Here is a 212,326-nt window from a genome sequence, read left to right on the forward strand (position 1 = left end):
CTTTCTCTCCATACCGCTTGATCCCCTTAGCTGTAAGGGTCATATCTAACTCTCTCTTGAATATATCCAATGAACTGGCATCAACAACTTTCTGCGGCAGGGAATTCCACAGGTTAATAAGTCTGTGAGTGAAGAAGTTTCTCCTCATCTCAGTCCTAAATGGCCTACCCCTTATCCTAAGACTACGTCTCCTGGTTCTGGACTTCCCCAACATCGGAAACATTCTTCCCGCATCTAACCTGTCCAGTCCCGTCAGAATCTTATACGTTTCTATGAGATCCCCTCTCAGCCTTCTAAACTCCAGTGAATAAAGGCCCAGTGATCTCGTCTTTCCTCATATGACAGTCCAGCCATCCCTGAAATTAGTCTGGTGAACCTTCGCTGCACTCCCTCAATAGCAAGAATGTCCTTCCTCAGATTAGGAGACCAAAACTGAACACAATATTCTAGGTGCGGCCTCACCAAGGCCCTGTGCAACTGCAGTAAGACCTCCCTGCTCCTATACTCAAATCCCCTAGCTATGAAGGCCAACATACCATTTGCCTTCTTCACCGCCTGTTGTACCTGCATGCCAACCTTCAATGACTGATGAACCATGACACCCAGGTCTCGTTGCACCTCCCCTTTTCCTAATCTGCCGCCATTCAGATAATATTCTGCCTTCGTGTTTTTGCCCCCAAAATGGATAACCTCACATTTATCCACATTATACTGCATCTGCCATGCATTTGCCCACTCACCTAACCTGTCCAAGTCACTCTGCAGCCTCTTAGCATCTTCCTCACAGCTCACACCGCCACCCAGTTTAGTGTCATCTGCAAACTTGGAGATATTACACTCAATTCCTTCATCTAAATCGTTAATGTATATTGTAAAGAGCTGGGGTCCCAGCAGTGAGCCCTGCCATTCTGAAAAGGACCCATTTATCCCGACTCTCTGCTTCCTGTCTGCCAATGAGTTCTCTATCCACGTCAGTACATTACCCCCAATACCATGCGCTTTGACTTTGCACACCAATCTCTTGTGCGGGACCTTGTCAAAAGCCTTTTGAAAGTCCAAATACACCATATCCACTGGTTCTCCCTTGTCCACTCTGCTCGTTACAGCCTCAAAAAATTCCAGAAGATTCGTCAAGTATGATTTCCCTTTCATAAATCCATGCTGACTTGGATCGATCCTGTCACTGCTTTCCAAATGCATTGCTATTTCATCCTTAATAATTGATTCCAACATTTTCCCCACTACTGATGTCAGACTAACCGGTCTATAATTACCCGTTTTCTCTCTCCCTCCTTTTTTGAAAAGTGGTGTTACATTAGCTTCTCTCCAGTCCATAGGAACTGATCCAGAGTCGATTGAGTGTTGGAAAATAATCACCAATGCATCCACTATTTCTAGGGCCACTTCCTTAAGTACTCTGGGATGCAAACTATTAGGCCCAGGGGATTTATCAGCCTTCAATCCCATCAATTTCCCTAACACAATTTCCTCCCTAATAAGGATATCCTTCAGTTCCTCCTGCTCACTAGACCCACTGTTGCCTAGTACATTCGGAAGGTTATTTGTGTCTTCATTCGTGAAGACAGAACCAAAGCATTTGTTCAATTGGTCTGCCATTTCTTTGTTCCCCATTATAAATTCACCTGAATCCAACTGCAAGAGACCTACATTTGTCTTCACTAATCTTTTTCTCTTCACATATTTATAGAAGCTTTTGCAGTCAGTTTTTATGTTCCCCGTACTCTATTTTCCCCCTCTTAATTAAACCCTTAGTCCTCCTCTGTTGAATTCTAAATTTCTCCCAGTCCTCAGGTTTGTTACTTTTTCTAGCCAATTTATATGCCTCTTCCTTGGTTTTAACACTCTCCTTAATTTCCCTCGTTAGTCACGGTTGAGCCACCTTCCCCGTTTTATTTTTACTCCAGACAGGGATGTACAATTGCTGAGAATTGGAAACTGACCATAAGCCACTTATATCCCTGTTTTCCGAGGCTAAGGGGATAAATACTAATGCATCAGCCCGCATCCAGAGATGGGCGCTCACGTTGTCCGCATACAACTAAGCCATCCGCCACAAGCCAGGACCCCTTATTGTCCCTAGTCAAATGCTATGTGCTTCACGGGAGCTGGTCCAGTGTCCCAGTGGAAATGCAGGAAGAGATAAAGGTGTTCTAGCAGCGCAAAGATGAAATGTCTGTACAGGCAGACTGCCTTCTGTAGGGAAATCATGTAGTGGTTCCCAAGAAGGGCAGAGATACCTTCATCAATGACCTCCACAGTACCCACCCAGGCATTGTAATGATGAAAGCGATAGCCTGACCCCACGTATGGTGGCTCCGGTATTGATGCAGACTTAGAGTCCTGCATGCAGAGATGTAATACATACTCGTAATTAAGCAATGTACCCAGGGAGGTGCTGCTAAGTTGGTCTTGGCCCTCCAAACCGTGGTCTAGGGTACATGTCGACTATGCAGGCCCGTTCTTGGGTAAAATGTTCCTTGTGGTTGGAGATGCGTACTCCAAATGGATTGAATGTGATATAATGTCGGCTAGCACATCTGCTGCTACTACTGAAAGCCTGCGGGCCATGTTTGCCACACACGGCCTACCCGATGTCCTGGTGAGTGACAACAGGCCACGTTTTACCAGTGCTGAGTTCAAAGAATTCATGACCCGCGACGAGATCAAACATGTCACATCTTCTCCATTTAAACAGCGTCCAATGGTCAGGCAGAGAGAGTAGTGCAAACATCAAGCAAGGCTTGAAGAGGGTAATGGAAGGCTGTAGGGTTTTTTGCTCTGCCCAATTACGGGGGTCTTTGGTGGCTGTTAGTGTATTGGGCCTCTCTGTCCCTTCTAGGGGACGGTCCAGCAGCTTCTGGCTCACTGACCACTAAACTGGGCGTTTTGAAGCGCCCTAGCACCCCTATCTGGTTCTAACCTCAGAATTTTGGTGGATTATGAGCTTCCACAAGGAAAAACAAAACACTCAGAGACAAGTGGTCCTTGGGATGAAAAAAATGGGTAAGTCCAATTTATTAACCACGGTAAGTTTCCAACAAGGTCAAACTTCATCAAAACACATATCTGACACACACTTATAAACTATGAAAATCTATGGGAAGAAACGGACACAACGAAAACCTTACACAATTTTATCTTTACAAGACAGTTCCAACACCACCCCACCCCCCTTTTTACCTGACTGACTGAGGCTGACAGTTGGGAAAAGAAACCCCAGGATAATACTTACGATCCCTTTTGACAGTTATTTTTTTAGCCTTAGGATGGTTGGTTTACGGGGTAGCTGGAGTGAATGTTGCCTCTCCCAGTTACTTCGGTCTCCGGTTCTTCAGCTGATTGGCCTCGGAGCGTTGTTCGGTGTGCGGCTCGGCTTCTTGAGATGATGTTGGGCCTCTCGGTAGTTGGGTTGTATATTCTGCACACAAGTCGAGTCCAGGGCCCGTTCGATGGTAGGTTTCCCAGCCGGTAACAGTCCGTCTCTGTTCTCTCTCGGTTTCTGTCTGTCGGTGACTGCTACTGCTCCTCGACTCCTTCTTCTACTGCTCCAGCTGCTTCTCCCCTCTCGGTGGTTCCGTAGGTCCTATATTTGTATCCAATTTAGTTCTGGCCTTTTCGCACCCAAACTCAGTTGGTGGTCCATTGTGTAAGTTCGGGCGGGGAGATAGCTTTGAATATTTAATCAGAAGATGTCACAGGTACAGGTAGGTGTGAGGACAGGGGTATTGTTTCAGTGCACATTGGTGCCTCAAAGTCTGCTGGTCCATTGTAACAGTCCTGGGAGTCAATCGGTTTGGGCCTCCCCTTTGATGGGCCATCACCGCAGTGATCTCAGGACTATTGTCCAATGTCCATATTAATTAGGTAGATGATGGTCCACATTCATAATTTGATTAGGGGTGAGTCATATTTTCGAACTGGGCCGGGTAGTCCCCATTGGTTGAGGATTTCACCGCTTCAGGCCGACTCAACCCCTGATTGGCCTGCCAGAATGCACTTTTCCCCCATTGGCCAGTGCCTCTGTCTCGCTTGTGAGCCAGACTCCACAATGTCTGTATCTGCCCACACGTTTCCCAGCCTGCCTGGTCTGAGGATTTTACTTGGCCAAAAATGTTCATCTTGGCTTTCTTGTCCTTGGGGTGTTCCAATAAAATGCGGCTGTGCATTTTCGAACCTTACAAGGCTCACTGCAGACTCGCCCATCCAGAGTCCTGCTTAGCTACCACACGAGATCCCACCCGCTGAACTGCTTATGAAAAGAGCACTTAAGACAAGGCTCTCGTTAGTTCACCCTGATCTGCATGAACAGGCAGCTTCAACAAAGTACATACCATGATAGCGCAAATGTGTCACGCGAGATTGAAATCAATGATCCTGTATTTGTATTGAATTATGGACAAGTTCCCAAGTGGCTTCCCGGCACTGTCGTGGCCCGAAGAGGGGATCGGGGTGTTTCGGGTCAAACTTTCAAATGGACTCATTCACAAGAAATATTTGGACCAAATCAAACTCAGATTCACGGACTATCCTTTGCAACCCACTTTGGACCCTACCTTCTCTGACCCCCCAACATTCACACCAGTGGCAACCAGCACCACGGTTGGCCACGAAGCAGAACCCATCATCCACAGCAGCCCTGCAGGACCCACCACACCAGGCAGCCCAGCAAGGCCAGCTGCACAGCAGCCCAACGAGGGCCCAACAATTGACTCACCTATACCAGCTTTCACATCAAGACGATCAACCAGGGCAAGAAGGGCCTCAGATCGACTCACATTGTAAATAGTTACACTATTGATTTTGGGGGGGGGGTGCGGAGGGAGTGTTATACATGTAAACTTGCATATACTCTGTACAGCCACCAGACGGCTCCTCCCCTGGCGTCCCAAGGGATCCCATAATCCCTTGGGAGCACAGGTATTTAAGGAGGCCTCACAGGTTAGAGAGGCACTCTGGAGACCTGTAATGAAAGACTAAGGTCAGACTTTACTTTGAGCTCACAGTGTTCAGTCTGACTCTTTCTCCATACATTACACGTACAATGTAATGTATATGGACTTTAGCAAAGCTTTTGATAAGGTCCCACATGGCAGACTGGTCACGAAGGTTAAAGTCCATGGGATGCAGGGCAAAGTGGCAAGTTGGATCCAAAATTCTTAGAAGTAGGAAGCAAAGGGTAATGGTTGATGGATGTTTTTGTGACTGGTAGGATGTTTCCAGTGGGGTTCCGCAGGGCTCAGTACTGGGTTCCTTGCTTTTTGTGGTATATATCAATTTAGATTTGAATATAGGAAGTACGATTAAGAAGTTTGCAGATGACACTAAAATTGGCTGTGTGGTTAATAATGAAGAGGAACGTCATGGGCTGCAGGAGGATATCAATCTACTAGTTTGGTGGCCAGAGCAGTGGCAAATGGAATTTAATTCAGAGAAGTGTGAGGTGATGCATTTTGGGAGGGCTGATAACGAAAGGGTATTGTGATATATTCACAGAACACAGCACACACAGCTTCCTAAGATGGTAGGCAGCTCTCTCGGAAGTCTCCAGAAATCTGCCGGTTCTGTTTATTATTAACCCTGCACTTGCAGTACACAATACGTCCACATCCACAGTGTGGAGCTACAAACATTACAAGCTTACAGACATTACACTTCTCCCTCCTTAATGAAGAAGCCATCATAACAAACATCATACATAACTTTCATGTTTATACATAACACAGGATATAAACTTTTTTTTTCCATATTTACAAATTTAACTTAACCACTTGTTTTCTGTTTCGGAGAGGATACCTTCGCTCTCGAACAGAACCTTCCAAACATGGTGTCGATTTCACACTCATTCGAGTGTCATCCTGAGGAACGTTTTCCTCCATGGAATTTCCTTGATTTTCATTTGAACTCACTCTAACTTCAGGCTCTTTGTTTTCCTGACTTGGACTCAGACTTTCATTCTGATTCTCTCCTGGATTTGTTTCCAGTACATTGGATTTAGGATTTGCTACTGGCATATCAAAACTATCTGATGAGTCAGAAATAATTGAATCATTCCCACCTTCAACTCCTTCCATGTCTGTAGGTAAAATATGATCAATATGAACAAACCTAACCTGTCTATTATCAAACATCGTTATCAAATATGTGCGAGGACCACATATCTTCACCACTCTTCCTGGTAACCACTTTAACCATTTATGGTGATGGTTCTTCACACTCACCTTCTGGTTTAATTTCACACTTCTCTCTTTTACTTTACCTCTATCTCGATTCTCTTTCTGTCTTAATTGTGTCTCTTCTACGAACTGTGCCAAATTTGGCTTTAACAACGAGAATCTGGTTCGAGGCTGTCATTTGAGAAACAACTCTGCTGGTGTTCTATCAGTAGTTGTATGAGGAGTATTTCGATATGTAATCAAATAATTAGCCAATTTGTGATCCAATGACAACTGTCGTTTCCTTGGATTTGGATCTAACATTTGTTTTATGAGGGCACGTTTTACAATTTGTACAGTGCGCTCTGCTGCACCATTCGAAGCAGGATGGTATGGTGGAACCTTGGTATGTTTCACACCATTTTTGCTCGTGAATTGTGCAAACTCTTCTGAACGAAATTGTGGTCCATTATCCGAAACAATTTCTTCAGGGAGGCCAAATAAAGAAAATAATTTTTGCAAAATGTCCAATGTTTTACTTGTTATTTTCCACATTGGAAACACCTCAACCCATTTTGAATGGCTATCAATCACAATGAACAATTGTTGTCATTCTAACTCAGCAAAATCAATATGTCGCCTTTGCCATATCCTGGGAGGCCATTTCCATGGCTGTAATGGTACTGGTGGTGGTTGCTTGCTTACCGATTGACATGTTGTACACTGACTCACGAAGCACTCTATATCTTTATCAAGACCTGGCCACCATAAATAACTGCGTGCAAAACTCTTGGTCAAGCACATTCCCAGGTGCTGGTCATGGAGGTCTCCTAATAATTTGGACCTGAATTTATTTGGTATAACCACTCTTGCACCCCACATGATACAATCTTTATCGACTGATAATTCATTCCTATGAATGAAGAATGGATGTGTATCTTTATCTGTTACCTGGTTTGGCCATCCATTTGAATATACTCATACACCTTTGACATCACTGGGTCACGTTTGGTTGCTCTACCAATCTCTTCAGCTGTGACTGGCAGTTCATCAATGTATGAAAAATAAAACACTTCTTCCCTATCAGATGTAACTTGTGATGGGGAAGGCAATCTAGACATTGCATCAGCATTACCGTGATCAGCTGATCATCTGTATTCAATATCATATGTATATGCTGACAAAATCAAAGCCCATCTCTGCATTCGGGCTGCAGCTAATGTTGGAACTGGGGACTTTGGATGGAGGATTACTGTTAGGGGCGTATGGTCCGTAACAAAGGTAAACTTACGACCATACAAGTATTTGTGAAACTTCTTGACCCCAAAAATTAATGCCAAAGCTTCCCTTTCAATTTGCGCATGATTACTCTCACTGGCACTGAGAGTGCATGAAGCAAAAGCAATTGGTCTCTCCTTCCCACTACTTAATACATGAGAGATTACTGCCCCAACTCCAAATGGAGAGGCATCACATGCTAGCTTAGATATGTCATAATGAACTAACATGGTGCTCTCTACCAATTTGCTTTTACACTCCTTGAATGCTGTATCGCATTCTTTTGACCACTTCCAATGGACCTGTTTTTTCAAAAGTTCATTCAGTGGATGTAATGCTGTAGCCAAATTTGGCAGGAACTTCCCATAATAGTTCAAAAGACCCAAGAATGAACGAAGTTCAGTGACATTCCTGGGAGTGGGTGCATTTCTAATTGCATCCAATTTTTCCATGGTTGGATGTAAACCATCTTTGTCTACTCTGTACCCTAAATACTCTACTGAGTTTTTAACTAATTCACACTTACGAGCAGACACTCGTACTCTGTGCTTCTCTAGCCGTTTGAGGACTTCATTCAATATGTTATGAATTTGCCTATTTGGTGCTGAAATTAGTATGCATCCAAATAACATATTACCCCTTCAATACCTTGCAAAATCTGGTTCATCACCCCTTGGAATATGGCAGGGGTGGAAGACACTCCAAACGGTAGCCTATTAAATTGATATAGGCCTAGATGAGTATTTATAGTCAAACATGACTTGGACTCCTCATCTAGTTCAAGCTGTAAGTAGGCATTCGTAAGATCCAATTTTGAGAAGATCTGACCATCTGTCAGTGTTGTGAACAAATCTTCTATATTCGGCAATGTATTGGGGACATTACCCTCTAGAACCTGGTTTACAGTTACTTTATAATAACCACACAATCTTACCTTACCATCAGACTTGGGTACAACAACAATGGGTGTAGCCCAATTACATCGATCTATCTTACAAATAATGTTCTCAGTCTCTAGTCTTTTGAGTTCTTGCTCAACTTTCTCCTTGAGTGCATATGGTACGGAACGTGGCTTGTAGTAAACTGATCTAGCGTCCTTCTGTACCCTGACACTCGCCTTGAAGCCTTGGATCGGACTGCCCGTTTCGCAGAACACCTTCGGATACTTCTTGATAATCTCATCCGTTGATGAAAATCTTGCTTCCACACAGAAAATCTTACTCCAATCCAGCTTCAGTGAGCTTAACCAAAGGCAGGCTTGTCTCCTGTCACTACTATTAGAGGCAAGTTCTGAAATTGATCTTTATATTTCACCAGTACGGTGAAATGACCTACCACAGGAATTTTCTCTCCCGAGTAGCCTCGCAGCTCTATCTTGGATTTCTCCAGTTGAAAATCACGCAATTTGTCGTGGTATAGTGACTCTGGTACTACACTCACGGATGCACCCGTGTCAATTTCTATTGGTATCTTGAATCCCGCAACATCCATGTGGATTTTGATGCTTTCCGAATCGCTGTCCATTAACCTCGTGCTCCTGATGACGTGTAACTCTAACATCTCCTCATCCTGTTGTTGTTCTTCCATGCCATGTAGTCTCTTTAGATTTCTACTCATAGCTTTGAACGCTGGACTCATAGCTTTAAAAGCTGGTTTACTCTTCAGTCGGCATGTCTTCGCAAGATGCCCAAGTCTTCCTGCAGAAGAAACACTCTGCCTTCCCATATGGACAACTTTGAGCAATGTGTTGTCCCAGGCACCTATAGCACGACTTCGACGCTCTGGTAGAATTTCCAGTTTCTGAGACTTTCGGCCATGCCCGTCTTTTCCTTTGAACCTGCAGGTGATTTACCTCAGTTGACTGACGACCGTAATTATTATTTAATTCTTGGGAATATTGTTCGGCCATGCCCATCGACCTCGCTGTCTGACAAGCAATCTCAAAAGTCAAGTCATCTGTCGTCAATAACTTCCTTCTGATCGCATCATTTTTCACCCCACAAACAAAACGATCCCATAATGCTCGGTTTTGAAAATTTCCAAAATTACAGTGCATCAACAGCTTTTTTAATGCTACGATGTAATCACTGATACTTTAATCAGCCTTTTAATTCCGTATCCTGAAACGATAGCTTTCAGCAATTTCTAACGGTTTGGGGTTATAGTGCTGTTCCAGCTTCGTTAAAATCTCTTTAAGCATTGTGTCCTTTGGCTCGTCAGGCACAAGCAGATTTACAAGGGTTTCGTATAATGCCGGACCTGCCTCCGATAAGAAGATCGCTTTCTTATGTTCCAACACAGCCCGGTTCTGGACTGCATTGTCTAGAACTTCGATTATGTTATTTGCAGTGAATTACATTTCTAGCCGATCCACATACGCTTTAAAACGTTCCCAGTCGTGTCTATATTCACCCAAATGTCCCAATACACCTGCCATTTTAATCTCTAGCTGTTCACACCGTGTGCTGTATTTTGCCTTGGATTTTGTAGCTTTTTTCCAAAGACAGAAATTTCCAAACTCTGTCAGCTGGCTGAATCCTTCACCAACAAAAATGAAGCTTTAAATCATCCGAAAAATCCCATCTTCCATCACCAAATGTGATATATTCACAGAGCACAGCACACACAGCTTCCTAACATGGCAGGCAGCTCTCTCAGAAGTCTTCAGAAATCTGCCGGTTCTGTTTATTATTAACCCTGCACTTGCAGTACACAATACGTCCACATCCACAGTGTGGAGCTTCAAACATTACAAGCTTACAGATATACACATTAAGTGGTCGGCCATTTAAGTGCAGATTAATAAAGGGACTTTGGAGTGCTTGTCCACAGATCCCTGAAAGTAGGCCAGCTGGATAAGGTGGTTAAGGCGGCATACAGAATGCTTGCCTTTATTGGCCAACGCATAGAATACCAGAGCAGGGAGGTTATGCTTAAATTGTATAATACTCTGGTTAGGCCACAGCTGGAGTACTGCATGCAGTTCTGGTCACCATATTATAGGAAGGACATGATTGCACTAGAGAGGGAGCAGAGGAGTTTTACTAGAATGCTGCCTGGAATTGAGAATCTTAGTTATGAGGACAGATTGGATAGGCTGGGTTTGTTCTCATTGGAACAGAGGAGGTTGAGAGGAGACCTCATTAAGGTGTACAAAATATTGAGGGGCCTGGACATAGTGAATAGTAAGGGCCAATTTCCATTGGTGGAGGGGACTATTATGAGGGGACATAGTTTTAAGGTGGTTGATGGAAGGTTGAGGGGATTTGAGGGGGGGCTTCTTTACTCAGAGGGTTGTGGGGATCTGGAACTCACTGCCTGGAAGAGTGGTGGATGCAGAAACCCTCACCACATTTAAGAGATGGTTGGATGGGCACTTAAAGTGCCGTAACCTACAGGGTTACGGACCTAGAGCTGGTAATTGGGATTGTACTGGATAACCTCTTGTTGGCCGGTGCAGATATGATGGTAAGTACTGCAGGGAATCGAATATGGCCAGGGTGATCTCCTGGACTAGTTTCGATTGCCTGGATGGGTCGGAGAGAAATTTTCCCAGATTTTTTTCCCCCTAAATTGGCCTGGGTTTTTAATTTTTTTTTGCCTCTCCTTGGAGATCACATGGCTCCGATTGGGGTGGAGTGTAGAATGTTTCAGTGTAAGGGGTGTCATAGTTGTGTAGGGTGGACTGGGTGCTCTTTGCCTTTTGGTCATTGTTCATTGTTCATTGGTTTATATGTAACCTTCAGGGCTGCTGACCGAGGGCCGTGCGTCTCTTTGTCGGCCGGCGTGGACATGACGGGCCGAAATGGCCTCCTCCTGTGCTGTTCATTTCTATGTTGCTATGTAACAGAAATTTACACTTTTGTACATTTATTACACGTAGAAACATTTCTATACAGGGCGATGGGGAGCGAGCAAGACTAAAAAATTGTCTATGCCAGTTCCGGGATTCTCTTATTTTGCTCATTAGGTTGGTTGGTTGTAGCAAAGGGCTGACAGAGACACAATGGGCCGAATGGCCTCCCTCTGTTCACAGCTTCTTTGCTGTCTACCTTGTGCTTACGGATAAATATTTCTTATGGGCAGAAAGCCGTGGGCCCGCACTGCTGGAGCTTGGAGGGGTGGGTAGTTGATAGCAATAACATTCACAGAATTAGCTCAAGAGATTAAAAACCCAAAACACTTTAGATCTCTCACTAAAAAATAAATAAAATGAAATAGAAGTCAATTAATGAGCAGAAAATCTTATAAACCTAATCAGTTTAGAATCTGAAAAAGTTAACAAAAGAACTAAAATATATCAAAATTCAACAGCAAAAGTAACAAACGTGCATTATTTTTACGTATGGCTGAGATATCAGTTACTACGTACAGCAGAACGCAATCAAGTGACATTTTGCTTCCAGTGGGTTGTTCAAGGATCATGTGACTTAACATTCTTGCTAACACTGGTTGCTGCACAGAGACAGAATCTGTTGTGAAGCATCGTAACTGAGTTGTAAAAGAACGTGTTTACAATTCTCACTACAAATGCCAAACACAGGAATTCTTCCCAGAGTTACGATGTTGCTACACACACCGCAAAAATTGAATTTTTACCCCACTGCAGTAGAAACTACCATTGTTTGTCCACTAAGAATCGATGCCGTGACCCTTAGATGGAAAACAGCAACCCCATTATAGAGTGTCCAACCTGTCATTCACCGACAGATTCCCAATTATCTTTTGTAAAGCACGCAATACAATTCACCTTATGGAAAACAATAAATCAGAAATGCAAATTGCACCTCAGTCTTGAAACAGTCTTTGAATCACAAATATTTCATGAAATGGGGGACTGAGAAATTGGGTTATTCTCCTTAGAGCAGAGAAGGTCAATGGGAGATTGAATAGAAATGTTGAAAGCCATAAAGGATTTTGAGAGTAAATAAGGAGAAACTGCTTCCAGTGGCGGAAGGATCAGTAACCAAAGGACACAGACCTAAAGGTAATCGGCAAATGTCATTCCCGCATCGAGTTGTGATCAGGAACGCACTGCCTGAAAGGGCGGTGAAGCAGATTCAATCGTAACTTTCAAAAGGGAATTGGATCAATACTTGAAAAGGAGAAATCATGTAGGGTTATGGGGAAAGGGCGGAGGGGGGGGGGGATTATTTGGATAGCTCTACCAGAGCCAGCATAGGCATGATGGGCCTCCTCTGTGCTCGATGATTCTGTGACCACTTCTACACCTGAACTTACTGGTTCCTCAGGTTCAATTATCAGTCAGTTCCAATCAGTCAGCTGAGTCCTCGTTTAGTGATGCGTTCTCAAATCAAGTTTCCATTACTAAAAGTCTCATTATATACTGGAAAGATATTTAGTATATGGTACAAGGGTTTGTTTTCATAACATTCAGATAACCGTGACTAGTAAACCAGTATAATTACATTCAATGACAATCAGATGTTGTATTCAGCATTTTATTTATAGAAAAATACTGTACAAAATTGCAATCATAGTCTTCAAATATACAGAGTCCAGTATCTGGATAAAGAGAGTGTTCACTAATACCACAAACAAGAAATTCCTGCTCTGTATCACCAGTTTGGGTCCATTAGCCCAAAGTAATCTTGGTCAAACCTAACATTTGCCAAACCTTCAATATTTTGTAAACCTAAAACATTGTCCATGCCAGTTCGAGGATTCTCTTACCCTGCTTATCGATTCAGTTATGGAAACACATCCTGCCATTTGTCAATTAGCACAGCACTGGTTAAACATTTATATATTTTAACAATTCGTTATGTTAATTTGGAACATTGCACTGTTAATCACAGACCTGTAGTTATTGTACAAAAATAACCCCATGTAGGTGAACCTTCCATCAAAGGCAGCAGCATAATGTGCAGTTGCAGCTAATCATGGCTCCACATGGACAGGGACGTTCACTTGCTGGTGTGATTTTATAACAATGTCCTTTATAACAATCAAAACCACTCCAGTGTAATGCTCTGGTGTTCCTGTGATATTTTGAGATTTGTCTGTAATGATAAATATTTCTTATTGACAGTTTTCGGAGACTCACAACAACACCCGGCAAAGGTGGACTTGTTTCCTGTGGAAACCCCCCCACTGGTGGAAAACAATGTTGGCTAGTTGCATCTCCATCACTCTACTGTTGGGCAGGCCGAACACTCCGCCTCTCCAGAACACGGTACTGACAATCCTAGCCTCTTCAGACCTTCCGCCACACGAGGGAGCATTTGCAGCCAGAAGCAGAAGATTGTAATTGCAACATTTGAGTAAAAGCCCATGTGCAAATCTCACACATCAGCAGTTGTCCCTTTGTGGTTCTCAATCTGCCCCTGCAGTGTACAAGTGAGGCACTCCAGGAACTCTGGCAGCTGCTTGGTGAGGCAGAAGTTTCACAATGTACATAGTTATAGTTTTAAGTATGACATGAATAAATTATCGAGAAAATGTCTTGACCATACAGCATTATGCAGATTCTGGGGTGACCTCCTAGTAAGTTACTGCAATGTACTTTCTCAGGTGGAATGGAACAGGACTGTCCAGTGAAGACACATGTTGAAGTTGTCATTAAAAAACACTTGCAGGATACAAGAAGTGTTTCCAGGATTGGGCACGGCCAGTGCTGCCGATCCCAACCTGTGCTGCCCCTCACTGGGAGCACTCACCTGAAACTATCACCCCGATAGAGCAACACAGCCAGAATCGCTGGGAAGGCCCAAGAATAACCATCACACCTTTGAGGACTCCACTAACATTTCAGCAGCACAACACAATACACACGATTACAATCTGTATGTTAAGTCAAAGAATATTATGACTAAGGATATGTTCCATGGTGCCTTGCAGTTCTCGATTACTATAAAATACTCAGCCTCCAAAATTGACAAAGAATAATTTTTACCGAAGTTGTAGCAAAGCGAGTGCTGCAGAAACTGATGAGATTAGGTGTTCTTTCCTGTGTCTGAGTCACTTTAACACAACTATTCATCAAAACTCATCAATTAAAATGTAATATATCAGTATCCTTCCTACAGCAAAGCCGATTTAGAACCAGAATCACCAGTAAACAGATTGAATAGATTCAATCACTTCCACAGGATATGTGGCAAGGTTATCTAATCTTCAGAAGGTTGGGTTGATCAATCTGAGGCAAGCCTTGCTGCAGGCGTTGCTGTCAGATTTGAAATGAGGTTGTCTTGACAGGTGTTATACTTTAAAGGGTTCCTTCCCTGTATTTGGGCTTGGGATCAAGAGCGGATTTAGAAATACCACACTAACAGGTCCCATTGAATTACAGGTACCTCTAATCCCAAATGTGAAACTCTCAGGTATCAAGTTCATTGCAGTGGCATCAATTCATTGTTTCCATCCAAGTTGCAGGCCAACTGTCAATATGTTAAGCTGACAATACAGCGTTTCGCCCTATCTATCGCCCTACTCGTGTTACACAAGACGACAGCAGCCTCTCGGGGATCAGAGGCGGCCGGTATCAATAATCAGATTCAGTCGCAGGCTGGGCTACAGCCCCAATGCTGCTATCGCCCACAGCAACGTGAAGCAGATTTTCAAGATGAGCTAATGGTTTCTAAGGGTTTTATTTATAGGGATGTTTGTTTAACACTTGTCCCCAAGGAAGTTAATAAACTGCTAATATGCAGCATTAAAAATACTGGTTTTACACGAAGGAACATTCTGAACTCAAGGTGGAGGCTGATTTTCTGGTTGCAGCATTTAGTTTTTGAGCAGAGGATGTTCCCTGGTGGGAATATAGTCACTGGCTTTATCTGCAAATTCCTGCCACTCAACTTGGCAGAATTGCCTTGGGTTGGAAGTATAATAAGGAGTGGGTCAGCATGGTGAAACCTAGAAAATAAGTGCAGGAGTAGGCCATTCGGCCCTTCGAGCCTGCACCACCATTCAATATGATCATGGCTGATATCATCAACCTCAGTACCCCATTCCTGCTTTCTCTCCATACCCCTCGATTCCTTTAGCTGTAAGGGCCATATTTAACTCTCTTTTGAATATATCGAACGAACTGGCCTCAACAACTTTCTGTGGTAGAGAATTCCACAGGTTCACAATTCTGAGTGAAAAAGTTTCTCCTCATTTCAGTCCTATATGGCTTACCCCTTATCCTTAGACTGTGACCCCTGGTTCTGGACTTCCCCAACATCGGGAACATTCTTCCTGTATCTAACCTGTACAATCCCGTCAGAATTTTATGTTTCTATGAGATCCCCGCTCATTCTTCTAAATTCCAGTGATTGACTTGTGAAAAATAGAGATTTCCACATTCACGATTTTGCTTTAGTGTACGATTGTGTGTGTGTGTGTGTGTGTCTGTGCGTGTGTGTATGTGTGTCTGTGCGTGTGTGTATGTGTGTCTGTGCGTGTGTGTGTGTGTGTGTGTGCGTGTGTGTATGTGTGAGAGTGTAAGTGAGAAAGTAGTTTGCAGTATATTCACATGCACCAAGTGCCGATTTCCATGTTATGCAGTGACTGGGGGGATAGCCTACACTGTCCATATTACAAGAGTCAATACTCACAGCCAATTGCAAGGAGGGACATTAATAATCAGCTTTAGACTGGAGAGTCAGTCAGTCAGGTCACCTGAAAGCACAACAATTAGTCTGCTCCTGCAAACCATTGCCTTTTCATGTTAATGTTGTAAAAATGTTTGTTGTGCGTAATTATTTTTATTTCAAGTCCAGGAAAATAAATCTCTGATGGGATGAAAGTGTGATCTGGGCTGAAAATCCTGCATTAAAATAGCAGAGAGAATGGTCATAAAATGCATTCAATGTTGCTCCCCTAATCCCATGAATTTCTGGCCTGGGTTTTGACGGTTTCAACAGAAAATGTTTGAGCAGCACTGCAGGCTGCTTAGAAGTAAAAGAGGAAAAAGGTTAATGGTCGGATCCCTCCTGAAGATACTTGATGTTTATGAAACAGGTAACCTGTTCCTGCCTGTGGGGAGCCATGGGGATTGGGCCTGGGGGAAATGCCAGAGTGAACCAGTTGGGTCTTGTGCAGACTGTGCTGCCACTTGGGATTATTGTAAATGCATGCTGCAAAAGTTTCAGTTCGCAGATTAGCATGATGGGCTCAATCACCAGCAGCACCCCCAGATCCTGGGAACTTCCGATTTGCCTGGGAAAGGGCTAAATCTCCGCTCACAAAACACAGGATGGCCTCAGGAGATGCCGTTTCAGTCAGTACCTGTGGAGGACAGTAAGCCCAGTGAAGGGAGGCGACCTCCTTCAGTATGGCCTACAATCTGGGTAATAACACCAAACCAATCGCATCCTAACAGCCAGTGTCAGTCATTCACAGCCCTGACACTGGCTGTGCTGTTGCCTCTCCCTCCCCCATCGTGGCCAATCCGTGGAATGTGTAATCAGGGAAATCAATGAAACTGATGGAAACTTGGCCTTTTCCGCAGTAACATCGCTGCATTTAACCCATTAAATGTTCGACATTGTTGGTTTAGGTGTAACTGGGGTTTTAACTGTGCATTGACTGCTGTACAAATGTTATGACCCCAAAAAACAAATTTTAATTTTGTGGAGTGTCAAATTTCTCCATTTTAATAAAAGTTACAATTTAAGAAACGTAAATTTTTTTTTAATTATATATTATATATATTTGTTCGTTCATTATTTCAGGTTTACCTTTTCCCCTTGTGAGAGCCCCAATCTTTGTTTTACTCTAACATTTTTTTTTAAAAAGTCAGAATAAAATGAGCTTCTTCACTTCCTGGTTCTCGTTGGTTGAGCATTCTGCGTTGTGATTGGCTGCTTACACAGCCGGTTGATGTCAGAGCCGCTGGTGTTAGGGATTTTATTGAAACTTATAAAGGTAATGAGGGGGCTCGACAAGGTGGATGCAAAGAGGATATTTCCACTCATAGGGGAAACTAAAACTAGAGAACATAGTCTTAGAATAAGGGACCGCCCATTTAAAACTGAGATGAGGAGGAATTTCTTCTGAGGGTTGTAAATCTGTGGAATTCTCTGCCCCAGAGAGCTGTGGAGACTGGGTCATTGAATATATTTAAGCTGGAGATAGACAGATTTTGGAGCGATAAGGGAATAAAGGGTTATGGGGAGCGGGCAGGGAAGTGGAGCTGAGTCCATGATCAGATCAGCCATGATCGTATTGAATGGCAGAGTAGGCTCGAGGGGCCGTATGGCCAACTCCTGCTCCTATTTCTTATGTATTCCCCATTAACTCGCGCTGATCTCAGCTGCATGTCGGAAAAGCCAAACTTCTCGCCACAGAGATGGCGAACACCTTTGCTTCACCACTGATCGCAAATTACAGGCCATTAATTTATTACAAAAAGATCAGCCCACTCCCCTCTGGGGGTCGAGTAGAGTGTGGCTCGGGGTTAGGGGAGGAACATTACTGGGAGCAACATGGAAGAAAAGAGGCATTCAGAAATTATGGCTTTTAAAATATATTCTTTGAAACAAATCTTTGTTTATTAGTTATTAAAGCGTTGGAGATGGGGAATGGGTGTCTGGGTTGAGTGGTTGGAGGCAGGAAACTCTGACCACGCAAACCCCAGCGGGTCCAGCAGGGGGCGGCGAGCGGCAGGTACAATCCCAGTCTGATCACCCGGGTCACATCCCGAGCAAACCTGGAACTGCACTCTGCAGTGGTGGATTGAAGTCGCTACAATGATTGTCACGTTAATAACCTGTATCTCTGAGGTAAATTATTTTTGATTTGAAAAGGCAGAAAACAGCAAAAATTCCAAAATGCCAGAATTTTTTTTTTTTTTGGAAATTCGTAGCCAATCGTTCCAATTCTTTGTCAAATCACAAACGCCAGAGGTCACCTTGCACACATCAAGGATCACTCTGCGCCAATGCTCTTAGCCAAAAGGCCTAGAGCCACTGCATCGTTCCTGGAAGTACTGCAATACCAGGTTCGTGCCATGGAGGTGGATGGGTCAGGCCCCCCACACACCTCAGTGGAGGTGGATGGGTCAAGCCACCCCACCCACCTCCTATTTCCAAAAAGCAAGCATATACCTTCCTGATCCAGGGAGAACCACCTTGGGGTTATGGTGGTTACTCCCCTGTCAGGTCAGTTACGCATGATCTTAGCCAAAAGGCCGAGAAGCCTCCAAAATGCCAGAATTTTTTTTTTTTTTTTTTTGAAATTCGTAGCCAATCGTTCCAATTCTTTGTCAAATCACAAACGCCAGAGGTCACCTTGGGCCCATTCAAGGATCACTCTGCGCCAATGCTCTTAGCCAAAAGGCCAGAAATGCCCCAGGCTTCGGTTAATAAATCTCATGCCTTGCACCCTCTCGCTGCCTCCAGTAATTTCTAGATCCCCACTGCTGCAGACTACGCCTTTATGTACCTCGGGTTTTTCCCCACTGCAATGAAAGTGCAATGTTGGGCACAGCTTCAGCTTTGGTTAAAGAGAGCCCACAATCCACTGCCTTTCAGTCTTAACTCATTCCCACATCTCACTAGGCTTATAAGCTGGGTTGTTTTTGAGCAGTCAGTTTTAATATATTCAGATTAACTCGATGATGTCACAGGAGAGAGACACATACACAAAACATAGACATAGACATAGAGAGACATTGAGAGAGAGAGACACACACACACACAGACACAGAGAGAGAGAGAGAGAGAGAACCAGAGAGAGAGAGAGAGAGAGAGAGAGAGAGAGAGAGCGAGAGCAAGAGCCAGACAAGACTGCCCCGAATATCAGTTTGAAAACACAACAGCTGGCCATTTGACATGACCCTACTTTATTCTGCTGCCAATGTACCTGCCCAGCCATTGGGGAAGTTCCACAGCTGGGACAATGCTGCCACTCTGGACTTCGATCAGATGTTACCTTTGTATGTGTCCCCAACCCCACCCGTTCCCTCTCCAGCATTTTTCAAATCAATTCATTCAGAAACAGATTCGAGAAGTGTGGAAATGGATTGTAGGCACCTGTGAGCAGTCCATTCAGTAGGAGTATCCGGCACCCACCCCTGAACCTGAACAAGTGGGGCACCTTGCTTGCTGCTCGGGAGAGTGAGCAACATAAAGAGGAACAGTTTCACCCACCTTCTCTGCCTCCATGTCTAATTCACAGCACAACAGTTCAGAACCTGGACTGGCTGATTTCTGGGCTCCTCAGGTTAAGGAGACTAAGGATGTGCCTCCAATGCCCCAACCAAAGGGTTAAACTAGATTTTTCTTACTTGAACTTCTGTCAGCATCGGCAAGCTTCCACACTGAAGCCCGACCCCCATCCTGTGCCATCAGAAGCAAAATCTCAGCGACCTCCTCTTCCCTCACATCCACTCCATCACCAACAGCACTTTCTCTCACCTTTACATCCCCTACCCTTGCCTCATCTCTCACTTTCTGCTGGGGAGACCAGAGTCCACAGCCTTGTTCACTACAAGGCTCGACATCCCCAACCTTCTCGTTGGCTTTTCGCACATCAGCTCTCCACAATCTTCAGCTCATCCAAAACAAGTGTCACCCTCATCCACCGAGTCCCACCCACCCCTCCCCACCTCCCCATCCACAACCCCCACCGAGTCCCACCCCCCCAGACTTCCAATCCCCTACCCCCATCCACCCCCCCCCATCCCCACCGAGTCCCACCCCCCCCATCCCTACAGAGTCCCACCCCCCTCCACTCACCCCCCCCATCCCTACAGAGTCCCACCCCCCCATCCACAACCCCCAGAGTCCCACCCCCCCATCCCCCACCCCCACTGTCCCACCACCCCCAAGTCCCATCCCCCCACTCACCCCCCCATCCCCACCGAGACCCACCCCCCCACCCCCAGAGTCCCACCCCCCCATCCCCATCCCCACCGTCCCACCACCCCCAAGTCCCATCCCTCCACTCACCCCCCCCCTCCACTCACCCCCCCATCCCCAGAGTCCCACCCCCCATCCACAACTGCCCCAGAGTCCCACCCCCACAGAGTCCCAACCCCCCACCCACACCCCACCCACACCATCCCACCCCCCCCCACTCACCCCCCCATCCCCACAGAGTCCCACCCCCCATCCACAACCCCACAGAGTCCCAACCCCCCCACCCCACATCCACACCGTCCCACCCAAACCGAGTCCTACCCACACCGAGCTCCAATGGTGACCTGTGTCTATTTCAAAACATTCAACCTAATTTTCATCCTACTCCATGTATAGACTCCACCCTACGTTAGTGATCCCCCTCCCCCCTTACATCCTGCACCCACTCCTTAAACACTGGACATTTCACCCCTTTCTCCATCTCCGGTATTCAACCATTAAACTCCTGCCCTCTGAATTTCTCTACCCTGTTCCTTCCATTTTACATCTCATTCCCTACTTTTAAAGGCCTTCTAAAATCCTCCTCTTCACCACCCTAGTCTCCCCATCCCCCTCGATTTCTCGGCTCAGTGTCCATTATATACCTTTGCTTCCTGTACAGTACCTGGGGGTTACCTTCCTGCGAATAAGAACTTCTCTGCAAACTCAAGTTACTGTTTACGATGGGCAGCCTAGTCTCGGAGTCACTGGCTGGAATAGGGAACCCACACACAGTCACTACTTGGGAATGAAGGCAAGTGCCATCTTATCCACCTTGCACTCCTCACACACCCCCTTTCCGGAGCTGCACACTGAGTTTTCAGAGCCCCAAGCACCTTGTAACATCACCATCACTAGCAGCCAGGGGCAAGACCTTCATTGCACTGACGTGCCAATGGGGTTCATCTTCCCACGATGATGCAGCTGTGATCTACCAAAGGTGCTCATTATGAGCAGTTTCATGACGTCATTAGAAGGAAATCACCAAATGGGCACGGTGCTCCACACAGGCCAGAACATGTCCTTGCAACACTTTGATCGGGAGTTAATTCCCAACCTCCGGATCCAACACTACTTCTCTCAAACACAGCCTAACTCAAATAATTCAATACAGAGCGGAATCAAATCTGTAACCTCATTCGCAGCTACTCTCAGTTTAACCAGTCAGATCTAGCCCTGTATCTCCATGTATAACATTTAGAATTGGGCATAATTCAAATTACTGTTGAAATGGTCTGTTCAAATAGAACCTCAAGGTTTTTATGCAGCTTATTTCCTCCCCTGGTTGTGTCGAGATCTGACCACGACTTTTTCATCTGACCAGTATAAATCGGGAGGCAAGAGGGTTTTCGTACTCTCTCTCGTACCATCTCACACGCTCATTGAACCACAAAATGGATCTGAATATGTTCGAACACTTGCTTCCTAATGATGTAGAATTTGTGTCTTCCTCCCAGAGTTTTCAGATGAAAGAAACCAAAAGTCCGGTGCAATGACCAGGAATTCGATAAAGCCAGAGTGTTGCGGGACAGCGGGGAATTCTGACAGTTCAACATGTATGGATTCTGCTTAACGTATGACACTTATCCACAGACACAGACCCATGAGAATCACAGCACAATTGTCATTGTATAAGAGAGTCCCTATGGTGCATTGTTATTGAATGAACAATACCTCTTCACTACATTGGCAACAATTCAAGTCTGAAAACACTAATTAAGCACTTAACTTTTGCTGACAGACAAAGTCTATTTACTTAATTGTAAAAGTTTTGTTCTTTATTATATAAATCGGTGAAACTAAAATTCACTTTGCAAAGATAAGTCACGAAGATTTGGGTGGTTGGGGCGAAGATATTATTGACCCGGCAGGTCTGCTTATGTAAACTAAACAGGCAGAATGGATAGTTCAAGCTGCGTAAGGCAATGAATTCCAGGCATCAGGCATCATCTGCGTGGTATTACAGACATTGAAAACCTGCACTAGCAATAGCTTTCTGCTGCTATACGTATAGTTATCAGTAAGGGTGACTATTAAAGGTGCAATGCTTTCTCTAGCGTTCCTGTGAATTGTAACAGTGTCCAAACATGCTAGGATTTAGAACATGCTTTTCAACATTTTGAACGTGCCACTCTTTAAAATTCCTGTTGAGATTAAATACACCAGTAATAGTTTCTCTATTTACTTTCCTTAAATGTATATATAAAACAATCATTTCAGATCTCATGCAGTAAGCATTATGTTGTATCATATAAAATTGCTAATTTAATCAATATTGTAGATTTTTTTTAAAAAAGTCTAAAATCTAAAACTATCGAAAGCAATAATGACATAAAACCGAAGGTTAGTGACAGTGGATGGGCCCAGGTCTCGAAGTGGGGCCTCCCCTTCACCAATGCTCCACATATTCCGTCACCCTCTACTCACAGCCTGCCGGTTGACCATTCTGACAGAGTAAACACTATTCCTATCCTAGGCCAGGATTCTCCCAGCACCCACACACAAGTGAAATGTCCCTACTCGCACTGTAGGACATACGGTTTAAACAGAACTACCCGAAACCTACAGCTCCCTCCAGCCCTTTCTCTTCCCTCCCCAGCCCCATTGCCCTGTGGCCAAGTGTCTGGTCTCCACAAGCTGCCCACAGCGACATGTCTGAATGGAGAGCCCATCACGTGGGCAGGGAACTGCATCTCACTGTTCCTGTGGTGCAAAGTGTTGGAACAATCACAAGAGTGGTATATGAGCAAGACTGGACTGTGATTCTTAAAACCTTAAACAACAAATGCAAGTCTAAACAGAAAAAAAAAGTACGAGTTGTAAAAAATATATTGCACGCTTTTCCTTCCAAAGTGCCTCATCAATGAAAACATTACTGTTGGTAGCACAGGCCTACCCATCATTCATCCAATGTGTGCACGTGTTCACAGTGGCACTTGTCCACTTTGAGAAAGAGCTGTGGCTCAGGTTTGCTTCATTCTAATACAGTACAGCACGAAAGCTGCCCTGGGGCCTGCTCCTCGTCAGTATAACACGGTCAGACGCTGCTCTACGATGTGCTGCTGCGTCTCCTTGGCCTCAATGCTCTTCTTTTGATACTCTCATCTTCATTGTCGCTTTCGTACTGTCTCTAAAAACAGCAAAAGAAAAACTTGTATCTTTTCACAACCTCAGGATGTTCCAAAGCGCTTTACAACCAATTATGGACTTTTGAAGAGAAGCCACTGTGGGAAATGCAGCAGGGATTTTTAATCGCACAGCAAGCTCCCACAAACAGCAATGTGATAATGACCAGATAATCTGTTTGTTGATTGAGGGATAAATATTGGCCGGGGCACCGGGGATAACTGCCCCTGCTCTTCTTCAAAATCATGCCATGGGATCTTTTACATCAATTCAGGTGAGGCCTCGGTTTAACGTCTCATCTGAAAGACGGCACCTCCGACAGTGCAGCACTGCACTGCCATGTCAGAATAGATTTTGTGCTCAAGTCTCTGGAGTGGGACTTGAACCTACAATCTGCTGACTCCGAGGCAAGAGTGCTGCCCACTGAGCCACGGCCCATTGAAAGGGGGAAAAAAAGTTATTTTTTGGTCCGTATGATTAGAAATAGAAATGTCTTTTTATAAAGGGACAGGGAGAAAAGCAGATGATGGTGGGTTAGATACTGGCTCTCACCCTGGAACCAGTGTTCGAATCTAGCCCAGAGTATTGGAGTGAAAGGCTCCTTTATCTGATAGCGGACAGGGTCTGACATGAACGAGTTGAGACAATCTCAATCTAGTTCCTAATGTGCAAGGGCCCACAGTTTGTCACTAAACTAGCATCAGAGTGGCTGGTGAGAGAAATGGAAAAACAATTTATCGGAGGAGAAAAAGTACATGTGGGTAATAATCAGAGCTAGGGTGATATAAGGATTGGAAAACAAGGACAAGGAGAGTCACTGCCACATGGGGGGTACACAGAGGCTTGGCCAGGATGGGGCAGGTGGGCGAGAACTCCAGTTGTGATGCTCTGAATAAATGGTGGTTTGTAAATTGTGGAGTAGGACTAGCAGGACCAGAGAGAGACCGAGTTTCAACAGCAGCAGCTGTGAGAAAGGGCAAGTTCTTAAACAGGAGCGCACAAAATCGGCTGCAGCAAAACCACTCACCCACCCACCATCTTACGACAGTAGCTGTCAGGGTTATTAAACTCGAAGGGAAATAAGAGGAAAACGCAACCCATTATCTTGGAGGTGGGTACTTAAAAGTTGAGAAGAGACACTTGAGGATAAGATCCATTACTACTGCTCTACCTACCGAAGCTTCTGCCTTCTTTAGATAATCTTTCTTCAGGAATGAACGAGTCAAATGATTGCAAAATGTTACAATCCTATAAGTTAGCTGAAAAGAAAAAGTAGAGTTATTAGTTACAAAGGAAGCTCCGTGAGGCGATTAACAATAAGTGATAGAAACGATTATTTTGGTATCATATTGGAGGTGAATTTCACCTACTTTCCATTTCCTTCGGATATATAACTTTCTGAAATTTTCCAAATTAACAACAGATTCCCTTCGGACGAGAGCTTGACATTTATTCAATGGCTGAAAGAAAATAAATCACGAATCACTTAAAAGTGATGACATAACAATCCAAATGTTGAAACCCATGTTAATGAGATGTTCATTCTGTATCATCCAATGAGCTCCTGATTCTAGAATCACATTTTCTGCACTGGGTGTAAAACAGCAGCCAAAGTTCAAATTCACTCAAAGTTTGAAATTCTTTATCAATGATTTCAATGGTATGTAGTTCAAAATGCAGATAACCCATCCGGTGATGCAAACAGAACTTGATGATGAAACAAACTCCACTCTAGATACACTAACTTAACGCACACGTCACACTGCATGGTTTTAGTCAAATGGACAAAGTTCAGGGTTCCCTAGTAGCCAGATGGGTAGACATACCTTACGTGATCCTGACCAATCAGATCAGGATGATTGCAGATTTGATCCTTTTTTTGTGTTGTGTCAGCTGATCTCAGAGTGGCAATGAGAACGACAATAGGTCTTCGTGCCATTGGGCCATGGAGAGGAAAATTGGCCAGGCTTCCTGCTCCTCTTCACTTTCCAATCTCCTCTACTGGAAAACCCTTTGGATATGGACATTGGACAAGGGGCAGGACTGGGCTCAGTTGTAATGCCCATGGTGATATAGCCCACAAATACCCGTGGTGATACAGCCCACAGGCACCCGTGGTGATACAGCCCACAGGCACCCGTGGTCTGGGCTCCCCTATGGCCAGTGGGCGAGCTGTTAGAGGGTGCTCGCTCGCGTGCAACCACAAACCAACGCCCATGAGAGAGGATGTGAAACGACGGGCATTTGAGCAGCGAGAGAGCCAGGATCTTCCAAGACCAGCCTATAACTGAGAGCTCCCGCTGTACCACACACGTTCAACCCTGTCCATTAAACAGAACAACCTTGAGCACCCCGCTCCAATCACTAGGCCTGTATTCACTGGAGTTTAGAAGAATGAGGGGGGATCTCATAGAAACATACAAAATTCTGACGGGACTGGACAGGTTAGATGCAGGAAGAATGGTCCTGATGTTGGGGAAGTCCAGAACCAGGGGACACAGTCTAAGGATAAGGGGTAAGCCATTTAGGACCGAGATGAGGAGAAACTTCTTCACTCAGAGTTGTTAACCTATGGAATTCTCTACCGCAGAGAGTTGTTGATGCTAGTTCGTTGGATATATTCAAGAGGGAGTTAGATATGGCCCTTATGGCTAAAGGGATCAAGGGGTACAGAGAAAAAGCAAGAAAGGGGTACTGAGGGAATGATCAGTCATAATCTTATTGAATGGTGGTGCAGGCTCGAAGGGCCGAATGGCCTACTCCTGCACCTATTGTCTATGTTTCTAATGTCACCTCCGGAACATCGTCCGTCTCCACCCCTTGCCTTAGCTCATCTGCATTTGAAACCCTCATTTCACGCCTTTGTTACCTCTAGATTCAGTTATTTCAATGCTCTGCTGGCCGGCCTCCCACCTTGCACCCTCCGTGAAATGTAGCCTCAAATCCCTCCATCATCTTGCCTCTGTAACCTTCTCCTGCCCTACAACCATCCAAGATCTCTACACTCCTCCAATTCTGGCTTCTTGAGCATCCCTGGTTTGCATCACTCCAGATTTGGTGGCAGTGCCTTCAGCTACCTGGGCCCCAAGCTCTGAAATTTCCTCCTCAAATCTCAACCTTTAAAATGCTCCTCTTTAACCAAATTTATGCTCACCTGCCCTAATATCTGTGTGGGGCTTGGGACGTTTTATTACATTAAAGGCGCTATATAAATGCAAATTGTTTTTTTATGTTCTTGTGTTAATGCTAACGTCTGGGGGTGGGGGAAGAAACCTTTCACAATTGGAGTGTTGAAATGTTTTTAAAACATACTATTGTAGAGGTTGTTGTTTGAGCCAAGTGCATACAGACACTGCTGAAGCCTTTGTGATAAGGTACTGTTTACATTTTAGACACATATTTTCTATCTCTGAACTTTCCCGTTGAATTATTTCAGTTTTCACAGATTCATAAAACAATCCACGAGTAACGAAAACATTGAAAAGCAGTAAATATTCAGAGTGCAGCTTGGGGTCAGGGTCTCGGCACATTCACACAACGCAAACAGAAATAAACAAATTAAGTTCAGAAATTAATTGCCATTCCTTTCGAACCAGATGGGTGAAAATAAGAGACTTCAGTTTATGACCTCAGGATGTCCCAAAGCACTTTACAGCCAATGAAATGCTTTTAAAGTTGTGTAGGGAACATGGCAGCCAATTTGTGCACAGCAAGCTCCCACAAACAGCAATAAAATAATTTAAAAAAAAAGTGATGTTGGTTGAGGGATAGATATTGGCCAGGACACCGGGGAGAACTCCCCCCTGCTCTTCATTGAGTAGTGTCACCTGAGAGAGCAGACAGGGACTCTGTTTAACGTCTCATCCAAAAGACGGAATCTCCGACAGTGTTGCAATCCTTCAGCACTGCACTGGAGTGTCAGCCTCGATTTTTACTCAATGCTCGAGAGTTTTTTTCGGGACGTGGGTGTTGCCTGTAAGAGGTGCATTTAATGCCAATCACTAATTTCCCTCGGTGGTGACCCGCCTTCTTGAACCGCTGCAGTCCGTGTGGTGAAGGTGCTCCCACAGTGCTGTTAGGGAGGGAGTTCCAGGATTTTGACCCAGCGACGATGATTTCTAAGTCAGGATGGTATGTGACTTGGAGGTAGTGATGTTCCCATGCGCCTGCTGCCCTTGTCCTTCGAGGTGGTAGAAGTTGCAGGTTTGGGAGGTGCTGCCGAAGAAGCCTTGGTGAGTTGCTGCAGTGCATCTTGTAGATGGTGCACACTGCAGCCACGGTGTGCCGGTGGTGGAGGGAGTGAATGTTGAAGGTGGTGGATGGGCAGCTGATCAAGCGGCTGCTTTGTCCTGGATGGTGTCGAGCTTCTCGAGTGTTGTTGGAGCTGCACTCATCCTGGCAAGTGGAGAGTGTTCCATCACACTCCTGACTTGTGCCTTGTAGATGGTGGAAAGGCTTTGGGGAGTCAGGAGGTGAGACACTTGCCGCAGAATACCCAGCCTCTGACCCGCTCTTGTTGTCACGGTATTTATGTGGCTGGTCCAGTTAAGTTTCTGGTCAATGGTGACCCCCAGGATGTTGATGGTGGGGGATTCGGCGATGGTAATCCTGTTGATTATCAAGGGTCAGTGTTAGACTCTCGCTTGTTGGAGATGGTCATTGCCTGGCACTTGTGGCGCGAATGTTACTTGCCACTTATCAGCCCAAGCCTGAATGTTGTCCAGGTCTTGTTACATACGGGCATGGACTGCTTCATTACCTGAGGAGTTGTGAATGGAACTGAACACTGTGCAATCATCAGCGAACAGCCCCACTTCTGACCTTATGAAGCAGCTGAAGATCGTTGGGCCTGGACACTGCCCTGAGGAACTGCTACAGCAATGTCCTGGGGCTGGGATTATTGACCTCCAACAACCACAACCATCTTTCTTTGCTGGGTATGGCTCTAACCAGTGGAGTGTTTTCCCCGATTCCCATTGGCTTCAGTTTTACTAGGGCCCTTTGATGCCACACGCGGTCAAAGGCTGTCCATTTTTGGACCAAAGTTGTAAAGAGTGGGAGTTGAACCCACGACCTTCCGACTCAGATGAGAACGTGCCACAGCGGATACCTTATGCCTATGCCTACACTTTGAAATAAAAATAGAAACTCTTCGAGCTGCACAGCAGTCCATCAGTATGTGAAAGAGAAGTCAGGATATCGTTCGGCTTGTCAAACATGGGACCATCTGGCTTTTCAATGGGCTGTCTGACAATGTCTGCTACGTAAAGGCAGAAATTACAATCAGCAAAGTTCACACACGAACGATCAAACCTGCCTAGACTACATTCCTTTATCCAAAGATCAATCTTCCAGCAAAACATCACAAATATGGGGAAGAAATGAAGTTTTACTTGAATTGTTTTTACAGTTCGGATCGAAACTTTGATGTACAATACTGAACAGCTTTCAGACTGGCACATTTACAGGGGTTAAACAGGATTCTTTTTGGCATGAATCACTTAGTCCACCATTCAATCAATCATTCTTGATTGGCTGAAAGATCTTTTGATGTTGCCCTTGTTGCGTGCTGGCCCTGCAGATGAGTTGACAGCTTTTGCTGCCGACAGTTTCAGTGAGTGGGAGGAATTGTTGTGGGAAAGTTAATGAGCCGAGCAGTTAATACTCAGCACCCTTATTCCCATGTGTTAGATTTTATACCGGCATTAACCCACTGAAAAGTAGATCACGTGACAGAAGAAGGTTTTAGTGTGTGTGGGAGTTTTGACGATTAGAACGTATACCCTCAAGTTAGATTTTTAAAATGAAAGACCATTCTCCACTTGCTTCTGTCTGTGATCATGTGGGACCAGTAATGTGATCAAGGTTTTCCATAAATCTTCATGAACAGAATGCTGAACCACATTGCTAAGTTAGTAGCGTACAAGTGAGGATGTCATATCCAAACCATGAACAGAAGAACATAAGAAATAGAAGGAGTCGGCCATTTGGCCCCTTGAGTCTGCGCTGCCATGCAATAAGATCATGGCTGATCTGATCATGGACTCAACTCCACTTCCCTGCCCACTCCCCATAACCCATAACTCCCTTATCGTTCAAAAATCTGTCTATCTCCACCTTAAATATACTCAATGACCCAGCCTCCACAGCTCTCTGGGGCAGAGAATTCCAAAAATTCATGACCCTCAGAAGAAATTCCTCCTCATCTCCGTTTTAAATGGGTGACCCCTTATTCTGAAACTATGCCCCCTCATTCTAGATTCCCCCACGAGGGGAAACATCCTCTCTGCATCTGCCCTGTCAAGCTCCCTCAGAATCTTATATGTTTCAATAAGATCACCTCTCATTCTTCTAAACTCCACTGAGTGTGGGCCCAACCTTTCTTTGTAAGAGAACCCCTTCATCCCCGGAATCAACCTCGTGAACCTTCTCTGAACTGCCTCCAATGCAAGTATATCCTTCCTTAAATACGGAGACCAAAACTGTACGCAGTACTCCAGGTGTGGCCTCACTAATACCCTGTGCAGTTGTAGCAGGACTTCTCTGCTTTTATACTCTATCCTCCTTGCAATAAAGGCCAATGTTCCATTTGCCTTCCTGATTACTTGTACCTGCACACTAACTTTTTGTTTTCATGTACAAGGACCCCCAGGTCCCTCTGTACCTCAGCATTTTGTAATCTCTCTTCATTTAGGTGGAGAGACCTTCTCGATTTGGGGGGTGGGGGGGGGGGGGGGAAAGAGGGGAGGGTAGGCCGAGAGCCCTCGAGTTGGGTGGGGGTGGAGGGGGGGTGGAAGGGGAGGCAGAGAGACCTTCTCGAGTTGGGTGGTGGTGGGGGGGGGGGGAGGGGGGGAAGAGGGGGGAGAGGGGGGAGAGGGGGGGAGGGGGGGAGGAGGGGGGGAGGCGGGACTTCTCTGGTTCTGCGAAGGACAGTTGCTGTTGAGGTTGAACATAATAAAGCCCCCCCCCTCCCCGATCACTGAACAATGTCAGCGAGACCCACCATTATTGCCCTGAATAAAGTCACTTCACCGTGAGAGTCAATAAGCTCCCAATTAATTTTAGGCAGAACAAGCAGATATCTTTTCCTGAATTATTCTCACACAAAAAAATTAATTTTAATAAGTTATTTCTGTTGAGCATTATAATAATTTGTTTTCAATATTTCCATGTGTTCAGTTTCACGATTGTATTACTATTCCGATACTGTGCTCACCTTTGAGAGAGCAAATACTCAGAGTGGCATTGTAACTGTCCAATTCCTGCAAATGGAACCGACATCTATTTTTGATGGGATTTTATGCTCAGTTTGAGGAAAACAGGAATGTTTCCACTTTATCCATCCTGTGCCAACAACAGTATCAGGCAATCCCAGAGGCAGAACTAAAGTTCCTCGATTTTTCCATACCTCGCAGTGATGCTCCCAGCTAGTGCTCATTTGAGGGCATTATGGACCCCATCTATCATAAAATCACAACCAGCAAATAAGTAATCCCTACAGTGTTGTGTTGGCTGGTTATAAATGGTAGTCCCAGAGGTGAAAGGACAATTTGGTGTGTGATACGTGACCCAGCCTTTCCCCTCCCAGGAATTGGATGTGAATCAATGTGTTTTGCTCTTTGACGTTTCTCAATAGGAGTGTCACGATTGGTGCTTTCTCCCAACACTTTTACTGACAAGGCAGCTTCCATAAGCAGAGCGAGATTCCCCTGCACCAAAACTGTGCCCTTGTGTATGCCACATGTGCAACAATTACCCCTTAACTGTAGTATCTTGCACCATAGCCCATATTGGATTCTCTATCCAGAAGGTGATATCACAATCATACCTTTACATTTAGGTTAAAAATAACAATCAGATTTATTTACAAGAAAGATAAGACACAGCAGAGGAAAAACACAGCAAGATACCACATGATAAATATATAATCAACACACAAGTAGTTAAAATAAGCTTTCCGAGAACCTTTTTTTAAAATCCATTATTCATTAACAGCAAGACGTTTGGATAAAATAACCTCTGGTGGACCTTGAACAACGTGATATTTGTACATGGCCAAGACAATTTCCCTGTTGGCCCACAGGATCAATTCGAGAAGCTGAGCTGAACTGAGGATATTGAGGAAAACCAGAGTATATTCCAGAGTCAAAGGCTTCAGAATGAGGTGCATTCAATCACTAAATTCAAGGTCAGACTGTTGGGAGATGTTTGTTGTTCATGAACAGGTTGACTGTCACCCAGGAATATGTTGATGATTTAAACAATGTATATTTAGATTCAGGGTACAAAGTATTCATATTTATGCTGAAATTCTTTGATAATTGCCAGAAATTGAAACCATGTCTGGTTGGCATAGTTTGAAAAGTATCAGTGAAATAAGTAAAACTCGAATTCAGACCAGAAACAGCTTCAGCATCCTGGCTAATTTACAGGTCCAGGAAACCATCAGGTGAGACTGAACAGGCCGGGACTCTTCCTTCAGGAGAGAGAAGCTTGAGGGGTGACCTGATAGAGGTCTGAAAAATAATGAAGGGGTTTGAAAGGGTCGACGTAGAGAAAATGTTTCCAATTGCAGGGAGCCAAAACCGAGGGTTCAACGAGGGTTCATTAATATAGGATCGTCACTAATAAATCCAATAGGCAATTCAGGAAAAACCTTTTTACTCAGTGATGTGGAATTTATGACCACTCAGAGTGCTTGAGGCAAATAGGAGAGATACATTTAAGGGGAAGCTAGATAAGAGCGTGAGGGAGAAGGGAATCGGTGATGCTGATGGGGTGAGATGGGAGGAGGCTGGTGGCATAAACTGGTTGGGCTGAATGGCCTGTTTGTGCTGTAAATGTGATGAAAAAAACCAGCATGCAACTTGTAGACAACTGGACTCTGGTCTCCATTCTGAGGTTTAATAGAGAAAGAGAGCCTCCATCATGCTAACTATTTCTAACACACACTTACCCAGTATATTTAAGGAGTTCTCTGTATTTTTCTCAGCCCTGGTGTGTTGTATGGTATTGTACCTTTAGGCTCAAGCCCTGGTTATAACCCAGCCCACCTGGCAGGATCGGTGTGGGTGTGGGCTTAAAATGGCAGCGGGGCAGAAGCCAATGGGTCTCCCCCGCCCCCTGCAGCTTGAGGAGTGCGTAGGTCCGTCTGTCTCAACAGGCGGGCAGGGGCAGGGGCAGTATTGGAATATTGGGGTCCAATGATGTCACTCAGACTGCAGCGTCATTTTAATGTGGAGAATCGCACAGTCCCCAAGCCTCCAGCGAAAGTTGCTTCGGGCCCGAAGCGGCCCAGGTAAGGGTTCTATTTCTAAACGGTTCCCTGTGGCCCCGAGGGGCAGAAATGCTCCTCCTGGCTCAACAAAGAAACCTCCGTCTTCTCTGTCCAACCCCACCCCCCATCTGCCTGACTTAACTTCCCCGGGCACCGTTTCCATGGTTCCCGCTGATGGTTGGCAACGATTTCCTACACTCTCTCACCAGCCTCGACACCCTCCCATCAGGCTCCGGGCGAGGACGAGCCAGGGGTTAGTTGCATCCAGAGTGTCTCACTGAGGGGCCGGATAGATTGCCGCCCATTTTGGCCCTCACACCGGCACCACCTCCAAAGCCCAACCCGGGAGCTCGGTCCCTCAATTTAAAATTCTACTCTGACACGGCAATACTTAGAGTCCAGAAGCAACATGCACAGAATGGACATCACATTGGCTCCACAAAGCTGTAGTATTTCCCAATACAGTTTCAATTTATCAACACGCTGGGAGAGGGCGGTCTGGCAATCTGCAGATACTGCAAGCAGTCACCTCTTAGTTTTTCCACCCCCCCCATTCCCACACCACAACCTCACCCGTTGCCTTTTCCGATACTAGAGAGGTGCAACCTGGCTTGGCAGGGGAGGAACAGCGAGAGAGCGATGAAGGCAGCACAGCAGCATGACACCAGCTGGGAAACGGACTCTGCACACAGCTCAGAGGATCACTGGGAGGTTGGATCGACAGGCGGTGAGACACTGGGCACGAGAGGCCTACAGCCAGGACGGGGAGGCAGGGTCGCCCAGGTGCCAGCACATCGGAGGTGAGGGCGAGCTCCCGCCCCAGAGGACTCCGATAAAAATTTTGATGGAGCGGGCTACAGAGGAAGGCTGAGGGTATGCACAATTAAATGGTGCGTTGGGAAATATGACAGCAAGCCTGCGTGCAATGTCAAAGAGCATGGAGGAGTCTGGCACCAACTTGGCACAGGGCTTTGTGCAGAGCTCAGAGACCATCCTTTCCAGCGTGGAACTGGTGGCCAACTCCATTAGCACACTTGTGGACCCAACCACAATGCAGCGTCTGACGGCCGATGTCTCAGCTTCCATTGCAACACAAGCAGCTTCCACCCAATGTCTGAGGGCTGCCATCATGGCTGCGGATTACAATGTTCAAAGGGGCTTGTAGGGCCTCAGCAGTCCAGCAATCTGTTCTCCAACAGATTAGTAAAACTGCCCCGGGGGAGTGGCAGAGGCTCCGAGGATCACGAACCTGCTGTCCTCGCTCAGGAAGACACCATTTGTCCTCCCATCCCTGCCACTCCATCAGTGCCCTTGCTGCCACCCGCCAGTCAGCTCACACTGCTGCCGCCCAGGCCGAGACGGTACAATCTGTAGCCAGGCTTTCTAGGCCCAGAGCTGCTCGATGTCATTGTGCAACATCTGCAGTCCCCCCAATTGAAAGTCAGCAGCTTCCCAGCAGCCTTGCTGCAGCCCCTGGGGGAGCACTGGGACAGGCAAAGGCTCACGGAAGACAGGCACTACAGGAATGCACAAGTGTAATTGGTTGACTTCACAATATGGCATGATTTCATTTATAACTTGGTTTTGGAATGTTTATTTTGCATTGTGGCCAAGTGGCCACTGTGATGGTCAGCTGCAGAGGGAGAGAGAGATGTCCATCATTGGGTCAGTGACAGAGGGAAGGGAAGGTATGGGACTGTAGGTGGATACGGAATTGGGGATACTGGTATCGCTCTCATGTGTTCTTCACAGACAGTCTGGGCAGAAAGGGATTGTCTAGGGTGTCTCTCCTCCCTTCCTCTTCCTGCTGCTGTTGCTCCCGAGCTGCTCGTTAGTACCAAGGGCTGTGCTCTCATGGTGACGAGGTTGTGCAGCATGCAGCAGACCATCACCAATCTGGACACCTGCTCTGTCAAGCACTGCAGGGCTCTTCTACACCGGTCCGTCCAAGCCGCAGAATCGTTGCTTCAGCACACCGATGGTCTGCTCCATCACATTTTGTGTGGCAGCATGGCTTTCATTGTATGAGTGCTACCCATGCGTGCGTGGGTTACGCATGAGTCATGAGCCATGTTGTCAGTGGATAGATGGCCCTGATCATCCAGTAACCACCCATTGCCGTGGTGGCATAGGGGAAGACACCATAAGAACATAAGAATTAGGAACAGGAGTAGGCCATCTAGCCCCTCGAGCCTGCTCCGCCATTCAATAAGATCATGGCTGATCTGGCCGTGGACTCAGCTCCACTTACCCGCCCGCTCCCCGTAACCCTTAATTCCCTTATTGGTTAAAAATCTATCTATCTGTGATTTGAATACATTCAATGAGCTTCCTGCTTCCTTGGGCAGAGAATTCCACAGATTCACAACCCTCTGGGAGAAGAAATTCTTTCTCAACTCGGTTTTAAATTGGCTCCCCCGTATTTTGAGGCTGTGCCCCCTAGTTCCAGTCTCCCCGACCAGTGGAAACAACCTCTCTGCCTCTCTTGTCGATCCCTTTCATTATTTTAAATGTTTCTATAAGATCACCCCTCATCCTTCTGAACTCCAATGAGTAAAGACCCAGTCTACTCAACCTATCATCATAAGGCAACCCCCTCATCTCTGGAATCAGCCTAGTGAATCGTCTCTGTACCCCCTCCAAAGCTAGTATATCCTTCCTTAAGTAAGGTGACCAAAACTGCACGCAGTACTCCAGGTGCAGCCTCACCAATACCCTATACAGTTGCAGCAGGACCTCCCTGCTTTTGTACTCCATCCCTCTCACAATGAAGGCCAACATTCCATTCGCCTTCCTGATTACCTGCTGCACCTGCAAACTAACTTTTTGGGATTCATTTACAAGGACCCCCAGGTCCCTCTGCACTGCATGTTGTAATTTCTCCCCATTCAAATAATATTCCCTTTTACTGTTATTTTTCCCAAGGTGGATGACCTCACACTTTCCAACATTGTATTCCATCTGCCAAACCTTAGCCCATTCGCTTAACCTATTCAAATCTCTTTGCAGCCTCTGTGTCCTCTACACAACCCGCTTTCCCACTAATCTTTGTGTCATCTGCAAATTTTGTTACACTACACTCTGTCCCCTCTTCCAGGTCATTATGTATATTGTAAACAGTTGTGGTCCCAGCACCGATCCCTGTGGCACACCACTAACCACCGATTTCCAACTCGAAAAGGACTCATTTACCCCGACTCTCTGCTTTCTGTTAACCAGCCAATTCTCTATCCATTTCCTCTGACTCCGCGTACCTTTATCTTCTGCAGTAACCTTTTGTGTGGCACCTTATCGAATGCCTTTTGGAAATCTAAATACACCACATCCATCGGTACACCTCTATCCACCATGCTCGACATATACTCAAAGAATTCCAGTAAATTAGTTAAACATGATTTCCCCTTCATGAATCCATGTTGCGTCTGCTTGATTGCACTATTCCTATCTAGATGTCCCGCTATTTCTTCCTTAATGATAGCTTCAAGCATTTTCCCCACTACAGATGTTAAACTAACCGGCCTATAGTTACCTGCCTTTTGTCTGCCCCCTTTTTTAAACAGAGGCGTTACATTAGCTGCTTTCCAATCCAATGGTACCTCCCCAGAGTCCAGAGAATTTTGGTAGATTATAACAAATGCATCTGCTTTAACTTCCGCCATCTCTTTTAATACCCTGGGATGCATTTCATCAGGACGAGGGGACTTGTCTACCTTGAGTCCCATTAGCCTGTCCAGCACTACCTCCCTAATGATAGTGATTGTCTCAAGGTCCTCCCATGACTGCTGCTCGGATACCGGGCATTGACCTGCATGATTCACTGTCTGCAGTCGCTCACCAGATGAGGGAGTGGAATCTCTTTCGGTTCTGGCATAACGCAGATTTGACACTCGGCACCGCAAGGCGATGTGCTTGCAGTCTATGGCACCCTGCAAACCCCGCTCTGCCTGCTACTCTCTGCCGACGGAATGAAATGTAGTCAGCTCTCTTTGACTAGAGAGCCTCAGTGATCTCTCTTACCCAACAGCAAACTGCGAGACGTTGCAAATATCTCCAGCTCCACCCTGGAAGGCATTAAAAGTTCATGGCCACGGTGACCTTCACAGCCGTTGACAATGTGGTCCTTGCCCTGCTCCGAGGGTCAGCTACAGCAGGGGCAGATTTTAGTGAGGACACCCTTACTGAAGCACAGACATGTCACATTCCTCGCTGGGGTTCAGGTAGAATTGCTCCTTGAACACCGTGGCTGGTTAAATCTCCTGCTGAGAGCCTTTCTCCCCCACTCCCTCTTCCAGCAGCTTGTCTTGCTCTGCGTGGCCTCTGCTCGCTCTCCAATGCACGCTGTATTCCAAGGGGAATGCCTACTCGTGCACCCACATCTAGCAGCAACTGCTTTGTGCAGAAGCCTTGAAGTCAGCAAAACATCCTTCAGCCTCAGCCACATGGCTCCCTGTAGACTTCTGCAACTTGAAACAACTCTAGCAAGCACCAAACACTTGTATAAATGCAGCAACAGCCAGCAGAAATCAACCAGCAACGACCAAGTGGTTGATGGTCCCTATAAACAGCGCTAGTGGGGACAGTCCTTCCTGCTGCTGAACGCATGTTCAGCTCTGTGAGCTCAGGAGAGGGCGGCGGCTGGAGGGTGGAGCTCCGAAATGGCAGTGCTGGTGTTAAATCACCATTGCAAGCTGACTTGACGCATGATCTGCCGACTCTGTGCGTGAACGCACTCATCTCACCACCAATATGGCGTCTGGCGGGTTTCGCAAAGTGTACGTGCGCACGTCGGATGCCATTTTGGCAACCAAACAGCACCCGTAGCACCCAAACAGCTGCTACCGATCCCAATATCGTGCCGACTGCTCCTACCGTGGAATGTCGTTCCGCCACTAATCAAAGTAAATCCCGACTACCACAAAGAACAAATGTTTTCACAAACGGTCTCCCATAAACTACAAAACACTATAAGCTTGCATTTCTACCTTCAAGCCTAGCTGACAGCTTCCAGTGATTCAGTCATTTGCTCCCTGGGTCAATGCCAATCCTTGTAAAAGTTGAGTAAATGCCAGGATTAATTTCTGAAATGATACTGTTTAGAAAGGCAAAGCCCTTTCTGGAACCCAGAACACCAAGAAGTCATTCTTAGACACCCCAGGAGAATGTTGAACAGTTAATACAATGTACTTGCATTACATTACAACAGTGACTACACTTCAAAAGTACTTCATTGGTTGTAAAGTGTTTGGGAGGCCCTGAGCTCACTATAGCAATGCAAGTCTCTCTTTCTCCACCTCTGGTCTTTACTACTCACTTAGGCCTCTTCTTTTTAAAAGCCGCTCACTTGGTATAGCCACAGTGAAGGGTTGTGAAAGCCAAGGGTGAATCTATATTGAAACTGGTGTACACGGCAGTGAAGGCATAGAACACATGCTCACAGGGTGAAGCGGTCCCAGCCCCAGGGCACAAAAGGCAAATCACAAATATTTGATGTTTGAAAAACTAAGCATGCAACTTCAGAGTTACTCTGAAGATACCACCATTGCGGAATTTAACTCTGGGAGAGGCGTAAATCGCAGCGTCCTTCAACCATTCAGTGATTTCCATTGGAAGCGGTGCCATAGTTACGATCGAGATTAACGAAGCCTGCCATTTACTGTGAGCCAGTGTTACCATTCCAGCACTTGGATGTGAAAAGTCTTCCCTCCGCTATTTTAACTCATTTATTCTGTATGAGTTAACATCTCCATTACAATAGCATGGAGGAGAATTTGATGAACATGTTTAGCATTTATACTATAAGCATAATTCACAGTAATTTACCAACTTTGTGCCCAAGATTGTATCAAGGATGAAGTAGTCAGTAATGTCCTTCAATTCTGGCACCATCCGAATCTCAATCCCTATTAAACATCAGCTCCCTGTCCAATTGCCCAAAGCCCATTTATGCTCCGGGGCATGGAGAGATTGCAATCAGTTGGAAGTCACCGTGACCTCTATTGGATGCAATTCCCCCCCAGGGTTTTATAATGAATTATTTCATGTTTCAAAAAGGCATCAAACTACCTGTCTGAGGCTTGCCATGAAGTTTGATTTCCAGCAGAAGTTTCACATCAGTGATTTTTGCCAGGCTGGTGATGGGAATTCTCTGCTTTCCATTCCCAGCCAACTCAAGAGGTCAACCCCCTCTCCAGTTAAACCTTGACATCTGGTCAGGTTAAAGAACGTGGCAACCATTACAATCAACTAGTCGCTGCAATTAGGTCTGTAATCGCAATCGCAAACACAGCACAGACCTTGAATTAGATTGGTTGATTGAATTGGTTTTGTGCCACAGATGGTTGCTCTCTTGTGAACTAATTCGGGGCATCTTCCTTTCACCTCATATATATGACCAATATCCTAACCACCCAATTCTTGCCATCCGGAGACACAGATCTCAGTATTGAATTGACAGCTCTCATTTTTCACAGTGTGCAATTCACATCTAAATCTTCCATATGACAACAAAAACAGATACATATATATATATATAATTACAAGATGGTGAAACATTAAAGTTGTACAGCACTTTTAATTATTGGGCAAATTCAGCATTCCCAGTGGGAGCCACGGTTAAAGGGTGAATGGATTGTATTAGGCTCCCAACAGTGGAACACCGATTCTCCAACCCTTGATCTCGGAGTATAATCTCCGTTAGGAATGTGAGACGGCTGAACTCACCCATACACATTTCTGTTAATAATAATTTTTTTTTTTTTTTTTAAAGTGTGCTTCTTTCAATTTGATAAAAATCAACACTGAAAAAAGTACGTCACAAAAGTTGAAGGTGTTCTGGTTTTTATTTGTAAACCAGTTTTATAGATAACTATTTGTGTTTATTTTATCAACTTTGGCCATCAAATACTTGCTTTTTGAATTTAAATAAAGTAGGTTTTTTTGTGAAATACAAATACATTTGCCCCAAACAGTTATCTTTCTGTGGGACAGACGGAGGAAAATGCTCAAGGCAACATCAAATGCACCGTCAGAGCTCCGGTCTAACTATAGCGACTGGACTCCGATACATTTAGGCTGGTGAGAAGTTCTCCATTGCATGTTCCGTTTAACAGATCCTTCAACGTTTCATTCAGATCTTTGTTGAAGACAGAAGCAAAGTTTCCATTCATACATCCTCCGTCGATGTGCTCCTCCTGAAAGGAGCCAATGACTTCCTGGACCCACTTCAGTTCAGCAGCGATCTCCTGATTCAGAGACTCGAACTGGGATTTTAGTTCAGCATACTTTGCATCCACCGTGTTCAGTGTGCTATTCACCCCTTTTATATCATCTTGGAGTTGCTTCTTCCTGGATTCAGCTTTACGATATTCATATCTGATCTGGGAAAGATCGTGCCGGATACTTTCATTTTCTTCCTTGTACCAGGATTCCTTTTCGTTATAAATTGAAATCAACACATCGATATCTTCCTGAAGAGAATCGTGTGCTGAAGTCAGCCCACTGAAGGTCGCCTCCATCACGGAGAGATCCTCCACCACCTTGGCAAATCTTTCAAAGTTAACATAGGTGTTATTGGGCGGCATGCTGGAGTGAGATTTGATGGTATATTCTTTCAGCCGCTTGGTCTTCAGCTGCCTGCGTTCCTGTTTCTTGCTCTCCTTGGCTTTCCGTTCTTTCTTTTGATGGGACTTCAGTGGATCAGACAGAACAGTCACAGATTATTGGGAGCAAGTTGGGTAGGCAGCACACAGTGCACAAGTCCAGTTCCAGCACTCCAAGGTAACATTTCAAACAGCACTCTCTACTTACTGTACGTGCAAACTGGTACTGTTAGTTTGTGTTCAATGCAGGCTTGGATTGGAATTCTAGTTAGCTTCCAGATTATGGACAGCTTAAATTAACGACGGCATATTAAGACTGCAAAGCAGGACTGAACTAAACTCAAACCACTCACGCTAATGCCCCATGTGTTATAACGCTATTTGTTTGCTGCAGATATTAACTTGATTTTCACCCCTAAACTTGAATACTGTTTGAAACAGATCCCCAACTCAAAGCAATGCTTGAAACATATTAGACAAAACGAAGGCCAGTTAATAAAAGTGAAAGAAAACGACATTTATATAACAGTCAAGTGTAAAAAGCTTCAGGGGAAAGCAATATTTTATGCAACTCGTGGAATGTAATGACGAAGATCACAGCGATTGCTTCAGTGCATGCAGGGTAGTGCGCAGGCAGTCAATAATAGCACACACACACTGCAACAAGAAATGCAGCTCATCTCTACATGGACGTTAAGACTTACCATTATCCACGGGTGTGAAAGGGCATCTCTTATGTTTAGCCTTTTCCTAAATAAAATAAAAGAGCGTTAGAAATCGACAAACTCAACATTTATTTGCTCATTAAATCAGGTTCTATAAAGGCTAGTGAAATACAATTAAGACACTTTTCCATCTAATGATACTACCGTTCAAAATGCAGCTGCAACTGGACTCCACTTGAATGCCCCAAAAGAAAGAGTTTTCAATTCACACAACGTGAAGAACTGTGTGAACTAAAAAACTCAATAAACGATGAGAAGACCTTGGAGGGGGGGGCGGGGGGGGAGAGAAAGAGAAAAGCTCCCCAAAAAACTTAGTGAAAGGGTCAGATGAGGAATTGATTATCTATTAATTATTTGATTTTAAACAGTTGACCAGTTTTATATTGAAGGGTTTTATGGTTCCAATCTCTAGGAGATGCTTCATCGCTCTAACAAAGAGCAGGCCGGCACGGGCACGATGAGCCGAATGGCCGCCTTCTGTACTGTATCATTCTGCGATTCTAACAGTACTGTGGGATTTAGGTATGGTCTTGTCATTGGGAGGTTTGGTACACATGCAGACAGGCTATTTCTATCATCCCACAGGAGGTGGGAGACAAGAGATATTTTTCAACTCTCTGGCATTAAGAATATTTACTATGTGGTAGTAACATTTTGGGGTCTTTCTTAACCTTCCTACTCTAGTATTTTCTTTAAATCAGTATCTGTATTTTAGATCACTTATAGATTAGTCCCAGTTCCCACCTTTGAGAGCCTGGACATCTAACTAAGCTTTTGCTAACATGTCCCAGGAGGACATGGACAGAACAGAACTTTTCCACTAATAATTTTTCATTACTGAAATTATCTGAAAAACACACACAATTTCTGCTGTGTCTTCGAAGAGCAATAAAGCATCAAACCGCCATTTTAAGTTTAAAATATTTTAGAAAAGGTGAAAGATATGAATGCGTGACACTGACCCAAGCACACATGTGGAAATCTTTCTGTGTGGCTACTCAAAATGAGAACAAGAACTTGTATTTATATAGCGCCTTTAACGTAGTAAAACGTCTCAAGGTGCTTCACAACAGTGTTACAGACAAAACCGATAAATTTGACACCGAGCCACAGAAGAAGAAATTAAGGCCGAGTCCATCTCACTTTCCAACCGATATTCTCTTCTGAGTACCGGTGGGGGGCGATGGTGTCTCTGGGGAGTGCAGCCAGAGCCAAGTCCAAGGCACCATGGGTGGCTCAGCTGCACAGGGGGCAGGGACAAAGAATAAAAGAGCTATAGTGGTAGGGGATTCAATAGTTAGGGGAATAGACAGGTGTTTCTGTAGCCATGGACATAACTCCAGGATGGTATGGTGCCTCCCTAGTGTCAGGGTCAAGGATGTCACAGAGCGGATGCAGGACATTCTGGGGGGAGAGGGTAAACAGCTAGAGGTTGTGGTCCATATTGGGACCAATGATGTAAGTAGAAAAAGGGATGAGTTCCTGCAGGCAGAGTTTAGGGAGCTAGGGGAAACATTAAAGGGTTGGACCGCAAAGTTAGTAATCTCCGAGTTACTACCAGTGCCATGTGCTAATGAGTACAGGAATAGAAGGATAGAGAGGATGAACACGTGGCTGGAGAGTTGGCACAGGAGGGAGGGCGGGCTTTAAATTCCTGAGGCATTGGGACCGCTTCTGGGGGAGATAGGACCTGTACAAATCATCCGGGTTGCACTTCAACAGCGCCGGGACCAATATCCTTGCGGGGAGTTTTGCTAGTGCTGTTGGGGAGAGTTTAAACTAGCTTGGCAGGGGGATGGGAACCTGAGAACAAATTCAATAGGGAAGGAAGTAAAGCTGAAATTGCAAAGCAAGAATGTGGAAAGTGAATCTGTAAGACAGAGGAAACAAGGGTTAGTAAGTAGCTGTGCTAAATGATTTATACTTCAATGAAAGGAGTATAGCAAATAAGGCAGATGAGCTGAGAGCACAGGTAGACACTTGGGAAGACAACATTATAGCCATTACAGAGGCATGGCTGAAAGAGGAGCAGGTTTGGCAACTCAATATTCCTGATTACAGAATTTTGAGATAGAACGGGGTGGGGGGTGGGGGGGGGGGAGAGGTGTACAAAAGGGGGAATGGGAGGTCACGATATTTATTAAAGAAACTATTACAGCTGTGAGGAGGGATGATATGTTAGAGGGATCAAATGAGGCCATATGGGTCGAAGTGAAAAATAAAAAAGGGGCGATCACACTGTTGGGTGTGTATTATAGACCCCCAAACAATGGGAGGGAGATAAAAGAGCAAGTATGTAGGCAAACTTCTGTGAAGTCCAAAATCCATAGGGCAATAAGAGTAGGGGATTTCAACTATTCGAATATTGATTGGGACAAACATAGTGTGAATAGTATAGAGGGTGTGGAATTCCCAAAATGCATTCAAGAGAACTTTTTTTAATCAGTATGTAACAGGCTCAACACAGGAGGGGGCTGTTCCGGATTTAGTTTTGGGGAATGAAGCTGGACAGGTGGAAGGGGTATCAGTGGGAGAGCACTTGGGTGCCAGTGACCATAATTCAGTCACATTCAAGGTAGTTATGGATAAGGACAAGGATAGACAAGGAATAAAAGTCCCAAATTGGGGAAAAGCTAACTTTGATAAGTTAGGGATTGATTTAGCCACAATGGACTGGAAACAGCTACTTGTGGGTAAATCAGTGTCGGAACAGTGGGAGGCATTCAAGGAGGAGATCTGGAGGGCTCAGGCCAAACATGTGCCCTTAAAGAAAAAGGGTGAGAATAATAATTCTAGAGGCCCCTGAATGTCTATTACAGGGGAGGATAAAGTAAAAAGGGAAGCTTATGTCATATAACAACGGCTAAATCTTTGGAGGAATACAGGAAGTTCAGAGGTGAAATTAAAAAGGATATTAGGAATGCTAAGAGAGCATGAAAAATTGTAGGATACTAAAATCAAGGAAAACCCAAAGATGTTTTATAAATATATTAAGAGCAAGAGGATAACTGAAGAAAGGGTAGGGCCTATTAGAGACCATGAGGGTAATTGTGTGTGGAGGCAGAAGATGTGCGTATGCTTCTTAACGAATACTTTGCATCTGTTTTCACAAAGGAAAGGGGCAATGAAGATACTGCTATCGAGGAGGAGTGTGATATTCTGGACGAAACAGACATAGTGAGAGAGGAAGTATTAAGGGGTTTAGCAGCTTTGAAAGTGGATAAGTCCCCAGGCCCGATTGAAAAGCATCAGGCTGTTGAGCGAAGCAAGAGAGGAATAGCAGAGGCCTTGACCATTATTTTCCAGTTTTCTTTGGATCTGGGCATGGTGCCGGAGGACTGGAGGACTGCTAATGTGGTACCCTTGTTTAAGAAGGGAGAAAGAGATAGGCTGAGTAATTACAGCCCTGTCAGCCTAACCTCAGTGGTGGGAAAATTATTGGAAAAAATTCTGAAGGATAAGATAAATCTACATTTAGAAAGGCAAGGGTTAATCAGGGACAGTCAGCACGATCATGCTTGACTAACTTGATTGAATTTTTCGAGGAGGTAACTAGGAAGGTTGATGAGGGTAGTGCATATGATGCAGTATATATGGACTTTAGCAAAGCTTTTGATAAGGTCCCACATGGTAGACTGGTCACGAGGGTAAAAGCCCATGGGATCCAGGGCAAAGTGGCAAGTTGGATCCAAAATTGGCTCAGAGATAGGAAGCAAAGGGTAATGGTTGATGGACGTTTTCTGACTGGAAGGATGTTTCCAGTGGGGTTCTGCAGGGCTCAGTACTGGGTCCCTTGCTTTTTGTGGTATACATCAATAATCTAGATTTGAATATAGGGAGTATGATTAAGAAGTTTGCAGATGACACTAAAATTGGCTGTGTGGTTAATAATGAAAAGGAAAGTCATGGACTGCAGGAGGATATCAATCTACTGGTCAGGTGGGCAGAGCAGTGGCAAATGGAATTAAATTCAGAGAAGTGTGAGGTAATGCATTTTGGTAGGGCTAATAAGGAAAGGGTATACACATTAAGCGGTAGGCCACTTAGACGTGTAGATGAACAAAGGGACCTTGCAGTGCTTGTCCACAGAACTCTTTTTTGCCTTGCAGTGCTTGTCCACAAATCCCTGAAAGTAGCAGGCCAGGTGGATAAGGTGGTTAAGGCGGCATACAGAATGCTTGCCTTTATTGGCTGAGGCATAGAATACAAGAGCAGGGAGGTTATGCTTAAATTGTATAATACACTGGTTAGGCCACAGCTAGAATACTAAGTGCAGTTCTGGTTGCCGTATTATAGGAAGGACATGATTGCACTAGAGAGGGTGCAGAGGAGATTTACGAGGATCCTGGAATGGAGAATCTTAGCTATGAGGACAGATTGGATAGAAACATAGAAAATAGGTGCAGGAGTACGCCATTCGGCCCTTCGAGCCTGCACCGCCATTCAATGAGTTCATGGCTGAACATGCAACCTCAGTACCCCATTCCTGCTTTCTCACCATACCCCTTGATCCCCCTAGTAGTAAGGACTACATCTAACTCCTTTTTGAATATATTTAGTGAATTGGCCTCAACAACTTTCTGTGGTAGAGAATTCCACAGGTTCACCACTCTCTGGGTGAAGAAGTTTCTCCTCATCTCGGTCCTAAATGGCTTACCCCTTATCCTTAGACTGTGACCCCTGGTTCTGGACTTCCCCAACATTGGGAACTTGGGTTTGTTCTCATTGGAACAGATGAGGCTGAGGGGAGACCTCATTGAGGTGTATAAAATTTTGAGGGGTCGGGATATAGTGGATAGTAAGGGCCTATTTCCCTAGGTGGAGGGGCCAATTATGAGGGGGCATAGGTTTAAGGTGGTTGGTGGAAGGTTCAGAGGGGATTTGAGGGGAAGCTTCTTCATGCAGAGGGTTGTGGGGGTCTGGAACTCACTGCCTGGAAGGGTGGTGGATGCAGAAACCCTCACCACATTTAAAAGGTGCTTGGCTGGGCACTTGAAGTGCCATAACCTGCAGGGTTATGGACCTAGAGCTGGTAAGTGGGATTAGACTGGATAACCTCTTGTTGGCTGGCGCAGATACGATGGTACGTACTGCAGGGAATCGAATACGGCCAGGGTGATCTCCTGGACTAGTTTCGATCGCCTGGATGGGTTGGAGAGGAATTTTCCCAGATTTTTTCTCCCAATTGGCCTGGGTTTTTATCTGTTTTTTTGCCTCTGCCAGGAGATCACATGGCTCCGAGTGGGGTGGAGTGTAGATGTTGCGATACATGGGGTATCACAGTTGTGTGAGACGGACTGGTTGGGCTGGGTGCTCTTTGCCTTTCCGTCATTATTCATAGGTTTATATGTAACCTTCAGGGCTGCTGACAAGAGCTGTGAGGTTCTTTATCGGCCGGCGCGGACACGATGGGCCAAAATGGCCTCCTTCTGCGCTGTAAATTTCTATGTTTCTTTCTATGTTTCTAAGGCAGGTGAACAAAAAGCTTGGTTAAAGGGGTAGGTTTTAAGGAACGTCTTAAAAGGAAGAAAGAGAGGTAGAGAGGCGGAGATGTTTAGGGAGGGAGTTCCAGAGTTGGGGCCCAGGCAGCTGAAGACACGTCCACCGATGGTTGAGCAGTTATAATGAGGGATGTTCAAGAGGCCAGAATTTGAGGAGCGCAGACATCTTGTGAGGTTGTGGGGCTGAAAGAGATTACAGAGATAGGGAGGGGCAAGGTCATGGAGTGATTTGTAAATAAGGCTAAGAATTTTGAAATCGAGTCGTTGATTAACCGGGAGCCAATGTAGGTCAGAAAGCACAGGGGTGATGGGTGAGCAGGACTCGGTGTGAGTTAGGACACGGGGTAAGCGAGCACAGAGGTGATGGGTGAGTGGGACTGGGTGAGAGTTAGGACACGGGGTAAGCGAGCACAGAGGTGATGGGTGAGTGGGACTGGGTGAGAGTTAGGACACGGGGCACTGAGCACAGGGGGTGATGGGTGAGCGGGACTGGGTGTGAGTTAGGACACGGGGTAAGCGAGCACAGAGGTGATGGGTGAGTGGGACTGGGTGAGAGTTAGGACACGGGGTAAGCGAGCACAGGGGTGATGGGTGAGCGGGACTGGGTGAGAGTTAGGACACGGGGTAAGCGAGCACAGGGGTGATGGGTGAGCGGGACTGGGTGAGAGTTAGGACACGGGGTAAGCGAGCACAGAGGGTGATGGGTGAGTGGGACTGGGTGTGAGTTAGGACACGGGGTAAGCGAGCACAGAGGATGATGGGTGAGTGGGACTGGGTGTGAGTTAGGACACGGGGTAAGCGAGCACAGAGGGTGATGGGTGAGTGGGACTGGGTGTGAGTTAGGACACGGGGTAAGCGAGCACAGGGGTGATGGGTGAGTGGGACTGGGTGAGAGTTAGGACACGGGGCACTGAGCACAGGGGGTGATGGGCGAGTGGGACTGGATGCGAGTTAGGAACGGGGTCAGCGCGCACAGGGGGTGATGGGTGAGTGGGACTCAGTGTGAGTTAGGACACGGGGCACTGAGCACAGGGGGTGATGGGTGAGTGGGACTCGGTGTGAGTTAGGACACGGGGCACTGAGCACAGGGGGTGATGGATGAGAGGGACACGGTGCGAGTTAGGACACGGGGCACTGAGCACAGGGGGTGATGGGTGAGTGGGACTCGGTGTGAGTTAGGACACGGGGCACTGAGCACAGGGGGTGATGGGTGAGTGGGACTCGGTGTGAGTTAGGACACGGGGCAGCGAGCACAGGGGTAATGGGTGAGTGGGACTGGATGCGAGTTAGGACACGGGGCAGCGAGCACAGGGGTAATGGGTGAGCAGGACTCGGTGCAAGTTGGGACACGGGGCAGTGAGCACAGGGGGTGATGGGTGAGTGGGACTCGGTGTGAGTTAGGACACGAGGCAGCGAGCACAGGGGGTGATGGGTGAGCAGGACTCAGTGTGAGTTAGAATACTAATAATGCAAGAATAAAAGGTCACAATCCAATACTAAGATAGACCTGTACAATATTTTTACAAACACAATGTTTCTTTGTTCTTGTATTTCTCCCACTGTATAAGTGGATGAAGAACTTGTATTTATAGCAAGCCAGGGAGTTACTTTTGAAGTGTAGTCACTGTAGGTAAATGCCACAGCCAGTTTGCGCACAGCAAGCTCCCCAAACAGCAAGAAGTTATTATTTAAATGGAGAAAGATTGCAAAGTGCTGCAGTACAGCGGGACCTGGGGGTACTTGCGCATGAAACACAAGAGGGTAGTATGCAGGTACAGCAAGTGATCAGGAAGGCCAATGGAATGTTGACCTTCATTGCAAAGGGGATGGAGTATAAAAGCAGGGAAGTCTTGCTACAGCTATACACACCTGGAATACTGCGTGCAGTTTTGGTTTCCATATTTACGAAAGGATATACTTACTTTGGAGGCAGTTCAGAGAAGGTTCACTAGGTTGATTCCGGGGATGAGGGGGTTGACGTATGAGGAAAGGTTGAGTAAGTTGGGCCTCTACTCTTGGAATTCAGAAGAATGAGAGGTGATCTTATCGAAACGTGTAAGATTATGAGGGGGCTTGACAAGGTAGATGCAGAGAGGATGTTTCCACTGATGGGGGAGACTAGAACTAGAGGGCATGGTCTTCGAATAAGGGGTCACCCATTTAAAACTGAGATGAGGAGAAATTTCTTCTCTCAGAGGGTTGTAGATCTGTGGAATTCGTTGCCTCAGAGAGCTGTGGAAGCTGGGACATTGAATAAATTTAAGACAGAAATAGACAGTTTCTTAAATGATAAGGGGATAAGGGGTTATAGGGAGCGGGCGAGGAAGTGGAGCAAAGTCCATGATCGGATCAGCCATGATCGTATTAAATGGTGGAGCAGGCTCGAGGGGCGTTTGGCCTACTCCTGCTCCTATTTCTTATGTTATGTTAAGAAGAATGACCAGCTCGTTTATTTTTGGTGGTGGTAATTGAGGGATAAACATTGGGAAGGACACCAGGAGAACGTCCATGCTAGTTTTCGAATAGCACCGTGAGATTTTTGTGTTATGCCCGATGGGGCAGATGGGGCCTCGTGATTAACATCTCATCTTGATGAGATGTGTCAGCCAATATTGTGTGCTTGAACTCACAACCTTCTAAGAGACAAGAGTGCTACTGCTAAGCCAAAGCTGACACTTCGATACTGGCTTAAAGTATCTCGAGAATTCCAAAGGCGAAGATCGATAGATTTTTCGACTCCAGTGGAATCGAGGGATGGGGGATTGGGTGGGAAAGTGGAGTTGAGGTCGGAGATCAGCCGTGATCTTATTAAATGGCGGAGCAGGCTCAAGTGGGTGTATGGCCTATTCCTGTTACTAATTCTTATGTTCAAACCAACTTAAAGATATTAACAGTTACAGAACCTTAAATATCCTCAAGAACAGATACTGGGACTTGAGACTTGAATAACTGTTGACCCCATTCATAATACCTAGTTGTCCTACATAAAATCAAACAAATCACAGAAGCAGTATTTTGTTCAAAAGCAGCTCAACCCCTCCCAAACTAAACGATTGAATTAAGTTTGGTGAAAAATGCTGACTATAGTTGGCTTTTATGCTCCTTACGTATTGTGGCTGGATTTCACGGGTCAGTCATCAAGCCAGACTGGACAAATAAAACTTCATTTGTGTCACATTGAGTGGGATGTCGTTTATGGGAAAAGGCTGGAAAATATCGGACGGATGAAAGTGCAGATTACTAGGTCTTTCTGAAGCTGAAGTGCTTATACAATTTATCAAATGTAAAGATTAATTATTAGAGTTCATAAAAGATGCTTTTGTTCAACAGAAAAACCACATGACCAAATCACAGAAAATTGCAAGAAAATTTGGATCATGTTCAGAGATAAAATTGACAAAATTGCAACATGAAATAAACTATGGAGTTCAGAGAATTGTCACAAGTAACTTCAAAAAAAGTGTCAAAGATGCAAACTGACCATAACAGTTCATATCACGCGGAGGAAGTCACGCAAGGCAGATTAGAGAGACACTTTTGGTTCGCAGACATGACTGGAAAACATTTCAATCCACTTAGTGAGGGAGGCAGCAGCTTGTACAGAGCAAGATTCAAATCCCCAAAATAAGTCAAAAGAATGAATTGAAGGTGAGCTGGAGCACAGAATGGTACAGCACAGTGGGTGGCCATTCGGCCCATCGTGCCTATGCCTGCTCAGGTCAGCTATCCAATTGTTCCGCTGCCCCACTCTTTCCCCAGAGCCCTGCAGATAATCCCCCTGCCTTTCACAGGACACAAGGTCTCCAACGGCCAATCCCACCAAGGGGCAGAGGCATTACCAACATGAATCCTGAATGAACTTGCAGAAACTGCATGGACTATTGGCACACATTGCAGAGCTATTGCACCTGCTTTGGTTCCAAGTACAGCCTTGCAGCTAATGTCTTTCATTTAGCATTTGAAGCTTTAAGTCTCTTCACAGTGTGCAGGGAACAGTAACACAGTGGTTAGATTACTGGGCCAGTAATCCAGAGGTCTAATGATCCAGTGACAAGTTCAAATCCCACCACATCAGTTGGGGAATTTAAATTCAGTTAATTAAATAAATCTGAAAACAAAAATAATGGTGACCATGAAACCACTGGATTGTTGTAAAAACCCATCTGGTTCACTAATGCCCTTTAGGGAAGGAAATCTGCCACCCTTACCCGGTCTGGCCTACACGTGACTCCAGACCCACAGTAATGTGGTTGACTCTTAACTGCCCTCTGAAATGGCCCAGCGAGACACTCAAGGGCAATTAGGGATGGGTAATAAATGCTGGCCCATGAACACATTTTTTTTAAAGTCCCATTGCTACTGATGATCAAAGGGAAACCTTTCATTGATTGCTGTGCTGTATCTGGCCCTTTGTCAGAGACAACTGGAGGAGGTGCAAACACTAGAATGGTACCAGAACAGAGAGGTTATACTCATCACAAGAGAGTGAACAGGAGGGGGCTTTTTTCTCTGGAAAAGAGAAGGCCGAGGGGTGACTCGATAATGGCCTTTCAGAGAATGTGGTGAGAATGTGAAAGTCGCAACCACAGGGAGTAGTTGAGTTGATGCATTGAAGGGGAAGCTGGATAAACACGAGGGAGAAAGGAAGAGGAGGTTATGCTGATGGGGTGAGAAGATGAGGGTGGGCTCATGTGGAGCATAAACACCGGCTTGGGCCGAATGGCCTGTCTCGGTGTTGTAAATACTTTGTAGTAGATCCAATGTGTATAAGATTGTCAAGGTTTAGCCAAACGTTGAGGTAGGAGGTCCATGAACCAAATCTTCTTTGGCCTATGCAAGAATAATATCCCCTTCACCCAGATATTATGAAGGATCTTTGTCGAGGGAAGGGAAGGGAAGGAAGGCAGGAAGGAAGTACAGAAAACGTTCCCAGCTAGGAGACAGACGGGCTATTTTTTCTCCTGTAGCAAAGTCTCAGTAGCCACATGTACCGGAAAGGTCTAAGTTCAACATTGTTACGTTTATGTTATAGGTGCAAGATCTGTGCGCGCCAGGGTCAGTGTACGGACTGCGTGTGTGCCAGGGTCGGTGTATGGTCTGCGTGTGTGCCAGGGTCGGTATACGGACTGCGCGTGCGCCAGGGTTGGTGTACGGTTTTGTGTGCGTGCCAGGGTTGGCGTACGGTCTGACTGCGCGTGTGCCAGAGTCGCTGTACGGTTTGTTTAAGGGCTGTGCGTGTGCCAGGGTCGGTGTACGGACTGTGCACGCCAGGGTCGGTGTACGGTCCGTGTAAGAGCTGTGCGTGTGCCAGGGTCGGTGTAAGGACTGTGCGTGTGCCAGGGTCGGTGTAAGGACTGTGCGCATGCCAGGGTCTATGTAAGGACTGTTTACGGACTGTGCGTGTGCCAGGGTCGGTGTACGGACTGTGCGTGTGCAGGGTCGATGTAAGGACTGTGCGCGCGCCAGAGTCTGTGTATGGACTGTGCGTGTGCAGGGTCAGTGTAAGGACTGTGCGCGTGCCAGAGTCTGTGTAAGGACTATGTTTGGACTGTGCGTGTGCTAGGGTTGGTGTAAGGATTCTGCATGTGCCAGGGTCGGTGTACGGACTGTGCGCGTGCCAGGGTCGGTGTACGGACTGTGCGCGTGCCAGGGTCGATGTACGGACTGTGCGCGTGCCAGGGTCGGTGTACGGACTGTGCGCGTGCCAGGGACCCTGCTGAATGCAGCAATGCCTTTGTTTTTAAGGTGGCAATGGCAGCTGCTTGAACAGAGGGAGGACGGCATTTCAACAGTGCAATGAGACTCGCGCCCATTTCCAGACTTGTTCATGACGTCCGTTTAAACTAGTTGAAACTTGCACCAGCTCTAACCACTAAGTTGCACAGCGGCCTAACAAGTAGTTCTTAAAACTTTCACCACTACCAGTGCCACATGAAAAGCATCAGGATAGTGCAAACAGGATGTGTGTCTGGCCTTGCCCAATCATGTGCCTCACTGTCATGCTGTATGATCACACCACCTCTGGACGTAGTCCTTGTGGAACTGTGCTGACAGGCAGAGCCCGTTTACGTGCCACAGTTGTGTGGATGGAACAGCACTTCCTGACCTCAATCCCACGAGATGGTGGAACCAAATCGAGAGAGAGTCAGCGGTCACAAAGGGAGACACGGGGGGGGGGGGGGGGGGAAGTCCTGTACACATGTCCCTCAGAACCCAGCTACTCTGCTTCCTTTGTCCAATAATAAGAATTGCGTTGTGTGTCTTTCCGCACAGAGCCCTTCTGGTGAACTTGGACCAGTCTGCACAATTCTTAGTCCATTCCATAGGCGGTCCCTCGAAAGAGGATGATTTGCTTCCACACCAACAAAAGGATGAGTTCACAGGTGTTTCAATGAAGGACCTAATATTCCAGATCCCGAACTACATCCTGAAGGGTGGAAGATGCCTGTGTGTGGATTTTTTTTAACGTGTGGTGATCGTTGCACACCAGCCACCACACGGGCTTGACAGAGCTAGGTCTAGGTCCAGTGGCAAGGGTTAACCAGGACGACTGGAGACCTGCTCTGCTGCACGGACCCAGTGCACACACATATTGCAGTGTGGGCTGGGCCCGTGCTGCCCCTGGGCCCAAACTCATGCTTCTCCCGGACCCCGATCACATCCCTCCACAGTCTCTCGCCGCTGTGGAGGCCCCGACCTGCGGGAGAACACCGGCGACAAGTCGGGGCCATAAAAGGAGCAGCGAGCTGCGGCCTGGGAGCAGCGTGGAGGCGTGCCACTACAAGGTACAGCGCGAGTTGCGACGGCAACGAAGAGTGACGTCATCAAGGTCCAGGTCGGTGATTGGAGCGTGGGCAGATACAGCAGGAGCGGCGAGGTCGGGGCAAAGGAGTGGCAGAGATTGTGGAGGGACATGAATTCTTAGTCACTGAGCATTAAATAACAATATATGCAGATTCCACGGGCATTGGTCAGTTGGAAGCTGAAACTGAGAAACAGTTAGCCCTGACCACGGAAAAACTGGATTGATGACTGAACAAAAGTAGACCTTCAGAAAACGCTCCAAAAACTTACAACAATTATGCCGTTAACTTGATGCATTGCGCTAAAATGATGAACATTAAGAGCTTTTCCGTGTGTCAGGTTTGGCTCAGTTGTAACACTGTCACCTCAGAGTCAAAGAATTGTGGGTTCAGGGTCCACTTCAGAGACTGGAGTGTGTAATACAGGTTTGGTACTTCGATACTTTGGTACTGACTTTCAGATGAGATGTAAAACCGAAGCCCCATCTGCGCTCTCATGGATGATTCCATGGTACTTTGGTAGAAGAGCAGGGGACTTTCCCGCTGTCCTGGCCAACATTTATCCCCCAACCAGCATCACTAAAACAAACAATTTCAATGTTTAATAATTTCTTCTCTCTGAGGGTTGTAAATCTGTGGAATTCGCTGCCTCAGAGAGCTGTGGAAGCTGGGTCATTGAATAAATTTAAAACAGAAATAGACAGTTTCTTAACCGATAATGGAATAAGGATTATGGGGAGTAGGAGGGGAAGTGGAGCTGAGTCCAGGATCAGCCGTGATCTTATTGAATGGTGGAGCAGGCTCGAGGGGCCGTATGGCCTACTCCTGCTCCTATTTCTTATGTTCTTATGAGGGAGCTTGCTTTTGCTTCTGCTGCGATTCTGACATTACAACAGTGACCACCAGTATTTAGTTGGCTGTAAAGAGGTTATGGAACAACCCGAGGATGTGGAAAGGGCTATATAAATGCACACCTTTCTTTCCTGGAGTGTACGTTGATAGAGGAGCTGATGATTCAGGGCATATAGCAGAGTGAGGAAAAATCGTCCAATATTATGCTTTACCAAGAATTTCTTACAGGTCCAGTACCTGTGGATGTCGCTATCCTATTCGTATATGTAGACTAAATAAATAAGGTTGTAGCTGCTCATAGTAGATAAAAAATTAAACTGATCACAAGTACCTTTTAATTTTTGCACCAAATACAACGTTGGCATTCTTAGAATACTGAACACAGAGATTCTGCACATGTTTAACCCCCTCAGTGCTCCTAACCTCACAGAATGACCAAGGAAGGCCTCAGCTAGATGGTTTAATGCGTCAACAGTGATTACAACAATATCCAGCAGGCAGAACTGCAGCGCGTTCTCTACCTGTCCATCGCAATACAGCTTCTCACCTGGTATCTTTCACTAGCAGCTGTTTAATGAAGCCCTTGGCCAGTTCACTGGTGTGGCTGAAGAATTCTTCATCAAAGTCATAGTTCATTGCGGAGATGTTGGCGAGCGTTTCTTGTTTCGTTTCTCCGAGAAATGGCGAAGCGCCGCTTAACCTGTTCCACCGGTGATAATAAAACCGGTTAGACCCTGAACTGAGCTCACCTACAACCCCCAAACTCCAATATTCATCAATTCCTAAATAACATACTCACAATATGTAGGTAATAACACCTATGCTCCTGCAAAATAAAGAGTTAAAATTTAAAACGTACAATTTTTAATAAACAGAAATAAAATTATATTCATTGCTTTATTATGTAGGTAATACAGTTGAACTGTTGCTTGTAAAATTGCATATATAATGGTTTGCCAATTTCTTCAGCCGGAGGCTATACGATCACTGCATTCTAATTCTGCCCTCCTGAGCATCCCTGATTATAATCGCTCCATCGGTGGCCGTGCCTTCTGTTGCCTGGGCCCCAAGCTCTGGAACTCCCTCCCTAAACCTCTCCACCTCTCTACCTCTCTTTCCTCCTTCAAAACGCTCCTTAAAACTGACCTCTTTGACCTTGGTCACCTGCCCTAATATGTCCTTTTGTGGCTCAAGGTTAGATTGTGCTTGATCACGCTCCTGTGACACACCTTGGGATGTTTTACTTATATTAAAGGCGCTGTATTAATACAAGTTGTTGTTGTATCACAGAAGGTGGTTAGAAACATTTTAGTATTTTGAAAATTACATTTTAATTCCACCTTGGGTTAAACACGTTAAGTTAACGATTTGAGCCCATCGATTTGTTTTTGGACTGCTGACAGGGTAAGGGATATTTTAGTCTCCCTGGGCAAACTGATTCTTCTCGTTTTTAGCTTTGATCCTGAAATTAACAATCTTACTCCTGATATTTCAGCTACTCAAATGTCGATTACTGTATTTTTAGATAACTGTCAAATTTGCAGATTTTTCTGTTTTTAATTGTATGCGTATTAAATAAAACCGTTGCTAATGAATGTGAAAAGCTAGACTGTTACTGTCCATGGCACTCGCTCTCTGGGCTGTTTAACCACAGGAGAAAGGCTGGGGAGAGTTCTCATGAACTGCATGTTGTGAATCATAGATCAGGCTGGTTGGGAGTGGGTCTGGGAGGGTGGGGGGAGAGGGAGGGGAGCTAGAAAGCAGGCGGGGAACCAGGACAAGCACGTTGCCCGCTGGCCCTGATGAATTTAACGGCAAGGCCTGCTAACATTTCAAAGCTGTTTGTCGCTCTCAGATGGAGAGGCTGTCTGGCTGTCTGTGGGTAAGCCGCAGAGAGGAGGGAGGGGGTGAATCGGGTCCAGAGGAGGATTAATGGGGGCTGGTCAGGCTCTCGAGAGCGAGAGAGAGAGAGAGGGGAGGACAGGGGGTGATTGGTGGCCTCATGGAGGGGTTGTAGGGGTGGAGCATCAGGGTCGGAGATTGGGGGGGGGGGGGATCAGAGGCCTCAGGGTGGGGGTGGGGAACAGGTGAGGCAGGGACACTGAATCCAGCAGCTAAGTGTAATGGCACTCGCCTCCCAGATCCAGCAATCCGCGCCTTCCTATAGTCGTCCAGTTCCCCGAGGCCTAGTCAGTGTTAAACCTGTAATGGTGCATCACCCTCATTATAATATTTAAAGGGACGACCCGTCTCCTTGGATCTCATTAAACTGCAAGTGGGCGAGTTGGAGTCGGGATACATTATTTACTCTTTAACCTCCCACCTGACCCCAACCCACTTGTTTCTGGGGTTTAAAATCCCCCCCCCCCCCCCATAGTGGTTTTGTATCCTTGAGAGGTTAACGTTGCACGTTTTGTAACTTTCACAATTAGTGCGGGCTGTGAAAGACTTGCAGGCTCACTCGCACCTCAAAGAATTGTTGACGTACTGTGTAGTACTTACCACATATCTGCAGGCAGCCCAAGGGGTTCATAATTCACAATTTCTGGAGCTGGAATATATACAAACCACTTAAAATTAGAAATATGAAACCAGCTGCACAAATTCTACTAAACTTAAAATGACCAGAGTGTTTGTATGTTGCTGCAAGGCTGGAGCAGCACCAATGTGAGTGGATGGTGGTTAGTGGCAGCAGCTTGTTGCTGTCGTGAGAAGGGGAAGAGCAGAGAGCCAGACAATTGGGTGAACACAGTCCAGGGTTTCTGACCACCGCAGAGAGGAACCATTGGCTGGGGGGGGGGGGGGCGGGGGAAGGTGATTTCAGAAACTCTGATGTGTAAAGTGGAGACATCGGAGCAAATGTGCTGGAGAAACTGGGAGGAAGGGATGGTGTCCTGACAGAAGGCAGTGTAAGAAGTAGAATTAAGATGGCTGTGGGAGTCGGTGGACCTGCAATAGATGTCATTGGAAAGCCCGCATTGGGAGAGGGCGGAGTGGGGGCGGGTCAGAGTGGCTGATGCTCCAAGTCATTAGCGCGTGATGACGTCATCGTGCTGGTGCGTCACAACATCCCTCTCCTTCAGTTCAAGGGGAGGGCCGCTGCAAACTCTGCAGCCACTTTAATGGCAAACACTGGGCCACCGAGGAGGGTTTGGGCCAAGCCAGTGACCTGGCACCCAAGAGGGGATGCCAAGCTGCCTATTGGCAGCCCAGCCGAACCCGGCGCCGTAATTGTCAGCCTGACCTGGCAGTTGGCTGACAAAAAAAAACATGGAGTCGCCGGCCGTGTCACCTCCCCTTTAAGGGCCACATTGCCGAGCCACACGAGTACCGGCAGCAAAACACGACGGGGACACCGACCGGCGGCACTGGCACTGCCCCGGGGCTTCTCCGGGAAGGGGCGTCCGCCGGTCGGTAAGGGGTCGGCGGGAAAACGGGTGGGGTGGTTCCCTACACCGCTCCAAAAGTAAAGGAGGGCAATATTCAAAATGGCCTTATAGAAGGAGCCAATTCTGGCCCCTTAAGGTTAAAAATATAAATGTTGGAAATATACATTATTATATTTTCTTGTGAAATGCCACACCACAAAATGATTATTGTTGTACATTTCACACTGGGAGCATGAACACAAAGCAGGAGTGGCAGTGGGTCAATGGACAGGTATTGCCTCTCCTGCAGGTACACACGAAGGTACCAGACAAGCACAGCTGGAGGTCGGGGGCTGGGTCAACTTTGCAAAGCTGAAGAACCAGCAAAAGAAACTGTAAGCTGAAAGTTTTGCATATAGTACACGGACTGCTATTCTTCTTAACCACAGCTCGTGTTCAATTGAATTAAATTCTCCAGGCCCTTTCTCATTCTCCTTCTCCCACTTGATCTCTCATTCCCCCTCTCCCATTTTCTCTTTCCTTTCGCCCTCATATTCCTTCTTGCTTTTGCTAATTCCCTGCTCTAGCTCTTATTCATTCTTTCCTCTCTATCTCCTTCCCTCTTTCAGTGTCTGTATCTCATTCCTTTTCACCTTGCCTCCAATTCCTTCTTCCCTTCCCCGAGCCACCCTCGTGCACAGACACTGCCAACAGCTCTTTCTCTCCGTCCGAGTGGTGCCTCCATTCTGGGTGACACCACATGGCCTGCTTTCCCCACAGGGGCCTGTAGTAGCATAGCTCACACTTTGTACAGGAGCCAAATAGAAGAGATTTACTAGGATGCTGCCTGGAATGGAGAATCTTAGTTATAAGGACAGATTGGATAGGCTGGGTTTGTTCTCATTGGAACAGAGGAGGTTGAGAGGGACCTTATTGAGGTGTACAAAATATTGAGGGGCCGGGACATAATGGATAGTAAGGATCTATTTCCATTGGGGGAGGGGTCTAATACAAGGAAGCATAGTTTTAAGGTGGTTGGTGGACGGTTTAGAGGGGATTTGAGGGGGGGGCTTCTTTACGCAGAGGGTTGTGGGGATCTGGAACTCGCTGCCTGGAAGAGTGGTGGATGCAGAAACCCTCACCACTTTTCAGAGATGGTTGGATGGGCACTTAAAGTGCCATAACCTGCAGGGTTCCGGACCTAGAGCTCGTAATTGGGATTAGACAAGATGACCTTTTGTTGGCTGGCACAGATATAATGGTAAGTACTGCAGGGAATAGAATACAGCCAGGGTGATCTCCTGGACTAGTGTCGATCGCCTGGATGGGTCGGAGAAGAATTTTCCCAGATTTTTTTCTCCCTAAATTGGCCTGGGTTTTTAATCTGGTTTTTGCCTCTCACAGGAGATCACATGGCTCCGGTTGGGGTGGAGTGTAGAATGTTTCAGTATAAGGGGTGTCGCAGTTGTGTGAGGCAGACTGGTTGGGCTGGGTGCTCTTTACCTTTCCACCATTGTTCATAGGTTTATATGTAACCTCAGGGCTGCTGACCGAGGGCCGTGTGGCTCTTTGTCAGCCGGCGCGGACACGATGGGCTGGAATGGCCTCCTTCTGCGCTGTAAATTTCTGTTTCTGTGTTTTTAAGTATGAACAGCAACCGCTGAAAGTGGTGGCACTTTCATGCTATCAGTATTTAGTTTGTATTGTGGTGCATATTGGTCAGCTGGGTCGGAACAGAAGCCAGCTGTCTGCTTCACTGCAACTGATTCCACCTTCACCTTGCTCTCGGTGTCTCGCATTGTATCGGGCGCTCGGGCAGATACTAAACAGAACATTCAGAGATAAACACAGATCATTCAAGCTTCTGAGCAGCTGCACGCCACTCACCAGATGCCGACACTGTGCAAACCAAATAGGATATCAAAATATTACTTCACGCAACGCCAATATTATGGAGTCCTTGATAAAATGCAACATCCCCACTGACACCTGGAAGTCCCTGGCCCAAGACCGTCCTAAGTGGAGGAAGTACATCCAGGAGGGCGCTGAGCACCTCGAGTCTCGTTGCCGAGAGCATGCAGAAAGCAAGCGCAGGCAGCGGAAGGAGCATGCAGCAAACCAGTCCCACCCACCCCTTCCCTCAACCACTGTCTGTCCCACCTGAGAACTCACTTTGAGTGGAAGCAAGTCTTCCTCGATTTCGAGGGACTGCCTATGATGATGATATAGACTTTGGGGGTGAATCTGGACAAGGGTGGCAACGCAAACAGACAATATGGCACTTGCCGCCCACTGTATGATGCACCCAATATTCAGCTCGAGGGCTGACAGTGGACCTGACCATCGGGCGGAAGTGTAACAGCTGACTGGTGCGATTCCTCCCGCTCTGCACCCCACCAATGTTCAGTTTCACTCCCATCGAACGTTACCAGGAGCAAAGCCTGCAGCAAGTTCTTTTCTGATATTCTGTACTATTTAACTATATATTCAACATCTAGATACAAAGCAATGTTTTCTACAACACACCTAATCTAGCACTGAAGTAATGAAAACCATCTGTGTAGCTTCAAACACCTACCAACAAATTCAGGAGTTCCAAATATGTTTTTAAATTCAACTCCATCTTCAATCTTGTGCGCGAGGCCGAAGTCTATCAGCTTGATGTGCGGCACGGGTATCTTATCCAGAAGCATGATGTTTTCTGGCTAAAAAGACATTTCAGAAAGAAGGTTCTTTATAAAACAGCGAGTGTGATTTAATAACGAGCTCTCAGCATTAACGTATCTATTCAACCAGGAGATTAGCCAAGATTTTGGAGCCGCAACCCCAGTGATAATAAACTCCCCGTCCAGAAGCTGACGGTCCCTAGAGTGTCATAGCACAGAATGTCCCGGTACAGAATTCCTGGTGCATTTACCAATGTATTGGTGCCTTACAGCTGTCTCAGGTTAGTGTTGTGGCACAGAATGTCCCGGTACAGAATTCCTGGTGCATTTACTGGTGTATTGGTGCCTTACAGCTGTCTCAGATCAGGTTAACGTACTTTGGATCAGAAGCTGCTCCATGGTAATTTTTGCGAAGAAACTTTCTGGGGTATATACTTGGGGATAAATATTTGCCAGGACAAGGAGAGCTCCCCTGCTCTTCTTTGAATAGTGCCATGGAATTGTCTACAGTCAGATGAGGCCTCAGTTTAAAATTTCATTCAAAAAGAACAGCACCTGCAACAGTGCAGCACTCTCTCAGAACTGCACTAAAGCCTAGATTACGTGCTCCAGCATTGCAGTAGGGCTTCAGGCTCGTGGGTGAGATGCTACTGTAAAACCTCAAAGTGCCTTCAAAAGCAAACTCTTGGTTTCATTTCCATTAGCACATTTCAGCGTGGCCAACATGGTGAGCTGTGATACAAACAACATGGCCTATTGAAGGCTATGCATTGCGAGCAATATAAAATGATGGCATGTCAGCTGAAAACATTAAAAGGTGTTAAATTGTATTCCTGGGCAGATAGGTGATCTTATCAAAAGATATAAGGGGGCTTGACAAGGTGGATGCAGAGAGGATGTTTCCACTGATGGGGGAGACTAGAACTAGAGGGCATGATCTTAGAATAAGGGGCCGCCCATTTAAAACTGAGATGAGGAGAAATTTCTTCTGAGGGTTGTAAATCTGTGGAATTTGCTGCCTCAGAGAGCTGTGGAAGCCGGGACATTGAATAAATTTATGACAGAAATAGACAGCTTCTTAAACGATGAGGGAATAAAGGGTTATGGGGAGCGGGCGGGTAAGTGGAGCTGAGTCTATGATCAGATCAGCCATGATCTTATTGAATGGCGGAGCAGGCTCCAGGGGCCGTATGGCCGACTCCTATTTCTTATGCTCTTATAGATTAAAAAGAAAGCCTACCTTGAGGTCAAAATGTGCAATGTTCTTGGAATGGAGGTAGTTTACACCATCGAGGATTTGTTTAATAAATGCCGTTGCTTCTTCTTCACTCAAAGACTCTTTCTGAGCCAGAAAGTCAAAGAGTTCCCCTCCAGACACCCTGGAACAAGGAGACATTTATTTGAATAACATGCAGCAAACCAGAAACAAGGATGCTGTTTGATTATGGAGGTAAAGTTTAGCTGCCTTCCCGTGCGGCAAACCAGACCCCCCACCAACCCTTTCCTCCAACCACTGTCTGTCCCACCTGTGAGACTGTAATTCTCGAATTGGACTGTACAGTCACCTGAGAACTCACTCTTAGAGTGGAAGCAAGTCTTCCTCGATTCCGAGGGACTGCCTATGATGATGAAAGTTCAGCACTGAATGGTGTGACTGAAGTAAGTGTTAAGACTGTTATCAGTCGGCAATAACTAAAACTGGTCATTTGTGTATACAGCCCAGTAAATCCTCGGTTAGGTGTAGACTTTCTCTGAACATCTCTGCCCAAGGGAGAGGAACAGTTCCATATGTAGATATACTTCTCCTGGACTGAAAGCTGCACCTTTGTGCATTAAGTAGGTGGATATTCCCCTCGCCTCGGAAATATTCCCTACCACAGAGTACGTAGGGTGCCCACCATATTCGCTAAGTACTCTGAGCCGGATAAATACCACACAGTCAGATCATGGTGCTCGGGCTAAAACTAATAGATTGATTTGCAAGTAGGAATACTCGTAGCACAAGAAAGACAATAAAGATAGAATCAATCCACAAGAGGGTCTTTCAAATATAGTCCTTGTGCAGCAATAATCTGCAAGACCTTTGAGAAATATAATTATAAACTTTCCATTAGGGGGTCATATTGTGAGACATTAAATTCCCCAGTTATCCTCCTGGAGTCCAGATAATCTATTCAGAACACAAGACATCCCAATTTATCCCAGTCCGAGGGCCCCGCTATTTATCCCAGTCCGAGGGTTGCAGAGTAAAACAGCAGTGAATTAATCAAGTTCAAAGACACAAACGGACGCAGCCCGTTTCTAGAATCGTTTGAGAGCAAACATTCACACCGCATCCAAGCCGTGTCTATCTATGGACGGCTTGGCCTTTGTACAATTTGTTTCACACCGAGAGCTAAGCTTCAAACATCCTGGATCATTTACAGAACAAAAGCAAAATACTGCGGATGCTGAAAATCTGAAATAAAAACAGAAAATGCAGGAAATGCTCAGTGGGTCGGGCAGCGTTTGTGGAGGGAGAAATCGTTAACGTTTCAGGTCGGTCAGCTTTTGTCAGAATTTTATAAATTTACAATCTACACTTTTTTGTGTTCTTATATTGATGAAGTCAAGACTTGACATAAATCAAATATTTTGGAATGGGATCTGAAAACTTGCAACTAAAACAATTCACAAATGTTAAAGGGAAGATGCCATTGATAGGTAGTGCTGTGTGGTGAGAGTTGGGGCCAGAGGAGGCGAGGGCCCAGGGGCAGCATGGCCCAGTCCACACTACGATGTGTGTGTGCACTGGGTCCGTGCAGCAGAGCAGGTCTCCAGTCGTCCTGGTTAACCCTTGCCACTGGACCAAGACCTAGCTCTGTCAAGCCCGTGTGGTGGCTGGTGAGCAACGGCCACCCCACGTTAAAAAAATCCACACATAGCAGACGGGGCCTCGGTTTAGCGCCTCATCTGAAAGACAGCACCTCCAACAGTGCAGCACTCCCTCAGCACTGCACTGGAGTGTCGGCCTAGATTTTTGTGCTCACGTCACTGGAGTAGGACTTGAACCCACGACCTTCTGACTCAGAGGTGAGAGTGCTACCCACTGAGCCACATAATTCTATTATTTTGGTTTTTTTTTCCTTTTTTTTTCATTTTCCATCATAGTTTATTAAAATCTACATAATTATGCATTGTCAGTCTTGTTGAAGCAGTATGTCAGACAGCACTTCCCACAGTATTGCCTGTTGAAGTGACTGGCCACGAACACACCAGCACCACATTCCTCAGAGGGACACTCGCGTGGTAGACAATAGATTTTCCCAGATTCTTGTTACCCAGGAGCAGAGGTGGTGACAACCATTCGGCTAGTCACTTCTTGTAAGGCAGAGAGATGACAAATGATTGCTCTTTTAATGCCAGGACTGACAGGGTTTACAATTCATTGTTAACAACATTTAGTCCAACTCACCCTTTCGCATGAATTAGGTTTTGGATCAGAGACCTTTCTCAGAAGATGAGCAATTTTAAACGAGTTGCTTTTCAAACACAACACAGCATTGTGCATGGTCACTTCTCCCAGTGCCGACGTGTGTTCTGACCCTTTGGCAGCTGTGTTTAATGTCACCAGCAACTATTGTTGACCCACTCTGGGGGCACATGGCTTGTCCACACACTCCTGGAAAAGAATTAACTTGTAGCTTGCGTCTCGCAATTCCCTCGTCCCTTTCAATTTTCTCTGACATTCTTTTCTTCAGATTATGAATGTAGCCAAAGACCAAGCCGTTGTTTTTAAATTGTTTCACTGATTTTTTTTAGGAAAGGCCAAATCTAGACAATCACTAATCTTTGACTTGTGGGAGTAAATTTAACATGAATTGAACTTTTCAATAATAAAATTATTTTTTTTTACAAAATATTGATATTTACATCACCAACATCCTGCTCCAATCACAAAAATTGATTACGCTCTCTGGTCACAAAGTTATTGCACAGATTTATTTTATTGACATTAGGAACAAAGAGCAGAAATGGGGCAGAAATTCCGAGGAGGGCTTCTCACGGGCAAATCAAGAAAAAATAAAAATAAAATGCGCACTAACCTGAAGCTGCTGTGCCCGCTGGAACTCCCGATCCACGGGCCTCCTCTCCCTGCGCATCGCAGCACGTGCACGGCGGGATGTTCGCAGGAGTCACATGGGCCTGGACACCCAATCACAAGTAAGTACTTTCTCATTCATAGTAATAGGAGTTTCGTAAGTTACGTTTTGTAAGAATGAGAAAAACCCCAAAACGCACAAACACTACATAAAACACCTCACACAATACACTGAGAAATTAAAAATGTTACACATGTTTTTTTTTTTAAAAAGAAAAAAAATACCCAATTTAAAAAAAAGTTAGGGTTAGGGTTTAAAAGAACATTATCTGAGTGGGCAGGATTTCAACATAAATGTGTTTTTAAAATTTTTATTTTAATCATGTTTTTTCTATGTTTTTAAACTCTGACGCCTGTAACAGTAGGCTATGCACCTGCTTTTTCAGGCGCGAGAGTTTTGAGGACATTTGCTGGGCAAGATATGAGTAAATAGCCCAAACTTCCACGTACAAAGGTCTTCGCTCCCGATCTGCGGATCATCGGTCGAGCTCCAGCTTGACAGATCAGAAATGTTGATTTTCAGCGCATGCGCAACACTGAAAAACGGCTTTTCCAATGCCTTCCCGGGTCTGTAACACTCTCCGTACAGACCCGGGACGTCGGAAATTCTGGGCCATTGATATTTCCGAGCACCCCCAGCTCCAGGAATTGACAAAGCACGGTGGAGCTGGTCACATGTCTAAAGAACACCTCCTGTAAGTCTTCACCGCCAACCGTCCAGGCAAGCCGACAAATGCTACAGCTGATCTGGCAGTTCCCAGCCCCCGAATTCTCCAGCTCCGATATGGGAAGTCCCGGTGTCAGCAGTTCCTGGTGCCCCTGCTCTGATTGCAGTTCACCAGTTACAGAGATGTGTCCTCATGTCAAAGTGTCTTCACCTTTCAGTATTCGGCAAAGGTCACAGCAAAGGGCTGCTGACTGGCTCAACAGAAAGCCACCACAAACCTCGATAGGCAAGTGGCTAAACACGCTTCCTCTCATTCAAAGACCCAACCCTTCCATCATTAGTAACTCCACCCCTTCAACATTACGTCAGAATTAGGAGCAGGAGTCGGCCATTCAGCCCCTCGAGTCTGTTCCGCCATTCAATCAGATCATGGCTGATCATCGACCTCAACTCCACTTCCCCGCCCGATCTCCATATCCCTCGATGCCTCAACACCCCGAGAGTATGGGAGTGCAATGTAATGGGAAGCAAAGGGACAATCCAATACTTGGGACTCTAAGCCTACAGCTGCCCAGGCCCTAAGCTCTGGAATTTCCTTTTGAAGCGTCTTTGCCTCTCGACCAATGTTCCCTTGAATTTCTTTCCCCCCCCCACACCCCGTGCGACCCCCCCCACCCAGTGCAGGAACATTGCTCTCCATCGCGCTCTCCTCCTTTCAGACACTCCTTAAAACCTACCTCTGACCAAGCTGCCCTAATATCTCCTTATGTGGCTCGGTGTGAAATTGTGTTCGATAACGCTCCTGTGAAGCGCCTCGGAACGTTTTAGTACATTAACGGCGCTGTATAAATGCAAGTTGTTGTTGTAGTAGTGGGACTGAGCTTCCTGTCCGTTACTTGGAGGATGTATATAGCCCTCGCCACACCACAATCGGGTACCGCTTGGCCCGGAGGTGGTGAACAGCAATCTATTTTCATGGTGAAAGATGTTCCAGCACAAAGCAAGTGGAATTGCAGAGATAACAAACAGTATACAGTCCAACAGATACAAACAATAACCGGCTAATAATAAGATTCAGATAACAGTTGTAAAACAATCAAGTTTCACATTGGCATTTACAATATGAAAATTCCTCTCTGGAATTGTGGTTTGGTATTTGCTGTTTGAGTATCTGTATGTCATCACTGTAATATCTGTTTTATACGCACACAACACAATGGAAAATCCAGGTAACCCACAGCAACCAGAAATGTAAATACTCACAAAATGTCCCCGTGATTAGGTGATTTGAACAACACTCATTGCCCCATAAAAAGTGACCAAGATATGCAATGTTATTTACACAGCCAGAAATATAAATGTGGGCCATTGCGTTCTCCTCGAGCACAGTGTATTTGAAAAAGACCCATAAACAGAAACACTAAAGATTCTTTAGAAAAGAATAGTTGTTCAAAAGGATCCCAATGCTGGATAATAAACAGGCACCTTTGAAGCTCAGTTACAATCTTGCGATGGTACTTTCAGTTACTGAGGTAACTATTCACGGGCAGATAGATAAATGGACACCCAATAATAGTTAACTCACGTCATGGAGCAGAGGGGGACAAGGAGAGGAGATTTTGTATTTAAACAGCTATTTATCTCCTTCCTAGTCATACAATGCGGCCTCCTCGAATTGTCAGACCACAGTTTCTGCCTTTTCTACATCACATAGCTCATCTCTGTACACACGCGATACCATCACACGTGACTCGACAAGAGCACAGTGCAGTAAACCTCAAATGGCAAAACTGATGAACAGATTTCTGAGAATGTGCGCCACTGGCTGCAACACAATCTCTCTCTTCTTATAACTCTGAAAGCCACAGGGCTTGGTTCCGTGTGGGTTTGGATGTTGCTGAAACCCCTCGGCCTTACCGACTGTGGATCTGCAGCAGATCACTTTGTCCTGTCCCATTCAGAAATAATTGGAGCAGAACCATTGGGACCATGTCATCGATTATTTCCCGTAGGAGGGGGCAGTAATGCTCCAATCTGCTTCCACTCACCGACACAACATTAACGTACATCAAAAAAAAACTGCCACGAAACATACCCTGCCTGGTGTTATGGACCAATCACTGCTGTTCATGGTTGGAGGGCATTGGGCAGACTGTGAATGGCTCTCGGTGTACTTGTTCCAAACTCCACAATGCTCTCTGCCCCAAACCCTGACAGTGCAGCAATCTATCACGATCACTTCTTGCTAAGCGAGGTTGATACAGCACAAGCTTTTTCTGCAACATATAAACACAAGCAACAAAATACCACCGGATTTTACCCATTAGCGTGAAAAATTCCACACTTCATAAGAACATAAGAATTAGGAGCAGGAGTCGGCCATTCGGCCCCTCGAGCCTACTCCGCCATTCAATCAGATCACGGCTGATCTCCCTCAACTCCACTTTCCTGCACTGTCCCCATATCCCTTGATTCCCTTAATACCCAAAAATCTATCGATCTCTGTCTTAAATATACTCAACGACTGAGCATCCACAGCCCTCTAGGGCAGAGAATTCCAGAGATTCACCAGCCAGAGGAAACATCCTCCCTGCATCTACCCAGTCAAGCCCTGTAAGAATTGTGTATATCTCAACGAAATCATCTCTCCTTCTAAACTCGAGAATATAGGCCTAGTCTACTCAATCTCTCCTGATAGAACAATCCCCCCATCCCAGGAATCAGTCTGGTGAACCTTCGTTGCACTCCCTCAATGGCAAGTATATCCTTCCTTAGGAGACAAACTGTACATAGTACTCCAGGTGCAGTCTCACCAGGGCCCTATATCATCTGGGTTAAGACCAAGCATCTTGTGTTTTATGGAGTGCTGCACGGCACTACATCCCACCCAGTGCACTAAGGGCTATCAATACCTCACAGTCCTGGCCTAGTCAGAGTTACATGACAGCACCAGCCATGGTGACGAACAGGAATGGTCAGACTGCTTTTGGTTACCGCTCTCCACACAGCAAGTCCCAAGACCACACTCGCCACCAGAATACAAGGGACACAAGCCCATGACCAGCTGTGACCTCCACAAGTCACAGGGCTGCATGGCTCTGTACCACACTGCCCGTTACTGAGCCACTGAGGAAACCCATTACCTTATACTCTTTTTGTAGACATTAACAAATATTTCGCCCACATTCCACCCACAAGGTAGGCAGATAACTTTTCTGCAAGATCTGCTATTTCTCAGTAACCTGCTCACAGTGCAGTGAGGTGCACTTGACACGAGCAGCGCCTCTGGGCGGGGAAGCTGCCCCCAAGGGTAGAGACCGAGACACATCATTGTAGCCCTGATACGTTGACCCTCCTTTCCCACAGGCAGCACTCGCTGCTGGGGGCACCGGGTCATGGCATCTTCTCCACATTTCCTCTTTCTACAAGAACTCAAAGCAACATCTCAGCTGTTCATCAAGCACCACTGAAGGAGATATATTTTTCATAGATTGCAGGACAAGTTGGACAAAGTGTTTTGATTATGCTGCTGTGGCACAGACTGGCCACACTGCCAAAAGCCAGCCATGGTTTCGAACAGAAAGCCTCTCTTTCCTTTCCTTCTCCTCATGCTCACGTGATTTCAATCTGTCCTGGCAAACTGTTGCCCCGTCTCCAACCAACCCTTCCTCCCCAAGCTCCTTGAAAACTTAGTCATCTCCCAAATTAGACCCCTTTCTTTCCACAACTCCGTGTTTGAATTTATCTTCGCCCCTTCCATGCATTGAAATGGCCCCAATCACAAGTGGCATTGACTGTGGCGCACTATCCCACCTCGCTCTTCCCAACCTCTCTGCAGCCTTTGACATTGTCGACCAAATTATCCTCCTTGAAAGCCTGTCCTCCATTGTCCAGTTCAATGGGACTGCCCTCACTTGGTTCCAATCTTACCTATCCAATTGTATCTCCAGCAACGGCTTCTCTTCCTGCCCTTCACCTACCTCAAGACCACCCAAGGATCTATCCTTGGCTCCCTCCTATTTCTCATCAATGTGCTGCTCCTGGACGACATAATCGGCAGACATGGGGTCAGCTTCCACAAGTACGTTGGCAGCACCCAGCTCTACCTCTCCCCTCTTGTCTCAGCTTGTGTTGTCAGACCGCTTGTTCAACATCCAGTTCTGGATGAGCCATAATTTCCTCCAGTTAAACACAGGGAGAACGAAGACATGGTCTTCAATCCCCACGACAATCTGTGTGCCCTGGTCACTGATTCCATCTCCTCTCCCTGGCTACTAGCTCAGGTTAAACCTTGCCATCTTATTACACTCTGTGGTGGAGAGGATATGAGGTTGGAATTTCAGCTCAAAGACCATCTACTTCCACTCTACAATATTGCCCAACTCCCCTGTGTCATCTCTACACTTGACTATTCCAATGTTCCCCTGGCCGGCCTCCCATACTCCAACCTCCATAAACTTCAGCTCATCTACAACTCTGCTTCCCATATGCTATACCATACTAAGGCCTGCTCACCTGTAACCCGCGTCTTCACTGGCATACTGACCACCAAAAGATCAATTTAAAATTCTCGTTTAAATCCCTCCAAGGCCTCGCATCTCCCTATTCCTGCGTCTTCCTCCAGTCCTACAAACACCCTCCCCCCCATCACCCAAGAATTCTCTATTGTTCTGATTCTAGCTTGTTCATCCCCTCCTTTAGAACTCTCCATAAAACCCAGCCCTTTGACAAAGCAGTTCTTCACCTCTCCCAATATCACCTTTGGCTCCTCATCCATTTTTGTCTGATTAAGCTCTACGAAATTTGGGATTTTTTTTCCACATTGAGAACATAAGAATTAGGAGCAGGAGTTGGCCATTCGGCCCCTCGAGCCTGCTCCGCCATTCAATAAGGTCATGGCTGATCTTCTAGCCTTGAATATACTCAACGACTGAGCCTCCACAGCCCTCTGGGGCAGAGAATTCCAAAGATTCACCACCCTCTGAGTGAAGAAATTCCTCCTCATCTCAGTCCTAAATGGCCGACCCCTTATCCTGAGACTGTGACACCTGGTTCTAGACTCTCCAGCCCGGGGGAAACACGCTCCCAGCATCTACCCTGTCAATCCCCCTCAGAATCTTGTATGTTTCAATGAGATCACGTTTCATTCTTCTAAACTCGAGAGTATCGGCCCATTCTACACAATTAAAGGCACTATATAAATGCATGTTGCTGTATAAATATACTTTTAAAAATGTATGGGCAATATGATTTCAGCACTACCAAAATATCCTTGTCTGGGAGTTCAAATCATAATAAAACTGCTCGAGTTTCTCACTTACTTTTGTCTGAATCCTTCAGGCGATTTTCTTATAGCCACTCCCTCCCGTTATCTTTGAAGTAATATTCATACTATTAGACGCACATTATCTTTCTGAGTCAGTCGTATCACAAACCAACAGTCATTTCACCACTGGGGTCTAATGTTGTTCACGACGGCAACAAAGCAGAGGTAAATAACAATGTGCTTACATTACTTACAGTCAAAGTACAAATTGCTGCGGTACAAGTTCCTTAATGATACTGGGACTGTAGGCTGTGTCATTACTTGGGACTGTTGTACACACCTGCAACTTGCCACCCTTCCCTTTCCTGGATTATTTTATTGCTGTCGTAGCTGGGGCACAGTTCAGAAAATGTGACACTGCTCACAGATAGGCATTCCTGGCCCAGGCCCATTGCACATGTGACACATCATTCCAGTCAATGCTATGATGCCATTATTTGCCAAGGGGTGTCACAGGTTGGCTCAGCCCATAGATTTGAGCTTACTTGGAGATAATCAGCTCCTACCTTTTCCTACAGAACAAGAGTGACTACAAGTCACGGGTAATTCATTGGTTATGAAGCACTGGGAGACATTCCAAGGATGCGAAAGACATTACGGAATGTAAGCTGTAGACGCACCAGGACTCAAACTTGCACCGTCTCATGCTTCAGGTAAGGAACATAGAACCACACTGCACAGACAGAGGCCACTGTATATCGAGCCTGTGCTGGCGCTTTGAAAGAACGATCCAATTAGTCCCACTCCCCCCGTTCTTTCCCCATAGCCCTGAAAATTTCCCTATTCAAGTAAATATTTAATTCATCTGTGAAAGTTACTGCAGATTGAACCTCCCTTATCCGGAACCCTCGGGCTCTGGCCTGTTCTAGATAAGGGATTTTTATGGACGAGGGGTGGTCACGTTAAATTGGATGGTACATGTACTGAGCAAGGGGATATCGCTGCAGGCTGGCTTAGGGCTGGGAGTGCGGCAGACAGATCATGGGGGGGTGAATCATGGGGTCAGGCCAGCGATTGCGGGAGTCGGCAGCGAGGAAGGACCCCAATTTGTTCATGTCAGAGTTCTGCGCATACGCCACCCGGTGGCCGGGAATGGTTCTGGATAAGGGAGTTCTGGATAAGGGAGTTCTGGACAAGGGAGGTTCAACCTGTATTGAATCTGTTTCCACCGCCCTTCCAGACTGAATGTTGCTTCACTCAACAGTATATCAGTGATGTTTTGCCCTGGACTGCTTTACTGTGCAATGATTACATTAAAATCTACTCAACAAAGAATGTAAATTAAAGCTAAGACTTATTCAATACGTCTATTATTCAGCTTCTCTTTATAATCCGGAATGTACAGGACAGGAAAAGGTAGATTAATCCATCAACCTTACGAGCCCCAGGCTCATGTTACCCTTTAACATTCCTCTGGTTTTGCTCATTTAGTTTTATCGCCACATCAGTTTTTACTTCCTCCTTCTACTTCAGTTAGTCAAAACAGTAACCATTTAATTTCCTTCTTTAACATACACCATAGAATCTTACAGCTCAGAAGGAAACTATTGCAATAGTAACCAATAAATCCTAATCTCCTGCTCCTTCCCTGCAGCTCTACAATTTTTTTGGTTAAATCATTAACTTACTGGGATGAATTTTTGAAAATATTTATTCATTCACAGGATGTGGGCATCGCTGGCAAGGCCGGCATTTATTGCCCATCCCTAATTGCCCCTCGGTGGTGGTGAGCTGCTTTTGTGAACCACTGCAGTTCACCCGAGCAGTTTTCGTTGATATGACAGTGACTCCCTGGGCCATTTCAGAGGGCCGTTAAGAGTCAACCACATTGCTGTGGGTCTGGAGTCACATGTAGGCCCAGACCGGGTAAGGGCGGCAGATTTCCTTCCCTAAAGGACATTAGTGAACCAGGTGGGTTCTTAGGACAATCATGGTCGCCATTACTATACTATTCCTGATTTATTTATTTAACTGAATTTAAATTCCCCAATTGTCATGGTGGGACCTGAACTCACATCTGTGGATTACTAGTCCAGGCCTGTTACAGTTTGCGCGTTTATCCCCAATGCTTCTGCCCAATGTTCATGGCAGTTCCCGTAAGGAGTTCAAATCTTCCATCGAACAAATGCTGCGTTCCTATTCCTGCGTGAGTGGAACAGCACACCCAGGTGAGCAGGTCTCCAGTCGTCCTGGTTAACCCTTGCCACTGGATAAAGACCTAGCTCTGTCGATCCCGTGTGGTGGCTGGTGTGCAACGGTCACCACACGTTAAAAAAATCCACGCACGGCATCTTCCATCCCCTCAGTTTGAGTTCAGGATCTAGAACATCGGGTCCTTCATTGAAACATCTGTGAACTCATCCCTTTTGGTGTGGCACCGAGTGAAAGGGATCGCCTACGATGACGACGACCCAGGTGATTATATTGCTCACGAGAGTGTCCGTGGGATACACACGGAATTCCCTCACCCCTTCCAAAGGAAGCCAACAATATGCTGCAAGACTAACGTGCACAGGCTAAATCCTTTTGGTCAGTTTTTTTTTTACAAGGTTAAGAAAACAAAAGACAAAGCGAGACACTTGCAGTATGATATTTAACAAAATGCAACGGCCCGGAATCTCTGGTCAGTGGCAAAGCAAAGGCGTTCACTGCTGGCCCCGAAGAAAGCTTCGTACAAACATCTCGCGACATCTGTGTCGAGAAGTTTGGGTTTTCCGACACGTAATTCAAATCAAGAGTTTAGTGGGAATCCCCGAGCGCGAGCTGCTGGGACATCAACAAGCTGTCTCAGCAGCCAATCACATCGCAGAATTCTCTCAGACCGAGAACCAGGAGATGGGTAAGCTCCTAAAATTCTGCCTTTTTAAAAATGTTGGAGAGGGCAACACAAAGATTGGGGCCCTCACATGGAGAAGAGGCAAACCTGAAATAAGGATGAAAAAAATTAAAACTTAAAACAGTTTCAATTTTATTCAAATGGATAAATGTGACACTGCACAAAATTAAAATGAGTTTTTCAGGCCCAATACCTGATAAAACCCCAGTTACACCTAATCCCCTCGTGGGGGATTTAACAGCATCATTACTGTGGAAGAGCTGAGGTTTCCTCGATTGGAGTAATTTTACTGATTGCCGGCTTGGGTGGGGGGCAGGGGGAGATCACAGCACAGCCAGATCACCGAGTGCAGCGTCAGGGTTTACGCGTGTGCCTGCACATGTGTGCAATCCCGAAGCTGCGGTCAGTTTCAACGGTGGCGAAGGCATCCAGTTCGCCATCATCTGGAACGCAAGTTCCGAGCCAGTGAAGCTAGAATCAGTCTATAAGGGGACGTCGGCCCTTTCTTGGAACCAGTGTTTATTTGAGAGTGGGATATGAAGTAGAACTCTTGGATAAAACAGTTGGGTTTGTCTGGTTATATCTGCAAAATGAGAGACTGTAAATGGACAATGCAAATTCCAGATCCCCCACAGAGTTCAGACAGTCTAGCCAGACCTGAAGCCGAGCCCCAAGCTGTGAGTTATGCCACGGGCCTCGTGTCAGGTTACAGAACAGACAGATGTTAATGTCGGAATTACTTAGACATTTCCCTGATGTAAATTGCAGCCCCACAACAAACTCTCCCAATGGCTTCAAGGACTCAATATTCAGAGAGATTAGAATAATCTGTCAATCCACACACATTAACATTTTAAATAAGTTTTTCCAACCAACAAAGCAACATTTGATCTAATTGGATCGAGGCAAAGACTTTCCTGCCATACAGCCTCTCTGTGGCCTTTCGTTTTGACTATTGGTGCAGACAGTTCCGATTTTAACTAATGATCTTTAAAATGGTGTATTTTTCCGTTTGTCACATGGGCATTTGCAGAATATACTGAGCATCCCATAACAGAAAGCGTCACACCGGCTTACACCTGGTCGGTTCTTTAATCAAGTCCCAAGGTCTAATTGTGCAGCATTTATAGAATGACATGCCACTTCCTCAGTGGTACCATTGGCAGGAATTGAGTGTGCAATTGAACCAAATAAACAGATGCTCCCAAGGTTTAATGCCCGATCATTGCTAATTTGGCTGATCTTAGTTGAGGAGCAATAGAGTGCCCCAATGTGGGATGGGGTGAGGGCGGGGGGAGATCAGACCGGATTCCTGCTGATGACTGCACATTTCTAGATGTTATGTGGGAACAAATTCCGATTGCCGCGTGATGGCTCCCGTGGTCAACGAGCCGACTCAGGGTTTATACGTGAAGAATTGCCGTTTGGGTGAAGTGCCATAGCAAGTTGGTGCCTCAGGAATCCCAGCAAGAGGAGAGACGGAAAGAAAATTGGTATGCGAGGGGAGAAATATTGGACTGCAATTCATCAATAAGAACATAAGAAATAGGAGGAGTTGGCCATTCGGCCCCTCGAGCCTGCTCCGCCATTCAATAAGATCATGGCTGATCTGATCATGGACTCAGCTCCACTTCACTGCCCCGCTCCCCATAACCCTTTATTCCCTTATTGTTCAAAAATCTGTCTATCTTCTGCCTTAAATATATTCAATGACCCAGTCTCCACAGCTCTCTGGGGCAGAGAATTCCACAGATTTACAACCCTCTGAGAGAAGAAATTCCTCCTCATTTCAGTTTTAAATGGGCGGCCCCTTATTCTGAGACTATGTCCCCTAGTTTTAGTTTCCCTTATGAGTGGAAACATCCTCTCTGTATCCACCTTGTCGAGCCCCCTCATTATCTTATATGTTTCGACAAGATCACCTCTCACTCGTTCGAATTCCTATGTGTATAGGCCCAACCTACTCAAACAAGGGTTAGTAAGTAGTCATCAAGGAGGTCTTCCTGTGCTAAATGGTATATACTTCAATGCAAGGAGTATAGTGAATAAGGTGGATGAGTTGAGAGCACAGGTAGACATAAGAGCATAAGAAATAAGAACAGGAGTAGGCCATACGGCCCCTCGAGCCTGCTCCGCCATTTAATACGACCATGGCTGATCTGATCATGGACTCAGCTCCACTTCCCTGCCTGCTCCCCATAATCCCTTATTCCTTTATCGTTTAAGAAATTGTCTATTTCTGTCTTAAATTTATTCAATGTCCCGGCTTCCACAGCTCTCTGAATTCCACAGATTTACAACCCTCTGAGAAGAAATTTCTTGTCATTTCAGTTCTAAGATCATGCCCTCTAGTTCTAGTCTCCCCCATTAGTGGAAACATTTTCTCTGCATCCACCTTGTCAAGCCCCCTCAAAATCTTATACGTTTCGATAAGATCACCTCTCATTCTTCTGAATTCCAATGAGTAGCGGCCCAACCTACTCAACCTTTCCTCATAAGTCAACCCCTTCATCCCCGGAATCAATCTTGTGAACCTTCTCTGAACTGCCTCCAAAGCAAGTATATCCTTTCGTAAGTATGGAAACCAAAACTGCACGCAGTATTCCAGGGGTGGCCTCACCAATATCTTGTATAACTTCCTTGCTTTTATACGCCATCCCCTTTGCAATAAAGGTCAGGATTCCATTGGCCTTCCTGATCACTTGCTGTACCTGCATACTAACCTTTTGTGTTTCATGCACAAGTACCCCCAGGTCCCGCTGTACTGCAGCACTTTGCAATCTTTCTCCATTTAAATAATAATTTGCTATTTGATTTTTTCACTTGGGAGTTTGACATTATAGCCATTACAGAGACATGGCTGAAAGAGGGGCAGGTTTGGCAGCTCAACATTCCTGGTTACAGGATTTTTAGACAGGACAGAGAGGGGGGTAAAAAAAGGGGGGGGGGGAGGGAGGTCACGGTATTGATTAAAGAAACTATTACAGCTGTGAGGGGGGATGATATGTTAAGAGGGATCATCAAATGAGGCCACATGGGTCGGACGGAAAAATAAAAAAGGGGCGATCACACTGCTGGGTGCGTATTATAGACCCACAAACAGTGGGAGAGAGATAGAAGAGCAAATATGTAGGCAAATTTCTGTGAAGTCCAAAAACCATATTCAACTATCCTAATATTGATTGGGACAAATATAGTGTGAAGGGTATAGAGGGTGCGGAATTCCCAAAACGCATTCAAGAGAACTTTTTTAGTCAGTATGTAGCAAGCCCAACACGAGAGGGGGCAGTTCTGGATTTAGTTTTGGGGAATGAAGCTGGGCAGGTGGAGGGGTATTAGTGGGAGAGCACTTGGGTGCCAGTGACCATAATCAGTCAGATTCAAGGTAGTTATGGATAAGGACAAGGATAGACCAGGAATGAAAGTCCCAGATTGGGGAAAAGCTAACTTTGATAAGTTGAGAAGTGATTTGGCCACAGTGGGCTGGAAACAGCTACTTGTGGGTAAATCAGTGTCGGAACAGTGGGAGGCATTCAAGGAGGAGATCTGGAGGGCTCAGGACAAACATGTGCGGAATGCCATATCTGCTAGATTACAGAGAGAGAGAGACAGAAAGAGAGAAGGAGAGAGGGAGAAAGGGAAAGAAAGAGAGAAAGGGAAAGGGAAAGGGAAAGGGAAAGAAAGAGAAAAAGGGAGAGAGTGAGCATAACATAATGATCAATGTTTTGATTATTGTGAAAATCTTTAAATTAGAGACAAATGCCTTGATGTTTGGTTGGTGCTGGGTTAATCCCAGCTGCTGGGCTCATCAACACTGAGAAATAATTTTTGACATTAGGGGAGTTCCGTTTCAGCAACTCCTTGCTCAGGATAATTAATACTGCCCTTCCTGTTCTGATTTTCTTTCTCCCACCAGCAGAAAAGGAAATCCTTTTACTCACAGTTCCAGAATGAGGACAACATCGGTTTTATTCTCATAGACATCGTGTAGGGTGATGATGTTGGGATGCTGGATCTGTTGGAGGATGTTCACCTCCCGTTCAATTTCCTCACGCCTCACTCCCCTCCGACTGGCTCGAACTTGTCGTTTCTTAATAAACTTTGCTGCGTATTCAATACTGGCACTTCTCTCACAACATTTCTTCACGATAGCAAACTGGCCACTGCGGGGTGAGAAATACACAGACAATATTACAATCAGAATCTGATCTGCTGATAGCTTTCGGTGTCAGAACAGAAACGATGAACATATTATATCTGCACGTATACATGTGTCAGCTTGGCTCAGTGGCAGCCGTCTGGAGCCAGAAGGTTATGAGTTCAAGTCCTACTCTGGGACTCGAGCACAAAAATCTAGTTGAACTCTTTATTGTAGTTCGGAGCGAGTGCTGCGTTGTTGGAAGTCATTTTTCAGACGAGATAGTGAACCAAATATAAAGAGGAGGAAGTGTTTTGGCCAACATTCTTTTCTAAGCCGACACCATAAAATAGATTGAACAGAAAAAGACCAAGGTCCACCTCGTTCTCCTTCTACCGTCCCGGTAGTCGGGTGATATAATAATGGAGTTATTGACCAATCACAGCGATCAATCTCGATCAATGAATCTACAACAGAGCCAGACAGGAGGTGCGGAAAGCCCCAGTGGGGGAGAGCTTTAGGAACCACAGGCCCACAGTCCCCTGTTCACCTCGAGCTCGCAACACTCACCACAGGGCACAGCTCACATTACTTGTACTGGATCCCAAAATGTTATTTGACTTGGGTTTGTGGCTGCTGTGTCAGCTTGACTATATAAATACAAGCTCTTTATAGTGGTGGCTGGATTCAATGCGGTGCATCCGCGAGGCTGAGAGCTACATGGATAGCATGTTTCAGGAGGTGGTCACCCCACAGCGTAAAAGTGTGCAGGTGGAGGGGAAGTGGGCGACCACCAGATGAAGTAAGAATGCTAGGCAGGTAGCGCATGAGTCCTCCCGTGAGGTCATCTCGCTTTCAAACCAATATTCACTTCTGAGTATCGGTAAGGATGATGGTGCCTCTGGGGAGTGCAGCCAAGCCAAGTCCAAAGCACCACGGGTGGCTCAGCTGCACAGGGGCAGGGACGAAGAATAAGAGAGCCCTAGTGATAGGGGAGTCTATAGTTAGGGGAATGGACACGACTCCAGGATGGCATGGTGCCTCCCTGGTACCAGGGTTAAGGATGTCACAGAGCCAGCACAGGGCATTCTTGGGGGGGGGGGGGGGGGGGGGGAGGAGGAGAGGGTAAACAGCTAGAGGTCATGGTCCATATCGGGACCAATGACATAGGTACAAAGAGGGATGAGGTCCTGCAGGCAGAATTCAGGGAGCTAGGAAGAAAATTAAAGGGTAGGACCTCAAAGGTAGTAATCTCCGGGTTACTACCAGTGCCACGTGCTAATGAGTACAAGAATAGAAGGATAGAGAGGATGAACACTTATGTATGTAAACTTTATAATAGTGTAAGACTTGCCTCCAGGGGGCGCACCTGTTGGAGACCCAAGGGTCATTTGCACACCTTGTGTAGGCAAGTATAAAAGGCTGTCTGCCATGCTGCTTCTTCACTCTGGAGTTTGATTAAAGAGACTAAGGTCACATCAGTTTGAGCTTACAGCACACAATCTTGTGGAGTTATTCTGATCATAAACACGTGGCTGGAGAGTTGGTGTAGGAGGGACTGGGGCCACTAGTCGGGGAGATGGGACCTGTACAAACCGGACGGGTTGTACCTCAACAGCGCCAGGACCAATATCCTCGTGGGGAGTTTTGCTAGTGCTGTTGGGGAGAGTTTAAACTAGCTTGGCAGGGGGATAGGAACCCGAGAACAAATTCAATAGGGAAGGAAGTAAAGCTGAAATTGGAAAGCAAGAATTTAGAAAGTGAATCTGTAAGACAGAGGAAACAAGGGTTAGTAAGTAGTAATCAAGGAGGTCTTCCTGTACTGAATGATATTTACTTTAATGCAAGGAGTATAGCGAGTAAGGCGGATGAGCTGTGAGCACAGGTAGACACTTGGGAGGACGACATTATAGCCATTACAGAAGCAGGTTTGGCAGATCAATATTCCTGGTTACAGGATTTTTAGACAAGATAGAGAGGGGGGTAAAAAGGGAGGGGGATAGCGGTACTGATTAAAGAAACTATTACAGCGGTGAGGAGGGATGATATGTTCGAAGGATTAAATGAGGCCATATGAGTCGAATTGAAAAATAAAAAAGGGGCGATCGCATTGCTGGGTGTGTATTATAGACCCCCAAACAGTGGGAGGGAGATAGAAGAACAAATATGTAGGCAAATTTCTGTAGTCCAAAAACCATAGGGTATTAATAGTAGGGGATTTAACTATCCAAATATTGTTTGGGACAAATATAATGCGAAGGGTATAGAGGGTACGGAATTCTTTAAAAAAGTGCTCTTGGATGCATTTCATCAGTATGTAGCAAACCCAACACGAGAGGGTGCGGTCTTGGATTTAGTTTTGGGAAATGAAGCTGGGCAGGTGGAAGGGGTATCAGTGAGAGCACTTGGGTGCCAGTGACCATAATTTAGTCAGATTCAAGTTAGTTATGGATAAGGACAAGGATCGGCCTGGAATAAAAGTCCCAATTTGGGGAAAAGCTAACTTTGATAAGTTAAGGAGTGATTTGGTCACAATGGACCGGAACAGCTACTTGTGGGTAAATCAGTGTCGGAACAGTGGGAGGCATTCAAGGAGGAGATCCGGAGGGCTCAGGCCAAACATGTGCCCTTAAAGAAAAAGGCTGGCAATAATAATTCTAGAGCCCCCTAGATGTCTAGGGACTTACAGGGGAGGATAAAGAAAAAAAGGGAAGCTTATGTCATATACCAACGGCTAAATACTTTAGAATCTTTAGAGGAAGATAGAAAGTTAAGAGGCAAAATTAAAAAGAATATTAGGAATGCCAAGAGAGAGCACGAAAAATTCTTGGCCAGTAAAATTAAGGAAAACCCAAAGATGTTCTATTAAGAGTAAGAGGGTAACTAAAGAAAGAGTAGGGCCTATTAGAGACCATGAGGGTAATCTTTGTGTGGAGGCAGAAGATGTTGGTAAAGTTCTTAATGAATTCTTTACATCTGTTTTCACAAAGGAAAGGGGTAATGCAGATACTGCTATCGAGGGGGAGTGTGATATTCTGGGTGAAATAAAGAGAGAGAGAGGAAATATTAAGGGTTTAGCAGCTTTGAAAGTAGATCAAGTCCCCAAGCCCGGATGAAATGCATCCAGGGTGTTGAGCGAAGTAAAGGAGGAAATAGCAGAGGCCTTGACCATTATTTTCCAGTCCTCTTTGGACCTGGGCATGGTGCCGGGAGGACTGGAGGACTGATAATGTAGTACCTTTGTTTAAGAAGGGAGAAAGGGATAGGCCGAGTAATTACAGCCCTGTCAGCCTAACCTCAGTGGTGGGAAAATTATTGGAAAAAATCCTGAAAGACAGGATAAATCTACATTTGGAAAGGCAAGGGTTAATCAGGGACAGTCAGCACCGATTTGTTAAGGAAAGATCGTGTTTGACTAACCTGATTGAATTTTTTGAGGCGGTAACCAGGAGGGTCGATGAGGGTAGTGCGTATGATGCAGTGTATATGGATTTTAGCAAGGCTTTTCATAAGGTCCCACATGGCAGACTGATCATGAGGGTTAAAGCCCATGGGATCCAGGGCAAAGTGGCAAGTTGGATCCAAAATTGGCTTAGAGATAGGAAGCAAAGGGTAATGGTTGATGGATGTTTTTGTGACTGGAAGGATGTTTCCAGTGGGGTTCCGCAGGGCTCAGTGATGGGTCCCTTGCTTTTTGTGGTATATATCAATGATTTAGATTTGAATATAGGGAGTATGAATAAGAAGTTTGCAGATGACACTTGTTGTGTATCTGTAAAGCATGCACTCCCATGTTCTGCCACCAGGGAGCGCATCCCCTGAAGTCCCAAGGGATCCCAGCATCCCTTGGGAGCACTGTATATAAGCCGGCCCCCTAAGGCCTGTTCCTCACTCTGGAGTGTCTTAATAAAGACTTAGGTCACTGTTACTTTAACCTCCCTGTGTGCAGTCTCATCTGTGTAGGAACACAACACTAAAATTGGCTGTGTGGTTGATAATGAAGAGGAAAGGCATGGGCTGCAGGAGGATATCAATCTACTGGTCAGGTGGGCAGAGCAATGGCAAATGGAATTTAATTCAGAGAAGTGTGAGGTAATGCAATTTGGGAAGGCTAATAAGGAAAAGGTATACACATTAAGCGGTAGGCAACTTATTAGTGTAGATTAACAGTGGGACCTTGGAGTGCTTGTCCACAGATCCCTGAAGGAAGGCCAGGTGGATAAGGTGGTTAAGAAGGCATACGGAATGCTTGCCTTTATTGGCTGAGGCATAGAATACAAGAGCAGGGAGGTTATGCTTAAATTGTATAATACTTTGCATAGGCCACAGCTGGAGTACTGCATGCAGTTTAGGTCGCCATATTATAGGAAGGACATGATTGCACTAGAGAGGGTGCGGAGGAGATTTACTGCCTGGAATGGAGAATCTTAGTTATGAGGACAGATTGGATAGGCTGGGTTTGTTCTCATTGGAACAGAGGAGGCTGAGAGAAGACCTCATTGAGGGGCCTGGACATAGTGGATATTAAGGGCCTATTTCCATTGGTGGAGGGGTCTATTACGAGGGGGCTTCTTTACCCAGAGGGTTGTGGGGATCTGGAACTCGCTGCCTGGAAGAGTGGTGGATGCAGAAACCCTCATCACTTTTAAGAGATGGTTGGATGGGCACTTAAAGTGCAGTAACCTGCAGGGTTACGGACCTAGAGCTGGTAATTGGGATTAGACTGGATGACCTTTTGTTGGACGGTGCAGATATAATGGTAAGTACTGCAGGGAATCGAATACAGCCAGGGTGATCTCCTGGACTAGTTTCGATCGCCTGGATGGGTCAGAGGGGAATTTTCCCAGATTTTTTTCCCCTAAATTGGCCTGGGTTTTTAATCTGGTTTTTGCCTCTCCCAGGAGATCACCTGGCTCCGGTTGGGGTGGAGTGTAGAATGTTTCAGTACAAGGGGTGTTGCAGTTGTGTGAGGCGGACTGGTTGCTCTTTGCCTTTCCGCCATTGTTCATAGGTTTATATGTAACCTCAGGGCTGCTGACCGAGGGCCGTGTGGCTCTTTGTCGGCCGGCACGGACACGCTGGGCCGAAATGGCCTCGTTCCATGCTGTAAATTTCTATGTTTCTAATACACACAGTTTACCTTTGGATCAATGCACCAAAGTCCCATTTAAAAAAAAAATATTAGAGTACATTTTCTGTGTGGGTTATGATCCATTACTAAAAAAAATCATTATGCAGGAAGATAGTAAAATAGACAGGCAGACTCCATTGCTAAAACAAATCCAATTTTTAAAGGGATATTGATTGAGAATCTCAAAGACGATGAAACATTGATGTGGACTGTGCATCACGAGCAGGCGATTGGCCACATACACTAATGTTTTGCTGTTGAAGTGATGATGATAATTTCACTCTTGCCCTCCATCCCATCACAGACTCTCCCTTTTGTTCCTTCCTGCCCGACCTTTCCCTGGCTCTGTACTTGCTTACTTTGTACTTCATCTCCTAATTGTGATGAAAGGTCACCGACCTGAAGCGTTAACTGGGATTCCTGGTTTTTATTACAATTTAACGATGTATGTTTTAAGAACATCTTGGTTCTGTAATTTCCCCTCACTTTTGCAGAATTGAAAAAATTGACAAATATCGTTGTTTGAGACAAAGAAAATGCTGAAAAGTTGCACAATTCTGCAATGAAATAATCTAAAACTAAATCTAATCTAAAACATGTCTTGGAAACAACACGAGAGAGAGTGTAGTCGAGGTCAATGCAAAGTTCATGATGCTTTCATTCCCCCAATCCAACCAATGATTGACCAACATACTGGTGACCTGAAGGTTCAGTGCAGCCACCTATTAAACCATCGAGGAACTAATGTCTTGTCTGGGAACTGATTATATTTAAAAGATCTTCTTACATTTGTTATTTAACTACCAAGTTATTGTGTTCCTAACACAGATGAGACTGCACACAGGGAGGTTAAAGTAACAGTGACCTCAGTCTTTATTAAGACACTCCAGAGTGAGGACCAGGCCTTAGGGGCCGGCTTATATACAGTGCTCCCAAGGGATGCTGGGATCCCTTAGGACTTCAGGGGATGAGCTCCCTGGTGGCGGCACATGGGAGTGCATGCTTTACAGATACACAACACGAGAAATCAAATTTCATCCGAGTTCCACGTCGAGCTTTTGTACCGTACTCGGAGTGTAGCTGGACTCTCGCACCAGCAGGAAGTGAAATGCTCCCAGAAGGAGCTTTGAATGTGATGAATGACTTGCAGTTTGACACTTCACACTCTTGCTCTTTAGTTTACTAACTACTGAATCTCTGCCAGTCAGCTCAGAACGTCGACGGAGTCCAATGAATTCACTCCATGGTTGTCTGTTGTGAATGAGCTTGGCCGCTTCAGTCAGCTGGGTCCCTTTCTGTGACAAGTCAGTCTGACCTGGTCTATCCAGTGCTTCCTTGGTCTTCCTCGATCCCTTGCTCGGTACCTCGGTACTCGGGGACTATGGAAGGTATTCGAGCTGTTTCCATTCTTGAAATGTACCCAAACCATCGCAGTTGTCTTTCCCGGATCTTCTATACAAGCGACGTTTCTTGTTCAAACCTTGTCTTTATGAAACCATCCTGAATACTCCCAGTATTCCTTTCCACCAACTCTTCTCAGCTGTTGTTATCTTTTGCTTACCTTTTCCTGCCTCCGTATACTGATATGGGGATAACTATTTCTAACCAAGATATATTTAGTCTTGTATATACACTCCTATTTTATCAAGGTCTCTAGGTACCAATAGACAGTCAAAAGATAGAGTGCACAGCAGTTTTTTATAATCTGCAACCAAGTTGGTCCAAGTTAACAGGTACACGATCATCTGAGATCTTTGATGCTTCCTTTAGAATGAAGTGTTGGGAGACCCCGCCCAAACCTTTCGAACCTCTTCTCCTGCAGGCGATGGCTGTAAGGTCACACTTCCATGGGAGCCAGAATCTTCGCAGCTCTTCCAAGTGGCTATTCTACAGGTGTGGGCCTTCACGGTCAATGTTGGCAGGTTATTTAACCCAACCTCACCTGGATCTATATTTTTCTCGGTTTGAAACATCCAGAAGAAATGATAATTTTCAGAGGATCTTTCCTCTAAATGAACACATCTGCACAACACCAAGCTATTTGAATATTAAGGGAATCGAGAGATATGGGGACAGTGCAGGAAAGTGGAGTTGAGGTCGATGATCAGCCGTGATCTCATTGAATGGCTGACTCCTGATCCTAATTCTTATGTTCTTATATTCTGTGCAGAAGACTGATGATTCATTCCTTATTTTAAAATATTTTTAAAAAAGACTTAGACTCCTGAGCTTCCTCTTCATTTCTAGAAATCTAATTTACAAAAATTAACAAATTCCCTTTTTACTGTGGACAGCAGGCAAAACTAAACAGCCAAATGTTTTTTTGGTTGTTCGGGAAATCAGGTCAAAGTGACACTCCTAAACAATACTGATCGGTCACGGTGTTAAACTCACTCACATCTGGTTCATTTAACACTATAAACTGTGGGAAGCTGTAATCAATTCCTCATGAATGAACATAACAGGCAAAAATCATCTTCCTTCTCTCTCCAGAGAGAATGCTGGCTTATTCACAGGTGCAAGAATCCTTGGGCCAGTACTAATCAAATCGTCCCAGGATAACAAATCATGTCAATGAATAGTCTGTTAGTGCTCGTTTACAAGGTTACACTACTTTCTGTTAAAATCAGACTCCAATATCTGTACACAAGTCCTTCAACAGGAAGGGGATTCCAGCGTTTCCCCGGGGCAGTATGCTCAACTGCAGACTTGCATTTCTATAGCGCCTTTCACGACACCGGATGTCTCAAAGCCCTTTACAGCCAATGAAGTACTTTTGGAGTGTAGTCACTGTTGTAATGTGGGAAACGCGGCAGCCAATTTGCACACAGCAAGCTCCCACAAACAGCAATGTGATAATGACCAGATAATCTGAATTTTTTAGTAATGCTGATAGAGGGATAAATATTGGCCAGGACACTGGGAATAATTCCCCTTCTCTTCTTTGAAATAGTGCCATGGGATCTTTTACGTTCACTTGAGAGAGCAGACCAGGCATCGGTTTAACGTCTCATCTGAAAGACGACTGCCTCAGCACTGCACTGGAGTGTCAGCCTGGATTATGTGTCCTGGTGCGGGACTTGAACCCACAACTTTCTGACCCAGAGGTCAGTGAGCCAGAGTTGACTGAACACAACGCAACTAAAGCAATAACCCAGCAGAGACCAGGCGTAGAATCGTGGCTTTTCCTGGCATAACAGCTCCGTGTGATGTTCTAACTCAGTAACTAATTAGGGAGCACTTTAAAAGCCTGAAGCTTTTTTCTATCCGAGCGCCTCTCGGCCACATCCAGTGATCTGGCAGCTGGCAAGCAGGGATTTTATTCAACTTTAAAACAACATTGAAAACAAAAGTCATGGGATGGTGTAGCTCGAGCCGAGCCGGCAACCTGCCGAGACGTGTGATAGGGGAAACATCAGACAGGTGGGACACAAGTGTACAGCTCCGGGACACGCCGCCTCGGGAAACCACTAACTGATCCAAACAAGTAGGCAACACACTGAGGTAAATTTGGGTATTTGTTAAATTAACTTAAATAGACCAAATTTGGGTCACTTTGGTTCGGAATTCAGTTGACCCATCACCCCATGTGACCCTTAAAATATATTGTAGAGGTGCAACGTCCCGAATCCGGAATTCTAAAAACCGGAATTGTGCAGATTGCAGGAGTCGCTGTCCGGAGTCCGGAAATATTTCCCGAAAACCGGACTTTCAAGCTGTACATATCTTTTCCAATATAAATTTGGAATAATACGCAAACTGGCCCGGCCTCGAGGTTTCGGGATGGGGGATTGTCTCCGAAATCCGGAAATATCCAAAAACCGGAACGGCCTCAGTCCCGAAGTTTGTGGTTTCGGGACGTTGTACCTGTTTTAGATTCAGCACAAGACAGACTGGAGTGAGAAAAGGCCATTAGGCCCATCAGATTCACCCCATCCAGACACCATGCCTGAACACTCCGTCACTGGCTCAGCCAGCTTCCCCTTAAATGCATCAAATTATTCACCTCCACTACAATCATACCGATCAATATGGACACCCAAGTGTCCTCATTTACAAAATGGTGATTATATGTTCTAACAGAGGCTGCAGCAGGGATCCAAACCCAGATACCAATCGAGACAGAGGCTGCAGGGGCTCAAACCCCCCGGGCACAGCACGGACCGTGACACTCGGGGGGGTGGGGGAGAACCCCCCCCCGGGGACAGTGACACTCGGCGGGGTCAAACCCCCCCCTCCCTCCGGGTACAGAGGGGACAGTAATACTTGGGGGGGTCAAACCCTCCCCCCGGGTACAGAGGGGACAGTAATACTCGGGGGGGGGTCAAACCCCCCCCCCCCCCCGGTACAGCACGGACAGTGACACTCGGGGGCGGGGGCGGTTCAAACCCCCGGGACAGAAACGAATCCACTAACAATCCACGAGTCATCAATATCTTTAGACTCAGACACAGTGCGTACTCCGAACATTTTTAGTAGTAAATGGACTTGGTACATTGAAGGTTCAGAATTTGCAGCGTCTGTGATTTCAGAGAGCTTCTTGTGCCAATGTGTTATTTGGGACTGTCAATACGTGACCATTTATTTCACAACTGTCTTTTTTTGGGAGTGTGAGTCTATAGAGCTTTCACTGCACTCCCTGAGGCAGCGAGTTCCACATTCTCACCATTCCCTGGGTAAAGAGGTTTCTCCTGAACTCCCCATTGGATTTATTAGTGACTATATCATATTGATGGCCCCTAGTTTGGGAAACATCCTCTGTATGTCGACCCTATCAAACCTTTCCTCGATCAGGTCACCCCTCCACCTTCTCTTTTCTGCAGACTCAACATCTTTTCATTTTCCATTTTCTTCGTTCATTACAACTTTGAAGTTATGACGGAGAAATATAATGTGCAGAAGAAATCCTTACAACTTCAAATTCATTTACAATAAATGAGTCAATGTAACTTTGGCAATAGACAGTGGACTAGTGTACGGATACATTAGGTACTCACACTCCAATAGTCTTGCAGCAGATCTGTAAATCCTGTATTTCTTGAGCTATGTCGCTGAGGTTCTGATCAACACTAGCATTCATACAGGGTTAACAGAAGCTCCAAATGTGACTATTAAGATACTTTCTAGATTTTTTTAAACTAATAGTTAAACCCACAAGTGGTTGGAGTTGTTGTGTTAACTATTAAGTTTACCAGCATACCGGAACACAGCTAGAAAGCATTCTTGGTGACAGGTGACAATGGTGCAGCTCTAGCACAGAGTGAGATCGCAAACTACGTGATTGCTGTACGAACACTCGATGCATTTAAGGGAAAGCTGGATAAGTCCATGAGGGAGAAAGGAATAGAAGGATATGGTGATAGGGTGAGATGGAGAGGGGTGGGAGGGGGTTGGTGTGGAGCATAAACCCCGGCACAGACCCTTTGGGCAAATGACCTGTTCCGTGCACTCCATGGAATCTCCCTCTCCACAACATATCCCTGTGAACAAACAGTTCACTTTCTCGAGCGAGGGAGGGAAAAATGGACACAGTTTTCATTAAAAGACCAAACACAGCTGGAGTACTGCGTGCAGTTCTGGTCACCACATTACAGGAAGGATGTGATTGTACGAGAGAGGGTACAGAGGAGATTTACGAGGATGTTGCCGGGACTGGAGAATCTAAGCTATGGAGGAAAGATTAGATAGTCTGGGTTTGTTTTCTTTGGAACAGAGGAGGCTGAGGGGAGACGTGATTGAGGTGTATAAAATTATGAGGGGCCCTGATAGAGTGGATAGGAAGGACCCGTTTCCTTTCGCAGAGAGGTCAATAACAGGGGGCATAGATTTAAAGTAATTGGGGGGAGGTTTAGAGGGAATTTGAGGGGAAATTTCTTCACCCAGAGGGTGGTGGGGGTCTGGAACTCGCTGCCTGAAAGGGTGGTAGAGGCAGAAACCCTCACCACATTAAAAAAAGTACTTGGATGTGCACCTGAAGTGCTGTAACCTATAGGGCTACAGACCCAGAGCTGGAAAGTGGGATTAGGCTGGGTAAACTCTTGGTTGGCCGGCGCGGACACGATGGGCCGAAATGGCCTCCTTCTGTGCTGTAAATTTCTGTGATTCTATGAGTAACTCGCAGGCTGCCCAGCATCTCCTGAACCCGATTAAGGCAGCATTTTTGTGGGCAAGAACTTTCTGTGCCAGCTCTCGGACAAAGAGACTCAACTGGGGAAGGCAGAAAATAGCGAGAGAGAAAATGTTAACCTCGCATGTGGAATCTACTTGTACAATCCATTGGAGGCACTTTGCCCGTCAGCAACAAGCCGGGGGCAAATGCCAGTCTCAATAGGATTCGATTATACACTTTATCTAAACAAAGCTCTTTGTGCAGTGATTGACATTTGTACAATTACACGGCATGTCAGCCCACACAGCAGACTCCGCGCATGGAAACCTTGCTTAAAAAAGCTTCCTCGCACACTTCTGAAATCTAAAATAGTTTCTGTGTTAGGCGGCCAAATGTAAAGCTAACACGATTCCTTTGCCAAGTTCACTGCTCACACAATTTGACCCATAATATCCTTTGTCATGGAAATTTGTTCTTTAATAAACTAAACTGCGAGTTAGCGTCATCCAAAAGTGAAAATCTGTTTTGTCCTGCAGGGCTGGTGTTTCAAAAATTCTTTACATGTTTGGCTACACGGTGTCAGACTTGGCTCAGAGTCCAGCAGTTCTCCAGCACACATGGGGTGTAGCCTTCTGTTATTGTACACATTTACCCCATAATCCAGGCTGACACTTCAGTGCAGGACTGAGGGAGTACTGCACTGTCAGAGGGGCCGTCTTTTGGAAGGGATGTTAAACTGAAGCCTCGTCTGCCCCCTCGGGTGGGTATAAAAGGTCCCATGGCACTATTCAAAAGAACAGGGGAGTTCTCCCTGGTGACCGGTTCAGTACTTATCCCTCAAACGTCACAAAAACAGATCATCTGGTCATTTACCGGGTTGCTGTTTGTGGGAGCTTACTGTGTGAAATTTGGCTGCTGCGTTTCCCTACAAGTGACCACACTCCATCAGTTGCTTGGCGTGTTACGCTGTCCTGCGATGATATAAAGTGCTCGGGTCACGCCACACTTGACGGATCCCTGACCAACGGCGTTCCTGGTGAAAAGTTGGAGAATGGGGTTGCTGTGAGCAGGGACGCCCGTGAAAAAGCACAGCTCGCAGGGAGCCTTTGTAAATTCTGCCAGAGTCAGAATGGGAAGGTAAATGCAGCCCTTGAGCAAAGCTCACCAACAGCCCTCTGCCAATCCCTCGGTTACTCAGCAACAGCCAGCCCCTCATGGCCACCTCGGGATAGAAGGGATTTACAGCCGGGAAGCTACCCAATGTCAATACGGAGTGGATGGACATAAATTGCTGGCGACATTACAATACTCAGCTCCTTTTCAGACAATAATGACATACATAAAATCCACTGACACCGAAAGGAATGAATTTGTTGCTGACCCGACACCAGAAATTCATTAACTCACGGCTGACAAATCAGCACCAATCTCATTACCTCCGTGTCAGCCAGTAATGTAGGTCATTAGTGTCAGAGGAGAATGACTAAAGATTGCAATGTCCCTGCAATTTATCTTCATGCACTAGATGAGCAATTGGGAGAGGGCTGTGCTGTGAGGGTGTGCACGTGTGGTCACCGAGAGCTGACTGAGGCAGCCAGTGGAATCCAGTATCTCCCCCTCCCACCCCTGCTGTTTACACAGAGCTGCACAGGTTGTGTCCAAGTGCACAGTTATACTGGGTCACGCCACACAGGCAGAGGAGACGCTGCCTTTGGGCGGAAGCAGAATTTGCTGGAGCAAGCCACCACGTGGCGTGCCCTATTTGTTGAGACTTTTTTTCCTCACACCACAGCTCGAAAAATCTTTGCGCTGCAAATCGCTGCAAGTGAGGGGGCACCGGTGAGACCCTCAGTGGTCGCGCGGCATTGCAGGAACAGAAATCTCACCATTGAAAGTGTCCTTACCTCATTAAATACCAGCCCTAACTTTCCGTGGAGAGTTTAATTCATTTCAACAGCGCAAATGCAGTTGCTTCTGTAAACTCACCGTGAGATCAACAGCGAGTTCCGGTTTTGCACGGGCTGACATTAGTTCAAGTCCGACTCCAGGAACCCGAGCACAGAAAAAAATCCAGGCTGACACTCCAGTGCAGTGCTGAGGGAGTGCTGTCTTTCGGATGAGGCATTGAGACCAGACAGGACCTCGGTTTAAATGGACATAAAAGATCCCATGGCACTATTTTGAAGAGCAGGGGAGTTATCCCCGGTGTCCTGGCCAATATTTATCCCTCAATCGACATAACCAAAAAACACATTATCTGGTCATTATCACACTGCTGTTTGTGGGAGCTTGCTGTGCGTAAATTGGCTGCCGCGTTTCCTACAGAATGAGGTGTGATCTTATCGAAACGGATAAGATTATGAGGGGGCTTGACAAGGTGGATGCAGAGAGGATGTTTCCACTGACAGGGGAGACTAGAACTAGGGGGCATGATCTTAGAATAAGGGGCCGCCCATTTAAAACTGAGATGAGGAGAAATTTCTTCTCTCAGAGGGTTGTAAATCTGTGGAATTCGCTGCCTCAGAGAGCTGTGGAAGCCGGGACATTGAATAAATTTAAGACAGAGATAGAGTTTCTTAACCGATAAGGGAATAAGTGGTTATGTGGAGCGGGCAGGGAAGTGGACCCGAGTCCATGATCGGATCAGCCATGATTTTATTGAATGGCGGAGCAGGCTCAAGGGGCCGTATGGCCTATTCCTGCTCCTATTTCTTATGTTCTTATGTATTACAGCAGTGACTACACTCCAAAAGTACTTCATTGGCTGTAAAGCACTGGGAAGTCCGGTGGTCGTGAAAGGCGCTATATAAATCCAAGTCTTTCTTTTTTAAATTTGCTGTTACTTTCCCAGCAATATGTGGGCCAATTCCATTTTTGTTGTTGGCTTCTTGCTGGAAGGAATCCAGAATTGAGCTGAGAGTGGATTATGGGGCCATTTAGAATTGCCAACCAACTTTCTCATCAGTTGACACAATGAAAGTTTCTTCATAGATTGCTCGATGAGGAAAATGTGCATCCTCGCATTTTATAAATGAGTATGTGAGCCATGTGCCAAAACAAAGACTGGCTCATTACCTGCATTGTGTACAACATGACAATCACGTCACACTTCATTAATCTCAAACAATAAAGCTGATTGTAGCCCAACTGGGCAACAACTTGGAGGCTGAACTTGCTTCAGAGAAGTGAAAGAAAGCACTTTTATTCTCAATTGCCCTGCCCATCGTGTAGCTGCCATTGCCAAAAAAAAATCAGAAACCTGATCGTTATCTCAAGCGAAACTCTGTTTTGTGATGAAGCTTTGAAAGTCCATTCCATTTAATGAGACATTTCTAAATACGTGAGAGCAAGAGGACTAAACCATTCTCAACTACAGACAGTCATCAATATTTACTACAGATCTTGGATGAATGGATTTTTATTTATTGCTCATGACTTTAACCACCTCCATGTAGGATTTAGAAGTGAGCTTGGTAAAGCCTATTCCATTTACTAAGCCCCCACATCGTGCATCTCACAACCTTGCTCGTATTCCGTCACCCAAGATATCCAGGGTTAAATGGTCATAATTATTTAACTCCACAATTCTTGTTCCATTGGCTGTAGAGGAAATGGAGACACCAGGTGGTGTGATATGGTTTGGGTTATTCGGAGCATCTACTAGTTGCCCTCATTTTGTCGATTCATCGCCATTCATCCCATAACACTGCCCGCTCTCAGCAGGACATGCCATGGTCTGCTGGTTACGGTACTCCCAAAGCAAGCGCTCTACTCGGAACTCCTTCACGGCAAACGAGCCCCAGGTGAGCAGAGGAAACGTTACAAGGACTCCCTCAAAGCCTCCCTTGATAAAGTGCGACATCCCCATTGACACCTGGAAGTCCCTGGCCCAAGATTGCCCTAAGTGGAGGAAGTGCATCCGGGAGGGCGCTGAGCACCTCGAGTCTCATCGCCGAGAGCATGCAGAAACCAAGCGCAGGCAGCGGAAGGAGCGTGCGGCAAACCAGTCCCACCCACCCCTTCCCTCAGCGATTATCTGTCCCACCTGCGACAGGGACTGTGGTTCTCGTATTGGACTGTTGTTCTCGTATTGGACTGTTCAGTCACCTAAGGATTCATGTTTAGAGTGGAAGCAAGTCTTCCTCGATTCTGAGGGACTGCCTAGGATGATGATGGTATTGCACTAGCAACCTTGAGGTCATGAGGTCCAATTCCACCATGAACACGATGAAATGGAATTCAATAAATCTGGTAATTTGTGCGCTTGCTGTATGAAAGTTTCCAGATTGCCTTAGAAACCCGTCTGAGTCACTGATGCCCTTCAGGGAAGGGACCCTGCCAACGTTACCAGATCCGGCCTATTCCGGAATGTGCTTCACACTGTGTGCTTGACTCTTAACCCCTTTAAAGTGGCCTAAATCACTCAGTGGGAAACAATTGCCCCAAGTTCAATGACCCAGGCAACAGCCCAGGATAAGACGGAGGCAATTTCAGCCCATTCTACTTCTCACCAACATCCAGGGGCTGGTGCCCATTGGGAGAGCTGTTCCACAGACTCGTTAAGCAACAGCCTGATGTAGTCATATTTGCAGCATCATATCCATCAGAATCCTCCATCACACGTCTGGGTACCTCCAATCTCACGGAGCACAGTGATACAGCAGTCAGGTCGGAGTGACTCGGAGAAGCCTCAGTATTGACTCTGGCCCGAGGTCAAACAAGGTTCAAGCAATCGCCTGCCGATCACCACCTACCAATCCCCCTCAACCTCCGTACTCCTCCATGCTGAACATTGCTGTAGGAAACTCGGAGAAAAGCAAAGGCACAGAATGCACGCTGGGCTGGGGACTTCAATATGTTTCACCACAAACCGAGCTAGCCAAGTCCTGAAGAACATCGCTGCCAAATTGGGCCTGCGGCAGGCAGTGAGAGAATCAATACACGGACGTTTGCTCGCCTCGAGTCAAAAGATCGTGGATTCAAGCCCCACTCCAGAAATGTGAGCACAAAATGTCGGCTGACATGCTAGTGCAGTACTGAGGGAATGCTGCACTGTTGGAGGTGCCGTCTTTTGGATGAGACTTTAAACAGTGTTTTCCATCCGTCTTCCAAGGTGGATGTAAAAGATCTTATGGCACTATTTCAAAAAAAGAGTTATCCCCAGTGTCCTGGACAATATTTATTTCTCAACCAACATCATTAAAACAGATCAGGTCATTATGTCATTGCTATTTGTGGGAGCTTGCTGTGCGCAAATTGGCTGCCACATTTCCTACATTATTAGTGACCACACTCCAAAATTACTTCACTGACTGGAAAGCGCTTTGGGATATCCTGAGGATGTGAAAGGCGCTATAGAAATGCAAGTTCTTATTTCACCTCACCCTCGCCAATGCACCTGTAGCAGACATGGCTTCCCATTGCAGTAGCACACAATCCATCTGAAGACATGGTATCATGGCCAGTCATGTACCGAGGCACTGCCACCATGCCCTGTGGGCAGACCCAGCAGCCCAAAGCCGGGCATCCATTCGGCATATTGGGTGATTAGCAAAATGGTTTTGTCCCACAATCTGTAACCTCGGCCTGGTATAGCCCTCACTCTGGCCATCAGCAAGCCAGGCGACCAACCTTCGTTGAATGTGGAGTGCAGAAGGGCATGCTGACCCCAGAATCAGCAACAAACCCAGTGAGGCTACCGCACAGGACGACCTGTGAGTTAAACACTAAAAGCAGGCGATAGACAACCAACAAATCAGAGCAAAGCTCTGTAGCCTTACCACATCCAGTCAGGAATGGTGGTGTACAAGCAGGCAAGTAACGGGAGGAGGCGGCTCCATAAACATCCCCACCCTCAATCATGGTGGATCCCAGCACAGGCGTGGAAGCGACAAAGCGTTTGCAAGTTCTTTCAGACAAAAGTGCCGAGCGGATCATATTACTCAGCCTTCTCCCAAGGTCCCGAGGATCATGTACACCAATGTCCTTCCAATTCAGGTCAGTCCACATGACGTTGAGTAGTGGCCAAGTGCACTGGACACTGCAAGGGCTATGGACCCAGACAATATCCTGGTGGTAGTACTGAGACCTGTACATCAGAGCTGACTGCTCCCCTAGCCAAGCTGTTCTAGTCTGCCTCAGAACTTGGGAGATTTCACAGATATGTCCTATCCACACAGAAAAACCTAACACTCCTCCCAATCACCAGTAACGTGGTGGGAAGAGCATCTTTAGTACGATTCATCAATAATCAGTTCGGGTTTTGTCAGAACTAACCGGTTCCGGATCGCATCACTGCCTTGATCCACACATTGCCACAAGGACTAAATGCCAGAGGATTGGTGAGAATAGCTGCCCTCAACATCAGGCCAAGTATGGCACCAAGAAACCAGAACAAAACTGGTCAATGTGGGTCAAAGGGTAAATCTTCGAACAGCTGGAGTCACGACTGATACAAAGGAAGATGGCCAGTCAGCGCACACCCAGGAGATCACTCCCGGAGGTCCTCAGCCCAACCGTCATCACTAATGAACTACCCTCCGTCAGGTGGTCAGGAGTGGGACGAATTTTCAACACCATTCACAACTCACCTGATAATGAAGAGGCCATGCTGGTCTATAGCAGGACCTAGACAACATCCAGGCTTAGATAGACAAGTGGCAGGTAACATTTGCACTACATGTGCCAGGTAATGACTGAGAGAAAGCCTCAGCTACCTCCACTTGACCAAGATCACCAAGTACCCCACCATCAACATTCTGAGTGGTCACCATTGACCAGAAGCTGAACTGGGTCAGTCATATCAACAGCTTCTAGAGCTGGATACCCTGGGACAAGTGGCTCACCTCTGACCCCTCAAAATGTAGTAAAACATCCCAAGGCGCTTCACAGGAGGATTAGCAAACCAAATTTGACACCGAGCCACATAAGGAGATATTAGGACAAGTGATCTAAAGCTTGTTAAAGAGGTCAGGTTTCAGGAGCGTCTCTTAAAGGAGGAGTGCGCGAGGGGGTGGAGGAGAGTGCGAGGGGGTGGAGGAGAGTGCGAGGTGGAGGGGTTTACGGAGGGAGTTCCAGCGCTTAGGGCCCAGGCTGCCGCCACTGGTGCAGTAATCAATTATAAATGTCTTTTAAACATACGCAGTATATTTATTTCCTTATAGAACTTAAAAATCAATTATTTCTTCTCAAACCGTTACCTGAACTGCTCAGTGCCTTCTTTAACCTTCTAACTGCCCCAATTTAAACAAAATTATCTCTTCAATTCACAGAATAAACGGTGATTGGGATATCCTGGACTTTGATCACCTGACATATCAGTCGAAAGGGAAGGGTTATCAAACACACCGTATACATGTGGGAACGGTTTATTCGAAGCCCTCTCGGCCTCAGGCCCTCTACCCTGGGCACAGAATTCACTCCTGCTTGCAGTTCACAAAAATGTTTGATGATTCTTTCAACCAAATCATCAATTTATAATCAATGCCAGCTTCAAAATACCTATAAATGGTTGCCATCACGTTTGGCAGTATCCAAACACAAAATATTAATTTTATATCTACTGCACTGAACAAACACATGAACGATTTTGTTCCACAGACACGACCAACTGATTGGACTAGTCAAAGATGGTGCAGTTTCAGGAAAGAATATTTCGGGCAATTCTTTATTGGGCGAGAAGCTAATGCTCTTTTTGTTCACGTGATGTCACAATTAACAGATTTAATGGCAGTGTGTGTGTGTGGATCAATGGGATAGGGTACACAAGTTCAGGAAAACCTCCTTCAAAGAAAACAAATTATTTGCAGTGATCAAAGACATGGGTGAATGGATATACCGACAAAATAATTCCTTACTCCTTGTTGTTATAAAAATGGGAGAGACATTGTTTAGACAGAAGAAATAATCCATCGAGTCACAAGCAATACTTGTTCGGATTTATAAACGAATGCCGCGCTGAGATAGTGTGTGCTCAGTTCAGCCATTCCCTGCGGAGTTGGATGGGACCAGATGGGATATGGGCGACTCACTGAGTTCCATATCCTCGGGATAGAGGGATCAGCCAGGGTTTCTGTTACTGATCGAAGCCAGTGTCAGGGGACAGGAGTGAATGTCTAATGGAGAGAGAATTGGATTTGGCTTGTTACTGCCTCCTCGCTTCCCCACTACCCATTCCGGCCCCCCCCCCCCCATCTCTCTCTTTCCCTCCCCCACCCCACCATCTCTCCCCTCCCCCCCCCACCATCTCTCCCCTCCCCCCCCACCATCTCTCCTTCCCCCCCTCCCACCTCTCCCATCCCCCCCCGCCACACCATCTCTCCCATCCACCCCCCCCACACCATCTCTCCCATCCCCCCCCCCACACCATCTCTCCCATCCCCCCCCCACACCATCTCTCCCATCCCCCCCCACACCATCTCTCCCATCCCCCCCCACACCATCTCTCCCATCCCCCCCCCAAACAAACACCATCTCTCCCATCCCCCCCCCAAACACCATCTCTCCCATCCCCCCCCAAACACCATCTCTCCCATCCCCCCCCCAAACACCATCTCTCCCATCCCCCCCCCAAACACCATCTCTCCCATCCCCCCCCAAACACCATCTCTCCCATCTCCCCCCCCAAACACCATCTCTCCCATCTCCCCCCAACACCATCTCTCCCATCCCCCCCAACACCATCTCTCCCCTCCCCCCCTATCACACCATCTCTCCCCTCCCCCCCATCACACCATCTCTCCCATCCCCCCCAACACCATCTCTCCCCTCCCCCCCCCCATCACACCATCTCTCCCCTCCCCCCCCCCATCACACCATCTCTCCCCTCCCCCCCCATCACACCATCTCTCCCCTCCCCCCCCATCACACCATCTCTCCCCTCCCCCCCACAATCTCTCTCCTTCTCCCCCTCCCCACCATCTCTCTCCTTCCCCCCCCCAACCATCTTCCCTACCCCCCCATTCCCACCCCCCCCACCATCTTCCCCACCCCAGCCCTCCCACCCATCCCCCCCCAACCTTATAAATCTCCTCTGCACCCTCTCCAGTGCAATCACATCTTTCCTGTAATGTGGTGACCAGAACTGCACGCAGTACTCCAAGCTGTGGTCTAACTAGTGTTTTATACAGTTCAAATATAATGTCCTTGCTCTTGTACTCCATGCCTCGACTAATAAAGGCAAGTATTCCATATGCCGCTTTAACCACCTGATCTACCTGGCCTGCTACCTTCAGGGATCTGTGGACCTGCACGCCAAGGTCCCTTTGTTCCTCTACACTTTTCAGTGTGGTACCATTTAATGTGTATTCCCTTGCCTTGTTAGCCCTCCCCAAATGCATTACCTCACACGTCTCTGGATTGAATTCCATTTGCCAGTGTTCTGCCCACCTGACCAGTACATTGATATCTTCCTGCAGTCTACAGCTCTCTTCTTCATTAACAACCACACAGCCGATTTTAGTGTTATCTGTAGACTTCTTAAACATGTCCCTAACATTCAAGTCCAAGTTATTGATATACACCACAAAAAGCAAGGGACCCAGCACTGAGCCCTGCGGAACACCACTGGATACACCCTTCCAGTCACAAAAACACCCATCAACCATTACCCTTTGCTTCCTGTCTCTGAGCCAATTTTGGATCCAACTTGCCACTTTACCCTGGATCCATGGGCTTTTACTTTCATGACCAGTCTGCCATGTGGGACCTTATCAAAAGCTTTGCTAAAATCCACATACACTACATCATACACATTACCCTCATCGACCTTCCTGGTTACCTCCTCGAAAAATTCAATCAAGTTAGTCAGTCACGACCTTTCCTTAACAAATCCTTGCTGACTGTCCTTGACTAATCCATGTCTTTCCAAATGAAGATTTATCCTATCCCTCAAGAATTTTTCCAATAATTTTCCCACCACTGAGGTTAGGCTGCCTGGCCTGGAATTACTCAGTCTATCCCGTTCTCTCTTTTTAAACAAAGGTACAACATTAGCAGTCCTCAGTCCCCTGGCACCACACCTGTAGCCAGAGAGGACTGGAAAATGATGGTCAAAGCCTCTGCTGACTTGCTGTGGGACAAACGTTATCCTATTGGGCAGAGTACACTGCCACTCTGGGACATCTAATCAATACTGATTTACACAAGTCAGTCACCTTTGACATTGCACACAATGACTCAAGATCAAATGTCGCGTTCATCAAACAGATTTAAAGGTGGGGGAGGGGGTCAGATGCAGACAAGAGCGAAGCGAGGGGCGAAAGATTCCTTTCAGTTCCTAATAGAGGTTCAGACTTCTCCTGAGAGCGAGGAGGGAGGGCGAGCGAGGAGGAAAGGCGAGCGAGGAGGGAGGGCGGGCGAGGAGGGAGGGCGAGGAGGGCGAGCGGGAGAGCAGAGCGAGGAGGTGCGAGCGAGAGACAGACAGTCAGATCTGGCAAATGACCTTCAGGATTGTGCCTGACGTTGATTGTGATGTATTACCTGATCAGGAACAGAGTGTACTTCTGAAGCCGGTAATATATTATTGGCTGCTGATTCTAGGTTTGCAGGATTTCAATTATTATTTTCCAAAGACCTGCCTGTCAAAGTTTACATCCACATTTCAATTGGTTCCCTGGTCCGCTTAAGTCTATCATTCCTGCTATTCACATCAGACCGTGGCCACATAAAGACCTTGGAAAATAAATATGTAGTTGGTGTACTACAATCACATACAGCGCAAAGACTGGGGGGGTAATGGGCGCTGAGATTTGCTCTATAATATCGGGCTGTATGTAACAATTACTGACCGTGCCTGGGTTAGGGCAAGTCCACTCGGGCTGTCACGGCGATGTTAAACAAACTCAATGGGCCACACACCGTGACCCCTGCACACTCTTACCCTCACGCACCCTGACCCCGTAACCCCTGACCACTCTGACCCTTGCGCACCCCGACCCCCACACCGTGACCCTCGCACACCCCAACTCCCGCACCATGATCCCGTGACCCCTGATCCCCGCGCACCCTGACTGTGACCCCTGCACACCTTGACCCTCCCACACCGTGAACCCTTGCATCCCCTGACCCCCCTGACCTACACAGTGCCGCCCAAAGGTGCGATACCAGTGAAATTTTGCTGACACCCACCACTTTTCATATCTAATAGATTGATTTTTTTCTGCCAATGCTTTTGGGGCAAAGAGCAAGTTATTATTTAAATGGAGAAAGATTGCAAAGTGCTGCAGTACAGCAGGACCTGGGGGTACTTGTGCATGAAACACAAAAGGTTAGTATGCAGGTACAGCAAGTGATCAGGAAGGCCAATGGATCTTGGCCTTCATTGCAAAGGGGATGGAGTATAAAAGCAGGAAAGTCTTGCTACAGCTATACAGGGTATTGGTGAGGCCACACCTGGAATACTGCGTGCAGTTTTGGTTTCCATATTTACGAAAGGATATACTTACTTTGGAGACAGTTCAGAGAAGGTTCACTCGGTTGATTCTGGGGATAAGGGGTTGACTTATGAGGAAAGGTTGAGGAGGTTGGGCCTCTACTCATTGGAGTTCAGAAGAATGAGAGGTGATCTTATCGAAATGTATAAGATTATGAGGGGGCTTGACAAGGTGGATGCAGAGAGGATGTTTCCACTGATGGGGCATGATCTTAGAATAAGGGGCCGCCCATTTAAAACTGAGTTAAGGAGAAATTTCTTCTGAGGGTTGTAAATCTGTGGAATTCGCTGCCTCAGAGAGCTGTGGAAGCTGGGACATTGAATATATTTAAGACAGAGATAGACAGGTTCTTAAACAATAAGGGAATAAGGGGTTATAGGGAGCGGGCAGGGAGGTGGAGCTGAGTCCATGATCGGATCAGCCATGATCTTATTGAATGGCGGAGCAGGCTCGAGGGGCCGTATGGCCTACTCCTGTTCCTATTTCTTATGTTCTTATGTAAGCATTTGCATCAGTTTGTGTGACTTTATTAGTATCCGAGGATGAAATAATCTGAGAAGGAAGTCAAAAGGGGCATTAGTTCCTTAACTGTCCAGCAGAGAGTAGAGGTGTATTTTTTTTATTTCAGCACCTTTCCCAAAAGTAGAAGAGTGGGCGACATTGAGCAGGTCTCCAGGTGTGAATAAGCAGCACAGCAAGAGACAATTGGTGCACAGTATCAACAAGGACAGTGCAATCCACACACACCCACCTGCAATGGGTGCACAATAAACACTGAATAATTACGAAATACAGCCTGGGGTTTTCCCACAGTGCTTTGAAGGAGCCTCCGGTGATTTCCCGCACTTTACCCCGCGGTTAAACCAGAGAGACCGGGCCGGGCCGGTTATAAATTCAATCCTGGGACGAGATTTTAGGATCTCTGTGCACCTCAGCGAGGATATTTCTGAGACTTTATAACGGAGAAAGTCTGATCATGTTGCGTGATCATAGCAGATTCTTTTCATGAGGAAACCCTTTAGGAGCAGACTTTAGAAAGCTGCTCTTTAGATTTTGAGCTGTATAATGGAACACTTCTGTACAATGGGCTGCCTGCCCAAAAAACAGCTCAATGGAAAGTTGGTTTGTGCAATATGTGCAGGTAAATCATACTCTAAATCACGGCAAGACACACAAAGAATTCTCTTGGCTCTCATCATCTACCCTCCCTTCAATTACTGCCAGCTGATGATCAGAAATCAACACATGCCCCTTGGTCACTGCTCAGGACACAACATCCTTTAGAGCAAGATCCTCTCAACTATCACACTTTGGTGTCAAAACAACAAATTCGCAACTTCAGCATTTGATATAGAAACATAGAAATTTACAGCGCAGAAGGAGGCCATTCCGGCCCATCGTGTCCGCGCCGGCCGACAAAGAGCCACACGGCCCTCGGTCAGCAGCCCTGAAGTTACATATAAACCTATGAACAATGGTGGAAAGGTAAAGAGCAGCCAGCCCAACTCACACAACTCCAACACCCCTTATACTGAAATATTCTACACTCCACCCCAACCGGAGCCATGTGATGATGCTGTGGTTAACTGTTGCCTTTCATACACACAGCGTTGTTTCTGATAAAACATTATGCTGGTTTTATCGTGGCTGGTATTGTATAAATTGGCAAAACTGTGCAATCTAAAAACTGCTGCTGAATGATGCCCAACACTGAAGCACCACGACTAAAGTCACCACCCTGAATGTGTGTTACATTCACAAGAGAATAAACCCAGAATGGCCCTGGAAGTTTGCAGATACTGAGCAGCTAGAATAAGAAGCTGTACCTGCTTCGCTAACATACGTCTAATCCAGAGTCAAACGTGTTCATTCCACCACAGCAGCTGGGGAATTTAAATTCAGTTAATTAAGTAAATCTGGATTAGGGTCAAGAATGGGGACCATGAAACTGTCAGATTGTCGTAAAATCCCATCTGGTTCACTAATGTGCTTTAGGGAGGGAAATCTGCCACCCTTACCCGGTCTGGCCGATACGTGACTCCAGGCCTACAGCAATGTGATTGACTCTTAACGGCCCTCTGAAATGGAGCAGCGAGGCGCTCAACTTGCATCAAACCGCTACAAGAAACTATAATAAGACCGTCACAACACGGACTGCAGCGGTTCAAGAAGGCAGCTCACCACCACCTCCTCGAGGGCAATTTGGGATGGGTAATAAATGCCGGCTTTGCCAGCGATGCCCACATCCAGTAAACAAATTTTTTAAAAAGTGGATCCATATATCACTATCCATCATGTGAAATTCAATCGGTGCCTGTGATAAGAACATAAGAAATAGGAGGAGTCGGCCATTCGGCCCCTCGAGCCTGCTCCACTATTCAATAAGATCATGGCTGATCTGATCCTGGCCTCAATTCCACTTCCCCGCCCGCTCCCCATAACCCTCGACACCCTTATCATTCAAAAATCTGTCTATCTCCACCTTAAATACATTCAATGATCCAGCCTCCACAGCTCTCTGGGGCAGAGAATTCCAAAGATTCACAACCCTCAGAGAAGAAATTTCTCCTCATTTCGGTTTTAAATGGGTGACCCCTTATTCTGAAACTATGCCCCCTAGTTCTAGATTCCCCCATGAGGGAAAACATCCTCTCTGCATCTACCCTGGCCAGTCCCCTCAGAATCTTATACGTTTCAATAAGATCACACCTCTCACTCTTCTAAAATGATTATAGGCCCAACTTGCTCAACCTATCTTCATAAGACAACCCCTTCATCTCAGGAATCAACCTAGTGAACCTTCTCTGAACAGCCTCCAATGCAAGTATATCCCTCCTTAAATACGGAGACCAAAACTGTACGCAGTACTCCAGGTGTGGCCTCACCAATATCCTGTACAGTTGTAGCAGGACTTCTCTACTTTTATATTCTATCCCCCTTGCAATAAAGGCCAACATTCCATTTGCCTTCCTGATCACTTGCTGTACTTGCATCCTAACTTTTTGTGTTTCATGCACAAGGACCTCCAGTTCCCGCTGTACTGCAAGCATTTTGTAATCTCTCCCTATTTAAATTATAATTTGCTTTCTTATTTTTCCTACCAAAGAGGATAACCTCACATTTTCCCACATTATATTCCATCTGCCAAATGTTTGCTCACTCACTTAGCCTGTCTATGTCCCTTTGCAGATTTTGTGTGTCCTCCTCACAATTTGCTTTCCCACCCATCTTTGCATCAGCAGCAAATGTGACTACATTACACTCGGTCCCTTCATCCAAGTCATTAATATAGATTGTAAATAGTTGAGGACCCAGCACTGATCCCTGCGGCACACCACTAGTTATAGTTTGCCAACCAGAAAATGACCCATTTATCCCAACTCTCTGTTTTCTGTTAGTTAGCCAATCCTCTATCCATGCTAATATATTTCCCCCAACCCCATGAACTTTTATCTTGAGCAGTAACCTTTTATGTGGCACCTTATCGAATGCTTTCTGGAAATCCAAATACACCACATCTACTGGTTCCCCCTTATCCACCCTGCTCGTTACATCCTCAAAGAACTCCAGCAAATTTGTCAAACATGATTTCCCTTTCATAAAACCTTGCTGACTCTGCCTGACTGCATTATGATTTTCTAAATGTCCTGCTACTGCTTCCCTAATAATGGACTCCAGCATTTTCCCAACGACAGATGTTAGGCTAACTGGTCTATACTTTCCTGCTTTCTGTCTCCCTCCTTTCTTAAATAGGAGCATTACATCTTTGATTTTTCAGTCCTTTGGGACTGCCCCAGAATCCAGGGAATTTTGGTCGATTACAACCAATGCATCCACTATCTCTGCAGCTACTTCTTTTAAGACCCGAGGATGCAGGCCATCAGGTCCAGGGGACTTGTCCACCTTTAGTCCCATTAGTTTGCCTAGTACTTTTTCTCTAGTGATAGTGATTGTTTTAAGTCTGTCCCCCCCTCTCCTCCTCCCCCCCCCCCCCCCCACTAGCTCCTTGATTATCAATTATTGGGATGTTTTTAGTGTCTTCTGCCGTGAAGACCGATACAAAATATTTATTCAAAGTCTCCGCCATTTCCGTTTCCCATTAGTAATTCCCCGAGTCTCATCCTCTAAGGGACCAATGTTTACTTTAGCTACTCTCTTCCTTTTTATATACCTGTAGAAACTCTTACTGTCTGTTTTTATATTTCTTGCAAGTTTACTCTCTAATGCTATCTTCTCGCTCGATCATTTTTTTAGTCGTCCTTTGCTGGTTTCTAAAAATTTCCCAATCCTCTGGCCCTCCACTGTCCTTCGCAACATTGTATGCCTCTGTTTTCAATTTGATACCATCCTTAACTTCCTTAGTTAGCCAGGGATGGTTCATCCTTCTCTTAGAGTCTTTCTTTCTCACTGGAATATATCTTTGCTGAGAGTTATGAAATATCTCCTTAAACATTTGCCACTGCTTTTCTACAGTCTTACCCTTTAATATATTTTCCCAGTCCACTTTAAACATCTCTGCCTTCATACCTTTGTAATTACCTTTATTTAAGTTCAAGACATTAGTTTGAGAACTAGCTTTCTCACCCTCAAACTGAATTTGAAATTCTACCATGCTATGATCACTCTTCCCAACAGGATCCTTCACTACAAGATCATTAATTAATCCAGACTCGTTACACATTACCAGATCTAGAATAGTCTGCTCCCTGGTTGGTTCCATAACGTATTATTCCAAGAAACCATCCTGAATACACTATGAATGCTTCCTCAAGGCTATCTTTGCCAATTTGATTTGTCCAATTAATAAGAAGATTAAAATCATCCATGATTATTGCTGTACCTTTCTTACAAGCCTCCATTATTTTTTGATTTATTCTCCTTGCTACAGTGTGGCTACTGTTAGGGGGCCTGTAGACCACTCCCACCAGTGACTCCTTTCCCTGATTATTTCTTAGCTCCACCCAAATGGATTCTACAGCTTGACCTTCTGAGTCAATATCATTTCTCACTGCCCTGATCTGATCCCTTGTCATTACAGGATATCACTGCATGGATCACAAATGCCACTTACACTGCTGCACAAGACTTAATCAATTCTTCTACTTGTGATAACAGAATGATTGCTAGATGTCCGAATGTCTGCATATGTTCAAAGTTATATTTACATATACAGTGCCTACCGTTACCAATCTCAGCACTTCATCTCATTCCTTTGCTAAACCCGCCTGTAATGTGTACTGTTATTTTATAAATATAGGAAACATTTCTATAACTGGTTCCTTGCTTTGTAGATAAAATATGTGACATATATAAAGCGTTCAGATTGCACACCTTTTCTGTAAATTACTAAACGTGCAACAGATATTCCAGAACTTTCTCCATATTACTAAACAATTGGCCGGCGAAAGGTTAGCGAGCAGCCACTGTGGATGCTCAGTCACCAGGAAGCGTTGATTGCAGACAGATATTTAGTAAATTAGCAAGGACATATTTGACTTAATCAGAGTATCTAATAACTGGGAGGATTTCACTTCCACTGAGCACTTCGGCTGCTGAGGGCTGGGAAGCTGCAGACATCGACTGGGAATCCCCAGGCAGCTTGCCGGTGATGAAAATGTCAATTTCAGGCGTCCATGTCACTGGCAGTGTCCCTCAGGTAGGTCTTGGAAGGGATGGCGAGGCGATCGAGAGGGAGAGGGCAATCGGGAGAGAGGGGAAGTGGGTGGAGCAGTGGATTACAGCACAGATCCCTTCACCTCCGAGACCTGGATGTGAATCTTGTCCAGACAGGTGGGAAGAGTCTGGCAGAATGGCACAGAACTTACAGGCTGCTCGGCCCAACTGATTCTACTGCACATGGGCCCCTCCCACTTTAAGGATTTCTTCCTACCCCACTAACACAAAAGGATAGTCTGCAGGTACAGCAAGTGATCAGGAAGGCCAATGGAATCTTGGCCTTTGTTGCAAAGGGGATGGAGTATAAAAGCAGGGAAGTCTTACTACAGTTATACAGGGTATTGGTGAGGCCACACCTGGAATACTGCGTGCAGTTTTGGTCTCCGTATTTACGAAAGGATATACTTGCTTTGGAGGCAGTTCAGAGAAGGTTCACTCGGTTGATTCCGGGGATGAGGGGGTTGACTTATGAGGAAAGGTTGAGTAGGTTGGGCCTCTACTCATTGGAATTCAGAAGAATGAGAGGTGATCTTATCGAAACGTATAAGATTATGAGGGAGCTTGACAAGGTGGATGCAGAGAGGATGTTTCCACTGATGGGGGAGACTAGAACTAGAGGGCATGATCTTAGAATAAGAGGCCTCCCATTTAAAACTGAGAGGAGGAGAAAATCTGTGGAATTCGCTGCCTCAGAGAGCTGTGGAAGCTGGGACATTGAATGGATTTAAGACAGGGATAGACAGTTTCTTAACTGATAAGGGGTTATGAGGAGCGGACGGGGAAGTGGACCCGAGTCCATGATATGATCAGCTATGATCTTATTGAATGGCGGAGCAGGCGCGAGGGGCCATATTGCCTACTCCTGCTCCTATTTCTGATGTTATTATGTTCTGCCTCGTCACTTGGGTAGCATCAAGCCTTCCCTTCAATACTCTCGGCTTCACGCCCTCCCTGCGGCAGCAAACTCCCCATTCTCACCGCTCGCTCTCCACGCTGATGGCCGCAGGAGCCTCAAGTGAAAGTTTCTGAGCAATGTCCAGCCATTGATCAATGCCAGCACAAAAACTACACTGCCCTGAAATGCTCGGGATTTCCAGACCGATTCACCGGCAATTAAAATAAAAACTCCCGCAACCCCAACACGGCCAACCCCTCAACCCATGAAGACGACGGTAGCAGTCAATTAACTACATTGTACATGGCAGCATCTCAAAAAGAAGAGACACTAAAATGGCCACAGCCCTGCTGCAGGGCCGAAGATTAATTTGGGGTCAGCTGAATGAGCAGAATTTTGAGCGAGGCAGTTTTGTGTTCGGTTGGGTTTTCTGGTTTGCCCGCTAAACAGTAAAATAGTTAAACCTCAAAGTGTCTCGCCAACACCCGCACGATGAAAGATCATTTCAACCAGGAAAACATTTGTGTATGACGGGATTTATCAGCTGGATCGGGATATCCGAGCCTCTCTCTCGGGGGGTTTACAGTAACAGCTGCAGATATAGCAAACCCCAGGCAGCGTGTTGTGGATTTAACTCTGGCGAATGTTCTCAGTCCAGTGGAATGTCAGTTAGCACACACGGCCTGGCAGGTGCAGCAGGGAGAACTCTAAATACAGCACGATGGTGCGAAAAACTGGCTGTGGAATAATGGCAGCTGGTGTGGGATTATTCACCCCCCCACCCCCACCCCCTGCACATCACATCAAGTGGGACTAACTTTATAACTTGTAGCAGCCAGGGCTCCTTCGTGTATCTGGTTAATGGCATTCGTCATGTGGGTGGACCTTGATTTTGTGCGATGGTGGGTTGGTAGCCCGTTTTACATCGAATCACAGAAATTTACAGCACGGAAGGAGGCCATTCCGGCCCATTGTGTCTGCGCCGGCCGACCAAGAGCTATCCAGCCTAATCCCACTTTCCAGCTCTCGGTCCGTAGCCCTGTAGGTTACAGAACTTCAGGTGCACATCCAAGTACTTTTTAAATGTGGTGAGGGTTTCTGCCTCTACCACCCTTTCAGGCCGTGAGTTCCAGACCCCCACCACCCTCTGGGTGAAATACTTTTTCCTCATCCTCCCTCTAATCCATCTACCAACCACGTTAAATCTATGCCCCCTGATTATTAACCCCTCTGCTAAGGGAAACAGGTCCCTCTGATAAATTTTACTTCCATTGACAATGTGAATAAACGCAGAGAGGGCGGAAACCGGGCTGTTGACTCACTACCACCCGCTTTACACTACAACAATAACAACATGAATTTGTATAGCGCCTTTAACCTATTGCACAAATGCAAAGTCTGCCCCCAAGGAGTTCTGCTTGCCCCAGTTTGAGGCAAGAATAAAACACAGAAATCAATAGTCAGCGGCAGGAGTGATCAAAGTTACGTTGTAGTGTTTTATATAATGAGAATTAACTGAAGGGATCATCTGGCTATAACTCCAAGTGCCATAGAATTTAATTCCTTATCTTCCCTATCCCAAAAATCCAATGACCTGCACAGTAAGAGAGAGATTATATATCTACACAATTAATATTAAACATACATACAGCTATCTTGTGAATTCATACTTATATTACAGAATGGCTTCCACCAGTCAGAATCTGGCTTGCTTTACACTGCGATTAACACCCGATTAGAGCAATGTGTTTGTGACTGGCCACAGCCCTTTCCCGAGGTTGCTGGCTGTAAGTCAATGTTAAAAGCACATTGCAATCTTTTACAGGTGATGTGGATAATGAAGCTGCCCAGAGGCAGATCGCAGATGGTGCGTGACCCCCATGTGCTCTTTAGATTTGCTGTTGGCAGCACACAGGCGGTCAGAGACGCTGCACAGAATTCCGTTCCTGCATCGTCGCTGGGTCACAATCCTGGAACTCCCTCTCTAACAGCTCTGTGGGGGCACCTTCACCACACGGACTGCAACGGTTCAAGGCAGTGGCTCACCACCACCTTCTCAAGGGGCAATTAGGGATGGGTAATAAATGCCAGCCTTTCCAGCGACACTCACATCCCAAGATTGAATTGTAAATAAGGAATGCTGTGTACAATCGAAATATGAGATATTGTCCACTACAACACAAACTGAGGGAGTTTTTTTGTAAAATGTTGTTAAAGACTCATTTGCTCAATAACCATCAACTCCAATTAACTTATTCATGTCTGGAAAAGTCCCCCCACATCCAACCAAAAAACCTGGCAGCAGCTTCTGCTGAAGTCCAGAAGGCAGTTGACTAACCCCAGAACAGTAAGGAGGTATTTTAGGTCCGGAATTCACCACAGCAAGGCTCGAGTGACAAATGTTTTACATGTGTGCAATGTTGGAATAACTTTCTATTATGGAGTCCATAATTGTATCATGGAAAGCGGAAATAATCTCCCATTTAGTCTTTGGCTTCAGTCCAAATACTTAATAGTCTGAAAAGCAAACCGTTTGGGCCGAGGTGTGTGTTTCTCTTGGTGTCCCCATCTGCAGTGACACTGATCCCCGTCAATCACTGTGGCAGAACGGTGGAATTTCACTATTAATAACTGCATTGGGAGGGGGTCTGGTCGCATGCCAATTTGCAAAAAAGTTTGTAAGAATTTTACCCGGGGATAACGTACAAAGTTATTTGTGATTATCAGTTTTTCTGTAGAATGGTACCTGGGATGAGGGACTTCAGTTACATGGATAGATTGGAGAAGCTGGGGTTGTTCTCCTTAGAGCAGAGAAGGTTAAGGGAAGTGTTCAAAATCATGAAGCGTTTTGATAGAGTAAATAGGGAGAAAAGGTTTCCAGTGGCAGGAGGGTCAGTAACCAGAGGTCACAGATTGAAAGCGATTGGCCAAAGAACCCGAAGGGATATGAAGAGGCATTTCTTTTATAAACGCAGCGAGTTGTGATCGGGAACGCACTGCCTAAAAGGGTGCTGGGAGCAGATTCAATAGTCACTTTCGAAAGGGAATTGGATAAATACTGGAAAATGAAAAATATGCAGGGCACCGGGGAAAAGTCAGGTGATGGGACTAATTGGACAGCTCTCCCAAAGAGCGAGCACAGGCACGATGGGCCAAGTGCACTCCTGCTGTGCGGTACCATTCTATGATTCAAGGAACTCAATTAATAAAATAAGTGCAATTAATAAATGTAAATTGCTTAAACACCTCGACATTGCTGATCTTGGCATAACTTACCACGCAAAATATTCACCGTTTCTGCACAAAGCTTTGTCCGGCAGTGCCGAGGTGTGGAAATGCAAGACGATGGCTTCGAATAGATTTCTCAGTGATCTGTCAGAGCGGATTGGCCGCCAGACCCACACGATTCCCTCGGTCACACCACCACCCAGGCAGTGGTCACAGATCTAGTCCTACGTCTCCAATCACAGCACTTGGAAAGAAATATCTCCGACTCTGGCTCAGTGACAGCCAAGTCGCTGATCCCCCTCGCCAAGCAATTTGCAACGGACCAATGGACAGGATTGAAGTGAAGGAGGAACGCTCTCTGTACAAGGCCTCAGCCCAGCCCATTGAGTAGCCCGAGAAAAGCTTCTGCAAACACCCTCCCCATCATGGCATTATCACGCAAACTGCCCCCAATAACAATATAGCATTACATTTCCCCATTTGAGAATTAAAACTGGCCCTATTGAAAGTGCCCAGTGAGATCTGCGACTCGAGCTCGTGCGGCCTTTGATAACGGTGACTCGAGGAGGGTCCATTGCAGTTTTGAAATTTTCAATTGATCCCCAGCCTCAACAGCTTTCCTGGAAGATTGACTTCCAGATCCCCACTGCCCTGTGTCGACGTGCTCCTGACATCAGCCCTGATGTTTAAAGTTATGCCCACTCTCCCCACCAGAGGAAATAGTCTCTCTCTACCCTCGCAAATACTTTCATCATTAGCAACACCTCAATTAATCTTCTAAACTCGAGGGAAGACAAGCCCAGTCTGTACAACCTGTCCTCGTAATTTAACCCTCTAAGCCCCGGTATCGCTCTGGGGAAGCTGTGCTGCTCCCACCTCCGAGGCCGATATATCCTCCCTGAGGGGCCCAGAACTGAACACAGTGCTCTAAATGGGGTGTGACAGAGCTCTGTACACCTGGAATATAACTTGCACCTCTTGGGATTGCAGCCCTCGAGATAAAGGCCAACATTCCATTGTCCTTTTTTGTATCTGCCCACTAGTTCTCAGTGATTCCTGTACTCAGACCCCAAAATCTCTCTGCTCCTCCACAGTGCCGAGCTTCTCACCATTTAATAAATACTCTGATCAATCTTTCTTAGGTCCAAAGTGGGTGACCTCATACTTCCCCACATTGAACTCCATCTGCCACAGATTTGCCCACTCAATGAATCTATCAATGTCCCTTTGCAACTTTCTGCTCCCATCCACATACATACTGTGCCACCTAACTTACCGTCATCAGCAAACTTAGATATACATAGAAACATAGAAATTTACAGCGCAGAAGACCATTTCGGCCCATCGTGTCCGAGCCGGCTGATAAAGAGCCGCACGGCCCTCGGTCAGCAGCCCTGAAGGTTACATATAAACCTATGAACAATGAACAATGGCGGAAAGGTAAAGAGCACCCAGCCCAACCAGTCCGCCCCACACAACTGCAACACCCCTTATACTGAAACATTCTACACTCCACCCCAACCGGAGCCAGGTGATACGGCTTTCTGTTCCTTCATTGAAGTTATTAATAGTGAGAAGCTGAGGCCCTGGTACACATCCCTTTGAGAACATACCGGAACATGAGCTGACCAGAGAGAGCCAGCATGGGTTTCTGAAGGGCAAATCGTGTCTAACCAATGTGGTTGAATTTTGAGGAGGTAGCAAACCTGGGGAGGAGTGCTCTATGGATGTTATTTATATGGACTTCCAGAAGGTTCCACATAAGAGACCGTTAGCAAAAATGAGATTGCATGGAATGGGAGGCAACCTATTGCCTTGGCTAGGGAAATGGTGAGGAGGTAGGAGACAGAGAGCAGAGATAATGGGTGGGTACTCAAACTGAGGGAGAGGGAGAGAGGGGAGGAGAAAACAGGCAACAGGAAACAGTCATCTGAAGTATACTGAGAGAGGCCAGGGATGACAGCTTGGAACAAAGAGCCCACAGCACTTATATAGCGCCTTTCACAACCACTGGTTGCCCCACAGCACTTTACTGCCAATGAAGTACTTTTTGAAGTGTGGTCACTGTTGTAATGTGGGAAAGGAGAGATTTACTCTTAAATGAAATAAACTTCATTCAGACATCATCCAGGTTCCCCTTCAGGTGAGCAGGCAAAGGGATTATACGGTCTAAAGGATTTGGATTTTAAAAAATTCATTAGCTTCAATCAATCGACGACATTGAAATAAAACAGAAAATGGTAGAAATACACTGGGTCAGTGAAGCATTTATAAAGAGAAAGGACAAAGGACATTTTGGTTGTATTCTTTTCAACAGACCTGAAAACTAAACAGAGAGGCAAGCATTTCAGGAAGGTTGGACAAAATGCTGGAGCTGACACATCAGATATTTCACCAGGGCGAGGGAGTTAAAGGGATTTCAGCACTTGCCATTTGAAAATACAAACTACCACCAACCATCAGACATTTACAAGCCTCTCACTTCAGCCACCTTTACTAATAAGACAAATATTACATTAACAAATCAAATATTTGCATCCTTACAATCCTCTCTTGTGTAAAGTTTGTGCAGATTATCAAGTATTCATGAAACATTGTGGCGAAGATAAACTGAGCCATTGGTAGAACAGATTGCAACAACACTGGCACATTCTCCCAGCACTGCCGACATGGATTTGGAAGGCACGCTATTTTGTCACATTACAAGAGTGACTACATGCCAAAAAGTATTTCATAAGAGCATAAGAAATAGGAGCAGGAGTCGGCCATTCAATAAGATCATGGCTGATCTGTAAAGTGCTTTGGAATGTCCCGAGGATGTGAATGGTGCTATGGAAATGCAAATCATTCTTTTCTAGCCTCATTTATTGATTTTGGTGCATCAAATGTCACAATCGTGATAAACTCAAGCAGGTGGATATAGTGGACATGGATTTGTGTTGAGGGTGGGAGCATGCGCTAGATTATAATTCTGAGTCAGTGACACACAACTTCAAGATTTGTGACAGCTAAACAACTAATGGTAACCACCGCTCCCCTCCCTCCCTTTGTATAACAAATATCAGGAGAAGCCAAATCTTCTGAAGGGGCAAATATAAATTAAACAGTCAACAGCACTTACAGCTACAAAAGAAAACAAACTGTATTCTCTACATCCAAGTTTAATTTTCATTTTTTTCACAACTAAATTCAGCAAAATTTACAAACGTCAAATGACAGGCTCCACAGTCGTGGCAGATATACTGAGGGTGCGGTGTAGTTCTGTACATTCTTGGGGCATTAGACATTGAGGCCAGACAGTAGCAGGTTTATTCTTTAATGGGGGGCCATGTAATCTCAGGATGACCACGGTCTGGGATATTCCCCTTTGTGTCTGCTTTCCCAGGCTCTCTCTGGCTCTGGAGAATCAGACGGGGAAGGGGTGGAGTTATAGAAACATAGAAAATAGGTGCAGGAGTAGGCCATTCGGCCCTTCGAGCCTGCACCGCCATTCAATGAGTTCATGGCTGAACATTCAACTTCAGTACCCCATTCCTGCTTTCTCGCCATACTCCTTGATCCCCCGAGTAGTAAGGAGCTCATCTAACTCCTTTTTGAATATATTTAGTGAATTGGCCTCAACAACTTTCTGTGGTAGAGAATTCCACAGGTTCACCACTCTCTGGGTGAAGAAGTTCCTCCGCATCTCGGTCCTAAATGGCTTACCCCTTATCCTTAGACTGTGACCCCTGGTTCTGGACTTCCCCAACATTGGGAACATTCTTCCTGCATCTAACCTGTCTAAATCCATCAGAATTTTAAATGTTTCTATGAGGTCCCCTCTCATTCTTCTGAACTCCAGTGAATACAAGCCCAGTTGATCCAGTCTTTCTTGATAGGTCAGTCCCGCCATCCCGGGAATCAGTCTGGTGAACCTTCGCTGCACTCCCTCAATAGTAAGAATGTCCTTCCTCAAGTTAGGAGACCAAAACTGTACACAATACTCCAGGTGTGGCCTCACCAATGCCCTGTACAACTGTAGCAACACCTCCCTGCCCCTGTACTCAAATCCCCTTGCTATGAAGGCCAATATGCCATTTGCTTTCTTAACTGCCTGCTGCACCTGCATGCCAACCTTCAATGACTGATGTACCACGACACCCAGGTCTCTTTGCACCTCCCCTTTTCCTAATCTGTCACCATTCAGATAATAGTCTGTCTCTCTGTTTTTACCACCAAAGTGGATAACCTCACATTTATCCACATTATACTTCATCTGCCATGCATTTGCCCACTCACCTAACCTATCCAAGTCGCTCTGCAGCCTCACAGCATCCTCCTCGCAGCTCACACTGCCACCCAACTTAGTGTCATCCGCAAATTTGGAGATACTACATTTAATCCCCTCATCTAAATCATTAATGTACAGTGTAAACAGCTGGGGCCCCAGCACAGAACCTTGCGGTACCCCACTAGTCACTGCCTGCCATTCTGAAAAGTACCCATTTACTCCTACTCTTTGCTTCCTGTCTGACAACCAGTTCTCAATCCATGTCAGCACACTACCCCCAATCCCATGTGCTCTAACTTTGCACATCAATCTCTTGTGTGGGACCTTGTCGAACGCCTTCTGAAAGTCCAAATATACCACATCAACTGGTTCTCCCTTGTCCACTCTACTGGAAACATCCTCAAAAAATTCCAGAAGATTTGTCAAGCATGATTTCCCTTTCACAAATCCATGCTGACTTGGACCTATCATGTCACCTCTTTCCAAATGCACTGCTATGACATCCTTAATAATTGATTCCATCATTTTACCCACTACCGATGTCAGGCTGACCGGTCTATAATTCCCTGTTTTCTCTCTCCCTCCTTTTTAAAAAAGTGGGGTTACATTGGCTACCCTCCACTCTATAGGAACTGATCCAGAGTCAATGGAATGTTGGAAAATGACTGTCAATGCATCCACTATTTCCAAGGCCACCTCCTTAAATACTCTGGGATGCAGTCCATCAGGCCCTGGGGATTTATCGACCTTCAATCCCATCAATTTCCCCAACACAATTTCCCGGCTAATAAGGATTTCCCTCAGTTCCTCCTCCTTACTAGACCCCCCGACCCCTTTTATAACCGGAAGGTTGTTTGTGTCCTCCTTCGTGAATACCGAACCAAAGTACTTGTTCAATTGGTCCGCCATTTCTTTGTTCCCCGTTATGACTTCCCCTGATTCTGACCGAAGGGGACCTACGTTTGTCTTTACTAACCTTTTTCTCTTTACATATCTATAGAAAGTTTTGCAATCCGTCTTAATGTTCCCTGCAAGCTTCTTCTCATACTCCATTTTCCCTGCCCTAATCAAACCCTTTGTCCTCCTCTGCTGAGTTCTAAATTTCTCCCAGTCCCCAGGTTCGCTGCTATTTCTGGCCAATTTGTATGCCACTTCCTTGGCTTTAATACTATCCCTGATTTCCCTTGATAGCCACGGTTGAGCCACCTTCCCTTTTTTATTTTTATGCCAGACAGGAATGTACAATTGTTGTAGCTCATCCATGCGGTCTCTAAATGTCTGCCATTGCCCATCCACAGTCAACCCCTTAAGTATCATTCGCCAATCCATCCCAGCCAATTCACGTCTCATACCTTCAAAGTTAGCCTTCTTTAAGTTCTGGACCATGGTCTCTGAATTAACTGTTTCATTCTCCATCCTAATGCAGAATTCCACCATATTATGGTCACTCTTCCCCAAGGGGTCTCGCACAACGAGATTGCTAATTAATCCTCTCTCATTACATAACACCCAGTCTAAGATGGCCTCCCCCCTAGTTGGTTCCTCGACATATTGGTCTAAAAAACAATCCCTTATGCACTCCAGGAAATCCTCCTCCACCGTATTGCTTCCAGTTTGGTTAGCCCAATCTATGTGCATATTAAAGTCACCCAAGGCTGAGGCACCTAAAACTCTTGCTGCCTCCCCAGCTCCAAGTGCAGCCCATGCAACACTCGGACCGTGGAATCCAAACATTTCCTGGATGTGTTGGTCTGCAGCAAGATGGCACCTTCTGACTGCGTGAGAGAATGCACCGAGTCTCCAGCTGCCAGGGACTCTCCGCATGCTAACAGACAAAACAAGACATCTTCTTGCCGATGGTAGGACCCATTCTAGTTCCAGGATTTCCACCCAGAATGTTTGGAAGCGAGAACATGCACAGTAGAGTTTGGGTGTTACATTGGCACCAGCACTCATTCACCAAGAGGATGGAATTAGGGGAGGTCTAACTGGGGTGAGGTACGCTCAATGAACAAAGTTGCTCTATCAGATAGAGGTTACGGGAGTAAGCCTGTAATGCTTTCTCCATTCCTCACGTGTCTGTGGGCAGAATGCTCCAGGGACAATATAAAGTATGGAGAAGAGACGAGTTGTGTGTCTCCCCGGAGGACAGTTCTAACTGGGTCAGTGGGCACTGGATTTTGGCATGCAAGGTCTCAAGGCAACGAAACGGCTGGAAGCAGCCAAAGAGAATCGGGTTGTGTGGTAAGGAGCTGTCCATCGTGTGGTACTTTGCCCATTTCAGCGATACCCTTCGGGTGCCATGCCTTGAGAATGCTTGAGGCAACATCCTCAGACACTGGTTTGTCCCATTGAGGGGCGAGTGCCACCAGACCTTCAGTGTACAGCTGCCTCTCTCGAGAACATCAGAATTGGTGAAGCTATAAAATGTTTCCAGACTGCTAATCTTACTTGGAGTCTACAAGATGGAGTGCCGTCTGGCTGGCAATGAGAACAAGGCTTGTTCCTCTGGGTAATGCTCCTGCCTGAAGCCGTGCGGCCTAGTAGTAGTGTCTGAAGTCAGCAAGACGTAAACTGCCCTGCTCGGGGAGCCGTGTTGTCTAAGCTCTGCTCCGATTAGGCAGCGTGAGATTCTCGGTCACCACACGCATCGTCTGACTACACTGTATGACGTGAATATGTAGCGATTAGGAGGGTATTCTCAAATGATGATTTCCCAGGCTGAAACTAAGTAAACTATGAATAATCCTCGACTGAAAGGTAATCCACAACTAGAGAGAGATTTTGCTGAGGTCTACAGTATTTTGAAACTGTACCTCCTGTAACTATTGGCTACAGACACAAGCCAGGAGTGAATGCTGGGTTGCCTCTCAGTGCGAACAGCGAGAACTGGCCTCTGTGTGTATGTCCCTCTGAAAAGGGAATATCACATGGAATGTGGGTTAGTGAGAGGTTGATCAAAGGCTCAAGCCTCAAACTATCAAGGACAGGGTAGAACAGTGAGAATGTGATCAAGTGTACAGCCTTTATCAGGAATAAAGCAATTCCTTTTGGAGTTGCATAATGTTAATTACAACAAATTGTATCAGTCACCGCTCAGTGGGCAGCACTCTCGCCTCTGAGCCAGAAGGTTGTGGGTTCGAGTTCCACTCCAGGGACTTGAGCACAAAAATCTAGGCTGACACTCCCCAGTGCTGAGGGAGTGCCGCACTGTCGGAGGTGCTGTCTTTCAGAGGAGACATTAAACCGAGGCCCCGTCTGCTCTCTCAGGTGGATGTAAAAGATCCCACCGCACTATTTTAAAGAGCAAGGGAGTTATCCCCAGTGTCCTGGCCAATATTTATCCCTCAAACAACATCTAAAAACAGATTATCTGGTTATTATGTTGCTGTTTGTGGGAGCTTGCTGTGCACAAATTGGCTGCTGCATTACAACAGCGACGACACTCCAAAATGAACTTCTAGCAGTGCTTTGGGACGTGTGCTGGTCCAGAAAGGCGCTATACAAATGCAAGAAACATCTGGAGCACTTAGCAAGTCAATGTTTGTGAGAAAGCTGTTTAGGAGACAATGAAAGAAGTGAAGAATTTTATGAGGACCCAATGATTTGTGCATTTAAATACTTGCACTGTTTTATCATTCCATCTGAATGGAAAGGACGGGATTTATTAAATTAATCTTTCAGACAGGCTATTATAGACTTTGGCCGAGGTTTAAAACAAGCAGTGTGTTGTTAGGATTATAGTAAGTAATAGCATACCATTAACCGAATGAGAAACTGCACTGGGAGCGATGGTGCTGACCCCGGTTATTGCAATCTGCACAGGGCTGCTGCGTGAATGGTGCCCCGGGACAGGGCGAACCCACTCCGGGACATCACGGCCCCCGGACACAGGGCTCCTCCCGCCCCCCCGGACACAGGGCACGGCCCCCCCCGGACATGGGGCCCCTCCTCCCGGTCACGGGGCCCCTCCCCCCGCCCCAGACACGGGGGCCCTCCCCCCGCCCCAAACACGGGGGCCCTTCCCGCCGGACACAGGGGCCCCTCCCCCCGGACACGGGGGCCCCTCCCCCCGCCCCAGACACGGGGGCCCCTCCCCCCGCCCCAGACACGGGGGCCCCTCCCCCCGCCCCAGACACGGGGGCCCCTCCCCCCGCCCCAGACACGGGGGCCCCTCCCCCCGCCCCAGACACGGGGGCCCTTCCCCCCGGACACAGGGGCCCCTCCCCCCCGGACACAGGGGCCCCTCCCCCCCGGACACAGGGGCCCCTCCCCCCGCCCCAGACACGGGGGCCCCTCCCCCCGCCCCAGACACGGGGGCCCCTCCCCCCGCCCCAGACACGGGGGCCCTCCCCCCGCCCCAGACACGGGGGCCCTCCCCCCGCCCCAGACACGGGGGCCCCTCCCCCCGCCCCAGACACGGGGGCCCCTCCCCCCGCCCCAGACACGGGGGCCCCTTCCCCCCGCCCCAGACACGGGGGCCCCTTCCCCCCGCCCCAGACACGGGGGCCCCTTCCCCCCGCCCCAGACACGGGGGCCCCTTCCCCCCGCCCCAGACACGGGGGCCCCTTCCCCCCGCCCCAGACACGGGGGCCCCTTCCCCCCGCCCCAGACACGGGGGCCCCTTCCCCCCGCCCCAGACACGGGGGCCCCTTCCCCCCGCCCCAGACACGGGGGCCCCTTCCCCCCGCCCCAGACACGGGGGCCCCTTCCCCCCGCCCCAGACACGGGGGCCCCTTCCCCCCGCCCCAGACACGGGGGCCCCTTCCCCCCGCCCCGGACACAGGGGCCCCTCCCCCCCCGGTCACAGGGGCCCCTCCCCCCCCGGACACAGGGGCCCCTCCCCCCCCGGACACAGGGGCCCCTCCCCCCCCCGGACACAGGGGCCCCTCGCCCCCCCGGACACAGGGGCCCCTCGCCCCCCCGGACACAGGGGCCCCTCCCCTGGATACAGGGCACTGCCCCCCACTCCTAGATACAGAGTCCCCCTGGATACAGAGACCCACCCTGCCCCTGCTCCCCCCGGGGCCCCCGGATACAGACCCCCCTCCCCCCACCCCCGGGATACAGACCCCGCCCCCCCCTCCCCACCCCTGGATACAGGGCTCCCCACCCGCTGATGCAGGGTGCCTAACCCTGTAAAATGCTTTGTGGGGTTTAAATGCTGGCGAGATGGTTCACACACTTTTCATTCAGAATGTGAGTAAATAAAACGTCAGTATTGACAGAGACACAGGAACTCTGGGGCAAGGGTCAACTTACATCAATATTATTTTACAGCTCAATTTTTAGGTTTCAGGATTTTTTTAAAAAAGCAAATTCAAAGTCAAATCTATTTAAAATGCAGGAATAAATTGCGAGCCGGTAAACCATGGGAATGGAAATGCACAAGGGAGAAGAGGAAATCGGTCATTAGCCCAAGATGTGGAACACAAAAGCCTTACTTCCTTCAGAGGAGGGCCAGTTGAAAAGGACACGGTTTTTGGAATTTCTGAAGCCTTTACAATGGGAGACAGGAACTCCTTCGACCCCTCATCACAACATTAACCCCCAAAACCTCGGCCATTCGGAGCAAGTGGTGCGTTTCACTTTCTGCAGTTGCACCAGAATGGCGATGAGTCGGGCAAGGCAACTTCACTTTGCACAAATTGTCCGTTAAACACCGAGTCGGGACCTCACCCAACCCCGGGGACAGCACAGCAAGACCTCCAGGAGCAGGCAGGCTCCCTCAGGCTGGGCCCCAAATGCAGATTCACACCAGTGTCAGTGTGAAGCAACTGTAGTGTCGGTGTTGCCCAAGACTGGTACATACGTGTGTGGATAGAGGGATAGCTGTAACTGGAATCATTTCAGATTGGTAGGACAAAACTACTGGAGTTTCTTTGAGGATGTAGCTGATAGAATCGATAAGGGAGAACCAGTGGATGTAGTGCATTTGGATTTTCAGAAGGCCTTCGATAAAGTCCCACATAAGAGATTAGTGTGCAAAATTAAAACTCGTAGGATTGGGAGTATTGTATTGGCATAGATTGAAAATTGGTTAACACAGGAAATAGAGAGTAGGAATAAACGGGTCTTTTTCGAGGTGGCGAGCAGTGACTAGTGGGGTACCTCAGGGATCAGTGCTTGGGCCCCAGCTATTCACAATATAAAGGCCTAGCTCTGTCAAGCCCGTGTGGTGGCTGGTGTGCAATGGTCACCACACGTTAAAAAAATCCACGCACAGGATCTTCCACCCCCTCAACCGGAGATCAGGACTGGAACATCAGGTCCTTCATCGAAACATCTGTGAACTCGTGGAAGCAAATATATATATATATTGGATGAGGGAACCAAATGTAATATTTCCAAGTTTGCTGATGACACAAAACTAGGTGGGATTGTGAGTTGTGAGGAGGATGCAAAGATGCTGCAAGGCGATTTAGATAGCGTGAGTGAGTGGGCAAACACATGGCAGATGCAGTATAACGTGGATAAATGTGAAGTTATCCACTTTGGTAGGAAAAACATAAGGACAAAGTATTATTTAAATGGTGATGGCTTGGGAAGTGTCGATGTACAGAGGGACCTGGGTGTCCTTGTACACTAGTCATTGAAAACAAACATGCAGCAAGCAGTTAGGGGCAAATGGTATGTTGGTCTTCATTGCAAGAGGATTTGAGTACAGGAGCAAGGATGTCTTACTACAGTTATACAGGGCCTTGGTGAGACCACACCTGGAGTACTGTGTGCAGTTTTGGTCTCCTTACCCAAGAAAGGATATACTTGCCATAGAGGGAGTGCAGCGAAGGTTCACCAGACTGATTCCTGGGATGGCAGGACTGTCGTATGAGGAGAGATTGGGTCGACTAGGTCTGTATTCACTAGAGTTTAGAAGAATGAGAGGAGATCTCATTGAAACGTATAAAATTCTGACTGGGTTGGATAGACTGGATGCGGGGAGGATGTTTCCCCGGGGCTGGGAAGTCTAGAACAAGGGGTCACAGTCTCAGGATACGGGGTAGGAAATTTAGGACCGAGATGAGGAGCAATGTTTTCACTCAGAGGGTGGTGAACCTGTGGAATTCTCGACCACAGAAGGCTGTGGAAGCCAAGTCACTGAATATATTTAAGAGGGAGATAGATAGATTTCTAGACACAAAAGGCATCAAGGGGTATGGGGAAAAAGCGGGAATATGGTGTTGAGATAGAGGATCAGCCATGATCATATTGAATGGCGGTGCAGGTTCGAGGGGCAGAATCCTGCTCCTATTTTCTATGTTTCTATGAAAAGGACTGTGGTGTGGTCTGTGCTGTGACTTTGTTTTCCATTTAGAAAAAATGATTTAATATAGGAGGATCTGGCAAACTATGAGGAGTGGCTTAGCCAGTTACGTGATGTTCACAAGACTCAATAAAACCCCAACCAGTTGGGTTCGGGGGATCCACGATGGGGCAGGTGGATGTGAGCTTGGTGGATGAACCGGTAATGTGTCGTGTGATTGTAAAACCTTTGCTAATAAACCAACTTGTTCTTAATAGCAATGTGTTGCTATGAATTCTTAAGCAAAGAACTCATAAAACAAATACATTACAGGTGGCAGATGCAGTTCAATACTAAGAAATATGTGTTGGGGGGGGGGGCGGCGGAGGGGAGAGCAGTGAAAGGAGAGATACCATGACTGGTCATGGTCTTCGGATGGAGGGACGGAGAGATGTAGGAGGGGCTGAGTAGGTGCAAATGAAAAAGGTCATACAAAGCCCAATGGAACTCTGGGGCTTACTGCACTGGGACAGAGGTGAAGAAGAGTTGGTACAATAGAGATTTTGAAAATTATGAAAAGCCACAACAAGGGTAAATAGCGACAGATTGTCACTGGTTGAAGCTTTGGAGAATAAACTCAGGAGAGGATCACTACAGGAGCGAAGGGGGAATTTGGAGAAGTCCTTTAACAGAGGGCGATCAGAACACGGAACCCTTCACCACAATCAGCAGCGAATATATCGTTTCAAAAAACAAATTGCATTAGTATTTGGAAAGGAAGAATAAAAGGATATGGGGAAAGAAGGGGGAAAAGGGCTAGAAGTCGATAGTTGAAGAGCTACCAGCAACAAAGGTGCACGTTAGATATGGTAACTTAGAGCAGCTATTTGGGACAATTAAATCTTAGTTGCTGTCTGGACACAGAAGATGACAAAATGTGGATACTGGACAGATGTATTGCTACAATAATGTATTGCAACTGACTTGGGACTCAAACAAAAAATCACATTGTTTAATTAGTGCAATGCTACTGCAATTTACATTAATGGACCTTATTAAAGAAAATGATTAATTGCAGAAAGTGGATCCAGCTGGAAGATTTCTGAGGGTGAACAGTTCGATTATACCGCTCGGTAATAAGAGAGAGAGTTAAAGCCAATACCCTGGGTTTTGCTGCCAAGGTTATTGAACAGAATTGGTGATTCATAATTCAGTTTCTTTTGCAGTTTGGCAAATGTGTTGAAACAATCAACGTGTTGCAAAATTTAAAGAGAAAACCGGATTCTATTTAAAATTCAACCTTACAGGAAATGATACGTAATAAAGCCCAATGGTTCCCTCCAGGTACAACGCAGAGAATGCAATCAGAATTTAAAGGTGTCCCACACCTTCAGTTTTCCCTCACCCAAAAGACACATTTCAGTCACATTTTGCTGAATAACTGGACCTCGACAACAGGAAGCAGTAAATTTGCCCCATGTATGCTCCGGCTCAACTCCATGGCCATATTCTTGTGTGTTTTAATTACATTTCAAATCATTCATGTTGTGTGTGCATAACACACGGTATTTTAAGTGAAGGCAAGCAAAGAGACAGGAGAGGAGGTGTGTCCTATCCAGTACAAATTATGGGTGCCATCTGTGGCTCAGTGGGCAGCACCCTCACCTCACAGTCAGAAGGTCGTGGGTTCAGAGACTGGAGGACAAATCCAGGCTGACACTCCAGGGCAGTGCTGAGGGAGTGTTGCACCGTCGGATGAGACGTTAAACCGAGGCCCCGTCTGCTCTCTCAGGTGGTCATAAAAGATCCCATGGCATTATTTCGAAGAAGAGCAGGGGAGTTATCCCCGGTGTCCTGGGGCCAATATTTATCCCTCAATCAACATCACTAAAACAAATTATCTGGTCATTATCACATTGCTGTGTGTGGGAGCTTGCTGTGTGCAAATTGGCTGCTACGTTTCCCACATTACAACAGTGACTACACTCCAAAAAGTACTTCATTGGCTGTAAAACACTTTGGGACATCTAGTGGCTGTGAAAGGCACTATATAAAAGGCAAGTCTTTTTTTAAATGGGGTTGTTACTATTTCCCACGTACTTGGTGTGGCTGATGTGGATGGAGAGTAACAACTCAGTCAAAGAACGGCACCTCTGACAGTGCGGCACTCCCTCAGTACTGCACTGGGAGTGTCAGCCTGCATTGCATGCTGAAGTCTCGGGAGTGGGACTGAAGCTATAACCTTCTGTCTGTGAGGAGTCAGTGCTACCCACTGAGCCACGGATCACACTACAAAAGGAGTCAATAAAAAACTTCCAGGCTTCGGTTCCCCTGATGAGTTTGCAGAATATTTTATTTTAATACATTAAAAGCCACTGCAGGATCATTTTTATTGATTATTCAAAAGAATTTGTGGTCTCAAGATTTCCTTTATCGAGAGAAAGAAACCTCTTGTGTTTCCACAATAAAAGCCACTAAAGAGCCATCATTTTGTGCTCGGATTATTGCTGGGGACAGCAGAAGGTCATTGTTGCTAATGTTTAGTACAGGATGCTGATGCAACTCTGGAAATGACAGTTTCAGAATCTCGAACTTCTTGTTGTTCTGACTCCGTCAATCAGATAAGCCTCTACATCCTTAAAGCAAGACGAAGGTAATTGCAAGGCACACACACATGTTGGCCATTTGCCCAGGGGTTCCTGTAGTTGATGGATCACATTGACTGACGCTCCACAGACCCAGCTGCCCTCTGCTACCTTCCCCATGGCTACTCTTGCACAAGTCTCGACAATGAGCAATAGCAGGATATTCATTCAGATGGAAACAGCAGAGGTGGACCGCAAACCCGACCTCACCCACTGTCCACATGGCCACATGGCCACAACCTTCCAATAGGTGGCACGGGATAGTAATTGGAGCTTATTGCTTACGCCCTCTCTAGCCTTGGCGACACAGAGGTCAGCTGTAAAATTCACCAACGTAACACGGGGCAGTAATCAGAGAACTGCCCGATTCCAATTGCTCAGTACAGTGCAACTTGGTACGAACATGCACAATTAGTGGGCAGAAAAGGACCAGCAAGTCTGCCCCACACCCATGATGGCTGGAGCATGGTGACCAGACACTTCCCCCACCCCCAGCCATGCAATGTCCTGGGAGAGGCAATACCACAGAGAAAAACCTAGAGCCAACAAAGGAACAAATACATCAAAATTCCTCTGCGACACCCTCAGGTGATCAAAACCAGTCCAGGAGATCACACGGACCAACATTATCTGTAGATATTTCGTTTCTATATAGAAACATAGAAAATAGGTGCAGGAGTAGGCCATTCGGCCCTTCGGCCATTCAATGAGATCATGGCTGAACATGCAACTTCAGTACCCCATTCCTGCTTTCTCGCCATACCCCTTGATCCCCCTAGTAGTCAGGACTATATCCAACTCCTTTTTGAATATATTTAGTGAATTGCGAATATATTTAGTGAATACAAGCTAATGATTTCGGGAAACTGCAACCGGTTGCTTATGCATCCAGGAGCCTGTCTAAGGCCGAGAGAGCCTACAGCATGATTGAGAAAGAAGCATTAGTGTGTGTCTATGGGGTAAAGAAAATGCATCAATACCTGTTTGAGCTAAAATTCGAATTGGAAACTTATAAGCCACTTATATCCCTGTTTTCCAAGAGTAAAGGGATAAATACCAACACATCGGCCCACATCCAGAGATGGGCGCTCATGTTGTCCGCATACAACTACGCATTCCGCCACAGGCTAGGCACAGAAAACTGTGCCGATGCTCTCAGTAGGCTGCCATTGCCCACCACAGGGGTGGAAATGGCGCAGCCCACAGATCTAGCCATGGTTATTGGAAGCATTAGAGAGTGAGCAATCACCCGTCACTGCCCGGCAGATCAAAACCTGGACAAGCCAGGACCCCTTATTATCTCTAGTCAAAAGCTGTGTGCTTCACGGGAGCTGGTCCAGTGTCCCAGTAGAAATGCAGGAAGAGATAAAGCTGTTCCAGCGACGCAAAGATGAAATGTCTATACAGGCAGACTGCCTTCTGTGGGGCAATCGAGTAGTGGTCCCCAAGAAGGCCAGAGACACCTTCATCAACGACCTCCACAGTACCCACCCAGGCATCGTAATGATGAAAGCGATAGCCAGATCCCATATGTGGTGACCCGGTTTCGATGTGGAATTAGAGTCTTGCGTTTGCAGATTAATACATGCTCGCAGTTAAGCAATGTACCCAGGGAGGCGCTGCTAAGTTTATGGTCTTGGCCCTCCAAACCCTAGACCACGGTTTGGAGGCCCGTTCTTGGGTAAAATGTTCCTTGTGGTTGTAGACGCGTACTCCAAGTGGATTGAATGTGAGATATGTTGGCTAGTACGTCCGCTGTCACCACTGAAAGCCTGCGGGTCATGTTTGCCACACACGACTTACCCGATGTCCTGGTGAGTGACAACGGACCATGTTTTACCAGTGCTGAGTTCAAAGAATTCATGACCCGTAACGGGATCAAACATATCACATCTGATGCGATCAACGGGACAAGCTCCCTCTGGAAGGCAATGCAGCCATATATGGGCCACAGGGACACTGAATGGAGGTACCTGTACCCACTACAGACTATGATCGACAAATAGTCTACTCTACAAAATATCACACTGAGATCCATCAGGGTGATTGGTGAACCCTGTCTGACCTAACATGCCCAAGAATGGTGTACTAACAACCACACTACTGAAAATAAAATGATATGGCAAGGAGTTCGTCAAGCTGTATATGTTGATCAGGTTTTTGTTTTCCAAATCTATGTTCTGCTGAAAATACTCAGAAACCCAGATGTTATACAAGGCAACGCACAGTATGAATCTCCCTCCGTTAATTTACAATTGATGACTTGGGAGCAGAGCTTCCTGCAGAATTGCCCTTATGGAATATAACTTTCTATTCTTGTGCCAAGATGAATAACAGAACGAGCATTGTCCGTTAACGTTACAAAGGGTTGTTTTCTCCTGCCTTACCCCTTCAATTATCCACCTTTTGTCTTTGAAGGCGATGACTCATGGTGTGACAGTCCCACACCCACTGGCCTTGTCTAACTGGTATTCCTTCATATAAGTAAGCACATTGTTGTTGGGCTATTGTACGATGACATTAGCTTGTCCTCAATCATCTCCTCACACACATTTCTGCCTTCCCTAGCCCAAGGATAAGAATATAAAAGTAAAATACCGTGGATGATGCAATCTGAAATATAAACAGAGAATGCTGGGAATCTCAGCGGGTCAGGCAGCATCTGTGGAGAAAAACAGAGTTAGTGTTTCAGGTCAATGACCCTTCGTCACAACTGGCAATAGTTTGAAATGTAACAGATTGTTCAGGAAGTGGTGGGGGATGGGACAAAAGGGAAGGTCTGTGATAGAGTGGAAGGCAGGAGAGATTAGAGAGACAAAAGGGATGATGGGTTGAATTGAGATGGTAATGGCACAAATTAGGAAACAAAAGTTGAGTCTAGATAGAGTGTGAATGGTGGAATAATTGCCAGCTGCTGTGGGAAACAGAGAGAAACAAAATAAAAATAAAAAGATGGGGGGAAGTTTTTGTAAAAAAGTGGTGAGGAAAGAGAAGAAGATGTGGGCAGAGGTTCTGGTGTGAAATTGTTGAACTCGATGTTGAGTCCAGAGGCTGTAAAGTGTCTAAACGAAAGATGAGGTGCTGCTCCTCGAGCTTGCGTTGAGCTTCATTGGAACAGTGCAGGAGGCTGAGGACGGAGAGGTCAGAGTGCGAGTGGAGTGGGAATTAAAGTGACAGGCCACCGGAAGCTCAGGGTCACACTTACGGACTGAACGGAGGTGTTCCGCAAAGCGGTCACCCAATCTACATTTGGTCATCCCAATTTTATTTTAACGAAAACTCAACCCCCCTTTTTAATTTTTATTTTGTTCCCATTTCCCATAGCAACTGGTAATAATTTCACCATTCACACCGGATCTACACTCCTCTTTTGTTTCCTAACTTGTGCTGTTACTATCTCAATTCAGCTCATCAACCCTTTTGTCGCTCAAATCTCTCCTGCCTTCCACCCACTCACAGACCTTCCCTTCTGTTCCTCCCCCCTCCCCTCCCCCAGCACTTCTTTAAGAATCTGTTACATTTCAAACATTCGCCAGTTCTGACGAAGGGTCACTGACCTGAAACGTTAACTCTGTTTCTCTCCCCACAGATACTGCTTGACCCGCTGAGATTTCCAGCATTTTCTGTTTTTAATCCAAGGATACCAATGTCTACACAATTGCCCAGCTGAAGCTGGGATTCTCCTGGATTGTGAGACTCAGTACCACCCGACAAGGTGCTGGGGAACCCCAGAAATGAGGAGCTGGATCCAAATTGGCTGTTTTCAGACCGTCCCAACATGGCAACAAGGTACTACTGAAAGATACCAATCAACAAACATCTCCCTCCCTTTACAGCATCGAGAGGAAATGGAAAATTTAACAGCATGTATTTATACAGCGCCTTTAACATATTGAAACATCCCAAGGTGCTTCACAGGATGTTACGAGATCAAAATTTGACACCGAGCCGCACAAGTATGAATTAGCGCAGGGACAAAAAGGTAGGATTTAAGGAGCGTCTTGAAGGAGGAAAGAGAGGTAGAGGGGCGGGGAGGTTTAGGGAGGGAGTTCCAGAGCTTGGGGCCTAGGCAACAGAAGGCACAGCCACCATTGGTGGAGCAATTATAATCAGGGATGCTCAGGAGGGCCGAATTAGAGGAGCGCAGACATCTCGGGGGGATTGTGGAGCTGGAGGGGATTACAGAGATAGGGAGGGGCGCGGCCATGGAGGGATTTGAAAATGATGAGAATTTTGAAATCGAGGTGTTGCTTAACCGGGAGCCAATGTAGGTCAGCGGGCACAGGGGGTGATGGGCGAGTGGGACTTGGTGCGAGTTAGGACACGGGTAGCCAAGTTTTGGATCACCTCTAGTTTATGTAGAGAAGTTAGTTAAATGGAATTTCCCTTCAATGTGAACATCTATTACCTAGCTTCCCACAATGCTGGCACTTCAAAAACTGGGCAAATGATTGATTACAATATAATGGACACCTAAATAGAATTTACACCACTGAAACAGGCTATCTGGCCCAAACGGTCAATGCCAGTGTTTGTACTCCACGCACATCTCCTCCCACTCCAATCACCTCATGCCACCCTGCCCCCATATCCTTCCATTCCCTGCTCCCTCATCTGTGTATCTAGCCTGCCCCCATATCCTTCCATTCCCTGCTCCCTCATCTGTGTATCTAGCCTCCTTTCAATGCTTCAACCCCTCCATGTGGCAGCGAGTTCCACACTCTCACCTTCTGACGAAAGGTCAGCAACACAAAACGTTAACTCTCTCTGTCCACAGATGCTGCCTGACCCAGAGTATTTACAGCATTGTCTGTTTTTATTCCCCACTCTCACCACTCTGTGGAAGGAAATTCCTCAAATTCTTTATTTGATCCGTTAGTGACTATCTTATATTTCTGCCCCCTTGTTCTGGACTCACCCACAAGTGGAAACTGTTTCTCCACATCCACCCGATCGAACCCCTTCATGATTCAGATCTCCTCTCGGTCCTCTGTTCTCCAGAGAAAAGTACCTCAGCCTGCTTAATCTTTCCCCATAGTTACAGCGACTCGATTCTGGCAACATCTTTGTAAATCTTGTCTACACATTGCCTGTGATGCCTTTTTGTCATATGGAGTCCAGAACTGCACACAATACTCCAAGTGTGGTCTAACCAAAATTCTATATAAATTTATCTCCAGCTCGTGTATTCTATTCCTCTAGCAACGAGGCCGTCCTTTGCACTACTCTTTTTCACCTCATCGACTTGCGTTGCACGGTTATGGATTTAAGTATCTGTTTGCTCTCTTTGCTCCTTCTCATTCCTCCTACCAAAGTGAACCAGCTCACACGTCACAAGATTGAATTTCATTTGCCACTTATCTGCCCACTCTGCAAATATGTTATGCTTTCCTGTATGTTGCTGCAACCCTCCACATTATTAGCTATATCCTCATTTGTTACCATCTGCGAGTTTTGACACCCATACTTTTAATGAGTCCAAATCATGCTCGGATTCGGTAAGCAGCAATAGTCCCAGCACCCAGTCACTTTATACACCAAATATCAACAGCACCTCAGTCCAGCTAGAAATGGGAGAACACCTGCCCTTTTAAGGCATTTTCTCACCTGTGTCTGTTGTCGCTCGGACACCCAGTAACAATGGGGTCGATTTTCAACTTTGCCCGCCGATGGAAGTGAAATGGTTTCTCTAACGGGCGGCTGGTCCACAATGCCAGGCTTATGCTGGGTGGCAAGGTGAAGATCTACCCCAAAGTCCCCCCAAGTTCTGAACCTGGATGGAGCTGGAGTACAACTGCGTGAGGTATCAGCAGGACCCAGGAGGGTAATCACTGCCCAGTGACATTTATTGTACAAGTAGATCATTTGTCAGAGAGAAGCAGTGTACAGAAACCGATTGGGGAATAAGATATTGAAGATCAGCAAAAGAAACAAAAAACACAAGAGGAGCCAGCCGCTGTAATTACAGCCACAGGGGAGAGGGAAGATGGTGCTCGATGTGGTTATCGGTGTTTATCCGACTCAGCGGGGGTGGGGGGTGGAATACACAGCCCGAGGCCTGACCGAGCTGCAGCATGGCTCTGATTGCTGGTGTAACAGGAAGTTCTGTTTTCAGCTAGTTCCGCCAAAGGCCACGATTAACTTCAATAGAAAAAAAGGAACAGAATTTGACATTTTATTTTGAGAACAAAAATTTTTCTCAATGGTTTTTCCTTAAAACAAGTCCCTTCAGTTTCTCTTTATCCAACACAATAAATCTGACCTTAAAGTTCAGAATGATTTAAGAAACATCCTCAGTATTTTTTACTGACAAGGTTTTACAGCAGTGTGAACAAACTTAATGGACCAATTACACTCTCTGATGTTATGTGGAGTACTGTCTGAGGGTTGCAGCACTGGATCAGTTTTAATTCCATTCATTATAGAACCGGCTTCAGTCAAATGCTTACAAAGGACCACGATTAACGTTAGCAACTGCACGGCCCTTGGTCAGCAGCCCTGAAGGTTACATATAAACCAATGAACAATGGCGGACAGGTAAAGAGCACCCAGCCCCACACCACTGCGACACCCCTTACACTGAAACATTCTACACTCCACCCCAACCGGAGCCATGTGATCTCCTGGGAAAGGCAAAAAAACCCAGACCAGTTAGGGAAAAAAATCTGGGGAAATTCCTCTCCGACCCATCCAGGCGATTGAAACTAGTCCAGGAGATCACCCTGGCCGTATTCGATCCCCTGCAGTACTTACCATCGTATCTGCGCCGGCCAACAAGAGGTTATCCAGTCTAATCCCAATTACCAGCTCTAGGTCCATAACCCTGCAGTAATTTGTCTGTTACTTTTGTTTACACACCCTCAGTTTCCTTTCAACAGATAGCAAACTAGCGCACCTTTTATTTTTGTACCCAAGGAAGTAAAATTACTAGTTCTGTAATCTGCAATTTGCCGTGTTGATTTTCTGTTAGTTTAATTTGTACTTCCACTAAATGTGATTGATGATTTACAACCCCAGAACATCCTGTCTTCTACATTTGGGATCTTGAGCGAACGTAAAAATATTACAATTTAAAACATCAGTCTTCACAGATCTTCAAATATTTAAAAAAAAACACAATGTTGTAGTTCTCTTATTTAGGATGATTTATCAATTATATAGATGAAAAATTAAAATGCAATGAAACTTTCTAATGACCTTGGAACAAGATGCCTTCTCACAGATGGATGTGCTGCACAGATTCTTCAAAGCTGACACTAGAGGGTTTGAAAGAATTGATGGGAGGGGAATAAAGTGTCCCAGGTTAACTGCACAGTCACTCCCCGTTAGGTTATAAACGATCGCCCACATCTTTGTGTGAAAATGAAAGCCACATCTGTTTGTTAATTTTCCCTGGCGCCCCTCCCCGGATTCCTAAAAATACAACCAACGCCCCAGACTTTCACCAAACAGATGGTATAGTAAATCAGCGCAAAGTCTGCTGTGGGTACACTTTTAAACGCCATCAAAATTGCTAGCTTATGCAATGACAGATTTGTTTCACAAGGTCTACCATCTTCATCAATAACTGCAGGTACCATATCACAGTGCAATACCTCGCTGAATGGTTACCTCACTTCAAAGCCATTTCAACTCATTTTGATTCCAATTTTGCCATTACTTGTACTGTGAAAAAAGCGAGTCGATTAACTGGAATCCATCAAATATTACAGCTCAGGAACAAAGGTCTAATACTTAGATGGAAAACCATTCGTGGCATTATTTATTAACTTCACGGATTACATTGACAGCCATCCTTGAAAGACCCATTGTTGCGTTCACTCAGGGTAGATAGTCGCACTACCAGACGGACCCAGTGGTTCCATTGCTCTGAAACTGACTGTGCACCTGAGCTAAAATTGAAAGAGAAAGCATGGAGAATGTGTGGATTGAGTGGAGTATAGACAAGGTGTGAGTCATTGTACAGGGAGCAGCGCATCTATTCAATGTGTAATATCCACAAGTCAATCCCATTTTCATGCGTCAGAATGTTTGTTGTAAAAATTCTCAGGTTTAAGGGGATAAAAATATTGAAAAGGTCCTTTGGCAGATTGCTGCATGTGCTTCTACCATTGCTGACTCCCAGCCTAGTATTTACTTCCTACACCACAGCAGGCTACATGTCAAACATGCAAAGTGGTTGTTTGCCATGATGTAATAATTTAAAGTATTAAATTATTTAATATTTAAAACTGGCATGTCTAATAAATGTTTCTTACACTTTGGTGCCACACATGAATATTACATGAGAACATGTTACGAAACTTGCCAATCAATGCCCGAGAGGGCATCGGCTCAGCTTTTCTGTCCCCACTCTTAGCCAAAGAACTAATCGCACTGCCCGGCTTTCTTCCCATTGTCCTGTATTGCAAATATTTATCCATTTTTCCCTATAAGTGTTTCAATTGTTTGAAAGATTCGGCGCGGGGCGGGCGAGGGGTGTGGGACCGGGGGGGGCGAGGGGCAAGGGGCAGGGCAGGCGAGAGGTGTGGGGCGGGCGAGGGGTGTGGGACCGGGGGGGGCGAGGGGCAAGGGGCAGGGCAGGCGAGAGGTGTGGGGCGGGCGAGGGGTGTGGGACCGGGGGGGGCGAGGGGCAAGGGGCGGGGCAGGCGAGGGGTGTGGGGCGGGCGAATGAGTGGGAGGAGGCTCGTGTAAAGCATAAACACCACCACAGTTCAATTGGGCCGAATGGCCTGTTCCTGTTATGTATATTCTATCTAATCTACACCGTACGTTCTCTGTGGCTTTAATGTTTTTTCTTGAACAGGATGCCTAAAGCTGTGAACTAAGCTGTGAAGCCTTGTTTAAATATAACTCTTGTTCTATGCCCCATTTATAAAACCCAAAATGCTATCAATGTATGAGATGAAAAACAAGAATGGAAGATGCTGAAGGGCCGGCCCAGGCATGGTCAAGGCCATAAAAAGCCCGAGAACTCGACACATCAATTCTCAATCCAAAATATTACTGTCTGTTCCTTATCCATAAGCCTAATTCCTATCCAGTTCCACAACCGAACTTGCTGTGTGCAAATTGGCTGTCGCATTTCCCACATTACAACAGTGACCACACTCCAAAAGTACTTTATTGGCTGTAAAGCGCTTTGAGACGTCCGGTGGTCGTGAAAGGCGCTATATAAATCCAAGTCTCTCTTTTTTTACTCTACCCTACATCCTGCAGACTTCAGCCTAATTACCAGTCTTTCAATTTTTTCCTGTCAATATTTTCTACTGTGGAATTTCACAGCTGTGTATACAAGAAAGCAGAAGTTGTAGTTCCTGAAAATAACCAGAGCAAACTTGATGAATAACCTGTACAAGAATAACCGAGCAAACAGCCAGCACGGATTGAAAGGAGGAGAACCTGCCTGATCTTGGGGAAGTGACATCATGTGTGAACTGAACAATCCTACCATGTGGTCTGCTCTGACAACGTTCTTCATGAAACTTAAAGCAATTGGAGTTCAAGGTAAAAACTAAGATAAGAAATGGAGGAGGAGGGGCTGAGGGGTGCGAGAACGGATTGGAGTGGCTTCTGGATTTGTGCTGGGCCAGCAGCTCAGTAGAAATTGTCCAATTCTCAGTTGGCACTAATTGGGGGGGGGGGAGCAGAGGGCAGAGTCTGATGAAGCAGCCATGAGTCTACAAAAGGAGCAAAATACAATTGGTAAATGGACAAAGTCAAAGGAAATCCAATGTGGATAAATGCAAGGTACTGGAGGCATTTGTAAAACCGTGGATGGTGTAAAATTAGCCAAGGGTGACAGTGAAAGGGGAGCATCACTTTCACTCTCCCCTCTCAGCAATGAATTACTGTGGGCCAGCAAGCAAAGCAAATGGAGTGCTGCATTACATTGCTAAATCAGTGGATATTACACGTTGTTCTGCTGGCCTACTGTATCTGGTTTTGGTCACTGAGGCAGGATGGAATTATTAGAAGGTCGGGAGGTGAAGGAGAAAGGAGGCAGGAGGCTGGTCCGGGGGACAGAAGAGTGAAGTCTGAGGAATGAACAGAGGCAATTGCAAAGGGACCCTATAGAAGGTAAAGATACTAACCAGCACAGGAAAGACAAACCCAGAGGGGTGTGGGATGAAAGTGGAAGAGACAAAGGTTCAAAAAGGTGAAGAACCAGGAGGGCGGCAATAAATACCTTGGTACAGGCAAGGGAAACAACACAAAGTGAAATCTTGCAGAAAACAAACGAGATAAACACAGAAAGAGTGGATGGGAGTCAAAGGTTGGCGACATCTGTTCAAACAGCAGCGGTGAGGCAGGGGGCACACTTTGGGTTCCCAAAAATCAATCCCAACCGCATCACACACTGGCAGAGCTGTGCCGAGTATGCAATGCGGAGACTACTGAAAATGCTCAGTAACAGTGCTGCAGAGGGAACGCACTGCACAGTCCTGATCTACTGGACAAAGAATGCGCTTTGTTTGACAGCAACAAACAAGTACACAGATTTTAAACCAGCAGTGCTTCCCAGTTGAAGATAATACAAAATGTAATTCAACTGCACATTAAAAATGAAGTATTAATTCAAGAACTACAGTAATAAACTAATTGACGAATGAAGTGTACAAGTTTCACGGCACGGTTTGCTGGTGCAGCAGAGTGCAGGAACATTACTGTTTAGTGAGTGCTGGCAGGGGCTCAGGAACAGAGGCTGGGTGGCCTGTGAGCTCCCACAACAGAGACAGCCTCAAAACGAGGAAAGGAAACAACTTTAAAAACCGGGACGGGCAAAAAGAATGGGGTGACCAGGGTCGACATGGCCCAAACTTTTAGGCTGTTCAGTGCAGTTTGCACACGGGGGATCCACGATTTATCCTCAGAAGGAATTTCCAGATTTCATGCACCAACATGCAGCTCAGTTGAACAAAATATGCGAAGTCAAGTTATAGTATTCCTACCTTCCCAGTTCTTCTCCAATTTCATAAAATTCCTCCACCCGCTGCTGCTTGAAGGAAGCCATATCCAAAGTCCTCATTCATCGGCGATTCAACAAACCATTTCATTCAGCAAACGCATTCACAATCCATTTCCATTACACTGCATCGGCTCCTAGGGAACAAAAAACTGCTTAGAAAATGTTGTCGGTATATTGGGGGGGGGGGGGAGGAATGCAAAATATCACACCCCAGTTTGCCACTCGATTAATTCACATTTTAATGAAAGTGTGAAGGTACAACTTAATTAGATCATGAGAAACTTTGAGAAACTCCACATGTTCATTACCGCACAAAATGGATTCTGGGTAAACTGGAGAAAGTAAGACTCGATAGTCTAGAACCATTTTATTGAAGGATATTTCATAGTCTCTTTCAACAGAAAATTACATTATAGTCTATTTTTAATTCAAAGTCATTTACATCGAATGTACAGCACAGAAACAGGCCATTCGGCCCATCGGGTCAGTGCTGGGGTTTATGCTCCACACCAGCCCCTCCCACCCCTCCATCTCACCCCATCACCATATCCTTCTATTCCTTTCTCCATCATGTGTTTATCTATTGTCTGTGCTATTCGCCTCAACCACTCCCTGTGGGAGCGAGTTCCACATTCTAACCACTAAATAGTTTGTTCAATTTTCTATTCCATTGATTAGTGACTATTTTATGTTTAGGGCCCCAAGTTCTGGTCGCCCACAAATGGAAGCATCTTCTCCTTAGTGGCTAACTAAGGAAGTTAAGAATGGTATTAAATTGAAAACAGAGGCATACAATGTTGTGAAGGACAGTGGAAGGCCAGAGGATTGGGACATTTTTAGAAACCAGCAAAGGACGACTAAAAAAAAGAGAGAAGATAGTTTGAGAGTAAACTAGCAAGAAATATAAAAACAGGCAGTAAGAGTTTCTACAGGTATATAAAAAGGAAGAGAATAGCTAAAGTAAATGTTGGTTCCTTAGAGGATGAGACTGGGGGATTAATAAATGGAAAAAAAGGAAATGGCGGAGACTTTGAACAAATATTTTGTATCGGTCTTCATGGCAGAAGACACTAAAAGCATCCCAATAATTGATAATTAAGGAGCTAGTTGGGGGGGTGGGGGGCAGACTTAAACAATCACAAGAGAAAAAATACTCGGCAAACTAATGGGACTAAAGGTGGACAAGTCCCCTGGACCTGATGGCCTGCATCCTCGGGTCTTAAAAGAAGTGGCTGCAGAGATAGTGGATGCATTGGTTGTAATCTACCAAAATTCCCTGGATTCTGGGGCGGTCCCAGCAGATTGGAAAACAGCAAATGTAATACCCTTATTTAAGAAAGGAGGGAGACAGACAGACTATAGACCAGTTAGTCTAACATCTGTCGTTGGGAAAATGCTGGGGTCCATTATTAAGGAAGCAGTAGTGGGACATTTGGAAAATCATAATTCAATCAAGCAGAGTCAGCATAGTTTTATGAATGGGAAATCTTGTTTGACAAATTTGCTGGAGTATTTGAGGATGTAACGAGCAGGGTGGATAAGGGGGAACCAGTGGATGTGGTGTATTTGGATTTCCAGAAGGCATTCGATAAGGTGCCACATAAGAGGTTACTGCACAAGATAAAAGCTCACGGGGTTGGGGGTATTAGCATGGATAGAGGATTGGCTAACTAACAGAAAACAAAGAATCAGGATAAATGAGTCATTCTCTGGTTGGCAAACAGTAACTAGTGAGGTGCCGCAGGGATCAGTACTGGGACCTCAACTATTTACAATCTATATTACTGACTTGGATGATGGGAGGACTGAATGTAATGTAGCCAAATTTGCTGATGTTACAAAGATAGGTGAGAAAGCAAGTTGTGAGGAGGACGCAAAGAATCTGGAAAAGAATATAGACAGGCTAAGTGAGTGGGCAAAAATTTGGCAAATGGAGTATAATGTGGGAAAATGTGAGGTTATCCTCTTTGGTAGGAAAAAAACCCCCAGCAAATTACTATTTAAATGAGGTGAGATTACAAAATGCTGGGGATCCTTCTCCATGAAACACAAAAAGTTAGTATGCAGGTACAGCAAGTAATCAGGAAGGCAAATGGAATGTTGGCCTTTATTGCAAGGGGGATAGAGTATAAAAACAGAGAAGTCCTGCTACAACTGTACAGGGTATTGGTGATGCCACACCTGGAGTACTGCGTACAGTTTTGGTCTCCGTATTTAAGGATGGATATACTTGCATTGGAGGCTGTTCAGAGAAGGTTCACGAGGTTGATTCCGGAGATGAGGCGGTTGTCTTATGAAGAGAGGTTAAGTAGGTTGAGCCTATATTCATTGGAGTTTAGAAGACAGAGGTGATCTTATTGAAACGTATAAGATTCTGAGGGGGCTTGACAGGGTTGATGCAGAGAGGATGTTTCCCATCATGGGGGAATCTAGAACTAGGGGGCATAGTCTCAGAATAAGGAGTCACCCATTTAAAACAAATGAGGAGGAATTTCTTCTCTGAGTGTTGTAAATCTGTGAAATTCTCTGCCTCAGAGGGCTGTGGGGGCTGAGTCATTGAATATATTTAAGGTGGAGATAAGACAGATTTTTGAGCGATAAGGGAGTCAAGGGTTATGGGGAGCGGGCGGGGAAGTGGAGCTGAGTCCATGATCAGATCAGCCACGACCTTGTTGAATGTCGGAGCCGGCTCGAGGGGCCGAATGGCCGACTTCGGCTCCTATTTCTTATGTTCTCCACCTCTACCCCATCAAACTATTACATAATCTTGAAGACCTCCATCAGGCCTTCTCCTTTCTAGAGAAAAGAGCCCCAACCTATTCAATCTTTCCCGGTCAGGATAACCTCTCGGTTCCGGTGTCATTCTCATAAATCTTTGTGCACTTTCTCCAGTGCCTCTGTGTGCGCTTTATAATATGGAGACCAGAACTGTTCGCTGTTCTCCAAGTGTATTCTAACCAAGACTTTATACCAGTTTAACATAACTTCTCTGCTTTTCAATTCTATCCCTCTACAACGGAACCCCACCCGCTTGCTTTCCTTTCTTTAAAAAAAAAGATATTAACCTGCGTCACTCCTTTACTGATCTGTGTACCCTCGGTTCCTCTACCCCACTTAGACACTTATTTTCCAAGGATTCTTCTCACCAATATGTATAACCTCGCACTTATTTTCCAATTACACACCCATTCTGCGAGTTTATTGATGACCTCCTGTAGTTTGTCACAGTCCTCCCCAATTTGGCATCATCTGCAAACTTTGAAATTGCACTTCCAATTCCCATCCCCGAGTCCAAATTGTTTGAGTGACCAACAGTGGTCCCTGCAAAGATCCTTGTGGAACACCATTTCCCAATCCGAGTAACAACCTTTAACCCCTAGTCTCCGTTTCCTGTCTTGTAGCCAGCTAGCGATCCATTCTGCTACTTTTCCATTGGATCCACAAGCAATTACTTCTTCACTAAGGTTGGTCAAACATGACCTTTTGAAGTCCGTGTTGACTAGTCTTTACTATATTTTCAGTTTCTAGATGTCTTTCTATTACTTCTTTGAGTAAGGATTTCATTATCTTTCCTACCACCAACATTAAGCTAACTGGTCCACAATTCACTTGACTTGTATTTGAAAAGGGAGATAGAAGAGATAGGGAGATAGGACATTAGCTGTCCTACAGTCATCTGGCAGTATACCGTTTTATAATGAATTTGATAAATATACAGGTTGAACCTCCCTTGTCCAGAACTCCCTTATCCAGAACCATTCCTGGCCACAGGGTGGCGCATGCACTGAACTCCGACATGAACAAATTGGGGTCCTTCCTCGCTGCCGACTCCTGCAATCGCTGGCCTGACCCTGCGATCCAACCCTCCCCCCCCCCCCCATGATCTCTCTGTCGCACTCCCAGCCCCAAGCCAGACAGCCCTGATATCCCCTTGCTCAGTACCTGTACCATCCAATTTAACGTGACCACCCCTCGTCTGGAAAAATCTCTTATCCGGCACCGGCCAGTTCCCGAGGGTTCCGGATAAGGGAGGTACAACCTATATAATAACTGATTCAAATTATCTGACAATTCAACTTTTTAAAAGCACTAAATTACGACTTTGATGTCTTCTGTATGTTATTTTGACAGCAAACCCGTGAACTCTTGGGAACACCACCACCTCCACGTTCACCTCCAAGTTACACACCATCCTGACTTGGGAATATATCAGCCGTTCCTTCATCGTCGCTGGGTCACAATCCTGGAACTCCCTCCCTAACAGCACTGTGGGAGCACCTTCACCACACGGACTGCAGCGGTTCAAGAAGGCGGCTCACCACCACCTTCTCAAGGGGCAATTAGGGATGGGCAATAAATGCCGGCCTTGCCAATGACACCCACATCCCAGGAACAAATTTAAAATAACCTTATTAAATTACTGGATAATTCAAAATTTTTAAGCCCTTCCAAACAATTTTTTTTTTTTTTAAAAACAACTTTAAATGATATTATACAAGATTATATTGTATTAGTAATATCCAATGATCATAGGGGAGGAAAGACCTTCTCCTTTGTTCTTTCCTCTCCTTCACCCTTTCCCTGTCTCGGTATTTGCTTAAACTCTTGTCACATCTCTAACATTTTCTAGTTCTGACGAAAGGTCACCGACCTGAAACATTCCCTCGGTCTCTCTGGCCACAGATGCTGCCTGACCCGCTGAGTAGTTCCAGCATAGCGGTCTTTTGTTTTTGTACGGTGATGTGACAACGTTGATTATTATCGAACGGAAAGTGAACTAACCTGTCCACCTCAAGGCTCGATCCTGAGCCAATGGGAAACGCTGAGCAATTTCCCGCTGAAAGAAAATGCTCCCTGGCCAGAGCGTCCTTGCAAATTACTGGCTCTGTATTATTGGCCGGAGGCGGTGCAGAAAAATCACAGAGAAACTGGCCCTTTGGTAATTAATCTTCATTTTCCAGTTGCAGGGAAATATAATTTTAGACCTTGTAACAGCTTAATGTGACAGCAGAGGATATTTAATTTCAAATCAAAAAATTAATTAAATAGACAGCTGGATTGGCCATCTGAATGCCAATCCACAATTAAACAACTAAATCAAATGACAGATCTGCTCTTACATTGGAACAGGAGGAGGCCATTCAGCCCCTTCAGCCTGCTCCACCATTCAATTAGATAATGGCTGATCTGTACCTCAAATCCATTTATCCGCCTTAGCTCCAGATCCCCTTACACAAGAAATATCTGTCGATCTCAGAGTTGAAAGCTCCAATTGCCCCCCCAGCACCCAGAGCCTTTTGCATCCCAGATTGCTAGTGCCTGGTGTGTGGAAAAGGTGCTTTTCAAAATAGGAATCAAACACCTCGGTGGTTTTGACTGTTGTGTGTTGCAGAACACCCCAGCTGGACAAGCTGGGAGAAATCTCCGGTCTGAGTCAGTAGGTTCAAGCCCCACCCCAGGCTTTGAGCAGGTAAACTATTGGAAGAGCAGGGAATTCATCGGTGTCCAGTTCAACATTCTGTCTTCAAGCACCATGCCGAAAACTCATCAGCTACAATTTTGAGGCCTGTACCACCAGCGGAGCCTTGAATGCAGGGGACAGTTTATCGGAAAATCGGTGAGCAGCCCACTGTTTTGGGCAGAAAAATCAGCCACCATTCTCCAATCATCATCATCATAGGCAGTCCCTCGGAATCGAGGAAGACTTGCTTCCACTCTTAACAGAAGTCCTTAGGTGGCTGAACAGTCCAATATGAGAGCCACAGTCCCTGTCACAGGTGGGATAGATAGTCGTTGAGGGAAGGGGTGGGTGGGACAGGTTTGCCACACGCTCCTTCCGCTGCCTGCGCTTGATTTCTGCATGCTCTCGGCGATGAGACTCGAGGTGCTCAGCGCCCTCCCCGATGTGCTTCCTCCACTTAGGGCGGTCTTTGGTCAGGGACTCCCAGGTGTCAGTGGGGATGTTGCACTTTATCAGGGAGGCTTTGAGGGTGTCCTTGTAACGTTTCCTCTGCCCACCTTTGGCTCGTTTGCCGTGAAGGAGTTCCGAGTAGAGCACTTGCTTTGGGAGTCTCGTGTCTGGCATGTGAACAATGTGGCCAGCCCAGCGGAGCTGATCAAGTGTGGTCAGTGCTTCGATGCTGGGGATATTGGCCTGGACGAGGACACTAACGTTGGTGCGTCTGTCCTCCCGGGGGATTTGTAGGATCTTGGAGACATCGTTGGTGGTATTTCTCCAGCGACTTAAGGTGCCTACTGTACATGGTCCACTCCTCTGAGCTATACAGGAGGGAGGGTATTACTATGGCCCTGTAGACCATGAGCTTGGTGACAGTTTTGAGGGCCTGGTCTTCAAACACTCTTTTCCTCAGGCGGCCGAAGGCTGCACTGGCACACTGGAGGCGGTGTTAGATCTTGTCATCAATGTCTGCTCTTGTTGATAATAGGCTCCCAAGATATGGGAAGTGGTCTTCGTTGTCCAGGGCCACGCCGTGGATCTTGATGACTGGGGGGCAGTGCTGTGTGGCAAGGACAGGCTGGTGGAGGACCTTTGTCTTACGGACGTTTAGCGTAAGGCCCATGCTTTCATATGCCTCAGTAAATACGTCGACTTCATCCTGGAGTTCAGTCTCTGTATGGGCACAGACACAGGCGTTGTCCGCGTACTGTAGCTCGACAACAGAGGTTGGGGTGGTCTTGGACCTGGCCTGGAGATGGCGACGGTTGAACAGGTTCCCACTGGTTCTGTAGTTTAGTTCCACTCCAGCGGGGAGCTTGTCGACTGTGCGTTGGAGCATGGCAGGGAGAAAGATTGAGAAGAGGGTTATAGGGCGATGATGCAGCCCTGTTTGACCCCGGTCCAGACATGGATTGGGTCTGTGATGGATCCATTGATAAGGATCACGGCCTGCATGTCATCGTGGAGCAGGCGAAGGATAGTGACGAACTTTCGGGGGCATCCGAAACGGAGGAGGACGCTCCATAGACCCTTGCGGTTGACGGTGTCAAAGGCCTTTGTAAGGTCGAAGGCGGCCATGTATAAGGGCTGGTGCTGCTCCCTGCAGCTGTCACACTGCAAAAATCATGTCCGTTGTTCCCCGTACGGGACGGAATCAGCACTGTGATTCCGGGAGGAGCTCCTCGGCCACAGGGAGAAGGCAGTTGAGGAGGATTCTAGCGACAACTTTCCCAGTGGCTGATAACGGAGATTCCTCTGTAGTTGCCGCAGTCGGACTTGTTCCCTTTTCTAAAGATGGTCACAATCACTGCATCTGAGATCTCCCGGCATACTCTCCTCCATCCAGATGAGAGGAGGTCATGTATTCGTGCCAGCAGTGCCTCTCCGCCATACTTCGGCGAATCAGCAGGGTTTCCATACGCTCCCGAAGCCTTATTATTAAGCTGTCTTATGGCTTCTCCAATAAGTTAGTGGGCGCAATGGTGGTGCAGGGCAATGGATGTCTCACCCACCATTGTTCAATGTTACTGCTGTATTTGTCTGTATAACACCAGCCACTGCATGTCAAGTATGGGAAGCACTTGGAAAGATCTGAGACATGATAAAGTATTAGATAAGTGTAAGTCTTTCCTTCAACATGCACTTACTCACCAATAACCTGCTCACTGGTGCTCAGTTTGGGTTCCGCCAGGACCACTCTGCTCCAGACCTCATTACAGCCTTGGTCCAAACATGGACACTATTGTGTGCCTAACACAGATGAGACTGCACACAGGGAGGTTAAAGTAACAGTGACCTCAGTCTTTAATAAGACACTCCAGAGTGAGGAACAGGCCTTAGGGGCTGGCTTATATACAGTGCTCCCAAGGGATGCTGTGATCCCTTGGGACTTCAGGGGATGAGCTCCCTGGTGGCGGAACATGGGAGTGCATGCTTTACAGATGCACAACATCACTCTCTCCTCCCCCCCCCCCCACCCAAGTCAAAATGAAAACTATTTACAAGGTGAGACGGTCGGGAGCCTTTCTTTCCCTGGTGGACCGCCTCGGTACAAATGTCTGTTCTGGTGTGTTGGCTGTGCCCTCGCTGGGCTGGCGTGTTGTTGGCCCTGCAGGGCTGCTGGGTGAGCCTGGCCTTGCTGGGCTGTTGGGCGTGATGGGTTCGATTTCCTGGTCCGGGGTGGTGTCCTTGATCCTTTGGGTGTGTGTTGTGGGCTCAAAAAGGTGGTGTCTGCTGTGGGTTGTTCAGGGCAGTCTGTGAACCGCAGCCTCGTTTGGTCCAGGTGCTTTCTGAAAATGTGTCCATTGTCTAGTTTGACTACAAACACCATACTCCCTTCTTTAGCTATCACCGTGCCCGCGATCCACTTGGGACCATGTCCATAGTTTATAGCACATACACAGGATCATTCAGATCAATTTCCCGTGACACAGTGGCGCGACCATCGTTTACATTTTGTTGCTGCCGCCTGCTCTCCACCTGATCAAGCAGGTTGGGGTGAACCAGCGAGACTCTGGTTTTAAGTGTCCTTTTCATGAGTAGCTCAGCCGGGGGCACTCCTGTGAGCGAGTGGGGTCTCGTGCAGTAGCTGAGCAGTCTTCGGGACAGGTAGGTTTGGAGTGTGACTCGTTTAAGGCTCTGTTTGATGGTTTGTACTGCCCGCTCTGCCTGCCCATTGGAGGCTGGTTTAAACGGGGCCGAGGTGATATGTTTGATCCCATTGCGGGTCATGAATTCTTTAAATTCGGCACTGGTGAAACATGACCCGTTGTCACTGACCAGTATGTCAGGCAGGCCGTGGGTGGCAAACATGGCCCTCAGGCTTTCAATCGTGGCAGTGGTGGTGCTTCCCGGCATTATTTCACATTCAATCCATTTTGAAAAAGCATCCACCACCACCAGGAACATTTTACCGAGAAACGGACCCTCATAGTCGACATGGATCCTCGACCATGGTCTGGAGGGCCAGGACCACAAACGTAGTGGTGCCTCTCTGGGCGCGTTGCTCAACTGAGCACATACTCTGCATTGCCGTACACAGGACTCTGGTGTAAGTCAGAGTCGATACCGGGCCACCAACGTGAGATCTGGCTATCGCTTTCATCATTACTATAACTGGGTGTGTGCTGTGGAGATCCAAGATGAACGTCTCCCTGCCCTATTTTGGTAGCACTACGCGGTTACCCCACAACAGGCAGTCTGCCTGAACGGACAGCTCATCCTTTTGCTGGAACGGCTTGATTGGCTCTTGCATTTCAACGGGGATGTTGGCCCAGCTCCCGTGCAGTACACAGTTTTTTTTTTTACTAGGGACAGCAGAGGATCTTGGCTGGTCCAAGTCCTAATCTGGCGGGCCGTGACAGGTGATTTATCATTTTCAAACGCTTCCATGACCATCAACAAGTCTGCAGGCTGTGCCACCATCAACAAGTTTGCAGGCTGCGCCATTTCCACCCCCGTGGTGGGCAATGGTAGCCGACTGAGAGCATCCGCACAGTTCTCGGTGCCTGGCCTGTGGCGGATGGTATAGTTATACACTGATAGCGCGAGTGCCCACCTTTGTATGCGGGCTGAGGCATTAGTATTTATCCCCTTGTTTTCAGCGAACAGGGGTGTGAGGGGCTTGTGATCGGTTTCCAGCTCAAATTTGAGGCCAAACAGGTACTGATGCATTTTCTTTACCCCAAACACACACACTAATGCCTATTATGCTGTCGGCCCTCTCGGCCTTAGACAAGCTCCTGGAAGCATAGGCAAAGGTTGCAACTTCCCCACAACGTTAGCTTGTTGTAATACATACCCGACTCCATACGACGATGTCACATGCTAGCACAAGTCTTTTATACGGGTTATACAATACAAGCAGCTTATTGGAGCATAAAATGTTTCTGGCTTTCTCAAAAGCAATTTACTTGGTTTCTTCCCCATACCCAGTTCTCACCTTTGCGCAATAACACATGTAGGGGCTCTAAAAGGGTGCTTAACCCCAGTAGGAAGTTACCAAAATAGTTGAGGAGTCCCAGGGATGACCGCAGCTCCATGACGTTCTGTGGCCTGGGCGCATTCCTGATAGCCTCTGTCTTGGCGTCTGTGGGCCGAATGCCATCCGCCGCGATCTTTCTCCCCAAAAACTCCACTTCTGTTGCCATGAAGATGCATTTTGACCTCTTCAGCCGCAGCTCTATGCGATCCAGTCGCTGGAGGACTTCCAGGTTTTGTAGGTGCTTGGCGGTGTCCCGACCCGTGACCAATATGTCGTCCTGAAAGACCACCATTTGTGGTACCGACTTGAGTAAGCTCTCCATGTTTCTCTGGAAGATCGCTGCAGCTGACCGAATTCCAAATGGGCATCTGTTGTAGATGAACAGTCCCTTGTGCGTGTTGATGCAGGTGAGGCCCTTCGAAGACTCGTCCAGCTCCTGCGTCATGTAGGCCGAAGTTAGGTCGAGCTTGGTGAACGTCTTGCCTCCTGCCAGCGTCGCAAATAGATCGTCTGCCTTAGGTAGTGGGTATTGATCCTGTAGCGAGAAACGATTAATAGTTACTTTATAATCACCGCAAATCCTGACCGTGCCATCACTTTTGAGTACTGGAACAATCGGGCTGGTCCACTCGCTGAATTCCACTGGGGAGATGATGCCTTCGCGTTGCAGCCTGTCCAGCTCGATTTCCACTCTCTCCCTCATCATGTGAGGTACTGCTCGCGCCTTGTGGTGAATGGGTCGTGCCTCTGGGACCAAGTGGATCCGCACCTTCGCCCCGGAAAAGTTTCCAATGCCTGGCTCAAAAAGGGAAGGAAATTTGTTAAGAACCTGGGCATGAGACCTCATCGACATGTGACGTCATCCCAGTTCCAGCGGATTTTTCCCAGCCAGCTCCTTCCAAGCAGTGTGGGGCCATCGCCTGGGACAATCCAGAGTGGCAGTTCGTGCACCATGCCTCATAGGTGACCTTGACCATGATGCTGCCCAGGACAGTGATGAGCTCTTTGGTGTACGTTCTCAGTTTCGTGTGGATGGGGCTCAGGGCTGGTCTGAATGCCTTGTTGCACCACAGTCTCTCAAACATCTTTTTACTCATGATGGATTGGCTAGCGCCAGTGTCCAGTTCCATGGCTACAGGTAAGCCATTCAATTTTACGTTTAGCATTATAGGTGGACATTTCGTCAAAAATGTGTTCACCCCGTGTACTTCAGCATCTGCCTCCTCTCTCTGAGGCTCAAAATTGCTTTGATCCACCATGGACTGATCTTCCTCTGCCACGTGCTGGTTAGCAGGTTTTGCAGAGCTTGCAGCTCGTTGGAGGTGCCCCATTGTTCCACAGCTCTTGCAAACATACCCTTTGAAGCGGCATGAATAGGCTGAATGGAAGCCTCCACAACGCCAACAAGGTGTGAATTGCCTTGCATTCATCTTTTGTTGGGGACTCAGTCACCTGGGTCCTAGAAAAGGTGGCCCAAACATTGCCTGCCCTTCTATCAACTGGCAGTTCAACCCATTCTGCAGTCGAAAATACTACAACAGTCGAAAACTTCATAACACAAGAAAACTTCTTCTCAGACAATGAAACGTTCGCACATTCTTAGACAGAGCTGACACTACAAGACCGGAAAGAAGGACTGCCCTTATTGCAAGAGAGCTGCAGCATTATAACATCGATATAGCGGCTCTGAGTGAGACAAGATTTGCAGAGGGGGGCTGCGTGAGTGAACTAGGTAGCAGCTACACCTTTTATTGGAAAGGCAAGGCAGAGAATGAGAACAAGATCCACGGAGTTGGCATAGCAGTGAAGACTTCTCTTATGCAACAGTTTCCAAATCTGCTTGAGGGGATTAACGAAAGACTTATGAAACTGCGTTTCCCCCTGAATGCCAAGTGTCACATCACCATTATAAGTGCTTATGCACCCACCCTTCCAAGCCCCGATGAGATGAAAGAAAGGTTCTATGAAGATCTAGACAGACTGGGCAGGTCCACACCTGCTGGAGACAAGTTGATCAACTTGGGTGATTTCAACGCACGAGTTGGAAAAGACAGCAAGCGCTGGAAGGGAGTCATTGGACAGCACGGCACAGGAAAATTAAACAGTAATGGTCTCCTCCTCTTGAGTATGTGCGCGGAGAACGACTTGACTATCACAAATACTCTATTCTGGCAGGCCGACAAATACAAAACAACTTGGATGCACCCCAGGTCTAAGCAATGGCACATGATAGACCATGTCATTGTAAGAAGGCGAGACATCAAGGATGTAAAAATCACAAGAGCCATGCGGGGAGCAGAATGCTGGACAGATCACCATCGAGTCAGATCCACTCTCCAGCTGTACACTGCTCCACTTCAGCGCAAGCGTCCAAACCCGAGCAGAAGTGCCTTTAACACAGCCAGGCTGAAACACCAGTGGTACCGTGGGCAGTTCCAGGGTGACATCGATAACAGGCTGATGTCTCACGGACCGCTCATCGGCAACACCACACAGAAGTGGACAAAGCTCAAACAGATGGTGACAGACTCAGCAAAGACAACTCTTGGACTTAAAAAGAAGGTACACCAAGACTGGTTCGATGAAAACAACGTTGAGATCTGCAAGACACTGGATGAAAAGAAAAAGCATACCGAGAAGGGCAAAATGACCCTTCCTCAATTTCCAAGAGGGACTGCTACAGACACATGCAGAGCAAAGCACAGAGAGACCTTCGCCAGATGCAAGATAAATGGTGGCAGACGAAAGCAGAGGAAGTGGAACATTATGCTGAAACTCACAATACCAAGATGTTCTTCAGCGCCATCAAGTCAGTGTATGGACCATCAAAACCCAGCACTACCCCACTCCTTTCAGCAGATGGCAGCACTTTGATCAAAGACAGGACCGGCATAAATGAGAGGTGGAGAGAACACTTCAGTAATCTTCATAATCGACCTTCAACAGTGAATGAAGAAGCACTTGACTCCATACCCCAGCAACCTATCAAAGAAGATCTTGATCTTCCTCCCAGCATGGACGAAGTAAAGAAAGCCATCAACCAGGTGAGTACTGGAAAGGCTCCAGGAAAAGATGGAAGCCCTGCTGAAATCTACAAGGCCCAGCAACTCTCGAGGCCTTTCATTACATAATAACTAGCATCTGGGAAGATGAAGACACGCCACAGGACTTCTGTGACGCGATGATAGTTTCCCTCTTCAAGAACAAGGGCAACAAAGCAGACTGTGGCAACTACAGGGGAATATCGCTTCTGTCCATTGCTGGGAAGATCAGCGCCCGCATAGTATTGAACCGACTCATAGCTAGTGTCTCAGAAGTAAATCTTCCAGAAACACAATGTGGCTTTCGACCTGTCGGAGCACAGCGGACATGATCTTTGCACTCAGACAAGTGCAGGAGAAGTGTATTGAGCAGAGCATGGACCTGTACGCTGTATTTATTGACCTCACCAAGGCCTTTGATACTGTCAACAGAGCAGCGCTGTGGTCAATCGTGACGAAACTTGGGTGCCCAAGGAAGTTTGTCCACATCATCGAGCTGTTTCATGACAACATGACAGGTGAAGTGCTCTCAGACGGCACAACCACGGCCCCATTTGCCATCTCAAATGGAGTGAAACAAGGTTATGTACTCGCTCCAGTTCTGTTCAACCTATTCTTTACCTGGGTCTTGAACTATGCCATAAAAGACTTGGAGTTTGGGGTCTACCTGAAATATCGATTAGATGGTTCACTGTTCGACCTTGCCGCCTTGCTGCAAAGACCAAAGTATGGAAACGACTCCTCCTAGAGGCAGTCTTTGCTGACGACTGCGCCCTTATGGCACACAAGGAGAGTGACCTACAATTCATACTCAGCAAATTTGCTGAGGCAGCAGAACTGTTTGGCCTAACCATCAGCCTTAGTAAAACCGAGGTTCTCTATCAGCCTGCCCCTAGCACCATAGCACCTGCTCCCACAGTCTTCATCGGCAGTATACAACTAAAGTCAGTGGACAGCTTCAAGTACCTTGGCAGCACCATATCAAGTGATGGGTCCTTGGACAAGGAGATTGATGCCAGGATCTGTAAAGCCAGCCAGGCACTTGGTCGCCTGCGCACTAAGGTGTTGAGTCACCACCACATCCGATTGTTGGTGTATAGAGCAGTCGTTCTCTCATCTCTCCTTTATGGATGTGAGACCTGGACACCTACAGGCGTCACATCAAAAGGTTGGAAGCTTTCTATATGCGCAGTCTCAGATCTATACTCCACATACGCTGGCAAGACCAGGTGTCAAACTTTGAGGTTCTGGAGAGAGCACAATCAACTAGCATCGAGGTGATGATCAGGCGAGCCCAGTTCCGGTGGGCTGGACATGTCATCCGCATGGATGAATCAAGGATCCCTCGTCAGCTTCTTCACGGCGAGCTCTGTGAAGGTCGAAGACACCAGGGGCGCCCCCGCAAGCGCTACAAAGATTGCATCAAGGCTAACCTCCAGTACTGTGGCATCCGACCAAAGGACCTCGAGAATACAGCAGCTAATAAAATCCAGTGGCGAACCCTCACGAGGACTGCCTGCCAGACCTTCGAAGAAAGCTGATGTCAACGCCTGCGGGACACTAGAGACAGACGACATCAGGTGGCAGTACTGTCAGCATCAGGCACATCGAACTTCCCTTGTCCAACGTGCAAGAGACTATGTGCATCCAGAATTGGCCTATACAGCCACTTGAAGACACATGCCATTGATGATTAGCACATCAACGTCTTTGTTGGATACAACAGACTACCAAGAGACAATGCCAACAAGGTGTGAATTGCCTTGCATTCATCCTTTGTTGAGGACTCTGAGTCATCTGGGTCACCTGAGGCCTGCTGACAGTTGCAGACTCATGGGTTCTGCCCTGTACATTTCTGCTCGCAAACACAGTTCCAGTTAATTTATGAACATTGCTAGCACTTGTGTGCTGAGAGATTTGTTTGGTGTTATCACTGTGGACATAAACGCCTGTGCTATCGCAATGGCCTTACTGAGGGTTGATGTCTCTACAGTCAAAAGTTTTCGTAGGATGGTCTCGTGGCCAATGCCCAGTACAAAAAAGTCTCTGAGCATTTGCTCCAGGTAGCCATCAAACTCGCATTGTCCTGCAAGTCGCTTTAGCTCGGCGACGTAGCTCGCCACTGCCTGACCTTCAGATCGCTGGCACGTGTAGAACCGATACCTCACCATCAGCACGCTCACCCTCGGGCTAAGATGCTCCCGAATCAGTGTACACAGCTCCTCATACGACTTACCTGTGGGTTTCACCGGAGCCAGAAGATTCTTCATGAGGCTGAAGGTCAGTGCCCCGCAGACTGTGAGGAGGACCGCTCTCCTTTTTGCAGTGCTTCCTTCTCCGTCCAGCTCATTAACTACAAAGTACTGGTCTAGCCGTTTGACATAGGCTTCCCAGTCCTCACCCTCTGAGAACTTCTCCAGGATGCCCATAGTTTGCTGCATCTTTGCATTGGATTCGTATTCTCGTCGCCAGTTATTGTGTTCCTAACACAGATGAGACTGCACACAGGGAGGTTAAAGTAACAGTGACCTCAGTCTTTAATAAGACACTCCAGAGTGAGGAACAGGCCTTAGGGGCCGGCTTATATACAGTGCTCCCAAGGGATGCTGGGATCCCTTGGGACTTCAGGGGATGCGCTCCCTGGTGGTGGAACATGGGAGTGCATGCTTTACAGATACACAACAGACACGAGCTGAATTCCAGGTGAGGTGAGGTGAGAGTGACTGCCCCGGACATCAAGGCAGCATTTGACTGAGTGTGGCACCAAGTAAATCTGAAGACAATGGGAATAAGGGGGAAAACTCTCCACTGGCTGGAGTCATACCTAGCACAAAGGAAGATGGTTGTGGTGGTTGGAGCTCAATCATCTCAGCCCCAGGCAGTGTCCTCGGCCCAACCATCTTCAGCTGCTTCATCAATGACCTTCCCTCATCATAAGGTCAGAAGTGGGGCTGTTCGCTGATGATTGCACAGTGTTCAGTTCCATTCGCAACTCCTCAGATAATGAAGCAATCCGTGCCCGCATGTAGCAAAACCTGGACGACATTCAGGCTTGGGCTGATAAGTGGCAAGTAACATTCGCACCACACAAGTGCCAGGCACTGACCATCTCCAACAAGCGAGAGTTGATATTCAATGGCATTACCATCGCCAAATCCCCCACCATCAACATCCTGGGGGTCACCATTGACCAGAAACTTAACTGGACCAGCCACATAAATACCGTGGCAACAAGAGCAGGTCAGAGGCTGGGTATTCTGCGACGAGTGTCTCACCTCCTGACTCCCCAAAGCCTTTCCACCATCTACAAGGCACAAGTCAGGAGTGTGATGGAACACTCACCACTTGCCTGGATGAGTGCAGCTCCAACAACACTCAAGAAGCTCGACACCATCCAGGACAAAGCAGCCGCTTGATCAGTACCCCATCCACCACCTTCAACATTCACTCCCTCCACCACCGGCGCACCGTGGCTGCAGTGTGCACCATCTACAAGATGCACTGCAGCAACTCACCAAGGCTTCTTCGGCAGCACCTCCCAAACCCGCGACCTCTACCACCTCGAAGGACAAGGGCAGCAGACGCATGGGAACACCAAGGCACACAACATCCTGACTTGGAAATATACTCACCTCATCGTCACTGTGACAATGGCAGAGAATACTATTTGGCCAAAATATCAAACAAAAATGCTCGGTATAAAATCCTAGTCTGTGCTGAGGGCAGATAACATTGTTATAAAGGACGCTTCATAAATATTGTAGTTACTTTATAAATGAGTTTTGAAAGTACAAATTAATGAAGTAATAAAGACTGTCTGCATTCCACATACACAGCGATAGCCACAGACTGCATCAGCATTTCTACAATTGTTCACCATCTCTTTTGACCATAAGCAGTATTTTTAATGTTAAAAACAATAAAATCTAACTAAGTGTTGAAATTATAATACTGGACCGGAGTGTGCTGGAGCGGGACATCTCACTTGTGGCTGCAACCTTGGGGGGGGGGGGGGTTGAGTGCCAGTGTGGAGCAGGGCACCACTCGAATCTGCCCCAACACAGACAGTGGAAACATCAGGAAGAGTGCCGCTTTAAAAACTACACCAGGTCATTAAAAAGTACAAATATGATCTCAATTACTGAGTTAAATTTATGGGCATTGAACGTATTTCAAACAAAGGAGGGAAATAGGTGCGTGTCGAGTGTTGGTTTGAGTTGCTATACTTTCACATGGAGCACAGGGAGGGGCAGCACGGGTCAGAGGTCAGGAGTTTTTGAAGTTTATTGTGAGGAGATGCTGAAAGTGATCAATAAAAAGGGGATTATTTTATGGGCACACACACTGCACCAGAACGTTTCTAATCTTTACCCATCTGACATGAAAACATATTCAAAACTTTCCAAGTTAGACAAGCAGAACCTCTCTGGGACACAGCAAGGCGAGCATCCCAAACCATCTACCCAAAAGGCAAAAATGAAACAGTTTAAAATATATCGGGGCTACGGAGCCATTTTCAGCACAGAGAGTCCAGCTGGTTATATTTATGGTTCGCTTGCAGCAGAGAGCACAGCCCTTGCTCATCATGTGCAGGAAATGATTTCCATGTTGGAATGTATGCGTCTGTTGTGACCTGCCCCGTGGATCTCCCCTGGTCACACGACAGACAGCAACGTGATCGAGCTTCACAATCAAGCTCGAAAGGACAAAAATAATCATATAATCATGTACAGAGTGGGGGAACCGTGCACTGGTATTTAATTAACCTTCGAAAGGCCAACGTTCAACCTCAAAAAACTTTTCTGTCCCGTGCAGAGAATATTTTAAGTGCAGCTTTCCTGCACAACAGCAACCCTGTTGCAACCAGAGAACGCTGGCAGTCAGTCAGTGTGGAGACATCGAGTGTAGCCTGGTTACTGAGACTGATAGGATGGATCAGCTTTATTACCCCCCCTGCGCGCTGAGCCCCGCCCCACCCCTCCCCGATCACTCTGAGCCCCCCGCTCCCTACTCCCCGATCACTGAGCCCCCCGCTCCCTACTCCCCGATCACTCTGAGCCCCCCGCTCCCTACTCCCCGATCACTGAGCCCCCCGCTCCCTACTCCCCGATCACTCTGAGCCCCCCGCTCCCTACTCCCTGATCACTCTGAGCCCCCCCGCTCCCTACTCCCCGATCACTCTGAGCCCCCCCGCTCCCTACTCCCCGATCACTCTGAGCCCCCCGCTCCCTACTCCCTGATCACTCTGAGCCCCCCCGCTCCCTACTCCCTGATCACTCTGAGCCCCCCGCTCCCTACTCCCCGATCACTCTGAGCCCCCCCGCTCCCTACTCCCCGATCACTGAGCCCCCCGCTCCCTACTCCCCGATCACTCTGAGCCCCCCGCTCCCTACTCCCCGATCACTCTGAGCCCCCCGCTCCCTACTCCCCGATCACTGAGCCCCCCCGCTCCCTACTCCCTGATCACTCTGAGCCCCCCCGCTCCCTACTCCCCGATCACTCTGAGCCCCCCGCTCCCTACTCCCTGATCACTCTGAGCCCCCCCGCTCCCTACTCCCCGATCACTCTGAGCCCCCCCGCTCCCTACTCCCTGATCACTCTGAGCCCCCCCGCTCCCTACTCCCCGATCACTCTGAGCCCCCCCGCTCCCTACTCCCTGATCACTCTGAGCCCCCCCGCTCCCTACTCCCTGATCACTCTGAGCCCCCCCGCTCCCTACTCCCTGATCACTCTGAGCCCCGCCCCACCCCTCCCTGATCACTCTGAGCCCCCCTGCTCCCTACTCCCCGATCACTCTGAGCCCCCCCGCTCCCTACTCCCCGATCACTCTGAGCCCCCCCGCTCCCTACTCCCCGATCACTCTGAGCCCCCCCGCTCCCTACTCCCTGATCACTCTGAGCCCCGCCCCACCCCTCCCTGATCACTCTGAGCCCCCCTGCTCCCTACTCCCCGATCACTCTGAGCCCCCCCGCTCCCTACTCCCCGATCACTCTGAGCCCCCCCGCTCCCTACTCCCCGATCACTGAGCCCCCCGCTCCCTACTCCCCGATCACTGAGCCCCCCGCTCCCTACTCCCTGATCACTCTGAGCCCCCCGCTCCCTACTCCCCGATCGCTGAGCCCCCCCGCTCCCTACTCCCTGATCACTCTGAGCCCCCCGCTCCCTACTCCCTGATCACTCTGAGCCCCCCCGCTCCCTACTCCCCGATCGCCCTGAGCCCCCCGCTCCCTACTCCCCGATCGCTGAGCCCCCCGCTCCCTACTTCCCCGATCATTCTGAGCCCCCCGCTCCCTACTCCCTGATCACTCTGAGCCCCCCGCTCCCTACTCCCTGATCACTCTGAGCCCCCCGCTCCCTACTCCCCGATCACTGAGCCCCCCGCTCCCTACTCCCTGATCACTCTGAGCCCCCCCGCTCCCTACTCCCCGATCACTCTGAGCCCCGCGCTCCCTACTCCCCGATCACTCTGAGCCCCCCCGCTCCCTACTCCCCGATCACTCTGAGCCCCCCGCTCCCTACTCCCTGATCACTCTGAGCCCCCCGCTCCCTACTCCCTGATCACTCTGAGCCCCCCGCTCCCTACTTCCCCGATCATTCTGAGCCCCCCGCTCCCTACTCCCTGATCACTCTGAGCCCCCCGCTCCCTACTCCCTGATCACTCTGAGCCCCCCGCTCCCTACTCCCTGATCACTCTGAGCCCCCCGCTCCCTACTCCCCGATCACTCTGAGCCCCGCGCTCCCTACTCCCCGATCACTCTGAGCCCCCCGCTCCCTACTCCCCGATCACTCTGAGCCCCCCGCTCCCTACTCCCCGATCACTCTGAACCCCCAGCTCCCTACTCCCCGATCACTCTGAGCCCCGCGCTCCCTACTCCCCGATCACTCTGAGCCCCGCGCTCCCTACTCCCCGATCACTCTGAGCCCCCCGCTCCCTACTCCCCGATCACTCTGAGCCCCCCGCTCCCTACTCCCCGATCGCTGAGCCCCCCGCTCCCTACTCCCCGATCACTCTGAGCCCCCCGCTCCCTACTCCCCGATCACCGAGCCCCCCCGCTCCCTACTCCCCGATCACTCTGAGCCCCCCGCTCCCTACTCCCCGATCACTCTGAGCCCCCCCGCTCCCTACTCCCCGATCACTCTGAGCCCCCCACTCCCTACTCCCTGATCACTCTGAGCCCCCCGCTCCCTACTCCCCGATCACTCTGAGCCCCGCGCTCCCTACTCCCCGATCGCTGAGCCCCCCGCTCCCTACTCCCTGATCACTCTGAGCCCCCCGCTCCCTACTCCCCGATCGTCCTGAGCAGAATTCATTACAGCTTTCAAAGGGGAAGCAATAGATTTAACTGGGCTGGGGAGTGGGGCCAAGACTAATTGGATCATTGAGAGCCAGCACAGGATCGATGGGCCGAATGGTCTCCTTCTGTGTTGTAAAATAATTTGCTACGGGCATACTGAACAGAGCCCGCTGCACAGCAGTCAGGAGCAGCACTCAATCTGCCGGAACCTCCAATGGGACTGTTGGCACAGATCGTTACAGTGCCGCATTCCTCCTGTTTATACATTGTAGAGCAGCAAGAATAGACTCATCCGAAGGGGCATGCACACTCAGACAGCAGTTCATGGTTTATGGAATGTCCCGGAGAGTGGCTATGACCTCTGTGGTGATGCTCCTCACCATCGGGGTCTCACTTTAGTTGCTGCAAACTCCACGTCACATCCCAGGGCCCTGATACGGAGAACTTTATCGCAATGAGGAAACGGCCCAGGTCAGTGTAAAGTCACAGGGCTGGTTAATGGGACTTCGTCTGTCAAAACTCAAAGTGCCTCACAACTCACAGGTCAACAGGGCTGGAGAGAGGCAGCACGCAGTGGCAATAGTTAGGGGTTGATGTGGCACAATGCTAGCACAATCACAATGAGCTGTGTGCCCTCTCCCTGTGCTGCAAGTCATGGTGTGTGACAGAATCATGAATGTCATTCTAAGACATGAATTACATTACACAGGATACGGCACAGGAACAGGCCACTTGGCCCAACCAGTCCACGCCGACGGTTATGCTCCACTCGAGTCTCCTCCAGTCTTTTCTCATCTAACTATCCGCATAACCCTCTATTCCCTTCTCCCTCACATGCTTGTCCAGCCTCCCCTTAAATTTAACTACGCTATTCATCTCAACTACTCTGTGGTAGCAAGAATAATAAATCATTTCTTCATATCAACAACAACTTTAAAGCAGGTAGAACACCCCAAGGTGCTTCACAGAGGAGGGAGGGACTAAAGAACGTCAAGTCAGGGCAGGAGATATTGGCAGGATGAGCCAAAGCTTGGCAGGAGAGCTAGGTTTTAAAGAGGATCTTAAACGGAGGAGAGGGAGGTGGGGGAGGAGAGGGAGGTGGGGGAGGGGCTGGAACGCTCGCCCAAGGTGGACAGCCACTCATCGTTTCTCAAAGGTCTCGCGCAGGCTCCTCACCGGTTTTTACATTGTAAACACCGCATGGAACAGAGTGCAGCTTCCAGGGACCATTGGTGTGGAGGGGGTTTGTGGAAGGAATCCCAGAGCAAGGGACCTAGACGGCTGAAGGCATGGCCGCCGAACGGGGGCTGCACTGGCAGCCAGAGGATCGCACAGTTCAGCAACGTTGTAGAGCTGGAGGTGGTTTCAGAGATAGGGGGGGCAAGGCCATGAAGGGACTTAAACAGCAGGCATGAGAGTTTTAAATCTGAAGCATCCAGAGACCGGGAGTCAGTGTGGGTCAGCGAGCACAGGGGGTGATGGGTGAGTGGGACTCGGTGTGATTTAGGACACGGGGCACAGGGGGTGATGGGTGAGAGGGACTTGGTGCGAGTTAGGACACGGGGCAGTGAGCACAGGGGGTGATGGGTGAGCGGGACTTGGTGCGAGTTAGGACACGGGGCACAGGGGGTGATGGGTGAGCGGGACTCGGTGCGAGTTGGGGCACGGGGCAGTGAGCACAGGGGGTGATGGGTGAGCGGCTCTTGGTGCGAGTTAGGACACGGGGCAGTGAGCACAGAGGGTGATGGGTGAGCGGGACTCGATGCGAGTTACGACACGGGCCAGCGGGCACAGAGGGTATTGGGTGAGCGGCACTCGGTGTGAGTTAGGACACGAGGCACAGAGGGTGATGGGTGAGAGGGACACGGTGCAAGATACGACACGGGCCAGCGGGCACAGAGGGTATTGGGTGAGCGGGACTCGGTGTGAGTTAGGACACGGGGCACAGAGGGTGATGGGTGAGAGGGACTCGGTGCGAGTTAGGACACGGGGCACAGAGGGTGATGGGTGAGTGGGACACGGTGAGAGTTACGACACAGGCCAGCGGGCACAGAGGGTATTGGGTGAGCGGGACTCGGTGTGAGTTAGGACACGGGGCACAGAGGTTATTGAGTGAGAGGGACACGGTGTGAGTTAGGACACGGGGCTCAGAGGGTGATGGGTGAGAGGGACTTGGTGTGAGTTAGGACATGGGGCACAGAAGGTATTGGGTGAGCGGGACTCGGAGTGAGTTAGGACACGGGGCACAGAGGGTGATGGGTGAGAAGGACACGGTGCGAGTTAGGACACGGGGCACAGAGGGTGATGGGTGAGAGGGACACGGTGTGAGTTAGGACACGGGGCACAGAGGGTGATGGGTGAGCGGGACTCGGTGTGAGTTAGGACACGGCGCACAGAGGGTGATGGGTGAGAGGGAATCGGTGCGAGTTAGGACACGGGGCACAGAGGGTGATGGATGAGAGGGACACGGTGAGAGTTAGGACACGGGGCACAGAGGGTGATGGGTGAGAGGGACACGGTGCTAGTTAGGACATGGGGCACAGAGGGTGATGGGTGAGAGAGACCAGGTGCTAGTTAGGACATGGGGCACAGAGGGTGATGGGTGAGAGGGACACGGTGCGAGTTAGGACACGGGGCACAGAGGGTGATGGGTGAGAGGGACATGGTGTGAGTTAGGACACGGGCACAAAGGGTGATGGGTGAGAGGGACACGGTGCGAGTTAGCACACGGGACACAGTGGCGGATGGGTGAGCGGGGTGATGGGTGAGCGGGACTCGGTATGAGTTAGGACACGGGGCACAGAGGGTGATGGGTGAGAGGGACATGGTGTGAGTTAGGACACGGGGCACAGAGGGTGATGGGTGAGCGGGACACGGTATGAGTTAGGACACGGGGCACAGAGGGTGATCGGTGAGAGGGACATGGTGTGAGTTAGGACACGGGGCACAGAGGGTATTGGGTGAGCAGGACTCGGTGTGAGTTAGGACACGGGGCACAGAGGGTGATGGGTGAGCGGGACTCGGTGTGAGTTAGGACACGGGGCACAGATGGTGATGGGTGAGAGGGACTCGGTGTGAGTTAGGACACGGGGCACAGAGGGTGATGGGTGAGAGGGACACGGTGTGAGTTAGGACACGGGGCACAGAGGGTGGTGGGTGAGCGGGACACGGAGCGAGTTAGGACACGGGGCACAGAGGGTGATGGGTGAGAGGGACACGGTGTGAGTTAGGACACGGGGTGAGTTAGGACACGGGGCACAGAGGGTGATGGGTGAGCGGGACACAGAGCGAGTTAGGACACGGGGCACAGAGGGTGATGGGTGAGAAGGACTCGGTGTGAGTTAGGACACGGGGCACAGAGGGTGATGGGTGAGCGGGACTCGGTGAGAGTTAGGACACGGGCACAGAGGGTGATGGGTGAGAGGGACACGGTGCGAGTTAGCTCACGGGGCACAGTGGCGGATGGGTGAGCGGGGTGATGGGTGAGCGGGACTCGGTATGAGTTAGGACATGGAGCACAGAGGGTGATGGTGAGAGGGACACGGTGTGAGTTAGGACACGGGGCACAGAGTGTGATGGGTGAGCGGGACACGGTGTGAGTTAGGACACGGGGCACAGAGGGTGATGGGTGAGAGGAACACGGTGCGAGTTAGGACATGGGGCACAGAGGGTGATGGGTGAGAGGGACACGGTGTGAGTTAGGACATGGGACACAGAGGGTATTGGGTGAGCAGGACTCGGTGCAAGTTGGGACACGGGGCAGTGAGCACAGGGGATGATGGGTGAGTGGGACTTGGTGCGCGTTAGGACACGGGGCAGTGAGCACAGGGGGTGATGGGTGAGCGGGACTTGGTGCGCGTTAGGACACGGGGCAGTGAGCACAGGGGGTGATGGGTGAGCGGGACTTGGTGCGAGTTAAGACACAGGGCACAGGGGGTGATGGGTGAGCGGGACTCGGTGCGAGTTGGGGCACGGGGCAGCGAGCAAAGGGGGTGATGGGTGAGCGGGACTCGGTGTGAGTTAGGACACGGGGCAGTGAGCACAGGGGGTGATGGGTGAGCGGGACTCGATGCAAGTTACGACACGGGCCAGCGGGCATAGAGGGTATTGGGTGAGCGGCACTCGGTGTGAGTTAGCACACGGGGCACAGAGGGTGATTGGTGATAGGGACTCGGTGTGAGTTAGGACACGGGGCACAGAGGGTGATGGGTGAGCGGGACTCGGTGAGAGTTAGGACACGGGCACAGAGGGTGATGGGTGAGAGGGACACGGTGCGAGTTAGCACACGGGGCACAGTGGCGGATGGGTGAGCGGGGTGATGGGTGAGCGGGACTCGGTATGAGTTAGGACACGGGGCACAGAGGGTGATGGGTGAGCGGGACTCGGTGAGAGTTAGGACACGGGCACAGAGGGTGATGGGTGAGAGGGACACGGTGCGAGTTAGCACACGGGGCACAGTGGCGGATGGGTGAGCGGGGTGATGGGTGAGCGGGACTCGGTATGAGTTAGGACACGGGGCACAGAGGGTGATGGGTGAGAGGGACACGGTGCGAGTTAGGACACGGGGCACAGAGGGTGATGGGTGAGAGGGACACGGTGCGAGTTAGGACACGGGGCACAGAGGGTGATGGGTGAGCGGGACTCGGTGCAAGTTGGGACACGGGGCAGTGAGCACAGGGGATGATGGGTGAGTGGGACTCGGTGTGAGTTAGGACACGGGGCAGTGAGCACAGGGGGTGATGGGTGAGCGGGACTTGGTGCAAGTTAAGACACAGGGCACAGGGGGTGATGGGTGAGCGGGACTCGGTGCGAGTTGGGGCACGGGGCAGCGAGCAAAGGGGGTGATGGGTGAGCGGGACTCGGTGTGAGTTAGGACACGGGGCAGTGAGCACAGGGGGTGATGGGTGAGCGGGACTCGATGCAAGTTACGACACGGGCCAGCGGGCATAGAGGGTATTGGGTGAGCGGCACTCGGTGTGAGTTAGGACACGGGGCACAGAGGGTGATTGGTGATAGGGACTCGGTGTGAGTTAGGACACGGGGCACAGAGGGTATTGGGTGAGCGGGACTCGGTGTGAGTTAGGATACGGGGCACAGAGGGTATTGGGTGAGCGGGACTCGATGCGAGTTACGACACGGGCCAGCGGGCACAGAGGGTATTGGGTGAGCGGGACTCGGTGTGAGTTAGGACACGGGGCACAGAGGTTATTGAGTGAGCGGGACTCGATGCGAGTTACGACACGGGCCAGCGGGCACAGAGGGTATTGGGTGAGCGGGACTCGGTGTGAGTTAGGACACAGGGCACTGAGGGTGATGGGTGAGCGGGACTCGGTGTGAGTTAGGACATGGGGCACAGAGGGTGATGGGTGAGAGGGACACGGTGCGAGTTAGGACACGGGGCACAGAGGGTGATGGGTGAGAGGGACACGGTGTGAGTTAGGACATGGGGCACAGAGTGTGATGGGTGCGCGGGACACGGTGTGAGTTAGGACACGGGGCACAGAGGGTATTGGGTGAGCGGGACTCGGTGTGAGTTAGGACATGGGGCACAGAGGGTGATGGGTGAACGGGACTCGGTGTGAGTTAGGACATGGGGCACAGAGGGTGATGGGTGAGAGGGACACGGTGCGAGTTAGGACACGGGGCACAGAGTGTGATGGGTGAGACGGACACGGTGTGAGTTAGGACATGGGGCACAGAGGGTGATGGGTGAGAGGGACACGGTGTGAGTTAGGACACGGGGCACAGAGGGTGATGGGTGAGAGGGACACGGTGTGAGTTAGGACACGGGCCACAGAGGGTGATGGGTGAGCGGGACTCGGTGTGAGTTAGGACACGGGGCACAGATGGTGATGGGTGAGAGGGACACGGTGTGAGTTAGGACACGGGGCACAGAGGGTGGTGGATGAGCGGGACAAGGAGCGAGTTAGGACACGGGGCACAGAGGGTGATGGGTGAGAGGGACACGGTGTGAGTTAGGACACGGGGCACAGAGGGTGATGGGTGAGCGGGACTCGGTGTGAGTTAGGACACGGGGCACAGATGGTGATGGGTGAGAGGGACTCGGTGTGAGTTAGGACACGGGGCACAGAGGGTGATGGGTGAGAGGGACACGGTGTGAGTTAGGACACGGGGCACAGAGGGCGATGGGTGAGCGGGACATGGAGCGAGTTAGGACACGGGGCACAGAGGGTGATGGGTGAGAGGGACTCGGTGTGAGTTAGGACACGGGGCACAGAGAGTGATGGGTGAGCGGGACTCGGTGAGAGTTAGGACATGGGCACAGAGGGTATTGGATGAGAGGGACACGGTGCGAGTGAAGACACGGGGCACAGAGGGTGATGGGTGAGAGGGACACGGTGCGAGTTAGCACACGGGGCACAGTGGCGGATGGGTGAGCGGGGTGATGGGTGAGCGGGACTCGGTATGAGTTAGGACATGGAGCACAGAGGGTGATGGTGAGAGGGACACGGTGTGAGTTAGGACACGGGGCACAGAGGGTGATGGGTGAGAGGGACACGGTGCGAGTTAGGACACGGGGCACAGAGGGTGATGGGTGAGAGGGACACGGTGCGAGTTAGGACACGGGGCACAGAGGGTGATGGGTGAGAGGGACACGGTGTGAGTTAGGACATGGGGCACAGAGTGTGATGGGTGAGCGGGACACGGTGTGAGTTAGGACACGGGGCACAGAGGGTGATGGGTGAGAGGAACACGGTGCGAGTTAGGACATGGGGCACAGAGGGTGATGGGTGAGAGGGACACGGTGTGAGTTAGGACATGGGACAGAGAGGGTATTGGGTGAGCGGGACTCGGTGCAAGTTGGGACACGGGGCAGTGAGCACAGGGGATGATGGGTGAGTGGGACTCGGTGTGAGTTAGGACACGGGGCAGTGAGCACAGGGGGTGATGGGTGAGCGGGACTTGGTGCAAGTTAAGACACAGGGCACAGGGGGTGATGGGTGAGCGGGACTCGGTGCGAGTTGGGGCACGGGGCAGCGAGCAAAGGGGGTGATGGGTGAGCGGGACTCGGTGTGAGTTAGGACACGGGGCAGTGAGCACAGGGGGTGATGGGCGAGCGGGACTCGATGCAAGTTACGACACGGGCCAGCGGGCATAGAGGGTATTGGGTGAGCGGCACTCGGTGTGAGTTAGGACACGGGGCACAGAGGGTGATTGGTGATAGGGACTCGGTGTGAGTTAGGACACGGGGCACAGAGGGTATTGGGTGAGCGAGACTCGGTGTGAGTTAGGATACGGGGCACAGAGGGTATTGGGTGAGCGGGACTCGATGCGAGTTACGACACGGGCCAGCGGGCACAGAGGGTATTGGGTGAGCGGGACTCGGTGTGAGTTAGGACACGGGGCACAGAGGTTATTGAGTGAGCGGGACTCGATGAGAGTTACGACACGGGCCAGCGGGCACAGAGGGTATTGGGTGAGCGGGACTCGGTGTGAGTTAGGACACAGGGCACTGAGGGTGATGGGTGAGCGGGACTCGGTGTGAGTTAGGACATGGGGCACAGAGGGTGATGGGTGCGAGGGACACGGTGCGAGTTAGGACACGGGGCACAGAGGGTGATGGGTGAGAGGGACACGGTGTGAGTTAGGACATGGGGCACAGAGGGTGATGGGTGCGCGGGACATGGTGTGAGTTAGGACACGGGGCACAGAGGGTATTGGGTGAGCGCGACTCGGTGTGAGTTAGGACATGGGGCACAGAGGGTGATGGGTGAACGGGACTCGGTGTGAGTTAGGACATGGGGCACAGAGGGTGATGGGTGAGAGGGACACGGTGCGAGTTAGGACACGGGGCACAGAGGGTGATGGGTGAGACGGACACGGTGTGAGTTAGGACACGGGGCACAGAGGGTGATGGGTGAGCGGGACTCGGTGTGAGTTAGGACACGGGGCACAGATGGTGATGGGTGAGAGGGACACGGTGTGAGTTAGGACACGGGGCACAGAGGGTGGTGGATGAGCGGGACAAGGAGCGAGTTAGGACACGGGGCACAGAGGGTGATGGGTGAGAGGGACACGGTGTGAGTTAGGACACGGGGCACAGAGGGCGATGGGTGAGCGGGCCACGGAGCGAGTTAGGACACGGGGCACAGAGGGTGATGGGTGAGAGGGACTCGGTGTGAGTTAGGACACGGGGCACAGAGAGTGATGGGTGAGCGGGACTCGGTGAGAGTTAGGACATGGGCACAGAGGGTATTGGATGAGAGGGACACGGTGCGAGTGAAGACACGGGGCACAGAGGGTGATGGGTGAGAGGGACACGGTGCGAGTTAGCACACGGGGCACAGTGGCGGATGGATGAGCGGGGTGATGGGTGAGCGGGACTCGGTATGAGTTAGGACATGGAGCACAGAGGGTGATGGGTGAGAGGGACACGGTGTGAGTTAGGACATGGGGCACAGAGGGTGATGGATGAGAGGGACACGGTGCGAGTTAGGACACGGGGCACAGAGGGTGATGGGTGAGAGGGACACGGTGCGAGTTAGGACACGGGGCACAGAGGGTGATGGGTGAGAGGGACACGGTGTGAGTTAGGACACGGGGCACAGAGGGTGATGGATGAGAGGGACACGGTGCGAGTTAGGACATGGAGCACAGAGGGTGATGGATGAGAGGGACCCGGTGAGAGTTAGGACACGGGGCACAGAGGGTATTGGGTGAGCGGGACTCGGTGTGAGTTGGGGCACGGGGCAGTGAGCACAGGGGGTGATGGGTGAATGGGACTCGGTGCGAGTTAGGACACGGGGCACAGAGGGTGATGGATGAGAGAGACACGGTGCTAGTTAGGACATGGGGCACAGAGGGTGATGGGTGAGAGGGACACGGTGCGAGTTAGGACACGGGGCACAGAGGGTGATGGGTGAGAGGGACACGGTGTGAGTTAGGACATGGGGCACAGAGGGTGATGGGTGAGCGGAACACGGTGTGAGTTAGGACACGGGGCACAGAGGGTATTGGGTGAGCGGGACTCGATATGAGTTAGGACACGGGGCACGGAGGATGATGGGTGAGAGGGACATGGTGTGAGTTCGGACACGGGGCACAGAGGGTATTGGGTGAGCGGGACTCGGTGTGAGTTAGGACACGGGGCACAGAGGGTGATGGGTGAGCGGGACTCGGTGTGAGTTAGGACACGGGGCACAGATGGTGATGGGTGAGAGGGACTCGGTGTGAGTTAGGACACGGGGCACAGAGGGTGATGGGTGAGAGGGACACGGTGTGAGTTAGGACACGGGGTGAGTTAGGACACGGGGCACAGAGGGTGATGGGTGAGCGGGACACGGAGCGAGTTAGGACACGGGGCACAGAGGGTGATGGGTGAGCGGGACACGGTGTGAGTTAGGACACGGGGCACAGAGGGTGATGGGTGAGAGGGACAAGGTGTGAGTTAGGACACGGGGCACAGAGGGTGATGGGTGAGCGGGACTCGGTGAGAGTTAGGACACGGGCACAGAGGGTATTGGGTGAGAGGGACACGGTGCGAGTGAAGACACGGGGCACAGAGGGTGATGGGTGAGAGGGACACGGTGCGAGTTAGGACACGGGGCACAGAGGGTGATGGGTGAGAGGGACACGGTGTGAGTTAGGACATGGGGCACAGAGGGTGATGGGTAAGCGGGACACGGTGTGAGTTAGGACACGGGGCACAGAGGGCGATGGGTGAGAGGGACACGGTGCGAGTTAGGACATGGGGCACAGAGGGTGATAGGTGAGAGGGACACGGTGTGAGTTAGGACATGGGGCACAGAGGGTATTGGGTGAGCGGGACTCGGTGTGAGTTAGGACACGGGGCAGTGAGCACAGGGGGTGATGGGTGAGCGGGACTTGGTGCGAGTTAAGACACGGGGCACAGGGGGTGATGGTGAGCGGGACTCGGTGCGAGTTGGGGCACGGGGCAGCGAGCAAAGGGGGTGATGGGTGAGCGGGACTCGGTGTGAGTTAGGACACGGGGCAGTGAGCACAGGGGGTGATGGGTGAGCGGGACACGGTGTGAGTTAGGACACGGGGCACAGAGGGTATTGGGTGAGCGGGACTCGGTGTGAGTTAGGACATGGGGCACAGAGGGTGATGGGTAAACGGGACTCGGTGTGAGTTAGGACATGGGGCACAGAGGGTGATGGGTGAGAGGGACACGGTGCGAGTTAGGACACGGGGCACAGAGGGTGATGGGTGAGACGGACACGGTGTGAGTTAGGACATGGGGCACAGAGGGTGATGGGTGAGAGGGACACGGTGTGAGTTAGGACACGGGGCACAGAGGGTGATGGGTGAGAGGGACACGGTGTGAGTTAGGACACGGGCCACAGAGGGTGATGGGTGAGCGGGACTCGGTGTGAGTTAGGACACGGGGCACAGATGGTGATGGGTGAGAGGGACACGGTGTGAGTTAGGACACGGGGCACAGAGGGTGGTGGATGAGCGGGACAAGGAGCGAGTTAGGACACGGGGCACAGAGGGTGATGGGTGAGAGGGACACGGTGTGAGTTAGGACACGGGGCACAGAGGGTGATGGGTGAGCGGGACTCGGTGTGAGTTAGGACACGGGGCACAGATGGTGATGGGTGAGAGGGACTCGGTGTGAGTTAGGACACGGGGCACAGAGGGTGATGGGTGAGAGGGACACGGTGTGAGTTAGGACACGGGGCACAGAGGGCGATGGGTGAGCGGGACACGGAGCGAGTTAGGACACGGGGCACAGAGGGTGATGGGTGAGAGGGACACGGTGTGAGTTAGGACACGGGGCACAGAGAGTGATGGGTGAGCGGGACTCGGTGAGAGTTAGGACATGGGCACAGAGGGTATTGGATGAGAGGGACACGGTGCGAGTGAAGACACGGGGCACAGAGGGTGATGGGTGAGAGGGACACGGTGCGAGTTAGCACACGGGGCACAGTGGCGGATGGATGAGCGGGGTGATGGGTGAGCGGGACTCGGTATGAGTTAGGACATGGAGCACAGAGGGTGATGGGTGAGAGGGACACGGTGTGAGTTAGGACATGGGGCACAGAGGGTGATGGGTGAGAGGGACACGGTGCGAGTTAGGACACGGGGCACAGAGGGTGATGGGTGAGAGGGACACGGTGCGAGTTAGGACACGGGGCACAGAGGGTGATGGGTGAGAGGGACACGGTGTGAGTTAGGACACGGGGCACAGAGGGTGATGGATGAGAGGGACACGGTGCGAGTTAGGACATGGGGCACAGAGGGTGATGGATGAGAGGGACCCGGTGAGAGTTAGGACACGGGGCACAGAGGGTATTGGGTGAGCGGGACTCGGTGTGAGTTGGGGCACGGGGCAGTGAGCACAGGGGATGATGGGTGAGTGGGACTCGGTGCGAGTTAGGACACGGGGCACAGAGGGTGATGGATGAGAGAGACACGGTGCTAGTTAGGACATGGGGCACAGAGGGTGATGGGTGAGAGGGACACGGTGCGAGTTAGGACACGGGGCACAGAGGGTGATGGGTGAGAGGGACACGGTGTGAGTTAGGACATGGGGCACAGAGGGTGATGGGTGAGCGGAACACGGTGTGAGTTAGGACACGGGGCACAGAGGGTATTGGGTGAGCGGGACTCGATATGAGTTAGGACACGGGGCACAGAGGATGATGGGTGAGAGGGACATGGTGTGAGTTCGGACACGGGGCACAGAGGGTATTGGGTGAGCGGGACTCGGTGTGAGTTAGGACACGGGGCACAGAGGGTGATGTGTGAGCGGGACTCGGTGTGAGTTAGGACACGGGGCACAGATGGTGATGGGTGAGAGGGACTCGGTGTGAGTTCGGACACGGGGCACAGAGGGTGATGGGTGAGAGGGACACGGTGTGAGTTAGGACACGGGGTGAGTTAGGACACGGGGCACAGAGGGTGATGGGTGAGCGGGACACGGAGCGAGTTAGGACACGGGGCACAGAGGGTGATGGGTGAGAGGGACAAGGTGTGAGTTAGGACACGGGGCACAGAGGGTGATGGGTGAGCGGGACTCGGTGAGAGTTAGGACACGGGCACAGAGGGTATTGGGTGAGAGGGACACGGTGCGAGTGAAGACACGGGGCACAGAGGGTGATGGGTGAGAGGGACACGGTGCGAGTTAGGACAAGGGGCACAGAGGGTGATGGGTGAGAGGGACACGGTGTGAGTTAGGACATGGGGCACAGAGGGTGATGGGTGAGCGGGACACGGTGTGAGTTAGGACACGGGGCACAGAGGGTGATGGGTGAGAGGGACACGGTGCGAGTTAGGACATGGGGCACAGAGGGTGATGGGTGAGGGGGACACGGTGCGAGTTAGGACATGGGGCACAGAGGGTGATGGGTGAGAGGGACACGGTGCGAGTTAGGACACGGGGCACAGAGGGTGATGGGTGAGAGGGACACGGTGCGAGTTAGGACACGGGGCACAGAGGGTGATGGGTGAGAGGGACACGGTGTGAGTTAGGACATGGGGCACAGAGGGTGATGGGTAAGCGGGACACGGTGTGAGTTAGCACACGGGGCACAGAGGGCGATGGGTGAGAGGGACACGGTGCGAGTTAGGACATGGGGCACAGAGGGTGATGGGTGAGAGGGACACGGTGTGAGTTAGGACATGGGGCACAGAGGGTATTGGGTGAGCGGGACTCGGTGTGAGTTAGGGCACGGGGCAGCGAGCAAAAGGGGTGATGGGTGAGCGGGACTCGGTGCAAGTTGGGACACGGGGCCGTGAGTACAGGGGATGATGGGTGAGTGGGACTCGGTGTGAGTTCGGACACGGGGCAGTGAGCACAGGGGGTGATGGGTGAATGGGACTCGGTGCGAATTAGGACACGGGGCAGTGAGCACAGGGGGTGATGGGTGAGCGGGACTTGGTGCGCGTTAGGACACGGGGCAGTGAGCACAGGGGGTGATGGGTGAGCGGGACTTGGTGCGAGTTAAGACACGGGGCACAGGGGGTGATGGGTGAGCGGGACTCGGTATGAGTTAGGACATGGGGCACAGAGGGTGATGGGTGAGAGGGACACGGTGCGAGTTAGGACATGGGGCACAGAGGGTGATGGGTGAGCGGGACATGGAGCGAGTTAGGACACGGGGCACAGAGGGTGATGGGTGAGAGGGACAAGGTGTGAGTTAGGACACGGGGCACAGAGGGTGATGGATGAGAGGGACACGGTGCGAGTTAGGACATGGGGCACAGAGGGTGATGGCTGAGAGGGACCCGGTGAGAGTTAGGACACGGGGCACAGAGGGTGATGGGTGAGCGGGACTCGGTGTGAGTTAGGACACGGGGCACAGATGGTGATGGGTGAGAGGGACAAGGTGTGAGTTAGGACACGGGGCACAGAGGGTGATGGATGAGAGGGACACGGTGCGAGTTAGGACACGGGGCACAGAGGGTGATGGGTGAGAGGGACACGGTGTGAGTTAGGACATGGGGCACAGAGGGTGATGGGTAAGCGGGACACGGTGTGAGTTAGGACACGGGGCACAGAGGGCGATGGGTGAGAGGGACACGGTGCGAGTTAGGACATGGGGCACAGAGGGTGATGGGTGAGAGGGACACGGTGTGAGTTAGGACATGGGGCACAGAGGGTATTGGGTGAGCGGGACTCGGTGTGAGTTAGGGCACGGGGCAGCGAGCAAAAGGGGTGATGGGTGAGCGGGACTCGGTGCAAGTTGGGACACGGGGCCGTGAGTACAGGGGGTGATGGGTGAATGGGACTCGGTGCGAATTAGGACACGGGGCAGTGAGCACAGGGGGTGATGGGTGAGCGGGACTTGGTGCGCGTTAGGACACGGGGCAGTGAGCACAGGGGGTGATGGGTGAGCGGGACTTGGTGCGAGTTAAGACACGGGGCACAGGGGGTGATGGGTGAGCGGGACTCGGTGCGAGATAGGACACGGGGCAGTGAGCACAGGGGGTGATGGGTGAGCGGGACTCGATGCAAGTTACGACACGGGCCAGCGGGCACAGAGGGTATTGGGTGAGCGGCACTCGGTGTGAGTTAGGACACGGGGCACAGAGGGTATTGGGTGAGCGGGACTCGGTGTGAGTTAGGACACGGGGCACAGAGGGTATTGGGTGAGCAGGACTCGATGCGAGTTACGACACGGGCCAGCGGGCACAGAGGGTATTGGGTGAGCGGGACTCGGTGTGAGTTAGGACACGGGGCACAGAGGGTATTGGGTGAGAGGGACACGGTGTGAGTTAGGTCACGGGGCACAGAGGGTGATGGGTGAGCGGGACCCGGTGTGAGTTAGGACACGGGCCACAGAGGGTGATGGGTGAGCGGGACTCGGTGTGAGTTAGGACACGGGGCACAGATGGTGATGGGTGAGAGGGACTCGGTGAGAGTTAGGACACGGGGCACAGATGGTGATGGGTGAGAGGGACACGCTGTGAGTTAGGACACGGGGCACAGAGGGTGATGGGTGAGCGGGACACGGAGCGAGTTAGGACACGGGGCACAGAGGGTGATGGGTGAGAGGGACTCGGTGTGAGTTAGGACACGGGGCACAGAGGGTGATGGGTGAGCGGGACTCGGTGAGAGTTAGGACATGGGCACAGAGGGTATTGGATGAGAGGGACACGGTGCGAGTGAAGACACGGGGCACAGAGGGTGATGGGTGAGAGGGACACGGTGCGAGTTAGCACACGGGGCACCGTGGCGGATGGATGAGCGGGGTGATGGGTGAGCGGGACTCGGTATGAGTTAGGACATGGAGCACAGAGGGTGATGGGTGAGAGGGACACGGTGTGAGTTAGGACATGGGGCACAGAGGGTGATGGGTGAGAGGGACACGGTGCGAGTTAGGACACGGGGCACAGAGGGTGATGGGTGAGAGGGACACGGTGCGAGTTAGGACACGGGGCACAGAGGGTGATGGGTGAGAGGGACACGGTGTGAGTTAGGACACGGGGCACAGAGGGTGATGGATGAGAGGGACACGGTGCGAGTTAGGACATGGGGCACAGAGGGTGATGGATGAGAGGGACCCGGTGAGAGTTAGGACACGGGGCACAGAGGGTGATGGATGAGAGGGACACGGTGTGAGTTAGGACACGGGGCACAGAGGGTATTGGGTGAGCGGGACTCGGTGTGAGTTAGGGCACGGGGCAGCGAGCAAAAGGGGTGATGGGTGAGCGGGACTCGGTGCAAGTTGGGACACGGGGCAGTGAGCACAGGGGATGATGGGTGAGTGGGACTCGGTGTGAGTTAGGACACGGGGCAGTGAGCACAGGGGATGATGGGTGAGTGGGACTCGGTGTGAGTTAGGACACGGGGCAGTGAGCACAGGGGGGTGATGGGTGAATGGGACTCGGTGCGAGTTAGGACACGGGGCACAGAGGGTGATGGATGAGAGGGACACGGTGAGAGTTAGGACACGGGGCACAGTGGGTGATGGGTGAGAGAGACACGGTGCTAGTTAGGACATGGGGCACAGAGGGTGATGGGTGAGAGGGACACGGTGCGAGTTAGGACACGGGGCACAGAGGGTGATGGGTGAGAGGGACACGGTGTGAGTTAGGACATGGGGCACAGAGGGTGATGGGTGAGCCGAACACGGTGTGAGTTAGGACACGGGGCACAGAGGGTGATGGGTGAGCGGGACATGGAGCGAGTTAGGACATGGGGCACAGAGGGTGATGGGTGAGAGGGACACGGTGTGAGTTAGGACACGGGGCACAGAGGGTGATGGGTGAGCGGAACACGGTGTGAGTTAGGACACGGGGCACAGAGGGTATTGAGTGAGCGGGACTCGATATGAGTTAGGACACGGGGCACAGAGGATGATGGGTGAGAGGGACATGGTGTGAGTTCGGACACGGGGCACAGAGGGTATTGGGTGAGCGGGACTCGGTGTGAGTTAGGACACGGGGCACAGAGGGTGATGTGTGAGCGGGACTCGGTGTGAGTTAGGACACGGGGCACATATGGTGATGGGTGAGAGGGACTCGGTGTGAGTTAGGACACGGGGCACAGAGGGTGATGGGTGAGAGGGACACGGTGTGAGTTAGGACACGGGGCACAGAGGGTGATGGGTGAGCGGGACACGGAGCGAGTTAGGACACGGGGCACAGAGGGTGATGGGTGAGAGGGACAAGGTGTGAGTTAGGACACGGGGCACAGAGGGTGATGGGTGAGCGGGACTCGGTGAGAGTTAGGACACGGGCACAGAGGGTATTGGGTGAGAGGGACACGGTGCGAGTGAAGACACGGGGCACAGAGGGTGATGGGTGAGAGGGACACGGTGCGAGTTAGGACAAGGGGCACAGAGGGTGATGGGTGAGAGGGACACGGTGTGAGTTAGGACATGGGGCACAGAGGGTGATGGGTGAGCGGGACACGGTGTGAGTTAGGACACGGGGCACAGAGGGTGATGGGTGAGAGGGACACGGTGCGAGTTAGGACATGGGGCACAGAGGGTGATGGGTGAGAGGGACACGGTGTGAGTTAGGACACGGGGCACAGAGGGTGATGGGTGAGAGGGACACGGTGCGAGTTAGGACACGGGGCACAGAGGGTGATGGGTGAGAGGGACACGGTGTGAGTTAGGACACGGGGCACAGAGGGCGATGGGTGAGAGGGACACGGTGTGAGTTAGGACATGGGGCACAGAGGGTATTGGGTGAGCGGGACTCGGTGTGAGTTAGGGCACGGGGCAGCGAGCAAAAGGTGTGATGGGTGAGCGGGACTCGGTGCAAGTTGGGACACGGGGCAGTGAGTACAGGGGATGATGGGTGAGTGGGACTCGGTGTGAGTTAGGACACGGGGCAGTGAGCACAGGGGGTGATGGGTGAATGGGACTCGGTGCGAATTAGGACACGGGGCAGTGAGCACAGGGGGTGATGGGTGAGCGGGACTTGGTGCGCGTTAGGACACGGGGCAGTGAGCACAGGGGGTGATGGGTGAGCGGGACTTGGTGCGAGTTAAGACACGGGGCACAGGGGGTGATGGTGAGCGGGACTCGGTGCGAGTTGGGGCACGGGGCAGCGAGCAAAGGGGGTGATGGGTGAGCGGGACTCGATGCAAGTTACGACACGGGCCAGCGGGCACAGAGGGTATTGGGTGAACGGCACTCGGTGTGAGTTAGGACACGGGGCACAGAGGGTATTGGGTGAGCGGGACACGGTGTGAGTTAGGACACGGGGCACAGAGGGTATTGGGTGAGCAGGACTCGATGCGAGTTACGACACGGGCCAGCGGGCACAGAGGGTATTGGGTGAGCGGGACTCGGTGTGAGTTAGGACACGGGGCACAGAGGGTGATGGGTGAACGGGACTCGGTGTGAGTTAGGACATGGGGCACAGAGGGTGATGGGTGAGAGGGACACGGTGCGAGTTATGACACGGGGCACAGAGGGTGATGGGTGAGAGGGACACGGTGTGAGTTAGGACATGGGGCACAGAGGGTGATGGGTGAGAGAGACACGGTGCGAGTTAGGACACGGGGCACAGTGGGTGATGGGTGAGCGGGACTCGGTATGAGTTAGGACATGGGGCACAGAGGGTGATGGGTGAGAGGGACACGGTGCGAGTTAGGACATGGGGCACAGAGGGTGATGGGTGAGCCGAACACGGTGTGAGTTAGGACACGGGGCACAGAGGGTGATGGGTGAGAGGGACAAGGTGTGAGTTAGGACACGGGGCACAGAGGGTATTGGGTGAGCGGGACATGGAGCGAGTTAGGACACGGGGCACAGAGGGTGATGGGTGAGAGGGACAAGGTGTGAGTTAGGACACGGGGCACAGAGGGTGATGGGTGAGACGGACACGGTGTGAGTTAGGACATGGGGCACAGAGGGTGATGGGTGAGAGGGACACGGTGTGAGTTAGGACATGGGGCACAGAGGGTGATGGGTGAGCGGGACACGGTGTGAGTTAGGACACGGGGCACAGAGGGTATTGGGTGAGCGGGAATCGGTATGAGTTAGGACACGGGGCACAGAGGGTGATGGGTGAGAGGGACATGGTGAGAGTTAGGACACGGGGCACAGAGGGTATTGGGTGAGCGGGACTCGGTGTGAGTTAGGACACGGGGCACAGAGGGTGATGGGTGAGCGGGAATCGGTGTGAGTTAGGACACGGGGCACAGATGGTGATGGGTGAGAGGGACTCGGTGAGAGTTAGGACACGGGGGACAGAGGGTGATGGGTGAGAGGGACTCGGTGAGAGTTAGGACACGGGGGACAGAGGGTATTGGGTGAGAGGGACACGGTGCGAGTTAGGACACGGGGCACAGAGGGTGGTGGGTGAGCGGGACACGGAGCGAGTTAGGACACGGGGCACAGAGGGTGGTGGATGAGCGGGACACGGAGCGAGTTAGGACACGGGGCACAGAGGGTGATGGGTGAGAGGGACACGGTGTGAGTTAGGACACGGGGCACAGAGGGTGATGGATGAGAGGGACACGGTGTGAGTTAGGACACGGGGCACAGAGGGTATTGGGTGAGCGGGACTCGGTGTGAGTTGGGGCACGGGGCAGCGAGCAAAAGGGGTGATGGGTGAATGGGACTCGGTGCGAGTTAGGACACGGGGCACAGAGGGTGATGGATGAGAGGGACACGGTGAGAGTTAGGACACGGGGCACTGTGGGTGATGGGTGAGAGAGACACGGTGCTAGTTAGGACATGGGGCACAGAGGGTGATGGGTGAGAGGGACACGGTGCGAGTTAGGACACGGGGCACAGAGGGTGATGGGTTAGAGGGACATGGAGCGAGTTAGGACATGGGGCACAGAGGATGATGGGTGAGAGGGACACGGTGTGTGTTAGGACACGGGGCACAGAGGGTATTGGGTGAGCGGGACTCGGTGTGAGTTAGGACACGGGGCACAGAGGGTGATGTGTGAGCGGGACTCGGTGTGAGTTAGGACACGGGGCACAGATGGTGATGGGTGAGAGGGACTCGGTGTGAGTTAGGACACGGGGCACAGAGGGTGATGGGTGAGAGGGACACGGTGTGAGTTAGGACACGGGGTGAGTTAGGACACGGGGCACAGAGGGTGATGGGTGAGCGGGACACGGAGCGAGTTAGGACACGGGGCACAGAGGGTGATGGGTGAGAGGGACAAGGTGTGAGTTAGGACACGGGGCACAGAGGGTGATGGGTGAGCGGAACTCGGTGAGAGTTAGGACACGGGCACAGAGGGTATTGGGTGAGAGGGACACGGTGCGAGTGAAGACACGGGGCACAGAGGGTGATGGGTGAGAGGGACACGGTGCGAGTTAGGACAAGGGGCACAGAGGGTGATGGGTGAGAGGGACACGGTGTGAGTTAGGACATGGGGCACAGAGGGTGATGGGTGAGCGGGACACGGTGTGAGTTAGGACACGGGGCACAGAGGGTGATGGGTGAGAGGGACACGGTGCGAGTTAGGACATGGGGCACAGAGGGTGATGGGTGAGAGGGACACGGTGCGAGTTAGGACATGGGGCACAGAGGGTGATGGGTGAGAGGGACACGGTGCGAGTTAGGACACGGGGCACAGAGGGTGATGGGCGAGAGGGACACGGTGCGAGTTAGGACATGGGGCACAGAGGGTGATGGGTGAGAGGGACACGGTGCGAGTTAGGACACGGGGCACAGAGGGTGATGGGCGAGAGGGACACGGTGCGAGTTAGGACATGGGGCACAGAGGGTGATGGGTGAGAGGGACACGGTGTGAGTTAGGACATGGGGCACAGAGGGTATTGGGTGAGCGGGACTCGGTGTGAGTTAGGGCACGGGGCAGCGAGCAAAAGGGGTGATGGGTGAGCGGGACTCGGTGCAAGTTGGGACACGGGGCAGTGAGTACAGGGGATGATGGGTGAGTGGGTCTCGGTGTGAGTTAGGACACGGGGCAGTGAGCACAGGGGGTGATGGGTGAGTGGGACTCGGTGTGAGTTAGGACACGGGGCAGTGAGCACAGGGGGTGATGGGTGAGCGGGACTTGGTGCGAGTTAAGACACGGGGCACAGGGGGTGATGGGTGAGCGGGACTCGGTGCGAGTTGGGGCACGGGGCAGCGAGCAAAGGGGGTGATGGGTGAGCGGGACTCGGTGTGAGTTAGGACACGGGGCACTGAGCACAGGGGGTGATGGGTGAGCGGGACTCGATGCAAGTTACGACACGGGCCAGCGGGCACAGAGGGTATTGGGTGAGCGGCACTCGGTGTGAGTTAGGACACGGGGCACAGAGGGTATTGGGTGAGCGGGACTCGGTGTGAGTTAGGACACGGGGCACAGAGGGTATTGGGTGAGCAGGACTCGATGCGAGTTACGACACGGGCCAGCGGGCACAGAGGGTATTGGGTGAGCGGGACTCGGTGTGAGTTAGGACACGGGGCACAGAGGGTGATGGGTGAACGGGACTCGGTGTGAGTTAGGACATGGGGCACAGAGGGTGATGGGTGAGAGGGACACGGTGCGAGTTATGACACGGGGCACAGAGGGTGATGGGTGAGAGGGACACGGTGTGAGTTAGGACATGGGGCACAGAGGGTGATGGGTGAACGGGACTCGGTGTGAGTTAGGACATGGGGCACAGAGGGTGATGGGTGAGCCGAACACGGTGTGAGTTAGGACACGGGGCACAGAGGGTGATGGGTGAGAGTGACACGGTGTGAGTTAGGACATGGGGCACAGAGGGTGATGGGTGAGCCGAACACGGTGTGAGTTAGGACACGGGGCACAGAGGGTGATGGATGAGCGGGACATGGAGCGAGTTAGGACACGGGGCACAGAGGGTGATGGGTGAGCGGGACTCGGTATGAGTTAGGACATGGAGCACAGAGGGTGATGGGTGAGAGGGACACGGTGTGAGTTAGGACATGGGGCACAGAGGGTGATGGGTGAGCGGGACTCGATATGAGTTAGGACACGGGGCACAGAGGATGATGGGTGAGAGGGACATGGTGTGAGTTCGGACACGGGGCACAGAGGGTATTGGGTGAGCGGGACTCGGTGTGAGTTAGGACACGGGGCACAGAGGGTGATGTGTGAGCGGGACTCGGTGTGAGTTAGGACACGGGGCACAGATGGTGATGGGTGAGAGGGACTCGGTGTGAGTTAGGACACGGGGCACAGAGGGTGATGGGTGAGAGGGACACGGTGTGAGTTAGGACACGGGGTGAGTTAGGACACGGGGCACAGAGGGTGATGGGTGAGCGGGACACGGAGCGAGTTAGGACACGGGGCACAGAGGGTGATGGGTGAGAGGGACAAGGTGTGAGTTAGGACACGGGGCACAGAGGGTGATGGGTGAGCGGGACTCGGTGAGAGTTAGGACACGGGCACAGAGGGTATTGGGTGAGAGGGACACGGTGCGAGTGAAGACACGGGGCACAGAGGGTGATGGGTGAGAGGGACACGGTGCGAGTTAGGACAAGGGGCACAGAGGGTGATGGGTGAGAGGGACACGGTGTGAGTTAGGACATGGGGCACAGAGGGTGATGGGTGAGCGGGACACGGTGTGAGTTAGGACACGGGGCACAGAGGGTGATGGGTGAGAGGGACACGGTGCGAGTTAGGACATGGGGCACAGAGGGTGATGGGTGAGAGGGACACGGTGCGAGTTAGGACATGGGGCACAGAGGGTGATGGGTGAGAGGGACACGGTGCGAGTTAGGACATGGGGCACAGAGGGTGATGGGCGAGAGGGACACGGTGCGAGTTAGGACATGGGGCACAGAGGGTGATGGGTGAGAGGGACACGGTGCGAGTTAGGACACGGGGCACAGAGGGTGATGGGCGAGAGGGACACGGTGCGAGTTAGGACATGGGGCACAGAGGGTGATGGGTGAGAGGGACACGGTGTGAGTTAGGACATGGGGCACAGAGGGTATTGGGTGAGCGGGACTCGGTGTGAGTTAGGGCACGGGGCAGCGAGCAAAAGGGGTGATGGGTGAGCGGGACTCGGTGCAAGTTGGGACACGGGGCAGTGAGTACAGGGGATGATGGGTGAGTGGGTCTCGGTGTGAGTTAGGACACGGGGCAGTGAGCACAGGGGGTGATGGGTGAGTGGGACTCGGTGTGAGTTAGGACACGGGGCAGTGAGCACAGGGGGTGATGGGTGAGCGGGACTTGGTGCGAGTTAAGACACGGGGCACAGGGGGTGATGGGTGAGCGGGACTCGGTGCGAGTTGGGGCACGGGGCAGCGAGCAAAGGGGGTGATGGGTGAGCGGGACTCGGTGTGAGTTAGGACACGGGGCACTGAGCACAGGGGGTGATGGGTGAGCGGGACTCGATGCAAGTTACGACACGGGCCAGCGGGCACAGAGGGTATTGGGTGAGCGGCACTCGGTGTGAGTTAGGACACGGGGCACAGAGGGTATTGGGTGAGCGGGACTCGGTGTGAGTTAGGACACGGGGCACAGAGGGTATTGGGTGAGCAGGACTCGATGCGAGTTACGACACGGGCCAGCGGGCACAGAGGGTATTGGGTGAGCGGGACTCGGTGTGAGTTAGGACACGGGGCACAGAGGGTGATGGGTGAACGGGACTCGGTGTGAGTTAGGACATGGGGCACAGAGGGTGATGGGTGAGAGGGACACGGTGCGAGTTATGACACGGGGCACAGAGGGTGATGGGTGAGAGGGACACGGTGTGAGTTAGGACATGGGGCACAGAGGGTGATGGGTGAACGGGACTCGGTGTGAGTTAGGACATGGGGCACAGAGGGTGATGGGTGAGCCGAACACGGTGTGAGTTAGGACACGGGGCACAGAGGGTGATGGGTGAGAGTGACACGGTGCGAGTTAGGACACGGGGCACAGAGGGTGATGGGTGAGAGGGACACGGTGTGAGTTAGGACATGGGGCACAGAGGGTGATGGGTGAGCCGAACACGGTGTGAGTTAGGACACGGGGCACAGAGGGTGATGGATGAGCGGGACATGGAGCGAGTTAGGACACGGGGCACAGAGGGTGATGGGTGAGCGGGACTCGGTATGAGTTAGGACATGGAGCACAGAGGGTGATGGGTGAGAGGGACACGGTGTGAGTTAGGACATGGGGCACAGAGGGTGATGGGTGAGAGGGACACGGTGTGAGTTAGGAGACGGGGCACAGAGGGTGATGGGTGAGCAGGACTCGGTGTGAGTTCGGACACGGGGCACAGATGGTGATGGGTGAGAGGGACACGGTGTGAGTTAGGACACGGGGCACAGAGGGTGGTGGGTGAGCGGGACAAGGAGCGAGTTAGGACACGGGGCACAGAGGGTGATGGGTGAGAGGGACACGGTGTGAGTTAGGACACGGGGCACAGAGGGTGATGGGTGAGCGGGACTCGGTGTGAGTTAGGACACGGGGCACAGAGGGTGATGGGTGAGAGGGACACGGTGTGAGTTAGGACACGGGGCACAGAGGGCGATGGGTGAGCGGGACACGGAGCGAGTTAGGACACGGGGCACAGAGGGTGATGGGTGAGAGGGACTCGGTGTGAGTTAGGACACGGGGCACAGAGAGTGATGGGTGAGCGGGACTCGGTGAGAGTTAGGACATGGGCACAGAGGGTATTGGATGAGAGGGACACGGTGCGAGTGAAGACACGGGGCACAGAGGGTGATGGGTGAGAGGGACACGGTGCGAGTTAGCACACGGGGCACAGTGGCGGATGGATGAGCGGGGTGATGGGTGAGCGGGACTCGGTATGAGTTAGGACATGGAGCACAGAGGGTGATGGGTGAGAGGGACACGGTGTGAGTTAGGACATGGGGCACAGAGGGTGATGGGTGAGAGGGACACGGTGCGAGTTAGGACACGGGGCACAGAGGGTGATGGGTGAGAGGGACACGGTGCGAGTTAGGACACGGGGCACAGAGGGTGATGGGTGAGAGGGACACGGTGTGAGTTAGGACACGGGGCACAGAGGGTGATGGATGAGAGGGACACGGTGCGAGTTAGGACATGGGGCACAGAGGGTGATGGATGAGAGGGACCCGGTGAGAGTTAGGACACGGGGCACAGAGGGTGATGGATGAGAGGGACACGGTGTGAGTTAGGACACGGGGCACAGAGGGTATTGGGTGAGCGGGACTCGGTGTGAGTTAGGGCACGGGGCAGCGAGCAAAAGGGGTGATGGGTGAGCGGGACTCGGTGCAAGTTGGGACACGGGGCAGTGAGCACAGGGGATGATGGGTGAGTGGGACTCGGTGTGAGTTAGGACACGGGGCAGTGAGCACAGGGGGTGATGGGTGAATGGGACTCGGTGCGAGTTAGGACACGGGGCACAGAGGGTGATGGATGAGAGGGACACGGTGAGAGTAAGGACACGGGGCACAGAGGGTGATGGGTGAGAGAGACACGGTGCTAGTTAGGACATGGGGCACAGAGGGTGATGGGTAAGAGGGACACGGTGCTAGTTAGGACACGGGGCACAGAGGGTGATGGGTGAGAGGGACACGGTGCGAGTTAGGACACGGGGCACAGAGGGTGATGGGTGAGCCGAACACGGTGTGAGTTAGGACACGGGGCACAGAGGGTGATGGGTGAGCCGAACACGGTGCGAGTTAGGACACGGGGCACAGAGGGTGATGGGTGAGCGGGACACGGAGCGAGTTAGGACACGGGGCACAGAGGGTGATGGGTGAGAGGGACAAGGTGTGAGTTAGGACACGGGGCACAGAGGGTGATGGGTGAGCGGGACTCGGTGAGAGTTAGGACACGGGCACAGAGGGTATTGGGTGAGAGGGACACGGTGCGAGTGAAGACACGGGGCACAGAGGGTGATGGGTGAGAGGGACACGGTGCGAGTTAGGACAAGGGGCACAGAGGGTGATGGGTGAGAGGGACACGGTGTGAGTTAGGACATGGGGCACAGAGGGTGATGGGTGAGCGGGACACGGTGTGAGTTAGGACACGGGGCACAGAGGGTGATGGGTGAGAGGGACACGGTGCGAGTTAGGACATGGGGCACAGAGGGTGATGGGTGAGAGGGACACGGTGCGAGTTAGGACATGGGGCACAGAGGGTGATGGGTGAGAGGGACACGGTGCGAGTTAGGACACGGGGCACAGAGGGTGATGGGTGAGAGGGACACGGTGCGAGTTAGGACACGGGGCACAGAGGGTGATGGGTGAGAGGGACACGGTGTGAGTTAGGACATGGGGCACAGAGGGTGATGGGTAAGCGGGACACGGTGTGAGTTAGGACACGGGGCACAGAGGGCGATGGGTGAGAGGGACACGGTGCGAGTTAGGACATGGGGCACAGAGGGTGATGGGTGAGAGGGACACGGTGTGAGTTAGGACATGGGGCACAGAGGGTATTGGGTGAGCGGGACTCGGTGTGAGTTAGGGCACGGGGCAGCGAGCAAAAGGGGTGATGGGTGAGCGGGACTCGGTGCAAGTTGGGACACGGGGCAGTGAGTACAGGGGATGATGGGTGAGTGGGACTCGGTGTGAGTTAGGACACGGGGCAGTGAGCACAGGGGGTGATGGGTGAATGGGACTCGGTGCGAGTTAGGACACGGGGCACAGAGGGTGATGGATGAGAGGGACACGGTGAGAGTAAGGACACGGGGCACAGAGGGTGATGGGTGAGAGAGACACGGTGCGAGTGAAGACACGGGGCACAGAGGGTGATGGGTGAGAGGGACACGGTGCGAGTTAGCACACGGGGCACAGTGGCGGATGGATGAGCGGGGTGATGGGTGAGCGGGACTCGGTATGAGTTAGGACATGGAGCACAGAGGGTGATGGGTGAGAGGGACACGGTGTGAGTTAGGACATGGGGCACAGAGGGTGATGGGTGAGAGGGACACGGTGCGAGTTAGGACACGGGGCACAGAGGGTGATGGGTGAGAGGGACACGGTGCGAGTTAGGACACGGGGCACAGAGGGTGATGGGTGAGAGGGACACGGTGTGAGTTAGGACACGGGGCACAGAGGGTGATGGATGAGAGGGACACGGTGCGAGTTAGGACATGGGGCACAGAGGGTGATGGATGAGAGGGACCCGGTGAGAGTTAGGACACGGGGCACAGAGGGTGATGGATGAGAGGGACACGGTGTGAGTTAGGACACGGGGCACAGAGGGTATTGGGTGAGCGGGACTCGGTGCAAGTTGGGACACGGGGCAGTGAGCACAGGGGATGATGGGTGAGTGGGACTCGGTGTGAGTTAGGACACGGGGCAGTGAGCACAGGGGGTGATGGGTGAATGGGACTCGGTGCGAGTTAGGACACGGGGCACAGAGGGTGATGGATGAGAGGGACACGGTGAGAGTAAGGACACGGGGCACAGAGGGTGATGGGTGAGAGAGACACGGTGCTAGTTAGGACATGGGGCACAGAGGGTGATGGGTAAGAGGGACACGGTGCTAGTTAGGACACGGGGCACAGAGGGTGATGGGTGAGAGGGACACGGTGCGAGTTAGGACACGGGGCACAGAGGGTGATGGGTGAGCCGAACACGGTGTGAGTTAGGACACGGGGCACAGAGGGTGATGGGTGAGCCGAACACGGTGCGAGTTAGGACACGGGGCACAGAGGGTGATGGGTGAGCGGGACACGGAGCGAGTTAGGACACGGGGCACAGAGGGTGATGGGTGAGAGGGACAAGGTGTGAGTTAGGACACGGGGCACAGAGGGTGATGGGTGAGCGGGACTCGGTGAGAGTTAGGACACGGGCACAGAGGGTATTGGGTGAGAGGGACACGGTGCGAGTGAAGACACGGGGCACAGAGGGTGATGGGTGAGAGGGACACGGTGCGAGTTAGGACAAGGGGCACAGAGGGTGATGGGTGAGAGGGACACGGTGTGAGTTAGGACATGGGGCACAGAGGGTGATGGGTGAGCGGGACACGGTGTGAGTTAGGACACGGGGCACAGAGGGTGATGGGTGAGAGGGACACGGTGCGAGTTAGGACATGGGGCACAGAGGGTGATGGGTGAGAGGGACACGGTGCGAGTTAGGACATGGGGCACAGAGGGTGATGGGTGAGAGGGACACGGTGCGAGTTAGGACACGGGGCACAGAGGGTGATGGGTGAGAGGGACACGGTGCGAGTTAGGACACGGGGCACAGAGGGTGATGGGTGAGAGGGACACGGTGTGAGTTAGGACACGGGGCACAGAGGGTGATGGGTAAGCGGGACACGGTGTGAGTTAGGACACGGGGCACAGAGGGCGATGGGTGAGAGGGACACGGTGCGAGTTAGGACATGGGGCACAGAGGGTGATGGGTGAGAGGGACACGGTGTGAGTTAGGACATGGGGCACAGAGGGTATTGGGTGAGCGGGACTCGGTGTGAGTTAGGGCACGGGGCAGCGAGCAAAAGGGGTGATGGGTGAGCGGGACTCGGTGCAAGTTGGGACACGGGGCAGTGAGTACAGGGGATGATGGGTGAGTGGGACTGGGTGTGAGTTAGGACACGGGGCACAGGGGGTGATGGGTGAATGGGACTCGGTGTGAGTTAGGACACGGGGCAGTGAGCACAGGGGGTGATGGGTGAGCGGGACTTGGTGCGCGTTAGGACACGGGGCAGTGAGCACAGGGGGTGATGGGTGAGCGGGACTAGGTGCGAGTTAAGACACGGGGCACAGGGGGTGATGGTGAGCGGGACTCGGTGCGAGTTGGGGCACGGGGCAGCGAGCAAAGGGGGTGATGGGTGAGCGGGACTCGATGCAAGTTACGACACGGGCCAGCGGGCACAGAGGGTATTGGGTGAGCGGCACTCGGTGTGAGTTAGGACACGGGGCACAGAGGGTGATGGGTGAACGGGACTCGGTGTGAGTTAGGACATGGGGCACAGAGGGTGATGGGTGAGAGGGACACGGTGCGAGTTATGACACGGGGCACAGAGGGTGGTGGGTGAGAGGGACACGGTGTGAGTTAGGACATGGGGCACAGAGGGTGATGGGTGAGAGAGACACGGTGCGAGTTAGGACACGGGGCACAGTGGGTGATGGGTGAGCGGGACTCGGTATGAGTTAGGACATGGGGCACAGAGGGTGATGGGTGAGAGGGACAAGGTGTGAGTTAGGACACGGTGCACAGAGGGTGATGGGTGAGCGGGACACGGTGTGAGTTAGGACACGGGGCACAGAGGGTATTGGGTGAGCGGGAATCGGTATGAGTTAGGACACGGGGCACAGAGGGTGATGGGTGAGCGGGACACGGTATGAGTTAGGACACGGTGCACAGAGGGTGATGGGTGAGAAGGACACGGTGCGAGTTAGGACACGGGGCACAGAGGGTGATGGGTGAGAGGGACATGGTGAGAGTTAGGACACGGGGCACAGAGGGTATTGGGTGAGCGGGACTCGGTGTGAGTTAGGACACGGGGCACAGAGGGTGATGGGTGAGCGGGACTCGGTGTGAGTTAGGACACGGGGCACAGATGGTGATGGGTGAGAGGGACTCGGTGAGAGTTAGGACACGGGGGACAGAGGGTGATGGGTGAGCGGGACACGGAGCGAGTTAGGACACGGGGCACAGAGGGTGGTGGATGAGCGGGACACGGAGCGAGTTAGGACACGGGGCACAGAGGGTGATGGGTAAGAGGGACACGGTGTGAGTTAGGACACGGGGCACAGAGGGTGATGGATGAGAGGGACACGGTGTGAGTTAGGACACGGGGCACAGAGGGTGATGGGTGAGAGGGACACGGTGTGAGTTAGGACACGGGGCACAGAGGGTATTGGGTGAGCGGGACTCGGTGTGAGTTGGGACACGGGGCAGTGAGCACAGGGGATGATGGGTGAGTGGGACTCGGTGTGAGTTAGGGCACGGGGCAGCGAGCAAAAGGGGTGATGGGTGAGCGGGACTCGGTGCAAGTTGGGACACGGGGCAGTGAGCACAGGGGATGATGGGTGAGTGGGACTCGGTGTGAGTTAGGACACGGGGCACAGAGGGTGATGGATGAGAGGGACACGGTGAGAGTTAGGACACGGGGCACAGTGGGTGATGGGTGAGAGAGACACGGTGCTAGTTAGGACATTGGGCACAGAGGGTGATGGGTGAGAGGGACACGGTGCGAGTTAGGACACGGGGCACAGAGGGTGATGGGTTAGAGGGACACGGTGTGAGTTAGGACACTTGGCACAGAGGGTGGTGGGTGAGCGGGACATGGAGCGAGTTAGGACATGGGGCACAGAGGGTGATGGGTGAGAGGGACACGGTGTGAGTTAGGACACGGGGCACAGAGGGTGATGGGTGAGCGGAACACGGTGTGAGTTAGGACACGGGGCACAGTGGGTGATGGGTGAGCGGGACTCGGTATGAGTTAGGACACGGGGCACAGAGGGTGATGTGTGAGCGGGACTCGGTGTGAGTTAGGACACGGGGCACAGATGGTGATGGGTGAGAGGGACTCGGTGTGAGTTAGGACACGGGGCACAGAGGGTGATGGGTGAGAGGGACACGGTGTGAGTTAGGACACGGGGTGAGTTAGGACACGGGGCACAGAGTGTGATGGGTGAGCGGGACACGGAGCGAGTTAGGACACGGGGCACAGAGGGTGATGGGTGAGAGGGACAAGGTGTGAGTTAGGACACGGGGCACAGAGGGTGATGGGTGAGCGGGACTCGGTGAGAGTTAGGACACGGGCACAGAGGGTATTGGGTGAGAGGGACACGGTGCGAGTGAAGACACGGGGCACAGAGGGTGATGGGTGAGAGGGACACGGTGCGAGTTAGGACAAGGGGCACAGAGGGTGATGGGTGAGTGGGACACGGTGCGAGTTAGGACATGGGGCACAGAGGGTGATGGGTGAGAGGGACACGGTGCGAGTTAGGACACGGGGCACAGAGGGTGATGGGCGAGAGGGACACGGTGCGAGTTAGGACACGGGGCACAGAGGGTGATGGGTGAGAGGGACACGGTGTGAGTTGGGACATGGGGCACAGAGGGTGATGGGTAAGCGGGACACGGTGTGAGTTAGGACACGGGGCACAGAGGGCGATGGGTGAGAGGGACACGGTGCGAGTTAGGACATGGGGCACAGAGGGTGATGGGTGAGAGGGACACGGTGTGAGTTAGGACATGGGGCACAGAGGGTATTGGGTGAGCGGGACTCGGTGTGAGTTAGGGCACGGGGCAGCGAGCAAAAGGGGTGATGGGTGAGCAGGACTCGGTGCAAGTTGGGACACGGGGCAGTGAGTACAGGGGATGATGGGTGAGTGGGACTCGATGTGAGTTAGGACACGGGGCAGTGAGCACAGGGGGTGATGGGTGAATGGGACTCGGTGCGAATTAGGACACGGGGCAGTGAGCACAGGGGGTGATGGGTGAGCGGGACTTGGTGCGCGTTAGGACACGGGGCAGTGAGCACAGGGGGTGATGGGTGAGCGGGACTTGGTGCGAGTTAAGACACGGCGCACAGGGGGTGATGGGTGAGCGGGACTCGGTGCGAGTTGGGGCATGGGGCAGCGAGCAAAGGGGGTGATGGGTGAGCGGGACTCGATGCAAGTTACGACACGGGCCAGCGGGCACAGAGGGTATTGGGTGAGCGGCACTCGGTGTGAGTTAGGACACGGGGCACAGAGGGTATTGGGTGAGCGGGACTCGGTGTGAGTTAGGACACGGGGCACAGAGGGTATTGGGTGAGCAGGACTCGATGCGAGTTACGACACGGGCCAGCGGGCACAGAGGGTATTGGGTGAGCGGGACTCGGTGTGAGTTAGGACACGGGGCACAGAGGGTGATGGGTGAACGGGACTCGGTGTGAGTTAGGACATGGGGCACAGAGGGTGATGGGTGAGAGGGACACGGTGCGAGTTATGACACGGGGCACAGAGGGTGATGGGTGAGAGGGACACGGTGTGAGTTAGGACATGGGGCACAGAGGGTGATGGGTGAGAGAGACACGGTGCGAGTTAGGACATGGGGCACAGAGGGTGATGGGTGAGAGGTGCACGGTGCGAGTTAGGACACGGGGCACAGAGGGTGATGGGTGAACGGGACTCGGTGTGAGTTAGCACATGGGGCACAGAGGGTGATGGGTGAGAGGTGCACGGTGCGAGTTAGGACATGGGGCACAGAGGGTGATGGGTGAGCCGAACACGGTGTGAGTTAGGACACGGGGCACAGAGGGTGATGGGTGAGAGGTGCACGGTGCGAGTTAGGACACGGGGCACAGTGGGTGATGGGTGAGCGGGACTCGGTATGAGTTAGGACATGGGGCACAGAGGGTGATGGGTGAGAGGGACACGGTGCGAGTTAGGACACGGGGCACAGAGGGTGATGGGTGAGCGGGACATGGAGCGAGTTAGGACACGGGGCACAGAGGGTGATGGGTGAGCGGGACTCGGTGTGAGTTAGGACACGGGGCACAGAGGGTGATGGGTGAGCGGGACTCGGTGTGAGTTAGGACACCGGGCACAGAGGGTATTGGGTGAGCGGGACTCGGTGTGAGTTAGGACACGGGGCACAGAGGGTGATGGGTGAGCGGGACTCGGTGTGAGTTAGGACACGGGGCACAGATGGTGATGGGTGAGAGGGACTCGGTGAGAGTTAGGACACGGGGGACAGAGGGTGATGGGTGAGAGGGACACGGTGTGAGTTAGGACACGGGGCACAGAGGGTGGTTGGTGAGCGGGACACGGAGCGAGTTAGGACACGGGGCAGAGGGTAATGGGTGAGAGGGACACGGTGTGAGTTAGGTCACGGGGCACAGAGGGTGATGGGTGAGCGGGACCCGGTGTGAGTTAGGACACGGGCCACAGAGGGTGATGGGTGAGCGGGACTCGGTGTGAGTTTGGACACGGGGCACAGATGGTGATGGGTGAGAGGGACTCGGTGAGAGTTAGGACACGGGGCACAGAGGGTGGTGGATGAGCGGGACACGGAGCGAGTTAGGACACGGGGCACAGAGGGTGATGGGTGAGAGGGACTCGGTGTGAGTTAGGACACGGGGCACAGAGGGTGATGGGTGAGCGGGACTCGGTGTGAGTTAGGACACGGGGCACAGATGGTGATGGGTGAGAGGGACTCGGTGTGAGTTAGGACACGGGGCACAGAGGGTGATGGGTGAGAGGGACACGGTGTGAGTTAGGACAAGGGGCACAGAGGGTGATGGGTGAGCGGGACACGGAGCGAGTTAGGACACGGGGCACAGAAGGTGATGGGTGAGAGGGACTCGGTGTGAGTTAGGACACGGGGCACAGAGGGTGATGGGTGAGCGGGACTCGGTGAGAGTTAGGACATGGGCACAGAGGGTATTGGATGAGAGGGACACGGTGCGAGTGAAGACACGGGGCACAGAGGGTGATGGGTGAGAGGGACACGGTGCGAGTTAGCACACGGGGCACAGTGGCGGATGGGTGAGCGGGGTGATGGGTGAGCGGGACTCGGTATGAGTTAGGACATGGAGCACAGAGGGTGATGGGTGAGAGGGACACGGTGTGAGTTAGGACATGGGGCACAGAGGGTGATGGGTGAGAGTGACACGGTGTGAGTTAGGACACGGGGCACAGAGGGTGATGGGTGAGAGGGACACGGTGTGAGTTAGGACATGGGGCACAGAGGGTGATGGGTGAGCGGGACACGGTGTGAGTTAGGACACGGGGCACAGAGGGTGATGGGTGAGAGGGACACGGTGTGAGTTAGGACATGGGGCACAGAGGGTGATGGGTGAGCGGGACACGGTGCGAGTTAGGACATGGGGCACAGAGGGTGATGGGTGAGAGGGACACGGTGTGAGTTAGGACATGGGTGAGCGGGACACGGTGTGAGTTAGGACACGGGGCACAGAGGGTGATGGGTGAGAGGGACACGGTGCGAGTTAGGACATGGGGCACAGAGGGTGATGGATGAGAGGGACACGGTGTGAGTTAGAACACGGGGCACAGAGGGTATTGGGTGAGCGGGACTCGGTGTGAGTTGGGGCACGGGGCAGCGAGCAAAAGGGGTGATGGGTGAGCGGGACTCGGTGCAAGTTGGGACACGGGGCAGTGAGCACAGGGGATGATGGGTGAGTGGGACTCGGTGTGAGTTAGGACACGGGGCAGTGAGCACAGGGGGTGATGGGTGAATGGGACTCGGTGCGAGTTAGGACACGGGGCACAGAGGGTGATGGATGAGAGGGACACGGTGAGAGTTAGGACACGGGGCACAGTGGGTGATGGGTGAGAGAGACACGGTGCTATTTAGGACATGGGGCACAGAGGGTGATGGGTGAGAGGGACACGGTGCACAGAGGGTGATGGGTGAGAGGGACACGGTGTGAGTTAGGACATGGGGCACAGAGGGTGATGGGTGAGCGGGACACGGTGTGAGTTAGGACACGGGGCACAGAGGGTGATGGGTGAGAGTGACACGGTGCGAGTTAGGACACGGGGCACAGAGGGTGATGTGTGAGCGGGACATGGAGCGAGTTAGGACACGGGGCACAGAGGGTATTGGGTGAGCGGGACTCGATATGAGTTAGGACACGGGGCACAGAGGGTGATGGGTGAGAGGGACATGGTGTGAGTTCGGACACGGGGCACAGAGGGTGATGGGTGAGCGGGACACGGTGTGAGTTAGGACACGGGGCACAGAGGGTGATGGGTGAGCGGGACACGGTGTGAGTTAGGACACGGGGCACAGAGGGTGATGGGTGAGAGTGACACGGTGCAAGTTAGGACACGGGGCACAGAGGGTGATGTGTGAGCGGGACATGGAGCGAGTTAGGACACGGGGCACAGAGGGTATTGGGTGAGCGGGACTCGATATGAGTTAGGACACGGGGCACAGAGGGTGATGGGTGAGAGGGACACGGTGTGAGTTGGGACACGGTGTGAGTTGGGACACGGGGCACAGAGGGTGATGTGTGAGCGGGACTCGGTGTGAGTTAGGACACGGGGCACAGAGGGTGATGTGTGAGAGAGACTCGGTGTGAGTTAGGACACGGGGCACAGAGGGTGATGGGTGAGAGGGTGATGGGTGAGAGGGACTCGGTGTGAGTTAGGACACGGGGCACAGAGGGTGATGGGTGAGAGGGACATGGTGTGAGTTCGGACACGGGGCACAGAGGGTGATGGGTGAGCGGGACACGGTGTGAGTTAGGACACGGGGCACAGAGGGTGATGGGTGAGCGGGACACGGTGTGAGTTAGGACACGGGGCACAGAGGGTGATGTGTGAGCGGGACTCGGTGTGAGTTAGGACACGGGGCACAGAGGGTGATGTGTGAGAGAGACTCGGTGTGAGTTAGGACACGGGGCACAGAGGGTGATGGGTGAGAGGGTGATGGGTGAGAGGGACTCGGTGTGAGTTAGGACACGGGGCACAGAGGGGGATGGGTGAGAGGGACTCGGTATGAGTTAGGACACGGGGCACAGAGGGGGATGGGTGAGAGGGACTCGGTGTGAGTTAGGACACGGGGCACAGAGGGTATTGGGTGAGAGGGATACAGTGTGAGTTAGGACATGGGGCACAGAGGGTATTGGGTGAGCGGGACTCGGTGTGAGTTAGGACATGGGGCACAGAGGGTGATGGGTGAGAGCGACTCGGTGTGAGTTAGGACATGGGGCACAGAGGGTGATGGGTGAGAGGGACATGGTGAGAGTTAGGACACGGGGCACAGAGGGTGATGGGTGAGAGGGACACGGTGCGAGTTAGGACATGGGGCACAGAGGGTGATGGGTGAGCGGGACTCGGTGCGAGTTAGGACATGGGGCACAGAGGGTGATGGGTGAGCGGGACTCGGTGTGAGTTAGGACACGGGGCACAGAGGGTGATGGGTGAGCGGGACACTGTGTGAGTTAGGACACGGGGCACAGAGGGTATTGGGTGAGAGGGACTTGGTGTGAGTTAGGACACGGGGCACAGAGGGTATTGGGTGAGAGGGACACGGTGTGAGTTTGGACACGGGGCACAGAGGGTGATGGGTGAGAGGAACACGGTGCGAGTTAGGACACCGGGCACAGAGGGTGATGGGTGAGCGGGACTCGGTGAGAGTTAGGACACGGGGCACAGGGGGTGATGGGTGAGAGGGACACGGTGCGAGTTAGGACACGGGGCACAGAGGGTGATGGGTGAGAGGGACACGGTGTGAGTTGGGACATGGGGCACAGAGGGTGATGGGTAAGCGGGACACGGTGTGAGTTAGGACACGGGGCACAGAGGGCGATGGGTGAGAGGGACACGGTGCGAGTTAGGACATGGGGCACAGAGGGTGATGGGTGAGAGGGACACGGTGTGAGTTAGGACATGGGGCACAGAGGGTATTGGGTGAGCGGGACTCGGTGTGAGTTAGGGCACGGGGCAGCGAGCAAAAGGGGTGATGGGTGAGCAGGACTCGGTGCAAGTTGGGACACGGGGCAGTGAGTACAGGGGATGATGGGTGAGTGGGACTCGATGTGAGTTAGGACACGGGGCAGTGAGCACAGGGGGTGATGGGTGAATGGGACTCGGTGCGAATTAGGACACGGGGCAGTGAGCACAGGGGGTGATGGGTGAGCGGGACTTGGTGCGCGTTAGGACACGGGGCAGTGAGCACAGGGGGTGATGGGTGAGCGGGACTTGGTGCGAGTTAAGACACGGGGCACAGGGGGTGATGGGTGAGCGGGACTCGGTGCGAGTTGGGGCATGGGGCAGCGAGCAAAGGGGGTGATGGGTGAGCGGGACTCGATGCAAGTTACGACACGGGCCAGCGGGCACAGAGGGTATTGGGTGAGCGGCACTCGGTGTGAGTTAGGACACGGGGCACAGAGGGTATTGGGTGAGCGGGACTCGGTGTGAGTTAGGACACGGGGCACAGAGGGTATTGGGTGAGCAGGACTCGATGCGAGTTACGACACGGGCCAGCGGGCACAGAGGGTATTGGGTGAGCGGGACTCGGTGTGAGTTAGGACACGGGGCACAGAGGGTGATGGGTGAACGGGACTCGGTGTGAGTTAGGACATGGGGCACAGAGGGTGATGGGTGAGAGGGACACGGTGCGAGTTATGACACGGGGCACAGAGGGTGATGGGTGAGAGGGACACGGTGTGAGTTAGGACATGGGGCACAGAGGGTGATGGGTGAGAGAGACACGGTGCGAGTTAGGACATGGGGCACAGAGGGTGATGGGTGAGAGGTGCACGGTGCGAGTTAGGACACGGGGCACAGAGGGTGATGGGTGAACGGGACTCGGTGTGAGTTAGCACATGGGGCACAGAGGGTGATGGGTGAGAGGTGCACGGTGCGAGTTAGGACATGGGGCACAGAGGGTGATGGGTGAGCCGAACACGGTGTGAGTTAGGACACGGGGCACAGAGGGTGATGGGTGAGAGGTGCACGGTGCGAGTTAGGACACGGGGCACAGTGGGTGATGGGTGAGCGGGACTCGGTATGAGTTAGGACATGGGGCACAGAGGGTGATGGGTGAGAGGGACACGGTGCGAGTTAGGACACGGGGCACAGAGGGTGATGGGTGAGCGGGACATGGAGCGAGTTAGGACACGGGGCACAGAGGGTGATGGGTGAGCGGGACTCGGTGTGAGTTAGGACACGGGGCACAGAGGGTGATGGGTGAGCGGGACTCGGTGTGAGTTAGGACACCGGGCACAGAGGGTATTGGGTGAGCGGGACTCGGTGTGAGTTAGGACACGGGGCACAGAGGGTGATGGGTGAGCGGGACTCGGTGTGAGTTAGGACACGGGGCACAGATGGTGATGGGTGAGAGGGACTCGGTGAGAGTTAGGACACGGGGGACAGAGGGTGATGGGTGAGAGGGACACGGTGTGAGTTAGGACACGGGGCACAGAGGGTGGTTGGTGAGCGGGACACGGAGCGAGTTAGGACACGGGGCAGAGGGTAATGGGTGAGAGGGACACGGTGTGAGTTAGGTCACGGGGCACAGAGGGTGATGGGTGAGCGGGACCCGGTGTGAGTTAGGACACGGGCCACAGAGGGTGATGGGTGAGCGGGACTCGGTGTGAGTTTGGACACGGGGCACAGATGGTGATGGGTGAGAGGGACTCGGTGAGAGTTAGGACACGGGGCACAGAGGGTGGTGGATGAGCGGGACACGGAGCAAGTTAGGACACGGGGCACAGAGGGTGATGGGTGAGAGGGACTCGGTGTGAGTTAGGACACGGGGCACAGAGGGTGATGGGTGAGCGGGACTCGGTGTGAGTTAGGACACGGGGCACAGATGGTGATGGGTGAGAGGGACTCGGTGTGAGTTAGGACACGGGGCACAGAGGGTGATGGGTGAGAGGGACACGGTGTGAGTTAGGACAAGGGGCACAGAGGGTGATGGGTGAGCGGGACACGGAGCGAGTTAGGACACGGGGCACAGAGGGTGATGGGTGAGAGGGACACGGTGTGAGTTAGGACAAGGGGCACAGAGGGTGATGGGTGAGCGGGACACGGAGCGAGTTAGGACACGGGGCACAGAGGGTGATGGGTGAGAGGGACTCGGTGTGAGTTAGGACACGGGGCACAGATGGTGATGGGTGAGAGGGACTCGGTGTGAGTTAGGACACGGGGCACAGAGGGTGATGGGTGAGAGGGACACGGTGTGAGTTAGGACAAGGGGCACAGAGGGTGATGGGTGAGCGGGACATGGAGCGAGTTAGGACACGGGGCACAGAAGGTGATGGGTGAGAGGGACTCGGTGTGAGTTAGGACACGGGGCACAGAGGGTGATGGGTGAGCGGGACTCGGTAAGAGTTAGGACATGGGCACAGAGGGTATTGGATGAGAGGGACACGGTGCGAGTGAAGACACGGGGCACAGAGGGTGATGGGTGAGAGGGACACGGTGCGAGTTAGCACACGGGGCACAGTGGCGGATGGGTGAGCGGGGTGATGGGTGAGCGGGACTCGGTATGAGTTAGGACATGGAGCACAGAGGGTGATGGGTGAGAGGGACACGGTGTGAGTTAGGACATGGGGCACAGAGGGTGATGGGTGAGAGTGACACGGTGTGAGTTAGGACACGGGGCACAGAGGGTGATGGGTGAGAGGGACACGGTGTGAGTTAGGACATGGGGCACAGAGGGTGATGGGTGAGCGGGACACGGTGTGAGTTAGGACACGGGGCACAGAGGGTGATGGGTGAGAGGGACACGGTGTGAGTTAGGACATGGGGCACAGAGGGTGATGGGTGAGCGGGACACGGTGCGAGTTAGGACATGGGGCACAGAGGGTGATGGGTGAGAGGGACACGGTGTGAGTTAGGACATGGGTGAGCGGGACACGGTGTGAGTTAGGACACGGGGCACAGAGGGTGATGGGTGAGAGGGACACGGTGCGAGTTAGGACATGGGGCACAGAGGGTGATGGATGAGAGGGACACGGTGTGAGTTAGGACACGGGGCACAGAGGGTATTGGGTGAGCGGGACTCGGTGTGAGTTGGGGCACGGGGCAGCGAGCAAAAGGGGTGATGGGTGAGCGGGACTCGGTGCAAGTTGGGACACGGGGCAGTGAGCACAGGGGATGATGGGTGAGTGGGACTCGGTGTGAGTTAGGACACGGGGCAGTGAGCACAGGGGGTGATGGGTGAATGGGACTCGGTGCGAGTTAGGACACGGGGCACAGAGGGTGATGGATGAGAGGGACACGGTGAGAGTTAGGACACGGGGCACAGTGGGTGATGGGTGAGAGAGACACGGTGCTATTTAGGACATGGGGCACAGAGGGTGATGGGTGAGAGGGACACGGTGCACAGAGGGTGATGGGTGAGAGGGACACGGTGTGAGTTAGGACATGGGGCACAGAGGGTGATGGGTGAGCGGGACACGGTGTGAGTTAGGACACGGGGCACAGAGGGTGATGGGTGAGAGTGACACGGTGCGAGTTAGGACACGGGGCACAGAGGGTGATGTGTGAGCGGGACATGGAGCGAGTTAGGACACGGGGCACAGAGGGTATTGGGTGAGCGGGACTCGATATGAGTTAGGACACGGGGCACAGAGGGTGATGGGTGAGAGGGACATGGTGTGAGTTCGGACACGGGGCACAGAGGGTGATGGGTGAGCGGGACACGGTGTGAGTTAGGACACGGGGCACAGAGGGTGATGGGTGAGCGGGACACGGTGTGAGTTAGGACACGGGGCACAGAGGGTGATGGGTGAGAGTGACACGGTGCGAGTTAGGACACGGGGCACAGAGGGTGATGTGTGAGCGGGACATGGAGCGAGTTAGGACACGGGGCACAGAGGGTATTGGGTGAGCGGGACTCGATATGAGTTAGGACACGGGGCACAGAGGGTGATGGGTGAGAGGGACACGGTGTGAGTTGGGACACGGTGTGAGTTGGGACACGGGGCACAGAGGGTGATGTGTGAGCGGGACTCGGTGTGAGTTAGGACACGGGGCACAGAGGGTGATGTGTGAGAGAGACTCGGTGTGAGTTAGGACACGGGGCACAGAGGGTGATGGGTGAGAGGGTGATGGGTGAGAGGGACTCGGTGTGAGTTAGGACACGGGGCACAGAGGGTGATGGGTGAGAGGGACATGGTGTGAGTTCGGACACGGGGCACAGAGGGTGATGGGTGAGCGGGACACGGTGTGAGTTAGGACACGGGGCACAGAGGGTGATGGGTGAGCGGGACACGGTGTGAGTTAGGACACGGGGCACAGAGGGTGATGTGTGAGCGGGACTCGGTGTGAGTTAGGACACGGGGCACAGAGGGTGATGTGTGAGAGAGACTCGGTGTGAGTTAGGACACGGGGCACAGAGGGTGATGGGTGAGAGGGTGATGGGTGAGAGGGACTCGGTGTGAGTTAGGACACGGGGCACAGAGGGGGATGGGTGAGAGGGACTCGGTATGAGTTAGGACACGGGGCACAGAGGGGGATGGGTGAGAGGGACTCGGTGTGAGTTAGGACACGGGGCACAGAGGGTATTGGGTGAGAGGGATACAGTGTGAGTTAGGACATGGGGCACAGAGGGTATTGGGTGAGCGGGACTCGGTGTGAGTTAGGACATGGGGCACAGAGGGTGATGGGTGAGAGCGACTCGGTGTGAGTTAGGACATGGGGCACAGAGGGTGATGGGTGAGAGGGACATGGTGAGAGTTAGGACACGGGGCACAGAGGGTGATGGGTGAGAGGGACACGGTGCGAGTTAGGACATGGGGCACAGAGGGTGATGGGTGAGCGGGACTCGGTGCGAGTTAGGACATGGGGCACAGAGGGTGATGGGTGAGCGGGACTCGGTGTGAGTTAGGACACGGGGCACAGAGGGTGATGGGTGAGCGGGACACTGTGTGAGTTAGGACACGGGGCACAGAGGGTATTGGGTGAGAGGGACTTGGTGTGAGTTAGGACACGGGGCACAGAGGGTATTGGGTGAGAGGGACACGGTGTGAGTTTGGACACGGGGCACAGAGGGTGATGGGTGAGAGGGACTCGGTGTGAGTTAGGACATGGGGCACAGAGGGTGATGGGTGAGAGGGACACGGTGTGAGTTAGGACACGGGGCACAGAGGGTGATGGGTGAGAGGGACACGGTGAGATTTAGGACACGGGGCACAGAGGGTGATGGGTGAGAGGAACACGGTGCGAGTTAGGACATGGGGCACAGAGGGTGATGGGTGAGCGGGACTCGGTGTGAGTTAGGACACCGGGCACAGAGGGTGATGGGTGAGCGGGACTCGGTGAGAGTTAGGACACGGGGCACAGGGGGTGATGGGTGAGAGGGACACGGTGCGAGTTAGGACACGGGGCACAGAGGGTGATGGGTGAGAGGGACTCAGTGCGAGTTAGGACACGGGGCAGAGAGGGTGATGGGTGAGAGGGACACGGTGTGAGTTAGGACATGGGGCACAGAGGGTGATGGGTGACAGGGAGACGGTGCGATTTAGGACACGGGGCACAGAGGGTATTGGGTGAGCGGGATTCGGTGTGAGTTAGGACATGGGGCACAGAGGGTGATGGGTGAGAGGGACCCGTTGTGAGTTGGAACACGGGGCACAGAGGGTGATGGGTGAGCGGGACACGGTGTGAGTTAGGACACGGGGCACAGAGGGTGATGGGTGAGCGGGACTCGTTGTGAGTTAGGACACGGGGCACAGAGGGTGATGTGTGAGAGGGACTCGGTGTGAGTTAGGACACGGGGCACAGAGGGTGATGGGTGAGAGGGACACGGTGAGAGTTAGGACATGGGGCACAGAGGGTGATGGGTGAGAGGGACACGGTGTGAGTTAGGACACGGGGCACAGAGGGTGATGGGTGAGAGCGACACGGTGCGAGTTAGGACACGGGGCACAGAGGGTGATGGGTGAGAGGGATACGGTGCGAGTTAGGACATGGGGCACAGAGGGTGATGGGTGAGCGGGACACGGTGTGAGTTAGGACACGGGGCACAGAGGGTGATGGGTGAGAGTGACACGGTGCGAGTTAGGACACGGGGCACAGAGGGTGATGTGTGAGCGGGACATGGAGCGAGTTAGGACATGGGGCACAGAGGGTGATGGGTGAGCGGGACTCGATATGAGTTAGGACACGGGGCACAGAGGGTGATGGGTGAGCGGGACACTGTGTGAGTTAGGACACGGGGCACAGAGGGTATTGGGTGAGAGGGACACGGTGTGAGTTTGGACACGGGGCACAGAGGGTGATGGGTGAGAGGGACTCGGTGTGAGTTAGGACATGGGGCACAGAGGGTGATGGGTGAGAGGGACACGGTGTGAGTTAGGACACGGGGCACAGAGGGTGATGGGTGAGAGGGACACGGTGAGATTTAGGACACGGGGCACAGAGGGTGATGGGTGAGAGGAACACGGTGCGAGTTAGGACATGGGGCACAGAGGGTGATGGGTGAGCGGGACTCGGTGTGAGTTAGGACACCGGGCACAGAGGGTGATGGGTGAGCGGGACTCGGTGAGAGTTAGGACACGGGGCACAGGGGGTGATGGGTGAGAGGGACACGGTGCGAGTTAGGACACGGGGCACAGAGGGTGATGGGTGAGAGGGACACAGTGCGAGTTAGGACACGGGGCAGAGAGGGTGATGGGTGAGAGGGACACGGTGTGAGTTAGGACATGGAGCACAGAGGGTGATGGGTGACAGGGAGACGGTGCGATTTAGGACACGGGGCACAGAGGGTATTGGGTGAGCGGGATTCGGTGTGAGTTAGGACATGGGGCACAGAGGGTGATGGGTGAGAGGGACCCGTTGTGAGTTAGAACACGGGGCACAGAGGGTGATGGGTGAGCGGGACACGGTGTGAGTTAGGACACGGGGCACAGAGGGTGATGGGTGAGCGGGACTCGTTGTGAGTTAGGACACGGGGCACAGAGGGTGATGTGTGAGAGGGACTCGGTGTGAGTTAGGACACGGGGCACAGAGGGTGATGGGTGAGAGGGACACGGTGAGAGTTAGGACATGGGGCACAGAGGGTGATGGGTGAGAGGGACACGGTGTGAGTTAGGACACGGGGCACAGAGGGTGATGGGTGAGAGCGACACGGTGCGAGTTAGGACACGGGGCACAGAGGGTGATGGGTGAGAGGGACACGGTGCGAGTTAGGACATGGGGCACAGAGGGTGATGGGTGAGAGTGACACGGTGCGAGTTAGGACACGGGGCACAGAGGGTGATGGGTGAGAGGGACACTGTGTGAGTTGGGACACGGTGTGAGTTAGGACACGGGGCACAGAGGGTGATGTGTGAGCGGGACTCGGTGTGAGTTAGGACACGGGGCACAGAGGGTGATGTGTGAGAGAGACTCGGTGTGAGTTAGGACACGGGGCACAGATGGTGATGGGTGAGAGGGTGATGGGTGAGAGGGACTCGGTGTGAGTTAGGACATGGGGCACAGAGGGTGATGGTTGAGAGGGACACGGTGCGAGTTAGGACACGGGGCAGAGAGGGTGATGGGTGAGAGGGACACGGTGTGAGTTAGGACACGGGGCACAGAGGGTGATGGGTGAGAGGGACTCGGTGTGAGTTAGGACACGGGGCACAGAGGGGGATGGGTGAGAGGGACTCGGTATGAGTTAGGACACGGGGCACAGAGGGGGATGGGTGAGAGGGACTCGGTGTGAGTTAGGACACGGGGCACAGAGGGTATTGGGTGAGAGGGATACAGTGTGAGTTAGGACATGGGGCACAGAGGGTGATGGGTGAGAGGGACTCGGTGTGAGTTAGGACACGGCACAGAGGGTGATGGGTGAGAGGGACACGGTGTGAGTTAGGACACGGGGCACAGAGGGTATTGGGTGAGCGGGACTCGGTGTGAGTTAGGACACGGGGCACAGAGGGTGATGGGTGAGAGGGACTCGGTGTGAGTTGGGACATGGGGCACAGAGGGTGATGGGTGAGAGTGACTCGGTGTGAGTTAGGACATGGGGCACAGAGGGTGATGGGTGAGAGGGACACGGTGAGAGTTAGGACACGGGGCACAGAGGGTGATGGGTGAGAGGGACACGGTGCGAGTTAGGACATGGGGCACAGAGGGTGATGGGTGAGCGGGACTCGGTGTGAGTTAGGACACGGGGCACAGAGGGTAATGGGTGAGAGGAACTCGGTGTGAGTTAGGACACGGGGCACAGAGGGTGATGGGTGCGAGGGACACGGTGCGAGTTAGGACACGGTACACAGAGGGTGATGGGTGAGAGGGACACGGTGTGAGTTAGGAGACGGGGCACAGAGGGTGATGGGTGAGAGGGACACGGTGTGAGTTAGGACACGGGGCACAGAGGGTGATGGGTGAGAGGGACACGGTGTGAGTTAGGACACGGGGCACAGAGGGTGATGGGTGAGAGGGACACGGTGCGAGTTCGGACACGGTACACAGAGGGTGATGGGTGAGAGGGACACGGTGCGAGTTAGGACACGGGGCACAGAGGGTATTGGGTGAGAGGGATACAGTGTGAGTTAGGACACGGGGCACAGAGGGTGATGGGTGAGAGGGACACGGTGTGAGTTAGGACACGGGGCACAGAGGGTGATGGGTGAGAGGGACACGGTGTGAGTTAGGAGACGGGGCACAGAGGGTGATGGGTGAGAGGGACACTGTGCGAGTTAGGACACGGGGCACAGAGGGTGATGGGTGAGAGGGACACGGTGCGAGTTAGGACACGGGGCACAGAGGGGGATGGGTGAGAGGGACTCGGTGTGAGTTAGGACACGGGGCACAGAGGGTGATGGGTGAGAGGGACACTGTGCGAGTTCGGACACGGGGCAGTAGAGCATTGGATGAGCTGAAGTTGACGGAAGATGTAGGAGGGAGGCTGGCCAGGAATGTGTTGGACTAATCGAGTGACAGAGACATGGATGAGCAGATCATAGAATCACAGAAATTTACAGCTCGGAAGGAGGCCATTTCGGCCCATCGTGTCTGAGCCGGCCGACCAAGAGCTATCCAGCCTAATCCCACTTTCCAGCTCTGGGTCCGTAGCCCTGCAGGTTTCGGCACTTCAGGTGCACAACCAAGTACTTTTTAGATGTGGTGTGGGTTTCTGCCTCTACCACCCTTTCAGGCCGTGAGTTCCAGACCCCCACCACCCTCTGGGTGAAGACATTTCCCCTCAAATCCCCTCGAAATCGTCTCCCAATTACTTTAAATCTATGCCCCCTGGTTGTTGACCCCTCTGCTCAGGGAAATAGGTCCTTCCTATCCACTCTATCCAGGCCCCTCATAATTTTATACACCTCAATCAGGTCTCCCCTCAGCCTCTTCTGTTCCAAAAAAAACAGACCCAGCATCTCCAATCTTTCTTCATAGCCAAAATTCTCCACGCCCGGCAACATCCTCGTAAATCTCCTCTGTACCCTCTCCAGTGCAATCACATCTTTCCTGTAATGTGGTGACCAGAACTGCACACAGTACTCCAGCTGTGGTCTAACCAGTGTTTTATACAGTTCAAGCATAACCTCCCTGCTCTTGTATTCTATGCCTCGACCAATAAATGCAAGTATTCTGTACGCCTTCGTAACCATTTTATCTACCTGGTCTGCTACCTTCAGGGATCTGTGGGCCTGCACTCCAAGATCCCTTTGTTCCTCTACACTTCTCAGTGCCCAACCAGCCTACCAGATGGAAGGGGTGGGCTTAGAAACAACGTACTAATATTTCCGATACCACCTTTCATTACCCCCGGAATGTGAATTTAAGCTCACATTACTCCCCAACACCATGGGCACCGAGTGACTGGGTTCTGGGGCAGACCATTGCATGGAGTCCCACCTCACTGGTCTCCCCCAGGTGGCACGGTGAGAGAGACCATCGCTCCATGTGTGTTTATACTGGGAAAAGGGAATTCCTGTGAATGATCGCCATACTGATCACAGGCTATTTTGTTAACACACCGAAGTATAAAACTATCCAACACTTTCACGGTTCAGGGCAGATTCTTTTTATGGGGAAAAATGTTTGGAAATATTCCATCCCCTCATCCTAGGCCATTCAAATCGAGACATTACTTTTGAATATTGTAACGATAATAATATTCACACCTGGGTACATCAGGCAGCTGAATATTTTGTCAGCACCGTGGCTAGTTTTCACCTTATCCGATTGATGTTTACACAACGCACTTTCCACGCGAGCTTGTTTGGGATTGAAGAACCGGAGTCACTGTAATGGGAACCTTTGAACATCTTGTTGTGCGAAGAAACCCCGCCCCCAATTTCACATCGCCCCCTCTCTCCCTGCTGTATGTCACTGTGGACAGGGTCGGTCAATCTGTGGGCTGCCCACCCACCCCAACTGGAACATCGCAGAAATATTCCACTTACTGCGTGAGTAGGTCAGTGAATGGGGCAAGGTGGAGGTGTCCGTCCAAAGGTGTGAAGGGCAGCTCAGGCCTGAGTGGCTAACCCCCTCCCCAACCAACCACCCACCCCTCACGGAGGGGCATCTCCCCATTCCCCCCCTCAGAGGGACCCCTTCCCCTCAGAGAGACACCTCCCTCTCTCCCCCCCTCCCCTCACCCTCAGAGATACACCATCCTCTCCTCCCCCTCCCCCCTCAGAGAGACACCTCCCTCTCCCCTCCGAGAGACACTTCCCCCCCCCCGACACCACCCCCCCTCCAAGAGACAATTCCCCCCTCAGAGAGACACCTCCCTCTCTCTTCCCCCCCCCTCAGAGACACACCACCCTCTCCTCCCCCTCCTCAGAGAGACACCTCCCTCTCCACCCCCCACCCTCAGAGAGACACCTCCCTCTCCACCCCCCCTCAGAGAGACACCTCCCTCTCCACCCCCCCCTCAGAGAGACACCTCCCTCTCCACCCCCCCCTCAGAGAGACACCTCCCTCTTCACCACCTCCCCCCCCTCACAGAGACACCTCCCTCTTCACCACCTCCCCCCCCTCACAGACACCTCCCTCTCCACCACCCCCCCTCCTCAGAGAGACACCTCCCTCTCCACTCCCCCCCCCCACCAGACCACTCTCCATGCTTGCTTTATCTGGTGGTGATCACCAAGCAGAGTGACATGCGATGTCAGTGTAGAATGAAATACAACCTGCTACATGTGGCTCCTGCTATTAAACACAGCCCTTTCAGATCATTCAAACCCTCCTCTGAAGTTCAGAACAGACAAAATAAATGCTGGGCCGGGAGTTAGGCACCTCCCCATAGGGGGGCAATATTCAGTCAGTAATTCCCATTTGTGAACCAAATCTCTCAACGTGCCAAAGGATTTATACAAGTCAGATATCAACACTTAAGATAACACACAGTCCTGATCCTAATGGTCGCTTCTGACAGGCATTGTCAAGTACTCGCACAAGAACTGTCACATTGCAGAATGTTGTAGCATCAGATAACATGGAGCGCAGTGACAGACACTGTGTGAACCCCATGGTCCCAGCCCCATTTAGGGAGCTCTGGGGCTCCGCACCCTGCCACATTACATCTCCCGGGCACCACCGCCCGGTTGTTTAAGGAGAGAGAAATTTTAAAAAGCTTTAAGGAAAAAAACTCGACATCAAATTCAAAAAAAGTGTTCAAGAGGGAGTAAATGGGAGAGCGATACAGGGCTGCAGGCAGTCCCACTGACTCAAAGAACAATTTGATGCACAAGTCAAGAATAGTTCACCTTTACAAGTAATTTAAAACCGCGATTTGCTGCAGGACGGGCAGACTGTACCGGGATCCCGGAGCTGGGCACAGGGGAGTGAGTGAGGGAGGGAGGGGAGTGAGTGAGTGTCCTGGGGAGTGAGTGGGAGGGAGAGTGAGTGGGAGGGAGAGTGAGTGGGAGGGAGAGTGAGTGGGAGGGAGAGTGAGTGGGAGGGAGAGTGAGTGGGAGGAGAGTGAGTGGGAGGGAGAGTGAGTGGGAGGGAGAGTGAGTGGGAGGGAGAGTGAGTGGGAGGGAGAGTGAGTGGGAGGGAGAGTGAGTGGGAGGGAGAGTGAGTGGGAGGGAGAGTGAGTGGGAGGGAGAGTGAGTGGGAGGGAGAGTGAGTGGGAGGGAGAGTGAGTGGGAGGGAGAGTGAGTGGGAGGGTGAGTGAGTGGGAGGGTGAGTGAGTGGGAGGGTGAGTGAGTGGGAGGGTGAGTGAGTGGGAGGGTGAGTGAGTGGGAGGGTGAGTGAGTGGGCGGGTGAGTGAGGTGGGCGGGTGAGTGAGTGGGCGGGTGAGTGAGTGGGCGGGTGAGTGAGTGGGCGGGTGAGTGAGTGGGCGGGTGAGTGAGTGGGCGGGGTGAGTGGGCGGGTGAGTGAGTGGGCGGGTGAGTGAGTGGGCGGGTGAGTGAGTGGGCGGGTGAGTGAGTGGGAGGGTGAGTGAGTGGGAGGGTGAGTGAGTGGGAGGGGGAGTGAGTGGGAGGGTGAGTGAGTGGAGGGTGAGTGAGTGGGAGGGTGAGTGAGTGGGAGGGTGAGTGAGTGGGGAGGGTGGTGAGGGGAGGGTGAGTGAGTGGGAGGGTGAGTGAGTGGAGGGTGAGTGAGTGGGAGGGTGAGTGAGTGGGAGGGTGAGTGAGTGGGAGGGTGAGTGAGTGGGAGGGTGAGTGAGTGGGAGGGTGAGTGAGTGGGAGGGTGAGTGAGTGGGAGGGTGAGTGAGGGGAGGTGAGTGAGTGGGAGGTGAGTGAGTGGGAGGGGTGAGTGAGTGGGAGGGTGAGTGAGTGGGAGGGTGAGTGAGTGGGAGGGTGAGTGAGTGGGAGGGTGAGTGAGTGGGAGGGTGAGTGAGTGGGAGGGTGAGTGAGTGGGAGGGTGAGTGAGTGGGAGGGTGAGTGAGTGGGAGGGTGAGTGAGTGGGAGGGTGAGTGAGTGGGAGGGTGAGTGAGTGGGAGGGGTGAGTGAGTGGGAGGGTGAGTGAGTGGGAGGGTGAGTGAGTGGGAGGGTGAGTGAGTGGGAGGGTGAGTGAGTGGGAGGGTGAGTGAGTGGAGGGTGAGTGAGTGGGAGGGTGAGTGAGTGGGAGGGTGAGTGAGTGGGAGGGTGAGTGAGTGGGAGGGTGAGTGAGTGGAGGGTGAGTGAGTGGGAGGGTGAGTGAGTGGGAGGGTGAGTGAGTGGGAGGGTGAGTGAGTGGGAGGGTGAGTGAGTGGGAGGGTGAGTGAGTGGGAGGGTGAGTGAGTGGGAGGGTGAGTGAGTGGGAGGGTGAGTGAGTGGGAGGGTGAGTGAGTGGGAGGGTGAGTGAGTGGGAGGGTGAGTGAGTGGGAGGGTGAGTGAGTGGGAGGGTGAGTGAGTGGGAGGGTGAGTGAGTGGGAGGGTGAGTGAGTGGGAGGGTGAGTGAGTGGGAGGGTGAGTGAGTGGGAGGGTGAGTGAGTGGGTGGGTGAGTGAGTGGGAGGGTGAGTGAGTGGGAGGGTGAGTGAGTGGGAGGGTGAGTGCGTGGGAGGGTGAGTGAGTGGGAGGGTGAGTGAGTGGGAGGGTGAGTGAGTGGGAGGGTGAGTGAGTGGGAGGGTGAGTGAGTGGGAGGGTGAGTGAGTGGGAGGGGTGAGTGAGTGGGAGGGTGAGTGAGTGGGAGGGTGAGTGAGTGGGAGGTGAGTGAGTGGGAGGGGGGAGTGAGTGGGAGGGTGAGTGGTGGGAGGGGTGAGTGAGTGGGGAGGGTGAAGTGAGTGGTGGTGAGGAGTGGGAGGGTGAGTGAGTGGGAGGGTGAGTGCGTGGGTGAGTGAGTGGGGCGGGTGAGTGAGTGGGCGGGTGAGTGAGTGGGCGGGTGAGGCGGGTGAGTGAGTGGGCGGGGAGTGAGGGTGGTGGTGAGTGAGTGGGCGGTGCGTGAGTGGGCGGGTGAGTGAGTGGGCGGGTGAGTGAGTGGGGGGTGAGTGAGTGGGCGGTGGTGAGGTGGGCGGGTGAGTGAGTGGGCGGGTGAGTGAGTGGGCGGGTGAGTGAGTGGGCGGGTGAGTGAGTGGGCGGGTGAGTGAGTGGGCGGGTGAGTGAGTGGGCGGGTGAGTGAGTGGGCGGGTGAGTGAGTGGGCGGGGTGAGTGAGTGGGCGGGTGAGTGAGTGGGCGGGTGAGTGAGTGGGCGGGTGAGTGAGTGGGAGGGTGAGTGAGTGGGCGGGTGAGTGAGTGGGAGGGTGAGTGAGTGGGAGGGTGAGTGAGTGGGAGGGTGAGTGAGTGGGAGGGTGAGTGAGTGGGAGGGGTGAGTGAGTGGGAGGGTGAGTGAGTGGGAGGGTGAGTGAGTGGGAGGGTGAGTGAGTGGGAGGGTGAGTGAGTGGGAGGGTGAGTGAGTGGGAGGGTGAGTGAGTGGGAGGGTGAGTGAGTGGGAGGGTGAGTGAGTGGGAGGGTGAGTGAGTGGAGGGTGAGTGAGTGGGAGGGTGAGTGAGTGGGAGGGTGAGTGAGTGGGAGGGTGAGTGAGTGGGAGGGTGAGTGAGTGGAGGGTGAGTGAGTGGGAGGGTGAGTGAGTGGGAGGGTGAGTGAGTGGGAGGGTGAGTGAGTGGGAGGGTGAGTGAGTGGGAGGGTGAGTGAGTGGGAGGGTGAGTGAGTGGGAGGGTGGGTTGAGTGAGTGGGAGGGTGAGTGAGTGAGGGTGAGTGAGTGAGTGGGAGGGTGAGTGAGTGAGTGAGGGTGAGTGAGTGAGTGGGGTGAGTGAGTGAGTGAGGTGAGTGAGTGAGTGAGGGTGAAGTGAGTGAGTGAGGGTGAGTGAGGGAGTGAGGGTGAGGGTGAGTGAGGGGTGAGGAGTGGTGAGGGTGAGTGAGTGTGAGGAGTGAGGGTGAGTGAGTGAGGGTGAGTGAGTGGGTGAGTGAGTGTGAGTGAGTGAGTGTGAGTGAGTGAGGGTGAGTGAGTGAGGTGAGTGAGGGTGAGTGAGTGAGGGTGAGTGAGTGAGGGTGAGTGAGTGAGGGTGAGTGAGTGAGGGTGAGTGAGTTGAGGGTGAGTGATGAGGGTGAGTGAGTGAGGGTGAGTGAGTGAGGGTGAGTGAGTGAGGGTGAGTGAGTGAGGTGAGTGAGTGAGGGTGAGTGAGTGAGGTGAGTGAGTGAGGGTGAGTGAGTGAGGGTGAGTGAGTGAGGGTGAGTGAGTGAGGGTGAGTGAGTGAGGGTGAGTGAGTGAGGGTGAGTGAGTGAGGGTGAGTGAGTGATGGGTGAGTGAGTGAGGGTGAGTGAGTGAGGGTGAGTGAGTGAGGGTGAGTGAGTGAGGGTGAGTGAGTGAGTGAGGGTGGTGAGTGAGGGTGAGTGGGGTGAGTGAGTGAGGGTGAGTGAGTGAGGTGAGTGAGTGAGGGTGAGTGAGGTGAGGGTGAGTGAGGGGTGAGTGAGTGAGGGTGAGTGAGTGAGGGTGAGTGAGTGAGGGTGAGTGAGTGAGGGTGAGTGAGTGAGGGTGAGTGAGTGAGGGTGAGTGAGTGAGGGTGAGTGAGTGAGGGTGAGTGAGTGAGGGTGAGTGAGTGAGGGTGAGTGAGTGAGGGTGAGTGAGTGAGGGTGAGTGAGTGAGGGTGAGTGAGTGAGGGTGGGTGAGTGAGGGTGGGTGAGTGAGGGTGGGTGAGTGAGGGTGGGTGAGTGAGGGTGGGTGAGTGAGGGTGGGTGAGTGAGAGTGGGTGAGTGAGGGTGGGTGAGTGAGGGTGGGTGAGTGAGGGTGGGTGAGCGAGGCGGCGGCAGCGAGGGAGGGAGGGAGGGGGCGAGGGAGGGGGCGAGGGAGGGGGGAGGGAGGGGGAGCGTGAGTGGGGGAGGGAGGGGGGAGGGAGGGAGTGAGGGAGGGGGTGAGGGAGGGGGTGAGGGAGGGGGTGAGGGAGGGGGTGAGGGAGGGGGTGAGGGAGGGGGTGAGGGAGGGGGTGAGGGAGGGGGTGAGGGAGGGGGTGAGGGAGGGGGTGAGGGAGGGGGGTGAGGGAGGGGGTGAGGGAGGGGGTGAGGGAGGGGGATGGAGGGGGGATGGAGGGGGTGAGGGAGGGGGTGAGGGAGGGGGGAGTGGGTGAGGGAGTGGGTGAGGGAGTGGGTGAGGGAGTGGGTGAGGGAGTGGGTGAGGGAGTGGGTGAGGGAGTGGGTGAGGGAGTGGGTGAGGGAGGGGGAGGGAGGGGGTGAGGGAGGGGGTGAGGGAGGGGGTGAGGGAGGGGGTGAGGGAGGGGGGGGGGTGAGGGAGGGAGGGGGTGAGGGAGGGAGGGGGTGAGGGAGGGAGGGGGTGAGGGAGGGAGGGGGTGAGGGGGAGGGGTGAGGGAGGGAGGGGGTGAGGGAGGGAGGGGGTGAGGGAGGGAGGGGGTGAGGGAGGGAGGGGGTGAGGGAGGGAGGGGGTGAGGGAGGGAGGGGGTGAGGGAGGGAGGGGGTGAGGGAGGGAGGGGTGAGGGAGGGAGGGGGTGAGGGAGGGAGGGGGTGAGGGAGGGGGTGAGGGAGGGGGTGGGGTGAGGGAGGGGGTGAGGGATGGGGTGAGGGAGGGGGGTGAGGGAGGGAGGGGTGAGGGAGGGAGGGGGTGAGGGAGGGAGTGGAGGGAGGGGTGAGTGGGGAGTGGTGGGGAGTGAGTGGGGAGTGAGTGGGGCGTGAGGGTCCGGGGAGTGAGTGAGTGAGGACCCAGAGAGTGAGGGAGTGAGGGAGGGACCCAGAGAGTGAGGGAGTGAGAAGGGTCCCGGGAGTGAGGGTCCCGGGGAGTGAGGGTCCCGGGGAGTGAGTGTCCCGGGGAGTGAGGGAGGGAGGGACCCGGGGAGTGAGTGAGGGTCCCGGGGAGTGAGGGTCCCGGGGAGTGAGGGTCCCGGGGAGTGAGGGTCCCGGGGAGTGAGGGAAGGAGTGAAGGGAGGGACCCGGGGAGTGAGGGAGGGACCCGGGAGTGAGGGAGTGAGGGAGGGAGTGAGTGAGGGTCCCGGGGAGTGAGGGAGGGACCCGGGGAGTGAGGGAGGGACCCGGGGAGTGAGGGAGGGACCCGGGGAGAGAGGGAGGGACCCGGGAGAGAGGGAGGGACCGGGGAGAGAGGGAGGGACCCGGGGAGCAAGGGAGGGACCCGGGGAGCGAGAGAGGGCGGGGAGCGGGAGAGGGTCCCGGGGAGCGGGAGAGGGTCCCGGGCAGCGAGAGAGGGTCCCGGGGAGCGAGAGAGGGTCCCGGAGAGCGAGAGGGGGTCCCGGGGAGCGAGAGGGGGTCCCGGGGAGCGAGAGGGGGGTCCCGGGGAGCGAGAGAGGGTCCCGGGGAGTGAGAGGGGTCCTGGGGAGTGAGAGGGGGAATGAGGGGCCCGGGGAATAGGGAGTGAGGGACCTGGGGAGTGAGGGAGGAAATGAGAAACCCTGAGAGTGAGGGAGCGACCCGGGGAGTGAGAGAGGGTCCTGGGGAGGGAGGGGGGGGAGGGAGGGAGGGGGAGGGGGGGAGGGAGGGAGGGGGAGGGAGGGAATGAGGGCCCGGGGAATAGGGAGTGAGGGACCCGGGGAGTGAGGGAGGAAATGAGGGTCCCGGGGAGTGAGGGAGGGTCCTGGGGAGGGAGTGAGGGAGGGAATGAGGGGCCCGGGGAGGGATGGAGGGTCCCGGGGAGTGAGGGAGGAAATGAGGGACCCGGAGAGTGAGGGAGGGACCCGGGGAGTGAGGGAGTGTCTCGGGGAGTGAGAGGGGGTCCTGGGGAGGGAGTGAGGGAGGGAGTGAGTGGCCCGGGGAGTGAGGGAGTGTCTCGGGGAGTGAGCGAGGGTCCTGGGGAGGGTGGGAAGGAATGAGGGGCCCGGGGAATAGGGAGTGAGGGACCCGGGGAGTGAGGGAGGGTCCTGGGGGGGAGTGAGGGAGGGAATGAGGGGCCCGGGGAGGCTGCAGCGGGTGCCGGGGAGGGTCCGGGGGAGGGAGTGAGGGAGGGTCCCGGGGCGGGAGTGAGGGGCCCGGGGAATAGGGAGTGAGTGAGTGTCCCGGGGAGTGAGAGAGGGTCCTGGGGAGGGAGGGAGTGAGTGAGTGAGTGAGGGAGGGGTCCGGGGAATAGGGAGGGGAGGGAGGGAGGGAGTGAGTGAGGGGCCGGGGAATAGGGAGGGAGGGAGGGAGGGAGTGAGTGAGGGGCCCGGGGAGGGTCCGGGTGGTGCGGTACTTACTCTGACTCTAACCCTGACTGTGACGCTCCGCGGGCGGGCAGCGACTGCAGGAATCTCCCCGCCACCAGCCGCCAGCACCGCGCGGCCCCGCCCCCATGCCAGGCCCCGCCCCCACTGCATGGCCCCGCCCCCATGGCCAGACCCCCCACTGCATGGCCCCGCCCCTGGCCAGACCCCGCCCCCCACTGCATGGCCCCGCCCCCATGGCCAGGCCCCGCCCCCATGGCCAGGCCCCCCACTGCATGGCCCCGCCCCATGGCCAGACCCCGCCCCCCACTGCATGGCCCCGCCCCCATGACCAGGGCCCGCCCCCACGTGCCCCAGATACAATGTGGCCAAATGTGACAATGTCCCAGTGTTGGGGTCAGGGGCCAATCCCCCTCCTCCTCCCTTGCCCTGACTTTATATAGCACCTGTGAAGTATCCTAGTGTTAGGGTCAGGGGCCAATCCCCCTCCTCACCCCTGGGCACCACCTCCCTCGCCCTGACTTTATGTAGCGCCTTTCATGGCCACCGGGCGCCCCAAAGCGATGTACAGCCAATGACATATTTTTCTCTTGAAGTGTAGTCACTGTTGTAATGTAGGAAACGCAGCAGCCAATTTGCGCACAGCAAGCTCCCACAAACATCAATGCCATGCAAGTGCGAACACCTGCAGGCTTTAAATAAAACATTATGGCAGCTTTCAGACTCTCCCAGAGACATCATTTGTAATGTAAGCCCACCCCGCTCCTCCAACCTTCGCCAATCTATTCTAGGGTTGCCAACGCAAAGAGTTTTGTGCCTTGCAATTAAAGACCAATCTCAGTAGCAGCACTCCCGCCTCTGAGTCCCACTCCAGGGACCTGAGCTGACACTCCAGTGCAGTGCTGAGGGAGTGCTGCACTGTCTGGGGTGCCGTCTTTCAGATGAGACGTCAAACTTTCTGCTCTCAGGTGGATGTGAAAGATCCCATGGCATTATTTGGAAGAAGAGCAGGGAGTTCTCCCCGGTGTCCTGGGAACAATATTTGTTTCTCAATCAACATCACTAAAAACAGATTAGTGGGTCATTATCACATTGCTGTTTGTGGGAGCTTGCTGTGCACAAATTGGCTGCCACATGACATTACAACAGTGACTACAATTTTATTAAAAGTACTTAATTGGCTGTAAAGTGCTTTCGGTAATCAGGTGGTAATCAAAGGCACTATATAAATGCAAGCCTTTCATTTCTTTCCAGGACTCTGCTGCAAGCAGCATGAGGGAGTAAAATCAGATGGTGCGGTTTACATTGTCTTTGCACACTCCTGTTTATTAGTTATAAAAATATTGCTGATGGGGGAAAAAAAGAGTCAAGAATCATCCATCATCATCATCATCATAGCAGTCCCTCAGAATCGAGGAAGACTTGTTTCCACTCAATAAGTGAGTTCTCAGGTGACTGTACAGTCCAATACGGGAATTACAGTCTCTGTCACAGGTGGGACAGACAGTGGTGAAGGGAAGGGTGGGTGGTACAGGTTTGCCGCACGCTCTTTCTGCTGCCTGCGCTGATTTCTGCATGCTCTCGGCGATGAGACTCGAGGTGCTCAGCGCCCTCCCGGATGCTCTTCCTCTTCTTAGGGTGGTCTTTGGCCAGGGACTCCCAGGTGTCAGTCGGGATGTTGCACTTTATCAGGGAGGCTTTGAGGGTGTCCTTGTAACGTTTCCTCTGCCCACCTGGGGCTCGCTTGCCATGTAAGAGTTTCGAGTAGAGCGCTGCTTTGGGAGTTTTGTGTCGGGCCTGCGGACAATGTGGCCCGTCCAGCGGAGCTGATCAAGTGCTTCGATGCTGGGAAGCATGCCGAGAGCAAGCAGAAATTAAGTGCAGGCAGCGGAAAGAGCGTGCGGCAAACCAGTCCCACCCTCCCTTTCCCTCAACGACTATCTGCCCCACCTGTGACTGTAGTTCTCATATTGGACTGTACAGCCACCTAAGAACTCATATTAAGAATGGAAGCAAGTCTTCCTCGATTCCGAGGGACTGCCTATGATGATGAGAGTTTCTGCATCCACTACCCTTCCAGGCAGTGAGTTTCAGACCCCCACAACCCTCTGCATGAAGAAGCACCCGACCCCAAATCCCCTCTGAACCTTCCATCAACCACCTTAAACCTATGCCCCCTTCTAATTGACCCCCTCCACAAATGGAAATAGGCCCTTGCTATCCATTATATCCAGGCCCCTCAAAATTTTGAACACCTCTCAGCCTCCCAATGAGAACAAACCCAGCCTATCCAATCTGTTCTCATAGCTAAGATTCTCCATTCCAGGCAGCATCCTCGTAAATCTCCTCTGCACCCTCTCTAGTGCAATCACGTCCTTCCTATAATACGGCGACCAGAACTGCATGCAGTACTCCAGCTGTGGCCTAACCAGAGTATTATACAATTTAAGCATAACCTCCCTGCTCTTGTATTCTATGCCTCAGCTAATAAAGGCAAGCATTCCATCTGCCTTCTTAACCACCTTATCCACCTGGCCTGCTACTTTCAGGGATCTGTGGACAAGACTCCAAGGTACCTTTGTTCATCTACACTTTTAAGTGGCCTACCGCTTAATGTGTATACTCTTTCCTTATTAGCCCTCCCAAAGTTACCTCACACTTCTCCGAATTAAATTCCATTTGCCACTGCTCTGCCCACCTGACCAGTAGATTGATATCCTTCTTCAGTCCATGACTTTGCTCTTCATTATCAACACACAGCCAATTTTAGTGTCATCTGCAAACTTTTTAATCATACTCCCTATATTCAAATCTAGATCATTGATGTATCCACAAATAAGAAGGGACCCAGTACTGAGCCCTGCAGAACCCCATTGGAAACATCCTTCTCGTCACAAAAACATCCATTAACCATTACCCTTTGCTTCCTACCTCTAAGCCAATTTTTGGACCAACTTGCCACTTTGGCCTGGATCCCATGGGTTTTAACCTTCATTACCAGTATCAAAAGCTTTGCTAAAGTCCACATACACTACATCGTATGCACTACCCTCATTGACCCCTCCTAGAATTTGCTGGAATCCTTTGAGGATGTAATGTGCAGGGTGGATAAGGGGGAACCAGTGGATGTGGTGTATTTGGATTTCCGGAAGGCATTCAATAAGGTGCCACAATAAAGGTCAGTGCAGCAGAGCAGGTCTCCAGTTGTCTTGGTTAATCCTTGCCACTGGACCAAGACCTAGCTCTGCCAAGCCCGTGTGGTGGCTGGTGTGCGGTCACCATTGGAGATCAGGACTGGAACATCGGGTCCTTCATTGAAACATCTGTGAACTCGTGGAAGCAAGTCATCCTCGTTCGAGGGACCGCCTATGATGATGATGACATAAAAGGTTACTGCACAAGATAAAAGTTCATGGGATTTGGAGTAATATATTAGTATGGATAGAGTATTGGCTAACTAACAGAAAACAGAGAGTTGGGATAATTTTCCAGTTGAAAAACTGTGACTAGTGGGATGCCGCAGGGATCGATGCTGGGGCCTCAACTATTTACAATCTATATTAATGACTTGGATGAAGGGACCGAGTATAATGTAGCCAAGTTTGCTGATGATACAAACAGGTGGGAAAGCAAATTGTGAGGAACAAAGCGAAAGGGCATGGCTAAGTGAGTGGCAAACATTTGACAGATGGAGTATAATGTGGGAAAATGTGAGGTTATCCACTTTGGCAGAAATAATAGAAAAGCAAATTATAATTTAAAAAAAATTGCAAAATGCTGCAGTACAGAGGAACTTGGGGGTCTTTGTACATGAAACACAAAAAGTTAGTATGCAGGTACAGCATGTAATCAGGAAGGCAAATGGAATGTTGGCCTTTGTTGCAAGGGGGATAGAGTATTAAAGCAGAGAAGTCCTGCTACTACTGTACAGGGTATTGGTGAGGCCACACCTAGAGTACAGCGTACAGTTTTGGTCTCCGTATTTCAGGAA

At 50.4% G+C, this 212,326-nt stretch overlaps 1 protein-coding gene and 2 pseudogenes across 2 annotated transcripts; 1 reads left to right on the top strand and 2 right to left on the bottom strand.

Moving 5' to 3' along the window:
- Positions 1-18,365: 18,365 nt before the first annotated feature.
- Positions 18,366-18,603, bottom strand: LOC139234261 (U2 spliceosomal RNA; annotated as a pseudogene).
- Positions 18,604-20,637: 2,034 nt separating this feature from the next.
- Positions 20,638-208,457, bottom strand: dapk2b (death-associated protein kinase 2b). Of its 2 annotated transcripts, XM_070865236.1 has the most exons (12): positions 208,369-208,457; positions 134,908-135,058; positions 77,130-77,351; positions 61,459-61,597; positions 60,131-60,257; positions 56,687-56,735; positions 54,984-55,010; positions 54,732-54,884; positions 41,008-41,053; positions 24,799-24,888; positions 24,604-24,687; positions 20,638-23,432 (listed from the first exon to the last, which is right to left on the bottom strand). In XM_070865236.1, the coding sequence occupies exons 2-12, from the start codon at positions 134,982-134,984 to the stop codon at positions 23,352-23,354; spliced, it is 1,095 nt and encodes a 364-aa protein (XP_070721337.1). In that variant the 5' UTR covers positions 134,985-135,058; positions 208,369-208,457; the 3' UTR covers positions 20,638-23,351. The 2 variants fall into 2 exon arrangements, with proteins under 2 accessions (XP_070721337.1, XP_070721336.1); XM_070865235.1 differs by lacking the exons at positions 20,638-23,432; positions 24,604-24,687; positions 24,799-24,888 and adding an exon at positions 39,526-40,390.
- On the top strand, positions 142,453-149,663 carry LOC139233570 (uncharacterized; annotated as a pseudogene).
- Positions 208,458-212,326: the final 3,869 nt, after the last annotated feature.

The sequence above is a fragment of the Pristiophorus japonicus genome, chromosome 21 (assembly GCF_044704955.1).
Source record: "Pristiophorus japonicus isolate sPriJap1 chromosome 21, sPriJap1.hap1, whole genome shotgun sequence".
Taxonomy (NCBI): domain Eukaryota; kingdom Metazoa; phylum Chordata; class Chondrichthyes; family Pristiophoridae; genus Pristiophorus; species Pristiophorus japonicus.

Bases quoted from the DNA above. Each gene is read 5' to 3' on its own strand.
- dapk2b (XM_070865235.1), bottom strand. From the start codon at position 134,984: ATGAGGACTTTGGATATGGCTTCCTTCAAGCAGCAGCGGGTGGAGGAA. The intron at 56,736-60,130 runs GTAGGTGTTTGA...TATATATTCCAG, and splicing joins TGGAACTCCTGAATTTGTTG to CTCCAGAAATTGTGAATTAT. The intron at 41,054-54,731 runs GTGAGAAGCTGT...TATTTTATTTAG, and splicing joins CTGCTAGTGAAAGATACCAG to GAAAAGGCTAAACATAAGAG.